This window comes from Motacilla alba, chromosome 8 (assembly GCF_015832195.1).
Source record: "Motacilla alba alba isolate MOTALB_02 chromosome 8, Motacilla_alba_V1.0_pri, whole genome shotgun sequence".
NCBI lineage: Eukaryota > Metazoa > Chordata > Aves > Passeriformes > Motacillidae > Motacilla > Motacilla alba.
In genome coordinates this window covers 11,132,860-11,410,003 of record NC_052023.1, presented here as the reverse complement: position 1 = coordinate 11,410,003, position 277,144 = coordinate 11,132,860, and the positions used below count along the sequence as shown (strand labels likewise).

The 277,144-nt window shown below is 38.9% G+C and overlaps 1 protein-coding gene across 6 annotated transcripts; it reads right to left on the bottom strand.

Annotated features, from left to right (window-relative positions):
- Positions 1 to 55,654: 55,654 nt before the first annotated feature.
- Positions 55,655 to 276,335, bottom strand: ST6GALNAC3 (ST6 N-acetylgalactosaminide alpha-2,6-sialyltransferase 3). 6 transcript variants are annotated; one of them, XM_038145005.1, is made up of 6 exons: positions 274,177 to 276,335; positions 235,202 to 235,270; positions 172,871 to 173,065; positions 131,912 to 132,321; positions 65,559 to 65,666; positions 55,655 to 63,368 (listed from the first exon to the last, which is right to left on the bottom strand). In XM_038145005.1, the coding sequence occupies exons 1-6, from the start codon at positions 274,192 to 274,194 to the stop codon at positions 63,182 to 63,184; spliced, it is 987 nt and encodes a 328-aa protein (XP_038000933.1). In that variant the 5' UTR covers positions 274,195 to 276,335; the 3' UTR covers positions 55,655 to 63,181. The 6 variants fall into 6 exon arrangements, with proteins under 6 accessions (XP_038000933.1, XP_038000937.1, XP_038000938.1 ...); XM_038145009.1 differs by lacking the exon at positions 235,202 to 235,270 and adding an exon at positions 245,152 to 245,203 and having other exon boundaries at positions 274,177 to 275,533; XM_038145010.1 differs by lacking the exons at positions 235,202 to 235,270; positions 274,177 to 276,335 and adding exons at positions 182,700 to 182,705; positions 185,472 to 185,905.
- Positions 276,336 to 277,144: the final 809 nt, after the last annotated feature.

Sequence of the window (277,144 nt, the reverse complement as noted above, 5' to 3'; positions counted from 1 at the left end):
TTCTAAAGTTTTTTATTCTTAATAGTATACAGTTTAGTTGTGAAAACTTGATCAGACCTCGGATTACAAATATATTTTGCTGAGGGAATTCCATGTTTATAAATGTGTCCCTTCTACCCAAGCCATTTTTAGAGTTGATCTCTTATGAAGTTACTAGACTGACAGCATTAAAAAAAAATCTATCTCCTAATCATGAAGTTATTTCACTTGAAACTACTCATCGAAATAGTAGCTCTAATACATGGCTTCACATCTAACCTACAGCTATGTAATATTAAAAATTGCATTAAGGAGAAAACTATCAACAGGGTAACTCAACCATGGTCACAATAGCACATTTCTCAAGGCTGAATTGTCATTGAAATCAATTTTTTATCTTTGTTAATTCATTGGAGGACTAACAGTGAAACAAATGCCATCTCTAGCATGGGCACAACATGCTGCAATTAGTGCCTTTTAAGAAAGGAAAAAGAAACATGAAGGTGTGGTTCACCCGGATAACGCAGTAAACACGCTTTATCACTCCACGGAAGACGCCAGTTACACACTCGCTGTTTGTGCAGTTTGTACGGCTGGTTTCAACAGAACCAGTTGTTAGACAAACAGAGCAATGTAAGGAGAGTCTTATCAGGTCTTGGTAATTCTTTATTATGTGGTTGCACTTGACACTCAAATTAGTGAAACAAAGGGCCAACTTGATGAATCATTGAAAGCAAATTATCTGTGGCTCTCCAAGGCTTCCTATAAGAGACTACAGAAGGCAGCTCATGCATTTTACAGTGCTGTTTCTCAACTACCAGCAAGCAGGTTGCTGGTGACTGACCTTTCTGAGTCTTTCATATATATTTTGCAGTGCCAAAGTGAAGCATCATTTTTATGATTTAGGCTCCTGGCTGTATGTTAGACATCTGTTACACAGTATGTCTGACCAAATTCATTAAACTTACGGGTTTTGGTAGAATAGGCTGATTTAAAAATCTACTGATAAAGGAGACATACTAAATTTTCTAATTTAATGCTTGACTTGAATAATGTCCAGCTTTCTGCTTGTCAAATATTTAATTAGATTGCCATTTTGGTCATAGACCGTATTCTTGGCAGTCAAATGCTCACTGAAACAAATACAGTAGTGTAATGTAAATCCTACGGAGGTTTTTGTGTAAGCACAGGAACTTTAAAAATCATCTGGAAAACAGCCCAGCTATTTAATTTAATTTTAAATTCCTAGGAACTAACAGTTCTAGCTATCTGGAGGTTTGGGGGTTTTAACACTATTAGAATCTGCATACATGTAAATATGAATCTGTATACCCAATAGCTAGATTTGCAAGGAGAAGAGCATAGACTGCACTTAAGAGCATTTAATCAACTTGGAAATGAGTCAATACCGAAAACTTCTTAAAGTCCATTTGACTTTCTGCTTCAATCAATTTATTTTCAGAATGCAAGGGATAATGAACGATCTATGCATTTCTATTCCTCCTTAGAGCTGGGGGTAAAGACAGATTAAAACATAAACAGCTGTTTTCCCCGGCCCAGGAGAAAAAGTGGCAGAGTAGTAGTGGGGCTTTTCAACCAAATCTGATGGAGGAGAGCTTTTCATCTCCATGGAATGGTCTGGGTTGTCTCCTCTTCAAACTTACCCTTCCCATTTTCATCTTTCTTGTAGCTACAGGCTGACAAAATAGCCATATGGAATAAAAATCTGCTTGTGGCAGCTTCAGGAGGACCCAAGATGCTAATGACAACATAAAAATCCATGCAGAGTGAGAGATCTGTGAAAGAAGCAGTGGTGCAGAGAGAGACAAACCTCTCAAAACTGACAGTGGACTTGGAGCAACAGAGCTCTTTCACTGATTCCTAAATAAAACTGCTCAAACAGCAGTTTCCACTGAGATGTCTGGATGTATGAAATAACTACCCTTTTGTAATGCATTTTACCCCAGTTTGTCTTTCAGAGATTTCCTTAGATGGATATAAAATAACCCTTTCAAGCTATGGCTGATTTCTCATGAAGTTCCTATAGAGATTATATAGCATAGTTTACACCTTAATATAATGCACAATTATAAACATACTTTCCACATGATGGTTGGCCTGCAATGAGTACTCGAGCAGTGGAGCCTCCATGCCAGTGCACCTCAGCAACTGGTAACCGAAATATTCAGTGGAATTTGGGAAGAGGGCAATGGTTGGTGTTTCTGTTGATGATCCAGATGTTGTTTTCCCTAAGTGCTGTCTACTCTCTGTGTGATCTTGCTGTGCCTGTCTCCTCTCCACCATGGCCAGAGGCAGAGTGTTTGCACATGCAGTCCATATACAGAATGCCTCTAAACTGGAAGCTGCAGCTACTCTTCAGCCTTGTCATCTCCTCAGAACAAAAGCCCAGACAGTCTTAAATGTTTAATTATTTTGTGACTCACTGATGGCAGTGTGGTTCTTTTGCTGGAAAAAAACTATTTTAGAGAACTGATTTAGATCTCTGCCTAATTTTAAAGAGAATAAGAAAAAGGCAGTTTTTGTTTATCTACTACCCTTCACAAAAGAGTGAGAAGAAACGGGATCTGGTGTGATATAAGTAGTTAAACTCTAGGTGAGTTCTGCATGTCACTCTGCAGGAGTGCTGAAAGCACTTAAATACATTCCCATCACACTATGTGTATGAAGGTGTTTTTCAGAAAAATACTGGTGATAGAAGTGCTCAAAATAGATTGGAGGGACAAGGTTAACTGTATCGGGACCACTTTGATATCCTTATGCCTTGGAAATGCAGAATGAGTTACTAAGATTTGATAGGCAGGAGAAAATATTTGTTAAATATTTAAAATTAATCTACAAGTGAGTCCTGGTAAGTTGCGTCATTTTGTCATTTCCATTATATTCTGTGGTCTGTGAAGCCCTGGATCTGTCTCCAAGAGCTGGGCCTCTTGGCTCTACTGAAATAAACTCCTGCAGCCATTTTATCCCTCTCTGCTTGCTGGGGCAAGGAGCTCACTTGGAAGTGTAAAGCTCCCACTTCTGTAGCCTCATGAGGTTGGAGCTTAAACCATGATCACTAGCATAGAACAGAATAGCGCTTGTCCTGGGCCTGCAGCCAGTGACATTTGGGAGGATGGCTGGGAGTGCCACATTTCAGAGGAAAGCAGGGAGGCTTTTTTTGACTGACTACCCAGAAAAGCAAGACTAAAGGTGCTAAGGAGGTTGGAATAGGATGGGAGTTTGTGTGGATTAATGGACAGCAGGGCAGTTAAAAGTATATATAAAATTAAATACATCACACTGATATCACCTCCATGTGTTGTTTTATTATGTATGTATATATGAAATTTTAACCTCTTTTTCCTGAGAGAAAGGGCTGCATTTCTGCCTTGCAACACAACCAATGGAAAACATTCAGCAGCCAGCAAAGTAATGAGCCTATACTATAGATTTTTCAAACTGCCCAGTGATTCATGAAATGCTTCTCAAAACTCGAAATATGCATTGAGAATTGGTCAAAAAAGGTAGAAACAATATTATAGATCAGTCAATACTGCCTCTCCTTTATGAAAGCAGGCTGCCTTTGAACTTCTGACAGAAGCAAACAGTGATAGATGCATAAAGAAATGAAATATTGCATGGAAATAGAAGTGCAAATGAAAACAGGAGGGGGAAATAGTGAGATAAGATCTGCTGAATCTGCTGGTTTTTTCCTTCTTATTTCGTAGTTTCCTGCCCAACCTTAATAAAGGTAGTGGATGTTTCAGAAGCAATGTCTAGCTCAACTGAACTGACTCATCTGCTTTAAAACCACACATGAAACACTGTGCTTCATTCTAATCAGTTTTTTTGAGAAGTTAAACAAGACATATTCTGGAATATTCAGTGCATGCAAAATTCCTCATCTAAAGTCAGAAACTACGAAGATTAAGAAATTAGTACAGGAGGCTTCAGATGGAGTTTACCCAATACCACTTGTGGAAGCAAAACAGGCATGACCGGGAGCTCCTTCATGGCATTTTGTTTTACCATTCACTACCAAAACAAGAGAAGAAAGTCATATATCCTGTGTATAAACAGAGCACAGATTTAACACGTGGACTAAAGCAACTGAGGACATCATTACTATGATTTGGTGAGAGATTGTATAAATTTAAATGTGGGGTAACTTTGTTATAATATACAAGATCTTAACAGGATCCTGAAGGGCTCAGTTTTCAGTCTATCTATGCTTGTTCCTTTGGAGGGAAAAACTACAACAGGAAGTCAAAGTGTTAAACACAACAGAATTTCTAAACTTTAAAAAAAACTCACCAAGCAAATATCAGACATGAACTATCCGAGCAAAAAAGGAAGCAAAGAAGCTTAAGTGCTCATTATGGATTGGTTTGCAGTTCTTTATGTATTATTAGAAAGTCGATAGAAAGGTCTCCTGCTATTTCTAACACAAACACAAACATTGCTTATGATGACAGGCTGAGCAAAACCTGTGGCAACAGGGGATCCACTGGCATCCAACTGAAAAGGCGCAATCATAGAATCAAGTAAAGTCCTACAGTGACCAAGCTATAGAGATCTTATGTTGGTAATAGCTACTGGTCCTATCTACACATTTAGAGGAATCATGTTTACTATTCACATAGTATATCACTATATATGCATATGTGTTAATTCAGAGCAATAATGTTAATGTACAGTGTGAGAGTAGCTGTCAGTGGCTTCTGTCATAGTTCAGCAATTTCATGCTTCAATCGTGTGTGCTCCTGAAATTATGTAGTGGCCACCTTTGCAACGTACAAATGTCTTCTGTTTACCCAGCATACTCCAGAGACAGATACATAAATAAAGTCTTGGGGGGCTCACTGTAGTGCTGGGAGGTCCTGAGTTCTCTTCTTTCCCAAGAAGCTGACAGAGATGGAAGGAGGATCTCTGCATTCAGGTGAGCTGCCTGCTGGTTCTGGCTGTTTGCAGAGCCAGATGGGGACAGACCTCTGCTACCAGACACCAGAGATCTCGGGTGGGGGTGCAGTCATTTCAAAGGTATGGAGACAGTGGCCATGTTCATGTAGCTTCCTTGGTTAATTGCAATTGGACATGGAATCTAAACCTACCAGAGAGTACAGAGCAGCTATAAAATTATTTCCTGTGTCCAAATCATGTCCTGCAAACCATTCTAGACAACTCTTCTAGCCAGAATAAATGAGTATTGTAGGAACTAACCTGGGAGAGTTTCTTCACTGCAATAGATACCTAACTGGATGCTTGAAACCAGCTGCTGAAACAGATGGATTGTTTTCCTTTACAATGTACTGTGTCCTTGTTTAAACACTTCTGCCATATTATTGATATTTGTCACTCTTAAACAAATACAGAAAACAAGCCTCCTCTGTTCCATACAGGATAGATATCTTGGGTGTCTACTGGCAACCTCAAATCATGGATTAGAGCAAATCCATGGCTACATGCACTCATTTTTCTTTCTAACACTTCAGGGCAGAGGACCAAATTCAGCTCAGCTGCAGAGCTGGATCCAACATTTCCTGCAGCAGCTGTACCCTTCCTTCTTTGAACTGCTAATAATACATGTTATCACATTCTCTAGCCTTTGTCATCCCCACCTGCCTTATGGTTTTTATTCAAGTGACAAGACTTCAAAAAACCATGTACTTTTCCCAATCATGACATATATTTTATTCAAGGTGATAATTATATGTCTATCCTCTCCCATAAACTACAGGGCCAGGAACATACTAACTGGAGTTTTGCCCCAGTACTGCCATCTGATTATTTCCTTGGTGGGAATTGCATTTGGCCTCTAACACTCATATTTATCTATTTGCTTAATTTTTCCTTTTTATTTATGGTTTATTTTTGTTTAGATGAGATTAATTTGATGTCTTTTCCATACAATAGTTTTGCATGGTATCTAATTTTATTTGTTACCAAAAGCCCCCGAATTCCATAAGGTTTGTTCAGTTTTGCATGTGCTTGGTACTTGAGACGTGAAGCTGAGCTCTGTAGAGCATGTGCTGTTTCTATCCTGACTTCAAATAAATGAGGCCTTAGGGCATTTATGGTTTAGACCATAAATTCAGATGTCAAAGGAACAGGTGGCAATGTGACACAAGCTGTTCTTGCTCATTCTATGAGCTTCCTCTGCTCAGTCTCCTACCGCTTCATCTCTGTCACAATCCTGAGTCACTCTCCAGCAGTGGTTCCTCCACTTTGGCGGGTTCAGTTTCTGTCCATTGATAAATGAGAGCTTCTCTGCTTCTAAGCAATATCAGTCTGGAAAACATGGAGCTTGGAATGTGAAAGCATGTCTCTTCTGGCACATTAACTCAGGCACAGAACCTAAAGCCTTCTGGGATGAAGCTGGCTCACATCACCCAGTCTGGAGCCTGTGCAGAGGAGCTCGGGTCCATCTGCACATCAGCTCCAGCTCACACACAGTCTGCTGCGTTGAAGGACTGTGGGATATGGTTCAAGAACTTGCAAACAGAAAAGAAGAACCAAAGCTTAGCAGAAAAGGGAATAAATGGGCATGATATATTAGTATGAAACAATGTAATACTTGTTCTGTGTTTGTTCAGTCACTGCTTTTGGAGATTTTTTGGTATATATTTTAATATCCTGCTAGTAAGCAAACATTGACAGTGTTTCTTCCTAAGTGAGAAGAGAAGGAATTATGTACCAGTGTTGTTTGTAGAAATGGCTCAATAATTTAAATCAAACTGACTTCGTAAATTTCTTTGGATCCTCAAAAATTTTTTGCTAATCACTATTCATATTCAAGGGTTGTCTACACATTAACTAGTCTTCACAACATCTATGTGGCTTCATCCCTATTTCCAGAAGACTGTTGTGTAGTAAAGGTAAGGAATGTTGCTCACTCAACTCCGAGCTGTTACCTTATAACTGTGAATATTCAGTAGCTTGGGTATTGAAATCCACGGAGTCTAAAGTTGGGCACTGAAAATTAGAAGGCTGTTTTGGATACTTGAATCTTCTTGATTTGTCAAACATAAGAATTCTTACTTCTCAGCATCATCTGAGAATTGCTGCAATAGCAACCTCTCCCATCTCAGCTTGAAAGAAGTTTCAAACAGAATGGGGTGGGAAGTAACCTCACACAAATACTGGCTTAGAACACGACTTGACTCTGATTCTGCACATTTCTAGCTACCATAAGTTATGAAGCCCCACAGTCTTTCCTGGATTACCATTAGCGGTTATGAAAAGCTGATGAGACACATGAGAGACTAATGCACATTGGAAAAAACCTGTTTTCCTCACTCTCACCAGAAGACAAAGACAGGCTATGCACAGGCACATTCCATGAGAAGATGAGCCAGCCTCTATTAGCAAATGTTCTAGGTATGGTCCAACTCTGGTTTGCGGTTTCCTCTTCTCAGCCCTTTTTGCTTTGTATCACCTCTCTAGACAGCAAGGCACAAGGACCTGCAAGAAACCATGCAGACCTGAACCAGGAACCATGAACCAGGAGCCATGATCACTGCAGTGCTTTCAAATTACCTGTACTAATTGTTCCAACACATTACACCTACAACTAACACCCAACAGAAACCGTTCTCAAATCCCTCCATCCTCCTCTTCAACTAAAACCACTTGCAGTCTTTTCTTTCCCTTTTTTTTTTTTTAATTTTCTTTGTCCAGCCATTAAGCAGCTGGACTAGGTCCTCCCTGGCTACTCTTCCCCACCATCTGCTCTACCACGTATGTACCAAATCCATTCCATACAGAGCTCCAGGATGTAATTGGCTAACGATTGGTCTGCTTGGCAAGCTGCTTTTCAACAGAGCACTGGGTGATTGCTAGCAGAGCTCCTTGTCTGTAGCTATATTATTACAGCATGTCTTTCTGATTAATTAGAAATGCAGTACCGTAAGTTTTAGTTTCACAGTCTGGATATTATTAACTAACATTCAGAAGAAAGACTGCTCTCTTCACAGTTTTACATATTTGAAGGATGAGAGAGGAAGGGGAAGGGATTAGAGGAGAGTGGAAAGAGTATATGCAGCAAATACAGAAACAGTGTAAGGTGAGAAGCACTTTGAAGGGTGTGTCAGGGATAAACAATGTCTTAGCATCACAGACAGTCCAGAAGTCAATCAAAATGTTATGAAAATCGTAAATCTGATCTGCACAGTTTCACTCACACAAAGAGAAAAGAAATCTGTGGGGTCTAAAGCTGCCCATGGCTGCTGGCATTAGCCAGCTAATCAGGATTTAGAAGTTGAAAATGGTACACAGAAAGTATGGTATGCAATGGATGCTCCCTGATCATACCTAATATAAGTGAAATAATATTTCTGAATCTTAATAAAGAAGTGGTGTAAAGGGAAATAACATCTTTGTTTCCCTCTGCCTGGAGCACAAGATCCATGAAAAGGGAGGCTATTTATTCAAATCTGTGTGATTAAAATATATTCCTAAACTCAAACCTAAGTATTTCTGTATAAAGATGTTACTGCTCAGCATGCTGGGCTGTCTTGAAAATACAGCTCTGGATCTAAGCTGGATCTTTGCCTTATCTTTTATCTCACCCAAAGCTGCTTAGTCTTTGTGTACACGTGACCTGACCTATCACTTTTATAGTCTATTGCTATTGAATTGTTCATAAATCTTGTAATCATTAGACAAGGTTAGCCTTCACATTTCAAAAGGGGAACTTTTTTTTTTTTCTGCCAGCTGATGCTGGCTGTTTTTTTCATCTTTGTAACACTACATTATGCAAACCAGGTGCTGACCAGCAGATACTTCCCTGACTGCAGGGTGCTGATTCTGGCAACATTGAAACAGACTGAAACATAGACCAATATAGGTTACATTGATCCATTTTATTCCTAAATGCAGGTATTAACAAATTGGCAAAGTTATTGGCCAATTGACTCAAAGTATAAGCATTAAAATAATTCATCCTGAACAATGCGTGGTTTTATTTTATGTTTAGTACAGTAGGCTCACCTGCATGAATTTGCTGTGCTTGTTTAATATCCTCTTTAAGATGAAAAATGATGCCAGTCCTGTGGTAATAGCATCTTTTGACGCTGAGAAAGCATTTCACTGGATTGAATGACAGTTTCTCTTTACTATGATGGAAATTTAAAAATTTGCTGTAAATGTATTGCATCAGTTACACTGTTCTGAGCAAGGATGCATACTAATGTCACAATACTATCTCAATTTTGACTTTCGAGGGAGACTAGTCAAGGATGCCCACTTTCAGTGCTATTTTTGCTAATAGAAGCAAACCAGTCTTCAAAATATTGGGGAGATTGGATGGTGACTCTAAAGTAGATTGCATTAGAGCTGAGAGCTTGTATTTGCAGAACTGCCCTTAAAATGGTGTCCCATTTTGTTATGCATTAGTAACCCTTTGGAGACTCTAAAACAGAGTCTGCAGCGAACTACAGTTTCTAAACGACTTCCAAAATATGCAGTAGATTAAGATTCAGGTAGAGAGTTTGGAACTGAAGTCACGATTACTGTGGAACTGCTCTGAGTCCCTCACTCACAGCAAAACTGAAAACTCACAAGTCTGAGGACTTTCACAATGGCCTACATGGGGTACAGTGGGGCTTCAAACAAAAAAACACTTCAGACTTGGATTTTCACATAACTTTATGAAGGAAGAATTCTTTAGAAGCATTATGGACTGCTCTTCCATGCTGTGATCACTGCGGGGATGTAAGGAAAAGTGACTCCTCCCCTTGCAGTAAGACATATCACCATGAAGATACAGGAGAAATCCTTATGAATTCTCAAAAGGCTAGACAATTTCTTCATTACATTTCTTCAGTGATCTGAAAGAGTCAGAAATACACCAGCACTATTAAGATGAATAAGCCTTTGGCTCTACAAACAGAAAGAAAACCCCTTCAGTCAAACTAGGCACCATGTGCGCAGTTGCAGCCCAGGTCCTTCCTCCATTCCTTGGCTTCCTGCTTCCCCATATTAAATATAAGAACCCTCTTCTGTGATATTTTAGACTTTTTTTGTACTGCTTTCCTGCATTAATAATGCTGAGAGAACATCCTACCCCACAAGTACTCTCCAGTGCACATCAACCCTTACCTGAGTCTTTCGCATCCCTAGCTGCTGGTGCTGTTCTCTCATGCACCAGATGAGCCTGGAACTTCCTGCAGACAGACATTGGCAGAGATCCTTCCACTGCCAGCACACTTAGAGCCATAACCTGTAACCCCCCCACCAGACTCAGTGCTACAGATTTTGGAAGCTAGAATTAGTCCCTATGGCAACAGGGAAATCTGCAAAGTCCAGGTGAAATGCTGAGAGGTACCTGATGAAACTCACTAAGCAGCTGGTTCCCATTTATCACAGGCTTCTGCAATTAAGTGTAATCAGACATCATTCCCACTATGAAAAAGATTGTTGGGAACACTGCATGGCCAACTAAATAAGTTTCTTGGGTGGAATGTAATGATTATTGTAGTACACAGGAGAACTAGGTAAGGTGATGGGACATTGAGTGGGCCATGAAATCAGCATTGTGTACCTGCCATTTGTTCTTGCTCACCTTTGCCTTTCAGTAACATAGTAAACTGAGGAATCCTGAAGGAAAACCAGTCTAAAATGCTTAAATACTAATCTTCCATTCTCATACCATAAAGAATGTTGCAACAGAAGGCACTTTTTGAAAATTAGTTACTCCTATTCTCCTCTGAAGTTATTTGTATTTATGTACTTGTTGCAGGTTCAAATACATGGTCATCTAAATAAAATACACATCAAGTCAAACATTTAGGAATAAGGCCCTCTAGTTACAAAAACTGAGATTTCAGTGAGTGCTCAGAAGTTAAATACAAAATCAGTAAATAAAATTCAACAAATGTAAATTGAAAGGCAAAATGAACTCATTCTGATGAGTTAATATAATTCCCTTATGGAATGCTGGTTTCCATACTATAATTAATTTTAAACACTAAACCAGTATGTCTGGGTTTTGATAATTATAAAAATGCATTCATCCATGTCCTTGAAAATTATTAATATTTATCATAAGAAATATCCTGTAGACATTAAGAATCAAGGGAGACAGTGTTTTCAGCAAATTCTTAAACAGCTTTACTAAAACCATAATGGAGTTTTAAATACTTGTGAGTCCAAACCAGAGAGACATATAGGGCTAAATCCTCAAGCCTCCTTCCTAACATCTACCTTATAAATCACTCAGGCAGAACTTGCACTGAATCTCAAAATCAAAGATTTCAGGACTAACTGTCCCACGTGCTCATTTCATTCCTGTTCCACCCCAGGGAGCCAAAAGTATCAAGTGTTCTAAAGGGATGAGGACATAATGACCTTATAAAAGATTATGGAAGACCCTATGGTTCTCATTCCTTTCAGGGACAGCTTCACTGATAAGGAAACTGCATCATGACACTTTTGAGTAACTTCTCTGACATTTTAGCAACACTGATTATCTGTATTTCTGTTCATGGATATTTTTAAGCCTCTCAGCACATTTGGACCTAAAGCTTCACACTTTTAGGGACTCAAACTCATCATCAGTAGCAATAAGATGCTTCCCTTAAGTCAGCAGGAGTCAGTAGGGGGTTTGCTTGCATAGAAGCTGCTGGATCAGATGCCTGCAATCTAGTTACATGTTGGCTTACAGCTTATGATAAACCTGAAAAGAAGAAACTGGAACCAAATATGAGTTAAAGCATTTTGTAGTTTCAAAAGAATTAGGTTCCATTTTAGTTTCTTTTCCGTTAAAAAAAAACAAAAAACAAACCAAAAAAACAAACCAAGCCCATATATCTCACTAATTACTGAAATAAAATTTGACCAGAATGTGCTTTCCTTCAAAATATACCCGAATCCAAAGTCATGAAATAGCAATTTCATGGAACAGATGATTCTAACATACACACTAACATATGTGTGTATTTCTATCTATGTATGCATATGTGACTATAGATCTCAAACTTCCTTGGTTGATAGGCTAGCTCTTAAACTTTAGATAATTTGTTTCAGAGAGAAAGCAGAAACTCACCCACAGAAGCATGGATTACAATAGCAATGATCAATATAACCCACTGTCTCCTTCCAAAATTATAGGCAAATATCAGTTTACATTTTCATGAATTGGTGGGAAATAACTGTCATCTCCACAGATTAGGAAAGGGAGCTGACTGTTGGTTGGAATGTTAGGAAATCTTTACAACATTTTGTGGCTAATTTCTGCAACAGACTGAAGGAGCTGGGCTTTTAGAAGGTACCCTGAGTTATTATTTTTTTATTTTGCTGAAGCTGAACAGCTGAGCTCTGTTTGTGATGGGGATTATGAAAACACAGAAGACTAGAGGAGACAGAGGTAGATAAGAAAAGGTGTGTATTCCATGTCCTATATCTACTCAATAACTAAAGGAGGCAGGAGCACAGCAATGTCACTGCAGGCAGATGTGCATCACTCCCTGTGCACTGATGAGGAAGCAACCTGTGCTCCCACAAAGCAAATTCAACTCTTTCATGTACCAATGGACAGACTCCAACCAGCAAGTTAGATAACATGCTAAATATAGGCTGACAAAAGAAACAATGAGATTTACACAAACCCAGAAGTATTGAAGCTGTACAGGATAACCATTGTGGTGCAAAACAAATGGAGCAGCTGATGTTTTAAGGATGAGACGTTCTTACCTCTGAAAGTGAAGTTTTAACTGGTTTGCCCTCTCTCTCTCTGACGTTCCTAATTTTGTTGACCTTGCTGACCACCAAGAGAGGAGTGAAAAGAGTTGGAGTGTGTGATTGTAGGGTGCTATTTTTTATGTCAGCATTCTTCATTATTGAGTTGGCTGTTTATGCTGCTGGTGTGTAATGTTGTGAAGCAGATGAGCTGGTAAAGTATGAAGGGTATTCTATAACCTTTGCTGTACTTTGAATTACTGTACAGTAACTTAAAATTCAGAAAGGCTGCTCTGAGCAAAATCAAAATACAATAAGATAAACTCCATTAGGAACTGATGCACTAGGGTTGTTGTTGGAGGAGGGCAAAATGGTCTAATTAATAGCTATGGCATTAAACTCATGCTGCAGTTGCAGTAATGACACTGATAATATTGATGGCACTGAAGATAGAGTTTAGTTTAGAATGGAAATGAGCAGAGTATTCATCCTGAACTGCATATTGCTGTAGGCAGTGGAAGGCCTGAGAGCTTCTTTGTTTTGTTGTTCCACTGTTCAGCTGTTTTTCTTTGATAGTGCAGCTCCAAGCTATTAATATATATATTTACTCAGGACAGAGCTTGTTCATTTCACTGAAGCCCCACAGCTGACATTTGGCTGTACTGAAGAACAAGCAGTTATTGGATTTCATTCCTGCTGTTTGGTTTTTCAGGGACAGCTACATGTAGGTGGATAGTTATCCAAGAGGCTCCCCCAACTTCTTTATAATTTTTAGAAAACATTTCTCTCTCTTCTTTGGCTTGCAGAAGCTGTTGGCAGCAGGGAATGCCAAGTCCTGCATCCTGAGATAAGGTTTCATTCTCATCAGTATTTGGTCTCCATTCAGACTCCTGTTGATATGTTCTTTCTTTCCCTTTACTGATGTTTCTGTTTGGCTTATGTTATTGTTCAGAAATAAACACATCACAGTCTTCCTGTAACCAAGCTGATTTATGTAGGTAGATGAGCTCTTCATCAAATGTCAGGGTCAGTAAAGTTCCTGCCCACTCAGATATTAATGCCCACTGTCTCACAAACACCATTTATTAATATGAAATGTCAAATCCCAGAAGCGAAACAAAAATGACTGAATAGGAGCAAAACCTAGCAGGCAATCCAGAGCTTGGAATATATCTTGGGAATTCATCACAATAACTGACACCCAAAAGCACTTTTGATTCTGAATGGGTCATGCCATACAACTAAGATCAAGACAGCCCTGGGATCAAACAAAAATAGTCACATTTGCATATACTGGATAAAACCTTTTCTGTACCATTGAATTTGGTGGCAAAATTATTCTTTCCAAAGAAGGATTAATTTCTTTGTCATTATCCAGACTTCATTCACCTGTCATGTAAACTTCAAGGTTGCAAGTGCTATCCCAGGTGGTACAGAGTTGTAACCAAGCATCCTAGGAGTTTACTCAGGTAAAAAAACTCTCAAATACCCAGCTGGACAAGTTTACCACACAAAGAGAGTGCCAGGCCTCCAGATACACTGTACAGCTAGAGCATCCATTTAGCCAGACGTGCAGGTTCAGCTAATTAAAGGATAGTCCTCTGGTGAAGAACTGGTGTAAAAGCTCTGAACTTCTCACTTCAGAACAACAAGAAATTGGTATCCACTTTAAATACCTCCCTGACTTCAGGAATGGTCTCTTGTGATAGAGGACAGCTTTTCTGCTCCCTCAACGGCAATAAAATGCTGGGTCATTTGGTGTTGAAACTTCTCTGAGTGAGTCTTATCTCTTGCCTCAGGAGCATACTTATTACTTGCTTTGTTTATGTTTTAATTTACTTTCCCTAAAGATAACACTTCAAAGCAGCAATTAATATTCTTGTAACCTCTTTACTGGTTCATCTTAACACCTGTTCATACATTTACAAAGAGAAACTCCACATAAAGAAAGCAGCAAATAGAGGAAGTATTGTAGAGGCCTCAACATATTCCCAGCCTTTTCCAATAATTTCTATGTTTAGTATTAAGAATAATTGTAGATTTTGGTTATTCTAGGTTATGAATTTGTATGATGGCTTAAGCAAGTTGTCAGCTTGGTACTGATCTACATCCCAAAAATCTTAATCCAGAGCTGTTGATATTACAGCTGACTACTCCATTTCACCAGTTATAATGTGCCACAGAGCCAAAAAATTCTTCTTTTCCAGGACCTTTTTCTGCTGTTCCCTGGATTTTGTAATGAAAACTTTTCCACATATTTGCCAAGCTTGTCCAACAATTGGCATAGATCAAAAACAGTTATGACAGTAGCTGAGAACACAATAGACCAGCAGAAGCAGAAGCACTGAAAACTTTCCTTTCGAAAAAGCCATGATGTCCATGGTTGTCTTGGTTTGTAAGGTCCAGTCCCAAATTACTGCATAGAGGAGAGCATCTCTAGCCCAGATTCTCAGCAAATGTCAATCTACCTACAGCCACCAACTCCAGAGCAGCTGCCAAAGCAAGCCTTAGAGCTGATTCTGCTATTTGCTCTTCTCAGAATAAAGCAGAGTTATTTTTCATTAGTATTTCTGCCAGTACCTTGCCTCACCCTGTGTGGTCTTACACTGATATGTTAACATATCATCTGTTCATGATTTGGGTTAGGAATGGTTGGCAGGTATTCAGTGTGGATTCACCCATTTCTACAGAGGAAAAATCAGCTTTGCTTTTCCATTAGATTTATAGGATTACAGCTGAAATCAGACCTGGATTCAGGGAGTTATATTATCTCTGATCAATAAGCAATGAACAGGGGTAATACTGTTCATATAATATGGACACAATATCTCCATAGGATATTGGCACAGCATTCAAGCAAGGAATCACAAATCTAGTTTACTGGAAGATACCATTTACTAACCAAATTTCTGTTCAATTCTTCAGTCTAGCTAAACTGGGGATAAATTCTCTCACCTGCCCTATATAAATGAGAACGATATTTTACTTGGTACAGGATTTACAGAATAATATCTTATGCTAAGAAGAAGTTTATGAAAGAAGTATTTAACAGATAATGTTAGACCTTTAAGGACCTATGTTCTCTCTCAAGATCTGTGCAGAAGAGGTGCTGAATTTTGGCCTCTTGCTCTGGCATGCTTGGACTGAAATAACCTTCAGGCTTGCCAAAGTTTCCTCTTATGTGGGAATCAACAGAAGGGAAATATTCTTGCATTTTTACGTTAAGAAAGCTTCATTACACTAATTTTGTAATTGGTTACTAAACAGCTTACCCTAACTCTTCATTTCAAGTCTACATCTGCTCTCATTTTTTACCATATCTTAGTATTTCATACAGTATTTATTTTATTTTTCCTTTTTTTTTTTTTTTTTAAGTGGCTATCAATGCACCTAAGGCTATTTTGCTGTACACGCTCCTGCTTCACTGCTTTTTACCTTTCTGTGAACTACAGAACATTTGTTTGCAAAATAAGCTTCATGAGTCCATTACTGCATTCAACAGCATTTTGCCCCCTCTCTTCTGCTACCCCATGCAGAGTGTCCATTCTGTCTGGCCGAAGTAAACGCAGCAAAGCCAAGGCTGCCAGATAGCAATTAGTATTTTGTTTGACCTTGCTGGGACAAGTGGTGATCTGTGTTACCTACATATTAAAAGCACCCTTCAGGGTCAAAGCTTGGCCATTAGAAAGCAAGGATGAGTAAGAATGCATAAAAGTTGTCCCCAAATCAAATGTTTTTTAGAACTGCATCAGCTTTAATGAGAAATGGCAGCTCACAGCACTATGCACATCTTTTTACACTGTCAAACATAAATGCACAGAAATGTATAGGACATGATTGGCAAGTGCAACCACCAGATCTGCCAAAAAAGTTTGTGCACCTTGCCAAATAAATGCCACTCAGACTGGGCAGTACAGACAATGATGCTGGCCCTGGCACCTTTGAGCAGTAAACCTTTGCCCTGCTAGTAAATGGTAAAAAACAATTGCATTTTGGTTTACCAACATATGGTCAGAACAGCATTATTTAAGTCCTTGAAAAGAAGACTCACTCTTCTTTACTTCTCCTTTCTTTTCCATTTTTTTAGAAAAAGAATTTCGTCTTCTCCTCCCTATGCAGCCAGTAGTATGTTCTGTTACCAGTCATGAGTGATGTTCTGAGCACTGGAGTGCACAACCTGTTTTAATGAGCTCTGGCAGAACATCAGATTCATTCCCCCACCCCCTGTCTCATTACAACCTGCCATTTGTGTGACTCTGGTTCAGGATCTATCAGCAGATCTATTGGATACACCTATTTCTAGGGATTTATAAATAAGCAATAATAATGAGCTTAAAAAATGGCATGCAGCTGCAATATTTTTGTATCCTTTCTACACTGTTTACGCCATTGACTTAAGATGTTTTTGAGGTCTATGTAAAGAGCAAAGTATCCTGCAATTAACAAATGCTGTCAATTCATTTTTGGTACTTGAAGTAAATTTGTGAAACTCTGATGACAAAACAATTTGGAAAGTTTCACCCATAGTTCAAAGCCCTCATCCTGCAAGGACAAATACACATATTTTACTTGCTGCAATTTAGCAGACATGTTTATATCTAAAGGATGACTGATGTGTCTAAGAGTCAAGCCTGATGAAAGTCTTCAGCAGACCTCGATCTGCACTAACAGGCTGAAGCTACTTTTGGCTCCTGAATATTGATATATTAGTTTAAAACAAAGCACTTGAAAATTACTTTCAGTTCTACTCATGTGCCAACTATGATTTTTTTTCTGGACTCAGATCCTGGCAGAAAGATATAGGATATATATCTAAGAATTTTGTATGTAGACCAGCCTGGGACGTAAATTGCTATAGAAAAATGCCATTCTGATGATTAAGGACAGGTCTTCACCACCCTTTTCTAATTCTTCTGAACTGAACAAGAATTTTTCTGAAATAAAATCTGCTTATGACCCAATCAACATGGTGCCCAAGTTGCTTTTGAAAATTCTAAGGCTTTATGGATAGAAATACATACAGAGACACACATAGGTGTGTACAAAAAAAAAAAAAAAAAAAAAAAAAAAAAAAAAAAAAAGAAGATGGTTTAATTTTCTAAGACATCAGTCATTCTCTAACAACTGTAGACTGTAATCCAGGACAAAATCAGAACATACCCTCCCTGCCTGCAGACATGGGTCATAGAGGTTTTAAGGTTATAAAGCCATCAGCTTAAACACTAATGAGATCTTAAAATATTTGCTGTCTGTTTAGTAGGATTGACTTAGGGTCTACTCTCTTGAGTAGACCCTAAGTCAATCCTTTATTTGGAAAATAAAGGTATCAATCTTCACAGTTGTTACCTGCTTCAATACAGGAATGAGTAATTTACTTTGCTTGTTCCTGTAGTAGGACACAGTTCAAATTTCCTACAAATCAATCTCAACTTCACCTGGTTACTAAGCAGTCAACTGCAGTACTTTTTTATTAGCCCACTTTCTTGGTAATTCTGTGGCCTGAGCCCAAATATGGGGCTCCCATCAGGCCCCGGGAAGAAAACTAAAGGTGACCGAACGAGTAAAACATGTAAGAGCAAATGCAGATCTGCAATTCCCACTACCTACTCATGTCTGGCTTGACTGAGTGGTCCAAGTATCACTGCAGTGCAAAGAAAATTAAATTAAATATTTCATTTAAATTCTACACCTGAGATTTCCTTACTGTTATACCAAGAGTATACAATAAAGACAGTACTTGCTCTTTTTTCTTTCTACATAGTTATCAATAGAGCAAAATTGATAATATAAAGAAAGAGGAGCTTTATAGGAGGTCTTTTTTTTATTATTATTATTGCAAGTCCACTCCATGCAACTATTGAATATGCTTTTTGATTTATTTCTATATTGCATTTTCAAATCTCTGCTTTGTTCTCTGAACACTGCATGCCATGGCTCATGGGCTGACTTTGTCTGTGCCCAGTATCTCCTGCTTTCATCTACAGAGCTTTTTCTGGCTCTGTTATCAGGAACATGTTCCTCAAGGGCTGGTTAAAGAGTGGATGATGGGGTATTACTTCCCTTATCCAACACACATGGATCTTCCCATAAGACAATGCACAGGCAGTATCTGTGCTGTTTATCAGTCTTCCTTTGCTTTTGTAAATCAAGAATGTAATCTAGTTAATAGGTTTCCCCTTGTATGCCTATTTACATTTCTACAGCTTAATATATTCCATAAATTAAAAGATTGAAGGGGCGTATTTCAAGTTCAAACTCTGGCTACAGTTTTACAAGTGAAGGCTGCAATAGCTGTAAAATCCCAATTTCCAGAAGTACTACGTGTGTTAATTTTGCAGACAATGGTGTAATGGTAAACACAGATGTAATAAGAAATATCAAATCATTCTAAATTAAAAGCAGAGGAGTTCCATTTACCTGCATCAAACTATGACTGCATCAGTATCCGAAGACATATACCTCTGCATCTTACGGGTTCACCTTTTTTGATGCCTGTCCTTCATGGATCCGTAGTGCAAATAAAAACTTTACTCTTTAAACCACTCCATCATAAACTGCTACATCTACAGTACCCACAAATCCCAGGTTTTATTAGATAAACAGGACTGCTATGTCCTGTTTTCTGAGGAACGGACTGGCATTGATTGATTAAAGGGCCTTCAGGTACTAAAAAGGTGGTGTTTTGAGGAGGACATTCCAAATGTGTTGATTTTGTCAAACTTTATTTTCCAGTTTCATTACATTTAGCAGAAGTCACTTGCTGCTCCTAGAGAAGTAGGATGCACAGCGGCCACAGCCAATGATGATTTTTCAAATTATAATTTATATGTTATTTCATTTCATTCAATCTTCAGGTATTCTCTCAATAACCTGAACTAACATATAATGTTAGGGCTCCTATAGACCTGGGATTTGCTGCAAGCCTTTATGACTTTAAACATGACTTTTACATGCCACTCACTTTTCTGTGTAGAAAGCAGAATTAACAGTGGCTTTTGTGTGGATACACAAATTTACTGGCTGTCAGACATTCCAGAACTGTTGAAAGGTGGCCACAGAAGAATACAGGTAAAATCTGTAACACTAATGGAGTGATCCAGTGAGGGTTATAGTAACTCTTTAAGCTACAGAAACACTTCAAGCTGGCTGAACACTTTTGGAAGGCCAGTGTGAATTAATGACCAGCCTTTGTCCTCCATTTGGTTTTCTGGTTGCTGTTCCTTTTAGAAACAGTGTGAAAAATGCAGAGAGAGGTTCAGTTTGCCTGTTTGACAGTTGCCAAAGGAGTAATTTTTCATACTACTTTTACTTGCATCCTATTTCCCATGTCAACAAAACTGTGATAACTAAAATGAGCTCCAGTGTGGTTTTGGAGTATCTATATACAGGTAATAACTTTTAGGGCTGGTAAAAGTTCCTGAATATACATAGAAGGCTGTATAAGGCCTGTCCTTTGTATTTGCAAGGTGGCAAAATAATGGAGTTTAAATCTGAAAATTAAGGTATACAAGAGAAAATTTCATGAGTCATAAAAGTAAAGATTCTAGACAAAGACTGTTCAACATGGATCTAACCTTCATTACTGTAATTTTTCATATTATGAGCTGATTCAAAATAGTAGGGATGCTCCCTGGTAGTGCCCATTAATCCTTTGGTGCACGCTAAAGAATGGATTCCTAGAGTGGTAGATATTGAAGTTCAAGGATGCTGAGACTCCTGAAAGGCATCAGAATACAATACAATCCTGCTGATAAAGGAAAGAAAATGCCAAGCAGCCAGTACAGTTTCCCAAATGTCTACTCAAATAATGGAGGGCAGCAAGAATGTTCTGGAAATTGAAAGAATTGTATATAAATGAACACAGCTGGACAAAGATAAGAGCAAGTGAATGTGCACTGAGGTAATTTTAGTTGAAGAAGAAACAGTGAATAAAAGAATAGTTGAAGATATCAAAAAGAAAAAATACACTAATGAGAAATTAGACCAGGTAATAAATGATCAGGAGGATTATCTTACTCATGATTCAAAACATGGCTGAGCTGCCCACACCGTGAGTTTGGATTTTTTTTTCTCTTTTTTCCAAGTTTGGTCTGTAAAGAAGAGAAATAAGGAAAGGTGGTGTGAACAGTTAAGAAGCAAAAAAAAAAAAATCTGTTATTTCTTTATGCCTGGCTCAGAAGCCCAGAGTTTTACCACCCATCCCTAGAGCAGACTCACCTGGAGACAGGCATGTTTTCCCCAGATCTCTACCTTCACTTCAGGGAAAGTTTGCTGAACCCAAAAAATTTCTATTAACTGTTTTTATCAATGAAACTTAACTTCAGTGTATTTATTTCTACAATTAGCTAAACTAACACTTGCAAGCCAGATCCTGAGGCTGGCTGGGCTATAAAATAAGGAGTTTGTATCAAGTGAGTCCTCTCTGACTCAGTTTATATTACTTTAATTCTAAGAGGTGGGAACAGAACTGTGCATGGAGATATATGACTATAGGGAGCTAGACAAAGCCTTAAGAAGAATTCTTATTCTGAGACAGAATAGGTAATAGTTGGCCAATTTTCTTTTCCCAAAATCCTGTGCAAAAGCTTGCTAAACTTCCAGAGGTAGTCTGTTCCCAACTATTTTCTTATAAATCAGAAGGATTTCCTAACATCAGAACAACAACATGTGTTTCAAAAAGATCAATTTCTTTCTTTTTATTGTCAGTAGAAACAGGGAAATAAAACCCCCATATCATTGTCTTTTTCATGACAACATTTCTTGCAGGTGATTATTACATTCAGCTGCTTCTTTAGCAATCAATTCTATCCTTTCATTTCTAAGCTTTGTGTTCTTGCTGGCATTCTCTCAGCTTTCTCCAAACTGTCCACACGCTGAAGTGTGAGATTGCAAGTGGAGAACAGTGGTCCTGGAGAGCCCCAGCAGTACTAAATGTCATGGCATAATTAGATCACACTCCTGTTCCACACTTCATGGTAGCATTTGCTTTCTTTTTCATCCACCATCACATTTGTGGAATGATTCCTATTCAGTTTATGGCCAGATAATTATCTGCAGTGATTTTGCACAGCTAATCAATTCACAGTGTGGTGGTGTTTCCATCTAGAGATCTGCCTCTATTGGATGTCACCTTACTGATTTCAGAATGTTTATCCAACATTTGGCAATGTTTTTCCATCATCATTTTCAGTTTTAATCTCCCCCTTACAGACCCTCCCAACCTTTTGGTCTGATCTACATTGAATTTCTTTTTTTATCCTCTGTTTCACAATCTCAATCAATAGCAAAATGCTTATAAAAACCAGACACAGGAAAGATCCTTCTGGGTTTGCACTTATTTTGTCTTTAGAGTTTGATGTATCAACAGACTTCACAAAATATCTCTCACATAATCTTATTAAAAATATGTTGAAATTATCTCAGATGTCACTGTTTTAGCAACAGCAAGCAAAAATTGCTACAAACAGGGAGTCAGAATGCTTTAACAGTGACAATTTAAAGAAAGTAGAAAATAGTTTGTATATTTCATATATCAGTATATAATTTCATAATAAATTTGCCAGTTTTATATTTTAGTCAAAGAGTAATCATACAAAAAATTATCTTAAATGTTAGAAATATGAGTAAAAATATTAAGAATTAAATCCTTCCTCCAAAAATCCAAGTCACATTTTGTTATGCACTGCAATTCCATAGAAAGAAAACACTGGAAAGACTAAAGAGAGAGCCAAGCATGGTAAATTAAATCTTACAGTGGAGATCTGAAGAAGCCAAAACAATAACTGGCTCTGTATTGTAGAAATATTGTATCACAGCCCAATGAGGTGATAACCTTTCTCCCCATGGCTTTGATGACACTGCACATGGAATTCTGCACACAGCTTTTGGCACTCTAATACTGGAAAGGTGCCAGTGAACTAACCATAATTCAGAAAAAACCTGAGGGGGTGTGTGTGGGTTAGAGAGGATGCTTTTGAAGAAGGATTAAAAGAATTGTTAAGATTTGCTAAAGAAATACTATAGGGAATATTATAACATCTACAAACATCTACATTTGACAAGGAAGAAGTGAAGTTTTTCAGTTATAAAATGGATTGCAATAATGAATTACAAAATGAAGGCAAAAAACCAAACATAACCAGAATATTAGAAGAAGCTTCCTACATCTGTGGCGAATGTCTGTGTTTATTGCAAATGAAAGAAACTCCCTCGGTCACCAGCAGCAGAACTTGCTTGAGAAACTCAGTGCAAGTCAGGAAATGGATGTCATCTTCATGAACTTTCTGAGCACATGGTAGAGTGTCACCTCACTTCATCTAACTTTCTATCTCACTTAACGTTATTAAAAACTAGACTCCTGATTCAAGTTGGAGTATGGAGTTTGAAATCTAGGATCTCCCAGTAAACCTTTCCAGAAGGCAGTGAAAGATGATCAAGCCAGGTAAAACTGCTATTAAAGAGATTTCCCAGACTTAATGAATGATCATTGCTCACTACTGTTAAGAAGCAAATGGAATTTTAGTTGTGTTCTTGTCTGAGCAGCAAGAGAAGGAAAAAAGGAGTGTCCTGGTCACATGGATGATGCAATTAGATTGGATTCAGTTAGATTAATAGGAATCATAGAAGGATGGAACTTGAAATAAAAAACATCCTACCAAATAAATGTGAAATGGAACTTTACATCTATCCCTTTCCTCCTCCTGTGAGTGATCCTGCCTGGTGAGTGAGATGGAGGTCAACTGGGGCAAGCCATGTATTTTGATATCTGTTATAGTTTTAGTATTGCACCCTAAGAGTGTCAGGTAAGCCAAAAAGGGGACAAGCACAAGCAACTGATAATCTAAATAGGTTACAAGGCTTAACATGAGCCCCAGCAAAGCAGCCCCAACAGAGAGAGATGGGCCACAGCTGATACGAGGCCATTCTGCCACAGGGATTTTCAGAAGTGAGAGAATGGGCCCCACATGAGAACGCAAAGATTTGGTATCACTTTTATTCTAGCCTGGGTAACAGGGTGCAGCATCTTGGGCCACTCTCACCAAGAGTAAAACATTGGCAAGTATTCATTGCCTTCAAGATTTGGCCTTAGGTGAAAGTTGCAATGATTTCAGTAATTGATGTAGGACTTAAACAGGAGGCTCAGAGAATATCTAAAATTGGTTAAACAAGAGAAAAGTACTAGTCCTTTGACTAATACACATAAATCCTCTTTTTCTATGAAACAAGTCACTTCTTAGTATTTCCATTGGTTCTACCACTATTTTTTTTTCAAAAACACTGTTCATATCTGGTTTCAACTCCTAAATCAGCCTATGAAAAGGTGTATGCTTAACTGCAGTCCATATATATTTATTGATTTTTTTTAAAAAAAGCTATCCTGTGATGTATTTTTAAATAACTAGCTTCAGTTATACTTCTGTAGAAGCTCATAAAATTTATTGGTAGACATTTTCCCAAAAAACTTAAACAGAGAAATATTAGGTACATGACTGCTTCTGTACTTCAACAACCACCACTGATAGAGAAAACAGTGGAAAAAGCCAGAGATAAAGAATGAAATTTTTTTTTGTGTTGGCAGACAGATCAGCATTACCTTAGACATTATTATTAATATTAATATTGTGCCCCAGGATACTCACAGAAAGCACCAAAATTTTTTAAAAGGGTTTTAGCAGAGACTTTTAATCTGTTTCAGAGATTTTATCAAGTTATATAAAATTGACAATGTCAAAATCCAGAGATTGCCACTTTTCTCTGATGAAGTTATCAAAATCTGATGAAGGAAAGCTGTGCTACAATTGCTAGTCAGGAAGCCTGGCCAGGTTTGCTTCCATACTTGCTGATGAAACAAAAGTTACAGCTTGTAGAGAACAATTGAATATTTCCATGTGTTATTCCAGTAATAGCTTTCCCTGTCTCTTGCTTCCAGCTACCAGCAATGCTCGCTCCCTAAAATCTGACAAATGGACCGTGTTCAAAGTTGGCTAATTGGCACCTCAGTAGTGTGGACGTGACTCCTGTCTCTTCAAGCTCTGACAGTTCATATGCTCTCAATGGTTACTCCCAGAGAAAGCCCAGACTACTCTTTTATCATCCATTGCTGTACAGTCACAAGCACTTGCTGTCGCAATTGTCAATATACCCAAAACAAAACTATTGTAGAAACAGTTTCTCTGCAGTCTTGAACAATTTGAGATGATTCAAAAAAGCCTCATGAAGATAAAATAGTATGGTAAAATAGCTTCTAAAATATTCTCAAGGCCTATAAAAAAGACAAAATTGAACCCAATTTTAGAAAGTGTAGGATTGGGAATGCAAGAAGTATGCAGCAATTTAAATTTAGTTTGAATCCTTAAAATAAATACATTTCTGCAAAAAATGTAAGATATGGAGGTGCCACAATTAATTAACCCATTTGATAATAATTTTTCTCTTAAAATACATAATAAATGTTGTCAATACTCAATAGTTTACACCGGTTTAAAATAAGTCAAATGTTCCCTCCCCTGAGTGCTACCAGTGTGGAATTTATAATGGCAAATTAGCAGACAGTACACTCACCTGGACTGTGCCTGTTGCACATAACAGGGAGCCCTCACTAACATTTGGGAAAAAGCATATTCATAGTCCTTACAGCCTAATAAACACTGAAGAAACCACCCCAGTCAGCTTGATTGCTCTCACTATGACTTCAATGACGCAGTGTACTTGGAGAGTACGTGGTTTGAACAGGTAAGTGAGCAACACCTTTGATGTAAGGGCTCTGATTGAGTTGAGCCGGCAGTTTGTTATTTGTTTACCCAGTCTTAAAGCAAGATGATGCAGTAGGAATCACACAGACAACGTCTGGACTTCAGGTAGTCTGATCAGTAATGAACCAATGACATGAGATCATGGCTATGTATGTCTTCAGGACCAGCAATTTTGTGTTGGTTACCTCAATTGAAATTAATAGAGTTGAAGTAATCAAAGTGAAAATATGAACAAGTATTTTCTTGTAGCTCAAATGGGTTTTTTAGTAAATCTCAGATATCAGCTTGTTAAATTTGGAGTGTTCAGAAATTGGATAAAACCCCTTCCTTTTTTAAATATAAGCTTTACAACCATTTTAAATGTTTTGTTTTAAATGTATAGCAGCCTTCTCAAAATTTTGGAAGAAAAGAGGGGACAAACATGGCCAGACACTCCGTAATGTACGTCAACAATGAGCTCCCATTTAGAGATTTTTCCATTAAAAATTTTTTATCCACTGCTATGGAAAGTCCTTGCTGACTGCATGAACAATTCCTGTAACCACTAACATATGTGAAGTCTTTCTCCTATGACTCATCACTATCAATAAAGCTCAAAAATAAAATAGAGAATAAGAAAGATTGAGTTGATTAGTAACTCATAGGTCAGTCAGAAAAACTCTTATAAAAACAGATTGCTAAACAGTTGAATTTGTCATGGTCGCAAACTAAATAACCTTCACCTCATTCTAAAAAGCATCACTAAAATGAAAATAATAATTTTGGGTTCGTAAAAAGTATCTTGGCAAGCAGTGACTAAATAAAATAACCTTATTTTATTAAGTCTTCACTACTTCAAGTCAGCAACTTCCACTCTATGTTCCACCACCTCTGAGTGCAGGCCTAGTCAGAAACAAATTGATGCAAGGATCTGATAGATGGGGCACAGCAGTATTCCTCCCACTTCTCTCAGCTGGCTTGCAGTAGTCTGAACTACAACTAAGTCTGAATGTGACCTAATACATGGCAAGGCAGACTTCTTTATATCTTGCACACCCAGAGGAAACTCAGACTAAAGAATAGATTCACCTCCCTCTCAGAGAGCCAAAGCACTGGTGACCAAAAGGCCACGTGAGGCAGGGCACGATGCCTGGGTGTTTGTGAGTGTGTTTGAGCCACATGCTTGAGGAGTATTGCAAGAGCTGGCAAAAGCTGCTGAAGATTATCATAAGCCTTGTGCATCTCTGCTGGGTAAGCTCTGAAAGGCACTGCTGCTTGCAGACAGTCCTGGGGGTGTTTGTGAGTGTGTGTGTGTACGTGGACAGTGATTCCTTCCAGAGATCACTGCCATATATTACACAAGTTTCTAGGAACTGACCACTCTCTTATGACATGGGTACATATTTATACCTGCAATGCCAGGATTTAAAATAAAGGTGCATGAAAGTACTGGGTCTGATTATAATTTGCACTAAGGTAACTGTATCTGCTTTTGGCTATGTTATGAGACTGTAAATAGGGAGCAAATCTCAGCAGATCTTTTTAAACACTCCTCTCTATTGCTCAACAGGTGTCAGACACTTCATGTAATCGTAAGAATCAGGCCCCACCAAAAACCAGCTCAACATAAATTCAAATGACTAATAACTACAGTTTCCATGCATTTCAGCAACCATATGGAGACAAATTCATAATGTAATTAAAACAGTTCAGAAATTCAGAAAGTGAAACACTGTATTTGCAGTTTCATTCACAGCCAGATTAAATGGTGTTATTTTGCTCATCTCATAGAAAAATTTATTCATATTTTTTGAGGAAGTGTCTACATAAGCATCTTTTTTGTATAGTTCATGAAAATAACAGAAGAGAAGGACCATTTATTAACTGGAACCTGACAGCATGTACACATGTGGTCTTATTTGCATAATTCAATTTAACTTCTGTGGAACCACAGACATGAGCAAGCACCTCACGTCTTCAAAAGTTCGTAAGATCAACCTGTGTCTGTTTTTCTCCTTCAGTATTGTTAAATTTGGTCCAGTGTAACTACACGTGACTACTGGGCTGCAAAAGCATAAATTAGGACTGATGATCCTTCACATACTGGTTTATACTGTAAAATAATATTTACTAAATAAAAAATTGAAGAAAGAATGACCTTAGGCTTGGTATTTCCATTACATTGAAAAACCTAACAAAAAAGAAACAAATCCATTTTACAAAGAAAGTAAGAATATGAACAGTTAAATGCCACTGTATTGACTTGGCAAGGTAATGGAAAAACCAGTGCTTTTGTTTGTAGAAGTTACTATTCTGCAAGTAATTTTCTGTATTTTAGCTATTATTTTTTCTATTTATTCTCTAGAATTTAGATGGGAAAAATTAGCATTTTTATTCCTTTACACTGTCCTAAAAAATCAGACATATGTGTCTCCTGCAATGGAGATGCACACAATATCCAGGACTTCTATTTTCCTTTTTTTTTTTAAACTAATACTGTCATAGAAACTTTTTAGCTCTGGATGAAAAATCACATCCCAATGACTTTACAGAATGTCAAAAACTGTTAGGTTAATAAAGCAGATTTTTAGCTACTTGCCTTTATTCTCCTGTGCATAGCTCTCACTACCCCTATTTTCCTTCATTTGATCATAAGACTAGTAATAAAACATCACTTCACCTTAATAAAATAGAGTCAAAGCATATAATTTAATATATTTCTATTTTATTTTAAATAGACACTGATTACTGATCTGAAAACATATCATTCTATACCGTTGTACCTTTCTGCCTCACTTTTCCATTTATATCCATTGTTGACTGTGATAGAATTATACTAGCAAAACAATATGATCCCAGCCTTGAGAAGGTGTCTCTCTGCTAGGTCAAACAATTTGCCATAATGAAAATTGCAAAAAGAAAATAAGTGCATTCACTAAACAGTCAAGAACATTGGCCTTTCTTCTCCATGCCTCATGATAACAGATTGGCCTTGCCAAGTTCCATCACAAAAACATTTTCATCTGTAGAAGATATTATAATTCTTGTTTTGAGTGATTGCTTTTAGATGACACACAGCAATAAATATGAACTTTATTTTATTTAGTGACCAGCGCTTCTGAAAGGCTGCAAGCCGACTAGAGCAGCAGAATATTGAATACATAAAACTGCTGTTAAAGAAGGTTAAGGCTGTGTCATAAACTATCTAAAATGTTATTATTATTTCAAGCTCAAGCTGATATGCTGGTGTACTGTTGGGAGAAAAGAAAAGAGTACAATAGCAGGAGTAAAAGCAGAGTCAGTGAGAAAAAGTCACTGTAATAATGACTTTGGGATTACTCCAATACAAAAAGGGCAGATCCACTGTGGGTTACAGTCAACATCAGTGATACCATATCAAAGTCATTCTACTCCCAAGCCACAGGAAATTTTCTTTCCAGCTAATAGTCTAGAAGATGCAAGGATTGGCCTCATTTGCAATTAATACAATGTGAACAAGAGCCATAATTTGGGAACAGCAAGTTAAAACTACATTTCTGCCAAATTTTCTGTTTCCTCTACTACTTTTTACATCTGGAATGTAGTTGATGGTGTTCATGCAAAACAGGCAGAAAAAAGGTCCAGTTCACTGCACAGATACTTCAGTTGGATGAAAAAGCACAAGTTGTTCTAGAATTTACCATTCAAATAACAACACCTTTATACACATGCACTCCTCTCCCACTCCCATGCAGCATCCTGGGGAGTAGGAACCTTTTTGAGGTTCTTTGGCTCTTTAAGCCTTAAAAAAGGTGTTGGGCATTCATCAATGCCATAGAAGCACATTCCCAGATCACTGCTGTGTGTACTTTTATTTGCCCCCATAAAAGGAGGCTCAACTCTGCCTTTCAGTGCTGACTTCAGCACTGTCTGGTAAGGAAAAAAAAACATTTATCTCTTCCAGAAAGTTGAGGAGCAGCCTCCTACTTTCACAGAGCTTGGCCAGAACACAGGCCTTGCCTAGCCCTGGCATTACTTCTAGCACATTTTAGAGATCATGATATATTCCAAGTCCCCATCCAGCATTCAAGCCCCAGTGAGTGACACAGCACTCCGTTCTTCCCCTTGGGAAGCACTTTGCCTTCACATTCAGTTTGTGGATGGTCCTAACTCTTTCAGTGAAATTTCACCTATGAACTTGAGCCTTAAACAACTTGAACTTTACTCATGTATGAAAAAAACAGTGCAAAAGCCTTGCCATAGTTTTCAGATTATGTTGCAGACTATTCCTCCAGCCTCACAGGCTACCCACAGCTCCTGTATGGTGACAGGAATTGCCTAAGGCACATGGGCAGGTTTTAGGCTGCACAGCCAGCCAGGAGGAGTTTCAGCATTTGCAGCCTCCTCTTGATAGCACTGCTGAGTTGAATTGATGATTTCTGCACAATTGTGCTGTTGTAGCCATAATGGCTGGTGGGTAAAAGAGAGAAGATGATGATACTTCTAACAACTCTAATGAAAAATGTAAATGGGAATTATTTCTAGCCTGTGTGAATTACAAGCTCTATTTATTAACTAAGTGTTATGGCTTGCAGAATGCCTTGTGATTTACTTGTGAATTGTACATCTGGTTAAAACATCTGAAATTCACAATCTGATAATCTGCTGACTGTGATACTCTTGGATTTTAAATCAAGAATATGTTTTTCTTCTACCCAGTGCCCCACAGAGCTAAAACCAGGGTAAAATTAATTACATCTCTTCTACTACCTATTTGCTTATATGAACATTAATCCCATCATAATTTTTTTCCCAAAATACTAGCTGGTGGGTTTTTTCTCTCATCCTTTGTATCTCCTTGAATTTTGTAATCCAGGGATCCTGGAAAGCAAAGCCTGTTCTCTAGCTGTAAAGCTGACAATTACAGTAGAAATTTGCTTCATCTACTTTGCTCAAAAAGAACCCCTCCACAAGAGATCAGAACATCTGAATGGCATCTTCAACACCTTGGCATATCTTGTATAACTGCAATCTGGTGCCAGGCACTGAAAGAATTAATTACCCACTACCTCAGCACTGGAAACATGATGATAACAAGCAGATAAATGTCATGTACACAGACATGATGTGGTAACAACTTTCTTCTTTGATAATGATGTAGATTTGAGCTGCAATTTAGAAGTAGGAATCAGAAGGTTTTTCTTTGCCTTCCTCTGTGGAAAGTCTACCTCCACACAGAAAATAACAAGCTGATTTTCTCTGTGACCTCTTTTCTCTCTGTTTTTGTCTTCAGTGTATGCTCTACAATATGGGAAGGAATTTGGATGGTAAAAACATTTCTCTTTAAAAGTATTTAAATAAAAATCTATTTTTTTCTATAAATCAATCGTACTCCATATCATATTATCTTTATTATAATGTGTGAAGGAGAAGATAGGAGATACTGCATATACTGATAGGAAATGCTGCAATTTTAGGTTAATCACTGAAAAAAATTACAGCTTGGTAATGAGGTTAAGAATGAAAATGTGGTCTATAAAAAAACCTTATGTGATATACATTTCAAATGCAGTTTTAATCAACCCCTTATGGAGGAGGATGAAATCTAAGTAATAAAAATGACATACCATCCATGAAAGTTTTAAAGTGACATGAAGTTATATCCTAAAATGAGGCTGGATAACCTCACAAATACTTATTGGGTATCATGTACCAGCTTTGCCAGGAAAGCTTTGATTGGGGCTGACAATGGCTGTTACCACCAAGCATGGACAGCTTCTCCATGCTTGTCAGCAACAAAAACTAACCCAAGAGTTAGTATAGGTCTCTTAAAGCCATTTTTCAGTGTTATTTTTAAAAAGCAAATTGTGACCAGATATCACACACAAACCAGATAGATGACAGTGTCTTAAAAAAAAAATTCTTAATGGTTTGTACTTATTTTTTTAAATAAAAATTTGTTATCAGGTCTAAATGCAACATTTCAAACCAAGAAGTCCCTCTCACACAAAAAAGAAGTAAACCCTAGCATACTTATTAACATGTCTAGAAATGCCAATAATGAAGCAAGGGGGATTGGAAAGGTTGTTTTATTACCACAACTGTAGCTAAAACTAGGAGCTAGGCTTCTTTTACAACAAAGAAAAAGCCCAACAAATTTAACTTGACAAAAGATAAATCAGTGCTCTCGAAAAGCTATTAAGCCATAAGTGTTAATTTCCCTTAGTTAAATCTTTGCTCCATCACCTTGTTACATATGAATCATTTCATAAAAGTGAAAAAATGGTGCTTTAGAAATATTAAAGTCATAGTTTTATGGCTTCTTGAATAGGTCAGGTTCTTAAACTTTCAGTAAAGGGTATCTAAATGCAGCTATCTTTATAAAAGCTAAAAAAAGATGACAAAGTGCAGTGGAGAGAATCTGTAAAAAATCAAGAATACAGACATATCTCAGGTCCCATTGACTTTTAGAAACACTTTGAACAACAGCTGTAGCCACTGGGGTGCTGTAATGACATAGCCCATTATAAAAAGTAACACTAAGTAAATGTAGGAGTGGAAATTTAACAATTGGACGTTTAATGGCTGCAATTATGGCAAAAGAATAATGAACCTATTAGACAGAAGAACTGGCAATTACTCTAAGGCTTATTGCAATACAGCTGTGAAAAAAGTAATACAGAAGCATGCTTAAAAATGGTTATTAAGGGGGGATAATGCATTCTGTTTACCTTGACAGAAGCAATTTTTCTTCTGAAATGAAATGGAGCTTTTTGGCTATCAGACATGGGAGCTCAGATGTGATGGATCCTGCTATTTAAAGGTAATGTATTTTCAGATATGCTTTTCTAGGTATAAATGATGTCTACACAAGACTATAACAGCTAGATTTATCAGTCAACAAACAGACAGAGGAAGATGTTTAAGAACACGCAGAAATGAAAAATAAATAGCATGCAAAAATTTAAGGTACCCTCTAAGCAGTCTAAGTAGCTACTATTCATGAATGAAAATATTAAGTATTAGTTGTCTCTTATCATGACAGATTAGGTGCCAGACCCATTAGGGACCTTAAAAATTCCCACATTGGGATTCAGATATAATTTATTTGGCTAACTTAATTTTCAGTTGTATACATCCAAGTGAGGGTGTAAGGGAATGGAAAGGAGTAAGGAGTGGTCCAGGTGAAACAAGGAAGGCTGTAGAGGAAAGCCTCAATTGTCTTGTATGGAAGGGAAATGTTTGATTAAAGCAGTGTATCATTTTTTAAAGTAGCTTCCTTTAGACAGCCAGAGGCAACAATTAAGGGTGGGAAGTTGGTGAAAGTTTTGGTTCAAGATACAGGATGTGTTGTTTGTCCACATATTTACTGATCTGACAGAAATTCAGAGGACAGCCATTTCAACCTTGCCCAGGCCAATGATTTAACTGGTGACTATGTTAAGCATTGTGGAAGTCAAATGTTCCACACCAAGTCTTGGAATTGTTTTTAAAACATACATCCTAAACTCAACTAATAATCAGTATGTGTTGATCAGCTTTCTACTTCATTTAGTGTGCCATGACAGATTTATTAAACTCTATAAACACCAGCTCTCAGCCGTTCCCAGAGAAGAGCTCAAAACTTAAATATGGATTTAACTTGGAATGGCAGAGAGTGTAACCAAAGAAAGGGCCTCAGGGCTCACATTTTATCATTTGGTGCAGATGGTTAGAAAGAATCGAAGACTTGACTTTAAAAGGCAAAGCAAATAGGATCAACTAATTGAGGAATAGAGTTAGACACAAATCATAATGCCTTATGAATGCCTTTTTAAGACCAGGAACAAAATAATCAAAACTTATGCGCTAACAAAATTCTTTTCAAGGGCTTTGCCCTGAGCTTGCTAAGATCATGGAAATGAATATGTACAAAAAATGGGTTAAATCTTGGCTTAAACAGTACAACAATTAGCAATCTGTGTGTATTTGATTCAGGTTCTAGGACTAACTTTGCCTGTTTTATGTAGCTATGGCTGCTCAAAGCAGTGAAAAACTGCTGTGAGGGACCACAAAAATGTTCCTATTTGCTCTAAATTATTCAGTAGGTGATTTAGGCCCAAGGCCAGTGTGTGAATATGGGCATGGAAAAGTGGCTTTGAGCTATGGCTCAGTTTCCTAGCATGGGAATTAATTTTGAGAATGAAAGGGTGAGTTGAAGATTGACCTACCGACTTAAAAAGGTGTCTGTCTAAAAGCAACATAAAATGAAAATCAAGCTATTCTTGGTGTGTACCAAACGTCCCTCTTGCACTGTGGTACTTTTGTTACAAGCTTTGGTTACTCCATGGAACTGGCTGCATATACACATATTCCCTGCATACTTTCCTCAGGAAATGTCAGTTGCTGAACAGGAGTGGGGACCATAAAGGCTATGGAGAAACATGCTCTAGAGATAGCAGAGAAGACCACTAAGGAGCTCTAAGGTAAACATAACCCTGTATTTCTTGTCCAGAGTCAGAACTCACTTACTTCTGAAATGCAGGCTGTTTACCTATTCTTAAAATATGTAAATATCTATATTTATAGAAGACTTGTGAATGATAAAGTGAGAAAATACAGTATGATAATCCCCCTGAAAGAGAAGCTATATTTACCGATAAGTGTACCCTGAAGTTAGTGACACTCATACCATCACTTCTAAAGTATGCCTGCCAGACAAAATGTCGTGATGCTATAAATTATGTCTCTTTCCCCACATACCCTTCCTCCTTGTTTCCTTCATCTTCCCTAAGATACTGCTGTAGAGGTTTCAGACCATACTTACACTGGCAGTGTATTGCATCAGCATGCAAATTATAGTTACATCCTGCACTGTGCAAGTGCCTCCAACATGAGACTTCTCCTTAGACTGCAATGTATCAGTGGTGTTTCTGGCTGGGAAGGTGCTGTTTTCACACATTCAAACCAAGCGTGACTGAGAATGGAGCTTTAAAAGCATAGCCTGTTTGATTAGTGTTGATCTGCACATCAGAAACTAGTAAACAGAAAATACAAGAAAGTGAATATGAGGGAAAGTGGAAAAAAAACATACCATGAAAAAGTGCCATTAAAGCAGGATGTTATCCTCAGTTGTCATCTGCTGAGAATATATTTGTTCACCAAGCAATAAATAAACATATCCTCAGGTTCTCTGCTTTGAAATGATGCTAGAGAGAGCCACATTGCTATTACAATTGAGTTTAGGCTATCATTTGGCTTATGGCAAAGAGATGGCAATAGTTAACTATCTCTGGGAGGAATGATTCACTCAGGAGGAGGAACAGTATTTTGAAGACCTCCCTACAAACTTTTCAGCTTCCCAGAGATGATGCACATTACACAAGACTAGAGAAGAATAGACGCTGTCTTTGAAGAAGCATTAACATGCAGTGCCATCTTTTAAATGTTTTAATTGCTGTTATTCAGCATTTGTATGAGTCAGACAGTATGTTTATATCAATTTTCTCTTTCTTACTAACTTCCTTTTTCCTCAGAAATTGCTGAGAGGAGTTTGTGCTTTTTTCTTTACAAGCTGTGCATATTCATCTGGGTGCCCCTCTGCTCATTATCCTTCAGAGAGAAAGCCCTTGCTCTTATACCTTCTGAAACTTCTTACAATATGTGTGCTTTTTCTAGCATGATTATCTTTCAAATAGTACAGAAAGTCGCTGTTAAAAAATATAAGGACTACAGCAATGGATAAAGCAAGACTGGGTAATTTTTAATCTTCTTGACTGTGCTAATATAATTGATTCCTGAATTCTAAAAATTGTCATTCAGATAGTCAATGCACTAGGGACAGACACAGGATTATCCAATAAAACTTTCTTTTTCTTTTTTTTCTTACTTTTTTTTTCTTTTTTTTTTTTTTTTTTTTGTTTTATTCTCCTGCTACAGCAAACCTTTTTAAATGAGCTGTAGGTTTTCCTGGTTCATTTAGCTCCATCTGTCTGCTCCAAATATGGTCTCATTTACGTGGTAGACTGTCTACAAGTATCTTCTTTATACAGAAAACTTTTAAATTAAATGTTACCAGAGTATCGGAGCTTGCTAACTAAGGATTTGCCCTGTTTTCCCAAGAGGTTCTTCTCAAAGAAACATTCTCTTTTCAAAAAAAAACCCAGAAGGAATTCCACTTACTGTGTTGGGGCAACTGTGCAGTGAAATACAGGACAGTTGTGGGAATCAGTGCAATCCAAGGCTGGCCCAGCACAACACAGACACCCCAGCTCAGATCTGGAAGCAAGAAAGTGTTGGTCAAATGTGACCACCCCAAGAATCCCTGCTGTGACACTAAGGGCGTGTTCTGGATCCTCAAATGGCCCTGACCACCCCAAGAATCCCTGCTGTGACACTAAGGGGGTGTTTTGGACCCAGGCTGCTTTGTGCACACCTATGTAGGTGTTACTAAGTTGGAAGACAGAAACTCTACAAAGCAAGATACTTCTGTCAAGATGGCTAAAAATACAACCAAAGGTTTGTCTGTGAAGAGCACAGTGGGTAGTGAAGAAAGGCTTTAGATGGGCTGAGCAGAATATCCACAATATTCCTACCATTAGCTACTCAGTAAGAGAAGTGGGAAACCAGCTCAAATGGCTGATGTGACAGACTGTCTCGGGTTTGGTCCATCAAAAGTTAAGCACTTCCTGTCTCCAGAATACAGCATCAAATTCCTAATTGAAATAAATTATAAACCTCTGAATTCTCACTACTTTGGGGAAATAATTATGAATAACTAGCTCACATATTTTTTATGATTGTTTATATTTTTTTTTCAGACAGTAAAAGGAAATTCTATGCATGGCTGCATTTTTTGAGAGTGCAACTAGACTATATTATTTATAAGACAAGGGCATTACTTGCTTAGATTTCATCTATGCTTTAGAACTGGACTGGCACCAAGATGTTGTTGTTTAAAAGAAAAAACAAATCATGCATCCCAAAGTTTCACAAACTTAAAGTACATCTGCAAACATCAGAAAATGTTTGGAAAGTTTGGGTAAACTCAAATTTCATGAGAATTGTTTGTCCCTAATTTGCATGCATGACTCATGTAATTGCCAATGAGTGATGAAATAGGGAAGCAGGTGGTAAGTCTGCACACTGAGTTATGAGTGCAGTTCTGAGGCAGGATGCTTTTCAGTCGGTAGGAGAGTTACTGGGAAATGTGACAGACCAGGTTCTTTCAGTTACTGGACAAACAGAATAGGTCTAAAAAAGCTGTTTAACAGGCCAGCTAGAAAGCTATGCTAGAAAGTCTGTTATAAAAGAACAAAGATGATTTCTCAGATAAGAGATATGAAAGGCTCAAAAAATACAAAGGATTCTGAGGGGGTCTTATTATAATCAAGCTCATCCAAAGATAAGAGAATAAGGAAGATCAGAGAGATATATTTGCAATGAGTGGGCAAAAAAGTCACCCCCTATTTATTCTGCCCAATGGCCTCATTAAAAACAACAAACTACCTTGTTATAAAACTGAGATCCACTGTCTGTGTTCTTCCACTGTAGCACAGCCTGTTGTATTGCATGACATTTGCATATTCCCATCACATTTAGGCTGCTTGCACATCTTTCTAAGCAGCACTATACCACAAAAAGTAATGCACTAAATATCCAGTAATACACCATACTTTTGACTGAAGACAAGAAATGGAAAGAAAACCACATATACAGTCTTCAAAAACACTGTTTTGAAAACTGACTATATAACTACATTGCATTTCTGAAATGTTTCTTACCAGTGTTTTGTATGTGCTGCTATTTTGACTGCTGTAAGAAAAAAAAAAAAAAAAGGAAAAAAAAGAGGCTAACGAGATGGAAGCTCAGCTTCTCCAGTTCAGCTCAGGATCAGTTCAGAAATTAACAGCACCATAAGAACTAGACATGGATACACATATGAGATAGTTGTAAATCATGGGAAAGCATTGCACAGTATTTACAGTGCAAAACTCTTCACCTGTCATAAACTAATCAAACCTGTAGACTGGATGACAGGCAAACCATAGTTCAGATTACAATGGAAGTAATTAATGCTCTATTGCTGGGTCACTAAAGTAGAATAAGGAAATTCAGTAGAAGCATTGCTAACTGTGGGAAGCATTCAGGAGTGCTCTGCCATTGAGATCAGTATTTCTGACTTGTCCATTTTGAAAGATGATAGCTGTGTACTGAAAGCTAAAGGCAAATGTTTTGTCATTGGCTTGTTGCATTACAAGCTCCATTTAGGAGTAAACCATCCATACAGTGACAGGAGAGAGAAACCACGTAAACCACTACAAACTTGAGAGTCATTGTGGGATCTCAGCTGTGTATGTCTCATCCTCGATGAAAGAGAGTTTCCAAGCAGTAAAGTCTTTGAACGGACTTCAGAAAGTAACCTGCAGAGGAAAGAAGTGAAATTCTCCTGTGGTTTGCTCTGAAAGCTGCAGTTTGTCTACCTAAACACTGAGTTTGAGGAGCTGTCTGAAAAGTGAGATCCATTTTACTGCAACTAGCTGGAAGAAGAGAAGGCAGGAGGGATCTATTTGGACCAAGGTTGCTCAGCAGAATGAGAATCAAAGGTGAAGCAAGATCGATCGAAAAGAATTTTCTTGTCTTCAGATTTTCAGTGCTCTAAAGTCTTTGAACAAAAAATGTCACAAGGATTAAGAAATGCCTTGCCAAACATGGTTTGTGATTATTACCTCAGTACAAACCCAGAGACATACTAAAGTTGCTAGGCTTTCTGGTTCTGTCATGTCTTCCAGTGCATCAGCAGATCAGGGCAAAGCAAATTATTATAAATGTCTTGTAATTTGTTTTATATATCTCTTAATGAACAGCATAACAAAACCAATTCATATCCAACAAAGAAGAGCCCAACAGATTCTAGCATTTGTAAAATGTCAAGTAGATTTGTGTGTTCCCAGAATCGAGACCATATTTCTAGATCTAAAAGTCTGATCAACAAAATAATCTGGATGAAATGAGAATTCTTACAAACTACCAAATTACTAACCATCAGTGTTCAAGAATCTGCTCTGATCCTGCATTTCCTGTATTTCTGATTCTTAATGGACAGACTTCTGTGACCAATGTGCATAAGGAGAAAATACTGTAACTGTGTCTGCAGGAGGAGTGGCACTTGCAAATAAAACATTCCTTGAGACAAGGTGGTTGCAAAATTGCATACAGGTCTATAGCCCTCTGCTCTTCACTTCTGTTTAGAAATAGTTCTCTTTGGCTAAATTAATTTCTTAATGATTACCAGTTACGATACTTGTTGCTGGTTTCTATTATATTCTGCAGATTTCCAGTTTAGTGCCACTGAGATGTACACTTCCTGACCTTCAATACATTAAGCTAATGTATTACCACATTAAAGTAATCAGACCACAGCACTTCCCACCATCTGCAATTTACTTTTACAGCGCTGAGTGCAGAAGCCATCATGTTTGTGTTGTCCACTATAATAACAATCTCCTCGCTATGTAGCTTTTACTTCATTATTATAATGCACACTTTCAAAAAAAAAAAAAAAAATGCTTGTGGCTATGAGAAAATTTACTTGCTGAATACAAAAGTAAGGTCAGCTTTTATGGAAAATGTGAATTTGACACATTAGGGAGAGGTATATCCTTTTTTATACAAGTGAACACAGTAAGGACAAACAGCCCAGCTTTGGGTGCGCAAGGCCAAGTGAAGGGGCTTTTTCCCCCTCAAAAATTGTAATAGCTGTTATAATAAAATATATGACTTTTTCCTGAAAACCCTGCCTTATTTGTATTCTTAGACCATCATAACAACAATAGTAATTTTTCCCTTTATGTGCATACAAAACTGAAACTCTGAGGTTTCTCAAAATTCTTTGTATCATCTCTCTATGTTGTAGTGTTTATTCACCTTTACACCATAAACAATGCCTGCATAGAGACATGAGTGTGCAGCACTGAAATTGCATCACGAGTATTTGATAGAGAAAATGAAGGTTTCTCTTGTTAGAACTAGCAGAAGGAGTTAAGTTAGAATGCAATAATTACAAGAATTGGGATCTTTGTATTTTTCCAGAAGAATCTATAATGTCACACAGCAGAGGAAATCCTAAAGAGGGCTTGCTGCATGTCAGCAGCAAAATAGAATCAAATTCTAGCTCCAAGAGGCATCTGGACTTGATCATGGAGGTGACAGAGCAATGCGAACAGAAAATGCATAATAAATCTGTATATGTTTTAAAACTTATAAACTTATCTTACAAGCTGGTTACATGATATAGTCTCTTTGAAAATATTACAGATAAACTTGTGCCAGCTACAGTCTATCAATTTCATGAAATGGTATTTAATGAATGCAGCAGATTCCCACAGCATGAGTACAGAACCATCATGAATAATGGACATAATAAAAGAAATACACCTCCAAGCACAGAACAAGCTACTGACTACACCATCACTTAAAAAAGAATAAAAAGAAAAAAGAGAGTGACTTAAAGAGTTATCTGCAAATATCATTCTGTAAACAAATTTGAATATAAAAGCCATACAGAGTTTTTATCCTTCAAATTTGTAAAAAGGATTTGTCATCTCTGAAATGACAACCCATTCAAAGTACAAAGGCAAGCATGCTGAAGGCACCAGTTTGATTTACCAAAAATACCAGGAAATAGGGCACAATGTAGCTGAGCATAAATTCCTACGAAAAGTTATCCTCAAGTGAGTGATCACCAGGGAGAAAAATACTTGTGCCTCCACTTCACAGAGATATCAAGGAACAATAGTGCACTTATCACTAATCAGTATCATTGCCACTGTTCTCCAGAAAATTGTATTTACAGAGGCTTATTGCTTCCTCTATTTTACTGTCCCCAAACATAAGACAGATAAAAAATGGCCCTAAACTTCCCCTGAGCAGAAATAAAAATACACAAAAAAATCTCCAAATCACTTGTCTCCCCATTCAGACAACAGTTTGAAAATAAAAAAAGAAATGTATTTCCCTGTATTTTCCCAGTGCACTGCCTGTCACATTCAGGCCAACATCACATATTGAAAGATCAGGTAGCTGATAGTGTGATCACCTGACAGAGCTGGCACAAAGACAGCTCTAGAGCCTGCATTTCCTACCCAGCTCAGGTCGTCTGCCTTGGGCACAGCTCAGGCTGAGCCTGAGAACAGGAGGGCTGAGGCTGCACCTGACAACCCTGAGCCTTCCTGGCTCCTCTGCCACCTTGCTGCTTTGAGCATCTCTCTGCCACCCACGCAGCTCCTCGTGAAAGGGGAATGTGAACTCACAGCGAGGAGGAGGGAGAAGCAAACACCCCAAACAGGATTCCAGAGGAGAGACAGGGGAGAGGCATCTCCCAGAGCAGAGACTGGGTGAGAGCAACCCTGAAGCAAAGCCCTTCCTGCATGTTAGCTAGGTAGCCTCACCTTAGAGTCAATGTAAAAAACCACCAAGGGGAGGAGAAAAGAATCTGGGTTTATCTCCTCCCTCCTCTGAACAGGAGCTATGCTTCAGTGGGAACCGGCCCTCTGGAAGTTTTCCCCTTCTGCACTGTAATGTTATAAAAAGCAATTCTTGTTATGTAAAAAGTGCTCAACAAGTCAGTGAAGACTGAGGCTGAAAAATGCTGGATCTAACTGTACTTCTTAATGATCATTAGTAAAAACTTGGCAAAAGCAGAAAAGGCACACGTATGGTCCCACGTCTGGTATGAAGTTTAAAAATCCAGAATACAGAATTTTATACAGCATGCTCACACCTCAGTTAATGAGTCTTTTGACTCAAGTGTGCTGCTTAGTACCAAAAGAACACCTGCTCTGGATAGCATAGTGTAACCTCCACTACAGAAAAGTTTTCAGCTGGCTACAGACATGGTAAGGGAAGAGAAACTGATTTTATTTATCTGAAAGCTACTGTCTCCTATGCACAGAATTATCAAGGAGAAGGTATGAACTTCTACCAGCTGACAGAAGATAGAACAGGAAAAAAATGGCAGAAACGTGGAAGAAATATCAAGAGCAAAGTACTGAGTGAGTGATGTGGATGTTAAATTGAACACAGAAATGTTGTTTAGATTTTAGGATGACTAAGATGTGTTTTAAGGGATCTCAGAATTAATCAGAGGTTTATTCATGCAAAGCAGTGGTATGCATGGGACTCTGTATCAGCAACTGTGCTTTTCACTGTTTCTTTTTTAATGTTTCAGGAAGCCAATTAAAAAAACCACAATTATAAGCAATCTGGTTATGTCACTGCATTTCCTGGATGGTAAATCAGTAAAATGAGGCTTGGACTTTGTATAATTGTGCCCATAGATGTCTCCCTGAGGAACTGAAATATACATGGAAAAAGATACATGGGGTTTTGGTTGGGTTCATTTGGAATGAAAAAGCACAACCCTACTGCAAAGCATATTTGTGACACTGGGAAAAAAATAAATGTGGTTGTTGCCATCTGGCTCTTTCAAAATGATCCCTTCAGAGATCTGTCTCTGCCTATTTATACCATATCCATTGTCATCATATCTGACCGTCCTGTGAGACGGCATTCTGGGCAAGAAGCATGTAGGATGATATTCTGGAAATTATGGAGATGGTTCTCAGTGAAAATCAGCATAGCAAGATTAATGAATGAAATATGTAATTAACACCAATAGAGAATCTGCTCTCATGAATTAATCACCTCTTCTTAAAAAATTTTAGAAATACCCTCGTCATGGCTGTTCTGAGTGTGCTCATCCTGCCTCAGAGACTGGGGATAAGGGAAAATGGCTTTTTGCTTTCATCTTCTGAAGAGCATTTCAATGCTCATGGACCCTCTCTAAGTGTATTCACACACAAACAGACCTTATGTCAGAAAATTTATGCCTTCATCTCTGAAATTCTCTGTAAAGAGTAAAGCTAAGAGAAGCATGGAAGGGCACTGAAGAGAGAAAAACTAAAGATAACTTAAATACAACAACTAAAAGCTAACAGTGAGATAGGCTGTAAGATACAAGAGCTTGCACTGGGGCAAAGGACTGGTGGGAATGCAAACATCCAAATTTTGTTATCTCACTAAACCCTCCCTGGACTCCTCCTCACAGCAGATGATCTGATTCCCATGCACTACTTAAGTTAAAAGGTATGAAATTCGAATCAAAATCAGTCCTACGATTCTCTCATAGTGGCAAATCCACTCAACCATATTTGAAGTAGGAAGTATTCCTAATTAATCCACCAGGATTTTCACACTAACCACCGCTGCCAATAAAAAACCAAACAAAAACAACCCAGTACAGAGAGAAGGAAAAAGTGACAGCTTTTACAGGTGATCACCAGGTTAATGTTAAAATATTCATAAGAGCTACTCTTGCAAAGGCTGTGAAATGTGAATATTTATCTGAGCCTGAGTACATACTACACGTTGAGTCTCTAGTATACTCATTTTTCCTCAGCATTTTGCTATGAATAACTCCTCCAGAGAGGCCTGGTAGTTGATTCTTTCACTACATTTCAGCCACCTCTTAGAACAGTTTCTACTTTTCACTCTTTAGGGATCACTTTTTTATCTTTTTTCTAATCACATCTAGCTCCTTTGCTGGAAGTTGATTTTTCTTTCACATTTTTTCTTCAAGAAAAAATACCATTTTCCAACTACAACCTTTTGTTCCTTTCTCTTCAAGTCACAGAATTATCATTCTGTAGCTCCCTCTGAAAAAAACCCTTCTATTTGATATAATTACTTATAGATCAAAATAGCAAAGAACATCTTTCCTACTATAGTTTTCTGGAGTGTTTCTGATAACTATATAATGAGAAAAGGCTTTGTGCTTTGCCTGTATCCTAGCTGGATATTACTTGTATTTAGATCTTGACAAACCAGAGTTTGAAATTAATTTTCATGAGTATTTATTGTAAGAAGAGGACACATTTGAAATTACAATACTTAGATTCTGTTAAGGTGCAATCGACCAGCTTTCAGACAGAAGAACAGAGGCTCAGAAAGAAATTACCTAAGATCCCTGTAGGACTCAACATTCAGTCCAGATCATCCATTTGTCTTCAATGGAGCAATGCTGATGTACTCCCACACACAATCTGGCCTTGTTCTCTGTGGTACTATTGCACCCAATACTTCTTCTTAACGGGTTTTCCTTTGTCTGATTCAAAGACTTTTTTTTTTTCTTTTTTTCATTTCTGATGTATCTCCTGGAGAAGCATAATAATTCCTGGAAACTCTTCAGGAGATGAATGTGCTGAAATTTTACTGTGTAGGGGCAAAATATTATATTACATAATATTGAATTTTAGTCCTGTAGCAGAAATTTTCATCTGGAGATATTAGAGCCCTCAAAATGTAATATTCCAACTTCTGTATTAAAGTATCAAGTATTTACCTGTCAAATAAATGCACGTTCAGCTGGACAACTCAGGAACTCCAGCGATAGCTGAAACTCATCAGACAATTCTCAGGTTTTTTTTCCCCTTGATTTCTTGGCTAAGTATTTCAAGCTAGATTGCACCTACGTATGAGCAGCAGTGCATGCATCCCACATGCCCAGATAAAAACCTACTCAGGTTCATTGTCCAGCATGCTGCAGTTACAGATGTGGATGACACACAAACTCCAGAAGATCCGTTCACATATGTGTCTGTGGGGAGCCTTCATTAACAGCAGAGCTGAACCCCTAAAGAGATCACTGGATGTTTTGCACAGCATCCTCGTGGCCCTTTGCCAAGGGCCATCTCCATGGCCTTTTACAGCACTGAGGTGTTATTTACGTCATCTGAGTTCACAATAGCACCAGTGCTTGCATGAGAGGGCTGCACTTCCACTAGAACATATTTTCTGACATTGAGTATTCTTCATTAACTTTTAAGCATTTAACTAATTAGATTTCACTCTGCGAAATGGACACTAAGTAGGATGGCTTTTATCCTGGCTCCTACTCAGTGAAAAATTATGGGATTGTGAGCAGCAAATGTTAATCGACTGTACAGCAGTAGCTGAGTTCTGCTGCTGCCCTTCTCTTCCTGCTGCCCTTTTCGAGACGGAAGGCTGCCATTATTGTTTCATTCCTCTGACCTCTTATAAGGGCACCACAGAAAGGTCAGGCTGCTCTTTTCTTTCCTCTCCTCCCTGTTAGCTGGCAATCCAGACCTCTCCAAATCTCTTCCCATACTTTTCAACCACACAATGTCTCCCTGCATACTTTGCTTCTGTTCTTACCTCTGATTTATTTTGCTAGTACTAACACATAAAACACAGGTACCTCCAGTTCTCCAGGTACCAAGACAACCTCTTAAAAAACAAATGACTGACACCTGTCATACAATCAAACAGGAAGAAAGACACATAAAACAAAATGTGATAAAACCCTCAAACGGTTTTACTGCTGCCTCCCCTCAGCCCATCTATGTCTGTGACCAAAGAGGAAACCAGCAATCTGCCTGATAACTGTTCCTGAAAGTTAGCAAAGGTGTCCACTGGAATAATAAATCACTGCCTCCGTCTTTCCACTTATTTTTGTGTAAGCCTAATGTCCCAATGCAAACAAAACTCATGTGATCACAGACACACTGCTTGTTTGCATGCCTGTCTATTTCCATTAAGTAACTTGGGATTTCAGTGGGTAATTTGAAACTAATTTCACAGAAAAACAAAGGTCTGAAATACAGGCATGAGTTTCATGGAGCTCAACAGCCAGATAATAGGAGAGAGCCCCTACTAGAACTTCAAATGAAGGAAAGGCAGGAGCAGTTTAAATTGTCTCTTTTTGTTCAGTTTGCTCAGAGGGAGGAAGCAGCAAACAGTGAGTGGGTGCACATTTATTAACTGGACCAGAAGTCTACACATAACTGTAAACCAGTCTACACATACTGTAAACCAGTATGTTTTCTCTGGACCACAGACAGGAAAAAAAGGTGGTAGAGAATATGTGAAGGATCTCTGAAGCCACCTTAACTTCATTTACCACAGTAGAAAATCTCTCTGGATATATACATGGGGTAGGCAAGAGAGGCATAGGGGCAGTGTGGAAAAAGAGGACATAAGGATTATCACAGTCTATGAAGGTTTTTAAGGGACACGGGAAATGTGGAGCAAAATCAATGGAGAAATGCAGACTATTAAGGACAAATCCATTGCTAACCAGACTTCATTTCTCCCAGAGCTAGTAATAGGGCTATGGTTTCTGTACCTGAACTGACAATAAACAGAGCAACCATATCAGACAGAGCTTCTTCTAAGGATTCATGCAGATTTTTTAGCTTTCTAGATCAAAGGAAAAGCTTCAAATGAATCTGGGAGAGAATGGCATGAATGGCCTTATGGGGTAACAAGAAACTTCAGCTCTTATTGATACCAGTGAAATGAGATCAATAAATGCAGTCACATAACCTTCAAAAGCTCAGGCAAGCCTAGTTAATTCATTATAAATGAATGTAGCAGCACTTCCTCTGTTCAGGTGTCAACATTTTTAGATTGAGATAATATACTGGTAAAAAATTTTACTGTGTTATCTTCCCAAATAGCCTGACTAGAGTATTTATGCTGTTCCCTGAAATTGTAGTTTCCAGAGAGCCCCTGGCCAGGCCAAATACAGGCATTTATAAAACTGTCCATAGAAATCTCTGCACAAGGAACCAGGCTGATCCTGAATAGCAAAGGTGCTGTCTTTATTAATTCAAACATTTTCTTATTAAGAGATTTTAGTACTCTCATTAACATTAACAGCAGAAGAGCAATACCTTGTTAAGAGGAAATACAGTAGTGGAAGGAAGAATGCTCTAGAGAGGAAGGTTTTCACGAGGCTTAAAGATCTTTGGCACAAGATACAAATGAGAGAGACTTCTGTGTCTCAGAAAAGTTACCTCTCTGCCCACAGGAGAAATATGTCTGACTCTGAGTCAATTAAATATGCCCCGGGCTTGATTCCTATAGCCAGCAAGTTGGATGCTCACTATTCCTTATACATTACAAATTATGAATGTACTAATTTTTCATAACTTGGATGTGAGTAGCTCTGCTTTGCAAAATCCAAAGCAAACATCATATATGGGTTTCCCAACGTCTAAATACAATTGACAAATTTGTCCAACAGAAATAAGTAAATTTGGAATAAAATTCAGGAAAAATTATAGATTTCTTACTTGTTCACTTCCCAGTTCACATGCATTATCAAGCAAAACATTATTGAGTAAAATTATGCAAGTAAATTTGAATCACCAAAGTCAAAAGACAAGCCTAATGTATCCTGAATTTCTTTTTGTTCCCAGAAGTTTTAAACCTTTAATACTGAGGTAAAAAAAGTAAAGCAAACAGCTAGTATGTGGGGGCCTGATGAAATCTGATCTAGTGCCTGTTGTGTCCCATCAAACATGACTCTAAGCATACTTAAAGGCAGGGCATGAGAGGAATAAAAAGGATTCTTTCATGCATTCATAGCTAACAGCTTTTATCAAGCTAGCATGTAGACTGATGATGGGAAGAGAGTTTAAATACTTGGTGACTTGTCACACTGGAGCCTTGAACTGTTTGAAATAGTAGATTATTTTCAGAGAGTTGCTGCTGTTCAATTATGCATTTTTGTTTTGTGATGCATAAAATCAGTCACCATATTCACAAACTCAAGATTTCCCACTGGGAGAAGTTTTAAAGATAGGACTTCTATTGCTTTCCTGCCTTATCAAAATGGCAGCAAGCAACACACACTTTCAGCAACAAATATCTCAGGAAATACCCTAAGATAGCAATCCTGTGTTCCAGACAGAATACTGTTTTGGGGCCTATCAAATTCCAGACCAAAAGGGTAATGCACGTGTCAAAAAAATTACGCAAAATAATGAACCTTAGGTCCTGTTGTTCACACACTGTCAACATTATCAACCATTCTGGTGATCAAAACACGAACAAAAACCTTTAAGCAGGGCTACAAACCCTCCTCCCAAGTAGGAAAAGAACCTGTTCCCAGTCAGGAGGAAGGGGCAGTGTTGCAGTTGCCCTTTGTGGTACCTGCGTATCCCAGCCTGTGACAGCCCATCAGCACCAGCTGCAGGCACAGCAATGGTCACACACCTTTTCTGGGAAACAACTGACCTTGTGCCTGCACACACCTGCTTTGGCTCCACACAAACCCTTTCCATTTTTTATTAAATAAAAATGAGACATGTACAGGAAGTCCACCGAGACTTGCCCCATATATCCCACCAGGAGCTTAGATTCTTTTGATATATTAAAACCAGAATTACATTAAGTCTGAAGTACTGAGAGACTGAAACATAATTCTTGATCAAGAGATGCACCATGATGGAAGCCCAGGCAGTTTGGGAATATGAGTGCAAATCATGAGCTCTTAGCTTGCTGGATGCAGTCAAAGCAGTATCTAAGATTTCAAGTCTTACAAAATTTAAGGGAAAAGAACACCAAAATGCAGATCCAAGCTTTATCTGGTACATTCCCCTCTATTAATATTGTGTAGGGATATTCCCACAGGATGAGGAGCATGTCAAAGATGGGTTGTCTTTGCTTATGCATCATTGCCCAGAGGAGAGGGATATCAACACAGTTTTTACATTTCAAATCTTTGTTTTGTTTAACATCAAAGTTATTTCTAGAGCCCCCTTGTGAGAATCAAGATGTCATTATCCTGTGTGGGGAGTTGGTGAACAACCCAATTCTGGCCTGAAGATTTTTCCCTTCCCAGACAAGATGTATATAGCCAACTTAAAAAATAACATTTCATGCAATTTTCTTTGTTAGAAATGTGCTCAGAAAACAGTCCATTAAATCTGAATGAAAGGTCAAGTCTCCATTTGTATAATTACGTTTTTTTTCAAGAGAGATCAGAGAGAACTGTGGCAACATATTGTGGATTAGTATCTGCCACCATATGGCACTGCAAAATGACAAACAGAAACAATGCATATACTTTGTTAAAGAAGCAAATGCTAACCCATTTAAACAACTGTTTTACAAAATCAACCCTTGGTATTAAAGACTAGAAACCGTGGGACATTCTCTTCTATTGCTATTCAGATACAGAAATATACGAGACCAAGTCCCAGGAAATTCTTTTTAAACTTCTGATTATTTTTGATTCTTTTCATTAGTATTAGCTAAGAAATCTTTATAGTATCTCTATGCCTAAGGAAACAGTTGAGTTGATTAAATACATGCTTAAAAGGCAAAGCAAAGATACCCAAGTACAAAGGTTTTGTATTTAGCCCTATTAAAATAATGGGGAAAAAAATCTGTGAAATTTAAATGGGACAGAGGCTTCATATCAGGACTGCTGACAGAAAACAACACCAAAGCAAGTTGTCTCACCTCCTCACTGCTTCCCCTTCCTACAAATATGAGATAAGCTTAAAAATTAAGAATACAGAAGGAAAAAAATATTTTTACCTCCTTCTCATTTTGAACTGCTGAAATGTACACAGGTCTGTTCCGAGGTCTCGTTGCACGATGAACTGCGGGTTTTGGGGGGGGTTGGGGTTGTTCGTTTGTTTCTTTCTTTCTTTTTACAGAGCGTTTTCAAAAGGACCAAGCCTTCTGGGGAAGAGCCCGACTCAACAAAGCCTGGTGCAATCTGGCACGGGCCGAGCTCCGGGCCCAGCACACCGGGCAGCGCCCGGGTCCCGCCGGGGCTGTGGGGCCGGGGCAGGGCAGGGCAGGCCCGGGGCCCGGCACCACCGGCACCACCTGCCCGGCCCTGCCCCGCCCAGGACAGCTCTCCCGGACAACGGGGCGGCCCCGGGCCGGCAGCCGCTCACACCGAGATGGGTGCAGGTGCTGGAAGGGCTCTCCAGAGCAACCTCTGCCACCCCCGGGGCTGCAGCGCACTCACGGCAGCCCCCGGGACCGCCACAAGGCTCTGTCTGCCCTGCGCCAGGGACCCTCTGCCCCCAGCAGCGCCCCGGCCAGCGCGGCTCCCTCGGCTCTCGGTCCGGGCAATGCCCTGCCCAAAGCCCGCAGCGGCCGGGGCAGCCGGGCTGCGGCAGCGGCCTCCCAGCTCAGCCCTCGCTGCTTCGGCCTCCCCGAAGGGAGCGGGATGAAGTAACCGAGACAGACAAACTTCCCCCGAACGCAGCAAACTGAGCCGTTGTGATTAAAAAACCTGTGGGAACAAACCGTGTGAAACAATCATACAGCCTCTCTCCTACCTTATCATTCCAATTACATTCTCCTAATCTACAAAATTGAAAGGTAATGAGCAGTTTTTCCTTAAACCACATTAAATAACACTGTCAAAATGCAAATTTATTCATTAAGTATAAATGAGTGTGTTAAATATTCATGAATTGTTGCTTGCAGTATATAATTAATCCCATGGTCTGTGTGTCCAAAAGCATTTAGAAGATAGAGTAGAGAAGACGGTGCTGTAGAATGATAACATTTAAAGCGTGTTTTTAAAAGCAAAGGTCACCAGCCCTTCGGATTCTAAACTATTACCAGCGCTTATAATTCATTGTCATACCTCTTCAGCATATACGCATACTTTCATGATTCAAGGTACGCATACTTTCATGATTCAAGGTTTGTATCCTCAACCCTTCCTGTATAGTAATCTATTAAAGAAAAGAAATACTTGAGAGGGGAAGGTGCTGTTAAATTATCCCATTCACCACTGATACACTCAAATTAATACAGTACTTTCCACATTTTAAAACTCCCAAGGACTGCAAGGCTGCCCTCAAAAAATGGTGCAGTTTGACTCCCTCATCCTCTTTTGGAGGGGGGAAAGTGAATTCTGACACTTGAACCACCACTAAAGCTGGTTGCCATTTCAAGTATCATGAAAGATAAAACAAAGGCTTCCCACTAGAAAAAGACTGGCCTCTTTTTTTTTTTTTTTCTGTGTCATTTGCAGATATGAAAGAATCCCTGAATCCTGTACTAAGCTTTAAGTAAGTGCTCCCATTGATACCAGTGAGAAGTACAGTACATAAAGTGCTGGAATTTTAGGTCTCAATGTCCTTATTTTAAATATTCACTCTTTTCTCTGCCCTTCTTAAATTCCCACTGCTTCTTTTCATGCAATAGAAACCACTTTCAGAAACTCTTTGTCAGTCTGCTTTGTACTTTTTTGGGGAAGAATCTTTGAGGTGCTGATGAAAATAACTGATCTTTTTCAAGATAGCATGAAGAAATAACAAGAAATAAAATCATTATAGTGTTCATAATAATTCCCTTCACAATCTCTTGATGTTCTCAAGGTGTTTACTCTATACAGCTTTCAGCCAGTTATGTGAGTATAAACTCTGCCATCTCCCCTTCCTTCCACAACACTTGTAGAAAAAAAAGTACATGACAGTGACTTGATCTTTTAGTGTATGACGTTTTTACCATACCATTTTGTGTGTGTATGTGAGTGTGTGAATTAATCAACACCAAGTGATTCACATTCCAAGTACCTCAACCTGCTGTTCCCAGCACAGGCCAGAGAAACCAGGAGCTTCAAGGCTGTGCTCCGAGAGATTTTTTTTTCATGTTTTTCCTTGCAAAAACATAAAAAATTGTTTGCCATTTGTATGCAGGCACATTTTGTTCATTCAGAACCAGGAGGACTATCTCTGCATGGCATGGGGCTTGTACTGTACCATGTGGATTTATCCTGCAAAATGGGTTCTGGAAGATTTTTGGTTTCTATACAGTATGTTCAGGGGAAGCATTTGCTTAGCTCCCTTCCTAGTTCTGCAGAACGAATACACAGGACAAGGCAGCAATCAGACTTTTTACTCGGTGACATCACCATACATCAAGTGTCTTTCATCAGTCAGGTCACTGAGATGATGAAGCAATACATCTTGGAGTGTGTCAGATCAATGAACTGAGCATCTTTTCTAGAGTGCTGACAAAAAAAGGCAATGTGAGACCAAACTGATCTCATTTGGTTTATTTTAAGGCCTATGCAGTAGAGCTTGATGAACTATAAGGCACTATTTAAAACAGGTTGAAGGCAAAGTTGGTCACAGAATGCAGGATAATGTTTCATCGTGTACTAAAGAGGGAAGCTGTCAAACCCCAAGGCCAGGCAGCTGCAATGCAAGCACTGTTGACATTCAGTTTACAAGACATTTGTGATAAGAGCTTTTGTTGTAATTAAAAAGATGTGCAAATCTACCCAGTTGTGTTGTAACCAGTACCTTATCTCCTGTACCAAAATGAGGACAGACCTCACCTGTCAAAGACAATTAATTTAGATAGCTCTCCTCTGGACAGGAGAAGAGTTAATCACAAATTCTCTGGCAGAATGTTTTCCTTTTGCCAGTGAAGAGTGCCAGCTAATTGTAATTTAAATCCCCCATACAAAGATGCAGATTTGGATCAATTTTATGACAAAACAAGCCAAATCTAAATGTTTCATTTTTTGACAGTTCCTTTGCTCACTTTGCACATAGTCTCAGAACCCAGACTCCCTAGTTCCCAAACTCTGCCTGTCCTGAGGAGAGATGGGAGCTGCTAGCCCAGGGACTGAGCAGCCCACAGAGGTCTGGTTACTCTGTGCAACAATAAACAGAAGGGCCCGAGCAGATGTGTTAGCACAGCCTACACTTTCCTTTGAACAGACAGCTTCCCTCCATCTCCAGTTCACTCCCACCCAAATTCCAGAATTCTCCAGAGGCAGAAGTGTTTTGCAAAAAAGAACAGTTGGGATCATGTGTAGCATTGGGGAAAAGGGGAGAATTTGGGGAAAAGGCTGGAGATTAAAGATGATTGGAAAGACTGTATGCATCAGTGGCTCTGCTGCATAGGGATTGTCTCACAGATCTCAGACAAGGTCAGGGAACCCTGGACATTGCTTAGGAAAAAGAATGTCTGTGTGATCCTCCAGGATATTATCCTTGGCTGGTGAATGAAGGAAAGCAGGAAGAAAAGATTCTGAACATGCAGCATCTGTCTTTTGATGCAGGTGAAAGGGTGGCACCATTTAGGTGGTCTCCTGTTCTGCAGAAAGACAAACAGCCTGCGAGGAAAGAGGCTAAAAATAAGTACTGAAAGAGGAACTGATTAAAAAAAACCCAAACAAATCCAACCAAAAGCCCCTAGTGTTTCAGGATGAAATTAAGATGGCAAAACCAAAATTCATGAAGAATGCAAAAGTAGTAGGTTTTCTATAAAACAATACCAGATAGTCTGGGTATAAAATGAAAGTAATTAAAATTAGGTATTTATAAATTCAGTGTAGCAGGTATTACTGAAATTACATGGGAAGAACTGCATAACTAAAACATTAAAGTCAATGGTTATAACCTATTTTTGGAAAGATCAAGTAGAGAGAGGGAGAAGAAGAGTGGCACTTCACAGTAAAAGAGCCACAGTCTGCTTTCAGGACACTGGCAGCTCAGAAGCAAATGATGTGAATGCAATGGATCAATACTCTAAGAGATAAAACACTAGATGGGATAGTAGCTGCTGTCTGCAAATCACCAAATCATAGAAGACAGCAGGATGACTGGATGCCTTTGCATCTTCTGTAATGTGTAGGAGCAAAAAGGCTGCACAATCATCTGAGACTGCAGCCTGCCCCATATCTGCCTGAAGTTTCACGATGCTGGTACCTCTGCTGAATTATTGAACATTCTATATGAATGTTTCTTAAACCAAAATGGAGAACTCCCCAGGAATGAGAATTTTATGTCAGACAGCATCTCAGAAATAATGAAAAATTATCAGAGGCATTTGGTCAGAGAAGTAAATATTAGTGGCTATGATGATAACTTGATTGCTCTTTATGGGGAGAAAGAGAATGAAGCTCACAGTTATATGGATGGTGCAGTCTTTTTAACAACCTGAAAATTATGGAAAAGGAGAACCAGCTCAGAGAGAAAACAGCTCAATAATTGGAAAATACAAACATTTACTAGCTGGAAAATCAGGAAAGAAAGTTGTATGTGTTAAAAATTATCCAGAGCAAAGGGTTAATGAAAACATCTACTTAATTGTAAATCAATGAAATTAAAAAAAGGTTAATAACACTGAATATAGAGTAGAACTAAGGCATTACATACAGAATTCCTCCAGTAAGTGTAGCCAAGTTGTAAGGAGAAATTTATGTCCTGAGAATCAAGGACAATATTTTTCAAAATCATTAGGAATCCTGACAATGGTACCATTCTTTATCAGATTGAAGTGGATGATTTGTTAAGAGTAATGAAGACAAGAAAGAAGTGTTCAATAAGTATTTCTGTTCAGAATTTAAGGAAAAGACAGACAACTGATGATACTCTATGAAGATGATAAACTACCAGGCAACAAGAAAAAAAAAAAAAAAGGAAAAAATTCAATGGAAGCTACTAAAGTAAGAAAAATAAGTAACACTTGTGTAGGAAACATCAAGTAACTTGTATCCAAGAGTTTTTCAAGAGCTGACTGCAGAATCTCTAGTATTATTATTATTGCTTTTTGCTAAGTCTTGGAACAATTGGGAAGGTTCCAGAAAGCCAGAAGAAAACGTATGTTGTGTTAATATTTAAGAAGGATAAACTTAATGACCTAGATAATTACAGTCCTGTCAGTCTAAAATTGATCTGGAGTAAAGTAATGGAATGGCTGACAAGGGACTCAATTACTAACTAATTAAAGAGGAGAAATATGCTAAATGCCAATCTAAGTGCAATATGGAAAATAGATACTGTCAAACACATTTGCTGGCTTTTTTTCCAATTGTGAGTACAAGTGAAAGACAACACTGTTGATACGCTTGGATTCTATATGACATTTGATGTGGTATTCATGACATTTGAGTTAAGAAAACATGATCATACAAAATTGACATGTCTCACATTAAAGGAATAGAAAACTGGTTAACTGACATTTCAAAATGGCAATTTAAATGGGGAATGATCATAGAATAGGTATTCTGCTGGGATAGCTTTCTGGGCATACACTAGTTCACAATTTTATCAGTAATTTAGAGGAAAAGAAAAAGGTTCACAGAAGACTCAGCCATTACAGAAGAAATCGGTAATAAAAAGAAAATATCGCTCAGACTGTTGACAAAGTATTACTGGGTGATCTGGTGCAAACTAATAAAATAAGATCCAAATGTAAAGCCACAGTAGCAAAAGCTTCAGAGTCTAGGCTGGCTATTCTATGGGGTTTGAAAGCTCTAAGAGGGCTAATTCAACAATTAAACTATTTTTTTTACTTGATTGTCTGGTCCCATAGCAAATAGTAAAAATAAACTCACATTCACATCCCATGTCACTACTATCATGTCTGGATGTACTTCAAGAGTAATATATCCAACCATCCTGCATGGAAAAAGCATGAAATAAATGCATATTACATCATGCTACTAATTTGCATTCAGAGCTCACATCGTAATAGTTCTGAAGTGAACATTACGGTTAATGCAGAGAGTATGCCTGAAAAAGTAACACACAAATTCTTAACAAGCCCCTTGGCAGCATATCAAACTTGAAGGACCCTCAAAACTGAGCATGTGAAAAGCATTTCTTCCCTTTATTTAGTCTTACCCTTATCACAGAAATACTTTTTTCATTTCCCTTACTCTGCTCTGGTAGCCGACAAAATATAGCCCACTTCTAAGTGGTATATACCAGAATCTGGCTCAAAATTAGGTGGTAACAGCTGCTGCATTACATATGCCAGTACTGAATCTCCCGTCCTTTCACAAACCCAGCTACTCTACATATGTTTACTTCAGCACATACAGACCAAGTTAAGATTTACAGATCAAAGCTGTTGCTTGTTAATCATGTTCTTAGCTGGGAACAGGAAAATAGCAAAGTTAGACACCAGAGGCTGAATGAGTTCTAGTTCCCTTCCTCCCTTAGCACCATGGGGTCCACAGGAGAACAGAAGTTATGTAGGTCCCCCTCACACTCCTGTCAACACTGTAGTTGCAAGTAGAGGTTTGCACCTTTTCCTGAAATGTGATCTCTTCCCCAGCCCTTCTAACTTACACAGCTCTCAAGCATGTGCTCAGTGTCCACTCCTGGGGTTTCAGTGGTTTTACCCCAGAGACCACTACGCTCTGGCAAGGACGCGCCCTTTATGACCAGGATCCAATGGACCCTTTCCACAGTGTGCATTTGTGCCTGCAATGTGTTTTTACATACAGAAATACAATAATGAGTTATTGCAACTGTAGGTTTTGTGGCTGACTTTACCCAGCATTACTGAATATTTTTATGGCAGATGCCTTAAAATGTCTTTAAAGTGTGTACAGCTGATTTATATTTATAATTATTTTATAAATATATATATTATATAGATATTATATATGATTTATTCCAACACTTATAAGAAAAAATATCTTTGTTTCCTTGGGTTCAGTGAACTGATAGATATTATTATAGTGGCATATACATAAACAAGAATAAAAGTGTTTTGCACAAAATCATGCATAAATTATGTCAGACAATTGGAAAATTGTATACATTTATTTATGTTTTAAAATAATCCAGGCACAATTTTGCAAATACACAGAAGCACATTCTCCAAATGGGAGCAAAAACTAAGTAACATATAGCAAAAAAAACATGGCAAAACATACAAAGTTAAGTATAAATGGTATGAAAGTTTTTCTCAGTCTACAGTGGTATCTGCTATCAATACACTTGTCAGCATTACAAAAGGCAACCAAAGAATACAAGTAATAAACTGTGTAACATGAACCACCTAAAAAGTTCGTGTTAGCAGCATATAGTAGCAACTTTCTAAGAACAGAAGAATGCTTGCACACTGTATATAAATGCATATATGCACACATATACAGATACAACTGGAAGGCCACAAGAACAAAATTACCCTGCGAAAATGATTAAGGGAATTTTTATGTGTCTTGCAGTATATAAAAACAATGCATGCATTAGCAAGCACCCAGCATGTTCAGGATAAAATTACATCCATGAGCAGAATCACATTAACTCTTCATCAAACAAAGCACTTACTATGCTGTACCCATGTTGCATCACTCTGTCCTACATCACACTCCTGATTTATGGAGCACATTTTGATGGTAAATTTAGGAAGAATCAGGAGCCCTTGATTCCCATGATCTGACAGAAGGAATCAGATCTCAAATTTGAAAGAAAAATACCCATGGAAAAAAATAGCCTTGCAAAGCCTGAGTTATAAGATGGTCTATCAGGAATTCCACTTTCCTATGGGACAATGCAGTACAGTGGCCTCATTTAATGAGCTTTAGTTTGCATGATGGAGTGTTCCTGAGCATGTGCACCTGATTCCTTCTGGATGGAAGCAATGGAAGGGCTCCAATCACTAGGGGCCTTCAGCCCCTGGGATCAAACTAGAGGTAAGTGTGGAGATCAGGTCCTTAGCACCAACAGTTTCAGGCTACAGATCCTATCCAGCTAAGCTAATTCTTTGCTAACACAGACACAGGCTTTGGAAATACACAGAACAAACATTAATCAACAAGTACTATAAGCTGTATTTACCATGTAGATTAGTCTTAGTTGTTCTTACTTGCCCCTACCTGACAAAAAAGAGACCTTCCCTACAGACACCCATTGTGTTTGCAGACACTCAATGTGTTTGCAGAGTCTGTGTATGAGAGGGGTGCAGGTGATCAGCCAAAAGAGCAGTGAGCACACAATTTGTTTTTCCTTCAACCATCTTCAGAAATACTATTTTCAGTAGCAACCATCTTCAGAAATACTATTTTCAGTAGCAAAATTATTAAAAACTCTGCAGGCATCTTAGCCAATCTTCTACATGTTTAATTCCCATTAAAAAGATACTCGCGTAAATAAAAAAACTTTGGGATCATTGCCCTCCTAACCTCTCAACAACATCTGTGTCAAAAAAGTCATTCCCAAGTTACACTCAGAATGTGAGATTTCCTTAGAACAGAACATAGAATTGTAGTTGTGAATGCCAGAGCAGGTTCACAAAAGCAAGCTGAACTATTTCTGTGGATATTTCAGTGAAAAATGTCAAATTTAGTAATTATTTCCTGGCTGGTTTCAACAGTTTATTTGCTGCCAGCTGCTAATGGCATTTACAGAGCTCCAGCAAAGTGCTCTGGGCAACTCATGATATGAGAAAAAGTACTACTTCTGCTGCTTGAACTAAGTTTACACGAAAGTTAAATTATTTATTATAGTGGAGAATAAAATGTGTACCATGCTATCATGCATAATACATGGCAAGAACATGCATTAGTTCAAGTTTACAGACTCTTTCCAGTAAATCAAAACAGCAGTGGCAGATGTTGACAGCCGCATATTTTGAGGAACTCCCAGAAATAGCAGCAAGCAATGCAAAAAAAAGACACGAAATCAGCTGTTTAAGACACCCATAAAACAGTAACTCTTTGTGAGTTAGTAATACAAACATGAAAAAAAACCCAGTGATATCTTTCCTATCATATTCCAAGAAACTGAGTACAGCACCTGAGGTGAGACTGTGCCCCAAGCAAATCACGCTGCTGACTGGGAAGCGTGTCCCTGCTGTGACACTGCAGCCCCAGGGCAGATCCAGCACTTTGCTGGTCCCCAGAAGGGGAGGATGGGCAGGCTTTGTGCAGATCACAGGCTGCCTAAGTCAGATGGAGAATTCTCCTCCACTGGGGCTGGAAAGGGCCCAAAGCTGCAGCTGGGTGGGGACCTACAAAAGCTGGGGGAGCAGGCCCAGGTGTGCCACACATGTTAGTATGGCTTCCACTGAAGTCCTGTCTTTCAATGGAGAGAGACCTTTTCTTTCTCCTTCAGCTCCTTTTAGACAGTTTGCCTAGAAGACTGTAATCCAGAACAGACAATCTTCTGTAGATTATACCAGACAAGGTTTACAAAAAGCTTCCCCCTTCCCTATGACTTTAGCTATACACATCACAGCAATAGCCAGAAAAATATATATCAATCTGGTGGCTGGCTTCACTCCTCTCTGGTTAAGTTTCATCCCTGTGCACCCTCTCAGGAAAGAAGGAACAGAATGAAACACATCTGTTGAAAATGATACGTTTCCTCCCCAAAGGAGCTAAATATAGTCAGGAAAAACAGGACTTTTATTAGTAAATACGTGACTGTTGCTCACAGTACATCACAATGGCCACAGACAGCTCCTGTGCGAGCACCAAGGTTCACTCTTGTGGGTACCCTAAGGTTCATCATGAACACACCCCAGGCTTGTTTCAGCACAACTAGAGACACACTATTTCTGACATACATGCAGAAAAAAAAAGACAGCAAATTCTAAGCATCAATATGTAACGTGCTTCTGATTTTCTGCTTACTAAGAGCATCAGCCAAGTATAATTCACAAGGGATTACTTACTGAATTCTTACTTACCTGGACATGTCTTCTGGTTGAGCATCTGTGCTCTGCTGCCAGCTATGTTTGTGTGAGGTCCTACTTCCCAGGTGAATAATGGAAGACCATCAGCATCAGCCCTCCAAGAATTGGATGGGCTTCTCTTTATTAGTTCTGCAAAGCATTTTGTGCTTTGGTACTTCCCAGACAAAACACTGCTTACCCTGGCACCAAGGAGTGCAAGGATTTTACTGGGGTAGGTGCTGTATTCATGAACTTGCCAAAGCCACTTCCATCAGTTTTGAAGAGAGTCCTCAGAGATTGCTAAATCAGTGAGTGTTCAGATAACTTGTGTCAGGCTGACTTCTTCATCCCTGGTGGTGTTTATGTGCAAATATTTAACAACACAGAATTTGCCTCCATTTTCTCCTGTAAAGGGCATGGCTTTCCCACTGCTGATAATTCCTACTCAAGAGAGTAGGACAAGTATTCTACACAGGAGCTAAAGGCATTTGAAGAAACTGAACACTTTAGTAAAGAATTTCCAAGAGAGATCAATGGGTACTCCTTGCCTAAAGCACTTTAGGGGCATTTTTTAGAAGTTGGAACACCATCTGCTCCTATGTAGAGCTCTCCATAAGTCCTCCCCATTTACTGATGTAACTGATAGGAGCAGTCTGCAGATGGAGCCTCCCAGCCCAGATGGAAAGGGAATTTGGCTGGATATAAAAACTAATTTTTTTCTTTCTGAGAAGAGGCCTTGGTATAAGCAGAAGGATGTGATCTGGACATCTAATAGGGATGAAAATGTTGGGATGATGTCTGTTATGTCAGTTTGGAAAGAAAAAACAACACTATTTTATTCAGTCAATTATCTATGAATAGTAATTAGCCAGTCAAAAAAAAATTTAAATTAAATTTTCTGCTCCTATTTAAAACTTTCTACTTTGAAAACAAAAAGTCAGAAGGTAATGCAACATAAAACATAAAGTATATTTACATTTAAATGTTTATTACAACCAAGCCATTATGCCTTTTTTATGCCTCCCCCTCTTTAAAAAAAAAAAAGTTTATTTAAATCCTCCCTACATTTTAGAAGAAACTTTTGATGACTACTCAGCTCACTGATGGCAAAAAAAAGGCCAAACTATTTTTGAGCATTCCTCTATTATCAGCAACGTGAAAATGCATTTTGAAATCCGCAGGTAAACTCCCTGCTTGTTTTATACTCGTGAGTAGTTGATTAAAAGAGGACTGCTCGAATGAATAAGCAATTAGGATATGATTACATTCAGGTAAACTGTAGTAGTTTTATCTTAAAGAATTAATAAGTGATTCTCAGCTGATTTCTTAACTGCTCTCAGAAGGTGAACCACCAAGATCGCTTATACACATCCAAGTACTGACATTCTTTCTTTAGTACCACAGCTGGTTTTTAACAGATTTCAACCAAGTAATTTCTTTGTAGAATCATCTTCAATACAGTGGTCACAGTTACTTACTCATGTAATAAAAATCATGTAAATATGCATTTAACTTATGCTAAAGACAGGCTCATTTAAATAAGGGAACTGATGTTCATTTTTTCTAGTATGAATGAAGCCTTGCTGCAATGTTTCTAACGTGGATCTGCTCTAAGTGCAAATCCAGGCAGAGAGTAACACCTTTACTCTGCTCTGTGACACCCAAACTCTAATTGTGTTCTCAATTTTGTGTACACTTAGATGTTCTTAGAGCTGTATTTTTCTTAGCTATCCTTTGTGACAGTGTTTCATGCAGCATGAAAGCACTCTTCAAAGAGCTTCAGAATGAAGCACATATTTTACAACACGTTTATGGTGAATTGGCAAGTATTAATCATCTTAAAAACTTTCTCAAGCTTAAAAACCAGGAGAACAGACTCAGGCAGAATCCTTATGCTCACTGGGGAGAAACACCCAGGGGGACAAACACTCTGCTTCATGAGGACACTTCCATGGAAGTCTGTCCAGTCCAAACAAATTCCATGTGCAGCACTTTCACAGCAGTTTTTTATTAACCCAGAAACCTTCTAAATGCAAGTTCAATTGGCTGAATTGAACTTCCTTGCAGTTCCTCTTCCCTCATGGGAATGATAGGATTTCCCAGGCTGCCCTGTAAAATGTGTGGAACATTCTCCCATATTCTGTATGTCCTGAATTTTTCAAATCCTACCTTACAATTTTTATTACCTTTCCATATATACAGCCACCCATGTGAACTGAACAGATGCATGGTGATAAATCTGGGTTTTCTACTACAGCTCTTCTTCCAACCATGACCCTTTTTTCCCCTTTTGATTTCATCCCATGTTGTATCAGCATACAACTGATTTAAACTCCAGGTACAAGAAACAGCAACTTTTAATTACTTGTATGTCACAGCACTGCCTGTAATTTTCACACACTTAGGCCACCTTTTCTTCAAAGTGTTATACAAATAAGTTGAAAATGGGAATACTCATCTCAACATCTCAAGAAAGTCAGACAAGAAAGGGAGTAGGAAAATACTATTGTTCTTCTTTTCTAAACAGGAAGGTGAGACATAAAGTCATGCCAGAAACCTGGGACAAAGCCTGTGTTTGAATACAGATGTTTCTCCAAGATCATAAGCATGGCCCCAGCCTTTGTCTGACAACCAGAATGAATACTTAGAGTACTAAAGAAAGCAGTGAAAGCTGAGCTACATAAAAAAATAAAATCAGAGAGCTGCATTTATGGTGGAAAATAGAAGGGGCAACAGAAATGATACCCTGGAATCACCTACCAACAGGAACAAGAAACCAATGATCAGGAGGAGGAATACTGATGAAGAGATTTCCTCCCTTATCCTGTGAGTTGGAACTGTTGATGAGAGAATATATATGCAATGAACATATAAAATATAGATTTATATATACAAATATACAATAGGAAATAGTCAGTATACAAATATTTACATGTAAAAATAGTTTTTTACTTTCCCCTTTTCTTGATTTACAAAAGCATACAAAGTCTCCTGTTGGTTAATGTTTAAGTAGTGTGAGTAAACCCTTTGTGACGTGTTCCACACATAATTCCTTCAAGTGTTCACAGTATTGGCTATTACAGTGTTGAATCTGACATTCTCGATGTTAAAATATTCATAAAACACATTCTAAAATTAAAGCATTAGTTTAAATACAGTTTAAATAAAACTCACATGTGTATCTGAATTATGGTCATATTACAAATGAGTCTGCTGCAGTTGAAAACTTTCCATGACAGTAAGCTTGGAAATACATACTTAAACTAGAGATGAGTATATTTTAAGATTCTTGAACTGCATTTTAATGTGCAGATAATACTGTGAGATGGGGAGTTCTTTCAACTTCATCTGATGCAATGCAAGCTGATAGAACTCAGTATTACAAATTATCCTCAGTAGGAAAGCGGATGCACAGAACAATTTGCCATCAGAGCCAGACACACTGTCATTTTCTTCAAATACCCAACAGACAAGAATAAATGACAGGTACCACTGTTTTTGTGTTAAGAATAAACGATCTGGAGCATTCTGCATCAGGAAAGTGCTTTAAATTAAATTAAATTAGTCCTCACAACTCTCTTGTGAGGTAGATAGATACTACCCTTGTTTTAAAGATGGAGAAACTGGAAATCTAAAATAAATTATGATGGCTGCATGGGAAATACTGTCAAAATACTGTTATTTGGACATTGGAGCAAGTCAAATGCACAACTGGAGTAAATGGAGATATTAATGAGACAACTTTACACTCACCAGCTTGGGTACTGACAGCAGGCTTGGTACAACAGCCAAAGGTTTATCATGGGCTGCAAAATACAATCTTTGCCAAGTGCCATTCTGCTGGAGCTGAAGTGTGGGACAACAGCTTCAAAAAGCACAAACTACACAGTCCCAGATGGTGCAGACTGACCAAGGTGGAAGGAAGCTGCATTTCAGAAGTTATGAATTAATCAGCAGTCTTGAGTAGTAATATCTTCTCATTCAACAGTTGGGTACAGTTTAAGAACCATGCTTAGCTCATCTCTAATTTTACCATATATGCAAGTGCTCACAATACACTGTGTATCAATATATTCAGGTGGTGTTTTTTAAAATTTACTCACTCCTGGACCTTGGAGGTCTGTATTTTTCCTCACATTTCTCTTGTTGAAAATTTCTACTGATACCACAAATAGAACTAGTGCTTTTGTACAGAAAATGAGCTACAAATAATAATTTTAAATATCTGAGATGATGGACAATTTTGAAAGGACCACCATGCTCTCTGTGTGCACCTGTATATACTGGAAATCTCATCTGTCTTTAACTGCTCCTGCCTTGAAGTAAAATCCAGTTAAAGTATAAAGTGCATAGTGTGGATTAAAACCCTAAGAAATAACAAACAATGTGTCCGCCTTCCACAGATGATTAATTTTGCTTAACAGCTGAACCACCACCCTCTTTGTCTTCTGGTTTTTAGTTTAGTGTTACCTAGGCTGAGAAAGGCCAGCCAGATGTAAGCAAAACTATTGTAAACTGAGACATTTTTGTAATATGCTGTTAAAGGAGAGTTAAGTAAACCAGTATCAAGACACTGTCCAGTTGGGATGTGTAAATATTATTGTGTGCTTCTTGGCCCACTTAGCAAATACTTTTTTTTCTGTGATAAACCTGTGGCCTCCATATGGAGCATTTTCATGGAGAAAGTATTCCTCACACTCATCTCTTCCTGGCTCGTAATAGTGGTAGGGAACTTTGCGAAAGCCTTCTGACCTAGGGAGAAGAAAGATATCCTTTGGTACTATTTTCAAGAAAAACATAAATATATAATACACCTGAATACAAGATACAAGCATCCTGGCTTGGATCAGCAATAGTGTGGCCAGCGGGAGCAGGGCAGTGACTGTGCCCTGTTCTCAGCATTGCTGAGGCCACACCTCAAATCCCGTGTTCAGTTTTGTGCCTCTCACTACAAGACAGACACTGAGGTGCTGGACTGAGTGCAGAGAAGGACAATAGAGCCAGAGAGGGGTCTGGAGCACCACTCCCACCAGGAACAACTGAGGGAGCTGGGAATCTTCATCCTGGAGAAAGGTCCCTCCAGAGCTTCCTTTACTCTTTACAACTGCTTGAAGGGGGGTTGTAATGAGGAGAGGGTTGGTCTCTTCTCCCAAGGAACAAGTGACAGGACATGATTGCTTCAAACTGCACCACTGGAGGTTCAAATTGGATATTTGGAAAAATTTCTTCACCAAAAAGGTTGTCAAGCACTGGAACAGGCTGCCCAGGGAAGTGGGTGACTCACCAGCCCTGGATGTATTTAAAAAACGTGCAAATGTGGCACTTGGGACAGTTTAGTGCAGACTTGGCAGTGCTGGGTTAACGACTGAACTCCATGATCATCAAGATCTTTTCCAACCTAAACAATTCTATGAATGATCTGAAATCCTGTCCACGTGTCAGCACTTGAACTCCTTTATTAAACTGTAAGGGCTTTCATTACATCACAATTTCTAGGAGTTTTCCTAAGGCAGAAGAAGCTCAGTGTATCTCTCAGCATCCACTGATCTTACCAGTCAGTGAGAAGCCGATGGGCTGGCTCCTACAGGCACTGCACATTTTGTTTAACCTGTGATAACTCAGCCCACAAGGCTCCCTCCCTAAGCAAAGTCTTCTCACTGGATAGTTCCAGCTGTTGGAACTGGTTCTTGAACTGGCTGAACAGGGCAGTTATAAGAGTAACATCCAATTTAAGTGGGTAATCCAGAATCACAGCTTAAAGGGGACATCCTTCTGTGCTGCCAGCAGTGCTATCATGCTGTTGACTGGTTTTACACCAGGGCTATGCAATGCCAGCTCGGCTGAGCTCTCGGAGGACAACCTCAGTCCTGTCACCCCTCATCCCACGGTGCCTACTGTGTGTTTTCATAAACAAAGAACAACATATGTTCATTCTGTTCATTCCATCTGGATGACTCAATCAGTGAGATCTGCAAGTTCTAAAAAGTCAGCCTCTAGTGTTAAGATATCCTAATTAAACAGCTGTGACTCAAATTCTGTTGTTTGTGACATTTTTTAGGTTCTGCCAGGAATGAGTCTCGCACTGGAGTGACACAGAATTTGGAGTGCGAATCTGCACAAAGGCTCGACTTTAGGAGCTCATGATGCACTGGACTGGTTACATGCAGGACTTGGACCGGCTTAGGTACAGAAGAAAACATGTACCATACATTGTTCATGACATTTCCTGCTTTTCTGAATCAATTAGGAATAGTTTCATTTGATATTTTTCTACCATACACAGTAGATTAAAGTATTTAACTTGGACTTTTAAACTTGTGTTTAGAGTTATACTTCTGACCATAGAATTAATCCACTGTCACTGTAAGGTCACCAACAGTAGTTGGTTGGAATTTATATCAGTTTATGGTGATAAAGCTCACAGGACTTGTTTTATGATCTAATTAGAACCCTCTACTACTCAAAACAAGCCATACATAACCGAGAAAAGTTCAAGTATGTTGCTCAATTGTAGTGAAATGTAATTTCAGGTAACTGATCCTGGGCTAATAATTTTATTTCACTTCCAGGTGTATTCGGTATTCAGAAAACAATGTATTAGTTTTTTCCTCTATAGATTTGTTTTAGCAATGGAAGCAAGTGCATTTTATCAAAAGAATATGAGCATACTTTGTTTCCAGCTAATTCAGAAACTGCAAAAGATCTTTGATTAAAAATAGCTCCTTATGACATCTGATGTTAGATTTTGTAAATGTTTTTATTTTATCAACAGCACATGCCATATCAGGAGTGAATATGCTGACAATAGTGTCACATCAATGCAAAACACTGGGAAATGACTGCCTGATCCATTTTTTGGATTTATGGTATTAAAATCAATTGTGAAATTTTGACAAGACATCAGAATTGTAGATGCATGAAAATAATTTTCTATGATCTTACTTGCAGTAGGTGTCATTTATCATCCCATAGACGTGAATTCCATAGCAGGCATCCATGGCCAAAATTAAGGTGAACCAACCCGTGCTGAGATATGAACCTGACTGGACTCTGTAAAAATACAACATACACAAAACAAATTGCAATGAGAAATTATCAACACTTGATCAAAGAAATACAATCTACTGCCTGGGAAAAAAAGGCATTAAGCAGCTTGACAATCTGTCAAAACCATACAATTACTTTGAATTATTTATAGATATGCTCTCATTCTTCCCAGCTTGGGGCCTCCAGCGATTGTCCACAGGAAAAAAAAGAAAATTAAATATCTGAAGTCAAACAATGCATCTCCAGTAAAACAGAAAATTATTTATTTTCACATCTAAAAGACAGCAATTAGTGGACTTTGTAAGATTAGATAAAGTTTACCAAAACAGAAAGTACTGTGGAATGTGTGTTGTGCTCATGTGAGTAGGCACCATCTTCTTCTGCAAGCAAAATCTTAATCTGCAGTGGGCTATCCTCAACCTGAAAATTCACACAGTAATGAAACTTCCAAGGATATTTTTGTACAAAACCATTTAATACAAGGTTCTGAAAACCAAAATTCTGTGCATATCCCTTTACCTAATTTTGTGTTATCATTCCTCAAACTATAGCAGAGAGAAAAGCACAAGAGGATAGTGCCCAGACTGACAGTCTTTGCTCAAATGACTAGATATATTCAACCAGCCCAGAAGTATTACCTGCACCAGTGAGAAAAATTACATGTGTAAGGATTTGGCTCACAGACTGGTTGTTTGAGCAAACACCTGCATTGTTAACCACAAACCAAATCCTGTTGGCTCTGCTCACACAAATGTTACCAATGGGGGACTGGGAGTCGATGGAGTTACCCAGGTAACCTGGGCATACAAGACTCACTGCTTTCACAGCTCACCAGTAGGGAGAGCACACTCACCCCTTGCTGATTGTGAACTGGTTGGAGTCCAGCTTTGTCCATGTATTGCTTTCAGTTTGACTGAAATCAGTGAAAATAATTATCTTTAAATTATTTTTAAATGCCCCATTTCCAAAGAAAGATACCACAAAACTCACAAAACCATCTTAACAGAGCACCTTAATAAAGCTTGCTGTGAGTGAGAGGAGGGGATATATGAGCTTTCTGCCACAGCTGTAAGCTCTTAACTTTTGGGTCTGTTCTCAATCCTAAGTTAAAGCAGCCTAACGTTTGCACACTATTAAGTTTTGCTGTAAAAGAAATCCCAAGTAAGCCTATGTGCAAATCAGTTATTGCCACCAAGAAAATCTTCTGAAAACATTTTCATCCTGGGGTAGGAATAAAATTTTCATGTGGGAAAAAAAAAAAACAAACCCTGTAGCAATTTGCCCAGCCTATAAGCCCCAACTTCCCTGTGAGACAGAAGAACCAACCTCAGCTGTTTTTTCCTGGTTCAAAGCAAGAATGTACTCCAGTCTCCTGCCTCCCTCCTCCTGCATCACTATAGCAATCAGTGGTTTTGGCACAGATTCTGTGTTACATCCTTGCTCAAACTGAACTAAATAATACTTAAGATAATAGGTGAAAGAGTAGTTGTACAACCTTTATCATGACAATTACCTGTCCCATACAGGTCTGAGATTCAAATTCCTTCTCTGTGTAATACCTTTTATTATGGATACTAGAAAAGCTCCAAGAGGTTTATGTTCCTAAAGAAACTCCAGTACACTCCAGTTTAAATAAACCTTTGGTTTTTTTAGTGAAAAACTATTGCCTCAATTCCCAGAGCTGAGTCCAAGAACACTGAAAGTAGTTAAATATTCTCTTCCTTGCCCATGTATGTCCTCCTTCATGGTTGAGCTGGTGTGAACTTCTATCCCTGACTTTCCTGAAATACCCTTTCCCTTGGGGAAACAGATAAGTATCTGTTTAGCTGCTTTGTAAAGATCATACTGGAAATAATAAATAAAGGGTTAACTTAAACTGAAGAACGACAAGTGGAAACTAAAGGCAGGGTGTCAAACACCCGTGTTTCATTAGGTGGAAACCAACTGTAATTGTGCTGCTTTTTTGACACCTTTATAGCCACGAAAGTGTACAGCTGTTTATCTGCCCCATCAGGATCTTCATCTCTTCAACCAGAATGTTCTGCTACTGTCTAGCAGGGAGAATTCCCAATCCAATTCATGTTATTTCAAAATAACATTCTGCCATGATAAAAGGCTGCATTGCTTCTAACTTGCTTTTCGCTCTTGCACCAGGAAAACACTGGCCTTGAGCTTTCAAAGCATTTTAGAATCATAATAACCATTTATAAGAACACGATGAAGATCAGGACTCTTCCGATAATGGAGGTTTATTGGAGAGCACTATATTGACAGCAGCATCTGAAATTTGCTATACTCAGGAGGAAAAAGGAATTTTAAGAAAGAATTAATCAATATTTCATGTCTTGTTTTAACACCATTGGACCTTAGTCCTCTCATCTATATACTGCACTGGCAGGATAAATAAAAACAGCAGCGCAAGTTCCCAGGTACCTTCCCTGGGAGATGAAGTACATGACAGAATACAGATTATATACTTTAAACCAAAGCACTTATATTCATCCCATTTTTTCCTCTGAAGATACACAGGGATACGAGGGAATATACTTAAGTGGAGATTCTGGATGATATGGTAACGCCTTAGAATTCAATCTGATACCATAAACATGCTTTCAAAATTCTAATGAAAGCTATATTAGAAATGCAAAAACAATTTTAGTTGTCTCTAAAAAGCCATAAATCTCTGAATACCTTTTAAAATATCATCCCATAAAACTGTAGTGCAAAGCAATGTCTCAGCCCTTGCTATTATGCTAACACTGTGCACTCAATTTCCCTCTCTACAGGAGAGTTCTACATGTTTCTTGGTCAGGGGGTTTTGAGACTCATTAGAAAAAGAGCTCCTCTTGTTACTGTAATTGCACTCAAATTTCAAATTTTACACACAGGAAATAAAAAAATCCTCCATTTATGTGTAGCATAAGGCTATGTAACTGCACAAGTCTGGGGGAAGGAGGATATTAATCCCAAAATAGAGTAAACAGGAGTTTGTTAAACATCATCTGCAGAACTACAGCAGGCAGATCTGTTGTGATATATGTATGTGCAACAATCCCAAAATTGTTTCCTGTGGCTCAGAGAGACTTTTTTCATTGTATAAAATTAATGGGGTACCAGATCTGGACAGCAAATTGTCTTGGCAGCTCAGGAGAAAATAATGCACTGTTTTTCAAAATACACTTTTAAAAAGATGGCTTTGCTTTCAAGACATGATTTACAGCTGCATGCGGCAATAAAAAGGCAATGCTCACAAAAAGTTACTTTGTTTACCGTAAAAATGAACCCTTATTTTGCATACTTCCTACTTTATTAGTATTCCTAAAGAAATGATAGTTATAGGTTGCAATTCACTCTGCTAAATACCATCCACCATTTCAGAAAAGTACATAGGCATATGCTTAACATTAAAGACATGAAAAGACCAGTAGAATCAACTTAGTTTAAATGCCTGAAACGAAGTACATGCTTGCTTATCTTTCTCTTAGTGAAGGTTTAAGTGCTTAAAATGTCATTATTTAATCTCAGAATATAAAAGTAAGCTCCAAGATTAATAGTTACTTGAAAGTTTCAAGTCTCAAAACATAGAATTTGCATTTTTAGTAATGCCTTCCATAAACTCCAGCAGAAAGCACTGACTATAGTTTCTCACAAAATGTTACAAAAGAGACTTGCATTCTATATTTCAGAAGAAAATAGTAAAATGGACTTTTAGGATTGCTAGAGTTGTAATATATGACACATAAAGCTTGATTAAAATTTAATTTAAAATAAAAGCAATTAGACAGGGCCCTTCAGCTTTAACTTTCCACTATTTCAAAAAAAGAATAAGAAATTGATATAAAGAAGATGGAATAGAGAATACACCCTAAAAATGTTGGCAACTGAAATTCATCTTCTTTGACATCTAGAACCGTGCTTTGATGTAGGCTAAATGAAGGAAAAACTCATTCTTCCTGTCACTGGGGGTAAATGGAAGAACATAAAATATTTTCTGGGTGATCCAGGGCAGGTGAGTTCAAATCGAGTAAAAGTTTTGTTGTCACTTGAGTTCTGATTTTAGTACAAAATTCCAGGAAGTTCTTTTCTTCATTCAATTGTTCCAGGATTTTTTATGTGCACAATCAATTTTAGTTCTATGGTTCAATGGACTGTAATTTCCAGTGGGGACTTCAGTGGTAAAAAATAAAAATGAAAAAAACGTTTGTGAAGGCAGAGAAGATGTCTACACAAGCAATTGCATGTCAATCTGATTGCAGAAAAGAACTTAGAAGTCTATTTATTAATTCTTTTGGGAGAAACTAGAGATCACAGAAGGTCAATTAAGAGCGTTAATTAAGATAAAACCAAGGAAATTTAGTACTTCAAAAAGCTATTAATTAACAGCTTGCCAAAAGCATTAGATAGACACTTTCCCTTTTTAACTTAATTCCAAAATATTGCAGTAAAGTAAAATTCAACAGTGACAGATTGAAATGACAAAATTCTCCAGGCCAATTAATTGACAAAAAAATATATCCTTTCATAAAGGCTGTTTATAGAATCTAATCCTCAGATGACTCTCCTACCAAATTACTGAATCAGCAGCAGCTTTACTTGCAGCAGCTTGTCAGGCCTCTTGATTAATAAGTAAGGCTAAATAAGAGTATTGGTCTAAACAAACTAAGAGACCTTTAATACACAGAATAGAGGCTTTATAATGTGAGATACCCTTCTAACACAAAGGTTTGTTAAAATGATTCAAAATAAACAGAAATATTTTCAAAAATATGTCAGAATTAACTTAGACTATGTTCAGGTAGAATTGTCTCTGGTACTTGTATCTGTGGTGCATCAAGAGACCATTAATCTTCTGGGAGGGGGTCAGGGTATTCTGGTTTTGCCTGGCAATCTGTCACCTGCCCTGTGTCTGCCTCATCTGTGACGGGTCCCTGGGAATGAGGGTAGAAGGTACAAGTCTCCTCTGCACTCCCTTGTTAAAGACAATCACCTCTTCTTCTCCCTGGGTTTCTCTGGGGTTTTGCATTGCTGAATCACGGTATATTGCCTTACAACTGAAAATACAGGGAAATTTATCTGTCAGTGCATACTGGTGAGCCACTGCTCAATTGTATACTAAGCAAATTAATGCCACCATTTTACTTATGTTGACTGAGACTTCTCTCTTTTTTTTTTCTTTTTTTTTCCCCCCTGAGGAAGCTCCTCTGAGTACAGCTGCTGTGAAACTCTTCTGCTTTGCCAAATTAAACACCCACATTCCCCAAGTCACAATTCTGGTCTATGCCTTTCTCTTCACATCAGATGTAGGTTTCTAAATGACAGATTGGAATGAGTTGGCAGAAAAATGCACCCACCACTGAGAGAACAGCAAGGCTCTCACCTCTCCCCTGAGGAGCACACACACTTCTCTTGCCAGAGAGCTGTTTATTTGAGAGGAGTAAAGGAAGCACCTTTGGTACAGGGGAAGGGCAAGACTCTAAATCCTGAAGAATATCTGCCCTAGCCTGGATTTATTTCTGTTTTCTCTAAGACATGGTACTTTGTTGCTAATTATTTCATTACATGCTTTCTGAAGTAAAAAGAGCACAAGAACAGCAAAGAAGATGCAAGCACAGAGAATTGATTTTACCTGGCAAAAATGGTTGCTATTTCTGCATTATAAAGATACCTGTTAGGCAGCCATTTATCATAATTATTCATTCTTTTGTATGTGTGTGTGTGCGAATGTACACACACGTTTGCTTTGTATTGCATAATGGTGCAGGACATCTAATAATGAACAGCCGTGCTCCTCTAGCAGTGAACAGACTGTCTCACACATCCTGCTTCAGGTCATTCTGAAAAGCGAAACATTTAGACATGGACAGATGTTTTATTAGCCATCATGTATAGTTTTATGCAAAGCTTAAACACGTGGAATGCATTATGGACAGCACAGATCACATTCCAGATTCAGGCAGTGACTGTACCTGAGTATGGAGAAGCGATGCACTCCAGCCAGCCCAAACTCTTGGCAGATCATCCCTATTGTGAATCCTGAAAATAAGCTACAGTTGGGTGGCATACTGTTCAATTAATCTCCAGAAATATTTGCTTTCTGTTTATGTTAATACTGCACCAATGAAACACGGGGACAAGAGTCCATGTCAGTTGAGATTGCTATAAACCTGCAGTAAAGGCTACTCCTAGGTCACAAACTGGCCCACAAGAATCTCCTCCCACACTCTGATTTAAAAAGAGATGTAACAATTAATAAACTCCATGTCAAAATGGCATTGAATAAAGGACAGGAAGGATACTTATGATCACAAAAAGAAGCAGAGAAATGATGGCTTTGTATTTAATGGCATCTAATTTAAAAAACACCAAAACTATTTGACTTACTATTAACTTATTATTTTGGGCAAGACAGGCAAAATCAACATTAGAAATAAGGACTTGTCTGTTACTACAAGTATGGAAATAGCTGAGGCATCTGCTTGGGTATTTAATTTATGGATTTATTTCCAATCTTTGTGTTGTGTACATTTTTCTAATTTGTTTCATTTCTTTCTTTGTCTATTCAATACACTCATGGAAACCTGAAACAAAGAGGAAAAAGACCAAGGCAGCAGCCTGAGAAAATTGACTTCTGCTGTCCAAGGTTCTGTAGTTTCCTTATTTCTGATTCCTTGACTTGACTTCAATGCATCTCAGTTTAGTTCTGAACTCAGGCAAAGAGACAAGGAAGTTACTTCACTCAGGCAGAGAGGGCTCCTTCAGACACCTCTGCTGCTGAGCTCAAAGAAGAAAAGCAGAACTCCTGTTTATCAAGGGTGATCACAGAGGTCCAGCTTGGTGCAAAGCACACAGAAGAGAAACAAGACTAAAGAATTATATTTGTAAACTCTGCCCTCCAGCCTATATATTCCACATATATATTACTTCAAGGTGATTCTCATGCATTCTCAAACCTGTGCTAATCTCTTCAAGACGAATGGCATCCCCTGTAGAGAACACAAATTGGTAGATGAATTTCTTAGAGCTACTGGGCTTCTACAGGTTGCACTGAGTCTTCAGGTAAGAACTGCAGTCTTGGTGCAAACTTTACAGAACAGTAAATCCCAATTTCAAACTGTTTTCTTTCCCCACTCTTCCCTAATCCTTCTGTTTCCAGAAATACATATTTTCTTGATTTCTGTTGAGTCAAGATTCTTTATTTCTCTTTCTTAAGTACAGGCTGTGGTTGGAGCCACAGCCCATGCCGTTGCCTGCACTCAAATTATCAGCAGAAGATGCCTTTTCTGAGTGCCTGGGTTGCACTTGTCCCCTGGGGTCTGCAGTCGAGCAGTTTATGCACAATCACAAACAACCTCGATCTACTGCAGCTGCACCGTGCAGAAAGAGAAGTGCATGGCTCCACACATCTCCATTTGCACTTGGATTTTGCTGATGAACAAAATGTATGTTTAAACAGGACAGGATGCACAGAAACGGCACCCATTATAAATATGCAATTACATTTAGAATGAAGAAAAACTAAATTCACGTAAGCAGGTTTGGGGGCTAAACTGTTGGCATCTTTACACAGCCATTTTTCTTTTCAAAAATTAGCTGAGTAAAATTCATTCCAAGCTCAGTAAGACTTTATCAGGAAATGCATCTCCTCTGGTCAATGGCAGCAGAGCACTTGCTCCACAGGACAATTACTTACGTTCACAGTGGTTGAATCAAAGAGGGAGTGATGCCAAAATTTCCCTGGTTGTGGCACCATGGTGTAACCCTGTCCCACTGTTCCCCACCTCTTACTGGACTACGCTGGGCTGAAGACTTACTGCCATCCCTGGTGGCTGTGACAAAGGGAGTGACAGCTGAAAGCCTGGCACAGGTTTCAGGGCTGGTGCCACAGACGTCTGTAGGGCAGCTTTATGTGCTCTTCTCTTCACCAGTAGCTGCATCCAGTTTGCTGAGTCCTGGTTCAATATTTTCACACAGCGTGAAAGGGAGTAGAGAAGGATTTAGATTTTCATCCTTTGTAACCAAAAATGAATCAAAACTAAAAACTGTGCCAAGTGGAAGAAAAAAGGCAACAGGGCCTTTTCCCTGCATCTCCATTTAAATCAATATTTGCTGTCTTGGGTCTGCACATTTTTCTGCAGGGAGGATATAAACTAAACAGAGCTGCAGTTAATCCAGGATCCCTGAAGAGATTTAATTAAGGAGGCTTTCCCACCCTTTTCTTTTGGTATTAAAGGGCACTCACTACTCCTAGCTGCATATTTTAGTGAAATGTATTGTAGGAGAATACAGAAGAAATTTCTTGATTAGCTCTTACCTTCTCAATACAAGATACTGAAAGGAGTTCATCTAACCTCTGAAAGCAGCTTAAATTTTTCACAGAAACATTTTCTTTCAGGTTGGGTCTTTTTTATGTTTAAACTGAAAACATGATACAACTTTGTAAAGGTGTACATTTTATTTCTGTGACACTGGGATGTGAGCAGAAGGTTTTAAAAAGATATTTTGTTTTATTGCTATGGTGAAAATGAAAGAATAGCTAGCACGAGATTGTACCCTAACTCTGTTAATTTAAGAGGGAAGAACACTGGACCAGATACTCAGCTGACAGAACCCACACTGATGTACATCAGCTGACATCCTTTCAAATTTTCCACAGTCTGCAGCCATTGTGATAGTTCAAGAAATATCTCTTTGATATTGATATGGAAGGGAAGACAATGTTACATTGTTCTCCACACATTTTACATTTATCTGAGAACTTTGCTTTTTACCAGGATGGATGCCCATACAAAAAAAAAAAAAAAAAGAGGAAGCTTATGGATGGGCCAGAATGTTAAATGTAAGTTTTACTTCTGAACAGATAATATTCACAGGAGAAAGAGAACTCAAACTCCACTGATTAGACCTCCATCAGTGCACATTCCTCTATCAACCACGCTTCTCTTCCCAGCTCTGGTATTCAGAAGAGTGCTTCCAAGTATTCTAAAATTCATTCCTACTTTGTTGCTAATTTACTAACTGATTATTTACATTACAGTAGCACTGTGAATCCTCACTGTGCAAGGCTCTGTACACACAAGCAGTTCTTGAACCAAAGAGCTTAACAGTCAAATACCTATGAGAAACAGAAGCTTTGCAGAATGTACCTGTCCTTACCCCTACCACTACATCATAGAGCCACGTTCTCTGGAAGTGCATCCAGGGCCACAGAGCTCTTCTCTACACTGCAAATAGTGCCTATTTGCAGTAACCAAAAAGTTCATTTTAGATTATGAAACATCAATATTTTTAGCAAAAAACGAAGTCTTAAATCCACACAAATTATTCTGATCTGGAGAAAAGAGGTAAAAATAGAACTTGCGTGGGTCTGAATTTTATTTCAATTGCAAGAGGCCATAAAGTAACCCATCAGTCAAGCTTTGAAGATTAACTGCTAATTAACACAGATGTTGCCTTCCCTTTTACTACTGTAACTTTCTCCAGATTAACTTTTCCTTAAAGTATAAAAGGAACAAAATATTTCTCTTTCCTTTTCTTTTTTCTTCCTTTTTGACATACATTTTAATGAAGCACACACACATATATAGGTATAGGTATCTATATTAGGGTCTTGCTACTATCTATATTCCATCAACATGGATGAAGTCTTTCACTGCTTTCTTAATTAACTCATCTCTGTCCAAATATCAAGAAAGAAGCAAATAATCAAATAATCCTCACATCTGAGCTACTGAAACTTCCTCTAACTCCTCCACTGCTTGGCTTACGTAGTAGGTGGCTTTCTGAAGGGCATCTTTTGCTCATGCACATTGTGGGCAGAAGAGGTTCAAGTCTAATTAAAGCCTCACTTAAAATACAGGGTCCCAAATCCTGAGGACACACAGGATTAGCTTTTGTCATTCCCCTTCTGTTCCCCCAAAGTATCTACATTTATGCAGCAGGGTCTTCTGAAGGCCAGATGCCTGCAGCCACAGGTTCAAATACCTACACTGGAGGCAGCACCTTGATTGTAGGCAAACATATTTGGCAGAACCAAGAATGGTACAAGTTCTTCTCTCAGATGTCAGCCTTTAGAAAATGCATGGTATAGCAAACAGTTCAGAAAAGCAGGAGACTGCCACAGAGAAGCTCATAGGAAGAGGAACTAGGGGTCACAGCTGATTTCCTACTATCCTCCTGAACAGTTTCTTCAACACTGGACAACTTCAGAATATATTATTCCAATATTCATTGAATAGTCTACAGGAGGTTAATAATACAAGTGGAAGCTCCGAGAAAAATCTCCATACTTATTAGAATGACAGTTAAATGCTCGAAACCAGAATTTTTATGGCTTCTCTGCTATCAACTGAAGTAGCAAATTAGTTAATTTTCCAAGTATTTCGCAACCCAGATTTTTGAGAATAATAAACACAAGAATCATCATACTAATCATCTAGGCAGCTCACTATCAGTCTAAACTAATGCCTAGGTATCGAGAATGGTGAAGACTTCAGCTAGCACCAGGAATATGATATTTACAGTGAGCACAAGTAAAGTGGGATTCATGAAGTGGGACAGTGGTCCTTTGCTTTACAAATAAATGCTCTGATTTCTCTTCCGCATTATACTGCTCTTAGTATCATCATCTTTTCAGCAATTCCCAAGTATCAGCTAGTTAAGAGTTGGCAATGTTACCAAGGAATTGTGCAGGCAAGCAGCTCCTTGAAGGCCACACATGGGACAGGACCCATCAGAGGAGCCTGTGGCTGCTCCCCTGGCACCAAAGTTCAGGACATCACAGTTAATTAAATTCTTATCTACAAGATTTGCATAACAAACATTAAAACAAGTTAATTCATTACAACTAGAAACTGCAACTGGCCACAATTTAGCTGACTCAAGTCTAGACTACATCATTTTGGCACCAAACTGTAAAATCTAGAACTGACTAAAATCTCTCCTATGGTTACATTACAGAGAACCTCCAGTAACAGTAGGAGCTACACTACTGGAAGGAATACCACATTAAAAATTAAGAGTTCAATCACATGCAATAGCAGAGATAGTGTCACAATTAGCTTTACAAAACAACATCATTCTTTATAAAGCTCTTTCTTTGCCTCTTCATGCTATGTGCCTGATAAGCCCTTGCCAACAAAGACATTATACTAATTACAATTGGTTATACAAAGTGTAGGACAACTTAAATGATCTACTGATTTTCTGCCTCACAAAATAAATGTTATTTTGAATTCCAAATATACAGTAAGAAAAATAAAGCAGAAGCCACTGATGGCATGTTCAGTCCAGACACGTATGAATGTGAATATACTTACAGGGACACTCAATCCATTTAAAACTTTAATCTTTTCCCTGGAAAAATCATTGCAGAGTAGGTTTTATGCAATTAAATTCATTTTTCCCTGAGCAGAGACATTTAAGGTACAAAACCAAGAGCTGAGCTGTTTTAAAAAAACCCTCAGAATAAAGAGGATCTTCCACCAATTTTTTTCTTAATGTCTTCAGGTCAACAAATAAAAGTATGCACATTTGTCATGCAATATTAATGTAGCACCATGTTTGCCTTTGATATAATAACTATCTACATGCAATCTGAAGACACAGAAGAATCTGAAGTTGTATTAAATAATTTTCTGTGTTAACTATCAAACTGCGGTAATGGCCACTTCACACCTAGGCATGGAAACAACAAAGCAATCTTTCTGCTTCAGTTCTTTGGGAACTCCTTCTCAGAATGACTACAAGACCCTCCTTTGTCCTCAATCGGGCAACACCATGAAGGTCCTGTAACCATATTGAGAATTTGCTTCCCCTGTGGATATCCTCTGTGTTGAAGTGTATTTCCAGGAAGGATTTGCAGCACTGAGAGTCTGAGCAGAACACAGCACTCGATCCTTCAGGAGGACCCTCTCATAAGTCTATTTCCTCTGAAGTTCTAAAAAAATACCTAGACTCACTGAAAAATGAGGAACTGATCCAGTCTGATGTTCTCCCAGTCCTTTCTACATGCCCCATCTCCAGAATGCCAATGCACTCAAGCACTTAGATGTAAACCTCCCATGACACAGACCATAAAGGTACACAAGAGAAAAGGCTTAGACACAACAGGCACCCCCAGGAAGCAGCAAGTTTACTCCCTGTTCTCTGAGTGCCTTTTGCCATTACACCAACCATTTTGTCCTCAGTCTTGTCAAGTGAAGGCATAGCACTTAGGAAAATACATTTCTCTTTTTTTCTGGTCTGCAAGTCAGCATTATCTGATTAGGTCTACTTCCTAGGGCTTGTTCAGTCTCGCTTATCAGACGCACTGGAAAATATTTCCAATAATAAGCCAGCAGAAATCTGCCTTCATATCTGGTGTCAGGCTACATATAACAGAAATCTTTTCATTTTAGTTTTAAAGTATTGCTTCATTCAACAAGCTGACTGCTGGCTGACACACAATCTAACCTAAAGGCTATGGATCAGCAGGTAAATGCAGAAATTCTATTAGTTTTTAGACCTGAGGTTTACGCCTTTCATTTCAAATGAAATCAAAATCCTACACATGAATAGGTAAAGCACAGAGTAAAGATCCTTTCTTAAAACCATCCATTACATATTACATGAGTGCAAGGAAGAAAGCAGTTCCTGCATCTTGTAGATACTGTATTTCTTGTGCTCAGTGACTCTGGCAAGGATGGTAAATAGCAGACATAAAAGAGATCCATTCTGAGGAAAAATTAAAACCATGACGAACATTATATTAGGCAATGTGAAATCCTCCAAAGGTACAAAGACAGGCATAGTCAGATATGCTTGGTATTAACAAAACCTCTCCAAGCTTGTATAAATTGGACTTCCTTACCTAAATCCGATTTTAAAAGTCATAATCAAACTTGTCTATGCTTTAAGGGTTTTGGAAATGAGCATCCTCATATAGGACCAGAAGAAGGAAATAGTGCAAAAGTGCATATTACAAAGTATTCAGAATATTGAGGAGACTATTTATTTTTCCAAACTGAAAGAAATACCACCAACAAAGAGAGTTTTCATTTCTTTGTTCTTTCTAGGAGAGTACACACCCAGCTTAATATATAAATACATGAGATTTAGGAATGGTTGACTTCTTCATTTTACTGTTTTCTCTAAAGAAGTATGTTCACTGAAGTTCTCAGAGCACAGGCATCAGCATTTTGACACACTATATGGATTGAATCCCCAAAATAATAGCAGAGAGCATAATTCACTTCTGGTGTGGTTTTCCTTCACAATGGTGGATCACGATAGTCTTACAGCAAGAAAATCAGTTGTGATTACATGGTCACAATTATGATCACACAAATAGTAGTTTGGTTATTTTTTCCATAGGTCCTATTCTGTGCATTCAGTAAAGGAAACTGTTGCAAGGCTTTGCTAATTATTCAGGAAAAAATAGAGAATAAAAGCATGATTTTTTATTCCTTGAAAACTTAGCTGTATTATTTGTCTTTGGAGCATGGCATTAAACAGTACAGAAGCTTATTGGGCTCCCTCTTTTTCATTATATAAGCCTTATATAATATATAAAGCCAGATCTTTCATTTGTACCTTGTGTTTATTTGTATTTAATCTACATTTTCTCCTGGCAATAGGTTTGATAGCCTCTAGTTACATTTTGTGCTGATGCTATCTTATAGCTTGCTGAGAACAAGTGAGTTGGTATTCTTTATCATAGCTCTTAGCTATTATAATACACAGTTCTCATTCACAGATACCCCTTACATTTTCTCCAGGAGGTAGAACTGTAGGTGTCACACAAATACAAAGACATGTTACGTCAGCTGGCCTAGAGGGAAAGCAAACAAAAACATCAAGATATAATGTCCAGGTCCTGCACTCCCCTCAAGTCCAGTAAGTCAAATAAATCATGTCTTATGAAGAAATAAAAAGACCCCAAACATGATAATTCTTGTTTATCTCACAGATGATAACAGAAATGATGCTTTATCTTGTCCTTTTGACAGGTGTAATGGCAGCTCTTCTGATTTGGCACAAGTATTTTTGACAAGGAAACAGTGCTCTGTACTCTTCAGTCAAAGGCTGACCTAAATGGTGTTTTAAAAATAACTCTTTTTTTTGGGTTTTACTAAACCAGGGCTGCACAAAGCTAATATAACATATAACATACAAAATATAAAATCTGAGCTGGCACCATAGCTTATGTAGTACCTTTCATCACAAAAGGTTTTTAGTAGAATACATGCACACTGACAAATGTAGCCACTTGCAGATGGCAATGGTAGAGGAAAATTTAGGATGAGGATGAAGAACCATGTATCAAGCAAACTCCCCAAAAATATGGGAGAGTCTTGTTCAACGCTGGCAAGAGAGGAATACTGCTATGGAGCAGTTTCCCAATGCAATCTTGAATTACCTTGGAAACTGCTCACCTAAGTATTGACCAGATCTGACTCCATTTAACTTGTTTGATCTGATGAGATCAGGTTGTATGGCTGCAGGTTTGTGATAAGAAGCCAGTATTAGAAATTGCAGATCTCAGAAAAGCAAAGCAAGAAAACCCAGAACCCTAAACCATTCATATGGAAATCATTCAATATAAACAGGTGGTTTCTTCTTGAACTGCTCATATAATATTCCATATCCATGGATCATAATGAAAACCACGTGCGTGCACAGATTATTACCACATGAAACAATGAAGATGTCTTATGTCCCCTGCTAGGTTTGCCAGCATTGCTCAGGGGTTTGTTATTTGAGAGCAATGTCATTATCCTTTATCTTTATGCTGTGTAGAATCGTCCTCCATTGTGCAGTATTCATTATTACACACTTTGTCATGCACTGCCTCTGCATGGGTATGTAACACACACAGCCTGCACCAGCTGATTTACAGGTACCACAGATGCACACTGCACTCACATCCATCAGGGTATTCCTCACCCTCACAGGGCAAAGCAGCGGAGTTACACCAGTTTATACATTAGAAGATCGCACTTTGTAAACGTTGAATGATTTTAGTGGTGACATTATGACTTTGTTTTCCATCAGTTTGTTCCTAAGAGGATGTAAGAAATAAAAATGTACTTGTGGGGGAAAGAATATAAATGAAACTATTTTATAGATTTCAGCAATTGTTCAAAAGCTTGAAAATAACAATACAGGTGTGGAGGGAGAAGAGAGAACATCTTCAATTGAGATAATTCAAGTTTGCCATTTACTTATACAAGTATTACCAGAGAGCTGCTCTTCAACCAGGGAGCTGTCACTTCTCTGAACTTGACAGAAGCTTTGTTCTTTTCTACCTTTGTATTTTTATTTGATTTCTCTGAGTGCAGGCAAAGGATTAGCTTGAAATCATGTGGTTTGGTTTTTTTTTCCCCCACTGTGGAATGAGTTGTCCATCTCTAACTTGTAAAATACAATGTAGACTAGGCAGACTCCATAACATTTAAACAGAGTTTACAGAGGCAACCAAGAGAAAACAAGCAACTGGAGTGGAAGTATTTTGCACAGAGCAGTGCTTGAAAAGATGCTAGATATCATCTCCCTCAGTCCTCAAATACCACAGTAAATGAGCACATAACTCAAACCTCATTTCTCCCTGGAACATTTTTTAAAGCTGTCTTTCCTACAGATTTCAGGAGTTTCCCTTTAAGAAGAGAGTCTGGGATGAAGGCATTACAAATATAAGATTATCTCCTCTTGATAACTTGGTTTGCTAGTGCATAAATCATATGAAATGTGATTCTGAATTGCATGAATGCATGAAAATTAACCATGGGAAAACACACTGCAATCCAGAGGTGAAATCTACATTGGCAGCATGTTCTTTTTAAAGCAGTTTGATGCTGCACATAAACAAGCCCTCATAGTTTTACTAAAGGTATGTAAGGACAAATATTATGATCAACAAGCAGAAAAGCTAAACCTGGGGTGGACAAAGCCAGCTCTGTGCAGCTCAGCTGGGTCTATGCTGAGCTCATGTACCATTCCCAGTCAGCTCAGCACTGGGGGGTACAGGATGTTACTGCTCCAGCTGTTGGTCAACACCAAACACCTGGAGGTGGTTGATCCCACACAGTTCTGGAGCACACAGTGCAGGTCTCTAACCTGCTCTGAGCAAAATAACCAGACTAGACCAACTCCTGGGCCATGGAAGCACAACAGCAGCGGCAGCCCAGTCAGGAAGTGGCTGTGTCTTAAAGCAGTGCAGCCAGGAACATGAATCTTGGCCCTCCAGGAGTGTGCATTTGTGAGCCCTGGTAAAGCAGCTTCCTAGAATTTCTATTAATAGGAGATTGGAAAAAATAAACCTACCAGGAGAAAGCAAAATATCTGATCTTGTGATTTGGGACAAGTAAATAGCTTCAAAATGGCCCTGTGCTTATAAAGACAATTATCAGAACCAGATCTTTTCCAGCCTGGATTAAACATGCCTGGTATTCAGGTACAAAGATCATCATTGTAATGGTAATTTCTTTGCCACTCCAGGAGCCTGAGTAGCAGACTCAGCTATGATTAAATCATTCAATTCACCTCTTTGTATCTTTTACCTGGCATGACATTGTTATTTACCTGAACTGTGGCTATAAACCCTCACAATTTGAATATTATAAAATGCAACAGACTAGTGCCAACCTGAGACAAGACCTTAGTAAAGCACTCCTCCCTAAGCAAGCAATGCTGTGAGCTTCTCAGTACTTTCCTTAGGTGCTTAGCTTTGTTCAAAAATAATAATGAAAACAGGCAGAAAAGATATTTGGCAAAGTGATTAGGTGAAGGCTTATATTATGATGGATTTTCATTTGGTAGCTGCAGGTTGAAGAGGCATGTTCTAGAAAATAATACTTTTTTCTTTCCTCCTCTTTGTAAGAGAAGAAAAAGTTTCAATCCAAATTGATTTTTATCAAAATTCAATAAAATGAAGTAAAATTATTTACGTTCTTTGTGATCTCTTTTGGTTTTTGGTCTGACATTAAACTGCACTGGGCTTATATCTGAATGACTTTGTGGGTAGAGGGCTTCAACTGCCCAAGAAATAAGAATTAGAATTTGCACAAAGTTGTATTGAATTATTACGTTCCTTCATAATTACGTTCCTTCATAATTACGTTCCTGAATAATTACGTTATTACATTCCTTGGAGTGCTCCAAAATAAGCAACAACTTTTTGGGCTTTGTTCTGAGTACTTTCTGCAAACAGAATTATGAAACTATTCACACACCTGTGAAAGCAACGGGCACTGGTTGGTTAGAGCAGGGTGCTGGTAATGCCAAGGTTGTGGGTTTAATCCCTGTATGGGACACTCACGCTAAGAGTCCCTTCCAACTCAGAATATTCTGTCATTCTGTGATTCTGACTTACTAACTGAAGCACATGGAAGCTGTGTCAGATATCCAAATGGCCTACTCATGGATAACACAGGTGTACTCTCACTGTCTCCAGAATCACAGTATCAAGCCCAGAGTAAGCTGCAAATAACAAAAGAGAAATCTATTTCTCAGTCAGTTGCACTGACAGTGCACCACAGACTACAGGACAACAGGAAGACAACGTGTTTGGCAAATACAGGTTACAGAGACAAGCCATGGGATATCCTACAGGGCATACACAGGCATTGGCAACATGGCTACTGGTATGGAATTTGTCCTAGCAGTTCTTGAATGACTCCCTTCTGGGTGGGCAACCTGCCAGAAATGTGCAATTGTGGTGGCAAAGCAAATGGAGATCCATCTAAAAAGTGAAAATCCCTGTCTGCTTCTGCCCCCAAATCTCATAACTAAGTGGGATGTATGCTTGGTTTTTGCATGCAAGGAAAAACCTTCATCCTAGCCTGAATACATAGAGAACTTTACAAAGTACAGGATTTCAAACAGGATTAAACCCCAGTAAATCCTCTTTTGCTGTGCAGACTGTCCTTTCGTTGAACACAGTTTTGAAATATGGGGAAGCTGATTTCCCAGAGTGCCATCCTTCATTGGCTCAAATCCTCACAAAGGTTTGTTTTCTCAGGCAGCCCTGCATATTCCTCCCTGTAATGAATGCAACTGTACTACAAAACAGCCAAAAAAAAAAAATTACCGCCTTTTCACAGGATCCAGGCTCCTACAAACATGAAATAGAAAAGAGACAGATATTGTTCAACCCCATCTTCCAAAATGGTGCAAAATTCCTGTCAATAAACTGGCCTAATGTTCCCAAGGATTTTGGAATTCTTGTTCTCCATATTATACAAAATGTTATTTTCAAAAAAGTTTGAGTAGATCTTCAAAAATTTAAATAAACTGGTCTAGAAAGGAAAAGTGATCAGCTGTGAAGGCAAAAGAAAATAACCAGTTTTTATTACAGAATTTATATCTTAAATTTAACCTATATGGCACCCACTAATGAACATGAGCTTCACCTGAAGTAACAATATCTTGCTGAAAGAAAAAAAGCACTGATGGTCCTTTTCTACATTCAAGCAAGAGACAGAAATTACTTAGAAGAAAAACAGTGCAAGTGTTGTAAATATTGCAAGTATTTCTTTAGTATGAAGCAGAAATTATTTTACAGCTTTCCTGTGAGAAAGTCTGAAACTCATTTTCTTTTCCTGTAAAGAGAAGTAAAAATATTCTGGAAACATATAACTACTATGGTCTGAAAAATGTATTAGGCACAGAGTTAAACTTTCCTAAGAAAACACTAAGAAAAAAATCTATTCATGAAACTCTACATCATTACCGTTCTGGTTTCTTCTGGAATAAAAATTCGTATTACAGCAATTCAAAGACTGAAACCCAGCAATTAATTAATTAATTTGTAACGGCAAAGGAATAAAAACCTAGATGTATTCCCACAGGATTTGCTGAGCCATTTTGCACCTCCTAAGTCATCTGCCAAGAAAAGGTCACTTGAACTAATCCATGCTTACACCTTGGCATCCCCCCTGAAACATGTCACCTCTCCACTGCAGAGGTATTACTCGCTGCCTGTGACACTAAGTCTCAGAAGCAAGCCAGACTTGATCTAAATGGAGGTGTGACTGATGTGCATTTCACAAGCCAACGAAATCTATACACTGGGTGTCTCAGGAGACCAACAGCCCAACTTCCTTTGGAGTATTTTCCTCTTCTATCTACCTTTGAAACATTCCTCCTCCTGACACAGTAACTGCAGCGTGGAAAAGGAATCATCAATACAAATCAACATCAAACAATTAACTTTATGGGACAAAACTCAAAGCAAAGTTAAATGTATTTGCTTACACCCATTTTCCTGAAATTCAGGGCTTAAACATTCACTACTAGTTGAGAATTCATTTTCTCCTGGTCTCCCAGGCTTTCCCTACACAAAGCCATCTCTTCATAAACTGGGAATCCTGAAATCTCACAGTGAATGCCTGGCAGCAAACAAACAAATGAAACAACAGATCACAGAATAAAAGCAGCCATAAAAAAACCCCTCATGTATAAAAATTAGTTGTCAGGTAGCTGACAACTCCATTCTGTCTTCCTGTAACTTGTAACATGCAGGAAACAATCCCTTCACATTCATCACGATTTACCAATACTACTCTCTGAGGTCTCAAAGCTTGGACCAGCTACAATTGCCACCCACTCCATATTCAATGAATCCATCTCTTTCTCCTGCCATCTGTTCTTTGTCCTGGATTAATCATGATGTATAGGCCAACACAGTTGTTACCTGCTCTGAGCACTGCCCCCAGTTATCTTAGCACAGGTTCAGCAGTATCCCTGCTGCAAGGCTGTGAGTATCATCTCCAAATGCTTGGTGTGAAACCACTGGAGCACAGAGGCAAGTTTTAGGACTAGTACAATTTCTGATGCTGTTATCACTCTTTGTTCAATGTTCTCTCCTATTTCTCATCACTACAATGCTCCAAAGCTACATTTGTTACCAACGTACCTAGCTGGTAGTGACCTCTGATGGATAACATAAGATCATGTTTTAAATTTGCACTTCAAAAGGATTCTAAGATTTACCTCTGAAAATTAAGCTTTGATTGGTCTATTTGGGAGTATTATCTGTGATAATACATGCATTATCTGTGATAATACATGCATTTTAGACTCTTGAAGAAATCTGACAGGTGCCAGACACAGAAATTGTAATTTTCCTCTGTGAGTCTGTCTCCATTACTCACATTTTCAGATCCCATTTTTTAAGCAAAGTCCGTGTTTAAAAAATAATTTTACAGGTTTTAAGATGCCTGTAGTCATTTATTCAGAATTTTTTCTTTTTATTTCAGTCAGATATTAATAGAACAGAAAAGAAAAATCTTCCTGTGGTTCAAAGAACTCATTTTTCTCTATATCTGTCTTTGCTTACATGTGAGGGGGGAAAGGCTCTGATAATCTACAGTACAAGCAAGAAATGTGACAAAGGAAAACTTTTCTTTTAAAATGCTCTCCCACTTTTACTTCAGGTGAAACAGGCATTTAATATGCTAGAGGCTGCCTTCTGTGTAGCCTGGAACAGCAAAGAGACCCAGCATGCTAAATATCACATATAGAGCCTGAATCATAACACAGCAGCTTACTTAGTATTGGAAAATCTGTGACAACTTGAGACAGATGGACAGGAATAGAAGTTTAACCAGGTTTGAAGCTAAAAATTAAATACCAGTGAGACTACTTCTTACTATTCCCAATATTAAGAATGCCAAATAATTCCACAGAATTTGAAAAAATAGAGTGAGGGCAACATATGCAGCAAACCACAGAAGACTTTACCCTTGCAAACAAGATTGGTGAGCATTTTTGCTCACAGGAAAAGCATCTTAGTTTGAATTTGTATGATAAGTAAATATTCCCACTTCTCTACTGGTTTGGAAGAGAGGTTAATAGAGGTGAAACATTCAACCAACATCTCTAACATACACATTTTTCTGTGCAGGAAATCATTATTATTATTCCTGCTTCATGATTTTATCAGCCTGGATGTAAGATCTGCAAACTGAGAAAGGTTTACAAATATAAAAAATTCCTTTTTAGACCAAAATAGAATTACATATTTATGTTTCTGATCAGAAAGAGTGCTAGGGCAGTAATTTCATTGAATAAACAGGGACCAAGTCATCACCTCTCTCTCTCTCTCTCTCTGGTGAGACCAAAGCTGGGATTTGCAGATGTCATGCACTGAGGCTTGGATCGTCAGACCTATCAAGGCTGGTAAGATTCAATCCAAGCAGTTATAACATTTAAGTGGATTCTATTTTTGTTCAGCTCAAATTAACTGTCTGAAAGATTCATTACTTACATTGTTCAAAGCCCTGAACAAATCTGAATTAACTTTAGTGGTTCATTTTCGTAGGACAGAGCTAGTTTGTACACAAGTACAAGCTGAATTTCATCAGTGACCTAGGTGGATTTGATATGCACAAGACAAAGAAAACTCAAGGTACTTGAGCATGTTAATTCACACTAATACCATGTGTGCGGAGTATTGTAGTTTAAAAATCTTTGATGTTAATAGCATGAGTGATAAAATATGGGTCTAATCAAAATGACTCAGTATTGCACATTAAACCCTGCAGTACCCAATTACTCATTGCTGTTTCTGGTGAGAAATGTGATATTCAAGGGTATAACCTAACCTGCAGTCATAAATAACACATATATTAAAAAGAACAGGTTGATAGCAGGGCTACTAAATGCTGTTCTTTAACTTTGTGATCCTAGCTTTGAATCCAGTGGTAGCAGTAGCAGAGCAGTAGTTACACGATATGATCAGGTCCACGGACTGAACAAAACCACAAAGTGGCTGTGCTTGTCAAATGCAACATTAATAACCTTGGGCTTGTTATGGAGATGATATTTCTTTGAAAAGGACTCTCATGTTTTGAACTTGTCATTTTGATTTGTCTAGGAGTCTCTTCTTGATTTGCCTTGAAAAACTTTACAAGGCACAGCAAGAGAGTTTTTTGGGATGCTTTGTTACAAGAAAAGGCTTAATCTTACTGTCCACCCACTTTGCTAAATAAGCAACCTGTCATGCTTGTATTAATTCAATCAGGCCAAAGCTGAAACTCATTTTGAAGCTTGTATTTCAGCATTTTTTGTCTTAAACCAATTGAACTTGCTGTGTATGAACACAAAGCTGTCTGTCACAGACAGGGAAAACAATTTTTTAAAAAAGAAGAAAAAACCCCTGTCAAATACTTTAGTTAGGATGGTTTTTTTCCCTTTCAGTTCAAACGAGTGCCTGTTTTGTGCTGCAGAGATTGGTACAACACTTCATCCATTTCAAAAGAGAGCCTGCTTTATGAACTCATGGAAAACTGCTATTTTATACAGCAACTTGCAGATATGATCCTCTGACAAGCAGTGCTCATTAAAAGAGCATCAGCTGGCTCAAGCAGTAGTCTTGGTCGTTACTGAAGTAAGTCAGAGCCTTGGGGATTTTAACACCATTTGTTCAACAAACAGTCTCATTCTGCCCAGTTGAAAAAGAATTTCCAATTTAAAAATAAATCTTTTGTAATGGGCTCAAGGAAATGTATGGTATGGGAGGATTGAGAAGTTATCTGTTATACAGGCATTCTGTTCACATCCACGATGATTCTGCCTTGATAAACGAACAGTGACACTATTGGCAAACCTGGGATTTGAAGTAATGGTTCATTAATGCAACTGCACACTAAGTAATGTACTTGGGTGTCAGCATTCTGCTGGGTTTCCTTCCTCATTGTAATACTCTTTTTCCTTCTGGATATGCTTAAAAAATATCCTGGCACTCTGTCAATATATTCCTTTGAAAACTGTCACCATGGGCCGTAACCGTGGTGTGTATATGTAACTGTGCATTGACACATGCATCGGCTTGATGTATCCTGGTGATGCGAGTTCAGTCTCCTGTAGAGATCCAAATTATGATACGATTGCTCTGAGCTTACAGACTTCTCTCATGCTGGGATGGAGATGGTGTGAGGAGCTAAACTCACAAAACAGAGCAAGATGCTCATACTGCATGGTCTGAATAGCTCTTTCAGCTGCACACAGAGAACATCTTGCTTTTCCTTAGAGGAGTTTGCAGATTAGATATGGCTGAGCAGGGGACGTGGGGTATTCAGTTCTTCCCCCTCACTAACACAATCCTTCTCCTTCTGACTGGAGAATCCCTCTCCTCCTCCTTCCAGCTTTCCTTCCTTCCTTCCCTCTTATTTTTTTCAAATTGTATTCAACAGCTCCCACACCTGCCTGTCAGGGACCAAATGTTTTAATGCAATGGTTTGTATAGTCCATGGTTCTGCTCCAAAAGGGTGAGTGCTCAAAGGCCCTGGCAAAAACACTTTGATGTATCATTTAGAATTTAGGATTTATTTGAAAAAAAACACAATTGGAATTGGTACTGTTGGTATGGCAAGGTGTTAGAGTGCAAATAGAGTATGGCAGGCTTCAATATCAAGGGGAACAACATCCAAAAGGGACAGACTTAATAATTCCTTCCATCTGCCACCTATAGATGACAGAAGGTTGATCAAGCCATCTTTGTGTGATCAGAGGGGAAAAGCACATTTTCAGTACAATTATGTAGCACCAATTTTAACTATTATCATATTTGTCAGCAAGAATTGCTTGCTACTCATTGGATGGCTTACACAAATTTATTGTGTGAAGAACTCAGAAAAAAGTGTGTGTAATTGTTTTAAACATGTTTCATTAGTTTTTAATTTGTAGACTGATGTGACTAGTGTGGAATAAAGCAGCCTCATGCTTCCTGCCCCAGGAAATTCTTGGAAATTAGGTATTTAAACTCAGTGGGATTCACATTGCAATGTATTTTAAATTACAAGAACTGAGTCTTTTTCTTGCTTCTGTCCATCTGTGTTATACTCTTGGATTTACTCCTATACACAGAATGTATAGATTGCTTCTTATCTACATAGCTTAGTGCAGCTTACACAGAAAAATCAGGAAGGAAATCTCAAAGGCAATTATGTTGGAATTAAACAGCTGCAAGGAATCGTCAAACGCTTTCTGGCCAGACCCAGTGGGAATTTGCAATAGTTTGAGTTTATGTGAAAACTCACCTCACATGGACTTTCTGAAGGAAGACATAAGTCTCTGGTCAGGACTCTGTGAAATTTTACAGAATTTCTCAGTTTTCCCCACTCCTATAAAGACATTACTTTCAGTCAACAGAGCTCTCCTTTGCTACTGGCTACTGATTGTAATCCCTTTTCCCCCTGCCCCCACAGGTAGGGAATGTGAACAAATATCCACTGCAGTTAATGGGATCATCCTAAATCCTTCAGAGGAAGCTATCCTACTCCATTAACCCACTGGGGACTGGCTGTAACAGAGGCCAGAGTGGGGTTTAGTTTCAAACCTGCCTCAATTGGCACACGGTTTCCCAGGATGCCCGTACCAGCCTATCTGCGCACACAGACAGGGCTGACTGCACCGAGCCAGCCATGATGACCTACTGCTCGAGCTGGAGAGCACATCAAGGAGCTGGCCTGACTAATTCCACCACCAGGCTAAGATCATGCTGTATATTTGACATATCTCTCCAGTTTGCCCAGGGGAACCTCCATTCTTACAATTTTGGCTTTTGGCGCGCAGCACCTAAGGAGCGAAAATACTTAGCAAGTTACAAACGTTAAGGGTGCACTTGAAAACTTCTTGTTCCAAGCCCACATTTAGGATATTGAAGGTGCCCAATGGCACATTCCAAGCAAGAGCAATTTTAAAAACTGAACTAAACATACTGTTATTGACCTGATTTTGTCTGCTGTGCAAGGTGCAGCCCTTCACCCTGAGGAACCCATGCAGTTCCACAGCTGACAGCCACCAGGAGTACGAGTCGACTGATTTCCTATTTGTATCCAACAGCACTTTAGTGGCATTAAATATTATTTAATGACACTGATTAAATTTTAATGAAAATAATATGAAAATTATATAGAATTTATATAAAAAATTATATAGAATATAAAAAAAACCCCACAACCAAAAATAACAACAACCACATCTCCCTTAACTGTAGCACTGTTCCAGCTCTGTAACAAGCATGCTGTCTGGTTGCATCAGAGGGTCACATCTTGATTAAGCAGAATGTCAATAGTATTGATAGCATCTTTTCAGTATTCTGGGGAGCAGCCATCAACAAAACCCTAACAGAGTACAATGGCATCTACTCTCTCTTTATTAATCATGAAAATATATTTACCATTGGAGCAGAAGTGCATTGTATGGACGCACCAGTCCTCTTTGCCCACATCCACACTGCAATCCCCTTTCATTTCACAGGAGCTGATGTTTAAAATGGAAGTCAGTTCACATGAATCTTCCTGTTACAAACAATTATTTTCACTAGAAATGTTCAAGAAAAGCAAAACAAAGCTCACAGGCAAATAATAATGACAAGTTCAAAACAAAAGCACATTAAAGCTTACAGAAAGAAAAAAATTTTTTTCCCTTACCAACTCCAACTTAATAAAAAAGAAGATTCTGACAATCACAGTCCTGTTACAAAGGACTACATGCCAAAGTCTACATTCCTGATTGTTTTATATGAGTGGTGTCAGGAAACTGCCCTTTCAATAGCACCAAACAGGAAACATATCAAATGTATTTACTTTAAAAATCAAATGCAGGTGAGCAGGACACTAATTTAATTTCTCCTTTTATGGTAAAATTTCTCTCTTCTTTCTGGGCTGCAGCTGTCTCTTTGCAGATTGTTTGACTTATCCAGAGAATGCAGAACGTGGACAGAATCTCAAATTGTCAGGGCAGAGCAGAGGGGAGAAATTTTCTCCTATAGGTCAGCAGTATCTGATGTGGGTCAGATAGGCAAGTTTGAGTGTTCACAAAAACCAGGAAAATAAAAATATTTCCCACTGCAATATGGAGAAAATGTTTCTGGAAAGAATTCACTGCAGCTGAGTTACTTGTTTTACCAATGCCAGGAGGTGCAAATTTTCTCCTGGGATATGTCAAACTGCCCGTGTCCTGCTAGGGCATGCAGTTCCTACTGGGAGCTGGTCAGCATCTCACGTGATTTGGCCCTTTCACACACAGAGGCAAAAGAAGAGACAGGAGAAGACTAAAATACCTGCATGGGTCATTTCCAAGAAACTGAGAAGGCTCCTGAACACACACAGCAGAGGGGAGCAGTGAGGTGGGGCTTCTGCCCAGACAGGGAAAATGTTCCATTTCCTATGGCAATCCCATGGCAAATATTTGCAAGGACTAAGCAAGCAGACTTAATTGGCTACTCTTTTTGCAAGCAGAAGGCACAGAAGATGTTTATCTGATTTCATACCTTAGCTGTCACTGTGGAAATTAAACATTCTGCAAGTCACTTTCGCTGTCAAATATGGAGACAGTTGGCAAATGAGGCCATAAAGCTAGAGATTAATTACTGGTTGCATGAATTGTTGCTGTTTTCCTCTGTCAATTACGTCACAGTTAATCATGGAGTGAACTCCTGAGAGTTTTGTACCACTCCTCCCTGTATTTTTCACAAATAAAAAGTAAACAAATGTAACCAGAGGTCAGGCTAAACGGTCTGTATTCACTGGCAGGAAAAAGTTCTGGGAATTGCAGCATCTCTCTCACTCAAGATTAATTTAAAAGTTTTAATTTTACAAGATAATTGAAAACTATCAGATCAGGACATCATGATTTATTTTAAAAATTTAAACAATATTTAGGCACATATTTACTCCTGGTAAAGGATTTTCTGGTTACTATATTTAGTAATTTCTGGCTCTTTTGGGCTCAGAGTAGCTTACATTGGGCTACATAAGATTTTTCATAAATGGTCAGGAGCAAAGTGTGAAATAAAACAGATTAATGGAAGGAATGTACATAGTGTAGGTCAGTCTCCTTAGTCATAATTACTGAGCTAAGTATTTCCTCCTATGAGGCCACTCTGGACTGAGTTTTCACCAGAAGGACTAGCTATAACAGATAAAAGCTAAATTTCATAGAAAGGCAGAAATATTATTTGCTATTAAAGAAGGCAATATACCTGCCTATGTTGGGCAGCCAGCAGCATTTCAGTACTCCTCTTTAGAAAAGACAAGCATCCCAGCTGCCTCCACAGGTTGTTTTTTTAGAAAATGTGTTATTAGAGTTTAATTCATTAAGTAAGCCTAGATATCAGCATTCGCCCATGTTCACATGGAGTTTCCCATAGGAGACAAGTTGAAAAGAAGATGTCATTAAGGTATGTGGGTAGGTGAGGAAATGAAATCTTCCTAAATACTAATGTAGAACACTCTAGAAGCACAGTTTGAGTTGTTTTCCTTGGGTTGCAAGGACAGGCAAATCCAATTCCCATATGAGTTAGGGAGTCTTCTTCCATCAACTTTGACACATAGGACTAAAAGCACCATAAGCAGGTACAGGACATTATTCACACCTGCATCAGTTCATTCCTCCCTACAGACAGTTATGTCCACACTGTAATTAGCACAATGTCTACAAATACTCATAAATGGACTCTGCAAGAACAAGAATTATTCTCACTTCTTTCTTGCAGGACCATCAATACCTTTACCAATTTTCTTCCTTTCATTTGACACTAAGAAATAGGAAGTTAAAAACCCTGCTCTGGATCAAATGGCAAATCTTGCTGACAGAAACAAAAAAAATACCTCAATAGTTTTTATTTCAAATACAGGAAAGAAGCCCTACGGACTACACTTCACAAAAATTATTAAGACTGAACATTAACGAAGGAAAAAACATATGCATCTAATTACTTGACTAAAGTAATCTTTCATTGGGGAAGTTGGTTGTAATTTGCACTTAACACTGCTCAGTGATACAGCATGGGTAGAAGAGAAAAGTCTTCCTGTAGTTCTGGGTCAGAACAAACCATTTGTATAATTTGAGTCATTTGAATTGACTAAGATAACAGCATCTCAGTCTTACACTGGAAGATTGGCAATGATTAAGATAAACAAGACACGCTGCTGAGATAAAGGAATAAAAATTAGCAATTATTGAGGGGTTGCCACTTGAGTTTGCTAGACAAACTGATAAAACTGATTAAGGGCATCACCATCCATCTTTTCTGCATCATGGAGGCTGACTGGTGTGAGATGTTTGTGTTTTCTTGCCTACTGATCCAGGAATACTGTATTTCCAAACAGTTGTGGGAATGGAGGCCAGCAATTGTAATTACCTTCACCTGGAAGGTAAATGTACTCAAATATGTAAAATAAGTCAGGATATTACAGTGATTACACCAGTTCTTCTGGGCAAAGAGGTTAAAGCAGAGACTTTATTTGAGCAAATATATAGAAGAAAAGAGGCTCAAAAAGTAACATAATATCAGGGATATTTAGACACAGATTGACCACTGTACACAAGCCTCATGTGCTTTACTACCTAAGTTTCATTTCAGCTCCTTAGCACAAGCTCCACTGCCCTGAGTGGGACGGGCACCTGCTTTCACTGTAGGGAATTCTGGCCTGACAGGAACCTCCTTTTCATACCTACTTTCTTTATGTGATTACAATTAGATCTAAACCTTTGAACAGCTGTTGCAGAAATTCAAACCTCAGCATAGATATTCAAAATTTTATACACAATCTTTTTTTAAAGTCTGTAATTCTTGCCTCCACAGAGATGGATAACATCAATTTATAGATACATAGAAGAAGAACATAATTAATTTCATTCTTCACTAGAGTTACTAATAACTAAACAAATAATGGATAATAATGTGTTTATCAGAATAAAGAGGCTGTGAGGGAGTTCATGACATCCAGTCATTCCTGTGAACTGCCTTTCTCCAATCTGGTGTGCCAGAAACTCCATGTCATTCAGGCTACAGCCAAATGAAGACTGGAGTATTCCCGTGCATGCTGTTATGACTGTAAAATAATTAGTTGCTTATTAACCTACAAAGGATTATCTTGAACCAATAAGATTCTGCTGGTTGGACTGGAGCCATCTGATTACCTCCTACTTCTGTTTACAGGGAATTGGGGACTACTGCTATTCACTCTAACAGTGGTTATGAGAAAATTACTCTTTCCAATCAAGCTATTATGGTTATGTGGTTTTACCTTTTCTATTTACTGATAGTATGAACTACTACAATATTGACCTTTTTTTTTTTTTTTTGGTATTATTTTAAAAATTGGTCAGCTTTCAGGTTTGGACATAGGGCTGTTAAAATTAACTGCAATATGACAATAGATGTCAAGAAACATCCTGACAAGACCAAAATAAAAAACAATAATATCAGGTAAGAAGGCTCAATTATTGCAGTGGTAAATTAATATCATATACAATGTGAAAGCAATACTTTGCTGGTTACATTCACGACAGGCTTATGCTTGACAAATCTTCAGTCAGTGGTGGAGAGCAGTATACCAATTATTTCCAATTCATGCCAAGTTCTGTACTAGATCCATGCAAATATTTGAAAACTGTGTCTGCAATAAGCTGATTGGTTCCGCGTTTAATTTTTATATAACAAAAAACCAAAAAACAAACAACAACAACAACAAAAACCAACAGTGAAAAAAAATAAAAAGCCAAACAACATAGAAGTGAGAATTTTATGGGATTACAAGTTTACTCAGCCATCACAGGATGCCTGAAAGGCCAAGCACTTAGCTTTCCTTGGTAGAGATTAATTAGCTAGCTGTGACTCCCAGATCTCTATTTTTAAATAACGACTTGCATAAATCTCTGAAGACAAGAATTTAGCACTGCTACATTACACACAACCATGGCTGCAAGATATTACTATCACTGGAAACTCAAGTTTGCAGGAAACTGATGTAATGTTTTTTCCATGAAGAGTAAGAAAATTAACCCTGACACCTATGTAATTCCACTTGGGCTCACCTCGATTTCCAATAAAACACTAGAACAAATTGCATCCTCATACTTCTTATACAACCACAGAGTGGGTAATATTAAAAAATCTGGCGAGTTGCCTGTGTTTTAGCTAGAATTAATACTTGTGAAAAGGGAAACATTTGGGAAACGTTGCAGTAAGCAAGGCCTGGTGCATTTGTTCCAAGGATACATTACAAACATTCATATATGGGTACCTATACCTTCAATGAAGGTAAGCAGAACTAGTTTGCCATTTTTCAGATTGTTTCTGTATGTTTGTGCTTATTACTATTGGGCTCACAACTCCCTCTCATTCTGGGCAGCTGCACTGAAGTAGGTTTAACCACCTGCAGGTTTCAGATAAGAGTTGTTCCTTTTTTCCAACTCAGGTTTTGAATTCCCTCAATTCATGTAAAATTTCTGTCTGTAGTCATGGTAAAGACAAAGAGCAGGATGAAAGGAATAGCTGCCTGCAGAGTGATCCTCAATAACTGCATACCCCAGGATGTTGTCATCAGCCGGCAGGATTCAGGTGCCATTCATAAATGCGATTTTTAACAGAATGATAGTCAATAGAATTGCATAACATTACAGTGAGAAGAGAGAGGAGTCATGAAACACTCCGAAGTTGATCTATGCAGCAATATTAAGTGAATTACCAACATTTTGCAGTAGGTTTATCTCAAGGAATACAAAAATAACTCGGCTTTGAAACATCCCAGTAGTTATTTAATAGGCGCAAAAGATCAACAGATAATTACAGTGTATTTTGTTAATTACAGTGGATATGATATATGGTATATTTTAATTACCACAGAGAACCTAGCATGAAGGATGAACACTTAAAAGTCAAGATAAATATATTAATATATGGCCTATAAAAATAAACCTATTAGGTAACGTACTTCACTGATCTTTGCAAGAAACTGCCAAGCTACATAAGAACAGCCCTTTTCTGTTTGCTATGTAAAGACCCAGTCAGTTACAGAACCACCTCTCACTGTTTGCCACATTCAGTAGGACAAGTTTTATTCCCCATCATAAGCATATACCTTTAAGAAGTCCAAAGGAAAGAAAACACCTAGTGCTTCAGTTTAAATAGGTGACATCAAATGCTATTTTCTTAGCATTATTTCAGCCTTATGCTAATGAATTCAAGCACTGCTGTAGGTGAGTCTCTCCTCAATTATGCAAACTTCGGTCCTCAGTATAGAGGTCATTATGTGACACATAAAATTTGTATAGTAATGAGGTTATTCACATTCTGTTACAGTGCATAAGAATTGAAAACCAAAAGTGAAATTAGCTTTCTTCCTCATTTTTTTGTCTTCATAGATTTAGGCTAATAACTCTGTGGTATGGTATGGCTGGGATACAAATATTTTAGAACATAGCATTGAACCAATATCACAAAGCAAACACCATAGTGGGGAGCATTACATTAACACCCCTCTCCTGAGCTCTGGGAAATGAATTTCTGATGTAATACAGTGTGATGTTTACCAATTCATTACAATGACCCGGCTTGCTGCTTTCCCCAAAAACGGCAAAAATGGAAATGTCACACATATTTGCATGCAGGAGGTTACTGGGTATCACTGCACACTTCTCATGCTGTCTAAACACAGGGCTGATTTTGCTGTCAGTCCAATGGCTCAGCTGTGACCCCATGGAACTACCTTTAGGAACACCAGGGCACCCTGGGCACTGGCAGCTTGTAGCATGAAAGAGATGAGGCTTTGTTTCCTAAAGAGAGAAACTACACTCAGGACAACCCATATCCCACAGAATCTTCTGGAAATCTTTGGAATAGGCTGGAAGTGTGACTACAAGCAAGGGGATGGGGCAGAGGATGGCTGGTGTCAGAAGCTGGAACTAGCTTGTGCATTGCAAAGGGATTTGAATTGATGAGAACTGGATTTCAGACTGGGAAGCTGCCTTAGCTCAAGGCGGTGCAGAGTACATCTTCAGGTTTTAGGTACATTCATGGATAAGGACATCCCCATGCAGCTATCCCACCTTAAGCTTTCTCTGTTTCAGCTCTCTATGTTGTTGTATCTTTTTACAATAAAAAATAACTTCATAAAATCTGTGTATAATACATGGTCCCAGTGTCTTTAAAACATATCTTATGCTAGTCACAAGAGTGTCTGGATTAAGACAGAAAAAGGGTTTGGAGTTTTTTTTCCCCCTTAACTTTTCATTAGAAAGCTGATGAAATCTACAAAGCCAAGCACAGCAAATTACTTCAGAGTGACATTGCAGTCTTGACAAGGCAAACTGCCCAGCACCCTAACTTTGTGGAATATAAAGAGTGATGTAGAACACTTAGTTCCCAGCAGAAAGAGAAGAGCTATAGTCAGGCCAGCTCATATTCCACCAAGTGTCTTTCTGGTAGTGATGAGGATGTGTTGGAACAAAAAAAGAGGGCCAGAATTCCATTTTATGGCAATTATTGATGGTCCAAAATTCAATCTCACTGCAAACGAATAAATGTAATTTCCAATGCAGAACTCTACAAGCTGTGTGATTGCCATTTTTTTTATTCTTATGTTTCAGTTTAAAAATGAGGTTTGAATTTTGATTTATTATTTTTTCAGTAAAAACAGCATTAATCTCTGTTATGCACTATTTTGAGTTTAATGCAAATATGACCTATAAGAATCATGCTATATTCAGAAAACTGACATGGCTGATTAATACTCAGTGTTCTTCTGCTTTTCTGAATTAAGGATACACCTGTGTAGAACAAAGCATTGCAATACAAAATACATTTAACTTCAGCTAGAGGAGTGAAGTGCAAACAAGTTCCACGTCTCCTGTCTATGCAGTTATAAAACAATTCAAGAAATGTCTATCCAAATGGCCTGACCTTCTGAAGTAATAATTACCCAGCAGCTACCAGTGAAGTTGCTGTACCTCAGAATTAATTTAAGCTAAAGCTATTTAAGTGGAAGGTTTTACAAGGAAAACATGAAGTCATGGGAACAGAAATGGCTGGTGCACCTTGGGAAATCTCATCACTGTCAAACTCTGCAGTGAACATCTAACTTTTGGTACCAAAATCTGTAAATCTTAGTTTCATTCTCACTGTGTTTAACACACAATGGCTAACAAATAAAAAGTAATTATGAATTTGTGGTGACACTTACTAACTCTCTGGGCTATGCTAAAGCCAGAACTTCTAACCCACCATTTGCTTTCTTCCCAGTCCTCCATCTTCTCCTCTTGCAGCAGATCTGTGGCCTTGCCAGCATGTGCAAAAACCAGCAAGACATAATCGCATTATGAAAAGTGTTCTTTAAAAACTAGTTCTTTCAAAACAGTACCTTTTGTGATTTTCTGGGAGGCACAAGTGGAAGGATCCCATCATGGCTTAATGCACCTTCCAGAATTTCTCCGCTTTTGGGAGATAATAGCTGTTCTCTGATTCCTTTGTGTGAAACGCCAACATATTTATATTGAGATCCAGGGTCTGAGGTTGAAGCATTATTACAAAAGCAGCAAAGTAGGCAACAAGTTCTAAGTGCAATTTTCTGTGAGACAGAAGTACATTCTGTTTCACATTTATATTCAATGATCTTTATATGCTGAATGCAATACCATCATCACATCTATTTGAAATCTTTTTCTGCTACGGCACAAAAGAAATCATTCTTAATCACACAGTCTGGCAAGTCATTAGGAGACCAAAGTTTCCCTATGAGCTGAAAGGGCTGCATCAGGAGAGATGGGGAGGTGAAAGACAGCTATTGCTCAGCTGCAGGACAAATCCTGTACTCTACACCCTGCAGATTGGCAGCATCCAGCACAGGGCTGCTCTGCTCACCCGGCCAGCTCAATGCAGCTTCAGCCGGGAAGAATTACTCTGGATCCAGAAAAAGGAACTTCTTGTTAAGACTGTGGCAATTGTTCAGCATCTTGCTGATGGAGCTGAATGTGCCACTGGTGAGCAAGTACTCGAGGTGTGGAGCAACAGGGAATGGAAGAGGTTCCAAAATTAGTTGTCTCACTGAAATACATTGTTTACCTTTACTTGGACCAGGCAGGTAATCAGAGGACTCCACCATTTTGCAAGAAAGCCTCAGCTTCCATTAAGAAATAATGTCTGAGATTGGCAAGCTTGTTTACCCAAATGCAGCTGAAATGTGGAGATGAGAGAACTGTTGTAATTGCATTCAACACTGAGGGTGGGTTGTCCAGGGAAGCCTCTGCCTGTGCTCCATCTTCCAGGGAAGCATCAGTGAGATTCTCATTGCTCTCATTCCTGAGGGTTTTTGAGCAGGACTATGAGAAGGGAGAAGGTCTCTGTTCAGCACAGGAAAGCAAACACAGCTTCACTGGGACAAGATCCTGGTGTAATCATGCTGTGCTGTGAAAAGTAACTCGGATCAATGTGGTTTTCTGTACTGTCAGATACCAGATACTGCAATGCACCATTTTCTCTGGGTGATCCAGCACATGCCAGATGCTATTTCAGGAGTACCAGTGGTAGAACTAAAGCTGATGGGCCACACTGCTTTAGTGGAGGGAAGTGAAATGGTGGGGACAGGGAGGTCCCATGAGTGACTTCAGAGCTTCTGGATGTAAGTGATCCTTTTCCTGAACCCATGAGACTGGGAGGTGCAAAACTCATCCATTCAGAAATTATGGCATCTTTCACATCACAGAACTGAGTTATATCATCTGTTCAGCGACTTCTTGGCTGCTCTCCATCTAAGATGGCTACTCTCCATCTAATGGGATCTCCATTCCCATCCCCTTCCTGTACCTAGAAGGTTCAGCCTTAGGTTTTCCTTAATATCTTAAATTACAGGTTTTGAGTTTTGTAGCTCTTGAACCTAAAAAATTCTTAGTTCAAACTATGTTCCAAATCTTCCTAACCATTCACTTTGTCATTCAAATACACATAAATATAGATATGTGTATGTAATCTGAAGCACTTTCATAAATTACTGTGATGACATTTCCAGATTCTTCATTACAATTAAAGAACATTTAAGCCATTTCATCATATGAGAAGCAAAAGACTCTGGACATGAGACTCAAACATAAACCCTCTTTTTTTAAGACTGAGTTTGTGGGGCAGTTTCACCACGTGATTATAAGACCACAACCCTGAAACCTCTGAGATTAACTCTTTCCCATCAATTCTGAATTCTACCCCACTAGTGGCATTAACATGCAAAATACCTGCTGGAACATGCAATTTTTTATCAAAACTATTAATGAAATGCAACATCATAAACAATAAAGCTTAATTAGTAACTAAAGTGTCTATGGCAATTAAATAAGAAGGAAGTGTTCTGGAACACAGCAGGATACTTGGAGTCATTTACATTGCAAATGGATTTCAAAGTTGCTATTGATGGAAGTTTGGGGGAAGTTAAGATTTTTAGAAAATGAGACATTGAGTCTGTGACACTCAAATATGTACCTTGGCTAAACATGAACTTGGTAACTGGAACTGCAGGTGGAATTAATAGGAGCAGCCCAACATATGAAGTGCAATGAAGAAGCATTAAAAAAAAGTCAAGAAAAATCTTGTGCAATCTAATGCAGTGACATGACTCATTAGTGTCAGGCCAAAATAGAACTTAAAATGAAAGAATACATGTTCAGTTATACAGTAAGGAAAATTTGTTAATGTATTTCATGCCTGATTATTTAAAACTGAACACAGCTGCTTACTATACTACACAGTCATAACTCGACCTGGAGCACTGCAGCCATTTAAGATCCAGAGCAAAGGTCCTATTTCAGGACAGTTTGTGAATAACTTAAGTGGACAAGTGGTGGAACACTGTCCACTTGTTTCAACTCACAGTTCATTCCACCGAATTATTCAACCTACAACAGCAAAGCTGGAGAGTCATCGGGAGAAGGCTGGGCGAGAAGAAAAACAAAGAGGAAAAGAGCCAGGTGGCTGAGATTTGAGGCCAAGGTTTCTCCTCTATGACAGGAAAGTAAAGCATGAGTGTTCTCTCTTTCTCAGAAAAAGTCAGTGAAAGCTACATGGGGAGAGGATTATCACTGGCTGATTCACTAGGCAAGTGAGGTTTCAGTTTTGCACAGAGAGCTCTGAAAGCAAACAAATCCTCCTGGTTTTGCAAAAGGACAGGTCACCTCCAAACCAGATTGTCCTCAAGCACCTCACTACTGTCTGCACCAAGACTCGCTGTGTTCCTCCTGGGAATGTGCACTCAAGCATGCTGAAACACTGCTGGTCTTGGTACAGCAGCTGTGACTGTGCAAACTGCACCTGAGAGCCTCACAAAGGCCATCCAGCTTTTGAGCTGTCCATAAGGATATATTTAGGAAGAGGCAATTTGGGGTTCTTTATCTGCAGGGTATAGGCATTTGAATTGTTCCCACTGACAGTAGCTATAATATGCCCAGTCAAAGATTCATTTTTATGATAGAAGGAATGGAAAAATAATGACTTTAGATTCCTTCATTTCACAGGTTTCCATGAACTTGAAGTGCTTTAATTTTCAGACCTATCTAAATCTGAAAACACTGTCTGCCATCTCTAATTGGCCTTCAGGACCCCTCCAAGGTTTTTTTCTCTCTCTTGTTTTTTCATGTCTCCCTCACTATCCCATGCCCAGCATATCAATCTTAGTAAAATTAAAAAAAAAAAAATCTGGGCTTTGGTGCGATAATAGAATTTCAGCTGTTTTCATAAAAATCCTTGGCATTATCTGCTTTCTCCTTAAGGGAAGAGGTGAGTAAACAGAGCAAGAAGTATTTGTCAATAGCTTCATAAATAAAATCCCTTGACACTTCTGGTCCTCTTTCATCCCTCTTTGTTTGCATATTTACAAACATCCCAGCTTCAAAAGAAAGGATTTTCAAAAGCATTCAGGAGATTGTTTACTTTGCTCTTAGTGCAACAAGAGGTAAAAGCGTCCCTTACCTAATGGGAGCCCTGTCAGCCTTTGCTGATAGTAAAGCCCCTCTCCAAGGTTTTTCTTCCCAGAATGTGTGTGGAATAAGCACCAAAAGAAGCTGATGTCTTACCCACGGGGATGTCTGCTCTACAGGAGCAGTTTCTCCCTGGAATATCTGCTGCTCTCCAGTGAACCACAGAGAGGGTCATTACCACTACACAGCCTTGACAGGTGACAAACTTCTCTTTCTTTTGCTCTTCTGTATTATAAGGAGACATTGCCAGTACCTTTCTTCTGTTCTGAGGTACAGTGGGCACAGTGAATAGCCACACGTACTTTTGAGAATGCTTTGCACTCCAGTGCTCACATCTGTGCAACATGAAAGCAATGAAAAGGCATAAAAACAGTGAAAGCAAAAAATAAAAATGTGTTATTCAAGAGTTTGAAGTTTTTGCTTTATGCTCTTCTAATAGCTCTGCAATGAAATGCCACTGGATCTTTTTAAATGAGTGCAGAAAATCTGACCTTGTGAATGCTGGCTGCTCCTGCCCTGGTGCTGAGCACTTCCCCTATTGCTTTAGAACTCTGGTGCTCAATGCATGTTCTTTATACCTGTGCGACCAATCTCATCACTTGTATTTTTACTATTGCAAGATGAAAGAAAAAATTGAATTGTCAGAGTTTGTATTGTTATAAAGCGTGGAGTTAGCCACGGAGCTGAGTTTTGGAGCAAAACTTAGAAACTGGAGGGCACATGCAAATGTCTGAATACTAAGGGGCTGGGAGATTGTTTTTCTTGAACTCAAACTTCAGTCAAATGACATGACATGACATATGGAAATAGCTCCTTCAGGACTGGCTCATTAGTGTTCTTAAGACCTCTGATTCACCTTCAATTTTAAATGCAAAAACTTCTACAAGTTTTGTAAATATTAAACAAAATAATGGTTTGCACACAAATGTACGGGCAGGTTTTCAGACAGCTTAGGGAAAAAAAGTACTGTGTTTGTTGCCACAAAAAAATCACCTGTTTTATCTCTGTAAATGTAAACTTTCAAGGGTGGTGGTGAACTCTGGCACCCAGGCCCAGTAAGCCCTGCATAGACAGCAAATTATGAGACCTGAACCAGGAAACATTCACATTTTGCAAAGGGTCTTGGATCTTTAAAATGAGCCAAATCTAAATCCTAACTGAAAAATATTTACCTTTGAGCTATTTGTTAGGAGGCAAGCTTAAGTCATGGATCTAGTTTGAATTTTTGTGCTTCCTGATACCTGTGTTTCTTCCCTTGCCTATCAGTGCAACAAACAGGGAATAAAAGCTGCCTTATAATTATGGCACAAGGCACAGCATGGGGAGAGAGGATATTCACACAACTTAATTGAGACACTTTTCCCCAGGTTTTCTACAGCCACTGAAGAGAGTCAGCTTCACAAGGCAACTCAGAGCCCCTAAGTAACCCTCCATGTCCAATGCCCTCTCTCAGATATGACTCTGAAAAGAACTCCAATAGCAGTGAAAAGAGGCTTTCTCTTCACCGAATAGAGAGAAAGCAAGAAAGCCAAGGTGTCCTAACAGAAGTTCCTAAGTAGTATTTGGAATCTCCTCAGTTCTGCTTATAAGTTTATGCTTATTCCACAAGACTGGCTGACAAAAAAAGCAGGTGCCTCAGCTGGGTCCCCTTCCAGCAGCTCCAGGTTAATGCTGAAACCAGTAAAGCACCACAGCTGTGCCACGAGAGCATGAGAGGCAGAACAGGCAGGATGTGATGCTTCACATCACAGCACACCAGATTCTGTCTCTCACAGCAGATCTTCACAGAAAACATAACCAGAAGAAAGGCACTACCAGTCTGTAACTGCTATGTATGGAAACTGGAACATGAAGAGAGGTGCTGAAATAAATGCTGTGCTTTGTACTGAGAGGCAGTTTGCCCAACAGAAGTGCTATCCTGTACCTATTTTAAAGTGTTTTATGATTTGAAAGCATCATAAAGGTCAAAGTTTAATAACTGTGGTGTATAATTCCCTCTACCTTTAGCTCTGCTTCTAGTGTTATTAACTTATCCGCAGTCTGCACATAATATGCAGTGCAGCAGTTCGAGCAATGCTCTGCCAAGCTGACAGGATCAGCCTCTCAAGGGATGTAAGGGTAATTCACCCTCCAACTTCACTGAATCCTCTTTGGACCAAAACCTGCTAGCTGAACAAAAGTTGCCACAATGTGTCATCTGCTACAGCATACAAGAGATGTGAGATGTGGCAAACATTTGTAATTGAAAACACACAGCTGAGTGCAAGAAGAAGCTGGATTTCAGAAAAGGAATGGGATGGTTCCACATGTATAAATAGCAATTTTATCTAGTGTTATACAGCTTCTAAGAACAAAACACTTGCTTTTTGCTTCCACAGAAAGCAGATTCAGGCTCTAAATTGATTAGGGTGGCCACTTTACTTGTATTACTCTAAGAGCAAAACACAGCCCAAGTCAACATTTCACTGTGGAGGAATCCACATTCTCACAGCCTCAATACAATCAGTTCCCCAAACTCAATTAAAATAACAATTTAAACAATTAACTTAGTCTTTTTTTCCTAGCTCTGGTTGCTCTCAACTACATCCATGAGGAGATTGATACAAAACACACCAAGCTAACAAATGACTATTGGTGGCTTCAATGGTTTTAGATCAGCAACTGTTTAAATCAATTTGGACAGACTGTTGCTCTAAGAATTTATCACAAATATTTAATAATAAAAAGCCCAACATTTTGAATTCCTTATGCAACAAAAGTGATATTTTACAGAGGACAGAGAAACTTCTGTCTGGCCCACACTTTTGTCTGGGTGAGCAGTAACACATTTGCACATTCAAAATCAAAACTCTTCTTCCACAAAAACTCTTATATGAAATAGCAAAATTTACTTTCTGCAAATGTTTATACCAGATGTGATTGCTTGACTGTTTGCAGAGTTAATGTGAGAGTGTGAAGTGAATTAATTTTAAAATTAAAATAAATATTCATAGACATTTTTAGTTCACATTATTCATCTAGCTTTGTTTAACACAGAAGCCAAGGAACAAATGTGCAGAACAAAGGGAGACACGAACATAAAACCAGTTCCCTTTCTTTTGCCCCAATCTTTCCACTTTCTGGGCACAGCCTGTTACTCCCCAGTTCTGGCAGTTAGAACACCCATATTGAAAAAGAAAGAAAATGTCCTCATTTTGCTCATCCCAGAACACAAATGTGGAAAAAAATGTGGCATTTCTTAGCTGTAGAAAATTGCACCAGGGATAACCTCCCTTCCTGTGCTTGAGTCTATCTTCAGAATTAGTATTAATGCCGTGACACCACACAACAGACATATGGAAGTGTTATTTGTTTCTCATTTACCAAACAGATAAGAATATGGAAATAGTTTCAGTCCATTTGTTTGATGAGCTTCCTAAGCCAGTAATAAACAAATCAATACAATTAGTTTTGGCTCATCATCATTAGAAACCTTCACTACTGGGATACAATTTAATTATACCTCTTGTTCCACAGCAAAGAAAAGCCTTTGAAAATGGACTACTTTGCCAACGATCGAACCAGGAGGGAGGAGCAAGAGGATACATCAGTGATGGAGGAGTTATTATCTAAGCAGGGTGTACAACATATAAAGCATATTGTGCAATACAATTTCCCTGATTGCAAGTCTAAAATATTCCTGCCATTAAGTGCTTATGAGCAACCCAAAGTGAAATCCAGCTGTAAAATGACTGTGTATATGACATGCTTCACGTGAATGTTGCAATTAATATGGCATGCATCAATCACTCTTGGACTTGATTACAAATGCAGTAATCCTAATTGATTAATTAAGCTGCAAAGTTAGATACAGTAATGTAGGTTAAAAAAATCCTCACCATACGTGTGCTAATGTGCCAAAATACATTTCCATTGTGGAGATTTAATGCTGATACTTCGCTCTCAGCTGTGCATCAAGGGTCTAACAAGTAGGGCTGCTCTAAACATAGGCACTCCCCAAACTGGAGACTCTTCAGTATAGGAATGCAGTGGTCTATAACAGCAGTAAGGGAAATAAACATTCACAGTCAAAGTCATTCAGAGTCTGGAATACTTGTAGGGGGAAAGGAGGAAAGGGCTGGAATCTAAACCTGACTTTCCTGATGAACTCAAGCATCCCAATTCTACTGTGGCAACAGCAGCTGCAGAACAGCCCTCACCTTGGAAGGGGTAACAGGAAACCTCAGGTTTTTGGTGCACTGAATGCACAGAGTGGCAGCTCTCCAGCAGCACCAATCAAAGCCTTGAGGCTTTAATTGGGATTTGCACAACATCTCTTTATGCCACAGTTGCAGCCACCCTTTTCTAACCAGGTCTGACAGGCTTGAAAGTGAAGATTACCCCAGAGAGGAGGCAGCTGGGGTAGGGCTGTGCCAGCCTGTGCGGGGAGAGGGGCCCAGATAACCTGTAGCTGGAGATGAAAGAGCTACACAAGAAAAAAAACCTCCAGTGACCTCCCCATTGTGCCACCTTAGCAAAGGCCAGGTTTACCAGGCTTTTATTTGCCGTGGTTTCTATCCTCCAGGGAAAATACCTTTGCAAAATCCAAGGTGACTTGATGCATAAATAATGCAATTGGGATCACTCAAAACCCATTACATTCATTGCACACCCAGTGCAAAGCTCACTACTGTATTTATAACAATACATCTTGGGATGACACATTTTAGATTGACTTGTAGGAACTTTTTACACAATCAATAAATACTATCTCCAAATTAATTGCTTGGATATTTAAAAGTGTATTTCTGCTAGTACCCAGCATCAGGCACTGGTAATCAATGCACTCTGCTGTATAATTATTATTCTAATTTTCATCTTATTTTTGAGTGACACAAAAAGGAAAAAATACCATGTTTTTAAAATACAGGAGCTGCTGCATGTATACTTTGAAAAACTGGGGTATATTTTACATTTCTATATGAAGACTTAAGATGCTGACTTCAGGCAACCTTTTTGAGCTATCTTGCTGTGAACAGACACATGAAAATTGCAGTAGGTTGCCTTAGCTGAAATTCAAGTTAAGTGTCATAATGACAATAGGAGATGTTGAAATAAAGTCTTTCAAAGTATATGAGGTTGATTTTCAGTTTTAGCTGGTCTCCAGTGCTATCAGAAAGGACCAAATCATCCTGGAAGGCAGGTATGAAAGGAAAATTACCCCAAGGTTTCCTAGTAATGCCAGAGTAACACCACCAATGCAGTATCTCAGTGGTACAGAACCAGAGAGAGCATTTGAAAATTTCCAGAAAATAGTAGGATTTTTAAAAGCCTCTTATACAGGCTTCTATGTTTTGCTTGGAAAAGTCTGTGAAAAATAATATGGTCTATTTCATGTTTGTTTATTGTTATCTTTGTCTTCAGGATGCAATGCAGTGACGTATTTTTCACTGCATACATGTATGCATTTACCCTTCCTTAGGTTTAACACTTTAGCTTCTCTCTCATCAGGTCCCTGGAGCATAATCCAAAAGTAATGGTCCAGTATCACCTAAAGTGTCATCTGAGTACACAGCTATTAAACAGAGCCCAGCTGATAAAAGGCAATGGTGAAATGTATGGATGGCTGAGTGCTGGAACAAATTTATCAGCCTCCTCTATAATGCATTATCACTAGTTACTGGTGTGGCAGAGTGGAGAGGGCACCATGTGGAGGAGCTACTTACAGCCCATTTTTCTCTGAGGAAGCTTGCACTGTTCAGATTGAAGTGCTCCCCTTTGCTGAATTGTCTTTGCAACACCTTCCTCAGCCTTACAGGACACGACAGTGGCTGCCAGCCAATAAAGCAAATCCTACAAGAGGCTGCAGTTCAAACAAAGGAGACATCAGCTTGGGGGAAGAAATGCACATTTATTTGCATAGTCATGCCTGAAGAGCATGGGGAGCTGAACCTTGGGCACAGTTCAAGGATCTCTCAACAAGACTGTGCCTGCCTCACTCATTGCCTCTGCTGAGAGTCCAGGGGAAAAGCCAGGAGTAACCTTAACTCAAAATTACTCTACAGGGAAAAAAAGAAAGTTAATCAAATCTGGGCTGTTGTGTTAAAAATGTAGCAAAACCATTTTCCAGGATGCCTTATCCTCTGCAGTACTTTACATGAATACAGGAAAACTTCATCCCAACAAATTTTTTGTTTTAATGACAAGACCCTGGGGCTGTGAGATTTCACAATTTTATTGTAAATTTTACCTTCTCTACCATTCTTTGAGCCCCACTTTGTGGAATCCATTGACTCGACGGCATGTGCCACTTTCGCTGCAAGCTAAAAAATTTCCTAGCTCATCATGATTTCAAAGAGCAGTTGGAAAACAAACCCAAGAAGCCCAGGAAAAAGAATAAAATTTAAGAGAATTCTGGTTTTATCCTTCCTAAATCTCATCACCTCAGCTCCACCCTTGAACACCTGTGAAGGGTGGCATCAAGACCCTTGGTGGCACTCTATGTTTCTGGCCCAGAATCCACTCAGGGGCTCAGAGGAGAAGCTCCCAGCACGTGTCAGTGCAGATGTGATGAGGAGCACAGGCACCATCTGCACACAGAGATTTTCTTACAGCATCTGGTGTTTTTCCCAACAGCACTGACTGCACCAGAGAGACAAAGTTCAAAAGGCAAGTAAACCAACACACTTTGGGACTTGAAGGCGAGGCAGCTGACTGAAGGAAGCTGTGACCTCGCATGCCAGTGAAAAGATGCCAGGCTTGTTACCACGTGTCTAGAAACCCCTTCTGAAAAGAAAACACAACCGCCTTTATTTCAGAGGGCATCCATGCAAAGGACTGCACTCATTTCATGCTTTTAACTCAGCATCTGATTATAAACATGAAAAAAAAACTTGATTCTGTCATCAAGCGAGCAATTTTGTTGGTTTATTGTTTCCTTTAAAACAGATGATAGCTGCAAACAGAGCAAAACCAGCCTAAAAGCCTTAAATGCACAAAAGTTGACTTACGTTTTTCTGTGGCGCATCACTGTCTGACAGCTCTCCACTGGTGAGTCATTCAGATCCATGGTTACAAAGTCCATTAGGATCTTGCAGAGAATTTTATCATCTGATTGTTCTAACATTTCTAAGAGGATAAAGTGGCAGGGCCGCATTCTCTGTTTCCAGAGTGCAGTTATAATAACAGACCCAGAACTCAAGCAAGCACTTTGCAATATTCAAGGGCTGTAAAACACCGTGAAATCTAACAGTAATAACTTTGAGACCCCTCAAAATGGTTCTGCTTGTCAAGGTTTAGATAATCTGATCTGGGAAATTTATGCCAATGGGAATCATACACATTCATCTGCAGATTCTTGTTCAAAGGACAAGTCTTGTAATTTCAGAATATATTCCTCCATTTTAATTGAACCCAGGATGTTGAAACCATACTGTAAAACTCAGTGCATTTCCAGTATCATTATTTCCTTCGAAATTGAGTGGTTTGAGTGGTTGATTGTTATGGAAATGAATGAAAAATGTCAAGAGATTCTGAATTTCAAGTGTTCTGTTCCTGGTATCAGATCAGACTGTATTGAAGCATGTAATTAATGGTGTATCTGCCCAATCTACTCAATTACACTGTTTTTAGAAACTAGAATAAATATTTCTTGTATGTATACACCCAGATGGTTAACTTACATTAGCTGTATGACCTATAACTTTGAATATCTTTGTATGCAGTTAGATACTGCAGCATACTGTTCCATCACCATAGTTTCTTGAATTTAATACAATATTAATTCAGCAAGTCACTAAAAAAAAAGATACGAGATGAGATAAAACAAACAGTAAGAATTTCACCTAATCTAAGAAGTCCAGTAACAAGGGAAACGTGGTTTTATAATCTTGCCTCAGAAGAGTCTTTCACATAATCACTCAAAATTTTAATTTCTCTGTGCAGGATGAAATTCCAAATGGTTTTTGACAGTCATAACTCTTATGCAAACCTATTTCATTTTAGTAGCTGAACATCAATTCATACCATAATGAAAAGCAAATCTTCAAAGTTGTCTCTCTCTCCTCCCTAGCATTTAATACAAATCAATGACACAACGTGACCACTATCACAACATCTCTCTCTGCAGATCATTTTCTTAGTTAGCTTCACACATTTAATCAGCAATACTAAAATACTAAAATCACTTTGCTGCCTTTTTTTCAATTTATCAAGACTGACTCTCCCTCTGACTTTCGTTCAGCAAGTAAGTTAGATATTACTGGCTGAATGTGGATTGATTTGAGGGCAATAGTTATATGTAAAATAGCATATATTGCCTTTAAGTTTAGTGATCTAAGATGAGCAGTAGAATTTTTTAGTACATGTATCACAGATGGTGTGGTATATTTCAATAGGTCTCCTGTTAAAAACTGTAAATTTCACTCGAGCTCAGTAAAACATTTTGCATATATAAACTGACCTCTAATTGTGTGCTGACACTTGTAATAGTGCAGCAATCCTGTGGATCTTTCTATTTTGTTTGACAAAGTGCTCTTTACTGTATCATTCACTCTCTTTCTCTCTTGAGGTATATAAAGGTTTAACTGGAGCTCCAGGATACACCGCTCATGGTCAGGAATTCATCAACAGCCAGGGAGCCTCTTTGTTACTCCTTCATTCTCTGGGCTTATGAAAAGAGCTGTTAATTCAGTGAGCAGCCCTCTCACCTCTGTCCCAGTGCTGCTGGAGCGATCATCCTGATTTCTCCCACACTGGAACTGTTCTAAGTCGGCAATAACTCCAGTGACATCATCAGTAAAACTGGTCTTTGTGAAAGGAAAATGAAGCCCTTTATCTTTCTGAGAGTAAGTGTTCTTTTTTTACTGTAAAGTGAGTACTTTTTCTGTATTGAAGCTATTAAAAATGTCAGAGTGCCTTTTGCAAGGCCAGAAACATTTTACTTTTATGACCAAGTTCCAGTTTGAATAATTACAAGAACCAGCTAAAAATATGCCTTCAACTAAAAGGGGCAACATTTTCATGCAAATGTTTTCCTTCCATGCTACATTTTCCCCACTGTGTCAAACACACATTTGCTCTTTTCCTTCTTTCTTAAATGTCTATATGCTCTTTAGCAAACATTGCATTTCATCCTGGAGGTGACTGCATTACACAGTGGATAAAAGAGACTCTTTTATAAATAGTAAAGTTAATTATTTCTTATTTCTTCATTTCCACCAAGATTAGCTGTTATAAATAAATACGTTTACAGTCATCAAATACTACTGTCTAATTTCCCACTAGATTCATTCTCTACTATTCTTTTTCACAAAATCAGACTCAGCTTTTTTATAAAAAGAGGTCACGTGATTTTTAATTCCTCTAGGATTATGTCTTTGGGTCAAAGCATAATTGCCTACAATAAATAGAAGCATAAAAGAGTGACTTGGAAATGCAGAGACAATATGCTGGACCTGTTTAAAAGACAGCTGGTGCCCCAATTCACTGATAGCAATGCTGGAGGGTATTTGTTTTCCCCTGCTATGTGAAAATTCAATTTCCTTTGAACTAGAATGAAATCGTATTTTTATCGATTAAAGGGAACAAAAAAAGCAGACAGGTACCAAATTTTGTGGATATCACACAGAGCATCTCTGGCCTTGCATATGGCATACTACTGCTTTAATTAAAATACTATTGGTCTTAATTTCTTTAGACAGCAACCAGATCTAGGGAGCCACGTGTGTATCTATGGGAAGACCAGTGGAGAAACAATTCCAAATCTTTACATATAGTTAGCCTCAGGCTCTATTATTCAGTAGAGCAGCTTGGCAGGAAAGGTATATAATGTTTTGTAAGGTAAGAAAGGGTCTCCATTCCCCACCCTGGCACCAGATGGAACTAATGAACTACAATTAATGTAACATTTGCTTCATTCACAGATGAAGTAACAGACTGAAAACTACAGGGGATGTATGCTCAGTGTCGCTCTGAAAAGGAGGTGCAAAGAGAGCTTTTAAATACCAATAGTTGTGTGCTAAGTAACCTTTGCACCCTCCTCACCAGCCATAAATTCTCCTGAGTTGCTGTAGCCACCTGCCAGTCCCTAACCACCACCAAGAAGCTCTTCTAAATGTCAGTCGCCTTTGCAGTGGCTCCCAGACACACAACTGGCACTGACTGTAGGTGCTCTGCACAATTGACTTTCTGATCCCTCAAGGTTATTCACATGAGGGGAGTAAATGCCTTTTCAATCAGCCACAGAGCAGCTGTGAACAGCTGGAGCAATGAAGAACAGCCTGCCAGAGCTGGATCCTCTCCATTCAGGTATCCTCCCACGGTGGCAGCAGCTGACTCTCTGCAAGGCACGGGTAGGTGATGGAGATCCAGGTACCCCACCAGTGTGGGGCAGCTGCCCCCCTTGGCTGCTACAGCCCAGCCCTGGCGAGGGCATGGGGCACGTGGGGCCCAAGGCAGCAGCATCACAAGGATTTAGTGCCTTTCCTGAGGCCCCAGCCTGGCCAGTGGGAGCACTCTTGTTAACAGCAGCAGGAAACATTTGGAACAGTAACATCCAGAACTAAAACCTGCTCACGACCGATGGGAAAGGTAATTTACTCCTGGACAGCAGGCGCCAAAAAAGGTTAGTCACAGAGACATAGGTCTGCACAGGCACTGTAAATACAGCCCGGCAGCAGCTTAAGGTACCTTATTCCTTTGCAAAAAGTTTCTCTTCTATCATTTCCTCCAGGGGGTTCACTGCTCTGCCCTTTATCCCTCATCTCATGGGGAAACAGCGGCAGCCACACAACAGCCCATGGGCAAGTCTGACCCAGCTGCAGCTCTGCGTGTCCCAGGGAGTGAGATTACAATGCCAGGAGAGAGCGCCACAGAGAGAGTAAGCTCTGTCCTCACCCATACTGCCAAATTACCAACCTACTGGTGTGCTAAAGGCTTACAATGTGTATTCCTAAACAAACACCTCTCAGTGCAGACACCTGTAGCAAAGAAAAGGCACTGCCACAAAAAATTAGCTTTTCCCCCTTCTCTTAAAAAACAAAATGAAAATTCAGTGAAAAACAGTCTGTGTCCAAACAATGTTCTAAGAACTTAGAAGACCAAGTGGTAATGTGCCAATGGGAGGAATGAAATCAGTAAGAAAAGGCAGCCAACTAGAACTGCCAACCACACTCACACACTTAAGTCCACAATTCTGTTGGCTTGACTGTTCCGTCTGGGTTTAGTCATACAGAACAAGAACAAAGCAATTTCAGCCTTTTCTAAACTCAATTTTTGCACTGGATTGATTCCAGGTAACTTGGACAGTAATCTCACTGCAGTGAGAAATGTCAAGACTTTTCTATATCCAAGTGAACTCTAATACACCTTGGATGGTTGTAGGACTTCTGTATAACAATTAAAAGCTTCCCAATATTGTTCACTATAACTGAATCTATGGAAAAATACTTCACAGCTATTCCAACACTTGCTATCTGGCAAAACTTTTTTTTTTTTTTTGGTACATCTCTCACTCATTTTTCCCTGTCACCTTTTACCTCTGACCCACGGTGGAATTAAATTTCAGACCTAGTTTTATGTTGCCAGAAACAAGAAATTCTTAAGAACCAGGATGGCAACCAGACTGAAAAGAGAATGATAAAACATTTGAACTTTCTGCTGTGATAAGAACAAATCCTCTGTAATGCCTTTACCAAAACCTTCAACTAAGTACAACAGCAAATACCTGTTAGATGATACAACAGGTGACAAGATATTTAACCTCTATTTACCTCACCTTCCTATGCTAACCAAGAGCTAAATGTCTAGGTGACTCATCTAGACCATCTTTAGTCAACTGCGAATGGGTGGAAAATTTGCTTCACCCATCTTTAGATGACTCTTTCAGAAAAATACTTTTTAGAGATGCTTACTGAAAACTGCCTGAAGGGAGGTGAGTAAGCTCTCTAAACCAAATGTTGTCTCCTCCACACGTCCAAAGTGACTCATGGAAAGTCTACCTGCATTAGAGATTTTTCTTCTCAGACTCACGTCAATTCAATAAACTTCTCCATATTTTATATTTAATGTGTTAAGAACTCAAATTCATTTAGCTAACTAGGTTTAATGGGAGCCTTTGGTTTTCATCAGCTCTTACTTGCAGTACATACTGCCTTTTACATTAGCATTCTGTGTCAGGAAGCTGCACCCTGTGACATTAAGGGTCTAAAAGTTTTATGACTGTATTCTGTAGCATTAAAATCAAAGAACCCAAATCAATGCTACAGATCACAGAATGCTTCACTGGGAGTTTCTCATCATTAAAAAAACATGTCCTATGATCTGTGTTGTAAATACACACTCAATCAATTTTTAAAACATATATTACACTAAGTGTGTAGTGATGGTAATGGGAACGGCAAGGATGTCATGAGATATTCCTGCCCAAATGCCTCCCCTGAGTGGAAGATGTTTTATTGAACTGATATGTGAAACTATCAAAACAGTCATTACAAATACAGATACACACAGTTTGTTAGTTATAGCCAGACTTTTGTAGAACTGATGACTAAATTTATAGCCACTAAAAATGTTAAAAACTCATTCTGGAAAGCCAGTACTTCTATAATCCATAATGGTTCAGATCACATGATAAGATACAACTTATCTCCATATAATCTTCCACACAGTGGCTTAAAAATACATTTTCCTTTGATAGATAAGGTAATGGTTCAGCAGAATTCTAACTTTCTCCTGAAAATATATTCAAAAAATAATGAAGACCAGGCTGTTCTATTAGCCTTGATATTACATGTGATTTTTTTAGACTCAGCTGAGAAAGCAGAAAAGAAAACCCAACCCATAAGCCAGTCTGAATGAAAACACACCGTACCATTTTGAATTCTCCTCTTCTGTTGCCAGGCACAGACATGTAAAAAATGAAAGCATGTGTGAAATACAGGTTGGGAAAGGCTGCTGATCCGACTGTTTAGCATTCAAAGGGCATGAAACAAAGAAGTGAAAAGGGTCTAAAGTTTCTGCATGCACCTGCAGCTCACTTGGTACTGCGCAGTGCTAAGCTGATACAACTTCTTAAACTAACATTTTAGGGTAACGTGGAGTTCAATTGTACTTTAAGTGGAGAGAGCTCCTCTAGGAATTAGAAGAGTCAATTACTGCAGATTAGGCACAGCAGATATAACTTTTGTGTTTAATTTGAAACCAATAGGTTCGGGCCTCAGTAGAAAAGCATGCACTTTGTAACTCTGACTTTAAACAGTATTTTCTCAGAAATTTTTTCACTGAGATTCTATATCACTTTGCCTTTTTACCCATTCCTTTCTTTTAGTTACTACGACTACCATGTTATAATGCTAAGACACCTGCAACACCAGCAATCATGCAGAACTTCACAATCCTGTTCAGGAAAAACAGCACAAGCAATTTAGACAAATGTTACCAGAAAATCTCTGCTTCTTCAACTAATGTAAACATCCTACAATCATGTTTCCAGTTCTGCTTTCAGAAGAAAATGGGAATCGGTTGGAAAAAAAAAAAAATCAAGATGCCTAAATTATGCAGGGAACTGTTTCGTTTTCAGATGTAATACAGACTATTTGGTCAGGGAGGTGCTTTGGAAAATATTTTTCCCTGTGCCAGGTCCATCGATAATAAATAGTAGTTACTGATGATCAAGATATGTAAACAGGAATAAAACATTGGCAAAACTTAGCTGCCAGCTCTCAAATTTCCTAGAAGGAATTGGAACCTCTTTCTGGCTTAGAAGAGAGTTCCTGATGCAGCATCCCATGTATCAATCCTGTCTGTGAACAAAAATGCAACACAACGTCTGACCTCCTGACTTTGGTGGGACGTGCATGCTGAAAAACAGATTAGAGATCTGCGGCTCAGGCCAGGCTTGGATTTACAGGGATTTGGTGGCAGTGAGAAGAGGGGAATTGGGTGGTAATGGCTGGCTGAGAAAGCTGTAACACCACTCAATTCACAGTGCAGGTGAAGAGAGATCTGCAGCACACAGCAAGTATGGCTTTTCTGCCTTTTTTAAAACAAAGAGTTCGCATCAGGTTCTATTAATGCCATCTGGACACCACCACCACAAAGGCTTCCAAGCTTACAGTTCACCAGGTTGAGTAAGAAGAATTGCAGCATGTTGTGCATTATTTACATGGGGATTTATACAGCTAATTTCTTTCCTTTCATGCTATAAGATCACTCATAGCAGCTCAGAAATGTCTAATGAAAAGAGAAGTAGTGTATCTGACTCCAGTCAAGCTGTTCTAAGAGAATTAATCGGAGTCGTCATTACCTTAAACACTTCCATTCAGAGTGGGTTTTATGATGAGCTCAAGAAAAGTAAATGCTGTTTCAAACAGGTACCTCTATATATTAAATCAAATAAATGAATGATAAAGTGCTGGCACTTTTTGGCTGTAATCCTGTTATTGCTTAGAGCCATTTCTAATGCAAATGAAGACTGATGTAGCAGAGCTATTTAGCAATTTTCTTTGATGGGCAATGTTAACTGCTGGGAAGTGGCAGGAAAGCAACTGCTTGAATATGGAGTGCTCCAACATATCTTGTAATATTCCTTCCCAAATCTAATGATCATTCATCTCTCCTGCAAAGTGTTATCTTTAAACAAGGCTCTGCTGAGCAATACAAGCCTATCTTTGCACAGAGGTCAAGACACAACAGCTAAGTCTAGTCATACAAAATTTTAGGAAACATAGAATTTCTAGTGAATTCTTTAAAGAAATCCCAGTTCTTTCTTTCTGCCTATAAAAATGCACTTGGTCATCACTTGGTCACCCAGGACTCCCTCCCAGTAAAGCATGACCTTGCACAGGTAGAATAAACACTTGTGCCCTCCGAATGTCAGGGCAGTGCATCAGAAATAACTGGGATCCCTGACTGAAGGGTACTTTCATAGCTCTGCCACAGACTTGCAGGATGATACCTCTGTGCAACTTGACAAATGACTCCCTGCATGAGTTTTACAATCAGGAAAATGGGAAAATTAAAGCTGATTTAACATCCTGCAGTGCTTTAAGGTCTGTGGATGATACGCGCTATGAAATGCTAAATAATATTAATGAAACCTAACATTGACTTCAATCTTGGGAAGAAAGATGGGCTTGGGAACTGTCCCTCTATTTAATAAAACATTACATGGGGCCAGTAGGAGGCTGTCATCAAGTAAGAGCATACATACCAAATGTGGTAGATTATATGGCTACTGTAAATTCAAGCATAGAAAACTTCTTCAGAGACTGCAAACTATCTGGACCATGTGAAATGGTACATAAACATCAGCTTTAAAATGGAATAGCATGTTCTCTCTCCAGGATATATATGAGGAAACAATAAGCCACATCTAACCTCAATTTCTTGGGCTTCATTGATGTCTGTGTAATAAATATGAGATGTGGCACTGACTGGAAATCCCAAGTTAGTGGGATGCAACATTGCTGGCTGCAGCCCAGGTTCCAGGTGTTCAGACTCAAAAACACAACATCACGAGTGAAGTGCCACAGAGAGGTGGCAAGAAAGAAAGACCAGACCCACCACCCATCTGCACAGTGACCCCAGCAAGCTGAACAGCCACCATGACTGTGCTGTCACACTGCAGGTATGCTTCTTTGGAGAGGGGCACTCAGAGACACCCAAATGTACCTTCCCCAGCCCTCAGAACACACTGCTACAAATCTGGGGGGAAAGTATTTATACTGCAGTGTCCTAAGGAAATATGAGACATTCTGAAGTCAATGAAAACATCAATAAAACCATTTCCACTTGGACAACAGGTCTGGAAAACTGGGCAGACCTTGCTGAAGAAAATGGCCAAAAAAACCAACAACTCAGAAAGATGTTTTCCGGTCAGGCTGACCAGGCTTGAAAGATGCTAACCAGCATTTTTGCAGCACCACATTTTTGCTCAGACTTTTCCCTCTGAAGAATGACTTCGGAAATGGAGAAGCAGAGCTTGCTGAGATCCATATGTTGCAGCGAGAAGGGCTGTAACTCTGAGCATTTTCCACAAGACTGGGCAGGGCAATCTGTCCTCAAAGGGCATATTTACAGGAAATCATCAAAGATAAATGTGTGGTTTCCATGTTCCTGATTGGAGCAGATGATTGCTATTGCAGGTCCCCAGGTTTCCTGCTGTTTTCAATACTTTGCACTTTAAACTGTCTTACAACTGACTTTGGTCTTTTTTTATTTATTAAAAAACACTTCCATCCATTTAACTAGGTGATGCTTTCACAGCCCTTTGAAGTTGTAAAGCACTGCAAATTTAGAAACTGTTCTTAATAATCACTTGGACAAATGGATGCAGAAAATTGCATATTGATGGAAGGAGTTTATGTTCTTTGCAGTCAAATATTTCCTCACTCGTTTCATGCAAAATTGCTTGGCCAAACAGATTTTCCCAAGGCTCTCTCAATAATGAATGTAACTTTCTTTTGTTTCTGGCTCTTCTCCGAACCCATCAGGAAAGGGTAAAGCCTAATGACATAGGTCTGTTGCCTCCTGTAACCCTCTGGGACTGTTTTCTCTAATGTGATTGTTTGAAAATCAGCAGTTTTCTGCCAGGAAATAAAATAATCCACTTTCCTTCCAAGTAACACTGAAAAAAATCTGAATGCCACTGAGCCTGCTCACTCATGCAACATTAATTTTTAAAAGAATCAATTTTGTAATCTTTCAATTATGGTTTATTATAATGATAATAATCACTGTGAAATAAAGGTTTTTTTCCACTGCTAGTGCTGGTGGCTGTCATCAAACCACTTTCAGCAATGCTGAAAACACCTGGACTAATAAACCAGGCATAATTTACTTATATTTTAGTTTTACTTATTTAGAAATGTATTAAGCATCAATTCCCTTAGCAGTTGGTGATGTTACAAAAACTAAAAGCAAATAAATTATAACTATCGACCTAAAAGTCACTGCCGGGGTGGCTATCTTGTACATTTATAATAGAAAAGTGCTTACAAAAAGCAAAGCACATGCACTCTGCTCACTGCCAGCACATGAATAGAGACTCTGTGTGAACACTCCTGTGCTGGGAGCCCACAGAAAGGCTGCCCAGCCCCAGATCCCTTTGCTTTTCACTTGGAGATCCCACTGTGCTGGGTGGTTGGCACACTTGAGAGCAGTAGTGAAAGCTCCTATATTCACATATATAAAAATTGCCTTGTAACAGCTTCAAGCCTTAATCACATGTACAGAGCTACATACCTGTGTGACAGGGAACATGCACTGTTCATACAGCAGGTCAGGCCAGGGCTCAGCGTTTAACAGCAGGAGCACAATGGGTTTATATTATGTTCACATTTTACAATAAAAAGTCTACAGAAAAATCACTTGTTTCTGATCAAAATCTGAGCTCCCTGCTGTTTTAATTCCTGTAACCAACAATCATCAATAAATAATCACGCACAGCTTCTACACCCCACTGTGATATTTTGGTTTTGTTTTAAGAACTGGATGTACTGAGTTGAGATCTGCAGTTCCAGACCTGCAGACTTTCAGGTGCTCTGCACCAGGATTCAAGTGAAAGAGGAAGCACAAGGGCAAGGGCAAGGGCATAGAGGGAAAAGCTGCTCTTCGTCAGATACCTTGAGGTCTGTGAGCTGTTTTAAAAGAGATTGTGTTGAAAAAGGGAGGTGTGTTCCAGGCAATATGTTTTACAATAAAAGGACAAAAGGCTGAAAGAAGAAAGCTATATGGATGACATAGTTACAAACAATGAGGCAGAAATAAAGAGGAAAATATGTCCAAAATATCCATAAAAATTTCAGAAAAGGAAAAAATATGTGAAGAAAAGAAAGGAACATGTAATAGAGAAACAAGTATCCCATTGGGAAGAGTGTGGCCAGCAGGTTGAGGGAAATGATCTTCCCCCTCTTCTTAGCCCTGGAGAGGCACGTCAGGAGTACTGTCTCCAGTTCTGGGCTCCTCAGTATAAGAAAGACTGGAGAAAGTCCAGCAGAGGTCACATAGATGATGAGGGGTCTGGAGCATCTCTCTTGTGAGGAGAGACTGTGGGAGCTGGGTCTGTTTAGTCTGGACAAGAGAAGACTGAGAGGGGATCTCATTAATAATATAAATATCTCAAAGGTGGGTGACTCTTTTTCAGTGGAGCTCAGCAACAGGACAGAGGAAGGAGCAACAGCCATAAAATAAAACAAAAGAAGTTTCATGTTAACATGAGGAACGAGTTCTTTACACCGTGGGTGGCAGAGCACCGGAACAGCTGCCCAGGGAAGTCGTGGAGCCTCCATCACTGGAGACATTGCAAACACATCTGGGCGCGTTTCTGTATAACCTGCTCTGGTGCCCCTGCCCTGGCAAGGGGGTGGGACAGGACGAGCTCCAGATCAGCCTCCCAGTGCTAGCAATCCTGCGGTTCTGTGATCAGAAAAAGAAAGTGTAAGAGAAGCATGGAGAAGAGTTTGTGAGCAAAACACAGCGACAACGTTACAGCTTGAGATTTGAGTTAGCTAATCCAAATGGAAGAGTCAGAGACAGGTGCAAGCAAAGGCTTGAAAGCTGAAATGCTTCAGGAATTATTTGAGACCAGGCCTCATGACTCACAGACAAGGTGTGCCTAAGTATGTACTGAGCTGTCCTAGCATTCAAACAGAGCCTCAGACAGTAACCCAAAAACACTATGAGCACCCTAAAACCATGCATCCTGTGGCTCAAAAACTCAACCCACCACTGAGCTCACTGGAACATAAATTAATTAAATATCATGCAATTATACCAAAGAGATTTTCTATTTATGTAATTTCATATAATACCTAGTAAAAGCATTACAATTACACTTTGTAACTGCTTAATTAATATCTCTTAATTCTGTTCTGGAGCTCAATGGATTAGATTATATAACCCCCACCTCCATGACTTTGGCATTTAAAGGTAGCATTAAAAAAAGTTTAAAAAATATGCAAAATACTGAAAAGTACAGGACAATCTTGCTGCATCTTTAAAAATCAGTGTAGTATGATCTGTATATAAAAACACCAAAATGTCTTAATTCTAATTAGTCTTCTTGCCATTAAGATAATTTGGGAGCTCTGTCTATGCATTCCAGAACTAAACATTCTTCACTCAGAGCTTGGTATCCTAACATACAAAATGAGAGATTTCTCTATCCATGCCAAAGCCCAGTTTTGCTATTTGTTCTTGCATGTTCCAGCCCTGAATACAACAGAAAAGCAACTTGCTCTGGATACAATAGAAAAGAAACTGCTGCCTCCATTTTGCTAACACTTCAAACCTGAAGAAATGAAATTTATTATTAAATTTATGTTCAACACAGTCATGTTGCAAATTTGACTCCCTCCGACAATTTAGTTTCAAAAATGTTCTCTGTGAAGACTATGTGTATCATTTGATAAAAAAAGACCATGCAACTATTGGTCTTAAAACAGTAATTTGTAGCACACAGAGAGTGGACACAGACTTAGTACCAAGGCATGCCAATCTACAATTCTGTGCAAAATGTTCTCTTTATGGGAAGAGCAAAAGTAATGTAAAATGTAATTAGATATAATCTTTCCTGTTTTCATTAGCTATTAACTTTATGCAAAGATAAACTAAAGCATAATGAGTCCTTTCATTATCACATAATTGTTATTTTAATGGTTGCATTATGAGCAATAGAATACTATACATCCACCTCTCATATTAGTGGGCAATTATTTTGAAACTTCATATTATAATCTACCCACAAAGACCAATCTATTAATGCCACCATTTCAGCGTAATGATGACCATAGTTTTGAAATCAGTATGATAGCCTCAAGGAAAAATGTAAAGTAATCATGAAGAAAGTGTTTATATTACATGCCAGTCTCTACCTGTAATGCAGACCAAAGAAGTTTAAGGAAAACATGTAGAGCTTCTCTTGCTTGTGCTACCTTGAAACTGGTCAAATTTATATGACACCAGTGGTGATTATTTCAAAAATAAACGAAAACTACCAAGTGATCCAAAATTAGGAGCTTGGAAGGGAAACTGGAATAAGCTTTCCCTCAATGTATCATTTCCAAGTACCATCCTAAACCATATCCAGAAGTAGCGCCTGAAATCCTATGTTTCCCACTGATAAATACTGAACTGGCTTTAGCTACTCCTCCATTCATTGCCTTCCCTTTAACCAAGCAAAGCAGAGTAGCTTGGCAGAAAACAATTGGGCGGATCTAAGCAGTACATAAAGCTTGAGGATACCCTGGGGATGTCCTCTGTAAAGTTAAATGAAGTTTCATATCCAAAAGGCACTTCATGAGCAAGACTCAAAATACCTCTAGGAGTGTGAAGGCTCTGGGATGTCACTGCAGCTGAGAGTCCCTGGCACATTCTGTACAGCGCAGCTGAAATCCAACTCTCCCGAACACTGTGCATTTTTGGAAGGGAAGGTAAAGGCAATTTCAGACCATGAAATTAGCCCCAAGGAGTTAAGGACCACTGCTTGCTTTTACTCCCAAACACAAAACATATTTCAACAGTGTCATCACTTATATAAAATCAGAGCAGCACAAACAGAGCAAGCGAAAATCCACAACCACTGAGCTCTGGCAAAGACACAATTCTCCCTTGATAAAAGAAAAAGCTACACATGACCAGCACTAGTCACATTTTCTAAAGGGCTAGAAAGGTGTGTAAAGAACGCTGAAATGCATGGGCAGAGAATATTTATAATATATGAAATAATACTTGGAAAAAATGAAACAAAAAAATCTTCTTTTAGAGGAATACTGCTTTGCACACACTCTTTGGATTATTTTCTTTTCCTAATATTTTGATAGATTTTTAAATGTCCGGAAACTACTGCTGATTTCATATAGAGGAAATACAGTAACATTGCCATGTTGGGCTGAAAGCAGGTTACAGAGCAGCAGAAATTTGTTCCATGTTGCACTTCTAGACCATTCCAACTCCAAATTAGGACTGTACGAGATTGAAATGCCTTCATGGTAAGCATACAATATTCAAAAAGCCCTGTGGGCATGAATTTTTGCACAGCAATAGCTTCTGCTTTCCCCAAGTGTCCTTTTCTCTCAGAGCAGTCAGGTTGTAAAAAGGGGACAAATACCCTTTGCCTCACAAAGGCATTTTGAGACTTAAGCGATACTTGCAACATTTTTCTGAAATGTTCTCATGGAAAATATCTAGGACACTTTTTGGAAACAGAAGTACTAGAAAATCTAATGAATTTATTCAAGAAAAATTCTGAAACATATGGAGAGCAAACTGAACACAGAGCACATATTTCTGACATTTATCTTTGTTTTTATTGTTAAGATAAAAGCATGCTGTTTGTTTTTTAGAATTTCATCTGCTAACTCTTTCCTTTCTCTGACTTTTTCTACACTAGTGACATCATCTGCAGCAATTTTTAAAGCTTTGCAGAAAATCCTGTGCTCTGAAAGTTTTAATGAATCACGTAGAGAATGTTATTACACAGGGAGTTTATGCCTCCTTTCTGTAACCTGCAGGACTAGAGCAAAGAGGATATTCATGCTGGGTGACTTGATCTAAATAAAAAAAACAAAGAAAAATAACTCTCTAAATTTAAGGATGGGATACCAACAAGAAACATGTAAAGAACAAATATGAGCAGTTAAAGATCTTTTCTTCTACTGCAATTTCATGTTTACTGAATTCTAATGCACCAGGCAGGGCTGCTCAGGCTCTGAGATGAGTGGTGTCTCTGGTAACTGGTCCCAGCTGTACTGAATGCTCCCACAACCAGGAATTGCTTACAAAATCTTGAAAATGGAACAGCTGAATCTTTGAACATCTATATAAAAAAATATTTCCCTTCAAATACAAACTAAGCCCCATGCTGTTCAACATCTGAGACTTCACACAAATTGTTTGAAGACATAAGATTGAAGATTCATAATAAATCCCCACTCTTATAGTTACGTTGTTTTTCCAGACTGTTGAAAGTTCTAAAACCTGCTGAAGATGTGAATCTCTGAGAAAAACTGTACATGCTGCTCTTGTGCAAGTTACTCTTCAAATGCAGAGTTGCCTCATGGTTAAAAGCTCAGAGAAGTTGAGTATCATGGGAACTGTGTAGGAGTGATTGTTTTCTAAACACAGGTTGTAGCATATCCCAATAGCACATCAGGCTCCCCAAGAAGCACTGTTATGAATCCTGAGTCACCTTCAAAGGTATGTGCTATGGATCCATGTATTTGAACAGTTTCACTGTCCTGAAATTGCAGCCTAAATTCTTTATGTGGGATAACAGGCACAGAAATTAAAAAATGTAGAGCATCTGCTTTGTTTTCATCTGGGTAAAAGTACATATTGAAGTTGTGCACAAGCAAGCACCTAGTTAACAATGAGTTCTAAATTAACATAATGAGTCACAAAAATTCCCATTTCCCCTTAGTTTTCCTTCTGCCTATGAGGTCTCCTTACTAATTAAATTTTCCATGCAGAAATCTTTCTACATTTTAAGATATAATACTTGGACATAAGTTCAGGCTAAACTTTTTCTACTTTCAAACAGATTTTTTTTTTGCTGTGTTTTTTACTTGTACAAAGCTTTGAGATTACAATCTCTTCTAAATATCATTCTGTGAGATACGTACCAGAGCTCTCATACACCTTTTCTTATAAAAGTAGTTTCTAATAAATTTGACTAGCTAGTGGGTGGATAGATGTACAGAAACTCTTCTCCATCCAAAGCAAGAAGTTATTGTAGAGTAATTCCCTGTCTCATAAAGTTGCTATCCTCACTTGAGCACAGGCTCTGTGGCACAAACCTCCCAGTGCATCTCGTGCAGTTTGGCTGCAGTATTTTTTTTTTTACTTAGCACTATAAATTCAGCTCAAAGCTCTTTAGGGAGCTTCCATTAGAAACTCCACAGTTACCAGCAACCAAGAGGTAACACACTTAAGCAACAGCAACATTACATTTATCTTCTAATCTCTTTAATATCTCTTAGAAAAGAATTGCTGTGTGACAACAGGTAATAAGTATAGACTTCAATAGTAAACACTCTGTGTTTTTCAAGACAATTACTTCACCTGGCAGCATGGCTGAATTTTTAAAAATAGACTGATTTATTTTTTTTTTAAGTCTAGATTTTTAAAAAAATATTTCTATTCTTTCAAAATTTTAAGCTCCTTTAGCAATATCAAGATCTATTTTATACACTGTGATCTGAGAAATGAAAAACATTGAACTATGGAAGATGAACACCAAAGGCTTCATTCAAAATCTATACTTCTGCTAATTCTTCTCTCCAATATTTTTTTCCTTTGCAACCATAAAATATCCTCACCACCAGCAGCAAAACTAGAAACCCTGCAATCCAAGATGCTACCAGGATTGCCAGCGTGAGTCACTGACTTACATCATCCTTTCCAAAGGTGCATGCTCATGTGATGTGAGAATCACAGAATCACAGGATATGCTGAGCTGGAAGGGACCCTCAAGGATGGAATCCAGAATCCCATCCATATGCACAGTTCCTTCTGAGAGCTATCAGCAATTCCCTCATACCAATAAAAGCTGCAGAGTATTAAAGGCACAGGATGAAAAAGGTGTGCATAGGGCTATATCAAACACTGTATAAAGACTTAACATACCGTTCATCAGAAGCAGAAAACTGATCCAGTGGCACTTAAAGCAGACTTGATAAATTAGAAGACATAGATGAATAAATTCAAAGAACATGTGAAAATGCACAATGATAGAGTAGATCCTGATTATATATTCCTTGTCTTTAATCATTAATTAAAAAGAAACAACTCCATGGCTATAGTCAGCAACCACTGTAGAATCAATAGGTCTCTAAGCTCACACCAATCTATATGCAGCCACAGCTTTATCACAAAATAATAGCTAATATTGATATTTTTAATAAAGTTTCACTTTACTGTGTAATTAGTGTAATGCAGTAGGAGCTGTGTTCCTTAACAGAAGTGCTGGTGCTTTGAGCAGCATTTACTGGCATGTTAATAAAGAACGGACTTCTTCTATTGAGTTCCATCTGCCTAATAGAGAAAAGTGTTCATCTTAATTAGGAAAATCTTCATAAAGAATATAAATGCAGTTACTAATAGGCTGCAGGGAATAAATGCAGAACACTCAGGAACAACTGGTGTTTTACCAGGAAATGGAAGAGTGGATATAAACCCCCAAACAGTTGTTAACCATCTGGTGATTGACCACAAATAGCAATAGATGCTGAGGTTTTAAGTGTTTTATAATGAAAAATCTATTTATTTCATTAAGGTTTCATGCTTTAGACCTTGTTTTTTCAGGTAATAAAGCAGTCTTGACTGACAATGAAACTATTTAAACCTTTTATGAATTAAGATGGACAAATCCATTAGCACTTTTTGAAGGAATTACTTTATAAAAAGAAAGAATGGAAGTACCAAGCAATAGTTTAAGAAAGATCCACTGTCAAGTACTTGAAAAATGGTCACTATATTGAACACGTATTTTGGGGTTGCTGAGATGCTCATGGGCAGTTGAGAACCTTTCGCTGACTTTACTGGAGCAGCAGCAGATACTACATCATCATGATAAAGACTATAGCAAATTGTAAACTATAATTAATCTTTGTCCTTAAAAATGTTCCAACAGGCATTATACATTTCCTCTGTCAGTCTGAATCAACTTTTTCATCCTTTTTTTCCTATAGTTCTGTAATTTAAAGACATTGATATTCCCTAACTCTGCTCATTTTCTATTCAAAATGAAATAAACTTTTAGTCACCTTCCAGTTGTATTTTTTTTTTTAATAACACTAATACAAAGTACTGATGGGACATACTTCCCAAGTGCCAAAATTTAACTCTTTGAGCCAGACTCGGTGTCAATGTTCACAGCTTCCCAAGGAAAAACTGCTTTCTGCAAATTTTAAGCAACACTAGCTAATCTTTTATATTTCCTCCAAATAACTCTGATAGAGAAACCAATAGATATATGAAAGCAAGTCCAAAAATGAAAATATCATTACTATTGTATTTCATTCATGCCAACAACCAGAAATACAGCATAAAACTCTGATATTCTGGACACTGACAGCTTTACTGCCTCAATTCACAGAGAATATCACCAAACAATAGAACTTGCAGCTACGTGAACCTCAGAGAATGTAATTTCATTTATTCCTTTCAATGACATTTTTACTAGACTATAGCTTCATGTAGATTAGTCAGACACATGAAAAACCACACGTTAGCTGAGGTGAAGCTGTGATGACTGCAGTTGTCTTAACAGTGTCAATCCAAACTTTAGATGAATGTAATTTGCTAGCTCTAAATGACAGAGATATAATATAGATCTCGTATATCACCAAAGTAATAAATAATTAGTGAGCAGAACTGAGTAAAATGGAAGCTTGAACACAACCCCAAATTTTGAATCTTGATGGAGAAGTCGGCAATCAGAATGATACATCTTTCTGCCTTGAATGATAAAACAGCTTTCTCACAATCGAACACATAGCACCATCTGGCATGAACTGAGGAAACTAAGAACTTCTGGAAGAGAAGCACAAAAGCAATTTTGTATCTTCAGAATTGTCCAAGATATTGATAGAAGTCTTTCAGAAACAGTCATTTGACTGCAAATGTGGCTCAGTGATCCTGCCTCCTGAAGACATGTGTGTGTAGCTAATGAAATGTTGTGGAATTGAACTGACTGGGTATGGGATGAGCACTGCCAGAGTTAAGACAGTGCACATGGAAAGTCCTCTGTCTGCCAAACTGGCTGAATTTCCAAACATCATCTCACATCTCTTACTGGGAATTTTAGGAGCTCAGGATACATTTCTTCAGCAGAGCCCAGCAGGCTCTTTTCAGTAGTTACTCACAAGAAGAGTGACTACAGACACCGTGTTAAGCTGCTCTTTGAGCAGTACCAGCACATCAGCACCGGCTGTTTGCTGGGGCTGGACACCTCCCCTGTGCAGTGGGACAGAGGGCTCTGAGCCCAGTGCCAGCCCCGAGGGGGATGTGGAGCTGGGCCCTCCCAGGTACTGCTGGGAGCTGCAGCGCTCAGGGGCTGCCTCGAGGTGCTTGGAGTAGAAACGCAAATGGAGCTTCCTGCAGCCCAGGAAACCTCAGACTGCTCCGCTGATATCAGCACAGATTTATTTTAGCATTGCTTGTTGAAAGTGACTTTTAACACAGACTGTTTTCTAAATGATCCTTAAAATACACTCCTTTCTTTCTCATCACCTTCACCTAAGGCAAGAACATCCAGTAGCATTGATCTATTTGCTGCTAGTTTTCATTAATTTTACCCTCCCTAAGGGTGGTGAAGCTTTGGTGCCAGCTAATTAAAACCTATTTAGGGATGCTCAGTACACTTTATCAGACCAGAATTAGCTTTGCTGCTTTAATGAAGACTACAGTTTTCTCTGTTATTACCAATTAAATGTTATTATATCATATTGCATTATATTTGTATTGCATGGCAGAGATATAGATGGCTTTAGAACCACTTATCTGGACTGAGGTACATACAAAGATGGCACATTTAGTAATTATCTAATACCCCTTTAAATCCTTTCACTTGAGTAAATATATATATAATACAGCAGCACATTAGTGAAGTACTGGAAGAAGCTGCCAGCTTTATGCTCCCTCTAGGGAAGTACCAAGTAAAATGCATTAATGAAAAATTTTGAATGTCTGGTAATGAATATTATTTATGTACAACAATTATTCAAAGTGGATGAGCATTCACCACCTTGAACTCGACTGCTTCAGTAACAAATACTCTCAGAAAGAACATATGTTCCCCAGATTCCTAACACTCACACAAGGGTAATTACCCAGCCCATATCGGAGGGTATTTTGTACTACTGTAGAATTAAAAAATGCATTACAAAATAAAAACCACTGTTTGTTCAAAGTTACTCAGAGGCAATTCTTGTTTCTTCCATGCATCAGTAATAAATCATTTGTCAATACCAACGCTGTGGATTTTGGAGCTGCACCCAGTGAAGTCAGGGACAAAGCTCCCATGTCAGCACTGCAGGAACAGAGCTTTTCTGCAGTAGAGAAGTGACTGCAGCACCTACCTGTTAGCTGCTGCTCACAAAATCTCTTAAAAACTTGAGCACCACAAGGATGAGACTGCTGAAAAGTCCTACTAATTACCTAAAAAGATTGTACATCAAAGAGTAGAAACAGAAAACTCATTAAAGGCTCGACAGACTAGAAATCTGCTGCAATCTTACTATGCATTAGTAGCATACACTGCACAGACAGTATTTTAGGATTAAACTAAAATAGATGTAGTTGCAATTCACTCAGTACATTTTAAAATATGAGTTGAAATTGGTTTCCTTCCAGAATTTTTGCTGGAAACATGTCGAACCAGACCTCTGTTCAATCTAATATTCCAAGCAAGGGTTGATGTTTCTCTGAGGAACTGAAGGAATATTTGGCTGAGGAACCTGAGTCTGTCTCAGCATCGTAACAGCCTGGCACAATGTGTGAAAGTATTTTCATCACCCATAAGTCTCCTGTGCTCTCCATTTACTGCTTCCACAAATGCCACATACCTCTAACAGTCTCATGACCCTCCCTACAAACAGAAGACAGGTCCTGGAAATTGAAGATGTTACAGAAAATGAAACAGTTTCCAAACTGAAGTCCCCAATTACCAGGGAACTGCAAGATATTTTCTTGATATACAGGCAGCGTTGGCTGGCGATGCATCCATCATTTCCCTTGTTTCTGCATGACAAAATCACTAAATGATGTTAAAAACATCACTAAGTATTTGATGTGGAAAAGCAGGACAAAAAAATGAAAGTTTCAGTAGATACAAGGATGTTACCTGACTGCCACTGTGAGAAGTGGTGGGTTTTCCCTTGGTGTCAAAGGGAGGCACGTGCACAAACAATGTGAAGGGTCGTGAGACAGGCTCATAAAAATTTATTGCTGTTGCAATGTGAAACTTAAGGAAAAGGAACATGGGCCATTTTGAAATTAGGTTGCTTAAGAACTTTGTTATAAGCTCTGAGAGAAGTACAGTCTGTTTTTTACATGAAAAGAAGTATTTGTATTGTGCTAATTGCATAATGATGAAAACCTGAGATGTGTTAATTTGTTGAAGAGGATTGGATTAGGCTGGAGAGAAGGATACTTTGACATTGAATGATGAGATGTCCTTCTTTCATAGGAAAAAGAGGAGATTTTTTCAAGGTCCAATCTCACAATAAGGATTTTGATGAAGTAATGTAAAGTCACTGTGACCTGACTGACTCATAAATATAAACAAATTTATGTACAGCAATACGATAATGTACCCATGATCTTATTTAGCTTGATTAATATGTAAACAGGATGACTTGGATTATTAAAGGTCATTTTTCAAGAATGGATCTTGTGTATTTATTAGCCTCTGGTTATCAGTTTGCTCAGGTAAACTAAAGAAGCCGTGATAACCTTGACACCTTTATGAGATATATGAGCCCCCTCCAACTCCAGAATCACAGCAGCAACATGTGCACTTGGTGAACAGCGCAGGTTCCTCCTTATGCTCCAATAGTTTGAAAAATAGGAAAAATCAACTGTCACCAAGTTCTGACAGTTTAATAACACAGTGAAACAAGTACGTTTGAGATAACAAGCTTTTCTACTTCAAAAGCTAAGTCAAAATTTCAGACTATGTTAAGCTGTTTGTGAAAACCTGTATCTTTAATTTGGTCAGAATAGCAATAGTCCTTTCCAATCTCAAATTCATGATGCACAAATTTAAAAATTAATATTAAGGCACAGCAGTGATCTGGAAACTCCTTCCTAGTTAGCTCAAGTGAGTATGTGTGACAGGTGCTCTTCCATGCCAAAACACAGATGACCTGAGTATTTGCAGCTTGGTTAAAATTCTGGAAATTTGTGGTCTTAATTCCACAAATCCAGTTTCTGCTTTGAACATGCTAGCTCAAACAGTCCTCACACCTTCATCTCTTACAGCCTCACTTGAGTAGCATAAATACACATTATCAAGCATAGAAAATATAATTTTAGCATAATACTGGTAAAAACCTTAATCTATTCCAGTATATCTGATAACCTGTTTTCACCAAGAAACAGAAATAATGCATAACCCTGAGGTCTGTGTTTGAAGAAAAGCTACAGTGAATCTCAACAGAGAAGAAAATGCAGTATCCAGAATTATCCTGAGGTTGTGCATTTGGAAATGTTGTTTGTGTAGGATTATCCTCTTCAAATAAAATGTCAATTTAATCAATAGTAAATTGAGCTGAAAACAACACACAGCTTTGAAAACATTTCAGGAAGACATCCAATATTTTTGGGATTCAAGCCAACAGCAATGGAATGAACAGAAGGTAGCGTAGGTGGGGTAAATGGGGCCTAGCTGCTGCCTCATCAAGTGCTTATAACAGTCAAAGCCATGTAACAATCCATTAAAAACATATCTGGGGACTCATTTAGGAGCTGACATCCCACATGGACTTTCCTCATGCATCTTTTGTCAAACATTGTAATTGTTCCTCACGTTTGAGACTCACCGGTCCTTTCCTGTCTCCCTCTTAAACACCGCGTCGCAGTAACTCATGCGCTTCTCCGTTGTCACGTAGATTTTGGCAGTTGGGTAGCTGTCAACAGTTTTCTTCAGCATGTTGTACACAATGCCATTTCCATCCCTCCTCATGTTTCGAAAAGGACCCCAGATCACGTAAATGGTGTTATTGGTTTCTTTGAAAAAGTACTCAGGATTCTTGAGCAGGAGAGGCACACTGGTGTGAGAGACCACTCTTATGGTTGTCCTCTTCCCAACATCTTCCTCATAGCCCTTTGTGGGAGCATTGTTCATCCTCCATATGCAGGAGGACTTGTCTATCTCAGTGCCCACCCTCTGGCCAGCCATCTGTCCCGAGTTTGAAACAATGGCACAGAGGTCACAGTCAAGTTGTAGAGGCTGGAAGACAGGAAACAATAATCTATATTGCAAGTTTTTCTCTGTAAAACATAAAGACTGAAAATTCAGCTAAAAGAAAAACAGGTACAGTACAACAAATAGATAGCAATGCTTCTCTTTAAAAAAACAAAACCACAATCCCCACGTGGCAGAGCTGCTTGAAAACTCTACCACTACAATGCAAACCTTTTCAGTGAAATAGGCAGGTCCAATCTTTGCCTTTGTTCCCACCTTGCAAAGTCAACTATAGAGATTGTAATTCTTTTTTTCCCTCCAAATGTTACTCTTTTCACTAAAAAAACAGGGAAATAAAGAAACAGTAGAAAGCAATATTTAGATCAATGGTTTCTCTTTTAACAAGGTGTTGTCAGGAATAGGAAAAAAACCTACTGAAAAAGTAATGCTGGAAGTTTAACTGTACATTAACTGTGTTTGTGTCTGAATGAACAGTTCAGAAATTTGTGACAGAAGTCTAATGCGAAATGTATCTCTAAAAAACAATCTAATAGTATGAAAATCCTGCAGTTGGAAAGGAGATGTGGACAGAGGAGTATGTTGTTCTCTCCAGAGAGCGGTTATATATTCATGGAAAATGAGAGGCAGAGGGACTGGTGACACCTGAACTAGGAACTTGATCCTGAGAAAACTATTGTCAAAGACAGTATTTTGTGACCATATTCTAGGGTGCTATTACTCCAGTATTAATTGAAAATAGAAAAAATAATCTAACAGAGATATAAGGACCTATTTGATGTTCCATTTGTCAGAGTATAAAGAGTAAATGTCTTTTTGTTGTTTTGTACCTACAGACTAAAAGGAAATGCCCTCTTTTTAAATTTGATTGTATAAAGAGTTCAGTTAGAAATTGAAATCAAATGAAAACTAGATCCATTAAAAAAAACAAAAAAAAACAAAAAAAAAAAACCAAAACAAAAAAACCCTACAGAAGATCATCCAGGTCAGAGATAACCTAGAATTTTTTGTATGGTCACGGACTTGATCCTCTGTCATGCTCACAACTGGGAGGCAATGACCTCAGTTTAGTATATTTTAGGAAAAATTCCCTTCACGTTCTTTGGACATTTACTCTGACAGGATGCTAGGTGCTTTTCTGATCAGACTTGTGGTTATTACTCTTCAAAATCACACTTTATTTAGCTGATGTGGATGAATAGCCTGCCTACATGACCACTATAACCCTAGGATGCAATTGCTGACAGAAAACCGAATTCTTTGATAAGGGGGAATAATGCAAGGACAAGAGACAAACATCTGAAGAAATCCAAATTGTAAGAGCTAAAATATCTCATCTTTGGGTGACAAATATTGTTCTGAATTAAGGTGCATCCTGCCTGACTTGTGCAGTAAACCTCACAATTTCAAAGCTTTGATTTCTCTGTTGTGATTGATTTGATTTCATTATGTGGCTGGTTCAGGAAAAACATTCTTTCCTCATTTCACCAGCAGCTAAAGATTCCTGATTGAATGCAAAAGCATTGTCAATGTTTCCTTTACAGAACACCATGCATTTTTTATAGCTGGTATAGTTTTAGAGAGCCGTCCTGCATGGCTCTCTGACAGCAGGGATGAAATCCCAGGAGATGCAGCTGAGCGCAGCAGTCTTTCTGTTTACTGCTTACTTACAGAAATTCTCTCTAAGATACATTATGAGGACATGGCTGGGTCACCTAAACAAATCCACGAGCAAAACTCATATTCTAGCATGAAGTGAATTGTTACAGACCCAGTAGATTAATTTATAGCTTTCAGGCTGAACTTTCAAACTAACAAATGCTGAATATGAAACTGCTAGATAGGAAAAGCCAATTTGGTCAAGAATCTGGTTCAATTTAAATTTGTCTCATCCTCAGAGCTGCTTTTTTCACTGAATTCTTCCTTCTCCATTAAAATGGAGCTGGTCTCTTAAATTTAGAATTGTTTGAGTTTCCTCACCTTAGTTAGAAATGCATTGCACATTTTCTATTCACTGAGTGCAACTGTTCTGCTTGAATAAGCTGAGTACACTCACTCCTGCAACTGTGTCCCTTGGTTTTCTAGCTTTTTTGTTGTGATTCATTTATCTTGTTCCAATTTATAAAGTGCTTTCATAATACTGCATGCCTACACTAGGTCAACATATAATCTGCTCTTCTTGAACAGAGTCAGAGGCTAACTCCCTCCCAGCTCTATCTCACAATAAATATTTTTTGCAATGTAGAGATTTTACATGTCCCAGTATGCACATTTCCCAACAGAGATCCCAGACAGAGTTAGGAGACTGACACACATGATAGATATTCCACTGTCTCCAGAATCATCCACTGCTTTCATCATCTTTTTGCACCATATTTCCCTCAACATATGAGAAAACACACATCAGTATTCACTCATTGAACCCCATATGGAGACAGGCCACCAGTTTGTGGTGTTGGTTTGTAAGCATCACGGACAAGAAGGGTGGTTTCAGTAACATGCATGAATCCACATACAATACAAATGGGTCTGCCAGGCAGTCCTGGCTGCCCTCTCATCTGGTCCAGAAGCAGTGGGATTGAAACAGACTGGCAGGACCACACTGAAACTTGTGCTGTTACTGCTTAACCTCTGTGGACCCAGAAAATCAGGCCAAGGCTCACCTCTCACAAGATCTTCATTCATTTGCATCATAGATTCACGAGTTAATATCAAAAACATTAAGAACCATTCAGGTTTTCTTCTCTTTTCATTCATCTCATCTCTGAACACCAAGGAGGCTGAGCTATTATTGCTGCTGGAAAACTGTTCATTTTTTTGCTGACCAGAAGGATGTAGAAGACCTCAGCAGAGCAGCTAGGTATGGTTCTGACAAATAGTCCCATCTTTTCCCTGAATGATACATTGTAACTGTTGAGGAACACTTATATTTTAATCAGTAAAGAAAATGAAATGTCTGACCTTTCCATTTCCTGCGCAAGCTTACAGACAATAGAAAAGATAATTAAAACTGTGAATTAGAACTCGCAAAACAGTGCCATTTCTTTAGCAAAGAGAAATAGCTGTGTAATAAAGGTCACTTATCAAACAGTTCTAGTTATTAAATCTTTGCATTTAGCACTGAAGTGGCTTCACAGAATCAAAGGTCAAATCATTAAATAACAAAATCAGCCAGAATTAGAAAAGGTCACAAGCAAATCCAACTAAAGTAGGTCACAAAACATGATTCTCTTCCGCACAGGATTTAATTATTTGGAAAATTGCTTACTTTCCAAATTTGACAACTCCCCCACCATTTCCAGCGTATCCACCAGGAGACTGAAATTCCAGCTACAGAACCATTTGTATAGGTGAATTTCCTGATGGCACAGATCTTGGATCACCAAGTTTCCCAGCCACAGCCCAGTACATCTGCTGAGGTCCATGTGGGGATGATCTCAAGCCAGGTCTCTGAACCACAAAGTAACATCTGGACAGACCAGACACACACCAAGCTCTGGTCTCAGCTGAGACTGCCTGATTTACTCCTCAGCTGGACCAAACCCAGCTCAGGACCTCTGCAGATGGAATTTCCACTAATGAAAAGCTGAATTTCTCTGGCGGCTGCTTAGCACTATAGACTGGCGGTGCGCTCTCTCCAGCCACCAACTCTGTTCCACTCTGAATCCCACAAGCAATCACGCAGATAGTTGGGAAACTCAGACTAAACTTTCTCAATTGTTACTTTAACAATATGATTGTAATTTTGTAAATTGGACGCAATGCCCATTCACTACATAATGAGGCAATTATTAGCAGCTTGCCACATATTAATTTGCTCCTTTAATGTTGAAACAAATGAGATCTTTTCTTATAATCATCCTATTTGAGTGAATTCTAACAAAGCCGATTGAACAAAGCTCCAGAGAGACTTTCTTTATTTCAATGCCATTTATTCTTCCACTCTTCTTGGATGTCTTTAGAGTTTCAGAGGATACAACATTTATAATGATGCCAATAGGGAATAGATTTTGCCTTTATTCTTCTTGATGTTCTTTTGAGGTTTTTGAAATGAAAGGTACAAGAGAGGCATTAACCGTCTGGCATTGTTTTTATTGCTTTCCTCTACTTTACAAGCAAAAAATGTACTTTAATTTTTCCTGTGTTTCAGTGATTAAACAAGCTGGTTTTATCTACACTTACTCAACTTCTTCAGACCTCTGATTGGGAGAAAAGACTTGCCAAGCTTCTCTAGGAAAAAATTCAGCACATTAAAAGAAAAGAAAGATAGTATTTGTGTGTTCACACAGCAAGTACTACCAAATTCGTACAGCACTGTATATAACTTACATTATATTACTAACATCAAGCAAAAAATGATAAAAATTATAAAAACGACAGGTCTGATTACTCTGAGTTTGTGTTTGTTCCCTCTTCCCCCCCCCATGGCAGTATTGTGGATTTTTTTACCTTCAGCAGTTGATTTTGGCCCTAGCCCTCAGCATCACATCCCAGCAAACATCTCTGTCTTCATAAAATTTAATGTTAAGATTTCATAAAGATTTTAACATTTTGACATTATTTTGAAATAAGCCCAACGTCAACATGCATCCATTTCCAAATAAATAGAATATGATCTGCTTCTTCATAAGACTGTTCCTGAGACTCAAGTGCCTGGGATATTTTATTTAGATGAATGTCACTGATATGTACATGAGTTCTAGCAGAAAGTTTTTATATAAATTGAATGAATTGGAAGGGAGTGCATAGGAGGCACATAATGGGACTAATCTTACAGCAGGAGACTGAATAAATAACCATGTTTGAAAGTCTTTCTATATACACTGACCCAGTTGTTAGAGAACTGTTTGATTTGCAGCTCCTGTTACAGCTCCTTAAAGGGGCCGTACCAGCCCTTTGCTTGAACAAGTATCTTGTGGATTCCTCATGCCAGTGGTAACAAGACAGAAAAACAAAGGAAGCTCGGACTTTGAGCAGAGGTTGAAACTTGTAAACCAAAGTCACCCACCCCATCTAAACTTTCAACCAGCAAGTGTATTTTTGAAACATTTTAGCTTTCTTTCTCATGGAATGAAAAATGAAACCAAACCAGAAACTCAAACCTTCCAAACACAAATCACAGTGCAAAGTGATGCAGTGTCATCTTTCTCACTTTTGAGACGGCTCCTGACAACTCCATGCCAGCTCCTACCTCTTTCAAGATACAGCACAGCAAATGCTCACCAGAATGTTGTTGATTTTGCTGCTCCTATTGGGAACAATACAGGCAGCTTTGAAACATAGCAAGAATTAAGTATATCACATGATACAAAGACCTGAAAACCAAATGCCTCAAATATATGTGAGAAAACTCTGAGTAGAAAGAATCAAGAATATAACCTATAAAGAATAAAACCAGGTCTTGTTATGTATTTTAAGTGTTTTCCTCTACTTTATTATAAGGCAAAAATGGAGAAGTCAAAGATCAAACCTCTCATTATAATCTCATAAAACAAAATTTACTAAAATCGAATAAAAGCCATGTCCAGCTTGATCAAATTATCTTAACTTTCTATTTTTCAAAAACTGTATTTAATGATTTTCTAAAATACAGTTAAAATGCTCCTCCAACTGAACATTTTGCTTTATTATGAAAAGGTGAAAGAATGGGAATTAACATTAACAAAACAGTCCCTTTCACTTTTTTCATTTTTCCTGATTTTCAGCTGAAACTTTATGGGAGCTGACACCTTTTAAATAAGCCTACACTAGTATTTTCTTCTGAAATAATAAACTATTGAAACACTCTTGATAGCTCTATTGGTAAAAAAGGCTTAAAAATACAAAGGTAGCAGGGAATAAATAAGAACAGGAGAAACTGTTCTGCCTCTGCATTGAGGGTTAATGAAGGAAGGAAGCTGCCAGATTCAGGGCTTCAAGTACAACAGAAAGACCTGGGAGAGGCAGAGCTCTGGAGGACTGATGGTCAACAGCTCTGAAGGACTTAGGGCACTGACAGAGAGGCAGGTGAAGAAAGTTTTGCCCTAAGGCATTTCCTGAAGGATGTGAAGACCTGTCCTGCATGTGCACTCTCAGTCAGTCTGCAGAAGACCCATTTTTGTTTGTGTCTCAGGTGCCTGGCAAACTGCCCTGTCCCTAGGCAGGACGGCAGAAGGGACGTGCTCTGACATGAATGTCACAGAAGGGGGAGGAAATAAATGGAAAGAACACACAGAAGAGAAGAGAGAACAGAAAAAATTTCAGACACCTATGAAAGGGAAGAATATAGTTTAGTGTTAAAAGGGAAACATGTAAAGGGAAGAAGGATTTGAGAAAAAAACTGATATACATAGCTGAGAAGATAAACCATGATGTTTGGGAATGCAATCCAGCAAAGAACCAAAATTCCTGAGGTTACAAACTAACTGTTGTGAAGAAAACTTAATCAGACATGTCAGTCAAATAATTTAGGAATAAATAGGCAGAGAGAAAAGCTTTTGTCCTTTACACTGCAACTGCCCCAGTAGAAAACACGTGAAAATGGATATGTTCAGTCCAGCATATAGTACTATAGTTTGTAGGTAACCAGCAACCCTGACATCCCTAGGCATGCAGATGTCTGCACCTTCAAATCCACACAATGAATACCTCTGAACTAGAAGAAAAGCAGAATGATCTCTGGCATATATATTTAAAAAATCAGCATAAAGAGACAAGTACACCCAAGAACATATGTAGAAATGCTCCTGTCAAACACTGTTGAGGACTGAATTGCTATGGAAGGGAGGCAAACTCCATCATGCACACCCTACGCAGACAAGTTCACGAAGCAGGCACTAAAATAGCATTCACTCTGAAAAACAGCCTATGAAAAAATTAGCTTCACAGCTGAACAAAATGGAAAACCAAACAAACAACATTGGTTCTAGAGTATTCCTGACTTCATCCCAGAGGTTTAGCTGATGACCATAAATAACCAAAATGTTTGTGACACTTCATCTATCACCCATTTACAAACATGCAGGGTTTAAAATATCATGACTTTGTAATAGCTCAAAAGCCGGGAATTCTTCCAACCAAATACTGCTTGCTGAATGCTGAACCCAGTAAGTCATTTATCTTAACATCCACCACATTGTTCACCTGCTCTCAGTACTACGTGATGACTCTTGAATTTTGTGCACAGAAGTTACTGGAAAAACACCATGTAAACCAGACACCATCCATCAAACAGTATAAACAACTCAGATCACACAACACAAGCTGATCCTAACAATGGCACCCCTTTTGTCACTCTGCTGCAGAACTGTATTTGCAACATTACATTTACTACCAGCAAAACATGTCACTTGATTCAGCAGGTTGTTGGTATCATAATATTTAACTCTAATTTATCTTCTGCAATTCTCTGTATCACATTTCTTTTCTGCTCTTTACATTTAGTATAAGGAGGCTAACAATTGTTTCTTCTCTATACAGACATATTTGCTCAGCAAACAATACAAACCACCAGGAGGTAAAATGTCACAACTCAAGGAGACATAAAAGGGAGGAATGTCCTGTTAGCACATGGGCTGAATAGCAAATGAATCTTGGTACAAAAGGACAAAAACAATTTTTCACACCCAGTAACATGTGTGGCAGCAGAGCAGAGGTAACATGTAACACATTATCCTTCCTTACAAAGTGGACTCTAGAAAGACATCCTTGACAGCAACCAAAGCCAAAAGAACTCCATCCACAAAAACTGCTTGTCCTTTGCAAGTAATAGTAAGTATCTCTGCAAAAAAATTAATGGGAATTCCTCAGTGAAGACGCCTACTGGAAGACTATGTCTAAGGAATTCTCTGTCACATATGGAAAACAAGAGTTGCTCTGACCGCTGACTTTAATTTGTATTTAATATAAATACCCGCAGATGGCGGTAAAGTATATAATGTATACAGCAGATTTGTTCCAAGTTTGCTTTCTCTAATAACCTCCTATTATCAGCACTCACCATTAATCATGGACCATTATCTAGGAACTTAGTTGGCTGAATCATAGATGCAGTAATGCCTGTAAGGCCTCTAATCTAAATACATTTGAAAAAATTAGACTCACAAATAAACTAGGGGACTTCTAATATGAAGCTTACATCTTATTTCAGGTCAATTTATTTGGTATTTGATATGGGGAAGCAATATCAAGGTAGGCAGCAAAAACTGTCAGAAAAACTTCCTTGTATTAACCCCCCCTCCTTCTTTCCCATGAAAACCCACCTAACATGCTGGAAACCTAACCTCTAATTTATTTTGGTTCCATGCTGTCTAGACCTATTATTAAATTTTGTCTCTCTTGGTGGTCTATCTGACAAATTATTTGTATGCATGGACGGAAAGTGATAAGCTAAAAAGTTAATTATCCATTTTTTCTGAAATTAAAAGAATTATAATATCCATGCCAGGAATAAGAATAAGGCTTATTACAATAGCATTAAAACCAGTGGCATTTTTCATTTGAATGAAGCTTATTTGAAAATAAGCTTTAAGAAGCTTTTTAAGTCCAATGTTTTTAATTGCAGGATGCCTTATCTAAAAGAGAATACACAGTTACTTCTGGCCACATTTATTTGCTTTCACTGGTACACAGGCAATATTTGCAGTACCACCCTATGACTGTCATCTATGAAAATGTTTACAATTTTCTCTAAAAATGTAATTTCAAATTAAAATTTCACTTAGAAAGTCTTAGTCCAAAAATTTAATTGTTTTAAATATCTTCTATTTTAAAATCATAAAATCCTTTCAGAAAGATACAGGATTAAATAATCATTTTGTCAGACACCTTAAATTTCAAACACTATGGCAATGGGCACTAGGACAAAAATTTAAACTGGATTAGAAAGTTCTGCTTAAGTTATTAGGCAGATGTGTTTTACGTTTTCTTAAGTCATTAAAGAAAGCCACTGAAGCATAGCTGCATATTTTAAAACTTTGAAGTTTAAGGTCTGTTTCAAAAGAAAAAAAAAATCACTGTACGTATACTCACTTCTGATTTTTTTTTGCATCATTGCCTTTGTGCATATGTCCACTAAGCACCTTTTAATTAGTGCAGATTTCATATAGACAACAGTCTGAATCATGGACAACACCTGCAGTAACTCGGTAAGCGGAAACTCAAGTGGAAACCACTGGGGTTAAGTGACTTGTAAATAATGGAAAGATCCTTCTGTGTCAGTTCTCCTATTCAGGGAGCTCGACAGCACAGCTTCTGCTCCTGCCACATGCCAAACAGCCCCATTTACCCCTCACTTAAAAGCCTTTACTGGAGAAAAGCGCCTGAGCTCTGCGGCCTCTGCCAAATCTTACTGAAGTCAAGGGCCTTGTGCAGGTCTGTGCATCCTCAGCACAGAGCTCAGAACCAAACCAAGGCCCGAGGTGCTGAGTAACACACACACACAAATGAGCTGGTAAGTTATGAGGTGAAACATGCTAGAAGCAATTGCAAAACAAAATCTTATTAAAAGATGAAAATAATAAACCCTATCAATCTTTTCTCCACTACATAGTCTGGCCTGACAGTGACATAGTTGCAAGATACAAACAACACTACTTCCAAAATTGCTGTTTATAATCATATAGCTCTTCTAGCTATAATTTAAATTTTTAAGAGAGAAATTAATTTTTAGTCCTTCATACATCTTCAAAAGAAAAATACCACTGCAACATACCCATACGCTGACTTTCTGGGTAAATCTATGGCACATTGATTGCCTCCATTACAGTTAAAAGTAAAACTCCCACTGACATGACTGAAGACTTCATGGAGGCTTCACCTAAAATAGGAATTTTAGGAAGAGAAATCTGGATTTGCAGTTCATGGATGGACAAGATTACAAAATCATGGTGCTACTCCTTCACCAGGGCAGCAGCAGAGGCCTTTCAGCTGTGATTCAGCTTCAACCCACGAAAAGGACGCAGAGTGCTTTCTTGATATAAGTTACCTACTCACAAAGCCAGAACACAGGGCTCCTTCTCTGTGTGTGAGCACACATACTGATGTTCTGGGCTGGATGGACTTCCCTGGTCCCTGCTGAAACTGTTTCCTGCCCCAGGTCTATCTTTGGGATGGAAGTCTTGGAGGCCGTGTCGGCTTCCATGCTGGCATCAGATTCTGATCAGATACATTTCCACTCTGCTTGTGAGTGCACAGAGCTTGTGTGGGTTTTTTTGTTTTGTTCTTTTACACTGTTGGCTTTAATGTAGCTTGCGATTCCTAATGTTTCCAAGGACTGTAATGACAGCAGGATCTAAGAAACTTAAAAAGGAACCTTAAAGGTCAACACCTAAGCTCATCAGCAGCTCTGTAACTCACACTGATGCAGCAATGACTACCATGGCTCTGACAAATCAGGTTCTTGGGGAGAGCAACTTGAGAAAGAAAATCAGTGCCCTCTGAGAGCATCTGCCTGCTGTGGCTTGCTGGCACTATGAATACAGCAAAATACATCTCAGCTGAGGGCCTAGAAAGAGAAGAGATCATGGAATACTGAGAACTGCCTTCTAAGCAAACAAGTTGTGCCTCTCCTTTCATCCCCCTTCTGGAGCAATGCAGCTCCATGCTGCAGGCTCTGTTGCACCTCAAGCTACCAACAGCTCCCAGCTGCACACTGGGAACTAAATGGGAAGCTCCACCTCACTGCCATAAAGCTGGTGTGAGGGACTCGGGGATGCAGGTGAGTTAAAGAAAAAAAAAATCAGCTGAAGTCAAATAATTATAAAATAATCATCCAAAGGAAATGAAGAGCTGTCCAGATTACAGCTTATGCTGAGGAAAAGCATAGAAATAACATTTCTTCATTTCTATGGACAGTATACAAGAGAAAACTTTTCCATACTCAACGTTAGCTCTGTGTTCTCGTTCGCTCAGTGACTTTGAAAAAAGCGCATACATGTACATATGTATTAACAGCATCAAAAGGAGCAAGTGAGAGCGCTGGAGGGTCTAGATTATGTATTAATTTAATTCTAAGAAAATATTTACAAAGCAAATGTGCGAGTTTTGGCATCCCCTCTCTCTGAGTCATACAACTGTAGAATTATAGATGCAGCATGAAGAAGTTTGTGTGTCTGTGCTCAGCTACCCCATCATACATGGTGTCAGACATCCACAGTGTTCTCATGGCTACAGAAGACCAAGGCAGATGAGCTGAGGAAAAAATAACCTGATGGACTATATATATCCCATTAAAAAAGAATCCTTTTTTCAAGAAAAACACTTTTATGACAGAGGGCAATTAAGCTTTGAAACAGGTGCCCAAAGGAGTCTTTGTTCCTGGAGATTTTCAAAGCTTTAAGAGGCAGAGACCTGACCTAACCTTGATGTTAGTCCTATTTATAGTTGATATTGGACAAGACGGTCTCTAGAGGTCATTTCCAACATACTTTTTTCAGTAATTCTATAGTTCTATCACTATGAAGAACCAAGGGGTAGCTCAATGAATTTTAATGAAAAAGACAGCACACATTTTTAATAATGAGGACTATTCAATGTCCTGGGAAAAATTTTTAGAAATAAAAGAACTCAAAATGACAACAAAATATTGAAAATTGAATAATTAGTGAAAAATTATTCTTTTTTTTTTCTTGTCTGTTCTTGGTTCTTTCCACTGCCTGTCACACACAAAATCATACAAAATACAGCAGGAGAGAGAAACATTCCTAAAATGAAAATGGGCGAAAGATTTGATCTTCATGTCCTATGAGAATCCTGCACAGAACCTACACCTTATTCCAGAAAAAATACTATTAGGCACAGCTACAAGACTGGAATCCAGAATGACCACAGGTACATTCCAGCTGGTTGTGGCACAGGGTATGGGCAGGGAACATGGTGCAATTTCTCCCCTGGCATGTGTGAACCATCACCCGGATTGCTGACATGACTGTGTCCAATAGGCCATTACTTTGTAGGTACTTGTGGAGAAAGCTAAGTTTATTGAGTCTTCCTCATAGGTCTACTTTCTAAGGCTGTTAGCAGTGAATAGAAAGTGATAAATACCATGCCATACCAGTAGATCAGTGCTGGGAGATTTTGTTACTCCTTTTAGCTCTACAAACTGACAGTGGTGCCTTCTTCACTAGCACTGGGACGTGGCTGAGACACAGAAGTGGTGGCTCAACTGGACTCCAGGGAGAACAGGGATAAAAAGAAAGAAAAATCCCCACTGATCCAGAATGAACAGGTCATTTTCAGAACAGAAATCTAAACTGCTACCATGTGCTAGTGTCCACTGAGCAGTAAACAGTGGCTTCACAGGCTGAGACAGGAGGGAGGGATGAGGAGGAGAGCTATGTTCTAAGAAATCAAATGTACATTACAGTCCAGATAAATGGGGGAAACTCCCATACCATCAGACCTTCAAAATTCCATCTATATAACAGCAGAATTACAGTGGCTACAAAATGTAGGATACTGAAAATCAATTCTGAAAAAGTGTATCATAGGTAAATACTGTATTTATTCCCTCCTCTTGTTTGCAGCAGCAAAATAATTGCTGACTCTGTCACAAGACCCTTGCAAAAATCCTGCAGACCCCGTTTTTCAAAAGAGCAATAATTAAAAAATAAAGTCCTGTGGTGCTTTTTCTCTATAAGCCCTGTTTATGAATTCATAGCACAGCATGAAGGTTATTAAAATCCCATATGTGAGAACCACACACGGCACAAGGAGATATGAATTGGCATTCCAGAGAGATAATGCTATCTAATGGGCAAAACAAGGAGCACGACTCCATTCTTCTTCAGAGTACACTTGGAAAGGGCAAAGCATCTGGCTGCTGCTCATGGATACCTGACTAGACACAAGACATTTCTTCTTCTTCCCTGTTCATTAACAAGTTAAATGTGAAGATCATGGCTCTTACCTTGCCTCGACATTCCTAGGACACCCTTCTACCCACAAACCATTTGATGGGGGGATTAAATGCTATTTGGGGTAACCCAGATACAGTGACTATTAAACACATTGCTGTTTACTTCCACATCCACGCATTTCAAATCAAAATGTAATGAATTGTGGAGATAACCAATACACCTCACAAATTCTGGAGTACTGCCTATCTGATAATATAATTATTTTTCCAAAATAATTCATTTATTTCCCATTTTATTGTTGAAGCAAAACAGTTAATGCTGTGCTTTTTTAATGCCAAAACTGTTTTGATCCCACATAGCACAGAGCTATTTTGAACACTATCAGCAGCTGGAAAAGCTTCAAGAAAAAGCGAGAACAACTGTTTTTGAAAGAAAGTTTATGGAAAAAAAAAAACCCAAACTGACAAAGTAAAAGTACAGACATGCACAAAAAAATGTCCTCACTTTCCAAATACTCTGAAACTTTCTTAAAGAGAAAACAGTCCATGGTTCTAAAATCCTTGAGTCAAATTTAATGCATAAAACATACTCTACTTAAGGACACTGATCAAAGGTTGGTAAGGCTGTTTCCCTGCCTTGCATGTATGATCAATCAGCCATCAGCAGAGAGACCACAGGTGTCTGATGGGAGTCATCACTAATGCCAGAGATGGAAAGCACTCCAAAGTAGGAAAGGCAGGATCTGCCATGAAACAACAGGAGACAGAATCATTTTCTGGCAGGATTAAAATCCATGTGCTTGCTCAGTACTCTGCCATATTGCTGAGGAAGGGTTTCCTTCTCATCCGTATCCCTATGATCACACAGCGCTGCTCAGCCCTCACTTGAAACACCATTGCTAAAATTCAGAACGTGGATGAGAGCTGTAAAACTTGCATGCAGATATGAACTTTCTCTAATTTCAGGCCTGTTCAGGTTCAAGATTCTCATTTATACCAATTATACTCTTTCAGCTGTACCTTCCAATCTTGTCTCTGTGTGATAGGCCCCATCAAAATATCATACTATCAGTTTCAGCTGTGGGATCCTACCTACGTGCCACAATCAACATCGCTGTCAGAAATTATAACCTCTATCAATATTTTAGAGATGCAAAGGAGGGAAGACAGGGAAAACAAATTAAGTTTCATAACTAAAATGAAAAATCCTTTCCCTCTAATGACTCCTGCCTTCCAAACTGTCTTTCTTTATGCATGAGACAATTTGACTTGGGATTTGGTTCCTGACTAGGCTTAGCTACATACTTTGCAACGAGACACCCACAATGAGAAATAAATAAGACATAGCAATAAAATTATGTAGCGTGCCATGCCAAATAGAGAAGGTTATCCTTCCAATCACCCTCACAACTAAAGCTACAGTCAGGTATTTAATACTGCTCCACAAGCAAGTGCTCTCTCCCTTCATCTTGCCACTTCATTTCTGCCAAGTCACAGAACAAAATAAATATCCAACAAAAAAAAAAATCTTCTATCAGTCTTTTGAGTACTTTTGGGAGAGAAATCACTTAGAAGTGATGTGTCAGGGCACCTTGTCTTCTTCTTTCTCTCTCTTTCTCAGTCGAAGGACGGTGTTAAAAAAGCAAGAGCACTTTTAAGTGCTGTTTGGGGCATAAAATCCCCTGCCATCCATCCCTCAACTAGGAAAAATTTTGAAAAAAGCACTTAGAAGTCTCTTTTTGTTTCCATCCACATGATTCCTTTTCTTGGATGTGGTTTGAAACAAAAATAGAAATGAAATGCTATTTTCACTGTTTTGAAGTTCAAATCAGGCATGTCTCCTCTAACTTCTTCCATTTGCGTTTTCTCTGTAGCAAATATCAGTTTTGGTGTATACTGTATTCTATTTCTCTCCCTTTTTAATCTCAACATCCCCCTCCCAAGTAATGAGATTATAATGCTATAATCTTATTCTGAGCATAACCTTTGATTTCTATGGATTTCTATTCCAACAAAGATACATCCTTTCTGCTGGCCAGATGTCAGCAATATAAACATTTAGCTAACTTAATTGATGCTTTAACTTCCTAAAGTGGGGCAGCCTTCAGTGACAATGGCAGTCATCTCCAGAGCTACAAGTCACAAATGTGTGCTCAGTGGCAGCAAAATCACCAATACAGGTTTTAGCAACTAAAAAAAGCAAACATAATCCTGAGACATACATAAAGGGCTTTGAAATAATCTTTTCACTCTGTTCAGCAGCACTGATAGTAAATTCAGTCTGGGCATTCAACTTCAGCACAGATTTGGATCTGTTGCTGCAAAGCCAGAAAAAGCAAAAATAATCATCCATGCCTTAGAAAAATTAAACAGCAATGGAAGGAGAAGAGAAAGAAGAGAAGAGAAGAGAAGAGAAGAGAAGAGAAGAGAAGAGAAGAGAAGAGAAGAGAAGAGAAGAGAAGAGAAGAGAAGAGAAGAGAAGAGAAGATGGAGGAGCTGAGAGAAATGTTTCCAAATATGTAAAATATGCTGCAAAGGATTCTTCACGTCTGTTCTACATTAGCAGGGTGCTAGCTAGATTCAGGTTAGACTTTAAGCAGCTTTCTATATGAAAACACAGTTATAAAAAAATCTTGCCAGGAGCACAATTATGAACTTGCTATCTCTGGAAGTCCTTTCTTACCCTGTTTTCTGCAATTCTGTGAATTTTAGTAAGTTGATGTGCACACAGTACTTCACAATTTAGCCTTCTTGGGTGACACTAAAGAAAGAAAATAATGTTCTGTGCTGCAGTCTCTAGCTCAGCACTGTGCTCTGCACTGCATGGAAAAGCAGCTATCCAGGTATCCTTTAGCAAAAAGGTGCCAGGGCAGATGTGTGTCTATGGATGGAATTCATGCTCTAGTAAAGCCATCTGCAATTTGACAAACCTTGATCCCCAGACAGAGAAATCAGTAAAATGAAAACAGATCAGGTTATCCATAATGCAGCAGCAGAAGCAAAGGTAACAGCTTCAAACATTTCACAAAGGCAAGAGTATTTTCATAATTATTAACAGTTGTCTTAGTACAGTGTCACGCACTTCTGATTTTCAAGTTCAAGCTACAGCAATAGGAAGCTGAAATACAAACATTCACTAGCCCATCACCTTTTATGATTTATGCTGAAATCCTGCTTAAATGCAATAGAAGGATTGCAATCAACCCTTCTTTTCTGTGTATCTATTCAAATGTTACCTGAAGCATTCCTAGCAAACCTCTGTTTCTTGACAACAGTAGATATGAAGATGTCGTTGTGTAAAAGCTGTATTTCTTCATAGTTTATAATAGCTCCAGACTTGCCATCCCTTTTCTTTTTTTCAGTACAAAGAATAGGAGAAATTGTGGAATAAAGTACCACTCATCGTGAGTAAGGATGTCAAATTCTTTTCTATTGTAAGCTCTGTCAAAAGGTAAGCAATTAGACCCTGCTTTCAAGGTTGCTTAAATAAATAATATTTTGTATGAGTTGCTTTTAAAAAAAGCTGCCTGATGTACATATCACAGTCTGAAACAGTGATATGTCTACACTAACTGTGGTGTTGAATGTGTATTTAAAGAATAAGAATTTCTATATGTGCAAAAAATGTTGCTTTTAAAGTCAGTCTGAGGGTGTGCATTTTCACATGTTTTTGATCAGCTCTTCCCTGACACTTTTCCAAAGTCTTTGCCATATTGTTAGCATCATCTTCATATATAGCTGCCAGGGGAAAATGAATCAGATGCCACAAATTACTCAAGGGCAATGAAGCTCTAAAGGAACCTTCTGCAGAAAGTTTCTGACTACAGAGCATAAGCCTGCTGTGCTCTAAAGTTCCTTGGTGGAATTCTCCTGTGAAGGCAAACATATGTTTGTTTACTGCAGAGACACCCTACATGCCCTATGGTAAAGAAATGGCCCTTTGTGGCTACTACCTTTGACAATGTAGACAATAGAAAAGCACTTATGAATGTTTTAAAGCCATTGCAAGGTGAATGATCCTACTGGCCTAGGAAACGCCCACAGGTTAAATTTGCATTTCATGGGTTGCTTGGTTCCCAGCTGTTGCAAGTTTACCTGCTAATCAAGTAACTCTATCACTTGTAAAAACAGATATGGGGTTCCACAGGCAATAACCCTCGATAAAACATGAGTATTGTGCAGGATCTCTGATGCTCCCCTGCATCACAGAGGTCTCATCATTCCTGACTTTCAGTGTGTCATCAAGCAAAACCCACCACTCGTGGAAATGCATGTGTAGAGACTGTGCTACACCAGATTTCCACACCCATCACTGCAGCTGAACTTTTCCAGAGAACTCCAGGCTGGCCTCAACATTTGCAGATCAGTTAGAGTAGTGAATGACTCCCTCTGACAGAGATCAGTCTGTTTACAACAGTTCCTGTATGGGAAGCAAATACTGCACTCACACAGAGCTCACTGCAAACAGAGCCACGTGCACACGGCAACACAGCGAGGGCTCAGCCACACTGGGAGGAAGAGGCTGCAAGGCAAAATAGCGACTGCAGGCTTCAGAAAGACAGACTATAAATGCTGATGTGCTTCGATTCTTGGGATGTGATTATTCAATTATTGGCATCGGGATGTGAGAATCAGATTCTCTTTTTTTGTGCGTGTGCTATCTTTGACTTTACACTTGTAAACATTTAATGTAATAGCACAACAAGGTCACTCTGTTCTGCACAATCATGCTGAGATTTTCTCTAAGACACAACCTTTACACCACTATTTTATTTATTTACTTATATCTTCAGAGCACTATTCGCATGACCAGAATCCATAACACTGACAATTAAAAAAAGAAAAAATGTCCAATACCCACACCCAAGTTTGTATCAGTCTGATAATGCAGACAAAGGAAAAGGCACAGAGGACTAAATTCTCCTTTAACACTAATATAAACTTGAAATTCTGGGTAAATCATTTATGCCAGTGGCAGAAATAAGAAACCTTCACTGTGAGTTGTAAACCACTACAGAGAGATCTGAACAAAGGAAGGTAAGAGACTGCTCAAGTTTCTGCTGAAAAACTGCTGTGCTGACAGGAGATACTGCTTCTGGTATATAACTGCACTTCTTACTTTTGTCCTTTTTGCTGAGGACAGAAACATCAATTCTGTTCCCCAAAAGCATGATACATGAGAAACAATAACAAATACAGATATCCTTCAAACCATGATGGATTTTTTAAAAACACCTTTATCATAAACATGAGATATTGTTAAAGGCTGTGTAAAAGTACAGATGAGGGGTAATTAGCAGGGTAATGAAACAACCCCTGTGAAGAAGAAGTGAACAGCACAGAGCAGAAAAGATGTGGGTGCAATTTAGGAGTCTGAACTTAGGCAACCATATCTATTTCTGAACTGGTGGCCATCAAGGTTACTTCTGATACCAAGTTATTTCTCAAAGAAACATAAATTTTTCTTGTCTTGGAGCAAATGGATAACAAATGACATGTAATTCACACTCTCTTGGACTCTTAAGCCTAATAGTATCACCTTAAATAGCACTTCCTTCTGGGCAGGCCTCTCACAAGCAGAAGCATTATCCCCGGAGTCAGCTATTGCTTATGTTCACTCGATCCCAAAACACTGCAGTTTGAGGCAACATTCATTTTTATGCAATTTTATTTGTGCTGTGTAACATTTGCTCTCTCCTATGGGGAGAATCCACAGACAGATGCAAGGAGGAAGGAATGGGAATAGAAGTTTAATAAGGCAGAAGGTAGGCAGGGAACATAAAGGGCCAAAGTCTCAAAGACAGTTAGCAACATATACAATATTTACCTTGCGGATCCTGGCTCAGGGGGAAAAGTATGAATTGACAGCTTTAAATGCCAAGAGAAAGACTGTGTCCTGTTCAAAGATTTGGTATTAATACCTGACTGGGGGTGGGTGAGAGTTAAGGTGAAAGCAAACTCTTCTCAGTGATACCCAGCGACAGACCAAGATACAACGTGCATGAACAAAAATACAGGAAATTCCAGTCAAACATACTAAAAACTTTCCTATCTTGAGGGTGGCTGGGTACTGGAACAGGTTGCCCAAAAATGCTGGGAAGTCACCATCCACGCAGGCATTCAAGCAGAACTGGAGAGAGAGCCTTGAGCAATCTGCTCTAGCTGACTCTGCTTTGGGGGTGAAGGTTGGACTGGATGATCTCCAGAGCCTCCAAACCCAGAGGCAAATCCAACAATCAACCTGAGCTGAGCTGTGCTCATGGGAAAGATCACTCATGAGAGTTTTTGTGGTTTTTTTTAAAAGAGGAAGACCGTGTGTAAAAAAACCCTCTTGCTGTTCAGCAGAGAAAAAGGTGTACGGCTAGATGTATTTTTTCTGTATCTCAAAAACTGATTTGATACTGCTTCATCTAACAGATTGATTTCTAAAGTAGGAAAGCATGGCATTGAAAAAGACAGAAAACAGAGCTGGTTATAAATCTTTCCATAGACAAGGAAACAAGGATATCTATAAACAGAACATTCCAAGGTTTTACTGCAGAAAATGTGTAGTGCCATATGTGTACCTACTACAAGCACTTGAGCTTTTTTAATGCCATATTTTGCCATTACAAAGAAAATAAATCAGGGCATCTAACGTAAATAAAACACAAGAATAGAGATGGATAGTAAAAACTTTCTGCTACGGAGAAAGAAATGAACTTGCAACCTTCCATGCTAGCCAGTGGGTCTTTCTTACACATAATGGAGTAACTTCCAGCATAACATGTATTTTCTGTCAATGACAGACAATATATATATATCTTAGATATGCAAACAGCATATAGATTTTTTTTAAAAAACCTTCAATACATGTTTTCATCTCCGCTAAAATGTATTTTATTGCTTTTTATTGTTAGCATAAAACTAGTAATAAGCTGTATCTGCACAGATAGTTGAAGAGAAAGATTCAGGTGCACAGGAGCTGATCTCAATCAGCTGCTTTTAAACGCAAGACTACAGAGAGCTGAAATCACGGCTTTGGGACAAAACATCAGCAAGCTCTGTGCAATCACCACACGAGTGGCAGAGCATTATACTGCAAAAACTCAAGCATCTCTGTATCCACAGTGGAAATAATTACACCAAATTGCACCAAAACAAGGAAGAATGAGGGATAGCAGTTCATTCAGACTGACTTCTCTTATTTTGTTTGGTTGCTCTGGTCTGGTTTTGTTGTTTTATTTTTTTTTAATTATGTATAGGTATCAGCCCATGTTCTGGGAAGCTAACCAAGAAATTAAAATTTGTAAATACCACACATATCCAGGTTCATTTTGAAAGCTTAAACCCATGTTTTCCAAAGGGGTTGGAAAGAAAAAAGAAAGAAAGAAAGAATGGTGAAGTGCAAGCTTCTGAGACGGAATGGTAGTAAAAACCACACAGACTGAATCATAAAGGGAAGGAATGGACAGTACAATATCCAGAACAAGGTACGTATTTGAAGGTTACAATAAATTATACACTAAAGCCAACTGTACAGTTTATTTTCAATTGGTGTCACTTTTTGAAACCATCACAGAGCAGGACCACGTTGCAAATACTTTAGTGAGTATCCTGAGCTGCTATTTGCAAGAAGGATGCTTACTGTGGATGAAAAATACAGCAGGAAATCAACCAAAATCAGAGGTTTCTGTGAGAGAAGTAAATTGTTAAAAAAAATTTTAAAAGGAAAGAGAATTCAGGGAATACTCGTGTGAATGTCTCCTAGCTTCACTGCCTTCAGTGTACATGCATTGACTACATCCCTTTAAAATTTTTATCTATTACAAATTTTTGGTAATTCAGCCAGCACAGAATTTAGCATGTACTTAAATGCTTTGGGATCCATGCCAAAACACATGAAAAAATCAATCTGGTTTGGGATGAGACCCCTGTTAAATATATCTGGGGCTAAGCATGAGCTGAGGTGTTTGCTAAACAAGTATCAGAGAGAAATAAAGATTTCACTGAGGTCATTTCCGTCTGTCTAAGCACTTAAATGCTACTACTCCGTCCAAGACAGTGAGTTTTAAACAATGTAAGGCAGAAGCATTTGGACCCTACAAGACCATCTTCTTGAAGAATCCTAAGTGTAGTAGCAGACTATATTGTAAGTTCTGGATAAGTAGTGGGCTGGACCCGTCATTCTTGTTTGTTATCATCTGATTATCTCTCTGTGCGTCTGATTTTAATTCACATGAACAGGAGTGACAGGAAAATGTGACTCTACAAATCCTTAACTAGCAAATATGGGTCACAACATTCAGCCATGGAGCTCAAATTAACAATGGTTCTGAAAAATTTTTGTAGTTTGCATAAATGCCATGACTCTCAGAGCCATACCAACCTAAGTCTCAACAAAATGTGCCAAAAGGCTTCACAATATGAGGCTATGCTATAATGTAATTCATTGCCAAATTATTTCCACACAGTTTCTAAAAGAAAAAGGTTCATAAGAATAGAAAGCTTGATAAAAGTCAGGTAAAATTGATATGAAAACTGCAGTAAAAGAGTAAACATAATTTCAGAGTCAGCCATCTATTTTCAGTGCAGCTTTAGATATTTTGTGAAAGGCCAGAAATCCTGTATGCTAAACAATCAAAAGAAAAAGATACAACTAAAGACAATACTAATGAAAAACTAAAATAAATATTAAGTTCTAGGTGCAAGTAAAAGGTCACTTGCAGCTTATTTTCTGACATAAAACCAAAGCTATACTATGCTTCCTTTGTTCCATTACTTGCCTAAAATCCATTTCCTTAAGGCAGAAAAAAATTTCCTTCATTCCTGTGAATCAATGTTTAATTATAGCACATTTGACTCTAAGTCCAAGAATTGGTTCTGCAAAAAAATACAAACAGTGCTTTAAAGATGATGTCAGCATGGCTTGACACGTAATCTAGACACCTTTATTTGTGATTTATTTTCACCCTAATGACACTTTTTGACTTCAGGTAAAATCTTAGAAAAGGGAAAAAATTTAATTGAGTTATGAATATCTAGACAGGGCAAGGTGAAAAAAGGCTCAGCTTTTCAGGCTTTCTAATCCTGAATCTATCACCTGGGCTTGTATTTTGATGTTATTACTAATGCTGAAGATTACCCAACAACACCAGCAGTCCCTTTGGTATGAAGACAGATCTAGCATGAGTAAAAACGTAAGAGTGGAGTTTTACCAGGCAACAAGACTGCCTAAACTCTGCAACTTCTCAGGGACAGCCCATGCAGATGGGCCACGACCATGTTCCAGGACAGGCATTGGTGCAAAGGAGGTGCCCTGGTGTGTGACAACTGCAACTGAGACATCCAGGCACCTCCCCTCAGCCAGGAAGCACAGGGAACAAGGCCCTTGCTCAACCCTGGGCCATATTCACACTCAAGTGAGGCCAAATTTCAGAATATTGGAGTCCCACATTAGGTAGAGCACTTACAGTGCAATTATGGTGGAACAGCCCAGGAGAACAGCATCACTGAAGCATTGAAATAATTTATTTGCATGCACAAGACAAAAAGTCTCAATGAAGCTCATTTACTTTTCTGTCCCTCAATTCTCCCTTCTCAGTCTCTCAATTTTTCTACTTCTGTATTTATTGTTCTTCTGTGATATGCTGAAAAGTTCCACATCATACAGGCAGGTAATGCCAAGTAGAAAGTTGCACCTGTAAACCAAAATATCTAACTGCAATTCACAATTTTCCAAAATACATGGGTGAAATAAAATTATTGTTTTAAATGAGAGCCATAGCTAAAGACTACTCATACCCACAGGAGAAGAGTCTTATGAACACACATCTCATTAAAAGTTGCTTCATCCAGACCATCATCAGCCATGAAGGCCTAGAAATAACATAACAGAATGAGTAAAAAACCAGTCTGCACTGAAAACATAACTTCCTAAAAATAATTAAGCAAAGAAAACAAATTCATTACCACTGATGTAAGCCCTTCAAAGCACTGGCAGCCTGAGGTTTCCTGCTCTGCAGCGTGATATCCAAGGTTCATTGCAAAGCCCCATTTATCCAACTGCATTTCTCAGTAGTTCTACCTAATTAACAGTTTGGCAATGAAGGAGGCAATGGGGGAGCGTATATATGTAAATACACCAAAAATATGCTAGGGAACATTAAATGTGTAAAACCAAGCACTGGAAATTTAGGGAAGTGTCAGAATTAGAGTTGCTGTGCAGCCCTAATTGGGCAACCTTGTGTGCATGCACTATGATACTGTCTTTAATTACCCGACCACCTACTATTTTTTCCACTGGACCCCTGCCTGCACTGACTGACATAATGAGCAGCTACTCAATGCCTTTGTTTTCTTGTTATTAGTCAATGTGTCCCCATGCCTCATTTATTGAGCATTATTCACACCCTGCTCTGAGACTTATTAATTTCTGCCTGGGCTGTCATTTGGTACTCACAGTAGCTCCTCCCTTCTCAAATACCATTCTAAAGAGAGACAGGAAAAGATTGTATTAGCCCTCTTCAACGAAAGAGGTCTGAGAAATTTAAGTAAAAGTTATAATTTAAATTAAGAAGAATACACTCACTGGGATACAGAACCTGAAGCAATTAGAATTCTTTGGTAATTTATTTGTTGAAATAGTTTTCATTGACTTGAGCTATCTCTGTGCTTCATAAATCAGACCCAAGGGTCTCAAACTAAGCATTCAGAAAGTAAACACACACAATTAGTAAAAACATGGCTTGATTAGATTGGAATCACATGGAAATTCTGTAAGAGAGGCAAGAATAAAATACAGCAGCCAGCATTAACACTTGACTGTGACAGCCTTGCTCTCCATTCCTGTAGCGTCCTGCCTCCTTCACACATTCTCATTTCTTCAGCAAACAAGGCAGTAGTCCTAGCAACTTCTTTAAATATTTCCACCCAGCACCAAACAAGGTAAAATCTGGACAATGAATGAGGCTGAAGTTATCCCACTCTGCAGAGCCATGAATACATCAAAGAATTCTGAATCAGAAGTGGACAAATGATTTTATTTATGGCATTCCCCAGTTCCTGAACCTTGACTTTGCAACCCTACTAGTATTATGTCAACCTCAAATGTACAAAAAGATATTTAAAAAGCCAAGAAATCTGTCCTCAGCATGAGTGTGACACCTGTGTTGTCCAGCAGGGCCAGAACCTGCCTGCTCTCCACACAGATTTCAGTCAGCTGAATTAACACAGCAGTAATGGCATTAGCAGAACACCACTCTCAACTTCAGTAGCCACACTATTTTTCCTTTGTAATTATAATGCCATAATTGTTATTGGGAAAATATTTTTCCAACTAGCTCTAGTGAAAATATTTACCCCTGACCAACTAATATGTCATTAAGAAATAAAATATTCATATTAAAGAAGCATCCAAAATTTTTTGTCTAACAGATAGTCATGTTCCAAAATTCATTATGTAAACTAATTAAGTGGAATTTATCAAGACTGTGTTCTAAACTGCTTTTTGTCTTTCACCCACCAGTTTTCCATTTGGCAATACAAATTATTCCTTGGACATACAAGCTCACCATCCTAGAAGCAAGGCAAAAAAAAAAAAGCCTGGAGTTTTGGACTCCGGAGCCCTGAGCTGTGGTCTGTCCTGCTCCTGCCCTGCTTGATGTCTCAGGTAAACGACAACCTCAGGGTCTCACTTTGCCAATCTGCAAAACAGAACAGCTTTGCTGTGTTGGTGTTACTGAAGGAAAGCCTCTCCACCTCAAACCTCTCCACAGGCAATGCTGTTTGCGAAGGGGAAGTATTCAGCACGGTCCATGCAGAGAATTACCAGGCCTCTTGCAAGAGCCCTCTTTGCTCCCTGAACATGGGGATCAGTGGAACGAGGCTTCCAACCCTCCAGGTGTGACCCTGCAGGGACTGGGGAACGGGCAGGCAGATCGATTCCAGGGAAGCCCAGCAGGGGAAATGTGAAGTATTGGCATGTGTGCCATCAGTCAAGTTTAAAATTAATTAAAACTTCTTTTTGCAAAGTCCTCTTTACTTGCCATGGATTTAGCTACCAGAGGGCTCTAGACATTATGCAAGTAAATACAAAGAGGTTCCCATAACAGCATGATGGATAATGCCGTTCTCAGGTGCTCACTTTCTGTGCACAGCAGGTGCTGAGATATTAGAATTGAAAATTCAAAATATTTATATCTAAAACTCTATGCAAATATATGTTCTAGAGGAATGATTTCAACTGAGTTTTCAAAGTATAGAGAGGCCATCGCAATGCTAGTAAAACATAATTAGCAAGTGACATATCATTTACTTAATAATTGTATTTCTTTTGTACCAACACTTACAGGAAATGCAGCAAGAAAAAATTATAATCAGCAAAAATCTTTTCTGATGGCAGGTGTTTTCTCCTATTAGCTCTGTAAAACATATGAATCCTGAAAGAACGATATTTCCTTTCAGTTTTGCCTAGCAGTGTGCATAAATAAAAACGTTAACTGCCAGGACATAATTTTCAGTATGCTTGTCTTACTTCAGATGTGTGTTTTCTGTTTGGAGCACAGCTGTTCATATTTCCCAACATGAGCTTCAGTGCTGTAAATATCCTCTCTATTGAGGGCTACTTTCCTAAACTGCTGCACAGGGGCCACGTGCACAAATTGTGTTAGTGCTAATGTAAGCTGTGTGCATGCAAATCCATGCACAGCGCTGAGAAAACGCACACCACGGACCTTGACCCCAACACTTCGCCACTGAACCAGAATTGCTCTATTTAAAGATGTGACTGTGACATAAATCAGGTTTTTCTAAAGGTTTTTATTCAGCTAAAAGAACTCATTCTGGGATAAAATTTAAATAGCTCATGCTGCAGAACTGCATTAATGAAGCAAATTACTCCCAGCAACCTGGAAAACAAAATAATTTGGAAACTGAAGACTGTCTGGGGTTTATTGCTACATTTTTTCAACAGTTAGAACTCTGTGCTGTGTTAAGCTCAATTTCTTCACTTCTGAATCTCAAAAACAAGTCCTTTGCCTGTCAGCATAACACAGCTGGCAGCACTATTGCCTCTCCACTGGAAGGTCAGGGATTCACATCTCTGACTGAGACACGGGCTTGCGTCCAACGCTGACACTGCAGCAGAGGTTTGGGGGATGTCCCTGCACAGCTCGAGCTGCCTGCATTCCGATGAGACACCAGAGCAAGGTCACTGCTGCCCATCAGTGGGGACCACCTGGGTGAAAGGTAACAGCTCCATGGCATTTTTCTCAACAGCAGGACATATGGATGATGGCTTTAGGAAAGATCTGCTTCTAACAAACAGCTCTGGGTATCTGAGAATCTTTAGAAGGAATTGTTAAACAAAATAATAGAAATCCATGGGGCTATCCAAACCAGGCCAACAATATTTCCCTCCTTACTCTGCAAAGCTTTCTTTGTTTAGGAGAAAGGGCAGCCTACTTCTAAGCACAATGAGAGCACAGAGGTCAAATACACATTATTACATTTTGTACAGATGGGGCATATCTTGTACACGTTTAGAACCTTGTGTTCATGAATTTCCAGTTTTCTGATGGAAAATTTGCAAGAATAATTACCAAATCAGGTATATTTCAGTCGGTCTGCTGCTTTAGGAAGAGGGAGGAAATGCAAGAAGCATGAGCATGGGAAATAAAAGCTATTTCTGCATCACTTTTCTCTGAGCAATCAAGTGGATTCTATGGCTGGTGACAAAAGTGGTGGCTGGTGGCCATCTACCCACTCTGTGCCCCAGCTTTGTGTGACTACAGGGACAGAATCTGACGAACAGACATGGGTATTTTTTCATCTCTTACAGGATCAAACTACATTGTAAGATGAAGAGCAGAAAGAAAGAATGGCACAACTCCTGATGAATGTAAGGCTGCTGCTCTGAAGGCAGTGAAACATCACATCTTTGAATAAGAGCTAGAACTATGCAGAGATAACCTAAGAGTGTCATGGGAGCAGAGCTATTGTGCCTGGGAACCTGGGCAGTCACTGAATATCCCTCTGTGATCAAGGATTTCTCTATTGCTCATGGACTACAAACAAGTAAGAAGATTTCTCTTTTTAGTTTGTTTTGTTTTTAAATCAGACACTGTCTGAAACAAAGATGAGCCTAGAAAGCAAACTTTGGGTACAAGAAGAGATTTGATTAAAAAAAAAAAAAAAAAAAAAAGGGAAACTGAATTTATTTGAAGGCCAGAAATTATAAAATAGGTTTTCCTTTCCAAGAAAGCCCTCACAAGGAAACTGAGAGGACTTGCATCATTTCAGGTATTAAGTTGTGTTTGACCACAACTGGAAATGAGAAGCAAAACGTAATATATACGTAATAGATAGTGGAATAAAATTAAGTGCACAAATAAAACTGCTGCTTCTATAAAACTAAAAAATACACATATACTTAATATCCATCATGGGAAAAATTCCAGCGAACTTACAATTAGATTTTGAGGGTAATTTCAGCAGCAACCTATTTCATTTCTATAACACTATAATGATTTCATCAGTAACAAATTCTCTAGGTAGTATCACACTGCAAAGTTTAAGGATGGCACCATTAAATAGCATCCATAATTGTTACAATCAACTACATATTACACAAAAGGGTGCATTTCCAGATGACTGTCAAATGTACCAATTTACCAGATTAGCATTTTGCTGAAAGAAACACTCAGAGCCTTCAAGAACCTATTACCTATGGACCAAAGCTCATGCCAAGGCCATTTTCTGCTGCAAAAATAAACTGGGCATCCTTTCACAAGAGAACTTATAGTACAGCTGAAAATATTACAGATTACCATGTACTGTTCTGTTTTGGAGGAGCAAAATATGTGAGCCTTAAATGCCTCTGAGCACAGGGCTGGGTAAGCTGATGTGCTGAATATATGCAGGTGTTTCCTCACCTTGCTCAGGCTCCTTTGCTCTTACAGCTATTGCATGGAGCTGTGACCTGTGCTTTGCAAAGGCTGACAGGATTTGGGCTGTGAACCTGTCAAAAAAGGTATCTATTTAACAGGAAAGAAATCTTGCAGACACACTCACAGGTTCCACAAAGCACGAGGACCTGAGGTTTCACTTCAAGTGGTACTGGGAGCAAACCTAACCATGCAATCAAGACACATCCTTCCCCTCTCAAATCACCATAATCATTAAAAAACAGACACTGCCCATGTTGAGCACTTTTAAAAATCATGCTATTTCAAATACAAAACAGTAGAGGAACTCTTGGACATCCTTAGGCAGATAAATACTACATTGCATCTAAAAGTAACTAATGGTTGTATAGAGAGATAAATACTCATACAGGAAAGAAACCCTACATTCATGAATCCTCTAGCAATTTTAAAATTCAAACAGATTTTAAGATGTATTTTGCAATAATATCTACTCACACATCTAACACAGAAATGCCTCTTAGTGATATGTAGTTGCTAAAATTATATTTATGTTTATAAAGATCTTGCCAGACAAACTAGATTTTTCAAAGAAAAATTACATGCTTAGTGAGTGAAGGGAAATTACTAGAGGCATTCTTCCACTTACTAAAGACTGATAAAAAGACAGATTTTCAGGAATTCAGAATACAGCTTCCTAGATAATTGAACAATTAATCTGAATGTACAAGAAATACAAATGTATATACAAATCAAGTGTTCTGAACAGAAAATGAAACTCTAATTTCTTAACAGATCCATTCTGTTATTCCATTATGAAAACTGTTCCTCTAATGAAAAAGGGCATTTAAACTGCAAGAACACTACTACAGACTGAATGGAAAAGTAATAACCAAAAATCCCATTTTCAAGAGTAACTTAAACCACTATAAGATTTCTGATAAGGACTGAAACAAACTAAGGAGGAAAACCCCAACAAAACACAAACCAACCAACCAACAAAAAAATCACTTTGCCTTCTAGTGCTATACCTTTTATAATTGGCCTCATACAACACCATATTTGTGATCTTTTCCTTGCTAAATCTGCCTTATTTTTACAGTCTTCAGGAGAAAATAAATGGTATTTGCAGAAAGAGTGCACAAGCATGAGGGAAGTCACATGGTGGGCATCACCTTGGAAAACAATGAAGCAATTAATCTCATGGAAGAAGATCCAAGACATGTTAGGAAAAATAAATCCAAGGCAATTTGATATCTAGAAACAGAGGGATCATGTTATGTCATCTCCTGTCTTCCATTACAGCTCAATCCCATACTGAGTTCTAGGAAACTGAACAGCAAGAAGTGAGGAAAAAGTGGGTTCTTTCCATGGATGATTTAGAAAAAATAAAGGAGCATTTCACTTGATAATATGGTGATAAAGGTGAAACTGCAAGTGTCCATACTCACCGGAAGAAAAAAGAGAATAAGAACTAGAAACATCTAAGATCTTTAAAGAAACAGGAAATAAAGAGATACAGACAGCTGTAATATTTGCCATATCTCAATCTCAGAAAATACTCAAGTGGTACCACATGATCTTCTAAGGGATGTGGGTAAAGGCCCGGGAATTGCAATTACAGCAACAGGCAGGTTAAAACCTGAGATAACGTGGAATATGGGTCAGTCACGTACTAGCAGGATGATGAGAGGCCAATTGGCTTCTTTCAGCTCTAGATTTTATTTTTTGTGTATGAAACTATTTAGCACACACTGAAACTAGCAGAAAAATGCATGCATTATTCATGCTATTTGTGGCAGCCAAGCACTGTAGTTTCAGTGAACAGGACTGGAAGTAATACCAGAGGAAATAGAGACCTTAGAGGAAGACACTAATCTCAGAAAACTCAGAGTGTCACCGTAATTTTTTTTAAGGGTTTTGTTATGGTAATAGTTATGTTTGCAGAAAATTATTTCTGCGCTATTCCGATAAACAGCCTCACAGAGGGCCATTTCTTTCCCAGGAAATGAAGAGTGGATAACACCCACCAGAATGGGAGCAAGCCATTTAAGAGCAAGTGGAGGGAGCTGCTTCCTATGTTGTTATCAACAGCTTATACATAACAAATGATCAAACTATTTAGATTTTACAGCAGAACTTACCTTGCACTGCAGCCAGCAGAGGTGGCAACTAATTTTAAACAGGAAACAAAATCACCCCTGTCTATTGCTTGAAAATGACTTCTCATCTACAATTATCTGTCAGTTTTGCCTTCTCATTTTCAGCTATCACCAGTACCCACACCTAGAGAAGTCCTTTCTCCTTGATGCTTATGCTCAGCTCCAAAATAATTTATTAGGAGTTGCACATGCTTATCAAAGACAGACAGGATTCATGCAGAAATTAATGGCAGCCTATAGAGGTTGCTATACATCATTATATAATACATGCCAGCACTGCTGTCACAGTGCGTGGATTGCCTCATCCTTTGTCAATCAGAATGAAGCATTAGTGCAGTGCAAAGATTATTTCTGTTGTTTTTCTGACAACGCAGTTCTGGATGTAATACAATGGTAATAAGGGATAATCTCTCTGGGATAGTTGATTCAAAACCATTTTATGACAGTCAATATGACTACAACCTTTTAATTTTTGAACATGACCACAAGTAACTTGATCAAAAAATGTTACTTGCTCTTCATAAACATGAGTTCTTTACAAACATGATGATCCTGAAGCAGTCAAGAATACTTTGGTCTACATCAGCAGCAGGACAGAAATTGAGGCAAGCTCATAAGAGTTCCAGCCTGTTCCTCTGCCCACTCTTTTCTGAGTAAAAGATCAACATTAATCATCATTATTTGCATTACAATAATGCCATCAGCTCCACCCGTTGTCACTGATACTGATGGTGACAAGGCACATTCTACACCAAGGGCCAGCTGGAGGAGAAATGAACAGGACAGCTCCAGAGTGACCTCATGAGTATGGAGGATCCCAAAGAATGATCCCACTACCTCCAAGGCACTCCTTTGGGACTTTTTGAAGGTCTGCCATGGAGACAATTAATGAAGAAGCACCATCTGCTATGTGTCTGAGAAAACTGCATTTTTCTGGCTTCTTACCGGAGAGCCGGCTCAGCCTTGGAAACAGTGAAAGGGCTGCACTCAGCCTTTGGGAAACACTGATGTGGCTTCAAATAAACTTTTTTTGGGCTCACTCCAATTGAAAAAGAAGTCATTCTAGCAAGGACATCAGAAAGAAACTTAAAAAGAACTCTGGCCTCAGACACAACTTTGCCACAGGTTCTTCTGAATTGAAACCTATTTCCAGATGCTCTTCCAAAGCCTGCTACCAGAAGGCTGGATCAATATATTCATCTTGAGGCCACATCTTGACTCCATCAGGAAGCAAACCTTGAGCAGAATGCAGCAGTAGATGGCTTAAGAACAGCCTCTTATCTCCTAAATCTCCAATCTATGCCTTCAAAGCATAAATAGTAATATATTTTGGAGGAAGAGGAAATCTGATGATCTACTGAAAGAAATTCTTGGCAGTAAAGGGCAAGCCAAACTGGAGGGGAAGCTGAAGAAAAATCAGCAGTTTTGGACAACAAGAACTGGCTCTAAAAAGGAAGAGCTAATAGGAAATAGGAGCGACATTACAAATCTTTTATATGTTAGGAATAAGATGACACAAGAAACTGTATTGTAAGCTGGAAAATGTTGATAAATCAATAAAATTAAATACACACAAAACACCTGAGAACAAAACTGACATTCATTGATCAATTCCATAAGACACTGTATGTCATCAAATACAGGGTCACTGTTTTTACCTAAAGGCCAGACTTTATCCTTCACCTTGGTATTTACTTTCTGTTGTAGGATATTTGCCTGTGCTGATCTAAGCTCTCAGTGTACTGCCCTGGAACTACTCTGGAGTCAGTCCTGTGCATGCAGTCAAGCATTTCATAGGAGTCTGAAGGCATCTGTGTAAAAGCTTAGAAATACACTTTTTCAACTTGATGCACTCCCGAAATTATATTTTTCTCTTTACAAATGTGAATCCTAGGTACCAGCACTGAAAGAGGAAGAAAGCAGGGAGTGTGATAGCATCACTAAACTAGAACCAGGGAAATCAACCCAAACCAAATTGCACTTTGGCTGATGTAATACTAATATGAGACCCTCGAGTGCTCTTTTCAGTCTCTAACTGGAACAAAGCAGGTTCCATTCCCTGGAGAAATACTGATCTAAGACTGGTAGCATTTTCATCAATTTCAAATCCAAAACTCTGGGTCCTAACTACAAGAAACTCTTAAAGACAAATTCAAGAAGTACTATTTTAAAAAATGATGCTATTAGTTGCAGAAAAGAGGACCTGCCTGGTAAGAAAAGGTAAAGGCAGTAATGTGCCTCCCTGGGGTTGGGGATTAAAAAGGAGGATGAATTGTTGTTATTAAGAGGGCAATCCCAAAATCACTCCAGTAATTTTTCTGCTCATTTGGGGATTTTCATTTAACACGGTATTTATTTATCTAATGGGCCAACTGCTTTTCTAACTGAGAGATTACTGTAATCTCTGACTAGCTCAATATAGAAAATATATCAATTAGAGAGAAAGATAAATAAAGATGGAAGAAAGAACTATTACAAGTAACAAGAACTTCATTTTTCTCCCTCCCACCTCTCCCCAGATTGAACTGGTCTTCATTTTAGGGGGCAGCTGCATGGACACCATTTGCAATGAACTTTCCAACATTGGTGGGAAAACAATTTATTGGTTTGGAGGTAGTTACAAAATTATTTGTGATGAGTACACAAAATTTACAAAAAGTTACACCCACAGAAAACGTTACAAATCCTTGTAACAGATACTGTAAGTCTATTAAGTAGAGCTCTAAGATGCACACACTGCCAGCATAGTGATGCCATTAATGGGCATGAGGTTTTTTGATACAACATTCATACAGGACTCTTACAGACCAAATAACACATATTTGGTAGTACACACTAATGTATTCAGCCAGACAACAGCAACTATCCCAAGAAATGTAATTATTGCTGGTACAATTTGCATCTGCTCCAAGAGGGTCTCTGAGCTCATTTCTCTCTATGCAGCACTTATACCAGTCCACCTGTTCCATCCTGGTTTGAGAGCAGACAGCACAGATTAATAACTCAAATATGCATTTAGGGTTCACATTTTAATCTGACAAAAAGCCTAAGAGAAAAGGCTCATATGAATGAAACTTTCCACCCACTCAGAGAACAATACAAAAGACAAAACTCTGTGCTCAATCCGCAGAGCCTCACAGCAGAACCTGAAGCTGCCAAAGGCAGGCTGTGACAGATGGCCATGGGAGCAAACTTGGAAAGCAAAGGCTTTCAAGGAAGATGGCTGTGGCTTTAAAGCTAGCTAGTAATTGGCATGGCTGTCAGCGTTAGGAGTCTGTCTCTTGAGCAAGTTCTAGCTGCTGTGTTTACATGTGCACCCACACGCGTCTGTGTGCGGCTGGCACGTGGCTCCCTGCAGGGAAGTATTAATAGCTTTGGGTCAGCCCTGTGCTGTGCATCTCTGCCAGAAGAGCTGTGCTGGGCAAGAGCTCAAAGAGCTGAACTCACTGACTGCCATAGCCAGCAGGAAGCCCTTGTGTAAGAACGATTATAAGAGCAGAATTCCATTTTTAGTGGCTCTTTTTACTCTGTGGTGTATTTTATGCACCAGTACAGAGTGTACCTCAGCTGCCATCACCAAATCCAGAACTAGAGACACTCTGCTGCAACGAACACCTTGAATCTCTGTGAGAAATGGACTCCAAGTATAAATGAAGGCATCCTCATTTTTAAACAGCAGTAGTGGGAGGATATTCAGGGAGGAAATGAGAGGGCACTGCTCTCCCAGCTGATGAACTGGAACACCAAAGAGACACCTCGCCTGCCACTAATGCAAAACAGCCCATCCTTCATTTGGCAACTGAGAAAAGCTGAAATCATGTCATGGTCACAGAATTAAGTTATCCAGAGTAAAATCAGTAAGTTCCTCCTTCATCCCCTTGACAAGACTCACTCTCACCTGCTCATTACATCTTTCCTATTTTCCCTCAAGGTTTGGTCTCACTCAAGAATACATTACACCAAACCTCTCTGCTCTTTTCTTTACCAGTCCAAAGAATACCCCACTCACTTTTCCGGTCCACCTACCATTCAAACTAAAACAAAACATTGCTGACAGAAGTTTGCCTATCAAGCTAGCTGACTGCAAAAGTCACCTTTTCTTCTGAAAAGGTTTTTGATTTTTTCCGATTTTTTTCCAGATGATCTCCAGTCAATTTTCTAGGTGTCATGTCTCTCATTTGGGGAGATATCATTCACACTTTTCACATGGAGAACACCACTGGCATCTTCTCAACAGGGAGACTAACATTAGCTACTATACCCTTACCCTTCAGCAGCAGTAGAAAAAAGTCCTCAAGAAGGTGGAAGAAATCTCTGAAAATTACATATAACCAAGGTGATGGCAAATCTTTGATACCAGTGACCTTCTGCAATATAACTATAAGCCCCATTCAACAGACCAGTCCAGCCCACGACTGCATCATAGACATTTATTTCTACCAGCCAGGTTCTTTAGGGATTGACTTTTGAAGGCACAGCTCACTGGCTGATAATAATCTCTTCTCAAGTCCCTTAGCCTTTTTTTTTTTTTTAAAGCAGAGCTGCCACACAGGCAGCACTGCTTGACTCATCACACTGAGGCTCTGTGTGGAGCAGATTTAATTCCTCTATATAGAATGCTTGATATATTTATCCTGGCACTTGACTTTTTCCTCATGAGACACCATCAGAGTCGTGGCAGCTTTAAAAACCTAAGCTTATTCCATATATACAGAAGAAAAATGGCTGAGCTGGCAGGATTTGCTCCACTGAGGACACACATTATCTCTGCTCCCTTCTCTCCTGTAGGTTCATAACAGCCTGAGTGGTTTCAAGTGGACCTTGCAGCTTATTTGGATCATTCTCTCTTCTTCCAGGCCAAAAGAGGGTTGGAAAGAGGAAGAGGGCAGTGAGGATTCTGGTGAGGTCTATTTGTTTATTGAGATCTATTTCTATAATAGATGTGCTCCTGGAGTCGCTCATTTGGTGGTTAAAAGTCCCTGGCTGGAATTTTATTTCTGAGTGTGTGCCTGCGGATCCCAGAGCCAGGAATGGGAGCTCTGGTACAGTGAGGGGGGACAGGAACCATCAACCCTCCATACGAACGTCTCTCGAAGTTTAACACACAATGTGATTGTCATGTAAAGTTTTATGTAACTGATCCTTCTGCAATACTTCCAAAGAAAATTGTTCCTGAAAATTTGTAAAATGGAAGCAGAAAAATATCCAGAAGATACTGCATGTTTAGTTGTACTTTCATTACTGTTATTATTCCATTATTTCTGAGGCTGAAATAATGAGTAACTGTGCAACTGTGATTTAAAAAAACATGTCTTAGAAGGGATATAAATGATAAATTAGTATGAAACAAATGACCTTCTACTACCAAATACATCCTGTGAATTCTTAAGCTGTAACACAGAACAAGATCCCAAAGGAAAAGACAGGATAGAAGTCACCCATGTGTCAGAAATTAAACACTAAAGCAACTTTCTGGCACAGGGAGTTGTGGCTGATGCAGTTTTTAGCCTCTCTAGGACACAGTTTTTCCCAAGAAGACTATGAAACAAGCATCTCTGGAGTCAGCTGAACACACCATTCAAGTTCATAGTCTGGTGCCTCCTCTTCTGAGGTGAAACCAAAAGCTGTTCTCCAATAGCACTCCAATATTCTCCACTGACACTTCACAGTGTCATTTTCATTAATTACTAACAGAGGCAAAACAAACCCTCCCAGGTTGGTTGCTAGCTTTACATTTTTATAATATACCTTGTAAAATTTCAGTCTTTTTGCAAAATTTTTCTTACTTCCCATGTTGCGAGAGGAACTAATATTAAAACATCAATCCCATTCTTTGCTTTCCTTATGATATTTTAATTTATTTTTTCAATTTTATAAGAAAGGTGGTGTCTCATGGTTGGTGTGAGTCCATCTAATGACTACTTATAACATGTTGACAGCTATGGTTTTGCTATTGTTGAAATTGTATGTGCCTTATCTTACAGCCAGAGACCACACCACAGCCCGTACTTCTGCATGCTATCTTAATTTTCCTCTACATTTCAAGTAATTTCGAAGTGCACTTAATTTATTGTGTTTTAAAAAGAATAATAAAAAGGACAACGCAAAGGTCTGTAGCCTCCTGTTAATATATTCATACCTGGGGTATTTCATTTGTGGAAACCTGCATTCATTTAAGCCAAGTTCTACTACAGAACTTCTGGCAAAAAGGAAAAAAAAAAAAAAGGAACCAGATTTAGGCAGTCCAATCACACATGTTCATAGCTGTGTGTGCCACAAGTGGTGAGCAATTAATGCTTGTGCCCAGGTCTGTTCAGGTTAGGGACAAAATGGTATGGGATAATATGATCCAAATGTATTTCTTCAATATCAATACAGTACTGATGAGTTTTTCAGTTATGACAGGATTTTTAAGAAGTCTTAAGTGCTACAATGCACATTCCTTTTATCTAGTGCTCATCACTGTAACGCAGGATCTTTCAGGGCTCATGGCACAAAGGCTCTTTGCTCCCTCAGAATTCATTTCAGAGGAAGTCATTAGATCTCACAGTTGCAGTTTAATGTAGGGATTTTAGGTCATCTCAGAGCTTACCCTTTTCCAAGAACAGTTTTCATCATTGCTCAGAACTTGAATATACTTTTATAATTATGCTTCAAGTGTTATTGCAGCTATATTTCAGATTTTACGTACGTTGGAAAATGCTATATTATTTTAATACTGATGGTAGAGTAAAAATCTATTCAATATTCACCTTTCAGGAAGCACAATCAAATATCCAAGAACACTATTAGACTTGCCTAGCATAAAGTTTCAAACTGCTAATGGATTTTAAATTGATGTCATAATGCTGCAATTTAAATACATGATGTTCATTAATTTTGCCAGAACTCTTTGTAGAGTAGGAGTGGTATGAAAGAAGGAGGAAGGTTATATTTTCTCTACCTGCTTCTTTTTATCTGCTTCCCCATTTTTGATATACAAAAAGTCATTACATCAGCTTGATGTGGGTGGGGGGAAGTTTATTCCAGTAGGTTTCAATTGGGTAAGCACCATGGACTTGTATCAAATTAATATTTTCTGTGAAAAAAAACCCACCAGGAATAGGATAAAAATAACTAACACATGATAGGCATGGCATTTCCTAAAGACAGATTTTATGGGACCTCTCACCAAAAATCCATAGGCACAAAGTGGAGGAAATAAGGGAAAGAAAGGTCATCTTGTTCATACACCTCCTTCCCAGTGAAAGGTCAAAATTCATGTATTGAGCGAGACAGCAATATTGCAAAACAGGCAATATTAGTGGGAAACAAAATAGCTTCCCACAAATCTCAAGGAGTCACCTTGGATGTGGATATTGAAAAGGGAAAAGAGATCACATCGTGGAAGGCTACTACAAGATCTTCTCCTACTGAGGGGAGTGAGGGTGGGCTCTGGATGCAAATTTTCTAGGTGAAGAATCCCCTATTTCAGAAATATCTCCGAACCGAAACTAAAATGTGTCTAGACAGAGTGGCCCAGGATATACAACACTTCACATCTATTTGTATTTCAAATCTAATATATTTACTGTACATAAAGACAGTTTTCCCAAAGCTGTTGCTATGGCTACAAATCAAGGAAACCATAGCAACAATCCTGTATTATGTACAGCCTTAATTGTGGATTAACTTACGTCTCTCTTTGCATTTTATATTAAATACTCCAATACATCTAGGTTTTGGGGTTTTTTTTCCGACTTTTCAGTAATAAAAATTCCACAATACTACAGTGTCAAGTCAAATACACAACACCCTTGAAAAATGTCTCTAGAGCATTGTTCTGATCATACCTAATAACAGACACATCATTTTTTACTTGAGATAAACGCTAATGTTCACATCATCATATTTCCTGATCTTTTTTAATACAAATGATTAATAATCACAATTTTAACCAAGTAATTGATTTTCTATCATCTCATAAGATTTTTCAAGTCTCATCCCAATCAGTCCTACACCCCAAAAAAACTAGCTCCTCCTAACCTAAACTTTTATTGCTATGCAAAAGTTTGGGGGGTTGGGCCTTTTTTTAGTTTGGTTTGATTTTCCTTTTTCTTCAGAAAGTAAGTATGCAATAGAGAGACAGGAAAGGCAGAGAAGAAGTTAAATCTAGCTTTTCTAGCTTCCTGTCACTTCAGATGACTGACTAGGTTGGTGGCAAATTCTCCTAATTCCTCTGGTTTGTTGACCTTGCACTTTTAAGTACACTAAGGAGTTGGCATGCAGCCAGACCTTGGAGTGCAGCCTGAGAGGAACAGGTAAAGGAGAACAGAGAACAAATGTGAAGAAAGAAGAAGGATGTTAGAAGTGGCTGAGGAACAGGAGGGAGTGCTATCAGACAGCAGGAGATACCAGTGGGTGACAGGATTCAAAGGACATTCTAGGAGAATATGAGCACATTCAACAAAGAATTCATTCAAAGAATTCTGCAAAAAGATTCCCTCAATAAAAGAGAAGAGAAAAAGCCAAAATTCACATCTCTCAAAGCCTTCCCTCCTATATTGCCTTCCATCACTTTATTTTCTGATAATTCATTGTGGTACTGTTTCCTTACACCATTTGGTCCTTGACGAGACACCATGTGTCCCATTTTGCAAAACACTTGGCCACATCTGTTTGGGGCATTAGCCTGTCTCACAGAGTAGACTTTTCTGCTTATCTTACACAGCACAGCAGAACAAAAAAACTAGAAAATATCTAAATTTTATGAAATGAGCAGAAATTCAATGTATTTGACACAATAAAGAACTAATAATTGAGATTTTCTGGCTATATTAATACAAATGGTACACAAATGCTTATTTGACAAAGCAATATGTGTTCTAAAAATCATAGTCTGAGAAAGCTATGAGTGTGAGTTAGGAACATGAGCTATGTAAAAGCTTTTCACATGAGCATCACAACTAAAGTTCCCTCGTACAGGGACTAATTAAGTCAAAAGTTAGTGCATTTACAATAAGCAAGCCATGTTAAGGTTCTTCATTATCATTTTAATTAGCAAATATTAATGTAATCTGCAAATACAACAGGGAAAACAACTAAAATTACTAAGTTTAAGGAGTCCTTCAGGACTCAAGCCAAATTGAGATAAATGTGTTACAAATCGATACCGGTCACCAGCTTTCAGGACATTCATTTCCATTTACTGTTGGAACTTCCAAGCGTGTTATCAAATTTAAGAATGAATTAAGGCCCTCACAAACTACTTCTAACCTCTGATGAAGGCAATGGTGAATAAAAATGGATTAGCATGCTCCTCTCCTCTCCAGTTATCAGTTCAGACTGATAGTGATCAAGTGACCATTGCAGCTCTGCCTCATTCAGATTCCACGCCTGCCACTTTGGCAACAGCCCAGGGACATGCAGAACACGCTGCCCTCCCATTTCTGAGGGACGAAGATGCTGGATGAACCCAACCCCTCTGAGCTCAACAGCACCACCCATTCCTTTCACTGGGACTACCATTCCCATCTGAACAGCTCTCCTTTCAGGCGCTTGTCCTTTTTCTGCCTTATAGATAACATACCTTGGCCTCCAAAATAGTGCTGCATCTTACAGGAACAATGATTAAAAGCTATACATGTTTAAAAGGAGCTGCCTCCTAAAAACTGCCTCTCATTCTGAGTTTCACATTTAACCCACTAAAGGTAGGATAATAACTAACTAGTCCCATACACTTACAGGACTAAATACAATGAAGTAGTGAAGTATTTTCATTCTCTATAAAGCTGTTACGTGAATGAATTTCACTCATTAATAACTGTAATTTTATAGAAAAAAACCCTAGCAGTTAATGGAATTCTGATGATATTTCTCATGACTGACAGTGCTATAACTGATCACAAACTATAGAAAGAGTTCAATTTTTATGTTGCCTTATTTTGAAAGATTCCATTTTACAAAGATTACAAAGAGAGAGGAAAAGTCTGAAGAAAATGCACCACCACCAAAACCCAAGAGTGGCGCTAGAAATTTTGACAACTAAGACACATTAAAGCAGGAGTTCCTGTAAAACCTAATTTCATCAGACAAGTATTTTTATCACACAGCAAGTATTTTGCAAAGCAGATACACATCAGTGAGTTTTAAAGTACAGAATGCAAATACATACCTAGTTTTGAGATAGCTATCAAGTATTAATGCACTACTTCCAGAAAAATCCAGTAAGCCTCTAGCTTTATACATTCAGTAGACTCACATATGCTGATTTCACATATCACTCCCTTTTCCTCTTTCATGCCCATACAAACAAAAATAAGCTACTTCTTCTTTGGGAAGCCCAGGCAAAATGAAACATTTTTAGGACCTTATTACAACAAACACAAGAAAATTCCCTTTTGCATTAGAGGGATTGAAATTAATCTGAAAGATTTTCTTGTTTGTATAAACAAGTTTTCACTCAATAAAGGGTGATTTTGAGGTCAGTTCACTGTTCTCTCCACTGCAGACATGACAGAAATTTTAAACATTTCAAAGGTCATTTAAGTGGTAGCAGACTTCTAAAACAGCCACTTTGCTCAGAAACACCCTTGCTCAGTTTTTTCACAGGGCAGGTTGTAAAAAAGCATTAGATGGGATCAGAGAAAAAGAAATCTACTGGTCCATTTGGCCAGGCTGTTAGAACCAGGTCTTACCTCTTGTGTTTTTACATTTATATATCCATAATGAGTTTTCAGAGGATGCCTTTGGCCATTAGAAAATGGGATCCACTTGACTCTGCTTTGTCCAAAGCAGTTTAGGATCAAAGGGAAAGTTACTTCATTTGTGAGACGAACGATGATCAGACAGAGGAATGCTGCAATGAAACTCACAGCAACAATGGACTTTCTCTGTAATGAAAAGAAGAAAGGAAATAAATTATTAACATTGAGAGTCAGTTTTAATAAAAAAATACATATCTTCAAATGGAGGATGAAGGAAAAACACTTGAGAAAGCTTTATGTGAAATTATTCCTCTGGTAGTCACCTTGCTGCAGGAGCACAAGGAGACAGGTGACTGAATTGTTTTATTTCAATAAATTTGCATTTCAGAGGTTTGCACAGTTTCTTTTAGAACTGGTTGCAAATGAGTCAGTTTTGCTCACAAAAAAAAAAAAAAGCCTTTTTTTTCAAGGTTCAAAAAAACATCTATCAACTTTCAATTTTATTTGCATTTGGAATAAAGATTTTATGTAAACATCCACACCAAAGTCTTCACTCAAAATCATCCATCTTCTACGGATGACAACACACAAAAGGAAAATGCCATCTGCAGTGACACCACACCAAGTTTACTGGAAAGATTACCATCCCTACAGATCATTCCATGCAACAGAATTCATGCTATAACTTTAAATACTTTAGAATAAATTGTTGGTGAAGTCAGCACCACATTCTGTCTTATTCCCGGTTCAGGAATTTACCAAGTAAGGCGTTATTATTTTGGACAAGACGATCTCCATTGTTAATAATTCAACCAATCTGAAGCCTGTAATTAGTCCTCCCCTTCCACCTCTAGCCCATGCAGTCAGCTGGACTGGAGAAGGTAATCACAGAAAGATCACAACTTTTTCCCTGGGTAACTCCCTAGTCTGCAGGTGAAAAACCTGAGAAAAAGTAGGATGTTCTCCTTATTTTTAGCTATTTTTTTAAATACTGCAGTCAATTACTTCTAGGCAAAATACTTAAGGACAAACATGTCAGTTGGTATGTGTAAAGATTCTAGATATGATTCTCTATCGAAAAGATTATTTTCACATTTCCCCTGTGGGAATGAAACAATTATCACTTACACGTGTTTTTACTGTACTTTAATTACATTCTAGGTTTACCTAATTTGCCACAGTTTAATTACTCTACTGAAGGTAATTCTATCATAGTAAACAGTAACATTTACAGAAAATACGGGGAGGGGGGAACCATTTGCCTGAGGGCCTATACCTAAGTGTATAATAACACTTAATGCTGGATGACAGAATCTGATCACCCCAATTCCCATCTACCAGCTAATTCCCAACTAACCAGCACAGAGGACATTTAACACCACTTATTTTACATGATGGCAATAAGATCACACGTCATGCCACGGTAAAGGCAAGCTCTCCTTGCAACCAGATAAAATTGATCAGTCCTTGCACAACAGTGAGAATCACAATGAGCCCACAGCAAAATGGAAGGGATGTTATGATATTCCCACAAAAAGAGTTAACAAAACAATCCATTGCAGGGGTCAATTGCATGGCTCTGTGTTCTGATGTACTGGGAGGTTACAATTTATAAGATAAAAGCAATGAGAGACTGGGCTGAAAAACTTGGGTGAAGGAGGTCACTGTGAGGAGAAAAGGGAAAGAAGGATGAAGAAGTATTGTGGCAGTGTGATTCAGTGAGGAACCTCAGCCAGCTAATAGCTGTGCAATGTAAAATTAAACCCAGCAAATCTTCAGAGGGCAGCGCAGCAGCCACAACGCAATCGCAGCTCTCAGAATTCATGGAAGCCACTGCACTTTTCATCATCTGCATTATAACAGATTTACATTAAATTGCAATAAAATGGCTGGGGAGCACTTCTGTGTCACTTCTCTTTGTAGCAGATGGAGTCAGAAACATTTAGCTATATATCAGAGCCTTGTAAGTGCTAAGAGCAGCCAAGATGTGCAGTGCAAGTGATAATCATAAAGCAATGAGAGAGAGCATGGATTAGTCATATTATTTATTGCAAATCAGAATTAAAATATTGCAAATATCTAAAGGGGAATCTAGAGTCTCATTCCACTACATGAGCATGTTTCAATCAAAACATCCACAGCAGGAAGCAAGATTGCTTGTATGATGCTACTACCTGATTTCCACATGCCCTATCTTCCTAGTTTATTGAATATCACTTTTTACTTCCTTTATTTTATGCAGATCTCTTCTGAACTTGAAAACAGTGCAATCAGCTTTATGTGCTTCTCACAGAGAGTTGGTCTAAACAGCCCTTGCCCTGAGAAAAATTCAGATTGTGTAGTTAAATTTCTTGGCCTTCACTACGAAGCCACCTGATTTTTATATTTCTTTTCTTTAAATGCACTGTACCACGAGATGAAAGAAAAAATATGGCCTTTTGGTTTTTTATGTAAGAAAATATTGTTTGAAAAGGAAAACAGCAAAGATTTTTCTCTGTGCATTGCTTAGCCAGAAAGAATCTGCACCAACAAGAACATTCAAATGAGAGAAAGGAATTTTTACAACAAAAGAGAATTAAGGCATTTGTTGAAATTGTTTTGGAAAAAAAAAATCTAGCCATAAGCAAACACAATGTTTACTTATCAACTTGTACAAAGTACGTTGGTATTAAGTATTCAGTTCCCCTGCAATTTTTGTTGAAGGAATGAGATCCAATAATAGGCATTCTCTGTGGGGAAGACTACTGAAAACTGGCATTTCAGGGGCTCCATAAATTTCACTGTAAAAACACTGAAAAACACAAAGCACATACTTTTTATAGTTTCAGCCAAGTAAAGTAAAGAAGTCTGATCAGCGGCCACGAGTATTCTACAGGGCATTTCTAAAAGGAATTGGGTTCCCTTAGAGTCCCAATGTTCTTGACCTGCTCATTAATAGAACAAACAAAACAACCAAACCCAGGTGATATTTGTCATTAGCTGCTTCTTGCAAAATCTCCTTTACTGCAGATAAATGAATTTTGTTATTGGTCCTCTGATAAAACTTAAAATTTAGCATTTGAGAATCCAGAAATTCTACATGTCACTAGGATATGACAGAGAAGTCTGAAGCTACATACAGGGATGAATACCAAGTTGTAGTTTGCCTCAAAATTTGTCTGCATCAACATTTTAAATACTCACACATCCTACCATTTGGGAGAGCTTAACCAACACTAATTAGTAAGTCTGCAGAGAAACAAATCTTATTCCTTCTTAATTTTCAGTTCTCATGAATGCAAATTGTCTCTTAACAAAAGAAATGTTTCTCTAACATGGACATATCCTGTGCATAAATCTCAATCAATCCTTTTTTTTTTTAGCTAATCTAATGTAGACATTTTGATATTGACAAAATTTACATAAGAAATGTGTACTCAGTTATAAACATCTTTTAAATGTTTCCCATTTTTCACATACTCAGAGAGGGGTACACAGTAAGACATATGTTAAAGAGTTCCTTACCTAGATGACTTGCATGGTGTATCAGCTTTTGTTACACTTTATTTCAGTCACTGTAACACCTGACTAGCCTAGATGGCAGTGGCAAGAACAAAATTACCCTTCTCATGAATACAGGATCCTCTAGCAGAAGAGTGAAGGAGTCAACCTTTAGTTAATGAGACTAAGTCTATATACAGGCTCATTCCCAGTTTAAAAAAAGAAAAAAAAAAAAAAGTGGTAGAAGAGGTAAAAAGTTGAGATCACAGTACATGAACTGCAATACCTGAGACCCCACTGGGCCAAAAGCTCTCACTAGGCAGTTTCTTCTAATTCTTTTTACTCAATCCCCACAACAGCACCATCCCACTTTTGGTGTCGGATATTTCTCAGACACCAAGCTCATTCTGTCTAGTATGTATATCAAAATCAATGACTAGCAGGCATGAATCACATTCAATTTTATATCTAGGCGGTTAAAGTAAGAATTGAAATAAAACCAGGGGTGTCATACTACTCTGCTGGATAGAATTTAATTAAAAACTTCATGGGAATAAAACAGTAACTACTTTCAGTGGTATAAATGTTTGGCAACATGGTCCCTAGCATTATTTATACGCTTCATATCATTGAGTTTTGGCTAATTACCAGTGCCAGGGTGATTCATTAGTTTCAGTTTGGCAGGAACTTGAGGAACTTGACAGTCTGAACAAGTTTTAGTCATTTTTCTTTCATTATCTGTTAAGAGGTCTGAGATGACAAGACCATTTTTTCATAGTTCAACAATGTCTGACAGAATAGTAGGACACAAACATTTTTTGTATTGTATACAGTTCTGTAGGAGGGAGGGAGGAAATATTTTCAGCATAGGAAGATAATGCCTTAAGTTGTAAATTTTGCTGAGATCTGTGCTAAGTATCTTTATTCTACTTTCTAGCCAGAGCAGAGAACCCTGTATTATATGGCAGAGACTATCAAACCACTTCACAAGCAGGAATAAATCCCCATTCCTAGTGAGTTTCACAGTAAAAACGCATTTTACAGGTGCATAAACTGAGGTTGAAATCAACTTCCCTAAGATCACAAAGAACTCAACAGAAGGAGATTTTTACTCAACTCTTAAACTTTCCTTCTAGAACTATTTTGTTTTTCAGGCTTATTGTTTCTATCACAAGTAACTGCCTGAATTTGTTAAAAGACAAAGCTGAACATGATATTATGGAAGATTCCAGTAAAGAACCCTGGGAGCCATGCCCCAAACACTAATTGCAAATAAGCCTTTTTTCATAAATTGATTTTCTTCAGTACTCATTCTTTCTTTTATTTTTTTAGATACATGGCAGCACCGAGCTTGGAAGGACAAATGAAAGGTAAAGACTTACGTGAGGGCTTTGTTTCTCTTAGACGACACAATATGCAGGAATATTGCATTATTTTCACAATAACTGCCTTTACGGGCACAGTGAGTAACTCGCTCACTTTTTTAATATCTCTGCACATCATACTACTTTCATTATAGGATTGATGCAGGGTTTCAGTTTTTACTCAAGTATAATACCAATTGAAAACAATAATGGCTACACTTACTGAATTTGTTTCAATTTGTAGACCACTATATGTAAAAAATAGTTTTATTTAATTTTTCTCTTTTATAGTCTTGAGCATCCCATTTAAAAGCTACTTTCTATTACAACAGAGCATTAAATGAAATTCTTTCAGCACTCTAGTTCAGTGTACCTTACTGATTTCACCAGTATTGGAAAAAAACATGCCTTCCAGCTATTTCTTTTGTCCTGAAACTCCCTCTAACAGGGCTGCTGAAGAGACAGTCAAGCAGGGGTCCTAGAAGTTTTCAAAGAGAGTAAGATATATAGCAAAGATCCTTCTAGAAACAGTCATGTGTCAAACATCATTTGCATAAAATCAGTAGCTGAAGATTTACTTTCTTCTCTTCCAGAAGTGAAAGTTAACCTGAATATGTTCAAAGACTCCACAGGAGACTGCTGTCAGTGTTTCTCTCTCAGGAGGAGAGAAGAACAAAGCTGGTAGGGTTTATATCACCAGTAAGATCTCATTTGGGTTCAAAACCCAGTAAAATTAGGATTAAAGCAATTTTTTTTTTTTTTTTTGAAAAGAACATCTGTGCTAAACTGGAATGTAAGCAGTCAGGAAGCTGAGGAATAAGAGCAAAAATGAAGTTCAGTGATGAAGTAATGCAAGAAATGCAATGTACTAAAAAGATGTAGTTACAATAAAAGAAACATGTGAGTTTTATCCTGAATGTGTTTTTCACAAGAAGGTACCCTGAATGAGAACTGTGTTTGAGGACTCTGGTGTTTAAGCAGGCATGAACAGAAGACAAAACTTCTTGCACACCTTCTCTGCAGGAGCTCTGGCCTTTTCTATGGCTAAGGCAGCTCAAGGGCTCTCAAAACACAGCTCATTGTACCTCTTGTGTTGCTGTCGTTTGTTAAAAACTTGTTACTTAACTCAGTTTTCACCATGATTCACAATTCACAGGTGGTGTGTCTAGGTTCATAGCAGCTCAACATACTCAACCATATCTTTCATTAAAGCCAAAACTGTGCAGAGTGGGTTCAGGCTTACTGGGGTAAGACCTGAGCAATGAACAAAACAGTAACCAGCACAGTCCAAATAACTGATGTAACAGCAGCAGTCTGTATTAAAAACCTTATATAAGAGATAATCCTCCTATATGTAATCTCCTTTTATTAGTCTCAGGTAACTGCACAAGTTTCTTACACACAGCATTTTCATCAAAAAGATACTTATTATTTACTTATTTAGGTAATAATATGAAATTATTTAAGGTGAGGAACTTCCAAGTTTCAAGGAGTAATTGTTGACATATTTTGAAGGCCTCCCATATGCTATCATGCATAAGAAGCTACTACATTTGAAAAGCCCCAGTGATTCTGAGCCCTTCAAATTGCAAAGCATTGCCAGATTTCAGGAATTACTTTGTGTCACTATTCCCTCTTGCTCTAAACTCGAAGCTTAATAAGAAGGAGCATTTATTTGTCTGCATATATTCTTATCCCTTCAGGCTTTCCAGCACTTTGAGCTCCCTATATCCTATAGTTCCTGCTCTTTGTTTCATCCTTACTCAAAGCTGAACCTGTACTTCCTTCAGCAGTCTGCTCCTGGCCCAGGGTTCCCTGTGCCAACAGCCCCACTCCACCAGGAACCAACACACCATTAGCACGGCCCCAGTCCCACACACCACAAGGTCACAGCACCACCAAAGCAACCTAAACTTCTGAGCAAGGCATGCCTTTGGCTAGCCTGCTACTTGATTTTATAGCGCAGCTGAAAGCTGCCCAGTAATTTAAAAGATCTAGCCCCATAAAATCCCCGTGGCAGCAAAGCATGCGTTAAATAAGGTTGTTGATTTTTCATTCTGTAAGATCTGTTAAGAATATTTAATCTAAAACTCCAGTTACTGATTCACTGATGTCCTTCACAAGCAGGGTGAACTTCATCAGCAGCTGTAGATGCATATTCTATAAACACTAATGTAGTCTCTGCATGATAAAGTAGTATTAAAAAGGAGAAAAAAAAGAAAAGCCTCTGCAGTACAGCTCTCAAATGGTGATTTTTTTTTTTTCCTGGTGCTGGATTATTGCCCAGCTCTTCTTATCAATACCTTGGCAAGCTTTCTGACACACACAGGCTGACACACGCTTCCCTATAATAGAACTGCTGGTACAAGAATTTGTGATCTTTCAACCTGGCAGTTGGTTGTTACTACTTATTGAAGTAGTACCTGATTGTAGCTATTTTTCACCTGCTGAGAAAAGTTCAAAGAAAAAAAACCACCCATATGTGAGCATTAACTCCTACCCTGCCAGATATACCTCACTTAGAAGACCTCTCTTTCTCCTCTATAGAAACATACAAAGATTCATGATCAGCAACATCCTAAGACTGAATCTGTAACTGAGGGATTTTTGCAAACATTCTGAAAGGCACTCTATAGCTGCCAACATTTTCATGAAAATCCCCTTCAAAAAGTTTTTTCTTGCAATCAGAAATAGACTAAAAATAAATAAACCAGTTGAAAAACAACAACAAAAAGGCCCACAAATACATCAAGAAAAATTCTTAAAAGACAATAAAATACCAGCAGACTTCTGGTCAGCGGATCTTTAGATCTGAAAAACTATATGTGGTTATTAAAAGTCTTTTGCATTTCTCTGCTATTCTACAGGAAATAACAGAAATACTAAATTTCTTGTTTCGAAAACTCACAGGAAAGGCAATTTGATGGCTTCTAAAGTGAAAGTGAGAAAAATTCAATTTTTGCTCGCAGCAGTAAAATCATTAGTGTGATTGGTATGCAGCAGCAGGAATGGATATTAATCACATACCTATATGTTTGGTAAATACTACACTGGGATGTAACCTCTGGAAGTACTAACTTCTAGATAAGAAAGAAAATAATCAGACAAATAAAATTAAACACTTGACAGCAGCCCAGAGGCAGAAGAAATGAAAGTAAATAAAATGTTGTAACAACCTCACATTCTCAGGCTGCACATCTGTGAAGAAAATGCCTTTTGCTGGAAACCTTCACTTGCCTGCAGCTCAGTTCTGCCTGTGGGGGAAAGTTTATGCTACACAGCAAAAACTGCATAACCAGAAATTCACACAAATGAATTGCAATTGCCTACCACCATCTGGACAAGCCCAGACTTTCTCCATTGAATTTTCTTCTGTAAAGATCCCTGACTGCCATGCTGGACTTGAAATTAACAAAAAATTGACACCATGCCTCTGTTTCCTTCTAAAAGGCATTTAACAGTGGAAGACAGAGGAGATCCTGCCCAGCCTGTCACTTGGCAGGACTCTTGCTCTGGCCCTTCACACCAGCCTCATCCCACGCTATTCTTTGGGAAGACAGCACTTTTGGAAAGTTCCTCCGGATGTTCTCTCTGCCAGTCTCTGCAATGCACCTGCTGTTCATAAGCATGAAAAGAAAACAGAATCAGGGGATCATTACTGATTTTAGTCTTGCACCCTCAGCCAGCCAGGGCACCCTAACACAGTGAAGGTGAATGCCTTGCTCCAGAGGCAGGGATGCAAACCCTGTTTAGTGTGAGGAGCCATGTGGGTTCTTTAAGGTCTGGCTGAATAAAAGGCTGGCTTTGCTCTGAAATACAAAAATAGTGAAGTGATAGACAGCTCCTTCACCAGGCAAAGGTCCAAGTTCAGAAAGGAGAAAAAGAAGTTTTCACACACTGGTCTTCATAAAAAAAAAAAAAAAAAAGGAGGGTAACTGTGAATTAGAAAGAAGGTGTTCTTAAGCAGACATGAGAGATGATGCACTTCAGTCAGGCTGCAGGAGATCTTTTGTAGTCTTTTCTCTTTTTTTCCTTTTTCTTTTACATTTGACCAAGAGACTCTCCAGCACAGCTGCAGGAATGTTGTCCCGGATTGGCAGGAGGCAAGAGCAGCCTCTATGGATGGCCTCTCACACAAGGCAAGGAAACCTTGGGCTCTAAATTCTTTTGGCAATTTATCTGTTTTCCATCAGACATGGAAATCTCACTGTTTACTTCGGATAAACCCGTTCCAGCCTATTTCATCCATACATAGCTGCCACACACGTCACCAGAAAAGCAAAATGTATTTATTATTCAGTGCCTCCAAGCATTGTCTGCTCCTGGCACGTGGAGGAACATTCCAACAGGCGTAACCATTCACAGCCAATAAAAAGCATGACCTAATTACAGAGAAGGCTGGGCTGAGATCAGCTATTTTGTAATGGGAATTTGAAATTTTCTGCCATATAGCTGGGAGCATGCTACTTCTAGTGAGGGGAAAAAACACCTTCCCTGCTTAATTCTTGTTCTTTTCTGTATGCTGTTTTCTTAACTGGAAGCTTAGAAAAAGGGGTTGGGGAAACAAAAAAAAAAAAAAAAAAAAAAAAAAAAAAAAAAAAGCCAACCAAAATCAGGACACTGGTGTGGCAGAATTCTCTCTGAAGAGAGAGTTTAAACTATTCCTGTGGCTTACACACCTTCAGGGCACCCAATTTTTGAGCAAATGGAGGCACATGGAGGATGTGGGATTTGCTGGGATGGTCACATTAGGATCTGTTCTAGGGAGTGTTGCATGTTCCAGGACAAGAGCAACATGGCATAGGAAACACATGGAATAATTTAGGGGGTGTGTTTGGATGAAGGCATGCAGAACCCAGCCAGGCACTTGAATGGGAAACATTAATGATCATATTATTATCACAGCACTACAGAACAGAGTTTTCCATCTAGGATGCACATTAACTGCATTAAACACTGCATGCTCCTAGCAGCACATCCAACTATTTTATGATCCCAATGAAAAACAGGAGGCAGGCTCATGTTTTAAATCTTTTTTAGGACGGGCTGCACTGAGCAATGCAGTGTCAGTACCAACACAGAGGGGCAAATGACCTGTACATTTTTGGCAGAGAGATTTCTTTTACTGACATGATCTGACCCCTGCTTTACTCACTTCTCATGCAATCACGGGAAGATGTTGCAAAGCAGCAGGAACTTAAACAAAATTTCTTGCCCGCTTAATACAACTGTATTCCTTCTGCAGGTAGGAGTCTCTTCATTATTCATCCTTGGATAACACGAGCAAAAGGCTATCAGAAGCCACCACAAAGGAGACTCTCCAGATAGCAAAGATTATGCAGCACTGCAGTTACAATACACGACTGCTCACATACTGCTCAAGCAGTTGATGACATTTCCCTCCATTGACTGGGGAGCTCCTCAAATCTGGGCACTGAAACTCAATAAAAGCACTGATCAAGGTAGTGCCTTCAACTTAATTATGAGCTTTATTGATCATGTCTTCTCTTTACAAAAAGAAAAAAAAAAGTGGGGCATGGCAGGGGAAGTAACAACAAAGCACTGCAGTGGGACTTGGCAGAACAGATTCCTTGGAGTGGGAAAACTCCGGCTTTTGTGCTGACCTCTCCCTTCTAGGAATTAGAAAACTGTTTTTACACAAACCTCTTTTCATCAGAAGGAGGCAAAACACAATTTCATGTTTACAATAAAATCCATGATCTGAGACTTATTCTGTGAATGCATTCAGCTGAATGGGATACCTGCAGTGGAACAGCACCCAAAGCCACAATCAGGAGTCCATCTCCATTGTGATAAAAGCTGTAAATTCTTTGGATTCATTATTTCTGCACAGCATCTCAATAGGAGCTAGAGAAAATCATAAAAATTGATAGTTTTCTAAAAGACATTCTCCCAAGCTGTAAAGTTTAATCTCTCACTGATCTGTTATCCTGATAGAATAGTACAGGGGCAGTAACATATATATCCCACCCAAACACACATTCCATCATCGTACCACGCTGCTCTCATGCTGGGTGAGCTAACCGAATTGAACTTGACCTTCAAAGCCCTTGGAATGCAACAAAATATCTCTGTTTTCTGACATTTATGGGTGGCTTTTCTGCATGGCTGCTTTTATTGCCTGGAAAATAATGGCAAAAGCTGTGTGTACAAACCCACTACAAACACTGACAAATCACATGAAAGGAAGACAGATTTATTCAGTGTAGATTACCCCACAGCTAATCTAATCAAATCCAAGTTTTACATTTTTAAAGCAGATCAAAAATTCATGGAGTTAGCATTTCAATACAATAGATATATATTACAGCTTTATTTTAATCTGCAAGTGTAATTGAACTGATGTGGATTTTCAGTGCTTTTATTTTTGCTTAAAAAAGCTTTATGTGTTTCATATGAAAATGCATCATTGAACCAGCATATGCACAAGAAAAACCCCATGAAAAATTCATACAGAAGATTATCAATCTCTGTCTAATAAGGCTTAGATAAAAACACATTTGGACATAATTCTATATTAAAAACTGAAAGGGCTACATGTGGAAATGCAAATATATCCTATTTGTGGCTTTCTTTAACTTAAAAGAAACCACTCCTGGCCACTCTATCAGAGCTGATCTAGAACATTTTGATGGAAGAAATGCAACACAACTGGGCACCTAGCACAGTTTTCCATCCTTCAGTCCATCAAACATAGAAAGATTGTCATGTGTCAGAAATTATTTCAAACCCCTGGTTCCCTGCATACACATTCTACTTGTGTGCATGCAAGAAACAAGCAAAAGTAACACAGACCCCCAAAACATTCAAATTGAGTTTAATTTTGGTATAAAGACATAATCTACTGTCCAGGCACTTGGTTCTTTGACAGCATATCCAGCCACTTGCACCAAACAAAGCCAGCTGTGAAATTCTGTCCCTCCTTCACATAAAGATATCTCTGATTGATTCAAAGGAGAGCAAGAGAAAGCCAGAAGCACAATTAAATTTGAACAGGAACAGTAAGAGAAATACATTTTTTAGTTCTTTCCCAGGGCCTTTGTGCATGAGCCCTGGGAATTTGCAAACTCAGGATCCCTCAACTCCCACTGGAGCTAAGTCTGGTGTCACCAAACCCAGCTTGTGAATGTTCTTGCTGCTGTCTGTGGGACCCAGTACTGCACCTCTGTAGCTTACAGCCACAAGGGAGCTTCCTAAGGTGCCAGCTGTGCAGGCCTTGACCCGGATATGAACAACAAGTTCTCATCTTTATTTTTGCAGCTGGTACTGGAAGCAGGTTCTGCCCACAACCCTTCTGTAGGGTGTGAATCTCTAAACACACAAACAGCCCTGAGGCCATGTATTTTCAATTATCTTAGACACCAACCTGGTATAAAGCAGTAGAATAAGGCCACCAAACCTTAATGAACTCATCACATTGTCCCAGAGGTTACAGAAGGTTTTTTTCCTTTCCAGCAGGGAAGCTGTCAGAAACACTGTTGAGATAAAATAATGCCCCCCACGACCCTTTGGAAGTACTATGCAAAGATGAGTTTTCCTAAAGTTCACCTAGAACCAGAATCATACTCAGTTACTTCTAAGAATAGATCCTAGACACTTCAATATCTACAATATTCAAAAAACATGCATAATGAATGCAGGAATGTTACATTTACTATTTCCTCTGTTTGCAGTGTTTTCCATTCCTCCCCTCAAAGGTCTTCACTTTTATCAGTTTTTATCTCCACCTTTACCCCAGCACTGGTTAGGCAGCAGCTACTAACACATGAAGGAATTTGCACAGGACATAACACCCCACTGCCCTGTGGCCACAGGTTACTGGCCGTCTTCCATTGTGCCCACATTGTCTGCCAGAATACTTGGGTCTGTAGTAGTTTGTACACCCACTACAAGTTATGAGAGTTTAGGATATGTTCCAGTCACTAAGAGTCATAAAATCTATCCCAGTGCTCTGAAAATAAAACAGCATAAGATTTCCTCAGTGAACCTCTAAGTCTTCCAGGCATAAATCTCAACAAATAATGCTGTTTGTTTAAATTAACACCACTATACAGATTAATGAGACAAGTTGTCCACCAGTCAGGGGAGGAACACAAAGAGGCATCCTAAAGTATTTCACTTCCAGGTTCATTCATTTAAGTGTTATATAATGTGACATTCACACATTACTGAAGAAGTTAAAAGAACAAAAGGCACATCACTAATCAGGCAATCATTAATCATTTGATTTTAGATGCCAAAATTAAAGATGCCCTTCCTTTTTCATTAGATTTTTTTTGTACTTTTTTCATTAAATCAAAAATATGTGAGTAATCAGAATATTTATCTGCAATTTCCTTGCTTCTGCACATGTAACTAATGCCAGAGTCTGGAAAATAGATTTAATTGGTTGAAACCTTAGGTCTGTTGGGACTCCCACAACTTAACTCCTACAAGATCCAACTTCAGATGTTAATGATCCAAGACATTAAATCCTGGTATTTTCCATTTCCCATTCTTAGTTATTCAGCATTCACCACAAATGTCACTGGTCAAATTTCAGCCCGTCTTACTCAATTTCCCTTTGTCTGAAAGCTACTACCACACTGAGTACCCCAACATCTAACTTTATACCCTGTGACTATGCTTAGATACTCTAATCCTCCAAGAAGTCACACAGTACTCCCTATTTTACCAGATAGTGACTCTACTTCAGCAATTTTATAGTGACTCTACTTCAGCAGTTTCTTACAACCCCATAATACTGTTGCCAAATTTTCCTCTTTTACTTACCTCAAGGAACTGCAATATTTAATTCTTTAACCCCTTATTTTTGCAGTTATGCTCCAACTTTCCATTTAGGTTAAACTTCCCTGTCAGTTTCTCCTTTCATAACTGTTTTTAAGACTCTTGTACTTAACTGTTCTTCATTAATACATATTATTCTGTCTAGCTGACTAATTCCACACTAAATTCCCTCTGAGAATATGATCTTTCATCTTGTAGTAACTCTTTTTTTTTATCCTATTAAATAGCCTTTCTCTTTCTGGGACCAGAGTCCTCTGCAGAGGAGTGAGAGTACATGTCCCTTTTTCCTGTAGTGGTTTGGCTTTTGTTTCTCTGCTATGACACTTGCTCCTGTGGTTGCTGTGATGGTCACGTGCTGCTGCATTTCAGCTCTGTTAATAGCTTTAAGACTTTGGTACTGAGATCCAGATGTTCTGATTGGAGCTGTGTTAAAGAAAAAGAAAGTGCTGTTCCACTTAGGCTGTGCAAAGTGCCCTCTGTGACAAGAAGCACAGCTGGAAGTTCACAACACTACAGTGAAAGAAGGGGCTTTGGGGGTTACCGGGGGGGGCACCACCTTTTCAGGAGCATTTACCTAGAAAGTACTAATTTAAATGAGCTGTCTCTAGATAAGAAGCAGTTTTCTAAACAACAGACTGCATTTAATGTATCTAAATGGTCCTGCCCATTCCCAGAAACAGACCTTTGATATATCTTCTCTCAGCTGGATTTAGCAAGGTAATTAAACTATACTCTTCAATCTTCCACAAAGTAGGTCCCCCATTCTCCAGATACATCAGCTCCTCAAGCTCTGCTCTTCTGCCTTCAAGTCATCCTCCTTGACCACAGGCAGTAAATTCAGTCTTCCAAAAAGGACCTACCTCACTGTGTGTGTTCAGCTACAAAACTTCCCTGGCTGAAGGTATTTCATGGTTCAGTTTTATTTAGAGTCCTGATAATTTTGTGAGTGATCAGCATGCCCATAATGAGTCCTAAGTCATTTGCTTCTAGCTAATGAGCTGTCAGTATGTCAAGCACCATGGTTGCTTGATGCTGTTTTTCTAGGGCATGTCTAATTGACTTTTTTTTTTTTTTTTTTCATTGCAGAACATCCATAGAGTCCTCTGTTACTTTAACTTTGGTATCAGCTGTAGGAGACAAATGACCTCCAGAAAGCTTTTACAAAACAACTTTCACAAATGGTCTCTGTCATGCCAGGCAGGACAGAAAAGACTGCAGCAGCTACAATAGTAGGAGCTGTCGGGCTTAGGGTCAGAGTTTTGGAAAGCACTCTCCACTTTCTGACAGGGAACAGGGAAGTTACAGAAATGTGTCTTGAAAACTGCATCTCAATCTATTTTTAAGCCTTTAGATACTACTGTAAAAAGTTTGCAATGGCCAGCCTTAACTCAAACACTTTGGAAGTGTCTCAAGGAAATACATTGTGCCCAGGCTGCAGCCAGGTCACTTTACATAGGAATATTCACTATGGCCTTAAACAGAGGTAAGAGAAAGTTTGATACTAAATGATCTAGCCTCTCAAATTTTGACCCAGATCGTACCAACCATGTCATATGTTGTCCAGTGAAGAGTAGAAGTGTCAGAGGATGAAGTCAGCTCCTAGGGTTACAAACATTTAATTTCACCCTTCAGCCTTTCTACACTAAAGCTGTCATCTCCTAAAAGCCTTGTACTGTCATCTCAAAGAGACAGCAGCTGACATAACCCTTTAAAGTGAAAGGAAAAAGAGATTTTGTGATATCATAAAACTGGGGGTGATAAAATAACAGTAAGTACAGCAAGATATTTGATGCTCATCTTTCACATCCGTCTTTTCATGTTGTTACTGGACACTCACAGAAATGGAGAAGTAACGCAGGTTCTCTTGTACACTGAAATTGTTTTCCTTTGGTGATCTAAAGAATATCAAAACTTATAGCAAAGCTCTGCACTGGTTAAAGTTCTCTGAGTTTTCTGTCTTCCCTGAAGACAGGATAGATATAGATAAATAATATTAATACATAGAAAAATAATGGATAAATTGATGGACTATTTCACTGCACAGACACCGAGGAAGGAGAATCAGAGAGGTTTTGACAAATCAACTGTGAGACAAAAACCCCACCAAACCCAGTCATGGTACACAAGCTAAGTTAGAGAATCGTGTCTGCATCATGAAAAAATCTAAGACCTCAAAAGACCCCCTTGCCACCTGCAGCAAAAGCAGACTATGGCAGGCAACAGTGCTGACTAAGGGAAAATACTGTTATTCTATTATATAGGGATAAATTATTTGCTCAATAAGCTGAACTAAAAGCCCATTAAAAATGGCATCAGAGGGAAAGAAATGATACAATAGTAGTCCGCTAAAGCACAACTTCAAAATGCAAAGCACTTCAAAATTTGTCAATTACTCTATCTAAGAACCCAACCAGGTAAGGTAGTGACATCACTAATAAAGCAACATTTGATTTTTTTTAATTTTTTTTTAATTATGCTGGTGTCTAATAATGAGTAAGTTCGGTTTGATTCATTTAATTCATTCCTCCTAAGCAGCACATTACAACAGTACTGGAATGAGATTTTTAAAAATTACTATTTCATCAAAGGTTTTTAATACCCATCTCTGATTTAATTTGATGACCAAATTTGATCTATAATGATATTAATAGATAAAAAAATCCATAGTAGAGTCCATTATTGTTGAACTTTATCATCTTTTTGAAAGTACAATGGTAAAATTATCTGTTAATTAGATTAATTTCAAGGAAGTTTAAATCATCCTGACCCGTGATACTTGCTTGCAAAGCTTGTGTAAGAGAATAATTAATAGGCAATAGTCCAGGAATATTATCCTGAGCAGATGCCAGCCTTGAACTTGCAGTCACTAGACTTAAATTCTAACTAGGAATACATCACCTTATGGAAACCCCAACACCCTGGAGGGCTAAGAGAAGGGAGAGAAGAAAAAAAGATCCAAATAGATTGCTGTTGTTATATATAGCCTGTATTACTGCTTAACATGACCACAAGCTAGAAGTAGATATAAGTAAAAAATTCTTAATTTTAAAAGTTCAAGGTGAGAAGGACTGTGCCACTCAAATAATGGAGCCTTGTTTAAAGAACATATCTTACAAGCCATTTCATTTGTCAACTATTCTGCTGGAAAACTGAATGGCCTTGGGCAAATATTTAACCCTAAGCAGTAGCTAGCAGGAAATACATACAGCAAGGAAGACAAATACAAAACTTAAGCATGATTTTGCTATTTACCCTCACCCTTCCATCATGACAAATCAATTTCTACAGATTTTGGATTAGATCTCTTCCAAACATATATCTGATTCCCAGATCCTAGGTTTAAAAATTTAATTATAAGATCTTTATGGTAGAATAGCAGTATCCACCAAAGAAGGAATAGGAAGTAATCTAGATTAGAATCTTGTATTCATGTGTAAATTCTCAACAGAAATTAATCTCCGTGTTTTCTGATAAACCATGTCACACATAAATTGTAAAATGTTTTCTGTATTGATGGATGGACCTCTTACCTCTAAAACCTCTTCAGAATACACTGAGAGACCACCAAAATGTTCCGTTTCAAAAACTGAAGAGAGGACAGAACAGTTTCCCATGCACAGAGGCTCCCAGAACACCCTGTAAGCAGGGGGGGGATGGGAAATGCTGTTCTGCTGTACGTGTTGTTTTATAACATCTAAGCTTTTAACGCTGACACTGTGCAGAACAAAAGCAGATCACTGAACCAAGAAACCTAAAACCATTCTTCCAAGGCCTCAGGAAAGATCAAACTGACTAGACGTACACTTATAATATTGTGACTAAACAAGGAAAGGCTGGAACAAAGGAAAAGAACCTTCCCTTGAATCCCTAGTTCAACTCCTACATAGCACACACTGAGCAACACAACATGATAAATACCACTGCCTTAGCTATAATTTTATGACATTTTACAGCACCAAGCAAGAATACTTTTTCTCTGGGAAATACTGTGTATTTCTGATGAACTATTTAGCAGATGCTAAATGTGCTGAATTCAAATGAAATGCTTGCACCAGAAAGTCACAGGAAGAAGAACCTCACAGCATGACCCTTGATCCCCTGTAAGAAGTATTCTGTGCAGCACTCACTAAAGCCTGGAGTTCTTTTATAAAAAAGTTTCAAGAATAAATTCTACCAATAACACTTTCTGCTATCTCTCTGGGAAATCTAGTGAAGTGAAATTGATTTTCTTTTTTTATTAGCAAGGCTATTAAGCATGAGGCACCAAGAGATGAATGGAGAGCAAGCAACATAAAGAGACAAAAGTGTCTGAAAATGCCTTTTATTTGTTGCACAGTTTCTTTTTGAGAAGAAATCACAGAATCGGAGAGTATGTCGAGGTGGAAGGGACCCCAGAAAGATCATTAAGTCCAGCTCCTGGCCCTGCACAAGACCATTTCCAAGAGGCACACCACATCCCAGAGAGCATTGTCCAAATGATTCTTGAGCTCTGTGAGGTTGGTGCTGTGACCACTGCCCTGCAGAGCCTGTTCCAGCGCCCAACCACCCTCTGGGCAAGGAATCTTTTTCCAACAACCAACCTAAACCTCATGTGGTTAGTGATTGCCCAGTCCTGTAATTTGTTACGGTCTCTCTGCAGAGCCTCCCTGCCTTCAAGGGAGTCAACAGCTCCTCCCAGTTCTGTATGGTCTGCAAACTTGCTCAGCATCCTTTCCAGTCCTGTGTCCAAGTCATTAATTTGTGAAGCTGCTGAAGAGCACTACCTGCAGGGGGGCAAGATCGGTTTCTGTCCAGGCTCCACTGGCAGCACACAGCGACTCCAGGAGCTGCTTGTGTGTAGGAATCTGCAGGTGCAGCAAGAGCCACTACTATATGATCCTAAATTCGTGGAAAGAACCAGAAGATTTCTCCTAACTTCTGAGATTCATCTGAGCTCACTAGAGACTGTTCCAGTAAAAGTCACATATTGCTGACAGCCCACTTTTACTGCTCAGTATAAAGAAATTTGAAACTGGGGCTTGCAGATGAGGTTAAGAAACTCATTCTCCATACCTCCCTCTTTCCATCCTTTTCTTTTAAATTCATGTCCTCATTGATTTTTCTTTGATTTTTCTCCTGCTTTGATCTTCCAGAGCTGACCATACGGGTTTGTTCCTTAGGTCATTTTTCAACAGAAGCATAAGTGGTAGGAGAGCTGGAAAACAGACCTAAAAGGCATAGGATAGCAGCCCACTGCTGCTGTAAAACAACTGGCCCTTATTCTGATCTTGGATCTTCCTGGTGCCCTGTTTTCATGGCTTGTCTTTTATAAGACAGCATGATAAAAATATCGTAGGCATAACATTCCATTCTCTGGGAGTAGAACCGTTTGGTACACGGTGACAAAGAGAACAAAGGAGGATGCCCCCGCCCTCCAATACATGCAGTTTACAATGCATTTATGGTCCTATGAGAGTGGAATGAATTCCTACGAGCAGAATTAATATGATACCTTATTCTTCAACATCTGAAGGAGGCAGAAGTAAAGGAAAAATGAAACTTAAAGTGCCTCTTATTTCAAACAAAAGGAGGATATTTAAACAGGAGAGTCTCAGGGGAAAGATTTCATATCACTACAAACAGTGCATTTGTCCAGAATATAACGGCAATGATAACGTTACTAATGGAAGTAAGACATCCTTGCAGTTTCCTGTGGATTGTAAATTAAAGAAACAAGTACCAGAGCTGAGATACCCTTGTATGCATGTGCACGTGAGTGCCCAAATACACTGCTCACCCTTTGCAATTACCTAGCTGTAATGTCAGATCAAAGATAGTCAGAGTACAGATGGATGATTTCTCATCTGCATCTGGCTGTGGACGTTCTGTTTGTCATTGGGCCTCGGTGAGAGCACGAAGCAGCAATGCACTCATTAGTCCCTGGAGGTTTCTGCAGTTTATGATCAAACAAAGATGAGTTTTCCATCTTCCTGCTGCTTGTATATCATTTAGCACTACAAGATGTTCCATGAATAATGGAAATAATGAAAATATGTCCTTTAAGACACTCTCCCCAAGCCAGAGACCACATACACTGCAGTTATTAACCAATTATATGTGCATTGATGAACTGGCAGATGCTGCGGGGTAGAGTATGTAGAGTGCATATTACAGCTTAGCTTTGCCTGCCTTTCCTCAGCCTGGGAGCTTGCTTTGGATCCTCAACTTCCATTGAAGTTTTGTGAGAAAACGGCTCTTTCTCACAAAACTTAGAGGTATGTGAGTAGCTCTGAGACAACCAGGAAATGCAGAAGTTACTTGGAGCAGAGGACTGGACAGACAGATAAACAGGCACACAAGCATGGCTGCACAAACTTCAGTTGTCACTATTCTTCCAGTTATTTCCTCGTGGGCTTGCACAGCACAGTTTTAAAATACATGATAAATAAGGACAGACTGAACAGCCTTTAAAGTATGGATTTTTCTTATTTACCTTCAAACTTGAGGATAACAGAGAACATCCTCACTGTATCATAGCACCTGTTCTTCCCAGGCATTTCTTCATAGTCTTCCTTTCATAGGAACACTAAGACAGGATCCAACTCCAAGTGTCAAATAATTTTTTTTTGTAGCACTTAAGCACAATGATCCTTAGGGACTTATTAAATAAAGTAGGCTGAAATACTCTAATTCTGGATCCTGCTTGCTTTAGTAAATTCTATAACAAATCCAGGACCATGTGGGGATTCACAGTTGTAACTATATTAAAGCAGCATGGCCAACAGAACATTTTAAAGCAACTAAGAGAGAATTTAATCCTTCCAAGGCAAAAAAAAGTTTTTCTTGAACTGTTGCCAAAAATGAGTTCATATTACACAATTTTAATTCCATTTGTTGGAAGCATATAAGCATTAAGTAGTTCACTGTTAGATGAACAGTAAGAACTACAAGCAGTAATCATCTTTAATATAAGAACTCTACTGAAAATATACTAATATTGGGAGTTTGGGCTAGTGGGGGGCTTGTTATTTGTTGTAGACAGAATGGTTTTCTTGTTATCATTTGAATGCAACTTTTCTGTCTGCTATCCCCCCTTTCTGCCCATAGTTAACATGCACTTGCAAATTTTGACAAAATGATAAAGAATGCTAGGCTGGTCTTTTATCTCAGACTTAATTAAATTTCCAAGAGAAAAAACCAGCAGCACCCACACTTGAGGTCAGATAGGCACAACTCAGCTATTCAACATTCCAGTTGACATTTTGCTGGCTGGCCAGCGCATGCACATAGCTCCAGACTTGACAGGTCGTTTGCCATCCTGCACGTCCAGAGTACAGAAAGAGAGAGCAGGGGAGCAGGAGAGTATAAAGGGCACATAAGATCACCACACATGGAGAAAAACTTGCTTACTCAAATATCAGCAGTGTTGTAAATAAATTCTAAAATTCTTTCAGCAGCTCATCAGACATGACCAGCTCAAGTCAGAAGAACCCTGGGTGCCATTTTACACATTTACCTCAAATTCACTTCAGAAGATGCTTTAATGCAACCAAGCTGGAAAATGCAAATATTTGTCAAATCACGTACGACAATGGTTCTACAACCACACTGCACTGACAGAGCCTGATTTTCTCTCACACACTGCAGCTAATGTGATGTATTTACGCCAATTGAACTATTTCTGCTCTTCACCACTTAAAAGAATTCAGTTCAAGATTAAGAAAAAATTCTGGTTTTTAAATTCCATTAACTAAATGAGAGGTTGAAAGGTGCATATACTACAGCTACAGTAAGTCACAGGTCTTAATTAGACTGTGTTATTTTTATATCAATGGTAAAAGTTACAAACTAGTAAGTTGACAAAAATGTATCTTGTTAGACAATCTTGCTATGTTGGCATCTCATTAGAGATTAAGAGCAAAATACACTCCATGAGGTTCAGGTGCATGGGAGGCTTATATAAAAAGCCAGGGATGGGGTGGAGGTAAAAAAAACCAAAACAAAACCCATAAAACAAAACAGCCACAACAAAGTTCTGGAATTTGAGGATGTACAATGCATGTGGATAGAGCTACACAGCTTCTATTCCCAGAGATGAGATTAAATACATGCTCAAGGCAGCAGTGTGATTAGAATGAATTGGTGCAACAAAATGTTCTGAGAATGGAAGCTGATCCAGTTCAAACAAATGAGAAATGAGGATGCTACAATATCGAATATTAATTAACAAAAGAAAAACAGAGAAAATTCACTAGAGACAACTGTTCTGTATTCCCAGACATTGGCTAGCTGGCTTGAGAAACATTTCTATTACTAAACTCAACTTTAAGAGAGGAAGAATCTAATATTGTTCAATTAACATTTTGGTATAAGATTTTAATGATAGTATCTTGAAAAATCCCATTTACTATGTAGGGAAAATGTCTGCTCCTGATTGGTTTGGCATGTTCCTGAAATGCTGTCTGATTATACATCAGCCCAGAAGACTGAGAAAGCTGTCTTAAAGGATTACAACCTACAGACTCACATTTCTGATTTGTACAACTGCTGGAGGGCATTGTGGAATGAAAGCATTTTCTGAAGGTATTGTGCAGAATGTGCATCTCAAGTGTTTTACACACATGAATTCAGCAAACCTGCCTTCCTGGACAGCAGTAAATCAACCAGCCAAGCATCTTAAAAAGAAATAGAGGAGAGTAATACATTGTATAATTTTTCTCCGTTTTGTCCTGTGAACACACTTCTGATAGTGCAGAGTGCAGAGGTCTGTTTGATAAAGCAGTTTGATTGATAACAACTGTGCCATTCCTCTGAAGAATCCACATGAGTATCACAGATGGTGAGATAACTTGCTGTAATTTTCTCAGCAAAGAACACTGAATCAAGCTTTCAGCCTACATAGCAGTCAATAATTTCCAACAAAAATCACTAAAGGATATATTTTTTTTTTTTAAGTAGAGAAGGAATTCTGTACTTGCATCTCTCAAATTTCGATTATCCTGGCATCCACATCTCTGCTGTGATGCTGGAATGTGTTCTGCAATCAGCATGTTGAATATTTCTGCCCCAGTGATTCTGAGCGCACACGTAGGGTAATGTCAGACCTTGACAGTGATAAGGAAAATAGTGAAAATATGGGAAAGCAAAAGGGGGGGAAATGACATAAATAATACTAAACTACAACTGAATGAACTGAGATGCTTGGAATTCTGTAGCACTGAGGGTGCGGTCAAGTGATCATCTTGTACTACCCTCACATTATACTATACTAGCTGGGTCATGCAGTGTCCTTGTGTCCTGCTACTTGGAGCCTAACTAGAATAGCTGGACTTATTTAAATTTAGAGTTGGTTAGTGGGGTGAGGCATCTGAACCTACACATAAGCCAACCACATTTGACATGCTTAAGGATTAGATAGATTGAGGGGGGAAATACCAAATAAAGCATTTCCATGATCCAAGCTACTCAACAGCAGTTATCCCTCATTAAAGAGTTTTTACCAAATACACTGACCACAGGATGGACAAGCATAGACCCTCAATCTGCAGGTGCACTGTGGACTGTAAGGGTGTACAGGAGTGTTCTGTAATATCTAACTGCAAACAATAATGGGCCTTCAAAACATGCACCACACTGGATCTCAGACAGCCTTCTGCAAACTGAATAAATAAGCCTTCTAGTGTTTATTCCTATTTCTCTAATGAGCAGCTCTTCCTCTCTCATCCATAATATCCAATGTAAGACAAAATTATATCAAGACAAATTTCCATTTCCAGTGACTCTTCTGTCAACAGGTGAAAGCACTATCTAGCCAATGACACAAGAATCAGCTTACCTGGATTCTCACATCTCCCAAGACTTGAGCACTTACTGCAGTGATGGAACACTAGACTAACTTACATAGCTAGTCCAGGTTTGTTGCTTGGGAGGCAAATAAAAAATAACTTGGTCCTTATAACTCAAATGCTGTAGTAACCTTGCTCCCATTAATCTTACAGTTTTTCTGAACAGCACAGAACTTGAAGGCACTAGAGTCTGCCTGACAGTGTGTGTCTTGAAGGTTTACTCTCCATTGCCTCGTCAAGTTTCCCACATGCTCCCTCTGCACACAGAACCCTAAAAGCATTCCCACTATCTGCATTCTTAGATCATGCACAAATCCAGCTGCAAACCTTCCTCTGCCATTGTGTCTGTTGTCTGCCTGAAAAGCCTGCTTTGATTCCAGCTCTAATACCTTTCCTGTCACTGGCATTTCTCTCCACTCTCACTGGCTTGCCTTTGGAGAGCTCTGTCCCTTGGGAAGAAATGCTGCAGCTCCATTGATCGGCCGTGCTCTGCGTACAGCAATTTCACAGCAGACTTTATTGCTTGAACTCCGTGGCACAATTTCCATTGGTTTACAACAGCTCTAAGGCTCTCAAAGCGGTCTCACCATCAACACAATTATTTGTTTAAAAGGCTGTTCTGCTCTTTGAGTGCTGTCATTCAGTAAGCCCACCTGCACTGGATGGAATAGCATCCTTGTTCCATGTCTAGATCATATTTTGGTTCTTAAAAAACAAAAAAATGCTTCAACTCAAATATCAACTAAACTGCCAAGGCATCTTTTTACCCCTTGCTACTTTTGACTGCAGCTGATAAAATGCCAGCTACATATCTTTCCCAGTAATACAGCCTGAGATTTTGCTTTCACGTTGACCCATTCAAAAGAGTTTCTGCTATGACTAACTCCTGCAAAGAAACCTCAGATTCAAATTAAGATCAAGAGCTTTCTAGCTATTTCTCATGCAAATCTCACTTTCAATTTTGTGAATAAAAATTTAAAATTTGTCTTCTTTGTACAAGGAGTTGTCAGTCTATAATTTTAGAATCCTTAAAAATTCTATTCCCATGAGTGGGAATAGTCCATCTTTCACAGAAACCTGGCATTTAATTTCCTTTCTGCTTTCCTGCAGTTTTATTTCAGACACTTTCCTCATAACACTGCTTCTGAACCGTCTCATTTCTACTTGGTACTTTAGCATTCTTGTACAAAAGACACGTTTTTAAACTTTAACAGTACCCAGTCTCCTCAGCTTCTACCACTGAAAAAGAATACTCTGTTTTTTAATTCTATAAAATAAATAGAGTCAAACAGGGTTTTGCTGTGAAATGCCTAGAATTTGTCCCTTGGCTTTTCTGCTACTGTCATTCTTCAGAGAGAACAGAAATCCTTCCCTCACCAAATTAAAGCCATTAGTCCTTTTGCAGCCATAGCACTTGCCAGATGGAATCTTCCACGGCAGCTGCAGACAGCTCTAGCCTGTTAACTGACTACCTGCTCCAGCATTTCCCATCACAAACAAAATGCTCTGGTGCACTTGCAGCTTGCCTCTTCAAGTCCTGCACAGGAGCACAAGGCTTCCCCTGAGGCCTGCCCACATGGTGGAAGAAACAAGACCTTACATTCCCTGAGGAGGGCACTGGCAAGGCTGGGACACCAGGGAAGGGATGTCTGGCCTCTGCATTCCCATGGCTGCCACCTCCTGATGCAATCATCCACTTTTTTATAGTGTCTTCTAAATCCTAGCCAACAGTTTTACCCCTACAGGTACAGAGTAAAGAAATTCTGAAGACATATACTTATTAAAAAGTCAGAAACCGTGCAACCAAAATCTCTGTGTGTGAGTGGGGGAACACCACCCATCAATCATGCAAGCCCAAGCTTTTCCCAGGTTACTCATTAGGAACACAAAATAATCCCATTTCATGTTTCTACACAGACACTCCAGACTTTAAGCCCAGTTCGTGTTACTAACAGTAATGGCTGACAGGTAGATGGAGGTTAGAATGGTTCCATTATAAATGAAACCCAAAAGAACACAGAGTTAAAGGTTTCACAGCTCACCAACTCTGTCACTGCTTGATGTTTCAGCTTTTGAACTCTTGTCTTTGCACATTCCTCTTAATGCCTTTATACGACTTTCTTGCTGGACTGTTTATTAAAGCAGCTGTGTCATTCACTGGATTATAAAAAATCTAATAAAAGAGTTCCCTCTTTAAAACAATTAAAAATAAATGCAACAGATGTGTAGCTCTACCCTTGGCTATTGATTTCAAATCCCACATGACTTTCACTATTTTATTATCATTTACATGATAACTCAGGGTAGAAATTGTTCAGTGAAATGCACAGAGATTCACTTGGGATCTGACCCTGCTGGGTTCCACCCTCCTGCATTTTCAATTTGCGTTGAAGTTGAGTATTCATTTTTAAACCACACCAAAGCATACATATGGCTCATGATAAAATTCTCAAGAGGAGGCCACTGGTTTCAGGATCAACAGTAGAAAAAATATGAAGAGAGTAGTGTGAAAAGAAATGTCAGCAAGGCTCTGCCTGATTGAAGTCTCTTCTGCATTCAATATTTGAATTTTCTGCATTATTTATTGCCACCATCAAGAGTTTAATCCTTAAGGCATCATTCTGCATGCAGTTTCCTTATAAGCACATGAAACCCTAAGCAGCTTAATTCCAATACAGTTACATAAATTATTAACTTCTTCTCCAAATACGATATGAATTCCATCTGAGAAGCTGTCTGAGATCCAGAAGTTCTGAGAGGAGGCCAAATTTCCTATATTCAAGCTTTTACAACAGTTCTGTGAAACAATTTTTCACTTGAAGGCTGCAGACAAGGACCATCTCATAAACTGCAAGCAGGACCAAGGAAATATCTCCAAACCCAAACATTTACCTATAAGAATCCTACTCCAAGCTACATTTCTAAATTTTTCTCTCCAACTGACTAAATAGGAACACCCCACCACCACTACTCCCACCCCTTTCCCCCAAGCCCCAGCAGATTAACCTACAATTTGGCCAACTGGAAGGTACCTTGAGGTAACTTACTACTGTGAGTGCATCAAACATGATAACCTAGGACATGGCAAATCTCACAAGAGAAAACTCTGCAAGCATCACTTCTATTATTCATTCCCTACTGTCACCCTGAGTGCTCTCAGAAGAGTTCTCCAAATGTCACCTTCCCACTAACTTTCACATAGCTACATATATGTGGCTAGAAATACTGCTTCAAGTATATCCCAGTGTAAGTGCTCTGTTTCCACAGACACAGAAAATGCATTAGTTTCTTCTAAAAAAAAATTATATGGAAAAGAAGGGGGAAAAAAACACCAACAAAAAACAAACCAAGAAAAAACTCCAATTGCGTCCACAGAGCTGGTACCTTCTTTCTATGTTATCCACAAAACGAAAAGTAGAGAGGATGAATTATTATTTTTAACAACACTAGAACTCTGAAGAGCTTCCTCCAAGGGTCACTGAAGTTCACAGGAAGTCATGGGTTGACTTATTTCTGCAGCAGTCCTGACCTTACATTCAGTCTATGAGTTTCTGCTTAGTTTGCCTGTACTAGTGATTCAGTTGCTATTTCTGGTATTTCTATCCAAATATCTGACAAATAGCAACACTTTCTGCAAAGATCTATTTTCTGGTACATGAGGAAATATGTACATTCTTTATTAATTACTAGTTTTTATTTCCACTTGAGAAGTTTTAGCCATCTAACTGAAAAAAAAGAAATGTGATAAAATAAGTAGTTTTCAAGTGGAATTCTAGACATCAAGCAAGGGACTGTTTGGCTAAATGCCTGGTAAGTACCACCTGATAAATCAGCACAGACCAGAATTCACTGTTTGCCCAAAACAGTAAAAAAAAGCTTTGTGTTTTGTACAAGTTAAAGAATGCAACCACATGATTTAAGCATTTAAGTATTTTTCTGAAACCATCCTCAGATGCCTTAACAGGAAAGAAAGCAAGCAAGCATTGCAAGATTCAAGAATGAAAACACTGATAACATCTCAGCTGAGCCCATTTTAGAATCTGAGCCGAAATTCAGTAAGGAAAGGACACGATGAGCTTCCAGAGGGCAGGGAGCTGGTGTTCCACAGGCAGCCACTGCTGCTGGTAAGCAGGGAGTGGTGGTGGAGCAGGCAGCTCGTACCTGGGACATGCACTGCCAATATGTGTGTCTAATTTTTAATGTATATACTCCTCTGGACACAAGAAGTTTTAAGAATTCCAACATTACAAGCATTTTAAGTGGACTTCTGGGTTTCTTGAGCTAGCCTGTTACATCAGTGGTGTTTCTTTCAAGCCCAGGTCCCTTGAACTCAATGAGTTTATTCTGCCTGAGTAAAAGGTTCACGTTCTCCACTGATTTCTTTTCATCTTTGTCTTCAAAGAAAAGCTTAGAGTCTATATGGCAAGGTAGAAAATGCTTCCCACAACCAAAACCTTTAAGAACACTTTGAATTCTGTTCCATTCCAGTTTTAGTGATGTATGTGTTTATATTACAGTCCATATTTTGAAAGGAGGGAAACTAAGGCAATGCAGCTAGGTCAGGGAACCTGCATTAGGGTGGACGACTAAGCACACCAGATTCAACACACAAACCACAAGATCCATTACAGTTTATTTGTTTCGTATTGTTTTTCAGCACTACAAAACAGTTTTCTAAAAGTAGTGCAAAGCCCTCTGATTCCCCTTGCATGGTTTCTTATTTTTTAAAAAAAGCCAAACACCTTTTTCCTTAGAGCATAAAAGAAATGTGTTTCTTAGAGTCTGCTTTCATTAGAAATCAGGAGTAACATCAACTTTTCTACAAATTACCTTCGGAGGCCACATCTGGTTAGCTTAATTCTTCAAAGATTGCCTTGCTCCATCTCCTTGGCTCTTTCTTCCTTTGTCATATATTGGCTCGTTTTATGTCTGACAGTTCTTTTATTACCAGATTTTATTCTGAATCCGATTTCCCCCCGTCTCATTACTTCTGTCTTGCTCTCTGTTTGTTCTCTATTTCTTTTTCCTGTCTGACAATTCTCTTATTAGTGGATGTGGTTTTGCCTTTGTTTCATGCTTTCTGCTTTTATTCCCTTGTGTCTTATTTTTGCTTTTTTACTTATTTTTCTCCTGTCAAGACCTCCTTTTCTTTCTACCTATTCTCTCAAAAGGTATATGCTTAGCTTTTGTTTAAGGTTACCAGATTTCAGCATGCTGTGGAGTTAGTTTATTGTTAGATATTGCCATGCAGGAGGAACCAGGTTTAAATCAGCTCCTTTGGTCTATGAGCAGCCACTAATCTACGTATTTATATAGCCACAAACTCTGCTTCTCAGCTACTACAACATGTCCTATAACCAAACCTTCTAGTTTAAGAGCAAGGACACTGCTTTTAAAGTTCAATACTTTCCCCCAGCATTCTCCATAAGCCATTAGGTTCCCTCCAGTTAGTTCAGAGAGAAGGTGACACTCAAGCCCTGCCTTCCCTCTGCTCCTTGCAGGTTGGCACAGCGTGCTCACGCCAGTAAATCCTCTCCTGCTGCATGTTAACAGGCACAATCAGTGTTACCTGCAGCTCCCGTGTCTCAGCTCCCCCCCAGGGAATCAGCTCTGTGTGTACACCATGCAGGCTTGCTGTGAGACATTGCAGAGGGAAAATGAGAGCTTTTGTGTGCTTCATTGGGGCTAAAGTGGAAATAGTGTTATTGATGAGCTTCATCCAGCTGGTCTCCTAATCCTATAAAGAGCTCCCTGTACTACCAGGATTCCATGTATCCTAGGGACTAGCAAGAACCCACTGGAAACAGCCCTGAGTAAAAGCCAGGGGACCTCAGTTATTTGCCACTTGCATCACTCATTTATTTCAGGTGCCAGAACCTCAGACAAGACCAAGAAAGCACTGCTGGGACAGGGGGCTGATCTGAAAGGAGATGTCTGGCCTGTACTGATACTTCAATAGGATGTTTATTTTTACAGCAATAGAAAACACAACTGGGTGATCTCACTGCCAGTGACTAAAAGAGGGAGGAGAATATTGTCTCACTGCCCCTTCAGACTGTTGTTCAGGTGTTTTTCAAATTAAAAGGGAGGTCTTGCAGTCATAAATTTTCTCCACCATGCTTATGGATGGAGAATTCTGCTTCCAAAGGCACCAGCAAAAGGAGCTTTACAAGATTTCTAGGTGAGAGCTCAAACTGATTTATTATTTGTCAAGAGACACATTAAATAAACTTGGCCTTTTTTGCTGTCATCAGCTGTCTGAAAGACAAGCTATAAGCATTAGAGTTTCCTTTAATGCCACAGCACTTAGGTTAGAGAAAGCACAGTTGAAGCATCTTACATTTGGAAGGAAGGTGGGATGTCAGGGATGACTATTGCTTGCTGGGGCTGTCTGTTCCTCAGTGGGGAATTAGTTCCTGTGCTGTGTTTTCTCTGTGTGTTTCCACTGAAGGTGAACAAAGTTGTAAATTGCCTGTGGTAAATTAAAATTTGGTGAATCACAGGGAGGATGAAGTGTCATGTCCTTCTCACAGCCTGTAACGAGGATCTCAGTAAAGTGATTCAGCATTCCTTTAAGGATCATTATTGCCAAGGTGCAAGAAGCAATCTTCTGTTAGTTACTTTCAGGACACAGACTCTCTATTGCCACTGCAGAAATTTCCATGTTTGTTTTTTGTCACAGAACTCCCTCATAGCTTCTGGTTCTTTAGTCTTAAAAATCAAAAGCAGTACTCCATACAAACAGCAGTACAGACTATCAAGGCAGTGATTTCTGCTTAAGCTTCTGAAAACTAAAAAAAGCAAATGGTGTGCCATGCACTGTGGGCTAGGCAGACTGGCCCCCTGATCAATTTATTACTGAAAGCCAAGAAATTAAAGGGATATAATGCATACAGTGATGTGGGGCACTGCAACATAAAACTTAAAGGCATGCAGCCATGCAGAATTATTTGCTGTATTTAAATCCTGTGGACATACTAAAAACTGCAGCTGTGTGAACCAGATACCAACTTGCTTATGCACAAATTCTGTGTTCTTAGACCAGTATCAGATTCTCAGATTCATGAAACTGATGATGAATGAAAAAGAAAATAAAGAAATTACTCAGAAATGTACTGATGATGGGGCAGGCTTTTTTTTTAATCTTTAAACAGATGCATCTGCACGAATTTCTGCAGACTAAATGGTATTAATCACATTACCACAGTAAGTCCCACAGCAAAGATGATTCATCTGCTCTGCTGATAAGGAAGGCCATCTATGCTCCTGCAAACCAGACCCCTCTCCACATCACTTAGCTTCCTATCTTGTGATTTAAATAGAAATGGGACTAGACTGCACACCCTTGACACACAAGTCCAACTAACATTTCAATAACTGTGCACCAGTATGCATAAAAGCCCTTATTAGCTGTCTCTGAGTGCTGCTGAACCTCACACAGCACTAAACTGTGGCAAACAGGCTGGGATTAGAAATTTCAAAACCATTTAGATGCCTTAAGATGCACTATTGTAATCTGCCTTTGGGAATGATCTGCCCTCATAGCAAAAGCTGCCACGTTAGCAACATATTCCAATTCCCACACGCTCTCCAGCAGCCATAAGCCCAGTTTCAGCATTCTCCACTGTTTATGCTGGATTTAATCACAAAAAGCACCCCATGCACCCTTCCCAGGGCAGCTAGAACCAGGTATTTGTAGACACATGCTGCTTTCAAACTAAATCTGTATGATTGAGCTTTCTTTTTTCCCAGCATCTCAAAAATTGGAGCACTCAAAGGGAAAATAATGAATTTCCTTAAGTACTCCTGCACACCACAGAAACTGCAGACTGATCTGTGTTCAAATGCAAGACAAACACTGCAGACCTGCCCACGACTCTGCTGTACCTGTTAGTCCTTCTCCAAACTGAGATTGCCAAGTTGTCCCTGCACTACAACTATCAGCAGGATTCAAACAATCCCAAATGAAAGATCCCAAAGGGATCCAGGGTTCTCAGTTTCTCAACTTCTGTGGCTTGAATTGGAGCCAAAGCAGTGCCTGTTTAGAACCCAAAGGCTGATCTGGAGTGAGGAACTCTTCCTAAGTTTCTGCCTGGAGCCCATCTATACCACATACAGAATAACTGCATGTGCCATAACCATCATGGACCTGCACACTTCTGCCAAAACTGTATCCACTTCATCGAAACCTAATTTCACCCAGAGTCTAAAATTACTTAATTCAAACAGCATCCTGTTATAAATTTGCTGGAAAATATTCCCTAAATTTGCAAGATGACAAAAAATTAAAACTCAGTTTATATTTTTCAAGGCCAAGAATTTCTGGCTTTACAAAACACTATTTACTGGTAAATAAACAGAAAAAAGGAAGGTAAAAATATCATCATGCAGGATAATATTGCTTTCATAAATACCCAAATTATATTTACCCCACAAAGACAGAGCAAGGCAAGCTCCTGAACTGCCTTACACTTCAACTGCTCAGAGAAACCGTTGGATATTGTCAGCAGATAAAAGATAAGTTCTGAAATTAATATCCTTTCATTTCTCTTTCACATACTTCACATTAGTTGAGATAAGAGTAAATTACCTCAAATGCATCCCTTATTGAAAAAGTAAGGATAGGTTTCCATACCCTTAAAACATACAGATTCTCCATTTTGATTTCTTCCATGTTTGTTAAAGATGCACATAGTGCCAGTGTTTTTTCTCCTGTATCCTGCCCTCAAGAAAAGCCTATGGTGTACAAAAAAGAAGAGTAAACTTGGTCCTATTTTCTCCAGAGTTACAAAGTATTTAGATGCAAATATCAAGTTAATGCACACAAACAAAATAGTTCAAGCAAAAAAAAAAAAAAAAAAAAAAGGCAACGTATGGGTAAAACACACTATTAAAATCTGTACATATTTCAGATCATACTTCAAGACAGTTCTCCCTCAAAAATACTTGAGTTTGCCAGTAAAAACAGCATCCAGCAAGCAAACAAACTCATTTATTTCTGAAGTCAAAGACCAATTCACTCTCCCTGTAGAAACTCTCATGACTGAACCGCTTTGCTAATTGATAATGAGTATTTTCTGGTATAGAAATATTTAAGCTACAAACATGAAGTGAGCACAGCAGGCTGACTCTGAAGATGTCACCCTGAAATGAGTTGACTCAGTTGGGCATCCCTTCCAACCTCACAGCACCACTTTTCACCACTGTAGTTTTAAAAGCTGTTCCAAAGCTTCACTGGTTTGAAAATACATACAACAAGATAGAAATTGCAGGGGAAGTGGGAAAGGCTATAATATTCCTATAAAGCAAGATAAATTAAAGGAAACACTATCCTCAGACACTTTATTTTCTTATTAATTTCAGACAAAGCCCTGTCTTTTGTGGACAATAACTTCTGATCAATTGGTTCTAATTGTTTCAAAACCAATCACTGAATTATTTTACAAACCACAGAAAGATTGCCAGTGAAATCTATGTCTCACCCCTACTAAGACTGTTTTATAAGCTGTCATATCCTTCAAATTTCATTTAAAACCAAGCTCTGCCTCTGAACTATGTAACAATTAGATGAGATGTTTTGCTACAATTTCACGGCAATTCAATTGAGATGAGAGTTCAAGTGAAAGAAAACTTCAAAATGCCACTCAATTTATACTCATCCTTATATTGCTTAAAATACCCAAGACCACTTCCAGCAAAAAAAATCCAATTGCTGCAAAAACTTAATGGCCCTTAACATTTCATATTCCACAGACCCAAACACGGACAGACAAACTACAGGTTGATGTTGTTTAGAATACTGCAGGACACCAAGAGAGCACTCCAGGGTAAAAAGGCCCCTGCTGCTAATGGTCTGTGTTGGAGCTGACAGCAGTGACACACATGCACAGGGTGAGAACTCCTCGGGGCAAAGGCATGATACAAATGGAACTTCGTCTTTAGAAAGAGGGAGCACGGATTTGCTGGTCGTGTCTATTGTGAATTTGTGCATGTACATGCAAATAAAAGGTAAAAAGCAAACCAGGCTGGAAGTTAGCTTGAGGAATAAAGAAGCTGACATGTGAATTTAGGATATCATCAAGAAACAGAGGAGGAAATACATGCAGGCAGTAGGGAGAAGGAAGGGATGCCAGGAAAGAACGGCAACAATTATTTGCCAATTGACTTACAGAATCACATCAATGTCTCATCTGGAAAAGACCCTAAAAATCATCAGGTCCAACCACTTATCTGACTCCATCAAATCCACCATTAAATCATGTCCCTCAGTGCAACAACCATGACTTTAAAATGTCCAGCCACTCCCCACAGGACTCACTCTCCAGGCCCTTCACCAGCTTCATCCCTTCTCTAGACATGCTCCAGCCCCTCAATGTCCTTCTTGCAGTGAGGGACCCAGAATTGGACACAGGAGAGTCTGGCCTCCCCAGTGCTGAGTACAGAGGGACAATCCCTGCCCTGGTCCTGCTGGTCACTCTATTGCTGACACAGGCCAGGATGCCACTGGCCTTTTTGGCCACCTGGCACACACTGGCTCACGTTCAGCTGACTGACAATCAACATCCCCGGGTCCTTTCACACCAGGGACCTTCCAGCCACTCCTCCCCAAGCCTGTAGCGCTGCAGGGCTCTTGTGACCTTGTGTGCCATTACATTCACACCTGATTTGTCAGCCTAAACTCAAAGAAAACCAACATGTGAGCCCTGCCTAGGTCTGTCCTTGCTATGAAACCATAAAATAGGTCTGCCACTAAAGCCTTGACTAGTGCAGAAGGCACTCAATACTTGCATGAAACAAATAGGAACTGACTGAGTCTGTATTGACACAAGATTCAGCTGAAGGGCTAATGGAAGTAGTGAGAAGCATTCCAGTACTTTTCCAGCACTGTCCCTCTCATTTATTATTTTTAGCTTGCTGTTCTAAGAAAAGTCGCAGATGCCCCTAACCTGCCTGTCTATTCACCACTTTCAATAGTCAGATTTCCTTGCAAGTTTCATGAAAATCTTCTTGACAGGGCATACTCAAAAGTTACCCTCACCTACTGCACTTCTGGTCCACACCAATACACACAGACTAGCCAGGTACCCAGGCTTCCTGGAGCTCAGGATCTCTCACAGGACTGGTTGGAGAAAGCCCTGCTACAAAGAAAAAGAACTAGACAACACCAAGGAAAACGTCAGAAGTACAGCAAGGAGATGCTCTTTTGTAAAGGCTGTGAGGAAACAGCCAGAAAAGCAAGAGACATTGTGGTGTGGAAGGAGGGAGGGAAACATACAATGACCCAAGAGTCCCATCCTGAGGCAAGCACAATGTGTGAATTCGATTACTGATGGAATGGCTTTTTACTGATTAAGAAACTCACTTTAGATAGTCTGTTGGTGTCTGTTTGCATTGCTTCCAGAACAGAGAGATGCACTAGGAGGGTCAGGTAGCAACATGTCCACGGGACAAGTGAGTCAATGCAGGGGTGTTTGAAGGTCTGGAATGGTCACAATTATAGTGCTCACACTCTATCAGCAGTGGCACCATCCAGCCACCAAGTCCAAGCCTTATCATGGACCAGCACAAGTCAGAAGCCACTACAAAGACTTTTACATAAATACATTTCCTGTTATAGGAACCAAATGCTTCCATGGAGAAAGTGTTAGGATTTTGTTTACAGCAACAACTGAGACACAACAGCAAATTAACAGAATTCATATTTCTGATAATCCTTTTTGACAGAATTCATCAGCCAGCTCAGGAGTGCTGCATTTTATTCTGATTAGGTTGAGAAATTTATGACAGAACCAAGTATCTAATGCAATTCTGTCTGATAATCAAAAAATAAAAAAAATAAAAACCAAGCAAATAAACTAAGAATCCTCTCAATCAATAAGACAAACAAAAAAATCCCACCCCCAAAAAAAACCCCAAACACAGATTTGCCTTGAATGCAACAGAAATTAAAGTAATAGGAGTTATTTTCTTTACTCAGAGTACCAAACTTCTTTCCAGCTGACACTTAGTTCAGGATTTGTTGGCTTTTATTCTGAACTTGGAACACCAGGGATTTTGTGACAATTTCCAGTGCTTTAAATACAGCCCTCTCTTACTGCTCCAGTACCCCATCTACTTTCTCTCTCACCTGTATATCCAAGGCTTCATAAAATCATTTGCAACGAAACCTTCTGCCCACATGCACCCTGTGCCTGCTCGTGTTTGAAGTGGGAGCTGCTGTCACTCTACCATCTGTTCTCTAAAAGAGCATCTCTATTTCATAATGGTATTCCCAGACAAAGGGCAACTTCTGCTTCCCCATTGGCAGCAACAGTTTTAGTCCAATTCAGAGCAATATCTATTAGCAAAAATACAGGGCAAAAAATACTGCATTCCAACATAAAAAGGAAAAAATATCTTTAAATAAAGTCACCTGAAGAGCAACCTAAAGGGCTTAGAAGAAATTAAGGAGAGACAGTAACATTATACACAAGTGTGTGGGTCTGTCCTGTTTTAAACCCTTTAAAAGGAACCATTTTGATGCTAAAGAAAAGGATGAAAATTATTATGATGAAAGGCCAGCTTACAATGTCCTTGGATCAAAGGCCATCCAAGGCCACCTGCCCTTGCAAGCCATTTTAAACATAAATCTCCACTCTTTATTCATTCCCTTTCAAAGCCTGACTGAAAGTACAAGCCAGTTGTGACAATGTGGGAATAAATTTAAGAAAATGTTTGAATTCTGAGTGTTTGATCCTACAACAGTCTTAGTCTTATATCAAGCAATCAATTAAGAAGGCTCCTTTTTTTCCCAGGCAACACATCAACTCTTCAATGCAGTGTTGTGGAGTTTCACACCCATGGCCATTTTTTCTCTCTTGTTCAGGCCAATATCTCTCAGCCTCAGTGGCTTTCCTCTCTGATCATGAGCAGGTATTATGGATTCCATGCTCTGATTGTGTTCTTTGGTTCTTACCTTTAGACATTGGAGTTTGGAAACCTTCTTTGAAAAAACTCTGATTCCTGTTCATTTTTAAGGTCAGACTTACAAAATATGCCCAACCTACCTGAGCTTGATATAGCTTGTTGAATATTTCATTTTATTTGTGTTTTTATTAGCAGAATTCAGCCCTCTGGGGCACTTTTACAAAGGATGCTTTTGAAATGTAAATGTGATTGATTTGATATCACATCTTATATTATTCTTACTTGCACAGTGCCTTTGGGAACAAGAGAATGGAGTTCTTTTTACTGATGAAAAGGTATTTTCCCTTTTCTACACACAAAGAGCCTACAAATTTCGAAAACCAGAGTTACCTGTCTTCATATGTGCATGCTAACCAACTTTTAGTGCTTCTTCCATTTTCTGAATTGTTTTGGGTAACAAAACCAATGAATTTGGTACTCCCATTTAAGATGCAAGTTCAAATTTACACACTGTGCAGACACAGTTCCACCTTGAACAGGCTGAATAGTACAAACCTCACCAATATTATCCCAGTTGCTAACGAAAAGTGCATACAGCAGTTCAGCTCAGTGGTTGAGAACATGCTGCTGTGTTTGCAAAACCCCATTATAACTCACTCATGTAGTGAGAATTATTTGACTGTTTTAAAAAGCAGTTAAATGACAAATCCGACTTTATATAATGTTAAGTCCTTCATAAAGAATGTATTCCAGAAGAATATTCCAACACCTGGAAATGATGGGCTAGCACACTCCCATTTGAAACCCACATGTTACACTTTTCCCTGTCCCCAAGAGGGTAGAATTATCATAGATAATATATTTCACTGCAGATCTGCAATCTCCTTCTTGTTTCAAAGAAGGAATATTTGTGTGACTTCTACAACTCATCAAATCCCAGCCATTTAGGAGAAATACTTCTCACAGTAATAAACAATGATAACTGTTTTCAAATAGTGCTGTATTGTCTGGGGAGACACTTAAAGTAAAGCGAGTAACTAAGAAGCGATCTGCGTTTCACACGCACAGGATTAAAATACACCCACAAGAACAAAAGGCATTTGGGTAAAATTTAACCAATATTAAGCATGGAGTTTTTCCAGTGAATTGGTAAAGCTCAGAAGAATGTAACTAATTAGAACAGAAGGCTGCAACAGTTAGACTCTTTCAGAAAGAATAGTTAAGGTACGTCGCCATATGGTTCTGAAAACTCATTTAATGCAATCCAAATAGAAGAACATGTGCATATACCCCTGTGAGTTGCCCAAGCATTAATACTGCCTTTTAACTCAGCCATTTAGTGCAGGCACAACTGTTACTGAGCTGCATGACTTTAGACAGTGAAGATAAAATTAAACTGTGAAAAGATTACAAAAGCTGTGAAAACAGCATAAACCAAGACAAATACCTATGCGTTATATGACATGGGATGTCCCATTCTGCTAAAATAAGCCTTGTATAGCAAAAAACTTTTTAACTTCAAAAGAGAACTGTATCCTTGCACAAACTTGCACAGTAGTTGGAGCAGTGTGGCCATGCAGCAGATCCTGAGGCAAAGCACTTAATCTATATAATATCTAAATTGCAAAGCTACATGCTCAAAATACAGAAAGAGCCACAGCTATAAATCACTTATAGAAAAGCCCTCACATTTGACAGTATCAGATGCCATCTGTTCCTATTCAAGTGTGCTCCTTGGAAAAAAAATCAAGAAGAAATTAGAGTTGAAGAAAGAAGTTGGCATGACATTCATGAATCTAAGAAAGAAATTGAGTTAGAACAGACAAAATAGTATTTAAGATCTTGACCAGCAAAATCTAGTTGACATTCTCTACTGTGAAACAACAAACTGTTTTACTAATAAAGCAGCAGCATTGTTAGAAGTTAGTCCTGCCTTTAACTAGGATGTTGCACTATTGATAGTGATCCAGAAATAACACCAAAAGCAGAACTTCTGCTCTTCCTCAGTCTGAGAAAGTCTGGACCTCATTAAAATCCAAGGCTTAGTTCACCGCCTAACATATAAACCATTCATCGTCCCATCCCGAAAAAAAAAAAAAAAAATCATGCACCAATGAGTAGTTTGAAAACCTTAATTCTCTATTATTCTCTCTTCTGCTGGAGCTATTCTTACCTACTGTGTCAAGATCTATCATCATTATAAAATCTTTGACTGCTAGTTATTTTTACCATTGCACTTAGCATGTTTTGGGCATCAAATAATATACAAAGTAAGCCCTTTTACTGAAACCTAGCCCAAAGTAAGAAAGGAAGACTATTTTTGCTATTGTTCCATTAGTAAAACTATCTCATATCCATAATCCCAGACTCATCCCTTTAGGAGTGAAAATAGAATCCCCTGGGAGATTTCAGTAAAAATGGAACTGTGCTCCAGTTCTGTAACTGGTAATTTCCTCCCACAAGCTCAGGGTTGATGTGGACACCCTGCACAGGTTCTGCTGACAGGATAATGGCCCTGTATTCATACCTGTTCCAGTTCCTCAATCTTAATCACCTGGAGGCTGAAGACACTTGCTTAATTGTGTATATTTTACAAGCAGTCAATGTAAAATTAATTACCATCTCCTCCAGTCCTCCAAAAGACATTTTAAAGGATTTCCAGATGTATACAGTTTTAAAAAGCATCCTTCATTGATCTGTGTCTCTGCCATAGATCTGTGTGCTTTCTGCTCTCTTCAATCTGAGGCTGGAAAACAAGGTGCCTTTTCTGCATCTCAATGCCTAAATGTATTCACTGACATTTAATAATATGTTTTACTACTCTGGCCTTTGAGTGTGCTGTATTGCAACTGCCTGGGCATCCCACAGTTTCCCCACAGGTCAATGACACTTGTAAAGAGGGAATAAGCAAAATTCTATTGGAGCTGATGGTATCTGTTTCTTGCTGCAATGCCTTGAATTAAAGGTTGCAAGTAACAGGAACAACACAAGGCAGCTCATCGCTGTGGGTGTCAGCTCCCTTCAGAAACTGCTTTATGGTCACCAGTGAGGCCACATTTGGAGCAACAGGCCACACAAAAAGCTGCACTGCCTTTGCTTTTAAGGAGACAAAAGATTTTGCAGAAGGTTAATTCAGAATATAGTGTGTCTGTAAAGGAGAATTTTTGAAAGCTGCAGTACTTATTTTGAAGAAATTTCTGTGATACAGAAGGCATGGGAAAACTGTAAAGAGCATTAGCTTAAGAATCATTTTTTTATGTCACTTCCCTGATTGGTAACATTTAGCTAGTGTGGAAAATAGTTATTTAAAAACCCATACTTTACTGTGCAAGCCAGATATTCAGATATTCTCACAATCTTCAACACTGCAGATTTTCACTAGTAGAACTTTGCATCATTGAGCAGTCTTCCAAGAGAACAACATGAATAATATACATTAATTTATGATTTATTTATCTTTACCCCGACTGCTTTAGTGCCTATATTCTCACAGCATATTGAAATGCAGCCATCTCTGGAACAGAGAAACTAGCCTCCCAGAGCCCCAAACCAGCACACTGTGGGAGAAAGCAGAGCAAAAAGATGCCAGAACAAACATTACCTGAAGGAAAGGAGTCACAGAGATGTCAGTTCTATATAGAGAAATGTAAATGTCTCATCTGAAAGCCTCCAGTTTTATGGGAACAGAGGCAATGAAAGATACTTCATGAGGGCACACAGGTTAGAGCAAGGGACAGACTTCTTCTAGATGGGTAGTTAATAACTAGTGATCAAAGCTTTCTTCCTTGAAATCAGCAGAACTCCTACTGATTTCTGGGCATTTTCCTTCCATAGCTACGCTTTGATACAAGAAACCTTAAGTAAAGGTGAATAAAAAACCACTTCAATGAAGAAAATGCCTCTTTTTAAAATAATTACTAAAGGCCCTTCTCTGTCCTTTCAGCCTTTCCTTTCCCCACCCAGAGAAGGCATCAAAATCTGGTTTTCATCTTCTCAGATCAGCACTGCCTCTTGTTACAACTGCACCAAAGCTGACTGATCTGTTTCGATGTTTTGGTCGGCTACTTCCCATTAACAATCTTTGTTCTGAATAATACTCCAGACAAAACAGCTGAACATCAGCTACCTGAACATGTGTCCACCACCATTTCACAAGCCTTGGTGTCTGGCTGACTTTCCAAGGCTATGTCATGCCTACACGTGTTTTTTCTGTCCCAGAACATGTGAAGTGGCATTAGACACCTGTATCACCCCATCGTTCAGTACAGACCTTCCCAAAGCAGAAATATTACATCATTCTGAGAAGAGCTGTTCCAAATTCAGCACCTGGGTCAGGACAGAAGAAGAGGAACCTCAGGGCTTTAGGTATTTTTACAGTTTAACTCCACTGTTGTCTCACAGGACAGATTCCCCAAAGACCATATGGAGCTTACAGATTTAAGACTGATGCATTCTATAAATTCACTGTACACTTGAGTTTACATATTAGTCACTGCTATTTTGTAACAGTAGATTGTTGCTGTAATATTAGCATTTCATACAGCTTCACAGTTAGGGAAGATAGAATAATCATCTGGGAATCCACAGGGGGCCAGCAAAACCAAGTAAATGTTTTGCTATTCAAATTATGGTGTGAAGGCAGAATTTTTCATCAAAAGTACTAGTACAGATTTTTCAAAATCTCTTTAAATACCTTTCCTACAAACTCTGTCATAACACATACTAATGTTTTTTCCTGACTGCCAATCATGAAATTAATCACTGAATTACCTAATTATTTCTAAGATCTTTATTATTCTTAGAACATTCTTTCTACACAATTTCCCTTCTCATTTTCTAAATGATTGCAAGAAAATATTTTTAAACATGCATTACCTAAGAAAACAACTATGATAAGAAAAACAAATGATTGCTATCTGCCCGCAGAAAAACATTACAAGTTACAATAATTTGACTGAATCTTGAAGTTAAGTCTGGATTACAATATTCAGAATTAGGCAGAAGAAAGTGGGATTAAAAAAGAAGGGAACACTAAATAGGTGGAAAGAAAATCAGTGAATTTCTTACTTTACTCTTCAGAAGTAAGGTCAGCAGGTCCTTGAAATTTGAATGAATGTTTACATTAAACACCAGGCTGCAAAATTGTAATGTTTTTTAGGAGCAAAAAACTCTACTGAACTCTTCTAGAAGAGAAACATGTTAAATTGCATTTCAAAATATTTCAAAACCTCTGTTGTTTTAGACCAGGGAGACTTCTGGCGCTACTCCTTCTGGTGCAATTGATTTACTTGCACAGAAATCATTCATCTATCAGTATGGAAAACATAAATGTCAAAGCAGCTATAATATATGTGTACCAATAAAGTCATCCGTTATGCCTTCCTTTTTTTCCCCTTTTCTTTTTTTTTAACTCAGCAAATAGAAAAGGCTTTATTAACCTTCAGTAGAATTAAACAAGGTTTTTTAGAACAAAGGATCACTGGGTAACTTCCATGCAAGTGTTCTTCAGAAGGGACAAAGAGCCCAAGCTGCAGACCAGTAACCAAAAACTGCCAGTGCCAGTCTGTCCTCACCAGTATCATTTAAACTTCCTCGCCTTGGTTTTTTATTATGGGATTATGGGATTGATGATCTGCAAGGTCAACCTATTATTGTGGCTGATGCTGTCAGTAAATTTAATTATGAAGTGGTTCAAAAGAAATCATATGTCTGAATAAAAACACATAAGCACAGGTGCCTTGAAAGAATGATGACTCACAAAGAAGCAAAAGACACTTCCTCCATGTTTTCTAGCAGTTCTCAAATCACTTTATTCGACTTATTCAACCACCTCCAATTCACTTCCCCTTAAGGTAGTACGACTGGATTAAAATAAACAATCAAAAAAACATGAAAAAAAGCCACAACCACACAAAGATACCTCTGCTCAAGAAAAAAATAAAAAGGGAAAAAATTAAGTAAAAAAGACCATACCCCAATAGTGCAGCTCTGTGTCATGAACTCGTAGATGAAGTTAGAAAGCCGATAAAGAAATCTCCTCTCATCATCTACATCACAGGAATATGGTTCTTGTGAGGGCTCATCAATCATGCTCCACATCATTAGATGTTCTAGGAACAGTCACACACTGAAAGGTGAGAAACTTGGAAAAGAAAATCAACGTGATCTGACCACTTCTGAGCCAAGCTGATGCTGCTCAGGAGGGACCCCAGGCAGCTCACAGGCTGCACTCCAGCACTGCCCTCGCTGGGCTGTGAGATGACACCTCAGACCTCCTGCAAGCCCTGGGCAGCACCCCAGAGGAGGGATGCAGGGCTACGTCCTGTGCTCAGCTTTGGGTCTTGTTATCAACTGAAAACAAAATACAAGAGGTGGACCAAAAGATGAGGCACTCTTGGGAACGCAATGCTGATGGTATTTTAGAAGTGATCTAGAGCTGAGATTTTCAGGGGGAAAAAAATTGAAGAAAAAATATGAATGAGGATCCTTTATCAACATTTGCTCTGACATTTAAAAGTAAAAAAGTAACAAAAATAGAAGTTATGCACTTGCTGTCTAGCAAAGAAAAGTACCCCAACCCAAAAAAAATATCTTAACACTAAAGTTCCATTTACGTCTCTGTGAGTTAGGCAACTTTGTATTTTTGGTCCAAAGTGTTTACTATTAAACAGTGTGATAATCACAGTTCAGTATATTCTAGGATCAGTGGTGCTTGTGGAATTCTTAGTTGGTGGGGATCTCAAATTTTTGTAGTAGATACATCTTTGTGTCGAATGCAACAGACAGCAAAGAGAACAAATTCATACAAAACAGGTACAGCACAGGCCAGAACAGTTTCACACTAATTGTCCCCCTCCTCTGCCTCCCCCAAAAAAACAAATAAACCCCTCCATGTCACTTTGCAGAAGACGTTGCAACTGCCTCCTACACATCCCACCTTGGTGCTCAGCACGAGAGTCTGCACGCCCAGGGAATGTGGGGACAGAACACTGAAATCCTGCTGCAGGCCAGGGAGGAGCAAAAGGGCATCACAGACCGTGAGCTATCACAACAATAGGTAGCAATAGAAAAAGGTATATTTAAATACAACTTCCCCAACTGAAAATATATTTTTAAACATTTTTTACAGAATATGTCAAAATTATATCAGGATAATCCTGTTCCAACCTAATTTAGTATTCAAAATCCACTTACTTTAGAAGTTTAAGAATCTATATCTTTTCCAACACTGCCAGTTTTTTCTTGTATGCTGCTTCAGGAAAACTCTACTGGGTCCCACAAGTTCACACCAAGAGCTGACTTTATACATCACAGCCACGAATACAGGAAAATGCTCAGCATAACATAAAAATTTATTTTAAATATATATTTTTTCCTCAAATGATCTATTAAGAATATAGTTTCTGCTCTGGAATACCATACACCCTGTGCAGCACATTATGGCTGTCTGGGACCGATACAATATCAGGGAGATTTTTTTTCCTTTCGTTGTCTCCCACTAAACCTCACAAATTCTAGCAGGAATAGTCTGTTATGGACCTCTTTATCGCTGACAAAGAAAACAGGTCCAAGGCACTGTAAGGTTAATCTTTCTTCACAGCTATCTCTCATCCCTCCAAAGGCTGCATTAAACACCTTCCAAATGACAAAACAAACAGGTAGAGTGAAAACAACAAAAAGAGAGACGTGAAAAATAGCAGTTGTTCCTTTAAAGCCATCCAGAACATGAATTTGAATTTTGCATCTAATTCCTACACATTGTGGCTTACAGAAACATTAAAAATTTATAAACAGAATGGGAAATAGCTTGAAGAACACAGAACACATCTGTTAACCAAATGGAAAGTATCTTAAAAATTAAAGAGGTTGTGGAAATTATTTGGTTTATTCTTCTGCATTGCACACAATCATTATGTGTTCTTCTCTTCTAATTGAGTCCTCTAAGCTATAAGAGATTAATAAACACAAGTGCCCAGCCATAATGTCTGTTTATATCAGTCTTTGATCAAGCCTAACTGCAACAAATTGGGAAAAGTCTTTAAGTAATTATCAGCATTATTACAAAAGAGCAGCAAAATACTTGCATAACATATTTCTCTCGAACCAAAGCTACCAGTAGCAGTGAGGGAGGACAGTCTTAAAATGCTTTTGAAGACCTCAAAGTATGTAAGAACATGAACTGACCCAAGTAAAAGAGCATGAACCGATCTAGATAAAAGAGGATACAACATGCTAACACTCACACTAAAATAAACCATTTTTGAAGGTAAAGGTGTTCTTCATATAGTATTTTCCATCCATTGTGAGGAGCAGACAAGGATGGACATGAGGCCAGCAAGAAAATAAGACTGACTGAGTATACCTACAAAGGGAATATCAGAATGGAATGTCATCACTCTAAGTGGGCTGTTTGTAATTTATACTAATGATATGCACAATGCTACTACTGTCCTACCCTCCCAGGAAAAACAACAAATTCAAAAAAACAAAACCCCCAGAACCCCACATACACTGCAAACCACATTTTACTGTTTGCATAGGCTCCATTTTGAGGTTGTCAGTACAGTGAAAGAATGTACAAGATAATTAATGAGATACAGCAAACCAATAAAAAAGGTGTATTTTTCTTCTATGTCTTGTTCTACTTCATTAGCCAGCAGGAGGAAAGTCTTGGAGCGTGCAACTCTGCAATTTGTCTGTTGTCTCAGAAACACACCAAACATATTTGATATGCTGGAGGGAAAAAAAAAAAAAAAAGTCTCCTTTTCTTCCTTATTATTAATCCACACCAGAGAAGTCATGCAGTTTTCATGCATCTGTACCTGAACAGCCAACAAAAGTGAGAAAACTAGATGTCTATGTACTTTGGTGATACAATCCAATCTTGCCATTATTTAAAAAAACACTTTTTTTTTTTGTTTTAATCTAGAATCAGTACCATGAATGAAGGAAAAGATAGCCAGTCCTTTCTATAGCACATTGCCATTACACAACTAAGACAGACACTGCTACTTCATAAAAGAGCAGATAGTTAATTTCACTACCACCAGAAAGGCTCTCTTCTAGAGAGATCTATTTTTATTTCTTCAAGACCATTAAAATATGTACACAGCCAATCCTTATTCAGAGCTAAAGGCAATTTTTAAATTACCAGTTATGATGTTAATTCTTTGCTAACAAGATTTGTGATTTATATAGCATGCACAGTTTAATATAACTATAATTTGCTCTCCTGCTGCTAATTGATGAAAAAGCACTAAATACTTTTCTTAAACTTTGAAGAAAAATTATGAATCATTTTCTAATGTGCTATTGTCCACTACTGTAGACAAACGGCTCGAAATAATAAAGATGATGATCTAAAAATCAGTTCTAGAATCACCTTTAACTTCCACACCATGAACACCTCAGTTACATACCATAAATTAAGTAATATAATGTCTTTCATTGCAGTGTGAGTAACAGTAGAGGAAAGTGGAAGGGCAATAAAACATAAAACCAGAATAATGTTGTTTGAACACAATTTCAACTTTGTTATGTGCAATTTTCAGAAAAAAAGTTGTACTGGTGCACAAGCATACATAATGACTATAAAACAAGCCTTATTTAAAACACACAAACCCACTAACATTTCCTTTTAGTTAGTTATAGAGCTTTCCAATTCCCTTAAAGCTTTTTATTTTAGCTAGCAGAAATTCTGGTAAAGGTAGCCAATGTTTGTTCCCTGACATTTCTGCTGAGAAGAAAAACAAGGATTTGCTCATCTTGCTCTCCAAATCCACAGTACATGTGTGAGAAATAATCAATAGAACTCGGCTGCTACTGCAGAATATTTCTGCAAATAATCACTGCAGTTGTAATCCTTGGGCCAACAGATGGGGGATCATCTTTGACTCTCCCCTCTCAAGAATGAAAGCTTAGGTGTCCTAAAGCTATCCACTTCCTATGTAACATTTCCAAAGCACATTTCTGTGTTGTGTGCACATCACTGCAAACTAATTTGGGTCCCTACTGTTCCAGTTTTGATGATTTTTCCCTCAAACAGCTGCTAAAGATTTGTTTATTTCAAACGCTCCCAAAAAGTTGCCAAAATTGATTTTCTAAGTTTCTCCAAAGCTTTTAATTGTTTTGAGGTCAAACAGCAACAAACACCACCCTTCAACCACTCCAACCCACTCCTCAGCCCTAAAAATTAAGATGAGCCAGATCTTGGCAGCTTCCAATCATAGTAAGATCCTTTTGGCCATGCTTGGCCTCCCCTTTGGCTCTTCTGTCAGAATTCCAGAGATTACCTTTATTCGTGGAAATTTTAACAAAAAAACCCCAAACCTGCAGTTTTCAAGGTTCATGCACACAATGGCATTTGTACAAACAATGGCACACAATGGCATTTGTACAAACCAAAGCCTGCCTATGCCAGCATCCTTTGGGATGTGAGAGTGTGTAACTCATCTGACTACAGACCAAACCTGAAAATAATGTCTTCAATATTAAATGCTTGCACGGGACAAGGTGACTAAGCCCAACGAATATTCTTTAGTAGACATAAAATACTCTTCTTCTCTATCAAGCAAAACAATACTAAACAAACCCCCCAAAACCAACTAAAAAAACCCAGAGTAAATGTATTACAGACTTCCTCCTCTTTGAAATATTTGTATACCTCTGAAGAGAGTTTTTCCAGGAAATTCATATTGTGACTTTATCGTGTACCTCCATTTTTTATTGGAATTATGTTCATGAAGTTTGCTGTTAAGCTCCCTGGGACAAGCACTGTGCTTCTTGATCTTTATTTCAAGACCAAGAGGTTCTTGTCCTTAATTAGCTTCTTAAGGTTGTAAGGTTTTTAGCAGCACCTCAGTTTAGATGGATAAAGCCTCAGCATAATGAGATTACTAGAAAGCTCCACTTTACAATTCACAGCATTACAATAACATATTTAAAATACAGTTCTTCATGTACATGTAGTGGGACAAATGCAGAATTATTGAAGATATTTACATGCTTCCACCTATGTGCAAATTTTGCAGCTGCATCAATAAGGCTTTTTAACAAAGACATCTGTACAAAACACAGATATTTACTTTAAAAGCTTGGGTTAAAGAACAGATTTTCAGTGAGAGAGAAGCTAATTTCAGTTTATAGCCAACCCACCATTGAAGATATTATTTAAAATGAGAGGGATATGTATCTAGAAGGGCAGAAAATCATGATACCCAGACCACTCACAGAATTCAGAAGAGACTTTTTCACAAACAGGTTCAGGCCAAGGCAGACTCCTAGGGTTAGTCACAAGAGGAATTCTAACACAGAAGGTCATGTATGTGCCCTAGGGAACCACAGAGTTTAGACAAACTTGAGTTAATGGAAACTGCTCCCAAGACCAAAAAGAGGAACCATGAAATTGAATTTACTTGATTAAAACAAATTTGATCTATTTCCAGAAGAGGAGAAAAAGCTCATCTCTGATCAATTAAGATTCTGTGATGATACTGCCAAGATGGAAATCACAGCATAATTCAACCAATTCTTTTTTAACAGAAAAAAAGAAGAAACATCTGAGGTGAGCTCTAAGGTGAGCACTTAATTAAGACAAGAAATTATTTTCAAAAATAATTAACTTAAATTTCAAAACAAGCCAAAGGTTACAAAGTAAACTTTTAATAGAAACAACATCTCTTCTGTTCCCAATTTTGCCCATGACCACAATCAGGGGAGGATCCATGCAGCTCAGCCCTCTCAGTGGAGCACAATGAGGATCAGGCAACTGAGTAAGGCTGACAGTAAGGAGACACCCGAACAGCTTTTCACTCAGGTGAATTCCTTGGGAAACCTTGGACCTTTCTGGAGATCAGCACATAGACATCATGTTCCAGCACTTCTGCAGAATCAGTATCAGTATTTTCAAGTGGGATATCAGCATTATAGATAACCAGCAGGAGCAGAAGATTTGACTTTTAAAATACTCAGTGGTCATAAATATGAGAGCACTGCAAATTTTATCAAATGCAAAAGAAAGCAGATCATTAAAGAGAAGGTGCTCAGGCTAACAGCAGTTCAATAGTGATAAGCTTCAACCACTATACTGTACAGCAAAGAAGAAATTCTTGCAAAGTCTGTCCATTAACACATGATAAAGGGCAGGGAATGTATCTCCAGGATCCCAAAGTCAGTGATGGTGGATGCTGAGGAATGCTGCTGCTATTGGAACAAAGCTATGGGCTTCATGGACAATTGGTCTAACCAAGCAAGGTATTCATATTCTTTTTTAAAATCCAAGCTGGTGAGACTGTTACGTGCAAAGAAGAAAGTGCTGAAGTACAGGTGAGGAGGGAAAACCACGTGCAGCTGCAGCAAGGAAAACGAGCATGAACAAAGATGGCCATCACTCTCACCAATTCTGAAGTTCAATCAAGGTTTTCATTCACAAGTTCCCAAGGATTATGCAAGTATTCATTAATGAGGTAACCGGTCTCTGCCCAATTCATTTTCAGATGAATTAACTGAAGAGAAAAAAAAAAAGCCAAACCCAACAGGAAAGTAATAGTTTCTCAAACTTGCTGTTTTATGATTATTCTGCTATGATTTTATGGCATATTCATATATGAGGCAACATCTAGACAGCTCTCCATTTTAAAAGTGCTTGAGGAAATAGGGAAATACAGAAACAGGCAAAGAGTTCCTGTAAGACTCCTTGGCTGCATCCCCATTTATTCTCCTGCAGTGAACTTGGTGACAGAAAGGAATTAGCTTCTTCAGATACCTGATTTCAGAAGCTAAAAATACTGAGTCTCCCTCCTGCACACACACAAAGAACAAACAGCAATCATGACAGTTGACCAGAGACCTGTCCCTGAGCAGACTGACATGAAAGGAATTTAGTTAGAAACTGGAAACTCTTCTGATCACAATGAAAAATTGCAGTGAAGTTTGACAGAGAGAACTCAAATAAAAGCAGTCACATTACCATCTGTAATGGGCAATGGCTGCCACAGGCAGCAAACAGCATTTGGATTTTTCAGCACAAACCAGGAACACCTACACAGAATTCTAGAAGCATTTTCAATCCATAATTTCTGTCATATACCAAGAAAGCGTAATAATGCATTTAGAGAAAAAGCAGACTGGTCAGTTGCCAAGCTGTGTGAAATGGCGACGCCACGCTATTATGAAATCTTATATAGATAAACTAACACTAGCAATAGATTAATAAGGGGAAATACAAATATAAGAAACAAGTAAGAATACTCAGGAACTCTACTATAAATATGTACAGATACATGCAAAACTAGTGAGCAATACCACATCCAGAGATGACGTGTGGTACAGGCTTGGAGGTCACTCATGCAGAACCTCAGAAGGTAAGAAAACAAGGAAAAAGCAAATGCTGAAGTACAAAACATAGATAAACTTAATACAAAGAAGTGTGGAAATCAGGAAGAACAATACCCAAGACAGTAATGCAATAGTTAGCATAAGGGGTCATTTGCACTAACTGTGGTACAGATAATAATTGTATCTCAGCTTCCAGACAAGCAAATAACATATTGAGGCAGGGAGGAACAGGGATCAATGGCTTGGGAAAAAGCATTTTGCATGAGTAACATTAATGCAATGGCCTGTTTGCAGAGCAAAGACAACACTAGGTGTAGAGCAAGAGACACACATGCACAAAGTTCAAACAATCAAATGTACTACATCATGCAAATTCCCTCAGAATTATTCAAGAAAATAATGTAAAGCAATTGTGAGACAAACTGAATTAAACAGTCATAAAACTCAAGGAAGTACACAGATTATAATTATATACAAAAGCACCAAAGAATAAACTCAGAGAGTGAAGTTTCACAAAGTAGAGACAACCAAATCAGTGCCTTCAGTTAAAACAAGTGGATGGCTGCTCCTGGCAATGCTAAAACAAGCTAAGTGTTCTTATGAGACATGAGGCTGATGCAAAATAAAGATTCGACCTGAATATGTCTCTTTTAACTTGATACAGCCATGAGAGGTAGCATGAAGCTTATTACCAATCATCCCACCTTGAAGCAGTACGTGAATAAAAAGAAAATCACATAACATGAGGCCAGTGAGATGGTGCTTGAAGGATCATTCTTATAAAAGGGACAGTCAGTACCTAGTGTGTGAAGGTCACTATCACCAGAGGAAAAATACACACCTGATTGAAAAGAAATGTCTTGTAGTAGTAATTGCATGTGAAAAGTTTGGTTCAAGGACAGGAAACCACTCTAGTGAAAAGATCATAAATCACCAGAGAGCTGCTTTAAAAAAAGAGTCAAGAAAAAAGACTGAGGTATACGTAACTGACTTGCCATCCAGTACAACTGAGTTTACTCAGGCTTACATCCAGCACCTTCCTAGGATGAGGCTCTTTCCCAATAATACAAGTTCCCAAGAACAGAAAGACCTTCCCTCCCTGCATACCTGAGCTATGAGGTACTGGCACAAAGCACAATTAGATATGGTGGAAGCTGAATCTCAGTGAGAAATTATCACTGAGACAAGAAATTCTCTAAACATTAATTCACACGTCTTCTGTAATACGAACAATGAACGCCTCACAGACCTCAGTCAACAAAAGATACCTGAGCCCAGTGAACAAATGTAACTCACACAATGGTATCCACTCTAAGCACAAGGAAAGACATTAACACAATGCAGAAAAAGCCTTCCAGATTGCTGGCTAAATGGTCAGACATTGTAAAATTACCCTAACACTGACAAGCAGCAAAACCAGGAGTCAAAAATGAGGAGAAAAATACATATAAATTACATTCCTTTGTTTAAGGTCATGGAGGTGTTCAAGAAACAAAGGGATGGGGCAGTGAGTGCCATGATCCCATTGACATGGCAATGATCGGCTAAAGGCTGGACTCAATGACCTTGAAAAGTCTTATCCAGCCTTAATGACTCTATGATTCCATGGTTATGTTGAACATCAGCATTAACTTCAGCTGATTATTAGGCCTAACTTCAGCCACATTTGAAGACAGTCATTCAAGGCAAATTGCAGAGCAAATCTGTTTAGCAGATGTTAACTTATTCTTAAAGAAATTGCAGAGGGCTGTGATATATTTCACCTAAAGAGCCATGTAAATTTATTCATAACAAACCAAGTGATAACTCAGAATGCTGAAGAGGACATAATATGCTCTTGAGACGTGATCAGATGACCACAACAGAAACTGGTAATTTTTTTCTAAAATACTATTCTATCAAGAATTTTTTTTTGTTTTTCACTCTAAGAAAGATTCAGACTTAAGAAAAAAAAGAAAAATTGAGGTCACTAGCAGTTCCCAACATAAATTTAACTGTGAAAGGTTAACACCTTCAAAATCTGATAGGTTTTCTGCCATTAAAGCACCATTTCTTTCACCTTTGCTTGACTTGCGTTTATTATATAAATATACAGACAAATTTTCAAAGTGTAATTAAGACAAAATGAATGGCATGTTTTTTTCAGCTGTGCCGCTTCAGATGAATCAGAAGGGTAGGACAGGTTCTCAAGAGATGGTGTCCCAGCAGGAGAGTATCACTGCACTGATGGAACACTACAGCAGTGATCCAGCTCCAGCCAGGGTCCAGCGGGAAGGGCCTTGTCAATCAGTGTGTCACCGCACCTGGCTCTGCAGCAGGGCCCTGCAGGCACAGTTCCATCCTCTGCTGCTGGCAGGAGTTGGTGGTCACAGCTCACTGCTGCTACCCCCCCTCCCTTGAGCTACACAGAGGATGCTTTGCATGCCTGAGGTCCCATTTCAGTCCCTGCTGACTCACGTGTCTTTTCCTTAAGCAGCTACAGTTTATTACTCATCAGTCAGCACAGTTATGTTCACATCTCTGACTAATTATTAAAGAATACTAATACAGAAGATTTACATGAAAATGGACTTCATTGCCTTGGATAAAACCAGAATTAATCATGCAGAGATCTCCTCCGTGCATTTGTAAATGTTGCAGGGAAACCAGGACGTCTGGCTGTGTCCCAAGAATGTGCTCATAGCACTAGAGCTATCTAGTGTAAAATACCACTTTTTAAGTAGTAGATTAAATACATACTGCATCCACATGTGGAAAAATTTAGAGTCTTCTTTCAAAGCTCTTTTATAATATTTTTTTTTTTTTTTTTTAATGCAAGAAACCTTGAGTCTGGGAAGGCCAGGTAAAGAAAAAGAATCCCCTTACCACACTTCCCGAATGAACCCAAACTAGTTTAGGCAGAAGCATGAGCTTAAGGAGAGCAGATTCCAAAAAGTCCTCCAGCTCCTGCACAACTATAGGAGTTGACTAGGTCTGAGAGCTTTAACACAGCAGAACTTGAAATTATTGTGCTTCCTATCCCTTCAACAGTACTGCAGTGTTTGAGGATCCACCTCCCTTGGAAGCAATTTGGTTCCTAACCAATGAAAATTGTTTATGCAGTGCTAGAAGAAAAAAAAAGTCCAACTTCAGAAGCAATGTGGAGTAAGACATGGTCTTCTGTTTGAAAAGGTTAAATAGCTTTTTCAAACTCTTTGGTTGCTAATTACTCCCTTGGCTGGCAGATATTTTTGGTTAAGTCACTGGAAGAGTTGTTCTCCTTTGCAGTCAGGAAGAATAATTCTTTGAAGACATCTCAATCTGGAGATAGCACAGGGAAAACATTAACTTTGTCCTTGAGCTCATGGTAAGGATTGAGCATAAGGGAGACTTGAGGGAGACTAATCCTAATTTCAGCTACCTGACGGCTGAGAGTGGACTTGTAAAATGGTAATTCCTCCTGCATAGCAAGGCACACATCCTTTCTGACCTCTGATCCAGTCTGACCTCTATATCATATACAACTGTGTCTCACCCAAATAACTCACATAAAGCTGAAAGTTATGTACTTCAATTTAGGAGTGAAATACTTAGCCTACTGTAAATACAGACCAGAAAAAGCCAAAGCACCAGTGTTACACAAAGCCTTTGCAATGGCCAGGAGCTAATGAGCAAAAGGAAGTCCAGACCGTTCCAAAAGCCAAACCACACCTCTGCAGCACAAAGATAAAACACTCCCAGAGCTCCAGCCAGGCTAAGCCAGAGAAAAAACCTGAATGATCACAGGTCTGAAAGCAAATCACTGCCGAGAGAGGCAAGGGAATTCTCTGCATCAGCTTCCTGGAGATTACACTGACCTGACCTATTTCATATCCAGATGTCAGCTACAACCTGGTTTGGATGCTCCCAAGGAACCCTGACTTCACCAAAGTCAAAATACATAAGAAATACAGGTAGAGTGCAGAAGAGGAATTCATTCCTGGCAGGCAAGTATCAGAAAGCGTGACATATGAAATAGAATATAATCATCACATAAATGCAGAGTTCTACATAATAAAAGGTAGTTTCTTTCAGGGTTCACTGGGGGAAAGAAACAGGCCAAGGAACCTTTAATTGTACACCTCCAGTATGTACAGATTAAAGAACATCTGACAAAAATGGAGCAAAACAGTTATTTTGAGAGAAGGAGACAATTTCTCCTTAAACAGTGATGCAAGGCCACTGTCTCCCTAGGGCACTGTTCCATCCCTGGAGTGCAGTGAAAGCTAACAAGAGTCACTAATGGCATGTATGCAACACAATAGGACTGTTGATAACATTACTGGACCTTTTATCAGCATTTGCTCCTGTTCAGCAGATCCTGAAACACCAGTGAGTGGTGGTGATGTTACATGTGGACAGTTCTGCTTAGAACTGGCTGCACTCTTAGCTGGTGAAGGTGAATCCATTCTCTCACTTTGCAGGGTTTATTTATGCACCCAACTCACGACTCCCCACGTTGATTTTAAGGCTTCAAGGCCAGAAATACTTTTGACTTTTATTTACTTTACATGGATTCATAAGCATACACTCAAAGTGCATCTGATATTAGCACATAAACACATTACCTAGCAAACTGTGAGCAACTCAGGTGAAAGGTGGGAGCTCTGAAAAGTATCACATCCGTATGACACAACTTTCCCAAAGCCATGTCTCATTTAGTCTTTCCATCTCTGTTTCCCTACTTTTATTCTGCCACTGAATTTCCTGACTTCAACTCCCTCTCAAATCCTCCAGCTCTTTTTCCTCCTCTCTCAGATTCAACCAGAAGACCACCTGCCTAACTCATGTAGTGGGCTCACAGCCTTATACTGCCTTTCATGCTTGTGCTGCACCAGTTATCACTTGATCTCTGTGAGGATAACAGTGCCAAAAGCACCACTGTGAAGCAACTAGAATGAGAAAATGGGACACCAAAAAACAAGGAAAAAAAAAGAAAAATAAAGAAAAGGATGATATAATAGCTCCTGTTTATATGCAAAACATTAGGCAGCTAAACTCGGCACTGTGACATGAAATAGTACTGACATCTACATTTTTAAAACGTGTGGTCTAATCTCCACTGGAATCCCTAGTGCTTAATCTGCCAGTCACCACTCATGGATTTAGTATTTACTGCCAGGTATTAATGTGCAACTGTTTCAAGCATAAAAATCCTGAGGATTGGACAATACAGCTAAGAAAATATGGGTTTTATCTTCTCTTTTCACAAATATGTCCTACCTTGTTTTAATAAATAAAAAACAATCCTCCTGACTAAAAATTTAATACTATGCTTTGTATTTTGCTAGTACAACCATAGAAATATCCCTGAACCAGGGCAAAATGTGAGGCTAAATTCTCATTAAGTACAAAACAAATCACACAGTGCCAGATTAGAACTAAATCTCCTTTACTGTAAGTGGCAGAGGGCTGCGGCAGGGAAATTTCTGGGGAGGTTTTTCACCTCTGGACCAACACCATCTTCTGTAGTCTGAAAGAGCCTTGAATTTTACCCCCAGGGTCCCTTTGATTAATCTGGATATAGACCATGAGTTATAAGAAGAGAGTGCACTCCTTAGCCATGTTTGCAGGTTTACATTCAAAAGGTTTTCCTTTCCTTCCTACTGTTCTTTTCCATTTAGAAAGTGGAAGAATAAATACAATAGATGGCTGTATAAAAGAAAAAAACAGGGAAATATTCTCTTTTAGGAAGGGCAGGGAACAGCTAATCTGAAACAAATGTAAATAATTACCTCCAGTCTCTACTTCCTACAAGTAAGATCTGAGCTGCACACAGCTCAAAGGGTTTTTCTGCGTTCCTGTTACAAGCGTCATACAAATATTGGGCCAGAGGCTCCATTCCTCAACTGCTCTGATGAAGAACCAGATATACTGAGCCTGTGTTGCTCACTGGAGCCCACCTGCCATAAGATGAAGAGACAAACATCTTGGTACAAACACTGGCATCCCATGATTGCATGATTGAAGGTGAGAGAAATAAACTCCCAGCTCTCTCACTAGATTTGGATCTCCTGATTTCCAGCGTGATTCTCCTTCACATTGTCCTGACCTATTCACAGCATATTTTGAATGTGCTGTAAGGCCTACACTGAACCAGGATTTCAGGACAAGCATTTTGGAACTTTCATAGAGGAGCTATCAAAGTAACTGTCATTCATGGCTACATCACTCATTAGACACTTTCTCCTTGATTGCTATTAGTCATCAAACTTCTTCTCACTTCATTAACATTTTCAATGCAGAGATCACAAGGAACTACATGCTAGAATATGGCAGTTTCTTCACTGACTAAGGGAGTTTTATATATTTTATTGTAATAAATCCAAAAGTCTCCTCTCCCTTCTCATTCCAATAGGTGCAACCAGACAACAAACATTTTTCAGCCAATTCTTGGCAGAGCTCCTTTAAACACTACAGTCATTCTGCCTGCCAACTCATCTACCCAATACTCTCTTTTGAATTGGAATGACCCTCACTGCAGTAAATTTTAAAATGTAAATGTAGTCGGCAGGGTGCCTGTATTTGCCCAACGAAGAGCTATACGTTTATGAACACTTCTGTTCAAGTAAGCAGAGGGTGCAGGACTAGGTGTTTATTTTATTTTTATTGGCGATCATGTTTCTGTCTGATGGAAGGCTGGAAGCTTAAATAAAAAACCTCCTTGAAGTGAAGGTCAGTACAATCAGATACTCAGAACTCAGGGTTTAATTTACCATATGAAGGTTACTAAAAGAAACCGTCAGAAACTACTTTGCACAATGTGACTAATGCAGAAAAGCCAGCATACCAATTGCAGCAACAGATTTTTGTATGGGGTGCCGAAACATTTTAAATGTCAACATAGAATCTGTTTAATTCTCCAGCATCCAAACAGTTGTAAAGAGTAACCCTGAGAAAGTCTGCTCACTAATTGTGAGGTAACACACCTCAGCATTGGCTCCAGGCAAACAGATCCTTATTACCCCTAGAGAAAAAAGTGGGAGTGTTGGTACCAACTGAGGAAATATTTTTCTTGTGCTAGGCTGGTATCTAAAAGCAAATACATTTTTAAAATATTATGAAATACAAATCAAATCACTCTGTAAGAACTACAAGCACAAACTCAGTAAACGCCATACTCAAAGGTTTCCTTCACACACACTATGCTTTCAAATCAAATTTAAAAGTTAATTGTTTAATTCTGCTCTGAAAATATTCCAAAATCATTATCAACTGTACGCAAGCCCAATTTCCACAAACTCAAGCTAGTGCTGTACATAACCAGTGAACTTTTGCCTGCAGTAGCAAAGATAAATAACAACACTTTTCTTCAAGATGTCCCAGAACTTAGTTACAAATTAAATAATACATCACCTTCTTCAGGGAGATATCACATGGCTAGAACCCCATGAAATGTTTGATCTAGCTAGAGACTAACAGCAGACAGACATCTCTACAGTGTTATTGTTATTGACAAAACTTCCACAACAGGGACACAACCTAATAAACCAAAGGGATCAATTATTTCTGCCCTACATTCCTTACCACCTCAGTTTTCCAAGCCCTTTAAGTAATTTCCTTAGGAGTAATTCAAAGCAATGGCAAAGAGTCCTTGGAGAAGTGTGTTTGACTTTACCAGACTTCTGAAAACTGTGAGCAAAGATGTGGCATTTCTCAGATACATTCTGTGGTCTGTACAGGACGTGCTTACATTGAGTACCAGTTTCTCCTCAACAACACCTCTAAGAAAACACTCTTCTTTGGATGGCATGGGATCATTTCAGCATCCCAGGAGAGCAGCATCCCCTTCTTCCCCAGATCCTCCCACACTTGCATCCCCAGCAGCTGGCTCCAGCAGGAACACAGCCCAGAGAGCCCATGCACCAAGGGGCACAAGCAGTCACAGATCCAACTGCTTCAGGCAGCCTCTGTGCCTGGATCTGCGCGTGGATGTGTAACTTCACTGAGAGCTCCTTCCAAAGCAAAGCACAGATAAAATAAAAAATACCAGCAGTATGTCACCAAATACTTGTCTGCACAAAGTGTCTGATCCCTCACATATAAAATTCTGACATTTTGCCACAGCACATGCTGGTAAGTCCAAACGCCTTGTCAGAAATATGAAAATATCTGATAAAACTTCTTTTCCTAATTCTTTATTTCACAGCTCCCAATTCAGACTAACTTTAGTTACTAAAAGGCACTAACTTTATGCCTTTTTCAAATCAATGAAATATAGAAGTTGTCTAGACACAATGTTTTTATTGGCTCTCTTAGACGGCAGTACAGTAGACAAAACTTTCTGATTTGCAGTTGAGATAAAATTAATCTGAATTTGGTCCACATAGCAAAGAACACAGAGCAGACCACCTCCCTCACTCCATCTGATCACCAGAAAATCAACCCAGCACATGCAGCAAAACAACACAGCTGGAAAGCCTGGAGACAGGAAGCAAGCTGAACGATGATGGACAGACACTGCTCTGGAAGGTGTGAAACTGCAGCAGCATGTTCTGGTCTTTGTACACCTTGGAGGGAGAATTCCACACACACAAATCCAAACCTTGGTCAATCCTATCTTTAACTGAGTCATTCGTTTTTCTCTTCCTTAACCTGTAAGCCAAAGCAGGTACCTAGTGATCCAAGTATGGGTGTAATTGACACTCCTCAAATTACAAGTTTAGATCCTACCAGCGCTCCAGTAAATACGCTCAACTTCTTGAAATTTACCTCATGAAATCTTGCAACAGAATCAAAACAATAGGAGAGTATCTTTGCCAAATTTTACCCAACTAAACCACCATTCTACTCAATGGGAACATAAATGAAATAATTTATCATCTTCCCAACAATGCACAAGATTTATATTGATTGTGCCATTTAAAGAGACTAAAAAAATGCTGTTTTACTTCTTACTGTGAACATAAAGAAAGAGTAATTACAGAATTACTAGATGGAAAACAATCACAGTATTTTAGTTAGAGTCTGAGACTAAGTAGTGTAATGTACTCATCTGCTGTCTGTCATAATGAAGGCAGTAATTTGTTCCAATACCATTTACGTATCTTCAATCATTTGGTGCATGATAAACTTCACAACAACACTGCAAACATTTAAAAAGCTGTAATTTTGTTGGAAATACGAGTTCAGGATTAGGATGGCAAAAATAGGGTGTGATTAAACTAAGACACCACTTTCTCAAGGTCCACGAGGGGTTCAGGGGCAGGAGAGGGGATGAGGTTTCCTTGGAAACTAGTCTACATGTATAGTTGCACTGTTTAATATGGATTAGATGGCACAGTTACTACAAAGTAAATATAATTATTATTCCTTAAACTGAACAAATCTAGAAAACAAACACTTACAATCTCTAAGAAACATAAAAGGATGCTCAATAGGACAGCTCAAACAGGAAGAGTGCACAACCAAAGCAAAAGAGAAAAGTCACCAGTGTCCAAGCTGTGAAAGTAATAATAGAATAAATTCCATGTGTGTCCTCTTGTGCAATGAATGACTGCCACAAGCACAGTTCAGTCTTTTATTTGCTTGGTCTCCCTACAGTCATAATTAGTAGGGCATGTTTCAGTTGGCATAGGTCTTGGAAACAGGCAGCCTTTCAGGAGAACAAACTCATTTAAAGCCATTTTTGTTAACAAGTACATCTTCTATAAGGGCCACACATAAGATATTTACAAAGAAGCAAACCTTAAGGGGAACAAAAATGTTTATAAAATATTGGCCAATCATCACGCTTTAAGTGGGTACAGTTTAGCCCCAGAAACATCTGCTCCTGCCCTGGAAAACTGAACAGTTCTGAATGGCTTTGATTTTAGGATCACCAGAGGCCTCTAACGTCAGCAGAAGGACTGCAGCAGTCACCTGCCCTGCAGACACCCATGCACATGGTTAAGTATTTAAATGTGCATTCAAAACACAACTTCCACAAAAAGCACGAGTGGAAATCAACTGAAACTAATAAAGGCTACAGCCAAAGGCAAAAAATCTCACACAATTTTTTAAACTTCACTCAAGTTTACAATCAACCATTAAAAATTTTAAGTCTGCACAGTTTTCATCATTTCACCTGCACTGTTAAGTTACAGAAACCAACAAAAAAGGTAAGGAGAAAGAGAATATTTAAATCACTGTGGTTTTTAAGCACTTGAAGCTATTACACTTCTGCAAAATAAAATGATAGAAAGATAAAGCTGTTCCATTTTTTAGTCAGAGACAGATCAAAGTCAGCCCTGAATTGTAAGTCTACTTAAATCAGGTTTTGATACAATAAATTAAATTTTCAGATACAGAATGCAAAAATTCAATAGAAAAATTGATCTACAAAACCAGAGCTGTTACATGAAACATTCTCTTATTATGAGCCACCTAAATAGCTGTCAGCTCTCCTAACAACTTCATGTTAGAAGATACACACAACAGAACAAAAACACCACCACCACCACATTAAATCCTAGGCCTATATGCAATTACTGCCTTGCCATTTCCCTTTTTTTGGATGACATGCAGTTATTTGGTAGAAGGCATTTGATAAGGAACCACTGAATAAGAGTACTACTAACTGTTGGTGAGAGTCTGTTCACATGCTGAAGAGAACTTAAATTTCCACATGAGGTGGGATTCTCATTTTCAGTGATCAGTAAGGCACTGTGTTTTTGTGCAGTGTATTGATGGTGCTGAATTTCATCACACTGTGAAATTCAAAACCAACCTCTTCTTATGAAAGAACATAAGCAGGATCTCTCATGACTTGGAGAATATTTTCAATAGTCAATGGAAATTTCCTATCACAAGCAAAAAAGAAAAACAAGACCAAACTACCGCTTTATTCAAAAAGCCTATTGACAGAAAAATAAATTACTAATTAACAATTTAGCTAAATATAACAGAATTAGACATACTTTCAAAATATTACTAGCTTTTAAGCACATTAAATACTAAAATCAGCTAAATGCTACAGATTTGCATAATAGATGGCACCATTTAAAGCAACTGGGAGCAGGGGTACATCAGGATTTTAAGCACAATCTACACAGGGTTATTGCCCAGTTTATTTATTGCTGTTACTGTGATCTATGGCAGTGTGACAACTGTCACAGTCACAATGGAGAATGACAATGGAGTGTCACACCACTACAAAAAAAATAATTATGGTAACTGCACATTTCTCATTTTTAGCAGTGATCTAGCACAAAGTCTTACTTGAGTACAACTCTTGCAAAATACAGCACTTCTGATGTCAAAATCCATTCCAAAAATTTCCAGTGATTTCAGCATAGTTTTAGATGGCATTGATTAAAGAGCTCTAAATCAACTGAACACTCCTCTAAAATATCTGTCATTTAAGAAACAGGATCACAAAGAGGAGGAAAACCCCCAACATTTATCAAAGCTAAATGAGTTTCAGATAGCTTCAACACTCTGTGCTAGAAAGATATCACAGGGGTGGAGATGTCATCTCTAAAAACAGAGATGTTATTTATGTTTTCTCCTTCTCTAAACTTAATGCTCAGCATTCCAATGAAGAGTTGCCAATTTTCCTCTTGTATGGAGATCAGGAAGTGTTAAAAAAATGAACCTGCATTGAACATGGGCTTTCCTGTCCCTTTGACATGCCCATGCCCCCTGGTTAAATCCTCTACCACCAAGGCAACAGCTGACATCTCCACTGTGGGAACAGCAGCTGCATGCAAAAAGCAGTTTTTTATTCCCTAAATAGATCACCTGCTTATCTCACAGGATAATTAGCAAAATTCAAGAATTTTAAAAAATTAAAAATAAAGTCAAAAAGATGGTAAATTTGAGCAAGACATAATTTGATCACAATGATACAGTAAATGAGTAGAAAAACCTAGTATTTCTGACAATAAATGGCAAAGGTCTTCAAGAGGATCGTATAAACTCAACTTTCATTTCTCCCTTATACTTAAGCTACTTCTGTTTTCTGGGGACAAAGTGCAGAACATAAAACAAAGACTACTAAACAGCTACATAATCCATTACAAATGTCCACGTTTAAGCTTTTATCATTTAAAAATATGTAGATATTAAAATTCAAGTCTATTAAGTTGTCATGTCTTAGGTTTCAGAACTTCTAGAAGTATTTCTTACTATTTTTAACATCTTACCACATAGCTCTTCATGTGTACTGGTCTGCAATAAAGTTGTTCTGCTGACTTAAATGCAGCAGAAGTAAAGTGGTACAAGAAGCATACTAAATTAAAACATTATTAAAAATAAAGGTAACTAAGCCATTGTAATTTATAGGAGCACACTGAATAGAGAGTAACTTACTACCTGCAAAAACCCAAACAAACCAACTAATCTGTCAGTCAATAGTAATCAATCAGGTCTGCTCTCTAGGGTTTTTGGTACTGTCAAAAGCATTTAGGAATAACTCCAGTGACAAAGCCAGAGAAAAACCTTCCAACTTGTCTGCCTAGTGAACACATCTCAAGTAGTAGCAACCAAAATCTTCCACAGATAGTTTATTTGCAGTTCAAAAAGCACATCAAAGTACTTGTCAAACAATGGACAGAGGACAGCAAACAGATCACTTGGATGACATTGCTTATACCTTACTAACTCACAATGAAATGCAGAGGCTGTTCTGACTTCTGGAAGCAGGACATGGAGAACCAGAAGAGCATAAATAAAGCCTAAGAGAGATGGAAATCACATTTTTTTGTTTGCAGCTTTGTTTTCTTGAGGTATCTTGTTTCTAGTTCATTAAAAAAAACCCAAACAAACAAAAAACCAAACAGATTCTTGTAAAGTTTTACTTTTGTGGGTACTTTTATAATGCCATCTCCCCTTCTACCCTCCATTTTATCATCCCATGTCCATTTGTGAAAACACATAGAAGCTCATGAGTTATTTGTTATTAAACCTGCAGTTTTCAATGAACAGCCAGCTTCCACCAAAAATATTCCCTAAAGTGAGCTACAATTGCAGGAAGCTCCAGATAGACTGAAAGAACAGGGATTTCTCTGCCTTTCTCTGCAAGCAAGACAGGCTCCTTGCTGGTGCCAGGGCATACAAGATGCTGCCCCTTATGACGCCTGGAGTAATATTTGAGGTTGTGCCTTTGCTTATGCCTCTTCCTCTCTCCACCATTCTCACTTCAGCAAACTTCCCACTGGAGTCAATTAGAATTTTGCTTGAGTGAGCACTGCAGGGTATGGCCTGTTGGCATTAAATAAGTCATCACTTTTAATTGGCATTTTAAGTTTCATCAAACTACAGACTCTACCTCATATTGCCTTAGTAAATGTTTGCACAGGGTAACAATTTGGATCATGTTAATATTCGCAAGTGATCCAAATATGTGCTGTACAAATACTGAGGTTAGGCCAGTTATTTCAGGACAAAAGATACCAAGATCTATTCTTTTTAAATTAGTATGTATTCTGAAAGTCATAAGACAGCCTGAAGTTATTTCTTTTAGGGCATGCACATATTTCTTTTAGATAATTTGGTTGAGTGCCAGTAAGTACTGTATATACAGAAGACCTTACAAAAGCTTGCTTTATCAGTAAATTCATCCTAAGCCTCTTTTTAAGTGTAACATTATCCATCTTGAAAAGGCTATAACAGCATGCTCACCACTTTTCATGATTACACTAGCTGCTATCAAAACACCCCAAAAGCTCTCATTATTAGGATTTTCTCACCAATATGACTCCTCCTCCCCCTTCAAAAGGGATATTTAAACAATTTGGCTTGTTGTATTACAACTTTTTTTTTTTACAACTAGCTGTATTACACATTTAGGATGTCTATCCTTTGGAGCACATGGGACTAGAACTTATATGAACCTCAACAAATGTTGTAGAACATAACATCAGATTTTTTAAAATTTATTTATTTTTAGGATCCTAAACCACTTAACCCAATAGCATTCTGGATATGGGAAGGACAAACTTCACACTATCTTGCCATTTCTACTACTGCTTCTGTTACCTTATGTGGTAATATATGGAAAACATTAAATTACTCTAACATTCCTAGTTTTCCCCCCCAGTTTCTTCAATCAAAGAACCACAGAGACTTGAGTGAATCTTGTAGTAATACAGAAAATGCCTTTTTTTTTATTCCTCCACAAAGGAAGTCCCCATTTCTGGGAGCACCAATCTCTTTCAAACACCCTCATGCTCAGTTCCTGATGCATATTCAGGATTAATGACAGCCAAGACAGAGAAAATACTGAGGTTGTGTAAGATTAAGTCATGCTTACAGAGAATGGGTAACTAGAAACTTAAAGGAACACATTTGCTATGTACACTATGTTTACTTACACAGACAGAAAAAAAGTGAATCAAAAATAACATTTAAAGCCAAAAAGAGTGGATTGTTTCTGGAGCATTCTAGAGTTAAAATGCAAAGTACAATCAGTCCCTTAGTAAAACTGAATCTGACATCTCTTTTCTATTGAGATTAGGAATTACCATCTTGCAAACCTACAATTTGAAGCATCAGTGTCAACCTGTCTGGAATGCAATTTAGATTTTTCAGTAACATAAAATGCCTACTCTTCTGTAGTCATTAGTAGCTGGCATAAACAGTCTGACAGTACTGAAAGTGAAGGCCCCGACAGTTTGCAAGACTAATCCAGTATCTTGCCAGTAGCTCTAGAGCTCTCAGAGGGGCAGAAGAAACACATCTCTCTTTAACCACAATCCCTGATATTTTTAATTTTTGTACTGATGATTTGCAAATCTTTTTTTGCGACCAACCTGATTTTTGTTCAAGAGCTAGAAAAGACACAGTGAAGATAAGAATCACTAACATTTATGCACATAATTTATTTTTTTATAATTAAAAAAAGAGCTAATATAGATTAGCAGTTATTTCTTAGAGATTAATCTAAAAACAACCAGAGGAAAAAATGTTTCTTTTGAAATGTAAACGTCTGAGATCTCTCATTCCCTCTAGTGGCCACTGCCGCTTAGACACAGGATTCAAAAATGTATGTGAACTGCATCCTTCCATTTGATATATGTAACGAGACTGAGCTCTGCCGTGATGTCGCATTTTAAGTGGAACTCCCTGAAGAAATCAATGGGGAATTCTGCTTAAAAAACAGTAGCATATTATGCCCTATAGTTGCCTAAGGAAGATTTCTTCCCTGCAGGGACAAAAATGAAGGTCATTCTCTAGGAAGAGTGCACTAGGGCTGGGCTTAAAGTAATTGAAAATTACATTAACATTTTGATTGTTTCCCATGTGTTGTGCTTGCCTGGGCCTCAGATCAGAAAATATAAAATTGAGATTTAAGAAATGTGAATCAAAAAAGAACTGGTGCAGTTCATGGTGAAAAGCACGTAATGTAAAACAAATAGGAAAAGGCAAGCTGCTTTTGAACAAGACTCACTTCGATCTGAAAGATCAAGAAGCTGGGAAACCTTCAATCTATTCCTCCTCAAAAAAAAAAAAAAATCTATGTTTTGTGCTTACTTTATGTTATGTTCAAAACTCCTTTGAAAAGGTAAAAACACTAGTCTAGGAGTAGAACAGTAACATGTGAACATAACATAACCTAATTACTTAGGTGAAGGGAAGAAGATACTAGAAGATACTAGAGAAATTCCAATCATGAACTCAATTCTTCCCAATAAAGATAAAAGGGGAACTTTGAGAAGTGTAATATATGTAAAAGAGAGTAATTCAAACTATTACTGCTAGTTTCCAGGCTAAATACAAGCACTGCAAGAAAAAAACAAAACAAAACCCTGGATTTTACAGTTCCTGTTCACGGTGGATTAAAGATTGAAGATAAATAAAGCGATTGATTACCATTGTGAAGGAGTGGCAACGACTGAGAGTATTAAGATATTATTAAATTGACAGCAAATGATACAAAGTCAGTTCTGATATCCTCATTTTAGAAGAAACAGAATTGGATTTCTATGGCAGCAGCACATGAAACTGACTGAAAAATCTGCAGTGGTCCTGCTTATAAAGGAAACGTAAGACTGGACTCATCACACTGGAAGTTTGATTAGAGGATGAAAATAGCAAAGCTGAAATATACTTCCATTAAAGACCCAATGAGCAATTTGCGACTAAAACTGCCTCTGCCTTAAAAAAAATTTGAGTGAGTGTCACATAGGATCTCTATACAGAAGCATCTGCAAATACTTTTGTTCTAAAATGCAAGACTGTAAAAGATTAGTTAAAATATCATTCTCACTTCTGAGCATCACACATGAAAAATAGGGAAATGAAATGGGGAATCCAGAGAATGATAAGCAATGAGGAAGATTAGACCAGAGATTCTAAAAAAATGTTGGGAGAGGCTAGGGTAAATGCTTCCATTAATTCGAAGGAGAGATGACAATGCGATACGCTTCAAACACGCCAAGTACAAGCAGTAAAGGGATTAAGTTTCAGCAAGACCGATAAGGACAACATTTTCAGACTGTAATGAAATACAACAGTTTAGCCTGCAAGGTCTGGCTTATTGAAGGTGTTAGGAACTAGTTAGACAATCACCAGCCCAAAGGAGCAAATACAGCTGATCCTGCCTTCGGGCAAGATCACAGGGGTGATGACAGAGGTCCTGTCCAGGACTGTAAGCCTATCAACAGATGAAGAACAAGGCTAGTCACTGCATCTGAAAGACAGAAGATAAGAAGCAAAACAAGTGAATTAACAGCAAATACTCTTTAACACATTAGCTTACTAGGCCAGAGAACTCATTACCAGGGAAAAATAGAGGTTGAATGTTAAATACCTTCCCAAAAGCAATCATCCACATTTACAGACGCTGAAAAATATCCTCAAACTTAGCAGGACTGCACAGTGATAGCACGAGTAATGGGATTATTTATGGTTGCTTACCTGTTAATTTTACAAAACAAAGCATAGTTCACTGGGAAGGTGAGGGTAAGACTGATTCCCTCCAGTTTCCTGTCCTAAAAGACAGAGAACTAATCTGCATGCCCAGACATTAGGAGAAAAATATTGCCTGTCTCAATACTCACAAAAGGCCTAGAAGAATACTGCATTGCAAAACTAATGCACTAAGACCCGTGCTTAACTATGGCTTGTGCTCTGCTAAGCACGTGTTCTCCCTTTAAAAACAGTGTAGGTAGGAGGTTAGAAATTCATGGGAAAGCATGTGCATTTCTGGAGAAGTGGAAGAGTCTGCTTCCATGAGCCTCAAAAAAATCAGAACCAGATTTAACACTTTTGTCTTCCCAGAAAGTCAGTGCTCTCTCACCAACACTTAACATTTCTTAGCATGGAAACTGGTAAGAAATGGGTGATGCTAATTGACCTACACTGTCCTTCAGCTTCACATCATCCAGTCCAAGTTCTAACCAGGCTAGCGAGCATTCAAATGGCATCAGACCTAAGTGACAACAGATGAGACAAGCCCAGTAAGAAATGGAATTTCCACCTTTGACAAGTGTATCACCACACTTTGTTATTGCCTTCCAAATTCAGCTACAGACCAGATGTCCTACCCTGTGTTCTGACTGTACCTAAGACAGTGCTCTTGGCTGAACACACTTCTTAAATGTGCAAACCAAAAAATAAAAAGACTCAACAAACCCACCCCCCCCCCACAATAACAAACAAGCATCCTTACAGCACAACCTTCCCACTGTGATCTTCTGTGGAGATTCTGGTTTCTCAGTGGCTTTTTCCTACATTAGCCTAAAAGCAGGTGGTTTTTTTCCAGGTCCTAGAAATGGAACAGCGCTTTCCCAATACAAGGATTGGCTTTGTCAGAAAATGAAAACTAGGTCATGTTTCTGACTGACGTTTACTCAAACACTACATCTTACACGAGAGTAAACACCCACTATTTACATAGCTGTTAATAAAATCTGCATGGTTCTGCTGTTCAGATTGATTGCCAATCATTCCTTCTCACTGAGTGGATTTAGTGGTGAGAAGTCATAATAAGAACAGCCATTTCTGTTAATTACTGTGCGGGTAAATATAGAAGGTAGACACTGCTTTCCAAGGCTCGGAGACTGAACCTTAGTTAAAGCACCAGAGCTTTGAAAACGGCACATTAAAATACACATGGATGTAAAGAGTCCTAACAGAGCACAGGATTTCTTTTAAAATTCCCGGAGCGCCCTCTTGTGTGAGAACCGTCAGACAGCGGAGTTCCAAAAGTGCAACAAGGTAATTACATTCCCTCTTATCACCCAGCAACTTTGCCTGTTTCTGACAGGCAATTTTTTTTTTCCAACCTGTTTCACTGGATTTCTATTCTCACGGACACATGAGCAGGCAAAGGCAAAGCCAAATCAGCACAGAATAATCTATTCCTTATCTTGTCTCCTAAATAGCTTCCTCCAGTGTTTCCCTACTCAGCTCTGCAGGAGTGATGCTTCCTCCAGGCTGCAGCACTGGCACACACCAGACCCTAATAAAAATAATAAGAAAATATCAGCTGACACTTTGAAGCTGATAGGAAAAAACTGAAAAAATGAAATTCGAATTGAGAAGTGAGTGAGCAGGGGACTCAGCTTGCTTTTCAGTGTCCATCTTCAAATCAGTCAGCAACTGGAAACTTCCAGAAAATAATGGTCTATGTACACCGGAATGTTGGTAGCATCTTTTGTCACACAGGAAGATGAAGACTGAAAGGCATGTGACACACTTGCCCGAAGGTAACATACTGACTAATGCCACAGATTGCAAACTGGCAGGTGCTCGTGAAGAGCCCCAAAAGGGAGCAGCCAGAGCAAAGCCAGATTTTCCAGGGAAATGCACACATTGCCTGTTAGAGCTGCTGTCAGCACCGAAAGTAGAGCAAACCCAGAGCTACCGAGGAAGAGTGGTGAAAACAAATTGGGAATGAGGCAGATGGAAGGACCTGAAGTGAAGGTAGAAAGATAAAAGAAGACAGGAAGAAGAAAGGAGTTTACAAGCTGGATTCATATAGAACATGAAATCCTCATCACTAGAGTTACTCATTCTTTTAATTCTGTGCTCGACTTCTCTTAGCAATTAAAATGAACGTCCTTGACAGCCTGTCTTCTGCAGCAGCACGGAACTGAAACTAGACGTCAGCTTCAGCCCTTTATGGTCCCCCAAAGTATTTTAATTTTCTAAACTGGAGATTTATGGAAATGCTGACATTCATCTCTTGGTTAAAATGTTATCATGTTGCTTACAAATACAGACTTTTTTTCTCCTTTTAGCTAGAAGGTTGACAAGACAGGCTTAGCTGCTTTCTAATCATTTCCCTGCACACGATGGGCTGTGAATTATGTGAGCTTTATCATCTTAATGCTTACATCTCTAAAAGCATCTGGTCACAGACATGCTTTTGCTCACTACATTCTTTAAACAACAGTGGCAATAATTAGCAACTCTTGAGCAGCCTGATTACCATATGAATGGAGAAACAATTGAAAATGCAGCTGAATTAGGACCCAGCAAACATTTAAGTCTAAAATTACAGAATCTTTAGTAACAGATGTCATTCAAAAGTATACTTACCATCACACCACTACATTAAATACCACTAACAGCAGGCTCTAAATTGCACCATAAGACTTCAGGTTTAATTGAAGAGACTTCATAGTGCCTCTTTTCCTTTGCAGACACTTAATAAGGGATCCTGAAGTCGGGTTAGTATGCTTCCATCACCCTTACTAAATTATTATTCCTAAAAATAAATGCTTCTTGTCTCCTGTTTGTCTCTTCACAGGTATCAAAAAGTGAACCACCATGTAATTAGATTTGCATTTATGTTGACAAAACTACTAAAAAAACCCTTGATGTGACTGAGAATCTACAGTTATTAGAAATGTTACCATCCAGTACAAGTGAAAGAGAAGTGACAAACAATCATTTCTCATATCTTAAAGAAAAAATCTTAAGACACAAGCTAGGGTGCTGCATTGTCCTACTGAATGACAATCACATTCGTTTCTGCCTTATACTTCAAGGGGCTTCTACAGGACAAAGCTTTTAAAAAGACAAAACTGTTCATAAAAACAAATATGAAGCATCATTATTTCTAACTCTGCATTAATTATACTCAACAGAATTAAATGGGATGTCATGCTGCAGAGCACTGGCAAAGGGTTAAGAAAGGCTAACAGAAAATACAAGTTCTGTCATCCTTGACATTCACTTTCATAAAACAGCAATGAAACCAGACCTCGAAACAAAATTACTGCAGACACCCTTTCAGGCAGGAGGCTAACCATGAAAATCAGAAGAAAGACAACTGCAACTCAATATGGGCTCTTCTACATCAGAATGAGTATGTGGAATAATGATCAGCTGCAGCCACCAGTGCACACAGGCTGGATCTAATGAATAATAATGCACAACTTCCCCTCAGTAAGTTGTGATATGGGTGTGCCTGTCAGCACAGCGATTCCCAGAGAGAAAATACAACAAATAAACACCAAGGTGTGTTAAGAGCTATTTATAACCAAAGGTGTTGTCTGTTTACAAGTGCCTCCATAAGCCAGACCCACTCACTGCCTTTCCAGATTCCTACTTTAATAACATGGAATTTCATTAAATCATCAGATAACTGCTGGCCATAAGCCAAGACACTAAGACGTTCCTCTCATCCCACAAAGGATTGAATCCTAATGGAACATGTGTACAGTTGTTAACCCATCAACAGTCTTTCCTCTCTGCCCCAAATCTCAGTGTTGTAAGAAAGCCAGAAGTGGGCTGGGATCAGTCCAGATATTTACCTCCCCTTCTCTTGTACATCCATCCATCCTTCATTATTACATATTCTCTTCCAGACCTCAGTAATATTTACATTTAGTGTTCCCTGTGTGAACAATGAGAGGCAGATAATGGCATATGTAAATTATTTCTGTCAAAAAACAGTGAAGCTTCATTTTTTATTAGCAAGTTTATCATCTTTCTTTTTTTTCAAATCCATTTACCAAACTGTAAATTAGGTCCTCCAAACTTTCAGATTTTATTTGCAGAAGTATTTGGTCACCTGAGAGCCACAACAACATTCTAGTATACCTCTATAATGCCTTCCTGGTTTTGCTTACAGCTTGGAACAAAAGACAAGGAAAAAAAAAAAAGAAGGAAAAAAAAACCCACACCAAGAACAAAAAACAACAACAACAACAAAAAAAGGTGGGATAAAAAAAAAGGCAAAGAAAATAAGTGAAAAAGGCAAAACAAATGTCAACACAGGGTACTCCTGGACTGTCTCCAAAGCCACAGTAACATTCCTCCAGGACTTCAGAGACTGACAGACAGCACATGATGAGCAGCACCCACCACTCCAAGATTTTTAAAGCCCAGTAGTGTCACTGTCACCAGCTGCCTGAAGAACAATTCCCCTGGCCTTGGGCTTGGGGATCCCACAGGACCAAGGGCACAAGGGCACCAAGCTGTCTCATCTCTCCTAGGTCTGCTGCCTCAGCAAATCCAGTTTACACGTTTACTGTTTCTTTTCTAAGCAAAATCCAAGCTGGGTCACTTCCCTAGGAATGAAAATTGGAATTAAAAAAACCTCTGAATTTGTTTCTCCTGACTACACTCTAAACAAGAAGCTCAGGAATAATTTTCTCATTATACAAAAGAGAGTATTTAAGGCTTTAGTAGACAGCAGCTTAGATCATACCAGCAATCAATCCCAACCACCAAAATCTAGGTCAGAGAAATGGAATAGAAGTCAGAGAGCTTCAAAGAATGAAACATTCATTTGTTAAGAATTATGGAAAAAGCTTAAGTCCTGGTTAGGACAAAGGTCATATTAAAGCTGCCAAGTGGAAATACAAGAGTTATCTGGAAAATAACCTCCTTCTAAATCCTACATGCAACAAATGCCTTTGAGAATTTGTCAAGAAACAACAAAAAGGAGAGTGTGCAGGGTAAATAAATGAATATGCACTGCCATCTTGGAGCTGTAAGTAAATATTTATTGCAGTGATCACAGGCTTCACCAAAACCATCTCTGTCATTATTTCAAGATTAATAGAATTAAATGCAGTATTTTACTTAGTTAGCAACTTTCTACTAAGATGGAATACAGCTATTACAGACAGGTCTCCCTTGGCCTTACAAATAGCTGAAAGCAACGTGAAACTTAGAAGTGAAGACACAATACAGTAAATTAAAGGTAATATATATTATTTTACTTTCCTTCCTGCTGCAGCAGGAATGTAAAACCTTCCAAGCCTGATCCACATCAAGACTACTCTGTGAAAGTGCCCCAAGCAGGCTCTGCTCAATTTCTCTGAACACAAAGCTCCAGCTGACCTAGAAATCCACATGGATGTTACATATCCCACACTGATCACACCTTCAGAAATCAGAGCTGCTGTGTGGGACTGTTGACAACACCAGCTACTAGAATTTTGTTAACGCTCTGAAAGGTGAACAGGACAGGTGAGGTAGTTGAAAATCCCAATAATTGAGAAGTGCCCTAACTGGTCCCTACAGCCCTTTAACCATTCTTAAGTACAATATAGAAAAATTACCTTACGCCCACTATTCTCCCAAGCCCCAATTAAACCTCCAAGTCACAGTTAATTGCTTACAGGTGCCTGGGGGTGGAAGGAAGGGCACTCACCACAGCTCTTTAAGTTTTTCTGCTGGAAAAGCAGTACCTGGAAACCCACTCTCTGCAAAAGGAACAAAGAAAGGCTCAGAGCTCCAAGAACATGTACAAAGGTTCCTGAGTTGTCAGCATTAGGAAAATCACAAATGCCAGCGGTTCATGTCCAAAAAGGAGACAGAGGAGTCCTGTACCTTGATTTGAATAAAGGAGAGCCCACCGGGGCACACCCGCGGGGTTTCCTCTCACAAAGTTTTGGAGTGAGATCTTGTCCTGAACTCCCGGCCCATGGTGCCCTCTTCCTTTGCTGAGATACTGGCAATGTAAAGCCTTCCCAAATGACTTGCCCCATATTCCCCCTTAAACCTGTCATTTTAGCCCAAAGTTCAGAGGTTCAGGCTTGTGCAGATCCTTTTTCAGGAGCCAGCCTGCCTGGGCTCTGCAGCAAACCTGCTGCCCAAAGCCAGCAGAGACATTCAGACCATTCCAAAGACCTAAACACCCACACCTTCACCCATCCAATGGTTTGGAAAGACATAAGCACACCTCTCATCAGCATGGAGTTTCTTCTGCTTACCACCTGAAAGCAAAAACAATAGAGCTTGTTGTGCTCCTTGTGTTTCCTTACAGTACAAAAGAGAATCCTCCTGGCTGTTTCTCATGAGAGAGCCTGTGACACTTCCAGAATTCCTCCAAAAGGGATCTGCATTGCAAGGACAGGTTACAGGGCAGCTCTTCTTAAACCCTCATTTTATGTGGCACAGAGAAAAGCTTTGCTGTAGGCAAGAAGTGAGGAATCTAGGTCACACCTTGCAATGAAAAACGCAGACATTTAAGGGATAGAAAGGTTTTGATGTGTTCCATACTGTTTTAAACCATGCCATTCTGTATGGACTCCTGTGAAAAAGATCTTCAACTTGCTCACAAGCAGGATGTAAAATAGCAATTACTTTACACTGATCTTCCACTATTCTCACAAAACTTCTCAGACTCTTGTTTGGGGGTTGGGTTTTGGGGGGTTTTATGTTGGTGGCAGTGTTTTGGGAGAGTTTTTCTTGGGTTTCATGCAGGGCTTTTTTCAGCTCAGCACTGTCCTTGAGTAAGGACAGAAGATAAAATTTTAAGAACAAGAAAGGTTGAGCCACTTGACCCCATCCACAGAGACTGGAATGGAGGATGCCTCTCCTTGGTCCAGAGTTTCATTTTTATAAATGTAGACTTGCCATGGCATTAAAATAAATGCACAGCTATACCGTGCTTTGAACTGGAACAGAGAATATTTTTTGTGGACAGTGGAGCTTCAAAATATATATATAGACGGATCTGTTAACTACAGCTCTTCTTCATTATTTCAAAGACACTCCTATCATTCTTGTTTCTGGACTCTATTTTTCATCAACAAAACTCTTCTACTAGGGATGTGATCCAGTACCAGTGGGTATAGTAATAAAAATTTTAATCTTCCTTATATGCCCAATAATGTCTAAGTTGCTGTCTGGAAAGCTTAAGCTTTTGGAATACCTAGAAAAAGATCAGGAAGTCCAATTTTAAGGGTTAATATCTTTTCTAGACAGTGGGAGGCTATAAACCACTGCTCTCAAGCAACAGATATTGATGTTTAGCTCTTTATTTAATATGCCCAGCATTGAAGCATTTATATCCATTAGATGCCACAATTTCATCTCCCTAAGCAAAATGTGACTTGAAAAAACAGCTTGAAGGTTACAGACACATTTGCAAGTTTTCAACAGAATAGTAACTTAAAAAAAAATCTCTAATACTTAAGTGTAATATATGGCCTTTGCAGTGCTCTTCTACTTACTACAAGGTCTTCGTAATGCAGACACACATGAAGACAGTTTAACATCAGTATTATCAAAAGTATTAACATTTTTAAAAAAGCAAAGAATCAGCAATATCAAAATTATTAAAGAATGCCCTTCTTTGTTTACAAAATGTTGGCTGGCTGATTCTCATGATAAAAGAACATACTATTCTCTAAACAATTTGGTACAGGGGGTTAATCAAGAAAAATGATTGCAAGCAGATCATGCCACATTTACAAAAACCTGAATAATGACTAAAATGAAGGACTTCCCATGTCCCAGCCTAATGGTCAGGTAATGATAATATGGGTTACTTACATAGGAACAAACTTCCTGCCCCCAAGGGCCACATTTGGGGCTTCAATGTACATCAACCTCTTTAAATACAACAGGGGCTACAAAATATCTAGAGATGTTATCCAGGTGAGTGTCAGATTTAATCAGATGGAATGCTACAGTACTATTTTCCACAAACAGTTCACAAACAACTGTCTTTTACTGAAAGAGAAGCTTCTCTTCAGGTAATGGAAGACTTCCCTGGACTGCGCAGAGAGCCTATGCTGAGTATCTTCTTTCCCTAAGTAACTGGGAAAAAAGTATTTGCAGTGGTATGAAGAGGCTAAGGAGGGATAGTTTTTCAGTGTCCATCTCAATAACAGAAATAGGGTGCACCAAGTGAATTTAGAGGTATTTCCTGTGCACGTGGCAGCCCTTGGCACAGGACACAATAAAACTCCGTGGGCTCGTGAGCAGATTGTGTAAGTTCACAAAGTTCATTAAGGGTTATGGAATAAACAGAAACCACTGCAGACTCAGGAGGTCTGCCCTCCAGGATTGCTGAGAGCTGGAAGACAGCAGGGGAAAAACTGTCTGATGCTTGCTTTGGTCTTTTATTTCTGCCAAGTAGGCTGTGGTCTCACCTTTCACAGCCAGGCTTATATGTGCATTAGTGTAATCTCCCTCATTATTATTACAATGATATTCTGAAGTCCTCAGGATGATTGGAGCATTAGACTCCATAAGAACAGGGCTAGAGCTGCTTATGAGATAAAAGGCATCGACGCCTTGCTGGTAGCCCTAAAGCACCTGCACAAAAATGGGAACAGGAGGGATCAGATCTCCACATCTTGCTGCTCAGCACACCCCACACAACAGCTCTGAAAAGCTCAGTCATATCTACAAGTACCTGTTTAAACTAACTCTTTCAAAAATAAACACCACTTCAGGTAAGATACTTGAAAAGCAACTCAGAGGCCTTGGGAGCCTTACAAATAACACACAGGCTCCTTCCTATGATCTAAATTCTCACTGATATCAGAGGAAGAGAAATCAGGCACCAAGGATATTTCCTATTGTCTGCTAAATGCTTAAACTGCTTTTCAAAAATGAGACTGAGCCCCAGCAATCCTGCAAAATTTTTTTTAAACCCCAAGCGTGACAGGCTTTTGTATCGTTGCCCTTTGGGCCAACATGATGCCATCTTCCTTACTTTATGCCTAGCCTTATCAGTCCTGGGAGGGCACTTGGTTTCACAGCTTGAAAATCTGTGCAGAGAAAAACATCTGGCAGCAATCTGAACGTGGCTCCTCTTCAGCTGCCCGATCCACAGTGCACAGGGGGCTTGAATACCCACTGTCCTTACACCTCTCACCAGGCTCCCTGGGGAAGGACAGTAACAAACCACCAAATAACCCCTCAAATTCATAGAGCAGTCTCTGAAACAGATTAGTATTTTCAGTTAATATTCCTAATTTCTAAGATTCAGGGCCTGGATTTCAGTTCTTCTAACAGCAGTAGATGTATGACTGGCAGAAGCAGGTTCACAAAGAAGGAAAAAACCCCAAACCTGTTCCCCCCACTCTCCCCACAACTCCTTCTGTTCACACTCTAGCATCAGGACTGACAAAAACACCCAACAGATTAGTTGGAGAGGAAAAAAAAGCCAAACAACAAAACCCAGAGACTGCAATTGCTATGAAGTATGTCCTACACAATACAAAAATATTGACACTGCACCCAGCCATCTTCTGGGATATTCTGTGGCATATGGGAAGCTCCAGTGGCACAGGCACACATCTACCAGAGACTGGAGAGACCAGGACAATGCAGATTTTACTGTGCTGTGTGCACCTTTCACACGTGTCACCACACTTCTGTGTGGTCTCTGCCACCAGGAACCAAAGAGCCTTTTCTCCAGTTCATCACCAGCCTTAATTCCCATATTGTAGAAAAGCAGGATTCTGTTTGTGGTAGAAACATGAAGAGCAATAGACAAAGGAAAAGAGCAGGATGGCTGAAAAGTCAAACACCGTGAGAACAGCTGCCAGACAGATAAATCTGTAGCAAATAAGAGTTCTTATTTTAACATCTGTCAATACCATACCATCTTAAAAAGGAGAGCAAGCGAGGCAGGAGCATAAAACAAGGATCTGAGGCTTCTGAGATGGGTTAATAGAAGATTCACAGAATAAATGAATAAAAGGCACAAGGTGAAATCTAAGCCAAATAATGTCAGTATCTTGAGAAGAACTGCACACAGTTGTGTTGACACTGCTGAGAAGATGACAAATCTCCTAATGTATCAGGCACAAATATTTTCTCATGCAGTCAGACATGCAAGACTTCTTACCCCACTGAGCTTCCTTTTCTGCTAGCAAGAGGATTAAGGTCCAATCTAGTCAATGAGCTTCTTCCCATTGACTTTTATGAGCTCTGGGCTTGTGTGTCATGGCCAACACATGTTGAGCAGCATTTGTCTTGTCACCATCCAAACAGAAAATTATTTCAGGCTTTTGCATATCCATTTACTGAATCAGAAAGAAAGCAATTTTGCTAACAGCAGTAGAAAATAGCTGGGAGGAGAGGAGACAAAATTAATTCTGGACCTTAAAAAGCCAAATTACTGAGCTATTCAGTCAGTAATTGACACACTAAAATATAATAAGGAGTCCTAAAGACTGAATTCCCTGAAATCACCTGAACAGCCTTTACATTCCAATGGGAGGAAAAGGGGGAAGGGAGCCAGGACAGAACAAGCCAGACTTGCACATGTACAACCAGACCCAGTATCAAACTGTCTGTCAGGCTGGACATTTTGTTTCAGTGTACAAAGAACTGAACAGGACATCCTGGATTAATTCAAATTATGACCAATACAAATGACAGCATGTCTAATAAATTCCTGTGTGCTCACAATGCTCAGAAGATAACATCACAGTACAGTCAAACTAGAATTCAAAGGCCTGAACAGGAGAGAGTATTTCTCCTCCATGCTTGAGCTACCTGATCTTTTCTCTGTGGTGGCCAGTGAGACCACCCAAGGGAATGGCCTGAGCCGTGCCAGGGGAAGTTTAGGTCAGATAGTAGAAAAAGGTTCTTCACTCACATGGGGGTTGGACCCTGGAACAGGCTCCCCAGGGCAATGGGCACAGCAGCAACCTGACAAAGCTCAAGAAGCGTTTGGACAACCGTCTCAGGCACATGGTGTGGATTTGGGGGATGGTCCTGTGCAGGGCCAGGAGTCAGTGATCCTTGTGGGTCCCTTCCAACTCAGTTGATTCTGTGAACTCATTAACTGAAAGGAATCCAGTCTTTTACAACGTTCCTTTACTTAAAGCACTTTTCTACAGGTAGATTTCATGACAACACACTTGAGTCATTACTGTAACAAAGAGTGCAGAAAATTTGTACTAGCAACACTGAACAGCAACTACTTGTGAGAAATGCAAAAATGAAGGAAAACTGAAAGGAGAAGTTACAGAAAGATGTTCTACAAACATACAGCTGTTTGGTTGGTTTTGGACTTTCTTAAGAAACCACAAGACAGAGACAAAAACCTCTAATACCTCATCAAGTAGCTTAAATTTATGGGCTGCAGACCACTTTTTGAACATAGAATGGCTTACAGAAATGGATTAATTCTGTTCACCTGTGCTTTGCATTCGAACATATCCTGCCAGTACAAGATTCTTCATTTTTATCTGAAGGAGTGAACAACTGCCTGCATCTCCATGCTCTTTCTCAGTAATGGTAACAGTCACTACCTTATGCTTCCAACACTCTCATGATCTGCTGCCTCTGCTTCCAGGGCATAGTTATAGAGAAAGTATTTTCCATGTTTACTCGTATTTCTTCTGTCGTGCATGCAGTATTACATTCAAAATTTTGTATGCTCTCTGCAGATACAACCCTTGAAAAAATATTTTGACATTTGTTTCTGTTTCCAAACTACAACTCCAAATTAATTTTCATCATATATTGCTAAAAAAATAACCAAACAACAAAACCCAACAAAAAAGCCCCACATGCACACCAAAAAAAAAAAAAAGAAAAAAAAAATCCACTAAACAACCAGGGGCATAATCTACACGCAGCTGCACATTCTGAAGGTACTTTCAGCTAAGCTTTTCAATTATAAATTATTCATGTGTGATATACACTATTTTACAGAACAGCAATCAAAACGAAGGGTGAGGGTTTTTCTTCTTTGTAGGCTGCTTATAAATATCCATACTCAGCTCTGCAGACCAACATCCTTGCCTCAGACAAGGCCTTTAGTGGGTTTTATGATATCAACAAAAATACTTTTTGCATCCACGGTGTGCCTAAAATCTGTCTCAGATGCCACCCCCACATACAAATCCCATTCATGAAGCTCTAATCAGACTCCTTTAGCTTCCACAAGGGCACACTGGCAGGGTCATTAAAGCAACTGGCTGAGGCTCAAAATAGTTTGAGGGTCAGCCAAGAAATGTAATAATTAAATCTATTGGCACTGCTGGAAAAGGAAACAAAAAGACATGACTGCTAGAATGGGATGAAGACCTTGCCCCATGCAGCTCCCAGCCCCACCCTGTCCTTGGGTTTCTGACCACATCTCTGCTCCAGGTTCTTGTTTCCTTCAGCAAGATTACTCTGCCAGACAAACTAGCTCTTCTGGATATTCACAGCCCAGATAGCAGTCATATTAGCCACAACCATGAAGATCAGCTTGAATATGACAATATGCCCTATTTATTCTTTCTCTAACTGAAGACTTCTCTGGCCTCTAAAGAAGAAAAACTGTTTTCATTGCTGACAGGTATGCTATACAAAAAAAAAAAAAAAAAGGAAAGGACATTATTCTCAGAGAAAGGTACAAATCCATCTCCAAATATCAGTCTTCAAATATATCAAGCATCCATCTTTGGCTGGAATATAAGGCAGGATAACTTTCAAAATGTCAGAGTGCTACATGCATTGTTTTCCTAGATGATGGCTCCTCTGAAGTAGGCTTTAGTGTCATCTTTTCCACAGTACTAATGTATACAGGTGAGTCCCCACAACTGCTTTTACCAGTAATTGCGAACTACAGGAAGCACCACACTACACACTGACTAAATGTCTTGAACATCATCATCTACAATGACTTCTAAGGAACTGGGGGGAGAAAAAAAGAAAAAGAAAAAAACCACAATCAAACCTGTGTTTTTTGATGGTGTTTGAGTAACTTACACTCTTCAAACAATTACAAAGTGTTAGCAACACCAAGCCCTACTAGCAATGCATTCATTTTAAGAGGCAGAACATAGCTTACTAAACTGCTTTACGTATGTTCAATAAATCATTTATAATGAAGTGTGAAACCCTTAGGAAAAAATAAATACAATAAATTAGGTTCATTTGGTAAATGCAGCTATTGACTAAGTATTTAATAAAGCACTCATAACACAGCATATGAAACATTTGTTTATAGCATCACATGCTTACTAAACTATTCACCACTGAAACAGACAAACTTTAATAAAAACTCACTAAATTTAAATCTGAATATTATTGACCTGCTCTAGTTGTTAAATACATCATTCATAACACATTTCATGAAACATTTATTCCCAGTTATGCAGCCCTCAAAACAAACACATTTTCACAGCAGTTGGAACAGCACCAGTCTTCTCTGCAGTAACTACTTCATAGCTCATGATGAATGTATGTTGTGGTTTGAGAGAAAGTGAGTTTTTGGGAGGTGGTGGTGGTCAAACCAATAGGTGCCCAGATGTGGATATTGGCACCTAGTTTGACCATTGAGGATGTGGATACGCCTCTGAGAACACAGGGGTTAAAAGCGAGGAACTCCCAGGGGAACGATCTCTTGGTTCCGGTCGGTGGAGAAGGTCAGACCTCCCCTGCCCGGCTTCGGGCTGGGCAGGGGAGGGGAAAGCCACGAGGCCAAGGGAGGTGGGCTGGAGCCATGGGCAGAGACGGGAGGCGATGGCTTAGATAAGAGTGAGTTCCCCACAGAGACGGAAGGGTGGAAGAACTCGGAGAGGCAGTGGGCAGCCCCCCTTTCTCAAGAGGAAGAGAGAGAAAGAGAGAGGTGCCAGTGCTATCTCGAAACTTGATAGCACCGGCCTGGCCGAGGAAGAGAAGTGGGGGGGCAATGGGAAGAGTGCCCAGCGGAGCCAGTGTGGGAGTTCGAGATGAGCAGAGACTGTGATTTTAACCCTTCTGTGGGACGGTGGAAACCTTGCAGGTGCTAGTCCTCCGGGAGTTGAAGGAGGAGAGAGACGGATAAGAGAAAACGTGCAAGTGTGATGCAGAGTTGTGCAAGTGAAGAAGGACTGAGAGAAGTTGAGAAAAATCCTAGGTGGAGGAGATGATGGAGTGGCTTTTAGCTGGACTTTTCTTGTATAGCCATAAACAGAATCTTTCCTATGATACAGAGACCGCATTTTAGGGGGAGGCGGCGCCAAAGGAGTGATGTGAGCAGACAGGACAGGTGATGAAGTGATGGTGAGACCCCTCGGCCCCAGGGGGTGAAATATTGGGGGGGACTGGTGTCCCGAAAAGGTGAGAGACTGTCGTTTCCTCCTGGAACTGGGCGAAGCATCCTTGAAAGGGGAAACCCTAAAAGCAGCTCTGGTCCATGTGCAGTGGTGAGAGCACTGAACATGGAAGGAAGAAGTCACGAAGGTGGTGCTGAGTGACGGGGAAACACAGCTGGACTCGGCCGTGTTTTCCAGGGGAATTTGCCTGTAGTAGCACAAGGAGGACTCCTCTCTCCTTGATAAAATGAGAGGTAATTGTCGGAAGGGTGGAGATGGACTGAGTTGATTATTTGAAGGGTGATAGACTGGATTAAGATCTAAGGTTTTGTTTCATGCTGTGGAAATTGAGTGGGGAGAGGAAGAATGATTAAAAGGTTTTCATTCTGCTCTGTGTGTTAATTTTATTGTAGTTATATAATAATAATTTTTTTTTTCTTGTTTACAAGTAGAGGCCTGCTTTGCTCTGTCTCTAATCGCATCTCACAGCAGACACCAGGGGAGAATAGGTTTTCATAGGGGCACTGGCATTAAGCCAGCGTCAAACCATGACAATGTATTAACAATTTATAGGCCATCCTGACTTCAGACAGAGACATTCCTTTGGATACCCAGCAGAACTGAACAGCAGGGTAGAGAAAACCACAGGAACACCATGCCCTGGGAGACTTCCAGAGTAAAATCCCTACTCTCTCTGGTCCTGGAAGGATCCTTTAAAACAGGGGGCTGGTTCTTATTTGTCTTTGAACTCCTGCAACTACCTTAAGACATGCTAGTTTCACTCGCAGATTTTCAAAGCTTACCTTCTGTTTCTACTGTGTATTTATGTCTTAGAAGTGGGCAGTGCTTTGAACTCCATTTTAGAAAGCAAGCTGGTGCAGCACCTCTGGTATGACACAGTTAAAGGGTCAAGATCCAGCACTTCCAAACAGCTTAAAAAGTTAACCAGGAAAAAAAAAATCTCCATCAAGTAAGGTGGTATTAAACACCTTTTTTTTTTGTTTTGTTGAATCATGATTTGCATGTAATAATTTAATTCTTCATTATTCAAACATCAGTCATCCCCCAAATAAAAGATGCAGGTGCAACCACTGCTACATTTCCTGGCAAATCACCACCACCCACCTTGACCTTGGGACACAGCTTTGTCACTGCATCTGATTTCAATTAAGCTGTGCTTTTTTCTTGGAAATGCTGTGCAGAGCATTAGCTGTTACCTTGAAGCTTCAGTAAGAGCAGAAGTTCTGCAGAATTCAAATCTGCTCATTCTTACTCCAGGGAACCCTTGCTGTTGTTAATGAAGTTGTGCCTATTTACCCAGAAATCTGGTTATTGGTAGCAAATAAAATATGCAAAACAATAATATTCATTTTTAAGGAGCTCTGTGCTGCATCTTTTATACCATGGAAATGTGTTCTGACTTAGAGAAGCATGCAAGCCTGTTGTCAACACCTCTGTAGGGTGACTCAGTACTGCTCAAAATACTTCCTGTATTTATTTCTCTGTCCCAACACTATTCCCTTCCTATTCTTTTCCCATAGCAAAATTTTTTTCCAGCCTGTCCTTTGGAGTACACAGTTTGCTTCAAAAGCAACAAAACAACATAAAATGTCTTCAAATCCCTGAATGGCTAGAAAAAAATACTTAAAACACTTAAGGTAAACCCAATTCCTGATGTCAGGACAACCAGGAGTCTCATTACTGAAACTGAAGAATTCTGCACGTATCTGCCCTGGAAGGACTATCCTGAAGCAAGAATTGTGAAAAAAATCAGAGCACAAATTTTTAATCTTTTTTTTTTAACTTACTATACTGCTCTGGTATGAGCAGAGCTTAAGAAAGAAGCGAGAGCCTTTATTCTGGGCAGTACAGGTCAAGCCTCACAGAAAGCAGGCTAATTAATCCCATTTGAGTATGATCAGAGCTGACCTTGCACAAGTTTCCTAGAAATATGCAAAAGCCTAGACAAGAAGAATTCAAACTAAGAGACTAAAACTTCAAATTCTTATAGCTGATCAGAAATTTCTATTGTTGTTAAACCACTTGCAGTGAAAAAATACCTTGTCCCATTACCAAATAAAAATGTTAATAAATAAATAAAATTATCATCTGCAGTCTCCTATTTTCCTAGATTCTAAATTTAAGTAGAAGGCTCAAAAAAGAGCAGATTAATCAAAAAGATCCTTTTGAGATACTGTCCTTGACAGTTAAGTTAGACTTTGACATGATACAGCCACTTGGCAAATTGAATCAAACCCTTGTTTGCTTAGATGAAAACCAAATGAGAGACAAACTGGATTTAAGACAGAAAATTATTCTGACTTATAAGTCTCTGCTTATCATTTTGTCAGGTTTTTTTTTTTTTTTGTAAGTTTTCCTTAAAATGCCAGAGAGAGCTGCAGGAGACAACAGTACTGTTCAATCTAGGTGTCAGTAAAAGCAATGGTTTCACTCGTCCTTTAGTTCATATCCTTTACTGAAAGAAGATTTTGAAAGGTTTTGGAGTGAGGAAAAAGACTGGAAATATCTCTAACTACTGCTCCAGAGCAGCAAACCTAAGAGAGAGTTTTGTCTTAAGCCACAGAAGAAAAAATTCTGATCCATTAAGCACAGAACAGCAACCAAACCAACCAACTGACAGAAAGCAGAGTTTATTTACAGCTTCTCTAAGGTGGAACGCCAACCTTTCAGCTAGAAAATCTGGAGTATTTTGTTGCTCTTGAATATGAAGGCCTGAACTGCTAAAAAAGAGCTTTATTCCGGTCAAGTGTAGTAATCCACTTATGGCCTCCAGTCTAATTCTAAGAAAATATTAAGAACAGTGTACCTGTATTAGAGAAACTCTGAGGGAAAAAAAAAAGTTTAGGAAATGAAAAAAGCATTGAGAAGCCAGAAACTACATCCAGAAAGACAGGGGATATGAGAGAAGGTCTGTAGTGACATTGGCCCTTCTTATCTGTTCATTAGAACGTGGACAGGCATGCAAGCACACATTAAAGGCCAGTCTTACAAACAAATCTACTTTAAATTGTGCATATTTTCCACTGAGAGTAAGTCTACAAAAATTATGTAATAAATGTGACTCTGTGGCTGTGGGATGCTTGCTGAAATTCTACAACTTGTGTGTTTGATTTCTGTCTTTGTGCCAAAGCAAAAATAAAGCATTTACTTCCAGAACCAGAGGATGCAAAGCATACAACACCCCACTATTTACAAAGTTTGTCTGAGAACCTGGACTAAGTTTAGTTTTCAAACCAAAAAGACGAAACATGGCAGCATATTAGCCAGAGGATGGTAATTTGAACTTTTCCAGATGACAAATGAGAGATGCTTACAGGAGAGCCAAAACTGCATTGAAGCAAAGAATTGAGACCATCATGTTAGAATGAATTAATTTCTCAGACACCAGTTAATTGACCTTTCATTCAAAACAAACATCCTACTTTACCAGTAAGCACTCCAGCAGACAGTTGATTTTAAGCTATGGTGAACAAATGGCAAATAAAAAAAATTTAAAAAAAAAAAGAAAAAAATTGTTGGCAATATATTTGCATCATAATCCTCAAGAAAAATGTAAGATGAGAACAAAGCAGAGCATTTCTCTGACTCCTCTGAAACTTGCCAGACTTTGTTTGGGCACATCTAGCAGTCATAATCCATGAACAATATTGTACATTCCACCATTCCAGTAAATAAAATGTTGTGAAATTCAAGTAACACTCTTGTCACACACAGCTTGGCTTAAGCAGAACTCAGTTTCCTGTGCCTGCACTACAACCCTTGAGGAACAAGGAAAGGTGCAGATTTCAGCAGAAGCAGACAGCTGGGATAAATCACTTCTGTTTATCATACTCATATCTATTAAAGGCATACGTATCAAGGATTCCATCATGTATCCCTAATACTAAAAAACCTCTAGAGAATTTTCACACCAGTAATAAGCTATAAACCTCACTGCAGGTAACCTCTCTTCTATTACATCAAGCTTAACCTTCTTGGTGAAAAAGTTAATAACCCTGAATATAGGTTTTTAATAGGGTCCTTTGGAAAAATGGGGCAGGATGAGAGAGTGAACTGCAGAAAGAAAAGCTGAAAAGAAAAGGACTGAGTTTGCACTCACTTTCACAAACCATCAAATTACTAGAGGCTCATCAGTCTAGCTAGATTTTCCTATCTCGTTGAACAAAGGCAGAAAAAGAAGAGTTACAGTCCACCACTTGAGAAAATGCTCAACTGAGTGCACTATGCATGAACAAATTAAATTTAGGTTCTAGGACAAAAAGCCCTGTCACATTAAAATTTTCTGCCAAATACAACCCTTCAAGCATTCTCAAGAGTAATGCAAATTGTAATTCCTTTCAGGAGAAGTTTGCACTTAATTGTAGAGACCTTGAAAAAAGATCAGGATGCCACACTTAAAATAGCCAGACAGCAATTTATTCGTGTCCTAAGCCAATTGGTAAATGGTTTCTCTACTAATGACTGAGGGGCCACTGCTTCCATTTCTTCCATCTACCCCTCTACATAAATTAAACTTCCAGTGTTTTTACCTTCTGGATCTCAGCAAGATTAATGAAAGAACCAAAAAGTCTTGGCCCGCCCACAGGTGAGGGTGATTCTGTTAACACAGCTATTAGACATGCTTCAGTAAACCCACTACATACGGTACACTACAATTAACCTTATGAATGGCAGCAGCAGCATTGAAGAAATCATAAAATTGAGGAATAATTAAGACTGGGAGACCTCTGGAGATCATCTTGCCAAGCGTCCTGCCTAAAGCAGGCCTAATTTCAAAGTCACATCAGATTGCTCAGGGCCTTGTCAGGTTGAGTTTACACTATTTCTGAGGCTGTTTTTGCCAGTGTCAGTAACATTCCAGTCTTGCTGCATATTTCTCTCCTTATATTCAGTTGGAATTTTCCTTGTTGCAGCTTATGGTGCTTCCCACTATGCTCCTGTGAGAAAAACCTGCTTGCATCTCTTCTAACCCTTCTGGAGGTAGCACTCTGCCAAAAGCTACTCCCCAGGTCTCTGCTCTTCCAGGCTAGGCAAACCCAGTTGCCTCAGACTCACAAGATTTTTCTTTTCTAACAACTAGGACATTAGTGGGTGGTTATCTGCCTCCCTCCATCCTTTGCAAATCTCAGACTTCGGGGATTTTTCACTTTTAATTTCAGTTCCTCTTAAAAGAGAGCACACACATCCCAACTTCCCATACACACAGAAATGCCTGCTACTTGTTCTAGGGAATGGGGGCAGCAGACAGACTTCCATAGCAGCTGATCACAGAACCACAGATGAACTAGGTTGGAAAAGAGCATCCAGTCCAGACCAGAGCATCCACCTTTGAGAGCATCCAGTCCAACCTATGACTTAACACCTCCTCATCAACTAAACCACGGCACTGAGTGCCACATCCAGGGACAGTGACCCCACCACCTCCCTGGGCAGATGAAGTGTCCAATCACTCTTTCAGTGAAGAATTTTTTCCTAACATCTAAACTTCCCCTGGCACAATTTAAGACTGCGTCCTCTTGTTCTGTCAGTTATTGCCTGGGAGAAGAGACTGACTCCCACCTGACTACAACCACCTTTCACCTTTCAACCTTTCAGAGTTGTAGAGAGCAGTAAGGTCACCCCAGAGCCTCCTTTTCTCCAGGCTGAACACCCCCAGCTCCCTCAGCCTTGTGTTGCCCTCCAAGCCCCTCACCAGCCATGCTGCCCCGCTCTGGAGATGTTCGAGCATCTCAACATCCTTGTTAAACTGAGGGGCTCAGAAGTGGACACAAACTGGATCCAACAAGTCTGCTCCCATTTGTTTTGCCGCACTCCAGAATTACTCTTGGCCTGTGTCAGGAAAAGAACAGGGCAAGCCCTGACCTCCACTGGGTGCCTACATTTACCAGGGAAGAGGCAAGCTCTAAAAATCCATAGTTAAAGGCTTCTCTTTTCAAGAGAGGCCTTAATTAAGCCAGATGACAGGCTGTCATTACAAGAAATGCCTTCGGGCAACCTCATTTATTGAGCCTTCCCAGGTGGCACCCGCTGCTGGCTTTTGGAGCGGCAGCACAGCCCCACCACGCTGGCACAGGACAGCCTGGGGGCACGCACTGCGCCTGGTGTTCGTGGAACACTGTTTGCTTCCACAGAGCAAGAGGCAAAACAAAACATTTCGATCTGTATCTTGTTAACCGACACACATAAAACAAACAGGGTTGTAACACAGAAAGGAGAAGCCAACTTTTCTTTCCTCTCATGACAAAAACAGTTCTGGAACCCTGGTGACGCTGTCTTTGGCATTATGCATACAGTGCCATGCAATCCCACCTGTGCCATGAATTACCAACAGTCTAAGCTACAAATTAACACCAAGAAAACATTCAAAGTGCAGCCCCTCTCACAGCTCTGCAGTAAATATTACTGCACTTGCCTACATTTGTTTAGTGCTTCAATAGCAACAATAACATTAAAACAGGAAAAAAAAAAGCCCAGACTACAATTCTGATATTTCTTCCTAATGGTTGACATCTTCCAGTCTGTCTATGACTTCTCATTCTCCCACTTCAGTGCTGGAAAAACCTATCTGCCCATCCATACGCAGCCAGGGACTTGCTCCTGCTTTTGCCTCAGTTCCAACCACCATGCTCAGCCCATCAGCCAAATTCAGACAAGGATGATTGTCTTTCACAGCTCTCATGCCTCTATTTTTCCCACACTGTAGGTGTGGGAAGAAAAGGATCTACTCACTCCTAGCTACTTATGGGTTTAACAGATCAGTTAGTCAGTTATCTGACATCCTATTTTATTTAGAATCATCATGCAGGTGGTAAGAAATTACCAATTTTAAATCTTCAAAGAGTAAGAACCCAAAACTTCAGATTTATGTTTAAGGCTCTCTTGTTTGCATCAGTTCTGTAAAGAAATAAAATGTGCTGTAAAAACTAACTTTATCTTACCTCTTTTTCATATAAATTTTCATATTCAGTCTCCTGTGCAATGAACATGCCCATATGTTTTCCTGTGTATTGTACAAATAAGCATAATTTAGGCTTCTAATGTACAACCGACTGTGAAATCCATTAGAAAATTACAGTACAAAGATAGAAGAAAATTTATAACTTCTCAGGTAACATGTCTAAATACCACATAATTTTACTTCCAAATCATTAAAGTAGTTTTTCCTGTAATTTCCAAGCAAGGGCTTGTCACAGCTGATGATTAAGTTGCCATTCAGACAATACCTTCAGGGACAGCCCAGGCTAATTCTCAGTCCTATTGCAGTTGCTCGATAAGATGTACACAGCATCTCTAAGATTTCATTTCTGACTGGCAGAGTGTAATAAATTCGGAAACAGAAGCGACATTCCTTATCAAAACCTAACCCAACTGTCTATTTTTAGACCTCATTCCCAGACTCAGTTTTCAGAAGTTACTTTCATGTAACTTCATTTAAATAACAGTAATACTTATCTATTTGCAGGCTGGCAATTCAAAGCATGCAATGGCCTTAATCTGCTTTGAATTAATCCTTTGCATCTGCTATTATAGTTCAAAGAAATGTCTTCAATTAGGTTTAATTACTTCCTTCCACTGCTTTGGATACAGCCCTTATTATATTTCATTACCTTTCCTCATGGACTGCATGGAAAATAGGTGCCTAATAGAAGTACAAAACCAAGGAATTTATTAAGCAAGTATATTACATATACATAACAATACTGTACATGTATCACACTAATTTAGTTATTATCATAGTCTGCAATCATATAAATAGAATATTTGGAAGGAACTTTTCACAGAAGATCAGCAAAACTTGATTCATTCTCTGAAGTTTTTAATACCTTTCTTACTGAATTTATAAGTACTTTTAAATTCCTGAAAGGAAATGTGCCTATTAAAGCACAAAAATTATTTATGCTTTTTACTCCAGGGCATATTAAAGACCATCATCTAGACAGTGAGTTGGTTACCAATGACATTCCTCTGTACTCAGCCTGTCCAGCAGTTACAGAAGTATGCAAAACCGCTTTAGTCTTTCCAGTCGCCTGGAACACCATGCCCATGATTCAGCAGGGATCCCACAATCTCACTTTTTCCCAACTACAGATGGTAGGGAAGATGAAGTAAAGCAATGCTAGTGCTATGTAAGTAAAGCATTTTTCCCCACTTTGTCTGGGTGAAAGGTCACAAGTGTTGATTTGAAAAGCAAAGCATAACTCCTTTACATAAAACAAATAATCACTATTTTGAGCCAAAACAATCCTATGTCAACTAAAAGGAAACATCAGATCAATGTTACCATAACATTTCTGGTCCAAGCAATGAGATAACTTTAAAGGTCCCTTCCAACCCAAACTGTTCTGTGATCCTACAAAAACAGCAATTTTTTTGTAATTAGGAATAAAATACTGATAAACAATAAAGCTAACAATTAACAAACTGCACAGCTGTTCACAGAACACTTCACTGACTGAAGAAATATATGACTAGTAATCACACATCTCAGGCTGCTAGAGTCATAGAGCTTGGAGACTGAACAATTTCAAAATTCATTTTCATTTAGCACAAGAAAATAAATGTTTCCTCCCAGTAAATATTTTTTAAATCAACTGAAAGTTCAGGTTTTGGTTCTATTTTAGTTCCACACAGACACCCCCCAAGTAGACTTCCCACAGTTTTATCTAACATACTGATGAGTTTTCCATTTTCCTTCTTTCAAGAATGTTTATTTCCATAAATGGATGACATTTCTCTCCCTAGCTCGTTTTAGAGCACTTTCATGCAATGCTTCACAAGACACTTTGCAAACACAAGGGATGCTTAATGGCACCATTAACAAAATCCTGACAAGCCATGGTACCTTACCTTGAGGCCCAGAAGGAAATTCAACTCTCTGGCCTTTTTCATGAGGGGCTTAGGACTTCCCATTGAGAGAAAGATGGGGCAGAAAGAAAAAAATCTAAAAAAGGAGCAATGCTGTCAAATCCCATTTTCTTTTCAGTGTCACTAATAATGTTTTCCTGCAGATTTTAAAGGTAAAAACAAGTTATCATCCATTTCCACAGTATCTGTGACCTGCATGATATCTGCCCATTGGGGGATGTGCTTTTCACTGTACAATCGTTCCTCACTGCAATGGCCTCGGGCAGATTTGAAACTGAGGATCTGAAGTAAAAGGCAAAATAGAGGAGTTCTAACAGCTCTCCGAGTTTGCATTCAGAACAAGTACACCAAAGTCAGCTTCTCCCCCTGGAATCAATGAATGGGGAGTGATAATAAGGTCTCATGCCAGATTTCAGTGGGGAAAAAAGCACAGTCAATCTTCTTGTTAATTCGTAAGTGCCACCAAGCGGAACATCAGTTGTAGCTAATACCGAAAGCTGAATTTTCAGAAACACTCATGTTACAAGCCTCACCAAGAGGCAAAGAAAGCTTTAACGAAATGCCAGCTGAGCTTCATCTCATGTGTCTCAAAAGCACAAGCACACCTGGGAGATGGCAGAGGAACTAACGCAAGGCCTTTCCAACAAGTGGTCAAACTTGGAATATCGATGGCATTTAGTAAAACAACAAGAGAAACAAAATGTCTTCAGAATTTCACACGACATGAGATTACAAGCAACTTTGGTATTTTTTATTTGTCAGACAAGTATCACTGTCAATAAAGACCACCTACAGTGCAGTCACTGCTGTCTCTTGCTCTTGTAGGATCCAACAAGGGAAAATTTTGTCTGGTCTTGTTTGGCCACAATATGAAACATACTGAAGTAGAGTGGACTTCAAATAGCTCCTCCAAGCTCTCTGACTGACACAATAATGGGTAATCATTCTCTTAATTAAAAATCTATGGCTGGGGGACACAGTAATAGAAATAAAATCTATGATCTGCAGAAATAGGAAGCATAAAAGAACACCAAACATTTTAAGACTTTATATATATGTGTATGTGTATATATATATATATATATATACACACACACACTCATTTGCTGAGTAAGAGACTGTATCTGAAGAAATAAAGGGTGTAAAAGCATAGATTCAACTGACACAGTCACTAACTGTCTATAAGGCTGCTTGAGAACAATTACTGCCTAAAACTGCAGCATGAGTGCTATTGGAACACACTCCTGCTTCCTAAATAAATTAGGCTTACATTCAAGTCAAGTGTGCAAGTTAAGAATGGAAATACTTGGTGGTACCTGCAGTTTGTGCAGGGCTGCAGGTGAGGAGGTGGTGGCACCTACAGACATGGGAGATGGCCCAGGGCCATTGTCCAAAGACAGCAAAGCAGGACAACATGGAACCAGCTCACCTGGGAAAGATTATACAGGTGCTACAAGCACAGGACAAACAATGACCTCCATCAGGATCACATGAAATAGGGAACACTCCCTTTTTTCCATTCTAGGCACACTAAAACCATATTCTAGCACTCAGTAGGCACCAATTTATCAAACTGTGCCTTGCCTCCTGTGTCACTCAGGGCAGCAGGGCCTCCACAGAATAAAGCTGAATTTCTGCTACAGAACTTCCTGCTTAAACAGTGGCTAGATCCAGTCTGGGCTTATTTATTACACATTGGCAAGCAATTTCTACTAACAGTATGAGCTCCTACTCCTGCAGCAGTATTTTGGTAGTAGGAACCTCATAAAGGTTTCCTGACCCCTTCTAGGCTACTCTCTCCTACTTGCACCACCTTGTCACCTGGGCCAAATGCAACCCTGCAATAATCAGGAAACTAATTCATCTTAAAAATAACATTCAAGAAAGCAGAAAGAGTTCCTGTAAGCCAGTTGCATTTTTGGTTTCTGCAGCAGCCATGCTGCAGCACAGAGGGCAGGTGAGCAGCTCTCGGTGGCTTGCAGAGGTGCCAGTCCGTGACCCAGAGCTGTGCTGCTCCTCGTACACAGCCACATGCTGCCTGCTGACTCTTGGCTGCTCTTGGCTCTGCCACCCCAGCCTGTCCTCGGGGTTAAAGCAGTTACAGACAAGACCACTGAGTCTCCATAGTCAGGGTTCCCAAGAGGAAGAAGCGTGGTTAGAGCGGCGGAAGCTTCGATGGCATTTCCAGGTCCTCGGTTCTCTGTTTTCACCTTAAGTGACCTGGCAAAACCACTAAGATACTTTAATTGGTTTAATGAAATATGAGTGGGCAAGTGGCAGCAAACACAAAGTAAAAACACAGTATAAACTCCATTTCACAGTAAGAGTTGTGAACTGCAGAGACAGACTTCCAGGTCCCTGTAACAGGCACAGACAATTTAACACTGGCTGAGAGAACATGCCCAATAAAGCAAGGATGCTGTTCAAGAGGTGTCCCCAAAAGGTGCCATTTCTGCTCTCTGGTTTGGAGTATTAGTTTAGTAGGGTAAAACTAATTTTTCTGTAAAAATATTTTTATATCCCATGGAAGAAAATGGAAAAAAAGACAGAAAAGGAAAAGAGACACACACAGAGACAACTGTCTGAAATTCTCTCTGTAATCATATGGAAAAAAGTTACAAAAGCTTTTCTTTTGGCAAAGCTTCCATTCCCCGGTTACTAAAGATGTGTCTTCCACTAGTTTTTTCCCCACATTCCACAGCTCCCAAGGATCCCACAGAATGAGTCAGCCTCATTCTCCATTCCATTTTTTAAACGTTGGGTTTTTTTGTTTCCACATAAGAAGCAGTAATAGAAAGCTCTCTCCTGTTAATAGCTGATTTAAACCTGACTAGCTTGTCAGAGTTGAATGTAAACACAGGAAAACTGTAACAGATCAGCTGACATGAAGGAACTTGTAAATATCTTACCCACATGGCTCAGAGGACTGAGGTAGAAAAGTTTAGCAAAACTATAAGGAATTTAAGTAATCACATAAGCACCATTGTGGACATACATAACCTAGAATTAAAATATTTAGTCCCCTGACAAATCAAACCAAACAGACTTTTACAGGAACTTGATTCTGGTGTAACTGCACCCCACAGCAGAACACAACACATCAAAACATAAAATCCTTCCATTCTTTTTGAATTAATCTAAAAGATAAAGTGATTTCCACTTATGGAGAAGGACTAGATCATAGTAACTTTGAGTACATACACAAACCACAAGCACATAATTTTATAATCTAACGTAAAATAATGTACTGATAATTATTGAAAGTACACCAAGAAGCACTCCAAGGACCTCAATAGGTTAGTAATAATACCACTATGTTTATTAAAGGGTTAATAATAGATACACATTGTTATTTCTTCAATGTAATGGCAGCCCATCAGTCCAAGAAAAAAATTCTGTTCAAATCTGGCTGAACGATAGATTTGGAGGAAACTCAAAGTTGATGGCTAACAAAAGGCTGCAAAACTTAAAAGAAAAAAATTAACTGGCATTTGGCTTCTGGCTTTTCCTATTTAGAATTAAATCACCAAACCTCATGGAACAGAGTCTCACGTTGTTACATGCTCAGGGAGACATTCCCCTTACCAAGGCCTTGGCAAACTTCTCCTGGTATTGAGATGATATATAATTTAAAGGAAAAGAATTTAAGAAAGAAACATAAGCTACCCAATCCTACACCAAACAAACACTGCGAGGAACACATGGTTAGAAGAGACAGGAACTATAAATAATTCATTCATATATCTTCTCTACAAATTGCTGTTCCCATGAAATAAACATGTTTTTTCTGATTACTTCCAACTGCTCCACACCTGCCATCCTACCTGCCTAGGCCAGCATTCCTCTGCCTATTGTTAATGCAAATTGCTGAAAACATAGCTTTGGTAAGAAGCTACTGCTTCATTTAATTCTTAGCAAGTGTAGTGCTCCCATGTTAATTTTAAATGTCACACATGCTATGCAGGTAAACAAGAACTACTTAACAGGACTGCCTTTACATCACATGAACCATTGCTCCTGAACAGCACCACGTACAAGATCTCATCTCCTAAACCCTTCCAGTTCAGTTCCTGCCTCACCTTTGTTCTTCTCAAGAGTAAATATGAAAAAGAATATCCAGCATGGTACTTTACTCACTTTCAAATATAAAAAACAAAAATTGTCATGTTTTTCAGGTGCTTCTTTCTAAAATAACCAGAACCAAAATAACTGTCATTATTTTAAATACAAATCCCATTTATACAAATTTTGTACTCGTAACGTAATTTTAGCTAGTCGACTGACTTAGAAAAAAATTAGTACACCTGTACAGCTCCCAGAAAGCATCTGAATGCACCAGCATAAGGATATCTGACTTGATCTAACTTGGGACACTGCTATCAAAGCAGGTATGTAACCCTGTAAGGGCACTATTTGCACAAACACAGGATGTTCCTGAAGGGGCAGGGGGGAGTACAGAGAACAGTCAGCTCAATAATTAACATTTCCTGAGATCACTCAAAGCAATTCTCACCTCAGCCAGACATAATTTATTCTGTCCACAGTTGAGGAACACAACATACATTACAGTCACACATTGTCCTTTTAGACTTCCCATTCACAGAAACCAATGAAGCTGCTGGAAAAGCAGGGGCTGTTCTTTCTCAGCAGTCCACAGGTTATTTTACAAGAACCACCACAAAAAAATGCAGCAGATGCAGCTTTTCCTCCAAAGCAACAGCAAATTCATTCCATCTGTGTATTTGATGCTGACAACAGCAAAGCAACTGCTCCCTCAGCTTTAAGAGATTACTGGCCCAAGGCAGAGCTGTGCCTTATTTATTGAGAATATATCCAATAAATGGAGCTGCCTTTCCCCACCTTGTTTACAGATCTCCACAAAAGATCAATTTCTCCCAGCTCCTGGTCAGAGGTCTCAGAGAAGTCTCAATGACTAGCAAGATAAAACACACCTCCACCTCTCATTGTTATGTATGGGCACACTTCCAGCCCTCTGTGCTATGAATCCGAATATGGATGGAAAGCAGCTGATAGGCAGAGGAAAGTACTGGGACAATGTCATGGATAACAACCACAAAATGAATTATCTGTTTAATATCTGAAAGTAAAATTAAAAATAAATTTAGAATCACTAAATTTTCTTGTACACAATAGCACTTCATGTTATGGTAAAAGCTGCTCTGGGGAGCAGATTGGTCCAAAAATTATATTTATCCATTAGCCACCAGAAAGATAAAGAAATTCACTTTCCACTTCATGTCTAAGCATTTTACCTTTCCTAGAAAACACACAGAAAACTTTTTTCCTCTTTAAGCCACAGACACAGGAAAAAATCCTCTTAACAAGAAGTCAATCTGCTGCATAGATACTGCTTTCCTGGGAAAAGATGAGAAAACAAATCCTGGAAAGATCACCATGTCCAGTATTAAGACTTCTGGAAGGCACTAAGATACTGCTGGAATGAAACATGGCAAAAGAACAGACAAAATGCTAAAAGCTATGCCTTTTTAAATTAACCACACAGATGTAGTGATAGTTGTGATTAAAACCTAAAATAGGGGGTCTTTTAGCTGCATTTCACACTCCCTTAAATTAATCATGAATGTTTGGCAAGAAAACAAGGTGTGCTTTGCTTTCGGGTGCCGTGTCACTAGAAATAGGCAATAGCACATCTGTGCTGTATCTCAAGGAATTTCAATATGTTATGTCAAAGTATAGCAATTTGCTGGCTTCTGTGATGGTTTATGTCATACTCCGGCTTGCCAAGTTATCTGGCATTCAGGACTTCAAAATGGAAATTGAAAAAAAAATGAACAAGATATAAACCACCAAAACTCACGCACAAGTTTACAAATGGCTGCATTTTGAGACGATTCCCTTTAATATGTGATTCCATTCCCCTGATAATCACAGAACCGACTGGGCAGTTTGGCCAAAGCAATTTGGGCAGGGACGCCTTTCCTGAAACCAGGCTGTTCAAACAGCACACAAAGACAGTGTGCCCCTGCTCAGGGGGGAACAAAACATCTGGGAGACACAGGCTTCATTGTTTGAAGATGAACTGCAAGACAAAAACCTTTTCCCATTATTGCTTTATCAAATAACCACTTGAAGGTATAAGACACATCATAACTTCATGCTGGTTTTGTGATTTCAGTTTTCACACCTCCAAACCAGACACAAATCTCCAGTTTTAAACCAACTGAAGTGTGCAGAAAACAGGAGGTTTTCTTGGTTCAGCTACATGGGCATCAAAAGCTAATTCATTCAACCAAAGCAAGTCCTCCTGGATGACTAGACTGACTAGTTGCTGTCTCTTTCTGGGAAGGGGCTAATATATTGTTGTTAAAGTATGATCCATTTAAGGTCATTGCAAGTGAGAGTGAAAAGTGGTTTTATACTTCTCAAAATTTAATTTTCCTTAAATTTTCAAGAAGTGAACATAACAAAAAGCACATTACAAAACTCCATACACTGCACTCCATAAAATTTCACATGGTAATTAAGCACCACTGGACCATGATATCCTAGCCCTGCACACGGGCATTCATTAATGCAGCTTCATTTACTTTGGAGCAATTCAGAGGTAAACAATGCAGAACCACTAAAAAAGAAGTATTTTATTTAGAAACAGAGTAATTGTAAGAAATTCATTTAAAATAGAAATATCCAATGAAAAAGGAATATTAGAAAGCATTAAAAATTACGTTTTGCCATTTTTGTTGGGTGGGGTGAAAAAGGATGGGAACATTAACCCATAACAAATAAGGATGGAGTGATCCACAAGAAAACTAGTTATTAACTCAGATTCTTCTCTGTAACTCCTTGTTGCATCCACCTACTACTTTCCAGCTCATTTATGCACACCTCATTGGGGCCACCTTTGCATATTTACACCTTCCCTCCCCAGAGGTGCAGCCATACAATCCTAGGAATGATTCCAGTTACAAGAGAAAAGCTGCAGCCCACTGAGCTGTGGAGCAGGTTAAGACAGGCTGAGGAGAGAGCTCACATTACAGCAAACCTGCAGCAAATTCTGGGAATTGGCCCATCAGTGCAGCATCCTCCCATGTGGAGGGGAGGTCACCCTTGTTCCTTTTCCAGGGATCTCTCCATCTCTTGTCACATCAGAAGGAAGAGCACAGCATGACAATCAAAGAGGATCCAAGTACAACTCTCAGCACAAACACTGCTGCAGTCAATTTAACAGGCAAGGCAGAATGTGAATTATCTTGGACCTGATTCAAGCAGGATATAGAGGTCAAATCTATGGAAATGTTTGCATCCTGCAAATCTCTAGTAGAGAATGGAGTTATGGTGAGACTCATAACCCACCCTGCACAACAGAGCAGACTGAAACGGAGAACACACTTTTGATGATAGAGAAACTTGGGAGGAAATATATACACTCATTGTCATGTACACAGAGATGAAAAAAATCAATTTCATAACTAAATATGCAAGATTACAAGCATCCAAACACTGGGATCAGATCCTTTCAGACCTTCTGCCTCTCCCCTCTGAACAGCTACTTGCCAGGGTGAAAAATTCAATGTAATGAGATCAGCTTTGCTATTTTAGTCTCAAAAGTGCAGATGGAGCATCTGTCTATGATAGTAATATTATCTGTATTACTGCAGTGTCTGAAGACCCCAATCAGACATAGACCATTGAACACTGAGAAAAAACTCTCAAAGAAAATTCCTGCCAAAAACAGTTCACTATGTGCACTAAGGGAAAAATGCAACCTGTGAATTTAATAAACCAGTGGAGATAGCCACAGAGAGGAAGCATGTAAAAGAATTGCAGATGAACACACAGGTACTGTCAACTTTGACAGCATCCTGCAGAAGAGCCACAAGCCTGAGCTGAAGGTTTTTGTTTGTTTGAAACCTGTATGTCATGCTTTACAAAACAGTTCTTTCAATCTTTAAATCAGATTTTTAAAATATTAAAGAGTCTATAAATTTTAGGTTGGCCACCTGTTTTCTTTGAGAGAACCCTCAATCAGCTGTGGTAATAAGAACATCACCTCACATTATGCAAATAATATTTAGACCGCAGAGTTTCGCTGAAGGATTGTGGTCCCTGATGATGGAAGGTCACATCCAGCCCCCAGGCACATGAAACCTCTGTTGTTCACTGCACAGCAAATACACAGCACACAAACCAGAAGGAAGTGTCTTCCTAGATTTTATGCTCAGTCCTCACCGTACAGGCCCATCACACTCGGATTTTGTTTATTAAGCTCTACCACACGAAGGCTACAGTGAAAACTGCACTCGGATGACAACATAATCAATCTTCATCATCTTCTTCAAAGCTTCCATTCAAAAAAAAAGAGTTTGGGAACAGGGTCAGACAATCTCCTGCAAAGTGCAGCATGTGCAAACTAAGCTACCTATCCCGTTTGCTTTAAAATATCATGGTCCAGTCTTCACTGGGGGATATCATGGTTTTATAGAGTGTTATCATTCATGCTGTGTTTATCATAAAATGACACATACTTTGAAGTATTATTTTTCAATTATGCAAGAAGTGGAGTAGGAAGTAATTTATTGTGTGAAATCTGTCCTCATCTTCAAGAGTCACTGGCAGATATAGTGGAACTTGGGGACTTCAGTATCATTAGGGACAAGAGTGACTACATAACTAGTAATCCCTGCTAATCTAGTAGCTGGCAAAGTGACACGCAGCTACCATAGTAACCAGCATAAGATCAACTGTTTGCTTCCAAAAAGTGCCTACACTTCACTCAGCTACTTGGCATGTTTTTAAAAGTCATGACAGAGAAAATAAAAACACAAGATGCACTTTAGAACTTGCATCTTTCCCTGCTTTTCTTTAACAGAGGAGAGAATGCCTCAAAATAATAATTTCACTGGTTTTACTGAGAATGCCCCACTGCTGACTAGAAGGTAAAGTTTCTGGAGCCACATAACATCAGTAACATCCCCATCACTTTTACCTAGGATGAGTGCACAACAAACACCAGGGACAGCAAGCACCCTCAGGGAGAATCCCCTTCAAAGCATTTTTGCACAGGCTGCACACAGAGATTATTCCATGCAGTAGGCAGAGTACAAGAAGATGTTCACATCTAAAGGTGACACACCTCTTCTAACACACTCATACCCACTCCAAGTAACTACAGTTAATTATTAACCACCACCCTTGATCTTTGCACTTTACACCTCTAGCCAATCACATGTATATTAAACTCTCACTCACATGGAACTCCAACATCCAGCAAGTCTCAACATCTTTATCAGGGGGTTAAAAATCCAGGAAGAGAGGAGGCAAGCCACAAGGCAGAGTCAGAGAGACACTCAGGGCTGAAGTGCAAAGGACACACAGCTGTTCTGGCTTCCCATCCACTGTGCAAACACTTATTTCAAATCTATACCTACAGATTTCTGGGGGTTTTTTCCTATTTCCACACACGCTCAGGGCAAACCCCAGGGAAGTGGAAGGGTGTAGCTAACAGGTTGATATTTTCAGGAAGGAATGAGCCTAGTGTCATGCCAATATATATACTATTTCTAATTTCCTTGTTAGGGAAAAAGCTTTAGACATTACATTTAAAACTTATATACAAGCAAGTATCTCCAGCTAGACATTTAAATTACTCCTGTGGGATGTTTGTCAGAGAAAATCCAGCTTGCCTTATGGCAATGCTAATCTTCTTCAGTCTCTTTCACTTTTTATCCTTGCACCTGCCTGTATTAACAAGATTAAGAATTAAGCTGGAAGAAAGCTGTCTGTCAAGGAATACCAATTAATCTATTGATTTAACCATCAGAATAACAACCAAATGGAGTTCCTGGCCCAGGCAAACAGAAGGTTTTTATTGCATTATAATTCAAACTCCAAGTCATGCTTGTGGCAGGCTATGTCAGCAGACTGCAGAGGAAACAATTAGGAGGGCAAAAGAGACACTGGAATTTTCTTGTCAAAGGATTCTTACTTAACTCTTGCGGACAAAAGGAAGATTTTGCATGTGATCTTGCCACAGAATTTTTAAAAAATAAGACATTCTGTTTTCCTGATCACTGGCACATCCAACCAAAGCCATTTAGGGAGTGTTTCAACAGGAGTGCACATGCTTATCTTTGTGAACCCAGGCTCCAGTCACAGAGCTCACATCTTCTCATCTCAAATCACAACTCTGAGTTGCATTACTGCTGACTAAAGGAGTTTGTTACCATCTAGCTCCAAGCAGAACCTGCTAGTTCAGGGAAGTTTCTGCACTTGCAGCAGACTTGGCCAGATTTATTAACATAAACTACCACAGCCTACAAGACAGACAACTAAAAACAAAAAAATCCATGTACCACAGACCCGCTAGTTGAGAATGAATGAATGAGGAAAAGTGTGCAGCAAAATAACTTTTTTTCAAAGTTGAGTGCCCAAAAGTAGTGCTAAGGATCACATTCTTGGACACCTAAATGTTCATTATTCCGAGGCTGTTTTAAAGTTTTGCAATTTTTCCACTCTGCTGATACACTGAAAGCAACTGCTATAGCAGGCCATCCCAAAGTTTGAGATTATCAACTCCACGCTAGAAGATCAGACTGCAACTAACAAAGAACTCACAGATCAGTTTGACTTGCTGAAAGAAACCGAGTGCAAATACACACAAAGTATGCACGGAAAGCAGCAGGGAAGTAATAAACTGATCTGAAACAGACAAGGCAATAAATGGATCTGAAACAGACCAGGTAACAAAGGGATCTGAACCTGAGCCCTCGGCAGGCGGCACAGGACAGTGAATCCCGGCAGGCGACAGCGACAGGGAACAAACGCCGCTTGTTCCCGACTGAGCGCACTTCCGCCTCCTCCCCTCCCATTCAATCGCAGCGCTGCGATGCTCCCTCCATCTCCATGCCATGCGGGCTCCAAGTTCTTTTACCTCGGTGAGGGAAGCAGGCTGGAGAAAGCATGTGATCACACGGTAAGTTTATGCTTATATTTGCTGGCGTGAAGGGGGAAAACCCGCTATCAAATAGGTTGCTGAATTAGAAAATGCGGGTAAATATTAAGTGTAATTGTGTGGACCATGTGGATCTGGAGCAGATTCAGCAGGGGAGCGTGTGCTTTAGGGACAGCGGTGGACATCTGCAGCCGCTGCTTTAAGAGCAGAAAATGCTGCATGGTGAGAAAAAGAAAATAAGTTGCCCTTTTTGTCCTTTGTGCTGGAAGTCTGTTGCCCAAATGCTGTTGCTCCTGAAGGAATTCAGTGCAGACAAAGCTGAGACAGCCCAGAGCCCCTCTCCCCCCTCCCATTATTCGGTACGCACTTCTCTCCCCGCTAGCTCACAGTTCTGACAATGCAGGGGAAAGAGAAAGAATGGCAGAGGGAAGCAGAACACAGCTGTGCGTTGCAGAATCTCTCCATATTCATTTGCCAAACAAAGCCAGGACGCAAAAAGACAACGAAGATGCATTAGGACTATACCAAATCCACGCCTGTGAGCGGCGAGGGGCTCTCTAACAATGCATTCAAGCAACAGATAGAGATTTACCTTCAAAATGCAGGCCATGTTCTTTCTCTATCCTTCCTACCAAAGAGCAGCGGGATTCTACTTTGTGAGCAGCAGCTGCAGTGTCAGGCAAGAGGCTGGTAGAGCTGCAGAACTGCTGGAGCCTACATTCCTGTAGATCCAAATAAAGGTAGCACGCATCCAGGATCCGCTAGTCATATTAGTCTTTTTATGCCCCGTTCGTTCCACCCATCAGCTCCTGCCACTGGCTGGGAGCCAGCCCAGCACCTCCCCTCCGTCACATGACCGAGTTTGATTCATGGCTCCAGAGCGTGTTTTCCTGAGCTCCGGGACGTACGAGCGGCAGTCTGTCCCTTGCGGGGCTCCGCGATGCCTGCAGACACGCTGTGTGTTGGTAATCGCTCCCCGGGCAGCCCGCGGTGTGCTCGGGGGATGGCTGCTCACAGTCGGGCAGAAAGGTCCCAACTCTCTCTGTTGTTGGGGCTGTAAAAATCCTTACGCTGCTTGTTTAAGAGTGCAGCGTTGGTTTGTGTTCAGCCCTTTTCACTCTACAGCAGGCTTCCCTTTGTCTAAATTGCTGCCCTGTGAGAAATAATCACTATCAGCAAGCAGCCCGAATGTCCCACCAGACGCGTTTGCGTTGTGCGTGGCTTTTTGAGTGAAGAGCTGGCATCCGTCACAGGGAATGAAAACTTGGGTTCATTTGTGAGGCTTTTTGCTTGTGCAACTTTCTTTGGACTTTTCTTAAGATAAGAAAGTGGGGTAAAGTACAGATGAATAAATTCAGCTGTTGAAGAAATCTTTCACTTTACATAATCTCATCAAATTCAAATTCTTCTCTTACATAACATACTCTGTATATCATAAAGCTTTTACTTCGTATTTGTCACTTCTCCTGCAGTCTCTTTCTCCCCTTTTTACACTTCCTCAGTACTTCTCATTACTTCATCTTGGAACCCTTTGCATTTTCCGTACTTGGCACCTTCCCTGTATTCCTTTTGTGCCACATTGCTTCACTCCTGCTGCTTTGGTACCAAAAGCTCTCTGGCTCCGTTAATAAATTCCTTGTAGTGGGTGTCTTCATCCTCTCTGCAGCAGCTCAGGGTACCTGTTTACATGCAGGCAGTACCTTCCAGTTCACGTTAAAGAATCATTTACCACAGAGCCCCTCAATGGTGGGAGCCAGAAGGGGTTAGTGTTGTGCACACATTTAACAGCAACATTGTTCCTAGCCTGGAAGCCTCCCCTGTCCAGGTGCAATCCCTCAAGACAGTAAGTAGGTTGAAACCAGAGGATCTAGATGTCCTCATTTGTATGCAGGGGCAAATCCTCCCCACCAGTGGAGCAGAAAGGGCCTGGGGGGATTTCTCCTGCTTACACTCCTGAGCTGCCTTGCTATGCATTTCCAGAGAAGATGCCAGTGTGTGTTTGGCCTTTGCAAAGTGCTGTACTCTTACACAGGTCCTGCAGACTCCTCAGCACCTCTCACCACGGGAAATCCACTTCTTTGTTATTTACAGCCACAGGCTGAAGCTCTTGAGCTAAAAATTTTAGTATTTCTGGGAAGATTAATGAAAAATAACTTCGTAAAGTTTCTATCTGTATTGACTAACATAAGGAAATATCTCAATGACAAGTCAGTGGAAGAAGGTGGTAAAATAGGGATTTACAACATTTTCTATTAGAGGCTACCACCAACCAGTGTTAGATCATTCTAGATAGCAGTTTGTGTCTTTAAGTACTAGTTATTCATAAGGAGTTCTGTAATGAAGCTCTGTTTCTTACTGAATAAGATAAACTAATAATTAATTCTTTCCTGAATAAAAAATAACTGCCTGTTTTTCTGTCCAGCCGTTGAGAATCTTGTTTTTCTCAGAGTGAAACTAACCCCTTCACCTGTGTGATGGCATGAAAGAAGTTTTCATCTGAGGCAAAAGAAAAATATTCCACCCCCTTCGCACCACCCTCCACCATACCAGCTCTGTAAAGAATGAAAGGAATGAGGCGGGAGAGAAACCGTCCTGAAAAGGTCAACCATTTCAACATGTCCAAAGCATTGAGGGATTTCCAGTGAATTATATTCCTTAGGGAAAGACAGAGGCATGGGTAGTTGTCTTGTGTTAAGCCTCTCTGACATGCTTTGATTTGAAACATCACATCAGACAAAATGTGGTGAACTTTAACTTTTAGACTTTTTGTAAATAGATATTTATCTTAAAAATACTTCCTCATTAGTATGAACAGCAACAGCCATCCTTCTCTCTTTCTTTCAGGAGAGATAGGAGATTTCACTTATTTTCTCCTTGGGACAAAACTGAAGGTGTGACTTGAGCTGAGATCACCACAAAGAGCAACAGAAAGTCCAGCCCTAGGCTGAGCTAATTTCACCTCCGAGAAGCTACACGAGGAAAGGCATCCACCAAATGATAAAAGCCAACAGCCACTGTACGCACATCGTTCCATGGGTCTCATGAAGTGCTTTACCTGAACTTATGGTACTCTTGAAATCAGCTTTAGGCCAAACATAACTCACATAAATTTCAGCCATGCTTACAACTTCCCATCCAAAATTACCACGGCTGTTGTTGCCTGGTAGGGATGTCAAAAGCAGCGTGAATCTGCCTTTCAAGTGTGAGTCATTGTGACAGGCTACACAAAGTCACTACTTCTAGTTCTGAGGACAAAGACCTTTAGTTCTGGGGACAAAGACCTTGCATGTTTTCCATCTAGTCCAAGCCCTCCTGATACATTCCTATGGCTACACAACCTTGGGGAAAAGATGGTTCTGTGGGCAGCAGCCCTTTGCAATTCTAACTCTTAAAAACTAATTCTGTCACAAGGAATCAATCCCTTCGAGGAGAAGGCTAATTAAGCCTTAACATGCAGAGGTTAACACAGCTACACAATCCCAGCATCCGAGCAGGGGTTGGTGGTGCCCGTGTGGGTAGTTCTGCTGGGCAGGCTGTGCCAGGAACAGTTGGTTGGTTTG

Bases quoted from the DNA above. Each gene is read 5' to 3' on its own strand.
- ST6GALNAC3 (XM_038145010.1), bottom strand. From the start codon at position 185,588: ATGTGGGCACAATGGAAGACGGCCAGTAACCTGTGGCCACAGGGCAGT. The intron at 132,322-172,870 runs GTAAGACCTGGT...CCTGTCTTCCAG, and splicing joins TAAATGTAAAAACACAAGAG to CCTCTACAACTTGACTGTGA. The intron at 63,369-65,558 runs GTAAGATCATAG...TCTTCTCCCTAG, and splicing joins ATAAATGACACCTACTGCAA to GTCAGAAGGCTTTCGCAAAG.